The sequence below is a fragment of the Choloepus didactylus genome, chromosome 1 (genome assembly GCF_015220235.1).
Source record: "Choloepus didactylus isolate mChoDid1 chromosome 1, mChoDid1.pri, whole genome shotgun sequence".
Classification (NCBI taxonomy): Eukaryota; Metazoa; Chordata; class Mammalia; order Pilosa; family Megalonychidae; genus Choloepus; species Choloepus didactylus.
The window spans coordinates 51777493-52065850 of NC_051307.1; the positions used below are offsets into that span (position 1 = coordinate 51777493).

Consider the following 288358-nt stretch of genomic DNA (forward strand, 5'->3'; position numbering starts at 1 on the left):
AGCTACTAGAGATAATAAACAAATTCAGCAATGTAGTGGGGTAAACGATCTGTTTGCAAAAATCAGTAGTGTTTCAATACAATAGTAATCAAAAATCTGAAGAGGAAATAAAAAATTTCCATTAAAATAGCAACTAAAAGAATAAAATATCTAGGAATAAATTTAACCAAGGACATTAAGTACTTGTACACATACAACTACAAAATATTGCTAAAAGAAATTAAAGAAGATCCAAATAAATGGAAGGATGTTCATGGATTGGAAATATAAATATTGTTAAGCTGTCAATACTACCCTAAGAAAAACATGCTATTGGCACAAAGACAAACACATAGATCTATGCTATAGAACTGACAGCTCAGAAATAAACCATCACACACTTCACTGATTTTTAATGCAATTTTATTGAGATATAGTCACATAACCTAATCATCCAAAGTGTGCAATCAATTTTTCACAGTATCATCATATAATTGTGCATTCATCACCACAATCAATTTTTGAACATTTCCATTACTCCAAAAAAAATAAGAATAAAAGTAAAAATAAAAAGTAAAAAAGAACATCTAAGTCATCCCCCCCATCCCCCACCTCCCCCTAATATTCATTTACTTTTGTTCCCATTTTTCTACATATCTGTCCATGCACTGGTTAAAGGGACCGTGAGCCACAAGGTTTTCACAATCACACATTCACACCGTATAAGCAACTTAGTTATACAATCATCTTCAAGAATCCAATTTACTGGATTGCTGTTCAGTGGTTTCAGGTATTTCCTTCTAGCTATTCTAATATGCTAAAAACTAAAAAGGGATTATCTATATAATGCTTAAGAATAACTTCCAGAATGACCTCTTGACTTCATTTGAAATCTCTCAGCCACTGAAACTTTATTTTGTTTATTTCTCTTCCCCCTTTTGGTCAAGAAGTCTTTCTCAATCCCATGATGCTGGGTTCAGGCTCATCCCTGAGAGTCATGTCCCATCTAGGGGGGAGGGCAGCAAGTCCATCTGCCAAGTTGGCTTAGACAAAGAGGCCACATCTGAGCAACAAAAGTTTACTGCTTAGCCTATCCTTTGCAGTAACAAGCTTCATAAGGGCAAGTCCCAAGATTGAGGGCTTGGTCTTTTAAATTGGTAGTTCCCATGCTTGCAAGAATATCAGGAATTCCCCAGGTGTGGAAGTTTAATATTTCCATGTTTTCCCTCAGTCCCTCAAGGGAGCTTTGCAAATACATTTTTATTCTCTGCCCAAATTACTCTAGGATGTATCAGGGATTCACACTAACCTGTGCAAACTAATCAGATCTCACTCCCTATTCAAGTTTCCATGTAATTATAGTGTTAGAATTGACTGACCATACAAGTTAAATTAGTTTGCTACAGAAAATATAGATTTTGCACTGAATAAACATCTCTTCCTTTGGTCTCACAGAAGTTGAAGTTTTAAAACACAGCCAATACAATCCTTTACCCTTTAGTCTGATTTGTCTGAGTCCTAACCAAGTCCATTTCATTCATATCTCTAATTGAAGTCTGATCTCGTTTGTCAGCTTCTTTAACAGTTGCTGTGCGGGGTCATGCTGACATTCATAGCTGCTGAAATCTGGCTCTGAGTCTTAGGTGTCACACAGATATATGAAGTTCCAGGGACCAACCAAGTTATACACAAAGAGCTCAGCATCTCAGAGTTTGGAGATAGCCATCACAATTCAGGAATAGATGTGACTGCTGTGAGAGCTTACAGTCTAAGAACCTTCACAATAATCCTTCCCTTGATAACCTGTGCGCCCGATTCAATTCTTAGAGTTTGCACATTATAGTTAGTCCATCTTAGTGAGGCATTATAATGTTTGTCTTTTTGTTTCTGGATTATTTCACTCCACATATGGTCCTCAAGTTCCACTCCCCTTGTTGCATGCCTCACAACTTCATTCCTTCTTGCAGCGGCTCAATATTACATTTTTGTATACACCATGGTCCACCATTCCATTCATCAGCTGATGTGCCCTTAGGCAATCTCCATCCATTACAAATTGTGAATACTGCTGCCATACACTCCAGTGTGCAAATGCCAATTTTTGCCCCTTGCCCCATTCTCATTTCTTCCAAGTATATTCCCAACAATGGAATTCCACTTGTATACCTCTATTTATTTTTTCAACAGTTTTATTTACACACCATATAGTCCATCCTTATTAAACAATGTTCCTGGTATAATCACAGAATTATGAATTCGCCACCAAGATCTGTATGAGGATATTTCCATTTCCTCTGCAAAGAAAGAGGAAGAGGAGAAAAAATAAATGAAGAATAAGAAAATTAAAAAGAAAAGAAAAAAAATACAATAAAAAAGTCAGACAGCAATGACAGCACCAAGAATCCCATACCACTCCCTTATATCCCCCTTATAGACATTTAGCTTTGGTGTATTACCTTTGTTACAATTAATGGAAGCATATTACAATGTTACTGTTAACTATAGACTCTAGTTTTCATTGACTGTAGTTTTTCCCCGATACCATGCTATTTTCAACACCTTGCAATGTTGACATTCTTTTGTTCTCCCTCATGTAAAAACATTCTTATATTTGTACATTAGTCACCATCTTTCACCACTCTAGGTTTTGTTAAATTATACAGTCCAGTCTTCATCTTCTATCTTTCTTCTCATGTCACTGGCTTTCAACTGTACTCACACACATCTTTGATTAACTAATTTTTGACAAGTTGGCAAAGACCACTGAATTGGGAAAGAATAATGTCTTCAACAAATGGTGCTGGTAAAAAAAAAAAAAAGGAGTACCCTTACCTCACATCATATACAAAAATCAACTCAAAATGGATCAAAGACCTAATTATAAGAGCCAGAACTCTCAAACTATTAGAAGAAAATGTAGGGTAGCATATTCCAGACCTTGTGTTAGGAAAGGGTTTCTTAGACTATACACCCAAAGCACAAGCAAAAAAAGAAAAAAAAGATAAATGGAATCTCATCAAAATTAAAAATGTTGGTCCTCAAAAGATTTTATCATGAAAATAAAATGACAACCTACATAATGGGAGAAAATACTTGGAAATCAAATGTCCAATAAAGGATTAATATCCAGAATATATACAGAAATCCTTCAACTTAACAACAAAAAGATTAAAAATTTTAAAATGAATTAATCCAATTAAAAAATAGGTGAAAGTCTTAACAGACATCTCTCCAAGAAGATATACAAATGGCCAAGAAGTACATGAAAAGATGCTCAACATCAATAGTCATCAAGAAAATGCAAATCAGAGCACAATTAGATACCATTTCACACTCATTAGAATGGCTGCTATTTTTTAAAAGATGAAAAATAACAAGTATCATAGAGGATGCAGAGAATAGGCACCAACATTCATGTTGGTGACAATGTAAAATAGTGCAGCTGCTGTAGAAGACAGTTTTGTAGTTCCTCAGAAAGCTAAGTATAGAACTACCATATAGCCTGACAATCCCACTGTTAGGTATATACCCAAAAGAAGTAGGAACTCGAACAGTTATTTGCACACTGATGTTCATAGCAGCATTATTCACAAGTGCCAGAAGACAGAAGCAACTCAAGTGTCTATCATCCGATGAATGGATAAAGAAAATGTGGTATATACATACAATGGAATATTATTCAGCCATAAAAAGGAATGAAGTCCTGATGCATGCAACAACATGGATGAACCTTGAAGATGTCATGTTGAATTAAGCCAGACAGAAAAGGCCAAAAATTGTGTGATCTCATTGTCTGGAAACAACTAGAATAAGCAAGCTCATAGGTCAGAATCCAGAATATAGGTTACCATTTCTAGATTACCAGTGGGGTGGAGATAGAGAACAGGAGCTTAAGGCTTAAAATGTACAGGGTTCTATTTGGAATAATGGAAATATTTTCTTAATGGATGGTGGTGATGGTAACACAGCATTGTGAATGCTATTAATGGCACTGAAATACGTATCTGAATACGATTAAAAGGGGAAATTTTAGATTGCATCTATAGTAACAGCATAAAAATTTTAAAAAATATCCACGGAATTGAACTACACAAACAGTGAACCCCTAAGTTAAACCACGGACTTTAATTAACAGTACAATTATAAATATGTACTATCATTAGTTGTAAAAAATGTTTCTCACCAATGTAAAATGTCAATGTTGGGGTGGTATATGGGAATCCTGAATTTATTCATGATTGTTCTGTAAACCCACAACTTCTATAATAAACAAACAGCAATAACAACAAACTAAATATCCCTCAAACCACTGGTATTCCCTGCATCAAAACACCTTATAATTCCCTCTATTATAAACTTCATCACATCATGGTTAAATAAATTATTTCTCTGTGCTACATGGAGGAACTCCTACAGGACAATGATTAGCTTATTCTTTTATATGCAGTATATGCCAAATCTAAGACAAACTCACAGGTTTAACTATCTCCCATTTTCCCAATGAGAATTTACAAAATAAATTTTAGGAAATTTAACTATATAAATTTTTAGGGATATAGATAAAATAGTTCAATATCTACATATAACAGTGAGACTTTAAATTTACACATGCACTTTATTTAAAATCATATGCTAAAAATTATGGTTATATATTATTACCATGAAAAATTTCCTCAACTTTCCATATTCATCCTCATCACTTGTTTCTTCAAAATCCTGTGGTCTACCAAGTCACCTAATAGTTTTCTAGAGAGTATTTTCACTTTTGTTTAAATAGTTTGAGATAAAACACTTTGGGACTTTTTGAATGGGAAGTGAGAAAGTAGTGATAGTGTGTATTGGCAAATGTATTTGAGACCTTAACTGTGAAAGAGAAGAGACACGGATATTCCTTTAAGGGGACCAAAAATAAAAGGGTTTTACCACAACATATGAATATAAGACAAGAGATGTTAGTAAAGAAACAGATGAGGACAAGAGGCTTAAAGTTTGTAAAATAAACCCAGACTTGGAGAAGCTAAAAGGAAGGTGGGCACTCAGAGAATGGAGGGGGTAAAATGTAGTAGATAAGAGTGTGGAATGTGAAGCTAGATTGCTTGGGTAAAATCCTTCCCATACATCACTTATTAACTATGTAATGCTGTGCAAATATTTAACCTCTCTATGCCTTAGTTTCCTTACTTGTAAAATGGGGATAAACATAGTACCCACCTGTCTTGGTGGTCTCATGACCACCTTCAAGTTCAATGAGTTTCTGGAAGGAATCAGATGACTCATCATAAAGTTATACTCAAGGCTAGGATTAATCATAGCAAAGAATACAGTGCAGGATCACCAGGAAAAAGAGATACATAAGTGAAGGCTAGATAGGTCCAACATAGGCTTTCTTGTTCTCTTACAGGAATCCCACAGATGCATCTTCCTCTCCAGCTGCAAACTGTGGAGACATGTGAAAAGGTGTCCTAGTGCAAGAAATCCCAATTGAGTCTTGGAATCTAAAGTTCTTAAATGGATCTGGTTACATAGGCACATGCTTGCCACATCATCAGCTATGGTGTGGACTCAAATCCAGGCACCAGGTACCTAACATGTATCTTGAGGTTTACTTTAAACATGTTGACAACCTTGTTCATCTTAACCCACTGCTTCTGGCATACAGAATAATCTCATTACTCAGTAGCTCTTAACATCATTACTGATTAGCTCTGTGAACATTCCAACAGTTTAGCTCTCAGAGTTTGACCAAGGGTCATCATCATGGCTACAGAAATAAGCAAGAACTGAGTAAAGCAAGGCTGCTATGTTAATTCTTTCTTCACACTACCTCATAGGGTTGTTGTGAAGGTTAAATGAGTTAATATATATAGAATAATACTGGGCATAGAGTAATGCTACACAGGTGTTTATTATTATTATTGCATTATTTCTTCATTATGTTAGTGCAATAAGATAGAAAAGAAAGTGATGTTATAAAGATAGGAAATAATTAAACAAAATTGTCATTCATGGATCATATGATCACATAGAAAACACAAGCTAGTCTGCATTATTAGAATTAGTGAGAGCTTAACAAAATGGATGGACAAAAGATAAATATGTAAATTCACTCACATTTCTATAACCACTAACAAAATCTTGAGAAAATGTACTTCTTAAGGATAACAGCAACTAACACATAAGATATCTTGAGTTAAAGAGATATATGACCTTTAGGAAGAAAATCACAGAAATAACTGAAAGAAGAGTTAAGTAAATAGAAATCCATGTTCATGTATAGGAAGATTCAACACTTTAAAGATGTTGTTGTCCCTCAAATTAATTTCTAAATGTCATAAAATTATGGTAAAAATGCCAATTGTTTTTCATGGAACTCAGAAAGCAATTCCAAAGTTTATATATAACAACAATATGCCAAAAACAGCCAAGACAATTTTGAAACAAACAAATGAAAACAAACAAGGTGTGGAGTTTAACATCAAGATTTTAACTGTAAGTGTATAGTAATTAATTTTGAGCAATATTTATTTGCACAGGGATAGGCATTAAACCAAATGGATGGAAGAAAGGACTAGGAAGTAACTTAGCAAATGTGAAAACTTGTTCTACAGCCAAAGTTTCATTTTAGGTTAATGGAGAAAGGGTGGATAATTTAATAAGAGATATTAGTACCACTGATGATCCATATGGAAACAAATTACCACTCTGAATCCCATAGAAATCATCTCCATATGGTTTAATGAATTAAATGAGCAAAGCAAATTTTTCAGTCTCTTAGAAGAAAATAAAGGAGAACATAAATGACCACAAGATGAAGCAGTATTTCTTAAACCAGACACAAAAGCACAAATCACAAAGGTTAAACTGACTATATTTTCATAAAACAATTTAAATTATGTGAAACAGAATTAAGCACTCAATAACTATTAGATATAATAAGTAACATTAAAATTTCTGCCCATCTAAAAAACATAACAAAAAGCTATAAAGACACATCAAGTTTGAGCAAAGATATTTACTTCTATGAGAGATGTGGAGTAATTTCTTTGGGGAAGGGTGGGGATCTTCAACTATGTTGTTAATTCTTTGTTAGATATATTCCTCTCTAAGCTTTCTCGTGTATTTGAAATATTTTGAAATACATTTCTGGAAGGGCTAAAAGAGTTTGGAGTGGGCAAAGAGATCAACTTTGGCTGGAGAGAATCGTGGAAGGTAGAAATTAAGGTGGTGAAATATGATGAAAGATAGAGACTGGAGTCAAGAGGGCACCATGGGCACTGTGATTTGGAAATCTGAAAATCAGTCCATCTCTGTTATAAAAAATTTTTTTACAATTGTAATTATATTGATGTTCATATTGTGTAAAATAACTCATTTAATAAAGTAGTACTTTGATTTTACAACAAAAAGTTAACCTAACCCCCTGGAGTAAAGAAATACCATGAGCCTCTATCCTGAAACCAGGAGCAAGCTCAGAGAAAATGAGAATGTCCCAGTTCAACCTGCATATGGAGATAGGTAGAGAACAAGAGGAAAGGTAACGAAGGATGCTTCAAGGAAAGTTGATAATTAGGGTTTTCTATTTTTTTTCCTACACAATGGGAAGCTATTTAAGAATTTTAACAGAGACTTAAAAGACTTGGTCTGTGCTTTAGAAATACTAATATGATTCAGAGTAAATAAAGACTTGGAATGTAGATATTTAGAGTCTAATACGTGAAAAGAATTAGGGAAAGCATGATGGAGGGGTACCTGTAGCTAGAATGATGGTACAAGAAGTGGGAAAGAAAAGATGGGACTGAGAAATAGTACTGAGGTAAGAACAGGGTTCAAGGTCTGATTGAGAATGGGATGTGGGGAACATGTAAGATTCAGAGGTGACTCCAAGCATTTCAGGCTAGATGACAGAATAATTATGACATTCATAAGAAACAGAAACATCAGCAGGATACGCTGGTTTTGGAAAAAAAGATAATGAGTTCAGTTTTAAACATTGAATTTTATGTACTCCCTATAGAAACATTAACAAGGCACAGGAGAACATTGATCTAGTAGTGTTCGAGAAAGAGCAGGTATTAAAACCATGTATTTGAATTCTATCTGCTCAATGTTGATAGTAGAATCCAAGTGGTTGTGGTGCAAACCATAGGAAACAAATAAAGAGAAATTGTTGGGAACAGAATATTCTGGAATGTCTATTTTTAGAATACTGGAAGAGAACCAGGAAGGGTTGTATAATCAGTGCTAAAAAGGGGGTTGAGTAGGTGGTCACAATCATTTTAAAGTGAGGTAGGGGAGCTAGAACCAAATTTAATGATTTATAGGTCATAGATGCCTTTTGCGAGAGCAGTTTTAACAGAATGGCTAAATATAAAATGTGTTTTTTTTCAAATCCCAATGAAGTACTAGTTGTAAACACATAAAATTTCTAATGCTGTTTTAATTAATTATGAAATTTGGTTCTAATTCTTTACCTGTTTCTTACTTCCTTTCAGCTTTATGGCTCTTCTGAAGAATTTCTCATCTCCTGGGCATTTACTAAACAATAGTTTCCAGAAATAGTTACAAGAAAAATGAAATGTAGAGACACTATCTAGCTTCCTTTGTATCCATTGAAGGAGACATCTTCCAAAGCACCCAGCATTTAAAAATGAGTTCTTTACAGTTATTTTATTGTTAGCATCTATTATGTTTGTATATTTTAGCTATATCCATTGAATTAATGTAACTAATTTAGTTTTTAATTTTTTTTTAATTAGAGTAGCAATATTTCAAGCACGTGATATAGCCAGTCTCTCAGATACAACAATAGGATTTTGGCATTCCATGTGCTAAAGTAGTTTATCTGGAGCATTTGTCTGGTCTAAAGCATGTCTTAATGGATTTGCAATTGCTCTCTCCTTAAAATATTTCTCTAAAAATGTCATAGTTATGTTGGAAAATCCTAAATATTTGGCATTTGGCTTAAAAATTCTGTATTTATTCAATTGTTACTTTTATATACAGAATCATAGAATCTTAACTCTGTAAGAGGCTTTAGAAAAAATGCAACTGCTTCATTTTATACATGAGGAATGAAAATCCCAGAGAGGTTAGGGGGTTGGGTAGAAGTCACACAGCACATTACATCATGCATTTTTCAATGTGATACAATTATAGGAAGCAACATTATAGTACAATAATTAAAATATTGCCTATTTCTCTAAATGTCATTGGGTCTATATTATGTACATTAAATTATATTAGGAGCTGATGAGGAAACAAAAGAAGGGGACAACATTTTCCTTTTCCTAAAGTAGGTACATACCCGGGAAAAATCTGTGCTGTGCCATCTATAGACTAATACAGAAAATAGTTAGTGTTGTATAAAGGAAGAATGTGTGAATGATTTAATTAACAAAATGCATTTTCTCTATTACATGGTAAGATTAGAAACAGGCAAGCTAATCAAGGGAGTTTATAGATCAATAAATTTTAAACAAAGCAGGCAACTATTCTCAAGTGCCAGATGTTTTGAAAGTTCACTTTAAACAAAATAATTTTGTAAAGTCAAAAAACTTGACCTAGAGAATTGGGAAATTTAGCTAGATTTTCTCCCTTTCTCCTTTATTTAGGAAATCTCTTCTACTCTTTACTCAATACTGGTAAAAGAAGGTAGCTCCTCTTAGCTTAAAGTTATGCACTGGAAGAAATGGATTAAACAGCAGTTTTCAATCCATTTTCTCTTATTACAGAGGAAGAGGGAATATACTTGACACAGAAAAAAAAGACAGATGAGCTTGTAAACATGCTAATGCCAGACTTCTTGGAAAATAAACTAATGACATTTGCTGATGAGAAAGTCCTTATCCATGGAATGCTTTAGGTAGGATGTACGTGTTTAACTTTAAGATTATGGCAAAGAACCTGAAATTATGGAATTATGGGGTATGGCTTCCTGAGAAACAAGGATAAATTATATAACCATCTGAGTCTAAAATAAAGATCTTTGAACAATGAGAGGGCTCTTTTCTGTGCAAGCAATGTGAAACACAAAAATAATTTAGAGACCTCACATGTTAACTTGGGCCAGAGTGTGACAAAGCAGCACTCTGGGAAAGTTCATTGACTGTTCCCACTTCTTACTGCTTTGCCTGAGACTTGAGATTTCTTTATCTTTGAAATAATTAGGAAGGCTAATATCTCTCATTCATATGACTCTGATTTGACAAACTGATCCTTTGTATTAATACTCAGACACCACCCAAGGAAAGGTCTTCTCTCTCAAAGTCATGTTTGTCAGTTCAATTTTCCTTATTTTAGGAAATAAAATGTTCTTTGTTTAACAGGACTTTGATTGAGCTGCTGGATATGTGTGAAACAGAAGCAAGCAAAAATCAACAATTTCAAAAGGAACATGAAATGGCAATGTTGAAAATAATCCATAATGGTTATAGTTGGATAATGAAGATTTTATTACTTTCTTGGTATATTAAATTGTATTCCTTTATTAGAATTTTTGCATCTGGTAGGTAAAATGTATTTTCCTTTGTTAAAATATGCTTGTTATTCTTCCTCTTTGAACATTTGATACTATGATACCGTGTAGTTTTTACTTATGATATGAAAAGGAGAATTTAAAAAATAAAGTTTTTTTATAATGTAACTAAAGATGAACACGCCAAACCCACAGCCCTACTCTTCCTGTGTTCAATTAAGATTAAAAACTGCTATAATTACATCCTGTGCACTACCTTTCCACTCACTAATTTTTTTCTTTTTTTCTTGCAATTTTATTGACAGTCTTATAACATGCAATCATCCAAAGGGTAAAATCAATTATTCACAGTATCATAACATAGTTGTGCATCTACCAACAGCCAATTTTTGAACATTTTCATTACTCCAAAAAAGAATTATTAAAAAAAGAATAAAAATAAAAGAAAAAAAGGACACCCAAACAACCCATCCCCCATCCCACCGTATTATTCATTTACTTTTTGTCCCCATTTTTGTACTCATCTCTCCATACACTGGATAATAGTGTGAGTCACAGGGTTTTCTACAATTACACAATCATACCATGTAAGCTATATAGTTAATACACTTGTCTTCAAGAAACAAGGCTACTGGGTTGCAGTTCAACGGTTTTGGGTATTTCCTTCTAGCTGTTCTAATATACTAAAAACTAAAAAGGAATATCCATATAACGCATAAGAATAACCTCCATTTGCTTTATGCAAATGCGTGGAATGAAAGAGAGGTGTGAACTATTAGAAAAGAATGTAGTATACTGTGCCAGCATTACATTAAGGCCATGATGATTATGGGATATTAATAACATTTTTGAGTAAGATAAATTTTCAGGAACCCATTCAAATTAGTTCTATCTAGTATTGAATAAATGTTTGGGAGTATTACCCTTACAACTTGAAAAGCAAGCATTCTCAGAGTAGTAAACATTTCTGGAACTGACCACAGTGTGGAGATGTTGTAACACAGATTCACCTTGTCGTGATTGATGAATTCTGAGTTCTCTTGCTGGAACATGGATTTCCACTGCCGGCACTGATTTCCCTTTCCATTTTATAATTTCTTATCATAAGGTAATACTTCTATTTTCTAGTATAAGTTCATAAATATGAGTGGCACGCTTGCTTTTTTTTCATGGATGGAATGGTTTCCCTCTGTAACAATTGAATTTTTGTGCGTCTGGTACCCCTAAAAGTTCATGTGTAATGTGATGCTTTTCACTGTTTGATCCTGCATACAACAACTAGGAATCCACGTAATGCTAAATAAGCCAATTTCAATATAGAGTGCTCTTGAAAGACCCACTGGCGCATATAAAATAATACCAAACACCACCAGAGTCTGTGGGCTTCATCCAAGAATGAAATGACATTCACTGGAAATGCATTCATGAATCCTTGAGCGAATCTGGCTGTTTGTTTATTCCACTAACATGAAGTGCGTACTCTGTCCCAGGCACTCTTTCTGGATATGCAGAGAGAAACAAAACAGACTTGACACCTGTCTTGTGGAACAAAGTGCCATTTAAAAAATAAACAGATACATAATTACTATGTGAAATAATATAATGAAGAGACAATAAAGAGTATAATGAAATATGATAACCTAATTCAGTTGTGAAGACAGGAGGGAGGGAGGTTAGCCAGGTGAACAGGATTCACAGGCAGAGGGAACAGAATCTGGAAGGTACTGAGTGGGAAGAGTTTGGTAAGGTTGAGTAACTGAAACAATGTTACCAGGATGAGGGACTTGGGCATCTTGATGATTGTTAGAGTGTCAGTATAGGACCTGCCACATCAGCAGGGGCCAGAACATTCAGACTCATGATGTATTTGACAAGGAGCTGTAGAGCTGTCACATAAAGAGAAAAGAAACAGAATGGTGAAGAGAATAGATGAAATTATAAGGATGAAATTAAAACATGGAATTCTCCTGAATTGATTACACTTGCTACTCATCCTTGGATAGAAAGTAAGAAATTTACAGAAATAGAGGCACAAGAAACTTGTTTTAAAAATATACAAATTTGGAGTAATTTGATTAATTTTTTAAAAATTACATTTTAAAGAAACTAAAATTGGGAATAAAATTGTTTTATTCTGGTATTTTCCTTATGCTTATAGAATTCTTTTGACATTTTTTTCTAGTACAGGTCTACTGGCTATGAAATCTCTTCAACTTTTGTTTGAAAAACTCTTCATTTTATGCTCAATTTTGAAAGATATCTTCTCTGGGTCCAGAAATCTAGTTTGACTTTTTTTTTCTTTCAACACTTTAAAGGTGTGGCTTCATTCTCTTCTGTCTTGCATAGTTTTTGACAACAAGAAGTCTGAAGTCACTGTATTTTTGTTCTTCTATATATTATGTGTCTTTTCCCCTGATTTGGCTGCTTTTAAGATATTCCCTTTTAAATTTGTTTTTGGCAATTGAATTATGATATTTCTCAGTATAGTTCTCTTTCCTTTTAGTTTGCGAAGGCTTTGCTACACTTCTTTTCTGAGGTTTTATAGTTTTTATAAAATTTAGAAAGATTTCTGCTGTTATTACTTCAAATACTTTTTAATCCATTTTTCCACACTTTTTTTCTGGGACTCCAATAACACAAAGTTATTGTCCCATAGGACACTGAGTCTCTGTTCAATTTTTTGAATCTTTTTTTGTCAGTGCCTTATTTGGGATTGTTTCTATTGCTACATCTTCAGTTCACTTCTCCTTTCTTCTGCAGTTTTTAATCTGAAATTTTCTTTACAAATAATGTATTTTTCATTTATAGAATTCTCATTTGATTATTTTTATATCTTTCATTTCTCTCCTCATTATGTTTATGTTTTCCTTTAAATTCCGAGCATATTTACAATATTTACAGTAGCTGTTATATTTACTAAATCCATCTCTGTCATTCCTTGGTTTGTTACATTGACTTTTTTTTTTTCCTAGGTTAAGGTTTACATTTGCCTACTTCTTGAAATGTTTAGTAAATGTTGATTGGGTGCCAGATGTCATAAATTTGTCATTGTTGAGTGCTGCATTTTGTTGTATTTCTTTAAAAGTCCTGGAATTTATTCTGGCAGGCAGTTACTTGTAAATGAGTGTGACCCTCCCAAGGCCTGTTTTCATATAGCCACTTCTTTTCTTGATTCTCTTAAATACCCAGCATATTCAACAAGTTCTTTCACTCTGGCTGGTGAGACCTTAAATGATTCCCAGCCCTGTATGACCTGTCAAATTGTTTGACTTACGGCTATCCAGTAATTGCATTTCCCCTGCAGTTTTCTTTTCTTTTTGTCTAGTTTTGTGGAGTGTCACTCTACATTTGCTCTTACTGGTCTTCATTCAAAGACTTTAGGAAACACCTATGCAGGTTTATGTAGTACTTTGTTCTCTTTCAAATTCTGTCCCACAACTGCTAGCTCTCTTGGTATCCCTGAACATCAGTCTTTGTCTTCTCAACTAAGTGAGATCATCAGGCTCTGTTTGTGTCCCTCTTCTGCACTGCATCTGGAAAATGCCTCAAGGCAGAAGGCTGGTAGAGATATAGGACTCACATGAGTTCCTCTCCTCTCAGCGTTTACAGTGCTCTTCTGCCTATTATTTAATGTTTGAAAACAGTTATGATGTGTATTTTTTCCAGTTTTCGACTTGTTTTTTTGTAGAAGGTAAAATTTCATAGCTGAAGCAAAATTACCTTTAATTTAAATTTGTAAAATTAAGGTTTTGCAGCTATTCAATTTTTTTCATAAATAGACCATATCAAGACTTGTCTTCTAGATAATTAGTCATACTGGTTCAAATCACATTCCATGAATTCTAAAAATTATATTAAGTTAGAATCTGACATGAAATGCCTGTCAAATGAGGTTTAATCTCACAATAGACACATCATAAAAGTGAAAATATTGTGGCCAAGAGAGACATATTCAACTATGATGCTATTGTTCTACTGGTTTTATACTTTACATAAAAAAAAATTGTGCTCAAGCTATGAACTCCCATGTATGGAGTGGATCAGTTGCTGTATTTTCTCAGCAAGCCAAAGCTTGTGTCCCATTGCTTTCACGTTTCAGCTTAACTTTTCTCTTTCTAGGAAGCTCCATTGTTCCTTAAAACTTGGTTTGCTTCTCCTCATATAACCTTCTTAACACTCCCAAGTTAACACTTAAGGCATAGAAATGTGATTGATTATTTACCCACTAGCCTCTGAGCCTCTTGAAAGCAGTAATAGACTTTTAATTAACATCATTTCCCAGTGCTTAGTTTAGAAAAGGTGTTCAATAAATATTTGCTGGATAAATAAAAACCTGAATTGCTAGAAGTTGTTCATTGAATCAGGTTTGCTGATTACTTCCCTACATTAGATATACTACATAGAAAAAATTTACCTTTACTTTAGCCTTGATAGCCATTCAGGACATGGGAGTTACTAAAAACAAATATATTTTAAAGTTTCAAAGAATTGAAGCTGTTATTGTTCAGACTAGGCACTGAAACTTTTTATACAAAACTTGTCAAGGTTTGTCTCTTTGCTGTGTAATGTTTTGTTATCAAGCTGGGCTACAGACAAGAGCTAATTAGCTCCATCCTCCTGAGAAACACTGTGCATAGGACTGAGACTCTTGCACTGTTCGCTGTCTTCCAGGACTCTCTGAATTTGATGTTGTCTGCATCTAAAGGCAAAAATTCTTTTGATTCCCACCATCACAGGTTCTCCATTATCATAATGGCATAGGACAGTTACAATAAAAAAAATGAAAAAAAGTACAGGGATAGCAACTGCAAAAAATAACCAAGAAAACTGCACCTTTTGCATACACATGTCAGCTATTATAGACAGAGGTATTATAAGGCTTAGTGCAAGTGTGCCTATCAATGATGAGGTAAGAAAGCAGCCCTACAATCACAGGAACTCGGAGAGAACTGTTCCAATAAGGCAATTAATGATAACACACATTAATACTACTTTTTTGGGAAATTCGAAGTCCTCAAATCCAGTATAATGAAGTAAAAAGAAACCTGGCCATAAGTACAGCAAATTAAACAGATCTAAAAACCAAAGAGCACTGAAATATCCAACTTATTTTTTCTGTCTACCTTTCTCTTAATCATGACAATATAGACAGCCTAGAGTGTGGGCTCTAGCAAGAGACCAAATGGAACTTGTTGTAGCTCTACCAGCAGATTTTTCAGACCGAGACAAAAGTTTACTAGCACAACACCTCCAAATGCTTAAAATTTCAGCTGGTAGTTTAGAAAGGGTAAATCTATCTTCACTGGCACTTGGAAACACTGCAGCAAGGATTACAGTAAAATGTCTAGAAATTGAAGACAAAATATTAACTATAGCAATTTGTGTGTCTGAAAGTGGATCTTGATATGACAAATTCCCCAAAAACTGCACAAAGCAAAAAAAAAACAAAAACAAAAAAAACCAAAACTTTATTTATGCTACTTCAGTTGCAGTAAGTTTCCCCACAGTTTTCAGTATGAATTCTTGTTCTTTCATAGTAGTATATGACCAAGTTGCTTCCAATCCATGGCTTGATGGAAGTCGTCAAATTTCCATAATATTACTGAATGTTGCAAGAGACATTCTCGGAGTCTTTTCAATATCAGTGTTTATGCTCTCAGGTTTTTCACTTGGAAGATCATGAAATTTCACAGGAATGTACAGAGGCTCATTCAAAGAACTATTCATAGTTTTATCTGTTGTGCAAACAGCAAAGTAACCTTCAGTGTCTGCAAAAGAAAAGAAACATGCTTTCCTCAAAATCCTCTTGTACACTGTTGTCTCCAAGGCTTCCAAATAATAAAGTCCAAAAGATAGAGAACAAACATAGACATTTTTTGCAAAGGTGCTGAAGAATGGTTTGCTGTACTGAGTAAAAACATGTGAAGTAAGATCTGCAGAAGCCACCCATATCACATTAACAAGTAGATCTGAGTTTAAAAGAAGGCGAAGGACTCAGCCCACCTGGCCTCCCTGCCCTGCGATGGCATCATGGAGGCACTAGGAGTGGACCCTGCCTGGCCCCACTGCCCAGTGCAGTGCCTGTGGCCTCAGACTCTCAGAAGTATCCCTGTGCCCAGCGTTGCTCCACTGTGGAGGCTGAGACCCTAATGCCACGGTGCCCCTCTGCAAGAGGCCACCAACGCCACCAGCTCTACTGGGCCCTGTAGGGTGGGAAGCAGGCAAGGGGAACAGCTGCGTTTGTTCTTGATTCACTTGTAGTGTTGTTCTGGTTTGCTAAAGCTGATGGAATGTAAAATATCAGAAATGGATTTGCTTTTAAAATGGGGGGTTATTAGTTCACAAATTTACAGTTCTAAGGTCATGAAAATGTCCCTGTTAAGGCATCAGTAGGATGATACCTTCTCTGAAGAAAGGCTGATAGCATCTGGGTTTCCTCTGTCACATGGGAAGGCACATGGCCAGAGTCTGCCGGGCCTCTCCTAGGATTAGCTTCTCATTTCCGTTGCTTTCTCTGGGCTTCTGTCTTAGCTTCTGTCTCTCAGCTCCTGTGCATCCTTGCTTGTTTCTCCCAGGGTGTTTCTCTCTAAGTGTCTGGGGGTCCTCTCTTAGCTTCTTCCGGGGACAAACTCTAGACTACATATCTTAGCTTCTCTCCAAAATGTCTTTTTCAATTTCTGTGTAAGCTCTGAGCTCTCTCTCTCTCTCTCTGAGGTCTCTTAAGGACTCCAGTAAACTAATTAAGACCCACCTTGAATGGGCAGGGTCACATCTCCATGGAAATAATCTAATCAAAAGGTCCCACCCACAATAAGTCTGCACCCACAAGACTGGATTAAAAGAACATGGCTTTCTGGGGTACATAATAGATTCAAAACAGCACAAGTGTTTTGCCTAGTTTCCCTCATGTCAACATCATATTTTGTTGTGTTGGATGATGTGGCATGGATGGCCATATATCTTCTTGTGGAGCGGAATGTGTTAACATACAGTCCTCTGGACAGACATAGTACAGAAGAGAAGAAACAATTGTTTGTATGCAAGTTAACCAGCCTTTTACTGCAACTGCAATTAATGCTATAGGAGACTTGATGTACCAAATTTTATAAATATAACACTCTTAGTCTAATTTTTTTTTACCATTCAGGTTTCATGCAACTATTTTAAACCAGGATAACCAACAAAAGTTTGCATTTGAAAGACGGTCCTTTTAACTTCTCCTTCGCAAATGGATAGGTCACCATGAAAAGAAGCAATTCTGAATGTTAAGGACAATGATTACATACGCATGAAGCTCCTCAATCAGAACAGCGTTAAAATATTTTATTTGTCAAGTATAAGCAAAATTAAATGCATAGACTGACATTTAATGAAAGCAATTAATAAGCTGAGTTACTTTACCTTCTTTCTATTCTACTCAAACATATTGGTTTTCCTAAACCTAAGACATAAATCTATAGAAGAATACATTATCCAAAACATGTTTCAAAATGTTAAAATTTATTCTCAACAAACTTTCTAAAAACATTTACATTCATATTTCTAGGACAATTTGGAAAATTTCTATGTAAAAAAACTTATTTTTGAAAATTTGAAGTAGACTACAATGCAAATTATCTTGCAAAACTTGTAGTATAATCACTAACTGTGATAACGATTTGTAGCTTAAGAACAATTGCTAAACTCTCTGAGTAACCTACTAGGCTTCTGAAAATTATTTGTGAGTACATATCCCTCCCTTGGTTTATAAAATCTTAATCCACCAAGTTGCTCAAGTTTAAAACTCTCAGGATCATCACAAATGGAAACAGGACACTTCCTTACCTGAAATCTTCCCATGGTATTTATGAGCTCAAGTTCCAGCTCTTACTAGTGTGCTATTCAAGTCTCTTTAGGGTACCTTCCTCTTTGTTCTATCTCTCTAACCAGTCTCATCTCCCCACCCTATTCCTCTGCTCTCCTTTTAATGCCACAGGATTGTTACGAGAATCAAAGAATAAGATGAGGCAAAGTCCTATACAAATGTACAAATGTTAGTATTATCTTCCTCTATCACTGAAGACCCAGCTTAAAAGTGACTTCTTCCATGAAGCCTTCTCAGATAAATAATCTTTGTCTCCTTCTGAACATCATGGCACTGTAACTATGCTTCTTTCTCAGTTTTAGGTATGTGAAAAATCTATTGTAGGAGTTGGCAAACTATGGTATGAAGTTAAAATCCCATTGGCTGGCAGTTTTTGTAAATAAAGATTTTTTGGGGAAGACAGTCATGCTCATTCGTGTGTTGTGTATGGTTGCTTTTGTGCTTCAGTGGCAGAGGTGAGTAGTTGGACAGAGAACATGTGGTCCACAAAGCCTAAAATGTTTACTGTTTTGTCCTTTACAGAGAAAGTTTACCAACACTTAGGTCAAGTAAAAATATTTGTACTGAAAATATAAACAATTATGCATCATATTTATTTCTTCTTTGAATAATCCAGAGTTTCTCAACCTCAACACAATTGACATTTTGGACCAAACAATACTTTTTTGTAGGGGAATATTCTGTGCATCAGAGGATGTTTAGTAACATTCTTAGCCTCCGCCCACTAGATGCCAGTAGCACACCATCCTCCTACACAATTTATGACAACCAAAAATGTCTCCAGACATTGTGAAATGTTCCCTGGGGTGCAAAATCACCTCCAGGTGGGAACCACTGCTGTAATGTATTCTTCTATTGACCAAACAAGTGAAAATAAGGAAGCTCTATGTTAATCAATTGACTTCCACTCATATGGTGAACATTCTATAGCAACATCTCTAAACTTTTCATGCACTGAGTGTTACACATATACAAGTATAGGGAATGCATCTGAATTTAAAAAGTTTTATAGTGATACTGAGGCACATAAAATATTGACGATTATTGTTCTAGAGCTCAAATTTGTGGATGTGTCAGACTGAGCAGGAGGCCTTATTAAAAAACAGATTTCTGGGTCCGACCCCTCTGAGATTTGGGTTCATTAGGTCTGGCTGGGGTCTAAGAATTTACATTTTTAATGATTTCCTGGGTGAGGCTGATACTGCTGGTCTTGGAACCATACCTTGAGAATCACTGTTCTATAGCATAGTTATTTTTGTTGTTCAACTCTGACAATGCTAATTTTTCAACCAAAATATTTTATTAATAATGTGAAAAATTTGAGATGACCATGTGGTGTATTCCAAAGAAGTATGGGGACTATAACTGAAAAGAAAAGAAAACAAAATACCTTGGTTCAGGTCTTGCTCATCCCTTATTAGAAAGTCATTTTGCACCTTTGAATCTGAGTCGTCATGTATAAAAAGGGAATTATATAATTAGCTATCTTGTACAAGTGATACATTAATTAATTAATTTCAATAATTAATGTCATTTCTACTCCATGTCTTTCTCCATACGTGCTTCACTGAAAAAAAATTATATTGATCATATTGTATGGACTCTTTTAGAGGAGACTCTAAAAGCAAAAACCACCTTATCAGGGGAACCAAAGAAAAGAATAACTATAATAATCACTTTTATATTTTAAGTCAATTCTGGAATAGTCCCAAAGAAGTGCATAGGACCTGATTTCTGGCTGGATACATTACATTCTGAATCTACTTAATGCTCTCTTGCAATATCTAAATTGGGATTTTCCTTTAAATTAATCAGAATTGTTGAGATTCTAATAGTTTGAGGCAGGATTATGAATATGCCCATCGATGATTTCAACTGAACTGGGAACATTTGTATCTTTCTTCCTGAACTTTCTGGTTTATTTCTGGTCATTTATGAGAAAGGAACGTGACTTCACTTGAGAGTTTGCTTAAAAAAGCTTTGCCAGTAAGATGCATCAGCCACTTGGAGGTTGCGTCTCAAGATAGACATGTTACACAATGTTCTTTATTGCATTTTTTCCTTTTGGAAGGATGTGTAATGTGTTACCACTTCTGTCATTAAGGGTATGGATCTTGCTTAGCATGACATTTTGTGGGAGCCTAGTTGTGTGGTATATTTATAGGCATCTAACCGGATGAATAACATCTGATGAGTTCAAAGCACACACATTAATGGTAGTATGGATATCTTTTTGCATAGACTACATAAACAAATCTAAATTCTGTGGTAATGCTACCATCTGTCCTATGATATTCATTATTATAGAATATCGTACAGTGGTAGTGTCACAAATGTCATGTCTCTGGAGCATAATGTAACCTTGTGAACAGTAATATCTGAAGAACCAAAGGAGAGTAAAGGCTATAATTAAAAATAAGCCCCAAGAAATAGTTTCCATGTGGTTGTGAGGAGCCCTTGAGCACAGCTGGAAAATTTCAGGCTGAAATATGTTGGAACAATAGTTTACAGAAGAAAGTAGCTGGGTTTGTGGTTACACTTGGAAGTGAAATTTCCTTGCTTGGTCATAACAGCAAACTAGCTATAAAGTTCAGAGGAATATTTGCTAAAGAAGATCTTACTCCCTGAATTAAAAAAGAGAAATAGCATAGAAGATGATTTCTTAAATGAGAGTGTGGGCTTATACTCACATAAAGGGTAGTTGTATTATATATAAATGAAAATAAATATTCAGGTGTAAAAAAATACAGAACTATTTAATAATAAAGGGTTGAATAAGCCAAAATGGAGAGAAGATTAAATTCAGAATAAAGTTAAATCTTGTGGTATGAATCTCTCCTTTTAGCATTTGGATAAACATCTCACTATATCCAAAATCTACCCATCATTTCCTTTCCGATTCAACTTCTTCTTCTGTATTACCTTTTTTTGTTATTGCTATTGGGATCTTCCTTCTTCAAGTCACCTGACCTTGAAACTTTGGTGTTACTTTTTAATTTCATCTTCATATTAAATAAATTGATAATTTCTTTCATTTTTACTGCTAATAAATCATTCACATACACATCTATTTATTATACTGTTTTAAGATGCTGGGTTTATTGAAAATAGCCTTAAAGATACCACACAAGCAGAGAAGTACTGTGAAGTTCTAAGGTCTTCATGTATGGATAATCATTTGGAAATGGGAAGAAGGGGTGGCAGGGTGGTTAATTTGTGGTTGACAAAATTTTAAGAAATCAATGCATTGAAAAGCTACAGTGGAATCCAGAGGTAGGAATAGAAAAGCTAAAAACAGATGTGTGGCAAGCATATGTGGGTAATCATGAATACTATTTTGGATGACAGGAGTGCATTTTACAAGAATGTATACTGCTGCTGACAAGCTGTATTATCAAACTATAAAAAATGATTCCAAATACGGGTCACTCTGGGGTGGAAGCTGAACCTCCCTTTTAAAAAAGTGGCTTCAATTAATGCTTCTTCAACCTTCAGACATATTATTAATAATTGTTTAGTTGTTAGAAAATAATGTTGGTGATTTTGTTCAAGGGTTTTTCCAGATAATGGTAAAGTTTTCACTATTGCTGAAAGGGCAGGTTAAAAGACCAATCTACAGCTGTATTAATGTGTTTGCTGGATTACTGGTATGGATATCAACTTGTGAAACTCCTCAGGTTCTTTGAGGCTCAAGTCATAACTGCAAGATCAGTAAGCCACTTGGCGGATGTAAGGATTGTTCTCTGTTGTACTGGTTTTCTGTTGCTGCATGACGAATTACTACAAACCTTACAGCAAAACCCGCTTATTATCTCACAGTTTTGTAAGTCAGAAGTCTGAGATGGGGTGGCATGGCTGAGTTCTCTGTTCAGGGTCTCACAAGACTGACTTCAAGGTGTGGGCTGGCTGTGTTCTCTTCTGTGTTCTCCCCGTAAATCCTGTTGGCTGAGTTCAGTTCCTTGCAGTTGCATTAGTGAAGTACCTGTTTCCTTGCTGGCCGTCAGCCAGGTTTGCTGTTATATCTCGAAGGCTGTCTGCATACTGACTTTTGTGACTCCCTCCATTCTCAAAGCAGGCACCATGTATCAAGCCCTTCCCCTGCTTCAGATCTCTCTGACTTCCTCTCCTGCCATCAGCTGGAGTAAGTGCTCTGCTTTTAAGGGCTTATGTGATTAGATCAGGTTCCCCTGGATAATGTGTCTGTCTTAAGGAAAACTGTGCCACATAACATAATCATGGACGTGATATCTCATTATATCCACAGGCTCCAGGTGTTAGGATCAAACATCTTTGGGGGACCATTTTAGACATTTTGCCTATCATATCTGCGTGATGTCAGCAATGAGATAGTGAAGTTGTAGATCACAATGTGATCTAGTAGGAAAAACAGCCAAAATGGAATTGTTCTTGCTACTGGGTCTGTAGGTTCTATCTTATCTCCTTTTAAGTTGATTTAAGTAAAAAACAAATTGCAGCTAAAAAGCAAAATAGACTATTTCCAAGACCACAATGCTCTGATTAAAGAAGTGTTAATAATGTGGAATTATTACTTTTCAAACAATTAGATAAAAATTCATTTAAGTTTCTATTTAACAAATTCAATACAGAGACAAATTTTTGGTAAATTTGAAGGCCTTGAAGTCACAAACATTTTGCACAACTATTCTCATGATGCCAATAGAAAGAAGAATCTTGGCCAAGGGACCATAGTGAAAAAAAAAAAATCCATTTTAGATATTATCAAGTAGAGAGCATTATAATGAAATCTTAAATTTGCATGACTTTCCATGCTTTAAGAGAAAAACAGAAAATATTGCTTTGTTAAGAAAATATTTTTAGTGTCTTTTCTAAGATTTTCTTACTGACCTGTTTGTATTAACACTGCCCTCCTTTTGCCAAAACATTGTGTTCTTATGAATGCCATTAAAAACTCTCATAGGAGGAACTTTTTGCAAAAAATTTTGGGCAGATTATGGTTAAATATATAAATCATTATAATTTAGCAGAATTCAATTTGGCACATTAAAATGCTAAGGATTTGACCCATGAATATATCTTTTGGGAATGCAAATGGATGTTCCATTCTGAGAGGAAATACAAAATTGAATTATTAAAAAAAATGAGAAAATCTAATTTCAGATTTAATCATAAATAAGAATCATCATTTTTGATTAGCAAGGCAGAATAATAATTGATTTGAAAATTTCAAAGACATTGAAATGAAACTGAATAAATTCCCATTTCTGTTTTGCAATAGAAAATTTGGTCCTTAAGAGAAAAAAAGGACAAAAGTTATTAAAAAGTTATGAAAGTTGGAATATTATGGATTATTGGAAGAGATTTATTATGAGTGTTATGTGATTACAACATAAAACAAACTAATTTTGATAAGATTCTATTTACTATTTTTAAGGAATATCAGATAAGCATTAGTATTTTTTCTTTTTAAAATTTAATATTGTCATTATACTGTTCCCTGTAAATCTAGTCAGATTATCATCTATGAATCTTTTCCTATAATATTAAAGCCAAATTACATTATAAATTGATAACATTAATTGTTTTAGTGAGAGACTAAAATAATCTTTTCCCTTCTTTCCCCTTTTTATCCTTCAACAGGTAACTTTATTTCTTAAATTTCCCAGGCCTAGATTTTTCTTATCATAGTGTATAATACACGAATGTATTCTTATTCCCAAGAAATTAAAAAAAATCATATTTAAAAATGCTTATATGAATCAATTTTAAATATTTATCAGCATGTAGATTAGATTTTAATTCTAGCTCAGAAAAAGCCGTAAGTACAGAAAACAAATTCATCAGAATGTCATTAATTCAAAATGTGTGAATATTCAACTTAGACTTATTGTGTTAACTTCTGCATGAGCTGTAAAGAAATAATTAAAAATTTTATATTTTCATAAGGATAGGCAATGAGGCAAGGGAAATATTTAGCCTGATATAAAAAGGGCAATTTTTCTTTAAGAGTTTTATATATTGCCTTATCTTTTTAAGTATATCTGGTACATAATAGAGAATATCACATAAGTATATTACCTTTCGGTAGAGCAATCTTAAAGTAAACTTTCCTAATTCATTCATTCATTCACTCATTCAATTAAATACTTATTGAATACCTGCTATGATCCAGGCACTGTGCAGGAGGTAAATGGGAAACATTTATTGAACAACTTCTATGTGTCATGCAATTTAGTAAGTTCTTGGCATGCATTATTTCATTAGGCCCTCACCACAGCCTATGAGATAGGTACCATTATTATCCACATTTTTGTAATAAGGGGACCTGAAGTTTAACAGATTAAATAATTTGTTCAGAGTCACAGCTAATGTTAGATCTAGGATTTATACCAGGTGGTCTGACTTCAGAGGCAAAAATTATCGCTATTATACTAGCAATAGGGAAAGTAATAGATGGTACCCAAACTAATATTCTATTTACTGGAGACAACATTAAAGAAATAAACAAGCTAATATGTCATTACACTTATTAATACATTCTATGAAGGAAAACGATAGTTTGCCATGAAAACAATTGTGGGAAAACATAATTTAGTTAGAGAGGTAAGTGAAATTCTGTTGGAGGCATTAAGCTGAGACATTAAGTAGGGTGAATGGGACTTAGCCAGGATACAAATGGGAGAGAGGTGGGGGTGTTGTTTTCCTTTAGAGAGCTAAGTATGGGGAAAGACCCTAAAATGAAAAGAGAAAAGTAAGTTGAGGATCTGAAAGTCAGCAAAGGGAAGAATGGCATGAAATGAGGTAAGGCAGAACCCTGTGAGACTTTAAATTTTGTTTTAATTTCAATAAAAAATAATCGAAAGGTGTTCAATCTTTAAATCTTCACTCAGAATATTATTTGAAGAAGAGATTAGCAGAGTAGAAGAAAGCCTGGGAGGAGACTAGTTAGGATGCTACTGCAGGGACTCAGAGTTTGAGTTTTGATGAGGTCAGCAGCAGCAGAATAGAAAAAAAAAAAGATACATGAATGAATTCGAGACCTACATAAGGTAGAAATGACAACTGACACACATGTGGCTAGAAATGGTGGTAGTCATGAGCAAGAGGGACATGGGTAGAAGAAAAGGAGAAAGTAAAGAAGATCAAGAAGAACTACCCAGAGAGGTAGGAGGAAAACAGGAGAAAGCAAAGGGGAGAGAGCCTTAGTTTTAAAAAAGGAGTCAACCATGTCAAAAGTACCTTAGAAAGAAAGTATAAGGATACTGAAAATATTTCATTATGCTTCTTAATATGAAAGTCATTGATGGATTTTGTAAGAGGAAGTTTTAGTGGAATAACATAAGCTAAAGCCAAATTAGAGGAGATTTAAGATATGAGTGCGGAGAGAGGAAGTATAGACAACGTGAGTAAATAATTATTTTGAGAAAGATGACTGTCAAGGGGAGGAGAAAGGACAGCAACTAGAAAGGGATAAAAAGTCAGTGACTTATTGACTTTTGAGTCAAAGGATTTAAAGTATTTGCTACTTCTCCCATTAAGAAATTTTTCCTCATTTTCCTGCACTTGACTTGGGGCTGGACCTTAGTGACTAACTGACACTTAACTGAATATGGCAAAAGTGACGTTCTTGCAGTTTCCATGGAGGCTTCTTGGAAATTTGCTCTTGGTGCCATGAACCACTTTGTGAAAAGTCTAAGAACTGATTGTGGTGCTGTGAGGAACTTAAACTAGCCACAGGGAGAGGCCCCAAGAAGAGAGACAGCCTCATCTGTTTCCGCTCTCTCAGTGCTGGCAATAGGCCTTGAATGAAGAAGCCATCTTGAACATCCCAGCCTTGGCAGATGCAAAGTAGAGAAGAATTGAGAAACCCAGCTGACAGAAAAGAGGCGCAGGTGAGCTGTCCTAACCGTCTTGAGCCATTTGTACCACCTAGCAGAGGCCTCAGTTTTTATGGAGCAAACAAAGACAACCATCACCACTGTGCTCTGCCTTAATTTCTGACCCACAATATTATGAGTATAATAAAAAGTTGTCATTTTATGTCACTAAGTGCTGGGGAAGTTTTTTTTTACATAATAATAGAGAGCTGGAATAACCCTACATATAGTAGTAGTTTAATAAATATTCATTTAGTTGAATACTGACTTTGATTATTTAAAAGTTTTCAGAAGCACATGCTGAAAGTAGGACACATCTATAATTATAAGCAAAGTAAAGATTTCTTAATATATAAATCAGCACTTCACTTATTTAATTTATTTTCCTTACTACTCAAAATAAGTGAAAAATTTTATATTCATAAATTGTTTACACTCAAATTACTTAAACTATGTATGTACTTTAAGCAGCTTTGTTTTTTTTGACCTCCAAATTTTGAAGAACATTCTGTATTGACTTCATATACACTTTGTAACAGGCATTACTTTAAGGGCTTTATGTGCATCAAGTCATTTAAACCAAGAGAACATTATCCAGTGGGTACTATTTTTATCTGCACTTTACCGATGAGCAAGCTGAAACACAGAGAAGTTAATATTGCCAAGATTGCACACCTAATACTTGACCAAACAGGGACTTGCGTACAGGCAGTCAGTCTCCAGAGCTTCTCTTTTTAACCACTCTGCTATGTGATAAAGGCTGCCATGATTGCCTTAAAGCATTGACAATCCTAGTACAATATGTACTAGGAGATGGAACACTCAAAAATACAATTGTGAGGGGATGGACACTTCATCCTTCACAGGCAACTTCACCTTACCTGCCAGCTGAGAGATGGTTTCCAAGGTGTCCTATCTTCCCTGCATCTCAAGTCTCCCCAACTGGCCATTCACAGTGTCTGAAGTCCTGTTTTTAGCTAATGCTATTGAAATACAAATCAATATGAAAGGATAAATATATGAGGCTAATAATCATTTGCTGAGATTTGTGTGTGTGTGTGTGTGTGTGTGTGTGTGCACGTGTGCATATGATGTGTCTTCTTTAGGTTCTTTCCTCTCATCATCTAGTTGAGAAAGGATATGCAAGCCTAAAGGAGAAGTGGTTTCTCAGAGGAATGAACACAGAAAGCTTTTCATTCATCTCTCAACCTAGGGCTGGCCCTTATCCCCTCCTATATCTGGATGACTGATGTGTACTTGGACCTAGGATGTGTTTAATAAGATTTCAGATCTCCTCCAAAATGAAATGGCTGAGTCCAATTTTAGAAGTTCCTATGCATTCTGGCTATGCTATATAAGAACTGCATATTAAGTTATACATCTTAGTACAACTTAGCTGTTGAGCTTTGCTATCTCACATAGCCCAACTCAATATTCACAGCCAAATTTATGAATAAATACAAATCTCCCAAAGAAGGCATAAGCACTGAAAATATTTGTGCAATACAATTCTTAATTTTATTGAGATATATTCACATACCATGCAGTCATACAAAACAAAGCGTACATTCGATTGTTCACAGTATCATTACATAGTTGTGCATTCATCACCAAAATCAATCCCTGACACCTTCATTACCGCACACAAAAAAATAATAAGAATAATAATTAAAGTGAAAAAGAGCAATTAAAGTAAAAAAGAACATTGAGTGCCTTTGTCTGTTTGTTTTTTTCCTTCCCCCATTTTTCTACTCATCCATCCATAAACTAGACAAAGGGGAGTGTGGTCCTTATGGCTTTCCTAATTCCATTGTCACCCCTTATAAACTACATTTTTATACAATCGTCTTCAAGATTCATGGGTTCTGGGTTGTAGTTTGATAGTTTCAGGTATCCACCACCAGCTACCCCAATTCATTAGAACCTAAAAAGGGTTGTCTATATTGTGCATAAGAGTGCCCACCAGAGTGACCTCTTGGCTCCTTTTGGAATCTCTCTGCCACTGAAGCTTATTTCATTTCCTTTCATTTCCCCCTTTTGGTCAAGAAGATGTTCTCCATCCCACGATGCCGGGTCTACATTCCTCCCCGGGAGTCAAATTCCACATTGCCGGGGATATTCACTCCCCTGGGTGTCAGATCCCACATAGGGGAGAGGGCAGTGATTTCACCTTTCAAGATGGCTTAGCTAGAGAGAGAGGGCCACATCTGAGCAACAAAGAGGCATTCGGGAGGAGGCTCTTAGGCACAACCATAGGGAGGCCTAGCCTCTCCTTGTGCAATACAATTCTTAAGGAAGGTGTTGGCAGCTTTCAAATATTCCTCAGCAACCTTATCTCACATCAGACTTCAAGGAAGTGACACTGGTCTACTACCAAAGATTTTGCTATGTGTTTATTACCCAGAAATATGACACTTAATGGTGAATTTTTGTAGCTTACTCTAAACGGATTACTCCTGTCAGGAGATGTATTATGTGTTAATGGTGACTGCTGGAATAGGTAGCAGGTAAGTCTTCAGCAGGAAAAGCAGCTTGAATTTTTTCATGTGGGTTGGCTTTATCTCATTGAAAGTGGTAGTACATAAATTTAAAATATCTTTTCAAAAATGGTATTTTATAAAGAATACAATACCTGCTCTTCCCTCCATTTACTTCTTTCATAGGTAAGAATACTTTGCTCACCAAATAATTTTTTGAAGTAATGTTTCAGATTAAGCAGTTATAATTTCTAGAATAACACCACATGGTCAATAACACACTTGCCATCAAGCATACCTGTGGGGAAACTCCCTTTGAATAGAGACAGAATATATCGCTGGAAATGTGCACGCTGGCACATGTGAATTTATCATGTGGAGGAAACAGGACAATGAAGAGGAAGACAAAAGCATTTGAGAGGTTTGCAGGTGAGTGTACTACAGGGAAAAGAAGGGAGGTAAAACAGAAAAGGGATCAGCAAGTAATAAAAAATAAAAGCTAGACTGTAACAGAGGGTCTGGATGATGGCAGTTAGGCAAAGACAATTTCTGGAGCCTTGTGTAAGTGAGGATTAGAGACATTTTTACCGATGGGCACTTGATTTTTTTTTCCTATTCTCTTTATTTATCAAGCAAAGATGAACATTTTCCCTTCTTATAAGAAGCCTGTAATTTCTAGGCAATGGTCATTTTCACAACATGAGAAACTGACATTGAGCCTTCTCACCTACCTCAGCTACTTAAATATCTCAGAGATTATCTGCTTTTAGATACTTTTGCTATACCTGTTATGCTTCATATACCACTATGTGAATTTATAGGAAAAATGGTCTCTGGGTTTCTGCTATTCATATTCTGACTGTGGGTATCTCAAACCATTCACCCAGAATGCCCAGGGTGGTACCCACTGTTGGTTGTCCAACCAGGCTCATTCTCACTCTTCTCGGAGACAGAACCCTGATTAGCCTTGCAGGGCCATTTATGCCAAGAAAAAAACTCCTTTCCAGCCCTAGGGAGTGAATCTTGATTAGTTGAAGCAAATCATGGTGACTAAATCCATCCAGTTTTTGGTTCTAGCGTGTGTATGTGACATGCTTCTGGCCAATGTGGTATGAGGGAAAGGCATCTGGGTCTGTGTCAGTTCTTAATTTATTGCCTCTCATCTCTGAATATCCCCTTCAATGTGTGCTGTACGATAAACAACGGAATTTTCCCTTAACCATTTCTTGTTTTAAATGAGTATGATGTTAAGTTTTCTCAGCCGAGGGTACAGAAGGTACATCTCAGTAGGAAGAGACTTCCTAAAATTGCCAGTTGGCTATATGGGTGTGAAAGCATCCAATGGAGCCTGATGAGCTACAGGCCCAGAATGATCCCTCTGTGACTTTGCAGACTTGGCTGTAGATAACCTGTCTGTGGCAAAGTCTCCTTGCACAGCCTGCATTCAGCTTCCTGTGGCCCGGGGGTGTGGTGTGGAAGGAATCCCAGCCCCCTTACCCTGAAGTGCCTTTGTCCCAAGCTAGAGCCCAGACTCCCACTGTACGCCCAAGCCAGGGTTGCTGATCCCCAACCACACTCTGGGGGTTGCCGTTGTTTGCCCAGCAACTCCAGACCAGGGCTAATCTGGCCAAATCAGTAAACTTTTCTGCTATAGATGGCTGGCCCACATGTTCTCCAACTAGGTCTGAACCTTTTCCAAGTTTGTCCATCCTTCTTTCCTCAGCCCTAGGGCACCATGTATAGAGGTTCCTTATATGTTATAGTCTTTTATTACACTTAATGATTCTTATTAAACTTCCCCTGTGTGATTTCTATCTCCTGATTTCTCCCAGACTTCTACAGGGGGCTTCTATGACTAGGTCTCTTCTCTCATAAAAAGTAAAGAATGAGTGAACTCTGCCCTTTCCTGCCACTGGATGTTAATACATGTAACATCTGAAACTTCAGTAGTCACTTATGATGTATGGGAGGAGGTAAACGGGAAGAACTTGAATTTTTTATGACATCATTGTGCTGTCAAGTTAATCAACCCAGGTATGGTCAACCCAGGTATATTGTCTCATACTGTGTCTCAAAAGAAGAACTTACCCTGAAGGTGGGGTAAAAATTACCCTTATATTTAAGCTATTTTGGGTTGTGATTTCAATTACTTGCAGCAAAAAGCAGCCTAACAAAGATGTATAGCTATAAAAAAATTCCCTTGTTTAAAATCATCATTATTCTAAAGCCTTTTTTTTTTCCTAGGCAGTCAGATTGCCTCTTTGGCAATCCGAGGTTGATGAAATTTTTCAATTCACCTTTGAGTTACTAGGTTATATTACCCACCTTGCTTAACAAGTTTGCTGTTATAACCCATGAGATCTTAGTTTCCTTTTACTGCTATATGTATTCAGGTTCCTCATATAATAAAATTTCACAGGCATTTCTTTCTTTATATATTGGTTTTCCTTTCTGATGATGTTTAATTTCTAACTATCAGTTTTAATGGCAAAAAGCCCAATGACACGAAGGCCCTATGTGTTATTTTTTTGGTGGATAAAACACCTCTTAAACATCAATCCTTCCCAGGAAATCAAGAATGGTTTTTCTCCTAGAAAGCAGACACCTCAGCAGTTTTCCATCTACTCCACTAGCACACAGCAAGGCATAATGTTTTGCTGTAAGTCTGTGTTTATAACTGACACTATACACATACAAGAAAATAAAAAGGAATACAGTACTCTAAAATATATTGTCTCATACTGTGTCTCAAAAGAAGAACTTACAATTTTCATCCTTGATTAAAAAGAGATCTTTTTGTGTCTGGCTTATTTCTAGATGCAAAAAGGTTTCTTTTTTTAATCAAATCTACAATACAGGTTACCAGAGGATGGGTGGGGATAGGGAATGGGAAGTTAAGGCTTAAAATGTACAGGAATCCTATTTGCAACAATGGAAATGTTTAGGCAATAGCTGGTGGTGATGGTAGCAAAACACTGTGAGGGTAATTCACAGCACTGAAATATACATCCGAATGTGATTATATATATAATAACAGAATAAATTTTTAAAAAATATCCATGGAACTATGCTGCATAAACCGTGAATCCTAAGTTAAATCATGGACTGTTGTTAATAGTACAATTTAACAAGATGTGCTTTTGTCAATTGTAACAAATGTTCTACACCAAGGCAAGGCGTTAATAATAGGATGGTATATAGGAGTCCTGTATTTTATGCACGAGTACTCTGTAAACTCTCAACTTCTCTAATAAAGTAAAACAAAAAAAGAAACCTTTTCACAGTAGGGTTGCCTGAAAGGAAGAAATCTTCTGCCACATGGCTTTTACAAGTGTGGTCTGCTCATCCCTCTCTTTACCACTTTGCTCCTTGTTTTTAATATGTGGTTACTGTAGTTACCTTTGTTTCTGTAACTTCCCTGAGATTTTGTCCAGAAAAATTTCCAGCACTCCATGTATCGCCAGTCCCTCCCTGTGGAAGCGAGTGGTTGCAATTCTTTTTGTGGAAAAACAAACATCATACAATAATTTATCCCATCCCATCCTCACCCACTCCACCTCCTCATCCTCCACTCCCCTGGCCAAGGATAATGCATCTGATTATTGCTTTACTGTCTTTTGATGCCAGGATTTTGTCCATGAGCTGGTTTATTATTTTCTCTTCTTTATGGAGCAACTCACTCCACAATCCTTTAAAGCACTGCTTCCATTCTGGGTTTTAAGAGACCTGGTATCCCTTCCCAGACAGACTTGGTGACCTGCATGAATATACTCCCAACTTGCACATACCTTCTGGTGAATAATATTGTCCATGCTTTTTCATGGAGCTCCCTATGCAGTCTGGCTCCTACTAAAGTTCATCATTGACTTACTCACAGGAAAGGAAGGTTCAGATTTGTAATGTGGAAAATTAACTACTTGGTGTTTGCCTCAAAAGAAAGAGGATTTAAGACAGATAAGATTTGAGAAGCAGGAGAAGCACAGGAGAAAAACAGGGCTTCCCCCTGTTCCTCACCTTCAACACCTGTCCCCTGCAGTGCTCAAGGTTAACTGTTAGCCTAAGAAAAAGAGGGGGAGACCCTGGATGTCTAGTGGGGTTATCCAGTGGATATCATACAGGGTGTGATCTTCAGAAAACAAAACCCACAACAAAATAAATGGTGTCTTCTACAGTTACACTCCCAACTCTGCAATGCAAAATTGTTATAATTGATAACCTTCTGATCAGAAAATATCTCTGACATCTGATTTTTAAAAATCAGAAATATAAGTGTCAGTGATTACACTATTTTGAAAGCCAAAGTTACCTACAAAGATGAAACACTAATTTCAAAAGACAAGTTGAGAAACTATTCATTTTGTAATTGGGGCAAGAAGGCTGAAAATTAATAATCAAGGATGTAGCTTCCTTTTGTGAATTTACTGAAAGGCTTGTCTGTATTCTTGTAGAGCCCTTGATTCTGTCTGCTGTTTTCTTCTTTAGAAGGAAATGAAGAACTCCTAAAAGCAATAATGAAGATTGGTCTCTGATGTGGCATTCTACTTATTCTGTCTCACTTACGTCCAGAATGGGATGATGAATTAAATGAGGACAGCTACTGTTGCCCTGTATCAGCACACTTTCCAAGCCATCTTGATGTTGCACAAGCCAGCAAAATCAATTCTGAACATACCACTCTCTTCAGTAGACTTCTTGCCTTAAAATCCTTAAGCTGTTTCCACCTTAGTCTTCCTCACTGCCACTTCTCTTTGCACGAGGGACAATATAGCATTACAGTGCTTCAGATCCTTAATAACATGTTTAAATTAATGCTTGTCTTGCCAATTCTTGTCAAAAGTCTTAAAATTTTTCACAGTTTTCCAATATAATTTTTATGTCTAGGATATTAATCTTAAAAATTATGAATGCATATAAAATGTTGCAACAGGCTATTTATTATAACATTAAAAAATTCAAATCAATTTTATGGGATTGATATATGTATATATTATCATGTTGTTTTGTAAAAATATTTAATAACCTAAGAAAATATTTATTTTTAAGTCTCAAATCAAGTTTAAAAAATAAGAATCTTATGTCATTTGTGGCTATCTATACTGTATCTGTCTTCACATCTATACCAGCTACATCAATTATTGGCTGTATCACCCATACCATCTGACCATTCTCTTTACCATCTCCCCTACTACTCTTCTACTCTCTTTTCCTTCTTTTCTACCCACTAATGTTACTACACAGAATGTTAATATCTTGGAGTTAAGACTATTCTGGTTTATATATTTTTCTCTGTTTGCTTTATTTTGTAATTTTTCTAAAATAATGGTATATAATTTGTCTGGCTCTATTTCTCCTACATGACTTCCTGCAATGACTCATGATTAGAACTTCAGAAGCCTCAGAGATATTTTTAGCTATAAAGATTACAATAAAAAAGGCTATTCTGCCTTGAATTATTAGTGGTTTGGTACAGTTTTAACTTCTCTTTATACAGACTCTGGGAGCTGGAAAAGCCTTAGGGGTTATCTAAAAACCAGTTCTTCATCTTAAGGGGAGCAAACTGAATCTCAGAGAGGCTGACACTCAATCAAGGCAACATGAGATGTCACAGGGTTGGTGGTGAATCCAAGATTCTCATGATACAATAATTTTTGTAACTACAATATGAACTTGTTTGAAATTCCATTATTTTACTTTGATGGCTGTTAGAAAACATACATACCTAATACACACATGCTTAATGATGACCACAGAGGTGGCATCTCTGAACCAAATATTGAAAATGGAAGAAAAGTCATTGTTCCAATATAAGTGTGACAAAAGTGTTGTGCTCGAAATAGCTTCAAATTACGAGTTTAATGTTATTTCATTTTAAAGGGGAACTGGTCAAAACTGTCTATTATAAAAAAGAAACTCTTCCTGAAGGCACTAGGCTAACAGAAATCAAACTACAACCTTTATCCTTTAAGAACTGAATTTTCATATACCAAAGTGATTCTTCTCAGCAGTTGTTATATTTTGGATTAAAATTTATTGTAAAAATCCACTATGGAGTTAAAATAATTCCTATGGGAATCATATGGGAATATAGATGAAAATAGTTGTTGCCATGTATGGGATACACTAGTAGCTTTATCTTGTTTGAGTTACATTTTCAGTCTTTGAGAAGAAAATTTCTGCGCAGCTCACAGATGTCCTCCCTCCAACACACCCAAATTGTCAATCGAGACCAGATCACACGCTGTAAAATTGCACCAAAGAAATTTGCAAAGCCCCCCGTGATACATTTGAGCTCCTGATTCACTGCTTCACCCTTATTTGATCTGGTTTGTTCTGGTATGTTGTTTGTATTTATAGAGTGTAATAAGACACCTGCTGCCCACCAGAACCCATCATGATCTGTGGCACTTCGCAGCTGACTGCTGTCCTATTTATATTAATTGAATGCAGCGTATTCAGCATACTCTGCTGATTATCCTCATTTATTTCAGTTCCTAAAGACCCAGAATTTCTCTGTGTGCCCTGAAACATTGTTCTACTCATTTGGCTCCAATTAACTTCAGCTAACAAAAATACATTACAACAAACCTCTGGTTAGCCATTGCTGTTACTAATGACATAATTTGTGAGTTTTTAGCCCTTGAAAGTAAAGACATTGGAAATTAAGTTATAGTGTCTTCTGTGGGGCTGAGAAATATTAATTGCTGGCATCTGGGCTCATTTCCTTAAAGAAGATTTGTGATTTCTATTTAACTAATAAATGTTGACATAATTGGAGAGCTATAAACTCCATATGTTGGACTTTTGAGTAGTTTCCATTCATATGCTTGTTCAGTTGAGTAAGGAAATGCTTTGGCATTAACACTGTATCTTGGTTTATTTGCACTTAATGTCTTATAATTATACTGAACAGTTAAAGCACTTATCTAAGAGAGTTTCTTTAGGAATTTATTAACACATGCAAATTTATCTGAAAGTTATAAAGAAGTGTCAGTTCAGTGAAGAGTTACATATTTTTAACTGAAATTTTTCTTCTCAGTGAACTGATTTTTCCATTGTACTGTCCTGTTTTAGCTATAAAGCCTGGGATCAGACTCTAATAGTTTATATTTTTAAGATAAGTCTTTGTAATGATGCTTTTGAATAATGATGATTATTTTAAAGGATTTTTTAGATGTAATTAGACATTTGAAAAAAGAGAAATGAATACTTACAAATTAAGAATGGATCAAATTGATATTCTAGTAAGTAAAATTACCTTACTCATTAATAAAAACATTATAACAAGACGTTCAGCAATTTTGCTGTCTTTTAGACTAGATGTTTGCATATTGCACAACTGTCCTTCATGGTACAAAATCTGGATTTTGATCTGTTTTGAAATGTAATCAATTATCATATATTAGTCTCAGGAAATTTCATTGCTAATTTATAACCCCAAGCAAAAAATCTTTCCACTCATTACTCCTTTGAAAGAAACCAAGATATAGGTTTTTAGTGCTATTCTTACTGCATTTCATGTTTTCTTTGTCCTTCCATCCCAAACTTGAAGAGACAAGGCCAATCACAGTCACATACCATAAAAACTGTGCTCCCATGGTTTTTATGTAAAGTTAATAAAATAAATAAGAGGCAGCTGTGCATTTCAGGAAATCACTCTATTGAGGGGTTCTGGGAATACTATAACCACAAGTGTGAAGCTGGAGTCACCAGAAACCCTCAATGGAATTACATACAGCTCAATAAATCAAAAATTTCCCCCTTTTTTACCTTCACAATATAACTCTGCATTCTATGTGGTGCCAATGCTTTACAACATTCCCACTGCTGTCTTTTAATTATCATAGATCCTCTTGTTTCCTGTTCCAGCAAGTTGGGATTTTTGAAGAATCTTTGCTGTATGCTTGGTTACTGTGGATCTCAAACATTTTGGGCCTAGGAACTATGGCATGGTAATAAATCCTTCTCACTTGCCACTGCCAAATAAGAAGGAGTGAATACAAGGAATTGTGAGACAATTTGATAACATTCCAAGGAGGTATACAGTAAATACATCTGGGCCAGATTGTAACCTCATACATATTAATAATTCCATGGACTGGCAGGCCACCTAGAAGTCCCTGTATACTATTGAGCCACTGCAATATGGTTGTCATTCTTCTCTTCAACTTATGTATTTCTTGGTGACAAATCTGGTGAACTATTTTTTTTTTCTCATCTTTTATGTCCTCTCAATTCTTACCTTCTTTTAAAGAAATAGAAAAATCTCTTAATTGAGAAAATGATATAGTCATTCTTCTAGCAGAAAAAAACATAAAATATATGCATCAATACAAGAACTTTGGATCAAATCCTGGTCTCATCACTTGTTGACTGTATAACTCTGGACAAGTTACTTAACATTTATATGCCCTCTTTTCCATAACATATCAATAATATCAGTCTCATAGTCCTTTGATTGGTAGGGAGGTCCTTCGTGTCTGGAGTGGCTTGGCTGGGATGGATGGTTTAGGGTGGTTTTATTTACATGTCTGGTGATTGGCAGGCTAGTTGGACTAGGGAGTCCTCACTCTCATGACTGCCAGATGGCCAGATATCATCCATGGTGATGGCTGTGCATCCTCCATCATTGAACAGGCTAGCCCAGGCTTCTTTGCATTATGGCCTCAGGGCAGCAAAAGAGAGCAAGTCCAGTTCCAAGTCTCTGCTTGCCTCATGTTTGTTAATGTCCCATTGACTAAGCCAGTTACATCCTCACCTTGACAGGAAGAGTAGAAATTCTCAATACAAAGGAGCATTGTGAATTCAAGGAGCACTCAAGGATGGATGAAATTTGCAGCCTTTTTGCAGTTTGCCACACGGAGTTGAGATGAGTTAGTAGTTCTGAGAATAAAATTTTTGAATTACTGACTGGCACATAGTAAGAGTTCAAATAAATGCTATCTGCTATCATCTCAATCATCTTCCAAATTAGCATCCTCCTCACACTCAGTTCTTGCCATTAGAGCAGGTTTTGTGTGGTTATTTCTTCTATACGTAAATAAGAATTATAATGATTTAGTTGCTATTGAAATTCTGATCTTCAATTTCTGAGCCCCAAACAAGATTCTCCTAGATGGGCTCTATTTAAGAAGGTGGGTAACATGATCATTGGAAAAAAAAAAAAAAAATCTCTCCAATTTATCCCTCACACAGCTGCCAGAGTGAGAAATTAAAAATCTGGATATTCTCCCCTTTCATTTTTAACTTCCAAGCCCCATTTTCCACAATATTCTCAGCCTGCCCCAAACCCAACACTTGTCTTGAATTCTTGCTCAAATTTCCCACCACAACTTTTCTGCATATGAATTTCCTTCTGCTGGGAATGTTCTGGAGCTACACATAGAGGCCAGGTCCTTTTATCAAATGTCCTATTTTAGGAGACATTCCCTTATATCTCCTGCCGATATAAGGACTCCGCCTGCTGAGCTTCTATTGCATTCTGTACATGCCAATAACTTAACCCATAAAAGAATCCTTTTCAACACAGTGCTCCAAGTAGCTATCACCACTTAACTGCCCAAAACATGAATTTACAATCCAAGGATGGATTTTGGCTGTTATAAATATTTTCTCTTTTTAACTTTTTTTTTTTTGAGCGCTCCCTATGCTCCTTTTTCCGAGAAGATAAGCCAAAAGTTTGGTAAAAAGTGATGGGATCACACCTTAGTGGTGAGAAGAGGTAGAGTAAGGGCACTAGCAGGAAAGCTCCTTGAGATTAAGGGACCTGTGGGGTCCATTCAAGCAGGACTGAGATGTTGGAAGAACTAACTCTGTCGTTCAGAATAGTCGAACAACTCCCATTGGGCTATATATGCTCCCCTGTGTGAGGCCAGGATATATCAAAGGAGGGCCCGAGAAAGTGGAGGTTAGCTAGAGTGATGCTGAAAGAAAACCAGACTAGATTAGTTCATCAGTTGATTATTAGCTCCTTGAAGGTAGTGACATCTTACGTTTTTTTTCTGTTTGTTCGTATTTTTTTGTTTGTTTGTTTTTAGCACATTGCATACTGCAGGACACCTTTAAAATCTGTTATGTATATCTGAGGGTTGAATGTAAAGATTTATAATATAGTGCACAGTTTTAGGTCATATAATAAATATATATTTTCTTGAAACCAGAGGGCACTTTAACACAAAGTGGGAGAACAGAGGTTTTGTTAGAAGAGATAAGTGCACTTTTCTTAGTCAAGGCTCTCTAACTTTTCCTGAGGTCTATTGATTCCCTTGGAGATGTGAATCTGGAACTGAATCATCTTCCTAGAGATCTGTTCAAATCACTGGAATTAGTGGAAGATGAAATTGGATCCTTGAGTAACAAACAGATCAAACACATGGCCTCATTCTTGTTGAGGAGTCTCTGCTGTAGGATTTATTTCAAGGTAGACCTTGTAAATACTGCTAAACATCCCACAACAAAAAATTTTCTGGAACAAAATGTCAATAGTGCCACTGTTGAGAAACCCTGCTTTAGAGTGTTTTTAATATTGGCCTGGTTCAGGTCTTGGAGTTTCCATTTCTCAGAAGGACAATTTTATTAAATTTATTTAATTGCCTATTTTCTTTTCTTGAAAGTAAAATATACAAATATTTAGAGTAAAATGGTTTTTAAAGGATTTTATTTTAAATGAAGCAGAAATTGACAATCTGACAAAGGCTGAATAAGTTTCCCTCAACTGGGTTCTCTAACTGATAATAACTGGGTCTCAGATAAAAGTAGTGCTAACAACCCAGACCTTCAGAATATGATATGGAACCTTTGAGGTTGATACAGTAGATGAACTCATCTAGATATATTGGTTTGGATTTCATTATGGTTAATAACTATGATAAATGCCAGTCATGGATTCTTGCAAATTCAACCCTGGGAAAGTCTCCATAAAGATGTGACTCAGGTAAAACAAATTCATTTTAAGTATCTAATCTACAGTGAACAATTTGTCCTATTCCCGAGGAATTAAAGAATAATTTTAAACACATGTTTGGGTAACTGGACAGTAAAGGGAACATGAGTGCCATAGTAGCTTGTTTAAGGAAACAGTATTCATTTGTTGTCTCACTAGCAGGTTCTACTCAGGTATTAAGAATGATACTGTCTCAGTTAAGTTTGTTGATAACTTAAACAAAGAGAAGATGCTAATAAAAGCTGTCATAATGTATTGACACTAATCTATGCATCTAATGAAAGACTTATGGTAGAATGAGAAATGAGGAATTATAACTGGATCTAGGTGATTGGAAAGTTGCAGTGAGAGATGTGGAACTTTTAAAACTCAGCTGGAAAAAATCATTTGTTCATTCATTTATGACAATCTTCCTGTGAATTAGTTAATAAATGCACATTAAATATTTAATATGAATAGGGTTCCATGTTAATCTCTGTAGGGCAGGATTTGCCAATTCAAATGCCTGCAGGATCAGGCAGCAGACAGTTTAGTGAAGCCAGCCAAGTGTAATGTAATAAAGAATGGTGGGAACTTAGTCAAGTGGAAAACACATGTCCCACCTAAATGGGCAGCCATTACTCACTCAGCTTCCATTAGGGCCAATATTCTCAGGTCTTCTGATTTTTTTAATGAATATGAAATTAAAGATTGGTTTGCATGTGTGTGTGTGTGTGTGTGTGTGTGTGTGTGTGTGATATTTTGATTTTAAAAGACTATGCCATTGTATTCAACATTGTGCTGAAGTTTCTACTAATGGCAATTAGGCAAGAAAAAGAAACATGAGGCATCCAAATTGGAAAGGAAGAAGTAAAACTATCTCTAACTGCAGATGACATGATCTTGTATATAGAAGCTCTAAGGACTCTACTAAAAACTAAATCTGTTAGAACTAATAAGTGAGTTCCAAAAGGTTGTGGGATTCAAGACCAATATACAAAAATCAATTATATTGCCAAAAAATTATGATGAACAACCCACTAAAAATTAAGAAAACAGTTCCATTAACAATAGCTTTAAAATAATAAAATACTTAAGAATAAATTTAACAAAAGAAGCACAAGACTTGTATTCTGAGATCTACAAATCATCATTGAAAGAAATTAAAGAAGTCCTAAATAAATGGAAAGCTATCATATATTCATGAATTGGAAGGCTTAATTTTGTTATGATGACAAATTATCTGAAAATTTCATCTGGCTTATTTGCAGAAATTGACAAGATAATCCTAAAATTCCTATGGAAATGTAAGTGACCCAGAATCACCCAGACAGACTTGAAAAAGAACAAAGTTGGAGGACTCACACTTCCAGATTTCAATGCTTACTACAAGACAGTGTGATACTGGCATAAATATAGCCAAAGCTATATAGATCAATGAGCTAGAATTGAGAGTCCAGAAATACACCCTTACATTTATGGTCAACTGATTTTTGATAAGGATGCCAATAAAATTCAGTGGAAGACAGAATAGTCTTTCAACAAATGGGATTGGGATAAGTGTATATATTGATGCAAAAGAGTGAAGTGAGATCCCTATGTTACTTCATAGGCAAAAATGAACTCAAAATGGATCATACACCTAAATGAAAGTTAAAACTTTAAAACTCTTAGAAGAAAACCTAGGAGTAAATTTTTGTGGCCCTGGGTTAGGTGATAGTTTCTTAGATATGACACCAAAAGCAAAAGTGACGAAAGAAAAAAGTAGATAAATTGAACTTCATCAAAATTAATAACTTTCATGCTGCAGAATAGAAATTGAAAGGACAACCCATGGAATGGGAGAAAATACTTGAAAGTCATATATTTGATGAAGGATATATATAAAGAACATGTAAACAATTTTTACAATTCAATATTAAAAAACAACCTAATTAAAAATCAGACAAAGGATCTGAGTAGAAATTTCTCCAATGAAGATATATAAATAGTAAATAAGTACATGAAAACATTCTCAGCATTTTTAGTCATTAAGGAAAAGCAAATTGAAATCACAATGAGATACCATGTCATACCCACTAGAATAACTATAATAAAAAAGGCAGAGAACAGTAAGTTTTGGCTAGGAATTGGAGAAACTGGAACCCTCACCATGAGTATATAAAATGGTGCAGCCACTTTAGAAAACAGTCTGGCAGTTTCTCAAAAGGGTAAATGGAATTATCATATGACCCTGCAGTTCCACTTCTAAGTATATATCCCAAGAAATTAAAACATTTGTTAACCTACAAATCTGTACACAAACATTCCTAACAGCATTATTCATAATAGCCAAGAAGTGGATTCAATCCAAATGTCCATCAACTGGTAAATGGATAAATAAAATGTGGTCTATTCACAAATGGGATACTATTTTGCAATATAAAGGAATGAAGTACTGATATATGATATCACATGGATGGGGTTTGAAAACATTTTGCTAAATTAAATAAGCCAGTAACAAATGAAAGCATAGTATAGGATTCCCTTCTATGAAATGGTCAGAATTGTCAAATATATAGGAAGAGAAGTAGATTAGTCATTTCCTAGGACTGTGGGGGAGGACAGGTGGAAGTGACTGTTAACAGGTAGGAGGTTTCTTCTTGATGTGATGAAAATTTTCTAAAATTAGGTTGTAGTAATGGTTTTACATGTCTGTGAATATACTTAGAAAAACTGCTTGGGAAGTATACATACATACATACATAATGTGTGTGTGCCAGTGAAACTAAATGTATTTGCAAGCTGAATCTGCCATGCAGTTTGCCAGTTCACGACCTCTCTTGGAGACAGAAAAAAGATGAAAACAGATGTTCCTGCCATTAAAGCACCTTTAGAAGACATATGTAAATAATTATAACAAAAGAGAGAATTTGAAGGTCGGGGCTTCTGGCTGTAAGATCACAGGAGAAGGTGTCATGAAGATGGTGGCCTTGAAGAATTGTTTGTGTGTTAAAAAGAAACAGTAGGACATATTGCCATAAAAAGCACCAAAAAATCTGGTTGAACTGTGTTCATGCGATTTCAGAGATGTATCCTAAAAAGCAATTTTTTTTTGCTGAATACTGAACGTTGGAGTGATAAGATCAATATTTTCTCAAAGCCAGGACCAAAGCAAATATCACCATACAAGAATGGAACTTGTGAAATACAAGAATAGCTCTGGAATTTTATTTTAAAACAGTTAATTATTCTAATTTTTTATTAAAATTCTGGGTCATCAAATTTTATGTTTGACACTATGAACCTTGAATATTAATTTTCTAATCTCTCGGCTGCTGGATGGCTCATTCTGTCACTGTGCTGCATGTCTGAGGTAGTAAATGCACCCTCATTTTCAACTGTCATATTTGGTAACACCATTAATCCTTTTGAATCCAGCAGAATAAAATTGAGGAAAATGGCTTCTAATTTCAAGTTTTATCAAATGAATTTAAGGCAAATCTTAAAGAAGTCTTAATCCTTAAAAATTGAAAATAGTTGTTAAGATACAGCAATCATTTAAATTAGTTGTTTAAATTTTAACCCCCATAGACTCAAATCTAATGCATTTAACACTTTATTCTTTTGCTTATTACTATATTCTTTAATATGCTTACCTTGAGGACAATTTTTTAAGGAAGTTGTTATATTTAATTTTGGATATTTTCTTCAATGTGTAACGTCAATGTGGCAAAACTGACATTCTGATTTTAATCTACCCTCACAAACGATGACAATTCTTCAAGAGAATCTGTTGCTTGCAAGTTTTAAGGCCTTGGTGGAATTAGGTAACTGATAATTAAATACAACTCTTAAAGATTTTTCTCCTGCATGTGATAACTGCTGATACAATAAGCAATTCTACAACAATTAGAGTTATGAAAAGTACTGTGTTAGAGTTATGAAAAGTGCTGTGTTGTCTATTATCAACCTGGCACCAGGACTCTCTTTTCTTTAGGCTTTCTTTATGCTTTTCAGACTCCCCTTTGATGCATGGTTCTGGTTAGTTTCCTGTTGGGAGCAATTTGCCTGAGATTTGGAAGATGGAAGCCAAGTGATCAGACAGACATGGTGGCTTTGCAGAAGTTTCCATGAGCTTCACTTGATAGGCGTGGTGTTAGAGGTTTCTCAAAGTTCTCTGCAAACTGTAACTTCTCACTCTAGTGCTTCAGGTTCAAGTCATTAGTAACTGTTTCCTAATCTCTTGGCTTCATCCTTCCAGACCCAGCACCCACCAAAATTATGGAAGCCCTAATTCCTATATTGCATTTCTTATTTCCATAATTTTTATAGTGACTGTTTTTTTAATCAAACCCAGATGATATAGCTTTATTCTAATCTCTATTAATAAGGTTTGTATTATTTATATTTTTATAAGAATTTTTGGCTCTCAAAGTATGTTGTGTTTTCTCTAAAGTTATCTAGTTAATGAATTCTCCCTTAACATTAATTTAACTGTTGATCTAATTTCCATTTAACCATTGGAAATGTCTTAACTGTTTTATACCCATTTTTCAACAATAATGTCATGAATAATGATTTCTGCTATTAATTCTGACAATAAATGTATTGTACTTCAGTCGGCTGACAGAATTTCAATATGTAAAGCACATTAGATTTTTATGTTCAGGTTACATCTAGAATGCTTTTATCTATATTTATGTATCTGAAAATGTAAGTTTTCAGAGCATAGCAATAAATCTGAATGGCATGTCGTATTTATATCACTGATGTTGTTATATTGATTAGAGGTGTTGGTAACTTGTCAATCACTTGCCATTGATTGTGTGCAATTTCAGGGATGCCAGAAGTAGTCCTTTGGCTCTATGAACATCCAAATGCCAAGGCTGAAGCTAAGGTCAAAGAAAAGACTTCAGCAGAATTCTGGGCAGAAGCTGAACATCAGTGCATTGCATGAGAGTTCTCTGTACAGAGAACCCAAGAAATATTCATTTGGTGACTAGTTGAGGTTATCAATTATGATTTATGAAAAGTAGATACAGTGTTAAAGACATATATCAGCAAGTACAATAGATAAAAAAAGGTCTGGCTTCCTTAACCTCTCATTTAGAGAAGGCTTACTTTAGTTTCCTTCTGGAGTTCATCAAAATGGGCTTTTCAGAAACTTTCATAATTGGCTTAGCATTTTGTACGAATTAGAATACTAAGAGATTAGTATTGTCATTTCACTTGGAAAAAATAGGTACATCTGGAAAAAAATAAATGTATTCCAATAGTTTGAGGACACCCAGTGATGACTTGCTTTGCATTAGTAAAATACATATTCATTTATAAGATTCCAAAAATGATTTATTCTTATTTTTAGTTTCTGAATCATCTCCAGGTAAATGTCCTACAGCTATCCAGAAAAGTATATTATTATAATATTTTGGCAATACAACTACTGTTTAGAACACCCTTATGACACTGTTGTGTAACTTGAGAAATAATAGTTACCTGAGTTAGAAGCATGCACTCATTCATGTTGGAACATAGCAAAATTGTAAATGCTTTTTCCAGATCCTAGGAGAAAAAAACCATTATTCTGCACCTTTACAGGATATATTTGAGATAACAAGAATGACATTCTTTGAGTTTGGTCTGTTGCAATAGGCTGTAATAGGTGACAATTGCTATGCTCAGTAATAGAAAAGATAATCAATATTATTATTTATGGGAATGTTCACTCCCAGGCATTATAGGGACAATAGAGACCTTCTGCCAAGAATATTTTCTTCAAGGACCCAAGTACTAATAAAAAAATTGCTTGAGCCACATTAATCAAAAAGAAAAGTTTTAAAATAGTTTATTTCTGAGGTTTATTGTTGTTGTTCCCAGTGAATTGATAATCTTAATTAGATATGTTTGGAAATGATCCAAATTCTTATTTGGGAATTGAATCATTTTAGTGATTAAACAAAGTAGTTGAGGTCACCACCCTATTCAATAAGATGTCTTTTTGGCATGTAATTAATTATAATCTCATTGTAAATTCTTTTGATTTCAAGATTAATGTTGATTCTTTGATTTTGCTATTCATTTGTTTTTTAATTAAAATTAAAGTAAGAGATCACTGTAGAACATCTTCAAGATGTTGATACTTATTCATTTAAAAAGACTTTATTCTTGGGTCAAAAGCAATGGATTTGGCATAACTGCATTGATTCTGCTATGTTGTATAGGAAAGATGCATAGGGATTATGTAGCTTGTCACAATTCTTTTCTCTTACAAATGTTGGTTATTTTATTTCAATTTTTAAAATATGGTCAAACTCTATAGCTTTTTCCCCAAACATTAATGAATCCTATATTCATTTTCTTGATTGTACTTTCTATTTACACACACACACACACACACACACACACACACACACACAATTAGAAAGAAACTATTTTAAAAAGGATGGTTGATTTTATTATTCCGCAGGCCCTGATAAGAGTTATTGCAAGCTTATCCATAGTGTTTCAAGCCACAATAACTTCTTTGTCCTACTTAGTGCTCTCAGAGTCACACAAGTTGTACAAATGTTGATTATGTGATGCAAACCCATATTCTTAACAATGTGAGAGCTCCAAAATTTTCTAAATGGAATCTAAATCACCACATTCAACATCTCGGTGTCTATTTCACATTTGTCCTACATAGAGAAAGTTTCCAAACCAGTGCTTCAGGAAGGAACTAGACCTCAAACCTACTCTTAATATTAGATTTCAGAAAAATCTTTTAAAGTACTTCCTCAATCTTAAATCTTCTTTTTCAACAGTATATTGAAAACTAAAGAGAAAAAGATTTAAATATATGGAAACATTATAATTTTAATGTATATTGTTCTATAAGAAAGTAAATGTACTTTTATCAGATTTGAAGAAATGTTTACTATGTCCCTTTCACATTGGTTTAAATTCTGCAGCCAGTGCTACCCAGGCAAGTTACTGAAATCTTAAATAAGATATTAAAATGAATAGCTTGGCATCTTGTTTCTAAGCCAATTATCTAATTATCTAGTACTGTGGCCTCCTCATTATACATGAAGTTTACCATAATGTTCATAAGGGCCTCATTTTTAATAAGAATGTAAGAAGAAGAGTATCATACTCACCACAGAGGCATTTTCTTTGGTTACTAATGTTCTGAAGTTTCTTGAGGATAATTGGGACCCTAGATGTGGCCCAAAGAAATCTGTTTTGCCAATTATCTAGTTATCTAACCAGAATCTGGGGCCATAGTGAAAACTGAATTTCTTATTTCTATACTGCGTAGTCTATGATGGTTAAAATCAACCAGATCACAGCATCAGCCTTACTCAGATGTGATGCTTCCCTCTTCACCAAGGCAGGATATTTTCTATTAGTAGTCCCCATTTAGGAAACTGCTCAATTTACCACAAAGATTTCTATGGCGTGGCTCATGTCTCTTGTTTGGAGACATGACTGATAATCAAATAAAAGAATCTAGTGTGAGGCAAGGCATAAGTGGGACCATGGACTATGGCCTCAGATAATGTTATCCTGTATAAGCCATCGAGTTGGGACATTAAATCTAAATTTATGCATGTGAAAGACATCATTTTGATTATTTTCTGCTAGTAGTTAGGAAGGTCTCTTAATTTTAAGTACAAAACATCATTTATCAAGTCTTTTCTTTTTTAAAAAATCATTTTACCAAGAAAGGGAATGATTAACCTCATCATTCTATCATCCATCTATCCATCCATACACACTTGCATGCCTGCATGATGTAGGACATTCATGGAGGCTAACAGTGAAACATAATCTCTACCACTTTCTGAAAACATGGTGAATAGAATATCTGCTCTCAAGATGCTTATGGTCTATATTTAGGAAATATTCTAGTAGAAGACATTGATCTCCTCTCTAGCATCCAATTTCTCTTCCTTTTTCTTAATATTGGTTTAGAAAATCATAATTTTTGGGGAAGCTGATTTTAAACTAAACTTCACATTCCATATCTCTGGATACTTGAAAGCGACCTAAGCTGGTTCAATCAGATTAAATCTCTGGACTTCTGCTTGGAATTCTGTTTATGGTGCTATCTTTCCTATTAAAATTCTTTATATTGGACAAGATTACAAGGTAGAAAAACAGATGATACACAGGTGACATCTAGCTAATAAATGGGCCATGGTCATACGTATCATGGTCACACGTATCATGAAGTCACCTAATAAAATGTACATTTTACATTCTGGAGCTATTTATTCTGTTAAAATGCATGGAGAAGGAATACAAGTCATTTTGTTTTATTTTTTGTATTTGAAAAGAATTAGAAAAAAGTAACATAAAACAAAACTTCCCTATGCATTTTTGTTAATAAAATCTGGGGCAACAATTTGATATAAAATCGCTGATTAATCTAGGACAGGAATTCATAATTTTATGTGTTATTAGAAAGAGTAAATAACAAAAATGCCTTTAATCCAATTGAGAGGTCGAACTATCTGGCTGCAAAATCAGGAATGGGGGCAGTAGAGGCGAAAGACGCAAGCAATACGGAACAAGCAGTTGAATGGGTAAGTGAGAACTGTAATAAGACTAAACAGTTATTTCGAATTAAGATACTTTTATTTCTTTTCTTTTCGAGAAAGTTCCCCTAGTCCTTTTATTTCTGGTGATGACTACTGCTTTTCAGGGCTAGAGTTACAACTTTATTTCCCCACATTGTCTCTGCTGCTAGCACATAGGACTTGGAACACAACACCATTCCTTTTGGTGGTAACCAACACAACTTAATTCATGTTCAGTAAGCTCTTCTGCAGCTTTGTGGGGCAGCCTGAGCAGCACTGATCACCCATTTTGAGCTGGGCTGGATGTGGAGACCAGGAGTAGACTCCAGTAATTCACAGCATCTAATCAGACACTTGGATTGTATTTGTGGACAGACACTGGGATATATGAGATTGCATTCATCTAAGGAAGGGCTCATACTGGAGAAGTTTATCAGTAAACTGAAACAAATGCTAATGATACTTGGATAGATACAAAGACAGACTCTAGGTGAAGGACCAGTTTTTGCTTTTTGATTTGTTGTTTTCATTTTTATGTCTATTCTTTCCTGGTCTGATAGTTTTGTAAAATACAATACCAATAAATTACTAGAAAACTTAAATACAAACTACTGTTTTTATTAGATTTTACAGACATACCATACTCTGTCAAGTTGTTACAGAAGTCTCTATATATTGGCATTCATTTTCTATATATATCTCATTGTGGACTGGCACACTTAATGGAGCAGTTTACTGGAGCTCACTTGTAATTCTCAAATGTAAATTAAATGTTTTTATTAACAAGAAGGAATACTTCCAAGTGGATAATACTACTCTGAGAGATGGAGCCTCAAAGAAATTCCCTTTTTTGCACCTCAGTTCTGGAGTCATATATCTGCTTAAGATAACTGGAATACTACATGGAGAGCAGAACATTCATTTAAGACCTTTTTTGGGGGCAATGCCCTGAGGAAGAATCTTTCTTTGTACACCTCTTTTTAAGATGGTGCAAGAGAGGATGATAGCCTCACTTTGAATTTTTTAAATAATTTGGAAAGAAAAACTATAACATATATATATATATAGACTGAGAAAGCAGTAACATAATACCTGATTACTTAAGTCTGTCCTGAATAGAAAATAAGGGGATTGGTCAGCTAAACTTTTTACTGATATATACATTTAAAAATTTCACTTATAAAAGGTGTTAGTTGCTTAGTTTACAGCCTGAAAGGATAAAGGATTCACCCCTAATCTTTGGCTACTAATTTCCCTAAAATAATGGTTCATGAGTAGGAATGGAGGATAATGGATGTTGTGACTGACGATGTAGCAGGGGCTTAAGTTACGAAGTTTCTCTTTATGCTGATGAGTTTGAACTTTATCTTGTGGGAAATTCTTACAATTCAAGAATTTTAAACAGAATTGCATGATCAGATTGAGTTGTTTGTTGTAATTGTTTGTTTTGAAAAATCACCTTGGTTGCAGGGTAGTGAAAAGATGGGAATTGGGTGGTGGATGTGCGTATTGGAGACAGGGAGGCCAGTTGGCTCATATTAAAATACAGGCAAAAGATAACATATGCCTGAATTAAGACAGTAACAGTGGGTCAGAGACAGTGATCAGATTTAGAATCTTCAAGAAGTATCATCACACGTATTGTGAGTAATTGAATGAAGTGATAAGGGAGAGGTGGAATCCAAGGTAATTCCCAGTTTTCTGCCTTATACAAATGTAAGTGATGGTGCATTTCATAGAGATGGGAACACAGGAAAAGGAGTAAGGATGAGGAGGGAAGGGATTGATTCAATTTTGGCCTTGTTGAATTTGAGATTACTGTGGATTTTTGTGCTAGTTATGAGTAACTGGCAAAGGGATGCATCTTTTGACTTCTGGGGCATAGTAACAAGAAAAATCATAATTATAAACAATTTTTAAGAAACTTCTTTGGGACATTTTCTCTATAAAAATTGTAAAGTAAGATTTAAAACAGATTCAATGTTTTCCAGCAGAGCCTCTACATGTAATGGGTTTGTTTCAAAATCAGAAATAATTGGGAAGCTTACTGGGATGATATTGCTGTCAGATTCAGCTGATATCTAAAATGCAGAAGAAGAAAGAAACAAACTTATTAAATCTTTCAAATCTTAGTTGTCCTTAAATCATCTCTATTGGAATTAAATAAATGTATGCAATCAGAATTTAATTAGCAACTGTTATGATTTCGGCCATTTAAAATTTTTAAATGTGAAGAGGGCACATTATTAAATGAATAACAAAAATGACTGTAGGGAAGTGGAGTTGGGCTGTCTAATGACTTCTAAAGAATTTAAGGTCATCTAAGGTTAGTAAGATAATATAAAGAGAAGAATTCTGGACTAAGCCTGGTTTGCCACTTTTGAGTTCTGAGACTTTGATCATTTTATATGCATTTATTCAATCATTCATCACACATGTATTGAGTGCCTATTATGTGCCGGGTTCTGAGAATATTGAGGGGTTAATTGAGGGAGGGAGACAGGTACACATCACAATGCAATATATGCATGTCCCTAAGCTATAATGGAAAGAGGGACCAACTCCCCAGGGCCAGGAGTGATTTCGAAGGACTTTTTGCTCTAATAATTGAAAGGAAGCTCTGAGGGCAATGTCTGTGCTTCAGAAACAGTTTTAAAGAGTATGGAATAGTTTTAAGGTTTTATTCTGGTTATGATAAGTAGTTTACTGCTGGGCTCATTTAATAAAAATGCTAAGTTTGATATTGAAAGTTCTGTATTTTTGAAAAGAGAGAGAAAAAAAGATAAGTTTGCAATTTAGGCCAAGGGAAATATCCAAAGTATATTAAATGGATGGTGATCGATAATATTTGAAATTTAAGATCAATTTACTGTTCTGAATATGAATGGTTCTATTTTATTTGAACAGTGTTAATAGTTAATATTTAAATATTGTTGCTATCATTAAAGTTTCACATTTTCAAAGAAAAGAAATGGGGAGTGTGGAAATATATGTAATCTAGGTTCCAACGGAAACATTGATAGGATAGAACCCTGATGTTTGCAACCTAACTTTATAGGTGGTTGTTCTGGCCTTGAGGTCAATAAGCAGGTTTAAATGTGAAGTGAAGGAAGAGGGGACATTCGTTTTTAGATCAGTCTGCACAAGTGATGTATTGGACAATTTTATTTGGATGAACATAACTCCATCTACTCTATCTTGGGACATGGATTTATCAAGTAGGAATTTTCATCTACTTTCCCAATAGCCAAAGAAAATGTTGCATTATTTATGTAGAGATGTTAATTGAAGTAGGGCAAAATTGAAAACTAATTAAATAGCTATAAAAAGGATTGATTAAATAAATTATTGTGGAATAGTATGCAACCCTTAAAAATGATGTTGATCTCTATGACATGAGATGATGTTAAATCTATCTACATGTTAAGTTAACATGTATTAAAAATTCACACCAGCCTTTCCTGTTTGGAAAGGAATAGGCTTTGTTTGTGAAAACCCTTAGGGTAGAAGGTGAGAACCCAGTGGCATGAATGGAGAGAATTGAGAAATCAAAAGAGGTATTCCATCTGCTCTGCATAACAACATGGGAGCAGAGGAGAGTGAAGATAATGAGAACACAGAAAGGGATTGCTTACAATTAAGGGCCTGTGCAGATTTCCCAATAGTGTGTCACAAAGTCCACTTGATTGCTTGGATGTCTGATGATTGATGTAAATGTTGCTGTTGATGTGATATACTTGTCTTTTGTCTTCCCACTAGATCTTCAGTAAAGTTTACTTTACTTCCAGATGCTGAATGTAAAGCAGGCTTTGTGGATATCAAAGAAGGGGCTGAATTTGATATCTCATAGGGAATAAAAGGTATAAAGCCTGGAACCTGGAGGCAGAGGTGCTCAGGAGAACAACTGGAAACTTAGGGAATGGTATATATACCTCAAACCTTTTTTTCCTTTACCTTTATGGTCTGCCTTAGGCAAATTTTAGCATTAGAAGATTTTATAAGGTAAACTATATTATATTATTTCAAGCTGTGCTTTTTCTTATAGCATCTGTCCCCTTTTCTTGGATGTCCTTCTCCTTCCTCATCCTTCAAAACACACTTTGAATATCACCTCCTTCTTGGTAAATCTGTATCCTATTCCAGGGTTACTTAGTTGCTTTGTATCTGCCTTCATAGTGTCTGATGCATATCTGAAATGAGGTCCTTATCACATTATTGTGTACTTATTCCTACATATGGCTATTTTTTTTCCACTAGAAAATTCCACAAATTGCCATTTTACTCGTTGTGGAAAGACTGTTGGTCTACCCAAGGTTTCTGTGAATTCTCAAATTCACTCTGGCCCCAGCTTCCTGCCCATACTGAATTTCATAAGAGATCACCTTGCCCTCTCACATGTGCTCTCCTAAAATTACACAGGACACAAAACTGTGTCTTTGTAAACCCTGTGCTTGGTTAGTGCCTAACACAGAACAGTTTTCCAGCTAGTGTTGCATAGATAATAAGCAATGGGGTCAAGTGTTTGAATATGGAACCCACCCTTACTCAATTCATAGTTATAAGACTGTTCCATTGCATGAACCCACAAAACAGTGTAAAGTTTTTAAGTATAAACAGTATAAGCACATCACCAAGAAAACTTTAGAGACAACATTATTGATGCTTTAAATAAATCATACTTAAGAATGATTACATGTGCTGTACCATCCCCCAACATTGATATTTGCAAAAAGTTGTCTCCCTCATGTGATATTTACTTTGCAATACATTTAGGATTTTCCCATCTGTATTAAGTTTAACTTCAAACATATTTGAGATCTGTTCTTTATCCAACTTCCAGATAAAACTGCTCTGTCCTTCTACTATCATCTATTATTATTATGTTTTCTGCAATGCATTATACCATGTGTAACGAATATTTTAAAATTACAGAGAAGCATCTGCTTCTGTTTTAATGTCTTGATAAAAATGTTGTAAATATTGTAGCTGTATAAGATTCCTTTCCTTAAAGAATCTGTTTCATTTCACCTGGAAACTATCTTAATACTTAAATCCTTCAGCCAGATGCTGTGTCTAGGAGATGAAGTGTATAGCTTTTAATCAACTTCTTTGTTAATTAGTAATGGAAAATATGCAGCTTTATATTTTCAAGAAGTGGTGTCAAAAATTCCAAGATAAACAGAGCCAGTGATATAACATTTAATTCTGTAACATATAATTAATCTTTTAGAACATAGTGCTCACATTCATTTAATTACTCGAGGCTTGAAAATTATACTTACAATTAAGAAATAACTGCAATGGCTTGTAGGGCCATGAGAGAGTACTGTCCACATAGCCATGTGACCTTATTCAGGGAATCCTCTCTTTTGGTGAGCCACTATCCATGTGATTGCCTCTTGATGCCCCTTTCACTCAGTGACAATCACTTTAAACAAGCTTATGGGGGTGGCTGGAGGTTGCCCTTTCTCCATTAAGACGTATCCCAGTGGGAGCAGGAAGCTGTTAAGGCTGTAGCAATCACCTCAAATTGGGCTATATTCAGCTTCTTGCTTTAAGGTTGGAGGTGAAGGGACAGAGGTTAATTTACTGTGCTCTTCCCTGGAGAAACCTTGCTTTCACAGAATGTTTGAGCTGAAAGTGGGCTTGGATGAGTGGACCTAGCGTTTTCATAAAGCTAAATGTTTAAACTAACAGAAAAATAACATCCTTCTTGATGTTAAGATCTGCATAAGATTGACACAAACTGCCATTTCACTTTTTTGGAAAGACTATTGGTGTGATCAAGGTTTTTGTGAATTCTCTAGTTCATACCTGGCCCCATACCAAATTTCATGAGAGATCTTACATGTATGGTCCTGAATAAAGCAGGATTTACTTCTTTTTCTTAATTTCTCTACAAAACAGTACTCTTTCTCCAGTATCTTGCTGGAGTCCTGCTAAGTCCTGCTATTTCCTTTGTCCCCAAATTCCTATTTGATTTTCAAGAAGGCTACTTTATTTCATCTTATACTTGCCTTTCTCCTGAATGGCTTATTAACTTATTATTATTATTTTTGTATAAACAAAACAAAGTTAGTTCTTTCATACAAAGAATATATATGTATATACTATGTGAGACATATATGTCTATTAAATTAATGTAAGCTAATAAATAAATACATAAATGAAAAGATGTAAATAAATAAAAATTCTTAGGCTATTAAATATTCCTTCTTTCTGGTTAAAATACTGTATCTCCTTCTAAGCTCCCTCCTAAACTACTGCAAGAAAAATGTTCCTTTCTCTGATTTCCTATAGTTTTTATGGTATCAGTTAATTGTTCTCATTCTTCCACATGTGATAAATATGTCTCAACATTGTAATAGTCAGAAATTTTGTTTCAGGCTTGTATGACAAGGTTGCAAATTTCTTCACATTATGCTCAAGTGTACAAAGAAGATGCAGTTTCTTGTTTTCTCTAACCCAGTGTCTACAATCTCCCAATGCCCGGGCCATACTGTAAACCAAACAAGTAAAAATCTCTCTGTGCAGCATCAAGACTCTTTAAAGCTCCCCAGGTGATTCCAATGTGCAGCCCAAGTTGAGAATTTCTAGGCTAGCTGATCCGATCTTACTCATGGACTTCTGCCCTACTGGGAAGTGCAGAAAAACAAAATGCAGTACAATCCAGAGGACCTCATTTATTCATCTATTTATTTTTCATTTATTTTCTTAGTACCTAATATATGCCAGACCCTGTTCCAGTCACTGGGGATATATTCTAGCATGTGTGTGGGGAAGGCAGGAGGGCTAGGCATGGAGATGGGATGATATATGTTACACACGTAAATGAATAAGAAAAACATCAAGTAATGAAAACTGCTATCCAGATAATTACAAGTAGGGTGAAGTCAGAGAAGCACTGGGTGGCTAGCTAAGGATGTGACGTTTAAATTGAGGTCTGAATGACAAATTCAGCAATTTACACCATGTCCATAGATATCTCAGTCTTATAGATTTCATCCTCTTTCCTAATCATGTCCAAGATGGTTTCTGGGTCTATGGGGATTGGAATTTATGTGAGCTGAGTCCTCTTTGGTCTCTGTTGCACTGAGCTGATCTATGGTCTGTTCCTTTCTTGTAGGTGAGTCTTTTCTTGTCTGGCCTCTTGAATACAATATTCTTTGCAGCTGATGTCTGTCCTCCAAAGCCTCCAAGACCCTATGCTCTAGGTCTCTATGTCCTAACTTCTGGGTCTCTGACTGTCCACTAACCTCTTGGAACCTCCGCATCCCCTGCTGGGGCTCTCATCTGTATTTCCTACAGCAACAGAGGAGCCAGAAATGTGCCTTGGGCTCATCTCTTTAGTAGCTTTTCTCTTTCTATTTCCACTATTGCTCCCATGCTTGGCTGAATGTGGCTGAGCACAGGACTTCTCCTTAGAGGCTGGTACCCCAGAGCCAAGAGAGGAATTTGCCAATTTTCCTGATGCCCCTGGGCATTCTTGGTTTCTAGCTTATCAGGATATAGTACCCACCTTTCTTGGAGTTCCAAAATAAGAGAGGGAAAGTTATTATCCTTTCTCTGGGATTGGTTTTCTGTCTGGTTCACTGGCACATTTAATAAGTGGATTCTAATAAATGTTTATTATTGAGCGAATCTACACATAATCTTAGAGCTATCCCTTTCCATTGAAGGGCTGCTTCTGATTTCACATGGACTGTTTACTCTCTTTTCATCTGCAGTACCCAGATTCTGGTTAAATCCTACTCTCTGGTTCTTCGCTGCCTGTCAAAAAGTACCCAATTCTGCTGAGTGATTTCTCTTTAATTGTTAACTAGATTGGTCCTCAGCCCTGCTTGATGTTGGACTTTATTTCCTTTTTTGACTCTCCTATATGACAGGACTATATCACATTTTCTCCTCTCTCCTCAAATCTTGGACACCTCCTCCCCTCGTATCTTCTTGGCTGATGATTCTGCTTTTTATTTCATTGAGAAAATAGAAGCGAGCTGAAGAGAACTTCCTCATCCCTGTATTTTCCAATCAACCAACCTATATGCATCTGTACCCTTAAGCCTGTAAAGCTGTCCCTCCTGTTAAGATGGATGCCCGTTCTTTGCTTGTACCTAAGGCCATCTATTCCACTGTGCACCATCGTATCAGTGCTGAGTGTTGTGCCTGATACATGGCAGGGTGCAACAGCACTTACGAATGAATGAATACCACTCTTTCCTTAGTTGACACAGATTCGAAGTCTGTCCAATAAGTAAAAGGCACAGCCTTAAGAATGTGGCTTCTGGGACCTCTGCGTCACTGCACTGGAGCTTTAGTGCTTCCTCTTTGGGTTCAGGTTGAATGTGGCTGCCATATAACTGAATTCTCTTTTTTTGTGACAAAAGTTCCAAGGGTTGCACTAGGGGATGAGGAAGAACAGGAAAGATGACAGCATCCCTGCTGTCAAGAAGTCTGCATTCTAATGAACTGAGGCATTATTTTAACTTGAAATTTAGTTAACAAGTTTTGAGACTTTTTTTTTGTCTTTCCCTGGGTTTGCCAATTACCTAAAAATATCAAATTAAGCAATTATAGATGGATATTTTCCCTCACTACTTGTCTGATTGCTTATTTATTTGGTTATTTACTTGGATATTTATTTGGTTGTTTATTTGGATATAATCAGCATTACCTGATTGCTGATTCCCTCACTACTTTTCCTATAGCTTATTTATTTGGTTTGATGAATATCGTTTTGTTTTTCCTTTACAATGTCTTTTTTTCTCTTCTACCTGAATCTCACTCACTGCAGCTGCTTTCCCACTATGCTTTACCCCATGACTGTAATTAAGCTGCCCATTTTCCTATAATTAAAAAGGTTAAAGAATTGATTGTAATCATCACTCTCTGAGGAAAAGCAGCAGGAATAAAATTACAGATGATAGGTTTTTTTTTTTTTTTTTTTTTTTTTTTAACTAAGCATGTTTAATATGTTTCTTTCAAGCTAATTTCAGGATTTATAGAACAATAGGCCATATTACCTATCTTGGGGATTTTAGGCAGAACTGTAAACTATCTTGTTTAGATGGATAGTTATTCTCATAAATAGTTCTAAAAGAAAGGATTTTCTTTCTCTTTTTCTTTTGGTTTTATATTTTATAAATTTACAACTTTCTAAAATTCTTTCTTATTATTTTACCTGACCGTTTTCTGCAGAAATTTAAGCTAAAGTCTTTGTAAAATATAAACTATAAAATATAAACTCAATAATTTTACCCATCAAACTTCTTTTTTTAGCCTTAATGCTTTCATTTCTATGAAACTTTCCTTTTAGAGAATTTTCTCACAATTTTTTCTCTCTCATCAATTTTTTTGTAGACCTAACTACCAAATAGCAAAATATTGTGCTGAATACATTATAAAACAAAATTTTTATTTGGGCCAAAACAGCAAGTAAATTACCCCCTACCCATTTTTAAAGTAAAATTAAAAAAAAAATCTGCATTAATGATGTACATTATTTAAATGTCCTAAAGAGGTAATACAATGAGTAGGACATTCTGTGTGTATTGACTTGCTAAACTGTGAAGGATGATTCTCTTCTTAAACTTACAGTTTTGGGAGAAGATAATATATGCACATAAAAAATTATAGATATTCAAATTTTGTGTGCTGAGTTGTGTGTTATCTAATGTGTATTGGAGGTGTTCATGGGAAGAAAAGATTAGAGTGGGTTTGAGTATTTGGGAAAGTAGTCATGCCACAGGTGGGAGTTTGGGCCTAAAAGTAGGACTAAGATTTTCCTGGGGAGAAGAGAGAAAGACATCATAGAGAAGGGAAATTCCTGAGTGGAATCAAGGAGGCTTGAGATAAACCATATGAAGATACATACAAGTTTTGCTAATATCTTCTCAGAAAGTCAGGGTTATTCTTAGAAAAAGAAATGTTTAGTGATCCCTCTAAAAACAGTGCCTTTGTTATTATTACAGGAAAAAAAATAGGGGTCTCTCAGAGCAAATAATTAACAAATTCTTTATGTTTACTTCATTGATGGCTGTTCCCACCCATTCATCCACACCCAGTCTTAAATAAGTATATTTTAGTATGTATAGTCCTCTCGATATGGTAATTATTATTATAATAAGCTATCAGCTATCATTCTTCAAGTACTTATTGTATGCCACAAACTGTTGTAAGTGCTTTGCAATTATTAATTCACTCAATCCCTTACAACAACTTTATAGCACAAGCACTGTTATAATCTCCATTTTACAGAAGAGATAAGACAAGTGAGGCACAGAGAGGATACATGAGAAATCGGCTAACATTGTAGACTTATAATAGGCAGAGCTGAGATCTGACACTGGTTGTCTGGTTCCAGAGCTTGTGCTCCTACTCTTATTCAGAGCCTGTGCCCCAGATTTAGTCACTTAGGCATTTTTTTGTAGAGCATTTGCTAAGTGCTGGATACAAGATATGGTTCTGCCCCTCAAGAGTTTACAATCTTTTCCTAAATTATGAGGGGTTGATTCACAAGCTTAAGCTGTTGAAAAAAGAAATGTTTTGTGAGATCAGAGCTCCAAGGAGTCAAGAAGTCTGCACTGAGGGTCAAAGAAGGTTTGGATGTATCAGGTGGGCTAGAAGTGGGCATTTTAGGCAGTGTAGCAATGGGAGTGAATATACTGGTGATAAGCTCAGGGATTTTCAGTGCAATGGTGCAGATGCTGATAAAATGGAAGGAGCGGGAGAATAATGAGGAATGTTTGGATAGTTTCCATGGGTCCAAGTGACTAAGGAGGCTGGGTATAGTGACTTAGATCATATGCACTAGGGAATTGGGAGGATTTTTTGAGCAGGGACAACATGCACCACATGTAGGAAAGATTATGACAAATATATTTGGTAAACCTGAATTGGAAACTATTGCATTAATCTGAATATAATACGCTTTTGTGGGGGGTAGGGGAGTGGCAAGATGAATTAAGAAGAAACGGACGGAAAATTTTCCCTGGCAAGAATTGGTGTTTGACTAGAAAGAAATATTGCTAAGATTTTGAGCTTGAGTGAGTTGGAGAAGCAAGATGAAGAATTTTGAAAAGGGGGATCTTTTGGGGGAGAAAATATGAGTTTTGCTTCAAGCTAAGTAAGTGTAAAGTGACAGGAAGATATCCTAGGGGAAATGTGCAGTAGAGGGTTAGAAATAACAGGATTGCAGGTATATATGAAATTAATCAGTGATAACAGTCAAGCTAACAAGTAATGAGTGCTGACCATGTAGCAGGTGCTGTGCTAGTGTTTTAAATGCATTGTTTTCAGTTTTCCAACCTTTACCTCCTCATGAGATAGGCATAATTGTTTTCTCCTTTTGCGAAATGAAGTGATTGAGGTTTAGGGAGGGATCTAATTTGTTTGTGCTCAATCACACAGCTAGAAAGTGTCAAGGACAGGACAATGCAAGGGGCAGTCTGACTCCAATAAGGAAGTCATGACAATGACTACATTTTATGAGGAAGGGGGTTAAATAAGGTGTGACTGCTGATATTGACACAGGGATAAGAAAGATTGCAGCCTTCTTCATCTGAAGAAGGGACTGGTTTTGTGGCATGAGATGAAATGAATTTAGAATTAAACTCAGGGATGATTCTGGCATTATTTATGTAAAATATTCAATTATTGTTGGGGATTGAATCATGTCCCCCCTAAAAAGGCATTTCAGGTCCCAACTTCTGGTCCTGTGGATCTGAACCCATTTGTAAATGGGACCTTTGAAGATGTTGGTGATTAAGGAGTGCCCAAACTGATTGAGGGTGGCCTTTAATCCAATATGGCTGAAATCCTTCCAAGCACAGGAAGTGGATATGGAGGAAGTCACAGGGAGCAGCCAGAAGCTGGAAGTCAACGGCACCATGAAGAAAAAGGAGAGGACACTTGTTATGTGCATTGCCATGTGATGAAAAAGCCAAGGAACCCCAAAGAGTGCTGGCCAGCCAGAAGATACTGACCCAGCAAGGAAGCAAGCCTTCTTGCCTCTGAAACTGGAGTCAATAAATTCCTGTTGTTTAAGCCAGTCCATTGTATGGTATTTATTGTAGCCGCTGTGAAACGAAACACAATTGTCAAAGTGATTGCATCTTCTGAGTGACAATTATTGGAAGCTAATATACAAATATGTAGTACATGATTAAGAAAATGTCCAATTATATCATTTTTGTTTACTGATTCATATTAACTTCTAGCTACTGTACCCCCTCAGTTCTAAAATCTCATTGATTTTATGATCTTTGATTTAATAACTTGTTTTAAGAAAAAAATAATGAAAAGCAAATTATACTAAATGCACACTTAAAGAAAAAAAATCCACAATACATTTATCTCTGTCCTTTTCTGCCACTTTTTTTTCTTCAGTATCACTGTTTAGTTTCCTTAGCTGCTCAAGTGAGTACCATACAATTATGGTACATTGACACAGTACTCAACAGCTTTTGCTCAACCATTGACAGCTTAGACAACGGGAATTTATTCGCTCATGGTTTTGTGGTGTCAAGGTGTCATCAAAGTGATACTTTCTTTCCTGGTGATCCTTGGTCCTGGCTGCCTCTGTCGCACGGCAGGGTACCTGGCAGCCTCTCCCGGCCTCTCCCTTCTCTTCTGGGTCCAATGACTTTCAGCTTCTTGCTTCCCATGGCTTTTTCTCTGTCTGAATTTCATTCTACTTATAAAGGACTCCAGTAATAGGATTAAGTCCCATCCTGATTTATTTGGGCCATACCTTAAATGAAGTAACCTCATCAAAGAGCCTACTTACAATGGATTCATACCCACAGGAACGGATTAAGTTTAAGAACACATTTTTCTGGGGTACATCGCTCCAAATCACCACAGTCCATGCTGTGGATTCCCAAAGACACATTCTTTCTACATGCAAAATACATTCATTTCATCACAACATCCCAAAAGCCTTACATCATTTCAGTAACAATGCTAAGTACAAAGTCTTATCAAAATCAGTTATGACTAACTGGAACATGTAAACTCAGAGACTTAAAAGGTAGAATATAGGGTACCTAGAGATAGACAGAAGTGAGAGAAGGGTGAATGGTTACCTAACATGTACAGAATTGTTAATGAGGCTGAAGTTAAATTGTTTGGGAATGGATAGAGGTGAGGGTAGCTTGTTATTAGGATTATAAGTAATAGTGCCGTATTATAGTTGAATTTGAATGAAGTGGTTGTTTAAAGTCATATATGTCACTGATTAACACTAAAAATATAAGTAAGTTTCTGCATAAGCTACTACAAATTAAAAAAATTAATAGAGGGTCTATGGGAAAAACATAGCTATTGCAAACTATGGACTATAGTTAATAGTAATATTTTAATATTCTTTTATCAACAGTAACAAATTTACTACACCTATACTATGGGCTAACAATAAGGGGGGATAAGTGGTATAGGAAGATTTGAGTTTTGTTTTTCATTCTTATTTCTGTTCTGGACTAATGAAAAAGTTCTAAAATTGATCATGGGGATTTATGCACAACTATGTGATGATACAAAGTGGTTGTATACTTTGGATGGTTTATGTGGTATATGAATATATCTCAATAAAATTGAAAAAAAATTGGTCATGAGTGTGGTTTGCTTTGGGGCACAATTCTCCTGTGTCTGTGGACCTCTGAAACCTAGAAAACAAGTTGTCTGCTTCCAGTATACAATGGAAGGACAGACAAGGGATAAACATTCCCATTCTAATAGGGAGAAATTAGAAGAGAAACTAGGATCATGTGTCCCACACAATTCTAAAACTCGGCAGGCAAAACTCCATTAGATTTCATGGTCCAAGAGTCATCTGTGGATTGATGTTTTGTCCTTTAGATCCGATGGAGTGGCAGCCCCACCCCTTCCATATTTCTATATAGTCAAGATAGTACATTCTAAACAGACAGAAGATGTCATATAAAATTTGAATTTTGAAGTTTCCATAGATTTCCATCCTCATATGTTACCAAAGTATTCTTTCAGTTTGACGTCTCATTCATAGGAAAAGGACTGAAAAGGACTGAGTGTACTGTTTCTTGAAGGCTGATATCTAACAATTAGTTGCTTTATTCTAGTTTTGGTTTATAAAATTCCTCAGAATATAGATATGGTAAATTAATTTCAGAATGGTTTAGATATATTTTTAAATGATGCAATTGCTGTTGCATTTCGTACCAGTCTAATACTTTAAATGAACAAGTTTTAGATTATTTATACATATGATTAGGTGTATATATGCTGGGCATTTGTTGATCTGTTTATAATAAATATATTATTATTGTGCAACGGTGATTTATTTATAATAGAAAAATATATTATTAAGGTAAAACTGTCAATTTCTCCTTTCTAATGGGTGGTGACCTAAGTCACGTCATTTGAACATACAATCACTTTATTTTTCATTTACTTATTTATTCCTGCAAATATTCATAGGAGGTAAAAGGGTGAGCAGAGCTCATTGATATGATTTCGGACATGCAAAGTTATTGCTTTGCTAAATACAGGGACTGAAGACTCTTACAAGAAGATAGAATAATTAATTTATTTTTTTTTTGAAAAATTGGGAGAAGAGAAGAGCAGATAGAGGAATGGAATAGAATAGAGAGGAGGATTGAGCTGCATATGGGGTGCTTGAAGAGTTCTTAAGAATAAAGATATATTGAATTTTAAGTTTATTGGCTTTAAAAGATATTGCCTCTCCCTCTCTCCAACTAAAATCTGCTGCACCAAAGTCTTCACTGTGTGTATGTGAATCAAGGAGAGAGGCTGAAGGTGGATATTGAGGATTGAATTATGTACTGCAGAAAAACATGTTGTTAATCTTGCTCCATTCCTGTGGGTGTTAACCCATTGTAAATAGGACTTTTTGATGAGGTTATTTTAGTTAAGGTGTGGCCAACTGAGACAGTATGAATCTTAATCCTATAACTGGGGGCCTTATACAGAAGGCCACAGATAAAAGCCATGGGTAGCAGCCAGAAGCCGGGAGTAAACCGAACCTGAAAGATAAAGGAAGAGATGTTCCCATGTGCACTGACATGTGATGCGAAAGCCAAGGACTAAGGATCACCAGCAAATAACCCCAGAATGCCATAGTCTTCAGCAAGAAGGTATCATCTTGATGATGCCTCGATTCTGGACTTCTCCTGGCTTCAAAACCAATAAATTCTCCTTGCTTAAAGCAACCCATTTTATGGCTTTTGTTTTAGCAGCTAGGAAACTAAAAATGGTGGAGTTACAGTTATTTGAATTTCATGTTAATTCTCTCTTTCATTTTTATTAATTAGAATTGAGATATTCTCACTTTTTCTCTCTTAAATTTTCAAGTAATCACTAATGTTATTGTAGTCTAAAACAGAAAATTGTGCTCTTAGGTCATTTTCAAGTGACACAAGTGCCATTTTAAGGTCTCCAAGGAATACATGGCATTAACAATATAGATCTATGTACAGTGTTCATATAACTGGTCATTAGTGCCACACATGCTGTCGTGTGTCAAGCCCAGAGATGTATTAACAGCTTTGAGTGCACCTCTATACAATAATATCATAATGACTGGAAGTATGATCCACTGACAATTCAGGCACTGAGTTTATGGTACTGAGGAGTCATAGGCTGATTTATGGTATGCACTATCATTATCCGTGTCACAGAATATAGAGGTCAGGAATCCATATGGTTATAATGGCTTTTCAAACACTGACACACCATCAAGCATTTAAAAAGAAAAGAGGATTTCAAATGATAACAGTGTTAGTGATAATACTTGGTTGCATGAACTGTTCTTTTGTTTTATTTTTAGTGTACTAACAAAGAATAGTAAAATGCCTTGAAACTGGGACTTAGTTGCAGTAAGGTCAATATGTTTTTTTCATATACTGTGGTACAAGGTTCACCTTAATTGCTACAGTGTAGTGAAGTTATAATGGGGTTACTCTTTCTCACTCAGAATCCCTGGATTTCTACTCCATTTCAGAATGCAAATTTCATAATATAGTTAAAGACTGTTATTGACCTAATTTCTCTGATGGTTTAAATTCATTCATGTTTTCATGTGCAGAATTTTATGTTTGCAATTCTAAGCACAAGCAATGTGCCCTATATTCTAGTTCATGACACCTTTGCGCTACAAAATCCCATTAGATGACCCTGTGGACTGTTTGAATAATAGAAATATCAGTTATATGGATGTCTGTATGTACATCTAAGCATGCATATTTAAATAAACATAAATTCCAGCTTTAATTTACATTGTATTGAATCACTTCATAAGTAAGTTTTCTACTATTAAATAAGATGTGTCATGATCATATCATGGTTTACTATAACTGAGAATATTTTAATACTTTCATGAGAGGGGAGAACAGGTCAAAATACTTTAGAATAAAATGCCCAAGTGTGCCATAACATTTAATATCTATACATTTGTACAAAGGATTCAAAATTTATTCAGTTTAAATTACTGGATAATTTATTTCCACTTATTGCTAATGAAATTCCAATGTATATGATGTAAATTTTTTAATTTATTTTTTTAAAGCTAAAGGTTTTTCCTTTCATTGAAGAAACATAGAACTTTTATTGATAGTAAGAACTCATTATTTAATCTATTTATTATTATAATGATGTTTGGAAGGAGATGACTAGGGAAGAATTATAAACTATTAGGAGTTACATATGTTTGCACTGTGATGTAGTAAAATGAACACTGACATTAAATCAATAGGAACTTGAACAAATGGAGGTGTATTTGAAACTCAATATGTATACTTGTGCATTCATAATGAGGGCTTACCCTAGAAAATTCCTTAAAGAAACTGATATTTGGTGCCCTAATCTCTGAGAATGACTTTTACTCCCAGAAGTCCCATTCCCAGTGGTCCACTGCAATTTCAAATATGTTAGCAGACAAAAGGCAAAATTGAGCAATACAGGTATTATTATGAAAGAAAACCTATTTATTATTTAGTTATATGTTATATAGATATTAAAAAATGAAGGAGCACATTTTATATGATCACTGGTATTGTATTTTCATTAAAAATATATATATAACCATGTCTGTGGCAGACCAACATAATCAAGACCTGTGGTGGGAAAATGCATTTCTATATGCAATTCCTTTATAGTCTTCCTCTGGAAATAAAAAAAAGAAATCTAATTTATAAACATGGTGGTGCCTCTTCCCTGTTCTTACATTCCACGCTGATGTGATGTCTAGGGCATTGGTAGCCATTTTGTGAACCTGAGGTGGTGAGCTTGAGGGAAAGGCTGAGAGAGCTGGCAATCTAACCCCAGCGTCCTCCTGCATGGTCCAGTATGGTAGTCAGTAGCCACATCTAGCTAACGATCCCCTGAATTGTGGTTAATCTGAATTCTGATGTGTTGTAAGTATAAAATATACATTAGATTTCCAAGACAGTGTTAAAATGCAAATTATCTCATTAATATTTTTATATTGATTATATGTTGAAATGATAATAACTTGGCTATATTAGTTAAATAAAATATATTATTAAAATTTATTTTACCTGTTTCCTTTTACTTTTTTAATGTGGCTACTAGAAAATTTAGTATCATATATGTGGCTTTCATTTGTATCTTGCATCATACCTCTATTGGGCAATGCTGCTCTAGATTTCTTTTAATGTGAGAAAGATATGTTTAGATCAATAAAAGTTCAACTTGTTGTGACATGTCTGAAAATATTCCTTACTGCTACCAAATGACTTTTTCCAATCATTGAATAAGAGAATCACGGCAGTCATTGATTCAGTCTTTCCTACACATTTGTAGATGGTTTTTATGGTTATGGTTTTTGTTCTAGTTTGCTAATGCTGCCTTTTTGCAAAATACCAGAAATGGGTTGGCTTTTATAAAAGGAGGTTTATTTGGTTACATAGTTATAGTCTTAAGGCCATAAAGTGTCCAAGGTAACATATCAACAATTGGGTTCCTTCACTGGAGGATGGTCAACGGCATCCAGAAAACCTCTATTAGCTGGGAAGGCATGTGGTTGGTGTCTGCTTGCTCCCAGGTTGCGTTTCAAAAAGGCATTCTCCAAAATGTCTGCATCAGCTTCCAATGGCCGTCTTCAAAATGTCTGTCTCAGCACAGCTAACTATGAACTCCTTCTGTCTGAGCTTATATAGTGCTCCAGTAAACTAAACAAGGCCCATGCTTAATGGGCAGGCTCACACCTCCATGGAAATTATACAATCAGAGTTATCACCTACAGTTGGGTGGGTCACATCTCCATGGACACTGAACCAATAGGTTCCAACCTAATCCACACTCATACATCTGCCCCCACAAGAATGCATTAAAGAATATAGCTTTTTCTGGGGGGACATAATATATATAAACTGGCACATTCCACCCCCTGGACACCAGAAAAACATATTCTTTCCAAATACAAAATACATTCATCCCATCACAATATCACAAAAACTTAACCCATTTCAGTAACAGTAGGTAAGTACAAGATCCCATCAAAATCAGTCACAGGTGTGTAAAACTTAGAACAAGTTATCTGCTGCCAATATACAAAGGAGGGACAATCATAGGGTAAACATTCCCATTGCCATAAGGAGAAACTGAAAGGAAAACAGGGTTTAAGGGACCAAAACATTTCCTAAAACCCACCAGGCAAACTCCATTAGATTTCAAAGCTTGAAAGTCATTAACAGAATGAAGTTGAATCCTTGGGGCCTGAGAGAGTGGGAGTCCAACCCTTTCCAAAGGCTTTCATGGCACCCTTTTCTCTCTAAACATTGAGGTGAGTGCTCTAACATATCCACACATTGGGGGGACCACCTTCTTCTAGGCCCACTCTCCTCAAACATTGGGGCAGTACCCAGATTCTCTTCCATCTCTGGGGCACACACTCAACCCTTTCAGAACAGTGAGGTGGTGGACAGGCTCTCCCTAATTCCCTGAGAATGTGCTCTACCCTCTCTGAGGCCTGGCATGAGAGCTCTCTTTCTGAACATCGAGGTGGAAGGCCCACCCTCGACCTCCGGGGCAAACGCACCCTTTCCATGCATGTGGGCCACTCCGCTCTTCCAGACTGAGACCCCTTGACTCCAGACCTTAACCTCCATGGCTCTGTCTTTGAAGAAACTTTTCCTTCTATTTGTTCCTTGTCTGTCTCCTCCAGTCCAGACCAGTAGCATATCTGTCTATAAAGATCTTGCAAAAATTCTGGTGGCTTCATATGAAGCACACAGGGATCAAAGTCGTCAGACAATAGGACTTTCCACAAATCCTTTCTGGATAACTCCATTTCCAATCCTGGCTTGTACTGAAATGGCGGTCAGGTTTCATGTTTGGTTAAATCCTCATGTGGGGCTATAGCTTCTGGGATTCCACTCCCTGGAAGCCCGGAATTTTCCAAACCATCAGTCTCTGGTTTCTTTGAACCCAAGAGTTCAGTTCTAAGATTATCTCTCTCAGCTTGCATTTTATTATAAGCTGCAAGGGGAAGCCATGCTATATCCACAACTTTTAGTTTTGAAATCTCATCAGCCAAGTACCCCAGCTCATCACCCTCAAATTCTTCCTTCCATCCAACACCAGACTCAATTTTGCCAAATTTTCTGCCACTTTAAAACAGGGATTGCCTTTCTTCCAGTTCGCAACAACACATTCATCATTTCTGCTCAAGGCCTCATCAGAAGTATCTTTAGAGTATGTGTTTCTACCAACAGTCTCTTCAAAGCAGTTTAGGCCTTTTCTACCAAGCTCCTCACAATTCTTCCAGAATCTTCCCCTTATCCATTTAAAAAGCCATTCCAACTTGTTTGGTATTAGCAAACTCAGCAGCACCAGCATCCCACTTCTCTGGTACCAAAATCTATTCTAGTTTGCTAATGCTGCCTTTTTGCAAAATACCAGAAATGGGTTGGCTTTTATAAAAGAAGGTTTATTTGGTTACACAGTTACAGTCTTAAGGCCATGAAGTGTCCAAGGTAACACATCAACTTCCAATGGCTGTCTTCAAAATGTCTGTCTCAGCTACAGTTAGCTATGAACTCTTGCTGTCTGAGCTTACATAGTGCTCTAGTAAACTATACAAGGCCCATTCTGAATGGGCGGGCTCACGCTTCAATGGAAATTATCCAATCAGAGTTATCACCTACAGTTGGGTGGGTCACATCTCCATGGACACTAAACCAATAGGTTCCAACCCAATCCACACTGATACATCTGCCCCCACAAGAATATGGCTTTTTCTGGGGTGACATAATATATACAAACCAGCACAGTTTTTATCAAATCCCAGCATAGGTTTTATCACTTTTTGTGCTTATCCAATCCGACTTTCTGGTTATTATTACTTTTAGACAAATATATATTTCAAACAACTACATATTGGGTTTCTATTATGGACAAAGCACTCTGCTAGTCATTGTGAATATCGACATATGACTGAGTAGTTCTATCTCAAATAAACTTTTAATATTGAAGACGGATGCAAGCAAAAAAGAATGCTAATACCCAGTGATAGTAATTGAACCTCAGTTATGGTAGGTTGAATTATGTACTCCCAGGGGGAAAAATCCCATTTTTCTGTGTGTAAGGAATTTTAAATAGGATCTTTTGAAGACGTTATTTTTAGTTAAGGTGTGACCAACTGAATCAGGATGGGTCTTAATCCTATTCCTGGAGGCCTTATTTAAAAAAAAAAAAAAATAAGCCATAGGGAGGAGCTGGAAGCCAATATTTGTGGGAACCCATGTGACAGGAAAGCCAAGAAACCTTAGGATTGCCAGCCAGCCAGAATACTACTGAACATAGGAAAAAGCGAGCATCTAGCCTCTGAAAACATGAGCCACTAAATTCCCTTTGATTATACCAACCCATTGTGTGGTGTTTGTCATAGCAGCCTGGCAGTTTAAGACACTGATGAAATTTAAAATCTGATATACACAGACTTACCATTTTTCTACCTATAAATAAGAGATCTTGGCATAGTACAGCAAAACAGATTTGGGTTCACATCTAGGCTTCATCCCTTATTACCTGTAGACATTAAACAAGATATTTAACCTCCATGAGCCTCAATTTCCCTAGTTTTAAAATGAGAAAAGTACTTGCCTTAACTTGTAAAATTCTGTTTGGGTTAAGTAATCCAATATATATATAAAGTAGGTTTTTATAAACTGTGCCTGGCACACAGTTGTTGCTTAAGGCATAGTGCCTTTACTGTGATAGGGTAAGTCTCAGGGTCTCTAGGAGTGGTTTTGTCAGTAAAGTAGTGAGAGGAGAGAAACAGTTAAGAAAATGTGTGAATTCATTGTCATGTAGAATGGTAGAGGCTGGGGAGGGCTCTCTGCACCAGACAGGGTTTAATCCTTCTCCTGGGGGCCCTTCCAACAGCCCTTCTGCCAACTGCTCATTTTTTCCTCCCAAGGCCAGTGAAGACTGGGATCCAGGCAGAATAATACTGGAGAATAGTAGGGACTTACCAGTCCGGAAAGGGAAAGTAGGGTGATTATAAATTCTTAAGAAATGAGGTTGTTTCACTTAGGGAAATGATATAATTTGAATAGTCTGTTTTTCTACAGTTTATCTGTCTGTGTTGGCAGAACTCTCTAGTCAAATAATTCTGCTATTATCTTAATGCTTTAAAGGAAAAGGTGGAGATAAGACAAGTGAGAGCACAGTAGTAGGTAGTCTTGATGTGGGAGTGGGATGGGCCTCTGATAGGTGTCCTTGGAAGGAAAAGGGAATCTACAGGAATATAAACATACTCATATAAACTTATTCTTTCCATCCCACCACACATTCCACATGTGGCCTGAAAAACGTCTAAATGCGTAGCAGTAACACAGCTAAGATACTTGGGTTAATAAGAGAGTCAGTGCTTTAGCAGTCAATTTTTCAAATGCAGCATTCTAAGAAGAGCACAATTGGGAGAGAGAAAGGCTTTAAATGGATTAAAATTTTAACAATTTCCAATCAAATGGAAATGTTCTGGGAATAGTGCCAGAGAGTACTGTTGAATTGGTTTTAATATAAGCATTCTAAATTTAACCAGCTGGAATTTTTTGAAATTATATGTATGGATATGTTATACAGATATTTAAAATACAATATTTATTTTTATTAAAAAACTAAACTCTGTTCTTAGTTACAGAAGCCTAAGAATACATATTATGTTCAGAATATAGAACTGCTGAATTTTAAGACAGGAAGGAATCTTAGAGGTCAGCAAGTACAATTTTTGGTAGGGAAATAATCTGGGGAACCTGAGGCTTATAATTGTCAAATGAGTAGATGAGACAGAAGTGGAACAGTTAGGGCTCTTGTCGCCACATCCAGCTGCCTTCCCAATAGACACTGTGACAGTCTGCCACTGGCCTGACAAACAGATGGGCTCTTCTGATGACCTTCTTGGGTAAAATATGTGCATTTAAAACAGGACCCATAAGAAAAGCTTAATCTAATGTAGTAATGAATGTGGAAGACACCAAAAGCCTTTTCATGAAAAGCTGCTGAGGCCAGTTGACATTATCTATTACATAGGGATTGTCTCTGTGGAAGTAGATTGAAGAATATATAAAATGTCAAGTCCACTGCATATTCTCTCTTGGTGAATGACTGAATGCTGTTTAGTGAATTAAAAAATAAGTTACTACTTTCCTCAACTCCTTTTATATATAGAAAGTTGGATTGCACAGAAAAGGACACAAGGTGATAGGAATACAGTCTACATCTACTATAGGTGAAGTATCTATGTGGCTGGCTGACACTCCTGGATTCTTAAATGCTCCTTTTGACCTGTTTCACAGTCACCCCTGAGTCTCGCAGGCGTACTTCCTTTGGATTACAGCTGGGAAAGGAAAACAGAAGTCAGTTGCCTGCTGGGATCTCAGACCCCTCATTGGGTTACTCTACAGAAAAGATGCAATGTTCTACTTCATAATGGCTGGGAGCTGCCTCCCCTGCACCACTGACTGCTCTGGGACCTAACTTGCAACTCTAGTAGTGACAAGTGAGATGGCAGAGGAGATTGGAGAATCATAGCTCTTATTAAACTTTTACTTATTTACCCTTATTTTCAGTGTGGTATCCCACACTGTGCTTCAGAGTCTCCACAGAATATATCTCTTGTCTTTTATGGTGGAAGGATGTGGAAGAAGATCAGCCACCCAGCTGCATGAGGTGGGATACAGACAGGGATCTGGAGCTCTGATAAATGCAGTACACCCTGCACCCTTTCTTCAGCGGCAACTGGTGCTTCTAATTCCTGAGATTTGCTGGAGTTCTCATATAGTCAATCAAGAGACATTTAAGGCCTCCTCCATTGCTTCCTTTATTTTCTCTTTCCCTGGTGTGCTAAATCACTTACCAGTTTCCAGATTCCAAAACTTTGCTGCTTTTCTTTTCTTCAATTCCCATCACTCTCACCTGCCATGTTTTAAAATTTCATAACTGCCCTTTTAGTAATGTATGGGGAGGGAGTAAGGTAAATAAATGTGTTCAATCTGCCATATTTTACTAGAAAAGATCCCAGAAATATATAGCCTGGGTCAAATGCATGAATATCTCTAAAGCTTTTGATACATATTGTCATTTATTTTTATTTTTATTTTTTTATTTTTATTTTTATTTTTTTTAATCTTCATTTTACTGAGATATATTCACATACCACGCAGTCATACAAAACAAATCGTACTTTCGATTGTTTACAGTACCATTACATAGTGGTACATTCATCACCCAAATCAATCCCTGACACCTTCATTAGCACACACACAAAAATAACAAGAAAAATAATTAGAGTGAAAAAGAGCAATTGAAGTAAAAAAGAACACTGGGTACCTTTGTCTGTTTGTTTCCTTCCCCTATTTTTCTACTCATCCATCCATAAACTAGACAAAATGGAGTGTGGTCCTTATGGCTTTCCCAATCCCATTGTCACCCCTCATAAGCTACATTTTTATACAACTGTCTTCGAGATTCATGGGTTCTGGGTTGTAGTTTGATAGTTTCAGGTATCCACCACCAGCTACACCAATTCTTTAGAACCTAAAAAGTGTTGTCTAAAGTGTGCATAAGAGTGCCCACCAGAGTGACCTCTCGGCTCCTTTTGGAATCTCTCTGCCACTGAAGCTTATTTCATTTCCTTTCACATCCCCCTTTTGGTCAAGAAGATGTTCTCCGTCCCACGATGCCAGGTCTACATTCCTCCCCGGGAGTCATATTCCACGTTGCCAGGGAGATTCACTCCCCTGGGTGTCTGATCCCACGTAGGGGGGAGGGCAGTGATTTCACCTTTCAAGTTGGCTTAGCTAGAGAGACAGGGCCACATCTGAGCAACAAAGAGGCATTCGGGAGGAGGCTCTTAGGCACAACCATAGGGAGGCCTAGCCTCTCCTTTGCAGCAACCGTCTTCCCAAGGGTAAAACCTGTGGTAGAGGGCTCAACCCATCAAATCACCAGTCCCCTATGTCTGTGGTCATGTTAGCAACCATGGAGGTGGGGTAGGCGAATACCCCTGCATTCTCCACAGGCTCCTCAAGGGGGCACTACATCTTTTTTTTTCCTTGTTTTCTTTCTTTTTTTTTTTTTTTTTAACTTTCCTTTCTTTTTTAAATCAACTGTATGAAAAAAAAAAGTTAAAAAGAAAACAAACATACAATAAAAGAACATTTCAAAGAGACCATAACAAGGGAGTAAGAAAAAGACAACTAACCTAAGATAACTGCTTAACTTCCAACATGTTCCTACTTTACCCCAAGAAAGTTACCTAATATAGCAACATCTCTGTGAACTTGTTCCTACTATATCCATCAGAAATTAACAGACCATAGTCATTCCTGGGCATCCCCAGAACGTTAAATAGCTTATCTGTTCTTCTTGGATTATTGTTCCCCCTTCCTTAATTGCTCTCTATTGCTAGTTCCCCTACATTCTACATTATAAACCATTTGTTTTACATTTTTCAAAGTTCACATTAGTGGTAGCATATAATATTTCTCTTTTTGTGCCTGGCTTATTTCGCTCAGCATTATGTCTTCAAGGTTCATCCATGTTGTCATATGTTTCATGAGATCGTTCCTTCTTACTGCCGCATAGTATTCCATCGTGTGTATATACCACATTTTATTTATCCACTCATCTGTTGAAGGACATTTGGGTTGTTTCCATCTCTTGGCAATTGTGAATAATGCTGCTATGAACATTGGCGTGCAGATATCTGTTCGTGTCACTGCTTTCCGATCTTCCGGGTATATACCGAGAAGTGCAATCGCTGGATCGAATGGTAACTCTATATCTAGTTTTCTAAGGAACTGCCAGACTGACTTCCAGAGTGGCTGAACCATTATACAGTCCCACCAACAATGAATAAGAGTTCCAATTTCTCCACATCCCCTCCAGCATTTGTAGTTTCCTGTTTGATTAATGGCAGCCATTCTAACCGGTGTTAGATGGTATCTCATTGTGGTCTTAATTTGCATCTCTCTAATAGCTAGTGAAGCTGAACATTTTTTCATGTGTTTTTTGGCCATTTGTATTTCCTCTTCAGAGAACTGTCTTTTCATATCTTTTGCCCATTTTGTAATTGGGCCGACTGTACTATTGTCATTGAGTTGTAGGATTTCTTTATATATGCAAGATATCAGTCTTTTGTCAGATACATGGTTTCCAAAAACTTTTTCCCATTGAGTTGGTTGCCTCTTTACCTTTTTGAGAAATTCCTTTGAGGTGCAGAAACTTCTAAGCTTGAGGAGTTCCCATTTATCTATTTTCTCTTTTGTTGCTTGTGCTTTGGGTGTAAAGTCTAGGAAGTGGCCGCCTAATACAAGGTCTTGAAGATGTTTTCCTACATTATCTTCTAGGAGTTTTATGGTACTTTCTTTTATATTGAGATCTTTGGTCCATTTTGAGTTAATTTTTGTGTAGGGGGTGAGGTAGGGGTCCTCTTTCATTCTTTTGGATATGGATATCCAACTCTCCCAGCCACATTTGTTGAAAAGACCATTATGACTCAGTTCAGTGACTTTGGGGGCCTTATCAAAGATCAGTCGGCCATAGATCTGAGGGTCTATCTCTGAATTCTCAATTCGATTCCATTGATCTATATGTCTATCTTTGTGCCAGTACCATGCTGTTTTGGCAACTGTGGCTTTATAATAAGCTTCAAAGTCAGGGAGTGTAAGTCCTCCCACTTCGTTTTTCTTTTTTAGAGTGTCTTTAGCAATTTGAGGCATCTTCCCTTTCCAAATAAATTTGATAACTAGCTTTTCCAAGTCTGCAAAGTAGGTTGTTGGAATTTTGATTGGGATTGCATTGAATCTGTAGATGAGTTTGGGTAGAATTGACGTCTTAATGACATTTAGCCTTCCTATCCATGAACATGGAATATTTTTCCATCTTTTAAGGTCCCCTTCTATTTCTTTTAGTAGAGTTATGTAGTTTTCTTTGTATAGGTCTTTTACATCTTTGGTTAAGTTTATTCCTAGGTACTTGACTTTTTAGTTGCTATTGAAAATGGTATCTTTTTCTTGAGTGTCTCTTCAGTTTGTTCATTTCTAGCATATAGAAACATTACTGACTTATGTGCATTAACCTTGTATCCTGCTACTTTGCTAAATTTGCTTATTAGCTCTAGTAGCTGTATCGTCGATTTCTCAGGGTTTTCTAGATATAAGATCATATCATCTGCAAACAATGACAGTTTTACTTCTTCTTTTCCAATTTGGATGCCTTTTATTTCTTTGTCTTGCCGGATTGCCCTGGCTAGCACTTCCAGCACAATGTTGAATAACAGTGGTGACAGCGGGCATCCTTGTCTTGTTCCTGATCTTAGAGGGAAGGCTTTCAGTCTCTCACCATTGAGTACTATGCTGGCTGTGCGTTTTTCATATATGCTCTTTATCATGCTGAGGATGTTTTCTTCAATTCCTACCTTTTGAAGTGTTTTTATCAAAAACGGATGTTGGATTTTGTCAAATGCTTTTTCAGCATCTATTGAGATGATCATTTGATTTTTCCCTTTTGACTTGTTAATGTGTTGTAATACATTGATTGTTTTTCTTATGTTGAACCATCCTCGCATGCCTGGAATGAACCCCACTTGGTCATGGTGTATGATTTTTTTAATGTGTCTTTGGATTCGATTTGCAAGTATTTTGTTGAGGATTTTTGCATCTATATTCATTAGGGAAATTGGCCGGTAGTTTTCCTTTTTTGTAGCATCTTTGCCTGGTTTTGGTATTAGATTGATGTTAGCTTCATAAAATGAGTTAGGTAGTGTTCCATTTTCTTCAATGTTTTGAAAGAGTTTGAATAAGATTGATGTCAGTTCTTTCTGGAAAGTTTGGTAGAATTCTCCTGTGAAGCCATCTGGCCCTGAACATTTATTTGTGGGAAGATTTTTGATGACTGATTGGATCTTTTTGCTTGTGATGGGTTGGTTGAGGTCTTCTATTTCTTCTCTGGTCAGTCTAGGTTGTTCATATGTTTCCAGGAAATTGTCCATTTCCTCTACATTATCCAGTTTGTTGCCATACAGTTGTTCATAGTATCCTCTTATAATTTTTTAAATTTCTTCAGGATCTGCAGTTATGTCACCTTTTTCATTCATTATTTTGTTTATATGGGTCTTCTCTCTTTTTGATTTTGTCAGTCTAGCTAGGGGCTTGTCAATCTTGTTGATCTTCTCAAAGAACCAACTTTTGGTGATATTTATCCTCTCTATTGTTTTTTTGTTCTCTATGTCATTTATTTCTGCTTTAATCCTTGTTATTTCTTTTCTTCCACATGGTTTAGGATTGGTTTGCTGTTCATTTTCTAGCTTCTTCAGTTGATCCTTTAGTTCTTTGATTTTGGCTGTTTCTTCCTGTTTAATATATGCGTTTAGTGCTATAAATTTACCCCTTAGCACTGCTTTTGCTGCATCGCATAGGTTTTGGTATGTTGTGTTCTCATTTTCATTCGTCTCTATATATTTAGCAATTTCTCTTGCTATTTCTTCTTTAACCCACTGATTGTTTAGGAGTGTGTTGTTTAACCTCCAGGTATTTGTGAATTTTCTAAGTCTCTGATGGTTATTGACTTCTAATTGTATTCCATTGTGGTCAGAGAATGTGCTTTGAATAATTTCAATCTTTTTTAATTTATTGAGGCTTGTTTTATGTCCCAGCATATGATCTATTCTGGAGAAAGTTCCATGAGCACTAGAAAAGTATGTGTATCCTGTTGATTTGGGATGTAATGTCCTGTATATGTCTGTTAAATCTAATTCATTTATCAGATTGTTTAGGTTTTCAATTTCCTTATTGGTCTTCTGTCTGGTTGATCTATCTATAGGAGAGAGTGATGTGTTGAAGTCTCCCACAATTATTGTGGAAACATCAATTGCTTCCTTTAGTTTTTCCAGTGTTTCTCTCATGTATTTTGTGGCACCTTGATTGGGTGCATAGACATTTACGATTGTTATTTCTTCTTGCTGAATTGCCCCTTTTATTAGTATGTAGCGGCCTTCTTTGTCTCTCAAAACATCCCTGCATTTGAAGTCTATTTTATCTGAGATTAATATTGCTACACCTGCTTTCTTTTGGCTGTAGCTTGCATGAAATATTTTTTTTCCATCCTTTCACTTTCAGTTTCTTTGTGTCCCTGTGTCTAAGATGAGTCTCTTGTATGCAACATATTGATGGTTCATTTTTTTTGATCCATTCTGCGAATCTATATCTTTTAATTGGGGAGTTTAATCCATTTACATTCAACGTTATAACCGTGAAGGCATTTCTTGAATCATCCATCTTATCCTTTGGTTTATGTTTGTCATATTTTTCCCCTCTGTCTATTAATATCCTTTATTGTACCCATACCAAATCTCTTTAGTACTGAACCTTTCTCCAAGTCTCTCTGTCCTTTCTTTTTTTCTCTGTCTGTAGGGCTCCCTTTAGTATCTCCAGTAGGGCAGGTCTCTTGTTAGCAAATTCTCTCAGCATTTGTTTGTCTGTGAAAAATTTAAGCTCTCCCTCAAATTTGAAGGAGAGCTTTGCTGGATAAAGTATTCTTGGCTGGAAATTTTTTTCACTCAGAATTTTAAATATATCGTGCCACTGCCTTCTCGCCTCCATGGTGGCTGCTGAGTAGTCACTACTTAGTCTTATGCTGTTTCCTTTGTATGTGGTGAATTGCTTTTCTCTTGCTGCTTTCAGAACTTGCTCCTTCTCTTCTGTGTTTGACAGTGTGATCAGTATATGTCTCGGAGTGGGTTTATTTGGATTTATTCTATTTGGGGTTCGCTGAGCATTTATGATTTGTGTATTTATGTTGTTTAGAAGATTTGGGAAGTTTTCCCCAACAATTTCTTTGAATACTCTTCCTAGACCTTTACCCTTTTCTTCCCCTTCTGGGACACCAATGAGTCTTATATTTGGACGTTTCATATTATCTATCATATCCCTGAGGTCCATTTCGATTTTTTCAATTTTTTTCCCCATTCTTTCTTTTATGCTTTCATTTTCCATTCTGTCATCTTCCAGGTCACTGATTCATTGTTCAACTTCCTCTAGTCTTGTACTATGAGTGTCCAGAATCTTTTTAATTTGGTCAACAGTTTCTTTAATTTCCATAAGATCATCCATTTTTTTATTTAGTCTTGCAATGTCTTCTTTATGCTCTTCTAGGATCTTCTTGATTTCCTTTCTCTCCCGTACTATGGTCTCATTGTTCATCTTTAGTTCTTTGAGTAGCTGCTCTAGGTGCTGTGTCTCTTCTAATCTTTTGATTTGGGTGCTTGGGCTTGGGTTATCCATATCGTCTGTTTTTTTCATATGCTTTATAATTTTCTGTTGTTTTTGGCCTCGTGGCATTTGTTGAACTTGATAGGGTTGTTTTAGGATTTGTAGACCAATTGAAGTCCTTATCTCTAATTTATCTGATCTACAGCTTAGTGGAGTACACTTTCTCTAACTAACCAGCAGGTGGCATCCACGAGCCACCTGTTCTCCACAAGCCAGTTCTCCCCTGCTTAGCCTTTTTGGTGAGTGGGGGAGTGAGTCTTGTGGGGTCCAATTGGTGTACCAAGCTTGCGTGTGTAGTTGGTGTTGCCTGCCCTGTATATGGGGCGTGTTTCTGGGCAGTCAGGGAGGGGGGGATGGCTCTAACAATCAAATCTCCCTGGTGATCCTAGAGTTTTAAAGCTGCTGCAATAGTCTAATCCTTCAGTTCAGTCCTGCCACAGTTTGTCTCTGCCACTGACCCACAAGTCCTTGGTATTGGCGTATGGCTCCTGAGACTTGCAAGTGGGCCCCTCTTCCAGGCTGTGCACCCCGGGTCGTCTGTTGAGGGATGACTGTGTTATGTCACAGGTGAGTGCCGTCCCCCCAGGGCAGTTCTGGGCTGCTGGGCTGTGTAGGGAGGCTCCCAGTCTGCTCAAATGATGGCTGAATGGGGCTTTGTTAATTCACACTGCTCTACATTCCCAACTCTGGGACAATCAGCTGAGGTTGCAGGGAAGGCTAATGTCCACACCCAGTTTTGTGGTGTGTGCCTGTTATTTGAAGCACTTCCGTCACACTGGGTTGTCTGGGGAAGTTCTGGGCTATGGGGCTGGTGATGGGCAGGAGTGTTTCCTGTCCACCAGGATGATGGCTGTGAGCGGACACCCCCCTTTTCTTGGGAAGTTGTGGTGTTTAGTGAATTTTCTCAGCCACTGGATTATTGCGTTTTGTCTCAGAGCTCTCCTAGTTCTGCTCTTGACTTGACGTGCCCAAATTGCAAGTCTTTGAAGCTTTATGTATTGGGCTTCTTAGAGTAATTGTTTTAGAAACAGAAAAAAAGGATTAAAAAAAAAAAAAAAAGGGCCCTCCTCAGAGATCTAATGGGTTATTGAAATGCTAAGAGACAAAGCAACCAGGGCCATTAAGGAAAGGTCCACAGGGCAGAGAGATCAGCTTTTCTTCGGGATTTGCATATGCGCCTCAGGGCCTGAGCTCGGGCCTGAGCTCTGCCCTTCCCCTTTCTATATTCACCAGAACTCCAAAAATCCTCCGCTTTTATTTTGGAGTTTTTCGTGTTGTTTTTTTTCTATGCCTGTCTCCTCTCTGCTGGGCTGGCTGCTCTCAGATTCTCTGGTGTCTGGTCTCCGTCTATCTATGGTTGGAGTTTGGATCAGCAGGATGAGTTTCCGATAAGGGCTGCCACTGCAGTTCTCCCTTCTCCTTCCCGGAGCTGACAGCCCCTCCTCCCACGGGACTGAGCCTGGCAGGGAGGGGCGCGGGTCCCCTGGCCGCAAAAACTTACAGATTTCGCTGATCTCAGCAGTTCCACATTTTCATGAGTGTTGTATGAAGTATGCCCAAAGTCAGATTGCTCTGTGGTGTCCAGTCCACGCAGTTCCTGGCTTTCTACCTACTTTCCTGGAGGAGTAACTAAAACATACAGCTCACCAGTCTGCCATCTTGCCCCGCCTCCCAAAGTGCTTTTTTAAAAATACAAATCATCAGCACTTTTCTGCTTAAAACCCTTCAATGCCTTCCTGTGGGAACCATAGGAAGTACATAAAACACTGCCTGTCTGTCATTTATTTTTATTTTTTAAAAGCTTTGTAGCATACAAGAGCTGCACATATTTAAATTGTACAATTTGATAAATTTTTTCATATGTATATGCCTGACCATCACTACAATCAAAACAATTAACATGTAAATGCCCCCTCCCAAAGTTTCCTTGTACCCCTAGTGCATATTAGTGAGAACTGACATCTAACCAATATTGAGTCATCTGACCCATGAACCTAGTATATCTTTCCATTTGTTTAGGTCTTCTTTAATTTCTGTCAACAATATTTTGTAGTTTGTTGTGTACAGCTTTTGTACCTTTTTGATAGATTTATCCCTAACTATAATATATTTGATAATGCTGTTGCAAATGATATTTTTTCTAAATTTCAATTTTTGGTTGTTAATTGCTAGTATATAGAAATATAATTGATTTGATAATGTATCCTGCAACCTTGCTAAACTCACTTATTAATTCTTGTAGCTTTTTTTGTGGATACTGTTGGGTTTTCTGTAAAAACATTAATACTGTCTGTGAAATAAGACAATTTTACTTCCTTCTTAACAATTTGGATGCCTGTTATTTTTTTTTCTTGCCTAATTATATTGGTTAGATTCTCCAGCATGATATTGAATAGAGAGTGGGGGCATTCTTGTCCTGTTCCTGATCTTAAGAGGAAAGCATTTAATCTTTTATTATTTAGTATGTTTGTTGTAGATTTTCCACAGATTTTATTTATCAGATTGAGGAAATTCCTTTTAATTATGAATTTGCTCAGAGTTTTATTTTTTTAAAATCAGGAATGGATGATGGATTTTCACAGATGCAATTTTTAATACCTAGTTGAGATGATCATATGGTTTTTCCTTCTTAGTTTGTTAATATGGTGAATTTAGTTGATTGATTTTCAAATTTAAACCTGCCTTGCATTACTGTCATAAACCCTACTTGGAGATATATATATATATATATATATATATATATAATCATTTGTATATATATTGAAATATATTTGTTTAAATTTTGTTTAGAAATTTTGCACTTATGTTCATGAGGGATATTGATATGTAGTTTTCTTTTCTTCTAATGTCTTTGTTTATTCTGAAAAAAATTTTCTGGAATAGAATGAGAATTATTTCTTCCTTACAAGTTTGGTGGATATCATCAGTGAAGCCACCGGAGCTGGAATTTTCTTTGTGGGAAGGTTTGTAACTGCAAATTCAATTTCTTTAATAGATCTAGGATTATTCAGGTTATCTATTTCTTCTTGAGTGAGCTTTAGTAGTTTTTGTCTTTCAAGAAATTTGTCCACTTAAATTGTTGAATCTGTAGGCATAAATTTGTTTATAACATTTCATTGTTATTCTTGTAATATCTGTAGAAACTGTAATGATGTCATCTCTCTCATTCCTGATATTTGTTATTTGTGTGTTCCCTCTTTTTTTCCCCTAATAAATCTTGCTGGAGTTATATCAATTTTATTGACCTTCTCAAAGAACCAGCTTTGATTTCATTAATTTTCTCTACTGATTTTCTGTTTTCACATTTTATTAGTTTTGGCCCAGATCTTTATTACTTCCTTTCTTCTACTTTGGATTTCATTTGTTCTTCCTTTTCTAGGTTCTTATGGTGTAAGCTGAGTGCATTGATTTGAGACCATTCTTCTTTTCCAATACATGCATTTGGCACTGACAATTTCCCCTTAAGTATTACTTTGGTAACATCTCACAAATTGTAATTTCAACTTCCCACTTCACTATTTTTAAATGCTTAAATTCCTTAGGTATTTTTATAGCACAGTAATATCTAGAATTTTCCAGCACTTTATACTCTATTTCCAGGATTTTCAAATATTTTACCACATTTTATTCTAGAATAAGCTAAAACAAGCACTTACTGTATCTCCAGTTGAACAGCCAGTCAGTTAGTCAATCAGCAAATATTTATTGAATGTCCTACTTTGTGCTAGGCACTGAGGATACAGAAGCAATAAAAGAATACCTCTGTCTTTTTTTTTTTTTCCAGTGGAATAAGCATTTAACAGATGACATATGGAGACGAGCAAAGTTAAGTGGCTCAGTGAAGATCACACAGCTATAACTGCTAAATCTCATCAATTTAGGGACCCAATTTCAAGAATCCTTGTCTATACTATAATATTTAATAATGAATTGTTCATTAAATATAAAAATATAAGGGTTTTAATAAAACATATGCTTATTATTAAAGCAGGGCCACATAGAGAACCCTTAGTAAAACTATAGGTTATTATGTGCTCATGCTGATGTGATATTTACTAATGCTCTCAGTATACATTTAACGAGAAATCCAGTGCAGTAATAATACTACCTGATAGGGAAGAGGGGAACTATGTCACCAAAACACAGTCATCCTAGGTAAATACCTTGACTTTTATGGTTCTTTGTCTCCACTTCTTTCAAAAAACGAGATCAGATCAAATGATATTTCCTCCACATTCCTCTCTAACTTTTAGATGCTAAGAATTTACATTTTAAATATTTACTAAGCATTCGCTACAATGTTCTACGAGGAATTCAGAAGTAAGAAAAGATACGAATGCCTGTACTAAATAGAGCCTAGCTTGGAGGGAAGACACATTCACACAAAATATTTTAAGTACTATAGCCAATAATGTCATAGAACAATATTCTTAACCAGGGAAAAATTTTCCCTGCAGGGCACATTTTACAATGTCTGGAAACATTTTTGATTGTCCCTACCAGAGCCTGGATCCTTTTGCCATCTGTTGGTAGAGGCCAAGGATGTTGCTAAAATTCCTGCAGGGCATAGGGCAGCCTCCCAAATAATGAATTACCTGGACCAAAAATGTCCATAGTGTTGAGGTTGAGAAACCCTGCTTTGGAAATTCAGAAGGAAAATCATTGTGGGAAGGAAAGATCAGGAAAGTTTCATATTAGAGCTGCTTTTTCATGAACCTCCAACATGGTTACATCTGGAGAAGCACAGTTTAAGCAAGGTTATGGAGAAAGGAATCAGCATTGTTTATTTGGAGAGTAGTTAGAAATCCAGCACAGTTGGAGTGGAGGGCCCATATATCAGATAAGAATTAGATTGGTGCTATATTGTGGAGAACCTCAAATGCCGGGATGAAGACTTCTAACTTTATTTATTACACAATGGAGAGCCATTGAATGGGCATCTTTCAGAGTAAGCAGTGTTTAATTAGATTAGTCTGGCAGTGGTCTAAGGATCTATCGTAGTGGAGAGGTTGGGAGACAATCAGGAGGTTATTACAACAATTCAGGCTTGAGGTATTGAGTATTGATTCAAGCACAACTTCATTTAACCATGATGCTTGTACCACATATCCTTGTCTAAAAGGAATTACAGATTGGGTAAAGCCATCCAGCAGCAGGAGCATCAAATGTTTTCACACGAGTCCTAAACAATGAGTCCTGGTTTACAAGTGACTCAAGGTATACAACTTTGTCCAAATGTTTATATTGTGTGTTTGATATTTTTAAAAAATTACATTTTATTCACAAAGCAAAACAATGAAAAACTCTTATTTGTGAACATGTTAGCTTTTATCATGCAGGTCTTTTTTTTTTTTTTTTATCTCTGGTCCCTTTCTTCTCTAAAGGAATGCTCCTTAAATTGGGTGGTAGATATCTCATGGTGGCAGATATCTTGTTTCTTAATTTTGCCATCATTGGCTTGTTTTCACTTGTCTAGGCAAAATTAGCAACCAACAAAAAGTTTGCTCCTTAGTTTCTTACTGGGAGGTGAGATGAAAGTATTGGGAAAGGTTTCAAGGTATGTAATTTTCATCATCTACTTTTTATCAGTAAAGTCATCACAAGCAGCAATTTCTCCTCCTTCATTCTCTCCTGTCCCATTGTCTGGATTGAAAAACTAATCCTAGTTCATCAGTATAATTAATGCATTCTAATTTAGGTGTGGATCAGCAAATTGATCCTTTGAAGAAAGGAAGAAGCAGTCATGTGACCATCAGTGCAAAAGTAAATTGTCCTATTCAGTTGTCATAATCACTTTGTTATACCCTGTCTGTAGCAGGTTCTCAATAAATATCAAAGGTGTGAATGAACAAATGAATGATTAAATAAATGAAATATATCCAACATAGCATAGCAAAGATCCCTGAACTGGTATCTGCCTATGTCAGCAATTAACATTTAGTAAAAATAGAATTTTTAGAACTGGAAAGAGAAAAGTAAATCTTCTTCTTTTTTAATGGTATTAAAAAGAACTTCTGGAAGATCTTAATTTAGAAAATCACCTGTTTTTGAATACTGTCCATTTGGCAATATTCATGACTGATTTAATTTCAGTAAAAGATGTAAGTCTAATCCCAGAGAAAAAATTGATAATAAGTGGCAGGCCTTTAAATTGAAAGTTTCTTTCTTGGTTTCTTGTCTTTTGGAAAATTAAGTGAATTATGAATTAACTTTACTAGGAAGAAAAGTATTGACATGATTTACATAACTAAACAGCATGTATTTTATCTGTAAACCAGATCAAGTAAAATGGCCTCCCAGTGACCAGTCTACAGATAAAAACAAAACCCATCCAATAAATCATTCCATTGATGAGAACAAAATCCTACTCTGATAGGCACTGTACCAAGGAGAAGACAACCTTTCACCTGAGGAAAGATAAGGGAGGCGACACAAGTATCAATGCTACGTACATTGAAACATCACCATTAGAACTATTTCATTTCAGGGTGCTACTCAAAATATCCCCTTATTTGGTTTCCATGTGTAGGGAATGCTCTGAATTACTTTAGAGCTTTCTCATAAAAACTGAAAAGTCAGATAATATCCTTCACAACAAGAAGTACTGGAGATGAAAACACACTCAGAATGCACTTGTCCGTGATCACTTACTATAGCATTACAGTGGCCTGACAGTTGGGTGTCAATCACTGATGCAAAGATTTCCTTAGATCATTGCTGCAGATAGCTAGGAAGCCCTGGGAATGCCCTTTGACATGATGTTGACATGACGTTGACATGATGTTGACAAGAAATGACATCTTGGGGGGTGGTTGGCATTGTCTTGTCAACAATGCCTGCAACCCATTCAGCAATGTCCTTCAGTACCAAGAGCCTGATTCCTAGAGACAGTGAGCATTACCTGGCTCATGCCAATCACAGATAACTGTCCAGCCACCACTGCCCTTGTCTCAAGGAGACGCCACCTTTTTAAAAAAAAGATTATCTTATAGATTTTGATAAGCTACCTCAAAACTTCTAAAATAGAAGGAAGTCTCTTAAATCAAAATATTGGCTTTTTAAATTATTGAAGGCACCCATTTTGTAATATGGTCTTCCATGTACACATCTGATTCAGGAGACAGAGTTGTAAATTAAACAAAGTGGAGACTACTCAAGTTAGTTTGATACTTTCTGAGCTGGAATGTTAGGCTCATATTAAAGCTCTTTGCCATGCAAATTCTCCCTAGACTAACTCTGCTTTTCTTAGACACACAGAGACTCAGATTTTTGACATTTGTAGAATACAGTTACTATTAAAAAAGCAATGTGTATTGCACTTCTACATTATACCAGAATGTGATAGTTCATCTTGAGGATATGTGGCTCTTTTTGTAGGAAAAATTTTATTAAGAAGACTCTTTGGTTATATAAAAGTAGTCCCTAGAACCAAGTCTGGAGTAAAGAATAAAATAAAAGTGAGATAAACAGTGTTGCATGATTAGGGAAGAGGGATTTGGGGATTCTAATATGATGCCTGGAAGGAGAAATGGGTTGAAGGGGCCTAGAAGTGGGCAGCAGAAAGGATGCAGGTATTGGGACAGATGGTGAGAGAGAGAACCAGTGAAAGTTATTAGACCAGGGCCAAAGAAGACAAATGATTATCAAGAAATTCCCCATGGTGATTATAACTAAGGAAATTTGAAAAATGAAAATTGTTTAAATATCTAATTTAAAGTTGTTTCTTATTTGGTTTTCTATCATAATCTCCCTTAAGTATCTTTCACCTTTAAGTAAGATAGACACAATAGCCTTGTGTTAATAATGGTATTCTTGGAAATGAAGGAGGAGAAGCTCGATCCTCATTTGGGTTCTGAAGAGAGGACAGTACTGTAGTGTGCAAGACAGTGAGCTGGGAGGTGGCAACTTAATGCAGGAACAAAAATTTGGAACCAGAATCAGTTATCTAAGGAATATTATAGAGATGCTAGACTTCCCATGGTAGTGTGTTCATGGGACTGTCACTTTTTTTATGGAGATATTAAAGGGAAGGAAGACTCTTGAAGAGTAGAAAATGTGAGGGAAACTCTATTATGTTAGAAATAAGCCCAAGGGAAGAGAACAGAAGGAAAACGGGGGAAAGGGTGAGGGAACAGGGTTCAAAAGTCAGAATATTTTGATCTTTTCTTTTACGTCCTCAAACTTCATATAGAACAAATCAGATGAAAATGAAAGCCAGACACAGCCTTGAGGAGAAAAGAATGTAAAACAAAAGCAGCAAGTAAGCAGGAAATATTCTGAAGAAAAAATGATGCTAGTTAAAAACAGGATTGATTTTTGTACTTGATCCCCATGGGAAAGTTGTGTTTTTTTTTTGTTGTTGTTTGTTTTGTTTTTTTTTTAATAGCATGAAAGGCTTTTATTTAACACCATCTTACAAAGACACATCTTCTTCCACAAATAAGGGAGAACTTTGGGAACTTTCACAAGCTTCTAGTTTTACTAACCCCTATGGACATCCCTGAATATAATAGTCCCTGACAATAACGATGCTCTTGATGTTGTTCTGAGGACAGTGGTGAGGGCTGAGAGATGCAACCACACAGAGAGAGACTCATGGCCAGTAGAACAGGGGGTGGGAACATTTTTATGGGGCTGGCAGTCCAGGAATTGTAAAGCTAATCTGGAACAATGTACTTAATTTTTTCTAACTGTGGGTGGAATTTGGAAGGAAATTTTTTAAAGCTCTTTTATCCATTTAGGGAGTTTTTTTGAGTGTGAGTTAATGAGGCCCCATCTTTAAGAAAATATCTGACAATATGATCATCAACCTGTAGTAAACAAGGGTTATTCTGGAAGGAAAACAAATGTGTAACTTTATGTGTGAACTGAACATTCTTTTAAATCCCTGGGCTTTAGTTTCCTCATTTGTGAAATAAAGAGACTGAAATAAATGATATTCTAATGCTTCTAGTCCAAAGATTTTATGATTGATAATATTAACTATACAGAATTCATTCACATTGATTGCTAATTAAATTCAAGGCACTATGAAGGATTCTAATGATATAAGGAGTTCAAACTAATCTTTGTCTTGAAGGATCTTAAAAACAAATTGGAGAAACAGGTTATATGACTAATTTAAAAATCCCATTGCACAAACTCAGTGAATTTGTGTAAAAATAAAGCATCTTTTCATTTTATAAAATGTAACTCAATTTAGTATAAACAATTTCATCTCAATTACTTTGGGTAGTTTCAATCCTTCTCTAGTGTCATGCCACATACACTTTTAGGGTTTCACGCAATGGTAAGCCAGGGTGGACTCTTGTATGCAGTTATCAGTTAACATAAAGTAGTGCTGAGAAGTTCAAGTCTCATTCTGTTGGCCTCCTCAGATCTGGTGAGAGTCTGCTGCTTCCTTGCCATGTTTAGGACATGGAACTTCTGGAAGGCTGCCCATGCCCATCTGGAAGACCTACAAACCTGCCAACACTTTCCGGATTTGTGAGGTTTCACTGGGTATCTTCAGAGACCTGTTATACTCCAAAGAATTGCAGTTTTCTCTCCCTGCCCAGGACATACCCTTCAGTCTAAGGTATCCTTTTGGCTTTCTGCAAAGCTACTCTGTTTCAGCTAGTGAACTCTCCAAATTCTTCACTGGGTTTTGGCTTTAGAAAAACAAAAATAAGTATGACTTGTAAACTACTTCTTGGCTGCCTCTGCCTCCCAGAAGCAATGAGTCATAGAGGCTGCTTCTTTCCTGAAATAGAGGGAAGAGAAAGGGGAAATAGATTGAGAAAAAGGTTAATATCTCAACTTGTACAACTAAAAATGGCTAAAAACAGAAAACATGGGAGAATGGACTTTTCTTACTGGATGTGTATTCATTTATTATGAGTGCATTTTTACACTATGTAATGTCTAGAATTTTGAAGGCCACTTCTCTGGAGAGGCCGCGTTGGAGGATCTGAGAAAGTGGGAAGAATTAACAACCTCTTCTTAGAAGGGATAGAGGATGTCAATCTTCTCTGCTCTACAAATTAACAAAAAAATAAGCATATTCTTTCTAGGGAGGAACTCAATGGGAATGCCAAATGAAGGGGGTGCTTCTGAAACAGAAGAAGGAGACACCTGAAGCTGTTTTTGTCATATCAAGGATGGGTGGAGGACCAGGCAGAGTCACATGAGGAAAGAAATTTCTGGGGGGTGCTTCTCCCCATCTGAGGCCATGAGGTCTCTAGACTGACCATGAACTTCAAAGATCTATGTGCGCCTCAAGAATGTTTGCAATATCCTTTGTGAAAGCTTTTGCTTACTCTTAGAATCTGTCCAGTGAAATATGTTGTGGTTTTGAGAGGAATGTTGGTGGGGAGTGGGAACAGAGGAAAAGAGACTTCTCAAAGGGTAAAAGAGTTTTTCTCAAGGTCCAGGAAGTCATAATGGATTTTGATGTGTGGTAGCTGTCCTGATGAAGCACAGAGGAAGCATCTAGGCAACCCAGTACCCAGAGAGAGGACCAGCAAAAAGGCCCCAATGTGAATATTCTACAGATTAGGCTTATGGCATCTGGGACAGTCAAGGTTTGGTGAGGACAACAACCAAGGGCCTCTCTGCCCAGAAATTAAATCAGCCAAATTAGTCTGTGGTTAGACCAAATTTATGTTATGGCTTAAAAATGTACACTGTAAAAAGGACTGTTTCTATGATTTTTATTACTAAAATATTGTTTTGTTTTTGTTTTTATTTTTCCTTTAGCATTGTAGGAGAAATCCTTTTGAAAATTCCAGTTCGTCTCAACCCAGCTAAGGTATAAAATTACCCCCTCCCCTCTGGGGTAATTGTGAGAGCCACAACTACTTATGCCCAGCAGAGGAGTGGTAGGTGGAAGCAGTAGAGCTAAGGGCATACTTGAGGGGTTCCTGAGCTAAATACAGGGTATGCCAAATGCTGAACGTGTAGTTCTTAGAGCACTGTAGAAAGTCCTGGTAAGGAAGAAATAGCTGTGGTTGGGTTTGCTGGGAAAGAATCATGAAATATTTTGATTTGAACTAGACTTTGAAATATGGGTAGGACTCAGAGAAATGGACTTAGGTTTGGGTATACCTTATGTATACATAATGGTTTAAACACTAAATTCACTGAGCACTGCATGCTTTAGGAACAACTGTTTAAAGTTTTTTACATCCTGGATTCTCTGGCCTGGACGTGAATGAATGAGGAAGTAGTGCAGTCAATTTCAAAGTTATCACTCTAAAAGTAAGTCAACAGTGGAGTAAATGAAGATATGTGGAGTGTTCTACAGAAACTACTAATTTTTAGGAAATCTGAAAGCCTGAATGAATCATGGTTTTAATATTTCCTTAAATGAGTTATGAGATGGAAGATAAATATTAGCAGGCGACAATTACAGTGCTTTAGCCTTTGGGTAAGAGTTCTCTGACCTTGTTTTTCATAACTTTATGTGCAGTGGGGCAAGGAAAGTTCATTTGATTAGTTTCTTAATTATATGTATATTTTTTGCTGGTTTTTCACTCAGAAATTTATCATTAGACTATAGATTTAGTTACTTAGAGATGATTTGTTTGGGGAGAGAGGCTGTCACATCGGAAAACTAGCTTCTAGAGCCTGGGACTTTCAGCAAATTACTTCATTTTTCTTAGTATTTCCTCATTTTGAGTTGGATTGTGTCACAGGTCCCCGGCATTTTTCTGAGTAGGAACTGCTTTTTTTTTTCTTTTTCCCGAAGCCTTGAGATCACGATCAAAGAATTCTAAATGACATCTTGGTTCTGAGCAGGGTAACAAAGAATTGTTATTGACTTGATTTTCTAACTTTGTTTAACTGGTGGTATAAAACAAAGTGATTATGTTCTTGAGCAGAATCAAGGAGCGGGCACCACTGGCTATTTCTTGGTTAGGGATCCTGGAAAATTATAGGAAATGGAGAACTATTGTCAAAAAAATCTCATGGGTCTCTGAGAGGCACTTAAATCCCAGCTGAGTTTACTTTTCAGGCCTGGAGCCTATTTATTCTGGAACAGAGAATTCAGCTTAACTTCTCCATCTTCTTTAAAGATTCCATAATTGACTGTAATCTGGAGATAAACTAGGTTATAATATCCTAAAATCTGCAGCTTTTTCTGAATTTTTTTATTTTTTTATTTTTTTAATTTTAGGGCTTTTACAGCCCTATGACTATGGGGAAAAGACTAGATTAAAAATCTCTTAGATCACCCCTAGACGTGATCTGTGCCATCTGTAGGTTCTGCTTCTTTGGCTAAATGTTCTACGCTCCTTCTTTACACAGTTGTGGGTTGTAGACCTGGGATAGTCAAGATGATGTCAGAATATCTTCCCTGCTCTCTATTGCTTTAATGTAATTTCCACCTTCTGGCTTCTTTGGGTAAAGAACACTTTCAGTTTGTTCTGTATTGGCGCATAATTTTTGTTTGTTGTTGGTGTTGTTTAATACCCTTCCTGGGTATTTCTTTGGATCCAGTCCCCAGAATTTCTACTGCCACTCTGCCTTCTTGGTTCTGCCGAGGCAGCAGTAGATAAGGTTAATTTTTTCTTCACAAGGGGCCAGGCTTCTTTCAGAATCTGAATAAAAAGCCTTGCCACTTTCTTCTGAAGTCCATACAATATGATTCCTATGCAAGTGCTCCAGGAAGTCATTCTTACCCCATCACTATGCCAGGGAAACTAAGCTTTTATTGGTTCAAGATCTCTCCATTTCCTGTGGGAAGTTTGACTGAGTTCCTGTTTATAATATTTTGCACCTTTTGTGTGCAGTATATTTGTAGAGCCCAGTGACTGACACACATTCTGCCCAATGGAGGACAGTCCTTTCTCAGGTATGAACTCAACCCTGAGCCTCTGGTTTTCTTGGATGACTTATTAAAGTGCTGTCCTGCTCATCTGCATCCTACCTCCTTCCTCTTCCCTTTCAGGAAAGATTTTTTTAAATTTGTGTATTAAATCATATTTTATCATAGATAACTTATTTTAAATCATACTAAAATCATAATTTTTACATAATAAAATTATAATTATTTTGCTACACGTTATTAAATATATTTTAAAAAACGTAAAGATGGGTGCCAGTTCTTCCCTGCTTTATACCCCTCCCTAACCCTGATTTGACTTTGAGGCCTCTGAGCAATGCCCTTTGTCAATACTCCTGAATTCTATCAATGAAGAAGTGAGGGTCTTTCTGTTATGTCCTTTCTCTTCCTCTGCGTTATCAGCGCTAAATCAGTAGCTTGAATTCTGGGTAGAAAAAGGATCTGGAAGGCCAAGTCTAGGATGGAAACCACCACATGTTCCCCATCTGCTGGCTTAGGCTAGTTGATGTCCAAGATCTCTTCTAGGGTTACAATGTTAAGATTCTACATGAAGGTTTAGAAATATTAATGCCTTTTCCCCAATTAATGTCTGAAGTTCTGATTTAGAATTAGAACACAAAGCTATACAAGAAGGGACAGGATACAAATCCTCTTACAAGGAGAGTTGAAGCTCTCTTTGCTTGATAATGCTAAGCATCAACAACTTATGTTTCCATACATGAGTTTTTCTATAGCATAGACCTCTGTACAAGCCCAAACATATGGGTATAGGAACATGGATTCTCACCCTGTCTCCATCTCTTCTTCCTCTTTCATTATCAGTTCTTCAGGGATGTTACAAGCATCCTCATAAAAAGTACTGATTATATACTTCTTTGGGCACAATACTTGTTGACACAGCAAGTCAGTGTTTGCATTATGTGTAAGGAATTCAGTGGGCAAATTTTAAATGGTGTTGAGTGACAGGAAAATTCTGGGGTTTTACAGGAGGTGGAATTTTAGGCTGTTTGTCCTATGTTTCCACTTCAGGAACACTTCTCTGTCCACTAATTTAAAACATTAGATGTAGCTAGAAGCATAATCTAAAGTTTTTAGTGAAAATGATGTTTTATCACATTCTTATATTTTCTACCCTACTTTGAAAACCATGAGGGTTAGCTCTGAGGCAAGAAACATAGAAATCATTATCTTTGCCCCTTTCGACCTCAAGCCTCAGAAATTACTGATTCCTCAATATAGTGAGAATTCATAACCGTGATTATATTTGTAGCAATTGAAGTCACATGGGTATTTGAAAATTATTACATATTTACAGTGTACTGATTATGTGATATTTATAGTTCTAATATAATAGCCATCATGCAGTTTCCATGCTACAAATGACTATTAAAATCATGGGAATCATGGAAATTAGATTTATTTGGGCTTCTGTGGCTGTCTGAATTCCACAAGATAAATGCCAGATTATTTTTATTGCCAGACCCCATACTTAGGAAAACCATGAAAAACTCAGAATTTCCTAAATAACTGTCTCAAAGACACAGTTCAATTTAAACTCCGAAAAAATGACTTATTTTGCAGTTTCCTCTTCCTTCTTCCACCACTGCTATGCCTTTTTCTCCTTCCAATCCCCAGTACTGCCATGCTATTCATATTTTATCACTTGCATGTTTGACATAAAATCCCAAATATTTTATGGCTATGGATTCTATTTTACTATTAAATAAAAAGTTATAGGTCAATTTAATCATCTTTATATTCTTTTATTGTCTGGGCGAGATTCTTAAGGGAGAATTTCAAGCTGCATTATCAATAAGTACCTGGGAATCACTGGTTATTAGTTCAAAACTGTCCTTGGTTAATGCCCATACAGTAAGCTTTCAGGCTACCCTCAAAGGGCTTACAGTGGCAGGTGTGATAAATTGTTTAGAAGAAAGTTTGAGGTTAAAAATAACTCAGGAAACTATTGTAGATACATGAACTTTGGGTAATAAAGAATCTGATTAGCATAGTACATTGACAAAAGGAATAAAGACCAAGGGATCAGAGATACACTGATGGTATCTAGTGAGTTATGGTATTTGTGGGAGTCAAACAAAATGGAGATGACTCTGGGATTAAGAGTTCAATTTATACTATACACTAGCAATGAAAAATCCAAATTAAGAAAATGATTCCATTTACAATAGCATCTAAAAGAATCTAGGAATAAATTTAACTAAGGATGTGAAAGACTTACAAAACCACAAAACACTGCTGAAAGAAATTAGAGAAGACGTAAATAAATGGCAAGACATATTGTGTTCATGGATAGGAAGACTCTAATACTAGTAAGATGTCAATGCTACACAGATATACATATTCAACATAATCCCTATCAAAATTCCAATAGTCTTTTTAAAGTAGAAATGGAAAATCCAATTCTTAAATTCATATGGAACTCCAAGGGGTCCCAAATAGCCAAAAGAATATTGAAAAAGAAGAACAAGGTCAGAGGGCTCACACTTCCTGACTTCAAAATGTACTTTGAAGCTATGTTAATCAAAACAATGTGGTACTGACATAAGGATAGACAATTAGACCAGAGGAATAGAAATAAAATTCCAGAAATAGAACCACACAGCTATGGCCAATTGATTTTCAACATGGGTACCAGGTTCTACACGACTTGGGGAAAGAATAGTCTTTTTGATAAATGGTGTTGGGAAAATTGGATATCCACCTGCAGAAAAAACAAATTTGGACCTTATCTCACAGCAAATACAAAAATTAACTCAAAATAGATCATAAGACCTATAAATGGATCCTAATAAGTGGACCTAATTATAAGAGTTAAAGCCATAAAACTTTTAGAAGATAACATAGGGGCAAATCTTCATGATATGGGATTCAGTAAGGGATTCTTAGATATGACACTAAAAGCGTGAGCAACAAAAGAAGCAGTAGATAAATTAGACTTCATAAAAATTCAAAATTCTTGTGCATCAAAGGACATTATCAAGAAAGCAAAAAGACAATGTACATAATGGGATAAAATAGTTGTAAACCATATATCAGATAAAGGCTTGATATCCAGAACATATAAAGAACTTTTACAGAAAAACAGCAAAAAGACAAACCACCCAATTAAAAAATGGGCAAAGGATGAGCAGACATTTTTTCAAAGAGGGTATTATACAATAGGCTAATGAGCACATGAAAAACTGCTCAACCTAATTAGCCATTAAGGAAATGTGAATCAAAACAATGATGAAATACCACTTCACTCTCATAAGAAGAGCTATTATTTTAAAAAATGGAAAAAAAAAAAAAGTATTGGAGAGGATGAGGAGAAACTGAAATTCCAGAGCATTGTTAGCAGGAATGTAAAGTGGTGCAGCTACTGTGAAAAGCAGTATGATTGTTCCTCAAAAAGTTAAATATAGAATTACCATATGGCCCAGAAATTACCTCCCTAGCTATATTCCCAAAGAAAGTAAAAGCAAGGTCTCAATGTGATACTTATACACCAATGTTCATAACATCATAAGGTGGAAACAACACAAGTGTCCATTATGAACGGATAAATGAAAAGTGGTACAAATACACAATGGCATATTATTTACCCATGAGAAGTAATGAAATTATAAGACATGTTGCAACATGGATGAAACTTGAAAACATTATGTTGAATGAAATAAGCAAGGCACATAAGGACAAATATTGTATGATTTCACTTCCATGAGATATATAGACTAGCAAATTTACAGAGACAGGAAGTGAATTAGAAGTTACCAGAGGAAGGGGGAGTTTTTGCTTAGTGGATGTAGAGTATTTGTAAATAAAAATTATTAACAAAAAAGGGTTCAATTTACAGACATAAGTTTACTTGAATAGTGACTTCATGAGTAGGCTTTACTTTCTAATCAAGTCGTGAGAGGTTTATACCATATCTAATGGGAATTACCTGGCAAAGCATTATTTGTATAATGTATACATACAAACACACATATATATACATATAAATATTTATGCATTTATGTGTATATATATCTATATATGCACACACATACACATATTCAAATACGCACATATATACATCCCATTAAATAGCTATACTGATCCTCATCTAATGTTTACAAATATCTGGGTGATATTTCTGACAAACACATCTGTTAGCCTTCCTTCATTTTTCAGACTACCTTCCCATGTGGACATGACTGCCTCATTTTACCCTGAAAATTTCCCTTCTTTATCCAAATTGTTTATTTCTATGGAATTGATTATGTATGTCAGTTAGATATTCCATATTGTTAGTAAGAAACCATAGTCCATATTCACCCTAAATAAGTGAATATGCTTTTCTTTTATAAGTTTAAATTTCTGAATTATTTTAGGCACTATGACTTTTTTTTTTTTTTTTATTTACTATGGCATTTTTAAAGGTATTTCTCAGAGAATCTTGGATTTTAATCCATAAATTTGTGGTAGAATCAAGTCTCTGCCTTTTACCTCATTGCTATGTTATTTCAAAACAATGAAGTTTAGGGACATGTAAATATTAATTTTTGGTTGACCACTTTTTCAAGGTCATATTATTTTGCTTCAATTAATATTACACTTGAATATGTGCATAACCGATAGTGTCTTTGGATTAAATAGAAAACATATGATTAATTCCATTGGTTGCCACATCACTGCTCTAGATACCTTGTTAACATATAAATGATTCAGTTGAAAATGAAATGTATTCCCACTGCATTTAGTCAGATTGTGGTAAAAGCCACCTAGTTAGTAAAATTTCCCATGTTCCTCACTTATCCTTCTCCATTTAATAGCCCCAGTCTCTTCTTTTCTGTTACTTTGCTTCTGAGACCCTTACTGATAAATGTTGATTTCTGCCCCATGCTCAAAATTATACTCTTTACTTTTTTTTTGATTGTTTTACAATAAAATAGACAAAAGCACACATAAATACTAGCTTCTTTTTTATTTTTTTATTTTTTTGTTTTTTTTAAAGGAAACCAAGTCTGGTCTCCCTAAGTAAATTGTAATTTGTGTTCATTTTGGGAAAGGTCTAACTTTTGTTTTCTTGTGCTATGTATGAAATAAAGTAACTGCATGGAAAGTCAAGATAATAATTCAATGTTAAGGCCATGCATATTAGTTGTATTCTGGCCAGGACTTAGATAGGGGTATATGGGAGATTTCTTAGAGAAATCACTTCTCAACTGAGACCTGAAGGACCAGTTAACCAAAGAAAGTGGGAGGTAGGAGAATGCTAATAGAGAGGAAACAGTGTGTAGAAAAAACAAATCGAGGTAACAAATATGGCAAATGCTGTAAGTGAAGATGATTCTGTATGACTGAAGCACAGAATTAGAAGTGAGGATGAGTGAGGAAGCCTGTAGAAACAGAGTTCAGCTTCTAATAGCCTTTTCCTTTGAAACTAGCTAATTAGGTTGGATTTTATGGCAAGAGCCACTAAAGTGAAACAATCCTTCGACATACCTATGTGCCTAAGTAAGAATGCAATTTTATGATATGAATGTAATGCTATATTTTCTTTTAATGATAAAGCAGCTCTGTGTTTAACAACATTCTGAAAGCCCTATCAATCAACAAAATCAACCAATAAATTAATCCATCAATCATCAATCAGTGAAATATAATCTCTTTAAAGTAAAAACTAACTCTAAGGAAATGACCTTATTTGGCATTTCTTAAAATCTCTAACATGTTTCTGGATCATTTTCCTATCTTTAATAGACATCTAGTTTAGTTCTGTGTATATGATTGATTGATGTGTAAGAAATTCTTCTTGTCTGAAATGCTATTTCTGACTTAGTCATGCAACAACAAAAAAAATGCCATTTAGAAATAACTTATTCTGATACCAGCAATAAAATTAAGAACAAATAATTTTTCCTTAAGTATTTTTATATTTTTATATGAAACATCAATATGCAGGACACTGTCATGGAAACATTTATAAAAAAATAAAAGAGGAACCTTAATTATCTTGGGAAAAAGTTGGAAAATACTTTAAAGCCCCTGAAGGAAAGCATACGTTTACATTATTATTAAAGGGAAGAAATTATTCACTGTAGAAAGAGACCTTCAGGTGTTTGGCATTCTCAACTGTCTTAAATAATAAAAAAACAGAAATAATTTGAAAATAAGATATTGAGCATGAATATCAACAAAAACTGCCAAAACTTTACTAATATGAAAATCACAGGAGAAGGAATAAGTAGCATTCTCGTATATGGTACTAGCTTTCAAAATCAGATTTTGCCAGAATAATGTGAACACATCTACTATCTTTTTAAAGACATAGAGGGGGAAATAATAAAGAAAAAAATGATATTGGCAGAAGACGGGAAGAAATTTACAGACAAGGAAATGGTAGCTGAGTTTAGAAGCAATGATAGTTACAGTGAAAAATTTCATAGGGTAAAAAAGCTGCCCACATCTGAAATGAAGGAAGAAGCACTGACCAGAAAAATATTGAGCTCTGGGGATGTTTAGCAAAAGAGTAAAGCATGCTTACCTCAACAATTCTAAGCACATAATTCTGCCACATTTGAATGCTAAAGCAGTATTTGATCAGTTGAGGGACAAATTTTAAAATTCTCTCAATATGCATAAATATCTTACATCTGCAAAATAATCCTAATTCATTAAGGAAAGATCAGCATATTTACTTACTTTATATACAATTATAAGAAAGAGTGCAATGAAATAAGGAACATTTCATATACTTTAGAAATGTTTTCATAAAAGCATTAAAATTAAAGTTCCAGAACTTGAAAAATTAAATACTAATTGTCTGAAATTTAATTTATCCAAATAACCTTTTTCTAAACTCTATCCACCCACCCCTACAATTGTATCAGAATTTTGTTTAAATTATCCAGCTTATTTTATTGTCTCATTTCACCTATCTACTTAATTTCATCTGGGTAGCAACTGCCTAATTTTGTGTCTTTATATTAAATTAGTTCATTTCTGTGATAACTGATTTAATAGAAGGTCATTTAAAAATTGTTTTAGAGAAGGATATAATCACTTGCTTTCTCAACCATTAAAAATTAGAAATCGAGGTTTCAATAATACATTATGTGTTCAACTGGAATCTAGAGCATTCAATGTTAATGAAACCTGTAATAGTAATCCCCTGTGCATTAATATACTGCCTGAAGAATAAAATGAAACAAAATGCAAATGTTGAGACTTTTCTTCAGTCAGGGGGTTTGGACATTTCCATTTTTATCTGCTTAAACCACGCTGCCAAGGGCTGCCTGAATTGCCGTATCTTTAGCTTCATACCTGAGTTGGATGGGGTTATTTGTTTTTTTTTTCCATTTTAAATACGCAATTCAATTTTGTGAACTTCTTAAAAATAGTCTAGGGATTGTAAAAATCCTTGGAGTGGGACCAAATTTTCATGAATTAATATGCACTCTTCTCTGCTTTCAGTTACACATGACTACCATTGACATTTTTTGTGTACCTCTTCGTACCCATAACTAACGTGCCACGTGATGCCATTGTACTTTTACAAACACTTTTCAAAATTAGCTTTAAGCAGGTAGAATTCTCTTTCGTTTAATATGTGACGATCTTAATGTGGTCAGAATCCAGCACAGTAAACTGAAAGTGCTGCAAAATCAAATTCAAAAAGGTCAGCAGTTTATTATTGCTACACATATCTTTGCACTTCTATTGATTAAAATTTACATGTGTATTAGCAGTATTTTTTAGTCTTGTTTAATGCCTCTGTTTACTTGTAATCTAGAAGAAAAATTACTTTGGGGGCTTAGTTTCATCTCTAGTGTTCTCTGACATCTGATATTATTCATTTTAGAAAAATTTGGAACAGTGTTTACTAAATGCCATAATTCTGAAAAAAATACTAAAATATGGTTGAAAGATCATTTCCACTTGTTTTGTTTGTCTATCTGTGTGGAGGCAGTGTGCATAAATGTTGCATGAATATTAATAAATGTCACTTCAAAATAATGTGTTCATGAACTGCAAACTTTTAAAATGCTTATATTCTAAGATAAATTCCTAGAATATGATGATAAACCATTCATTTAATCCCAGGTGTACAGGAAAGCTCACAAACTCTCATTTGGATTTAACAGCCCTAAAAGGCTTCTAGCATTTTTTTTTTTAGTAATTCAATTTTATTGAGATATATTTACAAACCACACAATCATCCACAGTGTACAATCAATTGTTCATAGTACCATTATATAGGTGTGCATTCATGACCACAATCAATTTTTGAATATTTTCATTATCATACACAAAAAAGAATAAGTATAAAAGGTAAAGTAAAAAAGAACACCCAAAATATCCCATACCCCCCATCCCTCCCTATTATTCATTTACTTTTTGTCTTCATTTTTCTACTCATTCATCCATACACTGGATAAAGGGAGTGGGAACCACATGAACACATGATCATACCACATGATCACATGGTTTTCATAATCACATGGTCATACAGTGGAAGTCTAGCATTCTTTTTTATTTTATACATATATATATATATATATTTATTGAGATTGTTCACATACCATACAACTATCCAAAGATCCAAAGTATACAATCAGTTGCCCATGGTACCATCATACAGCTGTGCATCCATCACCACAATTTTTTTTTTTCAATTTTTAGAACATTTTCATTACTCCAGAAAAGAAATAAAGGCAAAAAAAGGAAACATATCCTCCCATACCCCTAACCACCCCCCAACTCCATTAATGATTCATAGTTTTGGTATAGTACTTTTGTTACTGTTGATGGAAGAATGCTAAAATACTACTAACTGTAGTATATAGTTTGAAATAGGTATATATATTTTTCCTATATGCCTCTCTATTCTTAACTTCTAGTTACAGTGTCATACATTTGTTGTAGTCTGTGAGAGAGATTTCTAATATTTGTACAGGTAATCGTGGACATTGTCCACCACAAGATTCACTATTTTATACATTCCCATCTTTTAACCTCCAAATTTCCTTCTGGTGAATATGTGACTCTGAGCTTAACCTTTCCACCACTTTCACACACCTTCAGCATTGTTAGTTATTCTCACAACATGCTACCATCACCTCTGTCCATTTCAAAACGTTTAAGTTCACCCTAGGTGAACATTCTTCTCATAATAAAAATCACTCCCCATTCTTTAGCCCTGTTCTATATCCTGATAACTTACTGTGCCGGTTTGAATGTATTATGTCCCCCAAAATGCCATTATCTTTGATGTATTCTTGTGTGGGCCGACATGTCAGTGTTGATTAGATTGTAATTCTTCGAGTGTTTCCATGGAGATGTGCCCCACCCAACACAGGGTGATAACTCTAATTGGATGATTTCTGTGGAGATGTTGCCCCACCCATTCAGGGTGGGTCTGAATTAAATTACTGAAGCACTATATAAGCTCAGACAGAAGGAACAAGCTTGCTACAGCTAAGAGGGACACTTTGAAGAATGCACAGGAGCAGAGAGAGGAGCTGCAGTTTACAGAGACATTTTGAAGACAGCCATTGAAAGCAGACTTTTGCTCCAGAGAAGCTAAGAGAGGACAAACACCCCAAGAGCAACTAAGAGTGACATTTTTGAGGAACTGCAGCCTAGAGAGGAATGTCCTGGGAGAAAGCCATTTTGAAACCAGAACTTTGGAGCAGATGCCAGCCACATGCCTTCCCAGCTAACAGAGGTTTTCCGGACACCATTGGCCATCCTCCAGTGAAGGAACACGGTTGATACTTACCTTGGACACTTTATGGCCTTCAGACTTTGTAACCTAATAAACCCCTTTTTAAAAAGCCAATCTATTTCTGGTATTTTGCTTAATGGCAGCATTAGCAAATTAGAGCACTTATATTTCAAATCTGTGAGTTTACATATTATAATTAGTTCAGATCAGTGAAATCCTGCAGTATTTGTCTTTAGGTGTCTGTCTTATTTCACTCAATATAGTGCCCTCAAGGTTTCTTTATCAATCCATTTTTTTTAAGATGGTTTTGTTCAGACACCATACATTCCATCCTAAGTAAACAACCATTGGTTCCCTGTATAGTCATGTATTTATGTATTCAGCACCATTGCCACTATCTTTATAAGGACATCTCCATTTCTTCCACAAAGAAGGAGGAAGAGTCAAAGAAGGCAAAGAGATAAAAGAAAAAGAAAAAAGAAAGAGAGAAAGAAAAAATATGACAAGCCAGAAAGCAACCAAAGGAAAGATAGCATTAACCTCAAGTAGAATAAAGAGTTTGACAGCATCACCAATGCCAGGAGTCCCATACCCTTCCCCTATTCCACCCCCCATATGCATTTAGCTTTGGTATGTTACTTTTGTTATATTAAAGGAAGCATAATATAATGTTTCTGTTCATTACAGTCTCTAGTTTGCATTGATTATATTTTCTCCCCAATCCCACCCAATTTTTAACACCTTGCAATGTTGACATTCATTTGTTCTACCTCATGTAAAAACATATTTTTACCTTTTATTAAAATCATTAAGCACCCTTGGTTTCACTGAGTTGTACAGTCCCAGTCCTTGTCTTTCATCCTTTGTTCTGGTGCCTCAACTGGTCCTAACTTTCCTCTTTCAACCATACTCACAGTCATCTTTGTCAGTGTACTTACATTGCTGTGCTACTACCTCCCAAAATTGTTTTCCAAACCTCTCACTCCTGTCTTTTCTTTTCTGTCTGCAGTGCTTCCTTTAGTGTTTCCTGTAGAGCAGGTATCATTCACAAACTGTGTCATTGTCTGTTTGTCAGAGAATATTTTAAGCTCTCCCTCATATTTGAAGGACAGTTTTGCTGGATATAGGATTCTTGGTTGGTGGTTTTTCTCTTTCAGTATCTTAAATATATCATACCACTTCTTTTTGCCTCCATGGTTTCTATTGAGAAATCTGTACATAGTCTTATAAAGCTTCCTTTGTGTATGATGGATCACTTTTCTCTTGCTGCTTTCAGGATTCTCTCTTTATCTTTGACATTTGATAATATGATTATTAAGTGTCTTGGTGTAGGGCTATTCAGATCTATTCTGTTTGGGGGTATGCTGTGCTTCTTGGATCCGTAATTTTATGTCTTTCATAAGAGATGGGAAATTTTCATTGATTATTTCCTCTATTATTGCTTCTGCCCCTTTTCCTTTCTCTTCTCCTTCTGAGACACCAATGACATGTACATTCCTGCTTTTTGTTTTGTCCTTAAGTTCCTGGAGACATTGCTCATATTTTTCCTTTCTTTTCTCTACCTGTTTTTTTTTTTGTGTGTGTAGCTTTCAGGTGCCTTGTTCTACAGTTCTGGAGTGTTTTCTTCTGCCTCTTGAGATCTGCTGTTGTATGTTTCCATTGGGTCTTTCATCTCTTGTGTTGTGCCTTTCATTTCTATAGTTTCTGCCAGTTAGATTTTCGAACTTTCAATTTCTACCTTATGTACGCCTAGTGTTTTCATTATATGGCTCATCTCTTTTGCCATATTGTCCCTAAACTTCTTGAATTGATTTAGCATTAGTTGTTTAAATTCCTGTATCTCAGTTAAAAGTATAAGTTTGTTCCTTTGACTGGGCCATAACTTCAGTTTTCTTGGTGTAGGTTGTAGTTTTCTGCTGTCTAAGCATGTTTTCCTTGGTTACCCCAATCAGGTTTTCCCAGACCAAAACAGGCTCAGGTCCCAGAAGGAAGAAATATTCAGGATCTGGTTTCCCTGGGGGTGTGTCTTAGAAAATTGGTACACCCTGTGAGACCTCAAGTCACTGTGCTTTTCTGTACAGGAGGTAGTACCCATCAGCCTGTAACTCCACACTGGTGTAAAGGGGTGTGGCCAGTGGCTGTTTTCCCCCAGGTTCTGGGGTCTGATTGTGAATGGAAGGTGGGTAGTAGAGCTGGGCCCCACTTCTTTCTCTTAGGGAAGATAGATGCCCTAGGGAGAGGTCATTAGCATTTAAAAGGTCTCTCTCTGCCTGTGCTATCTCCAACCTTGTCTGGGTCAGAGTGCTGGGAACTGAAAATGGCTGAGGCTTTCTCCACTGAGCTGAAACAAGGACAGAAAGCCCCCTTCAGGGCCAGTCCATGGCCACCCTCTGGCTCTCCAATGTCAGTTGTCACGCAAAGCCTCTGTCTGCTTGTTGGGTATTCATAGTTTGTATTGAGCAGTCTATGTTTGTTAACTAAAACCCCAGTTGGAGCTCAGCTGAGCTCTATACACTTGCTTGGAGAGTGCTGCTCTCTAGCACTACAAGGCTTTGCAGCTCAGGCTGTGGGAGGAGGGTGTTCCCTGCTTGGATCCGCAGTTTTTACTTACAGATTTTATGCTGTGATCTCGGGCATTTCTCTCAATTCAGGTTGGTGTATGAGAAGTGGACACAGTCATTCTGGATTATTTACTAATTGTTCCTGGTTGTTTATTTGTTGTTCCAGGGGGACTAACTGGCTTCCACTCCTCTCTATGCCACTATCTTAGAGCTGAACTCCTAGCATATTTTTTGACCAACTATTTATTTATTCTGATGTATGGGTCAGTTAATAGGAACCAAATCTCGGATGTACACCTAGGATTCCCTTACCTCAACCTAAAAGCAAGTAATTTATAGGTAAATTTAAAGAGTTAATTATTTAAAGAAATATTCTCACTTTATTCTGGGGACTCCATGTCTCTTCCAATTATATTCATGGGGAATTAACACTATATATAGAAACATAATTTTCCTCTGGGCTCTTCTCCTATTTCATCTGCTTACATGTATTGTTTGGAAGAATCCCTGCACTACTACTATTATGCAACTGTAATAATACAGCTCACCAAAGTCCTTGGTGTGGCTTTGCACAGTAGGTAGTTAATATATTTCTGGTAAAGGAAGGCACCCAAATATAACAGGTTAAGAAGCCAATCCTTTCACATCATGGAACCATGAATTCGCTGGAGTAGGAAAGCAATCAGACATGAAATAGAAATATATCTTTAGATAACCTATTTTTGAAAAGGATATTGTACTGTTTGTAGTAGAAACTGGAGGCTTTCTACCCAGAGTCTTCCCAAGCCACAGCACTCATCTCTCAGCTGCCCTGACAGTTGCCTTTTAAAGGCTCAGAGCTACTTCCTTCTACTGAGAATTGCCCTCCCTGGGCTGGCATTAGCTGCTGGCCTGGAGATGGCTAGGGAGGTTGTGCTTCTTTCCAACTTTCTGCAGAATGAAACCAATGAGTGACACAGAGGTCCAAAAGCTTGACCCCTGGCTGGCTCAAAGGTGACAGCTTTGTAATGTCATTAATATTCCATACTTCCCAGTGGGGTCAGGCTGAGGCTAGACTTCAACTAAAATGATGCCTTTGATTAGTGTCTTCCTCTACCTATCCTGCTTTCCTTGATTCCTTTAGGTTTCACTTCAATGAATTCCTTGCATGGAAATCTTGTCACACTCTGCTTCTAGGGAAAGGGACCCAAGATAATAATGATTTCACTCCTTCAATTCTGGAATGCTTATTTTAAAGACATCTATTGCAGACATTATGCATTCATGTTCAAAAGCTGAGTAAGAAGTAATTCCTGCTCTTTAGGCACTCAAGTCTGGTGGTGGTGGTGGTGAGAACACATGACAGGCAATTACAACATGATAGAGGAAAGAGCAAGAATTTGTGGCTGGCATGAGGTGGAGTCAAGAGGCTTTAAAGAGAAGGCAATATTTGAATTGCATAGTTATTAGGAGGGACTCGTTAAGCAATAAGAAAGGGCAGAGAAGGCATCCTTATTTTCAAAGACACAAATGCATGATGTCTTTGGGAAACCATGGTAAGCTCAATGTGTTTAGAAGTGCAAATGGAAAGGCAGTAGAAAATATTTTATTAGGCAAGAGACAGACTATACAGGTCCTTAATGCAAGAAGATTAGACTTTCTCCTACAGGTTATGGATCTCTGAGGAATGTTAAGAACCAGAGTAAAATGATCTTATTGGACGTTAAAAAATTAATAAAAGTATAGACCTTGAGAAAGGAGGAGGCATAATGAGGAAAAGGAGGGGCAGCGAGAAAATAGAGGAGGGACAGTGAGAAATATTAATGACGTAGGCATTGGTAGCAAGAATCCTTTGAGGGTGCCAGAAATGAGAAAGAGATTCAAGAGATTTAGAACTTGATGATTTATTAAACATAGGCAATGAAGGAGAGGAAGAATCCAGGATATCTTCTGGGGATCTGGCTTCAATGCCTGGGAAGCTGATGGTTCCAGGGATTATAATGGGGAGATCTGTTGATTTTACCACAAATATATTTTACTTACAACTTTTTTGAAAATTTCTAATGCTTCCTTAGTAGGCAAATTCAGTTATTTGGTAGATTCAGGAGGAAAGATCTGTTGATTTTACCTTTTAAAAATCTTTACTCATACCTCCCTTCCAAGTTGCAAATACTATGGTAGTTGTCAATTTTAACTTTTATTCCCACTCTGTTTATGCAACCTAACCTCTCTATGTCAGTTGAAAAATTTTACAAACCCCATGTTCTGGGAAACCCTGTCCCCCTATTTATTTTTAAATATTTTAGATACTTCTTAAAAATTACAAATTATGTTCCTGTTTCCTTTGACAGAATTGTTTTGAAGCCTTTTTTTGTAAATATAATATCCTTTCATAGCCTTCAATATACTGTTAGTTCAGATGGTTTTGTTTGAAGATGCCAAAGCAGTGAATTCTGCTAGAATTTTCCCAGGATTTCTTTAAATGTATGTAATAGAAGACTCATGTGTATATTTCTATTAAGTTTATATGGTACTTGTAATTTATAAGGGCAACTGAAACTGAGGTACCACAAAAACCCAAGTGACTAGCCATAGAAGAAACCTTTGCTGAAACATCATGGGCACAGAAAATAAACAGAACCCCATCTTGAAAATCTCAAGGACAGATGTCCTGAATTGTAGGTATTGATTTGCAAATGAACTGCTTCTCAAATAGGCAACTCCATGTAGCCAAAGGGATTTAGCAGATTTATTTGTTTATGGATGGTTAATGATTCTCCCAAGGAACTCCAGAGACTACTTAGTCTTTAAATAGAATGTGTAGCTGAATTGAAAGTGGAATAAGAATATGTATGTAACAACTTTTATCATGATAAAGTGAGGAGGACTCCTGCATATTTCTATTTTGGGAAATAGTCAATTTTTAGAATACATTCTATGATAATCTTTGATTGTTAACTATAAATTTCTGGTAGGGTGAGAAAGCAAACAAAAGGGTTAAGTGATTATAGGTCAAATTTGTAATGTTTTAATTTCTGTTATAACTTGAACTTATAACTTGCCTATTTAACATGGACAATAAAATGTCTTTTCTATTTGTATTCTATTCAAATTCCTGAGATAAATATAAACATTCCTTAAAATAAATAATATCAATCTGACTTTGAATGGTTGATTCCTTATTTTGTTTTCCCTTAGATATAGTTAAACATTGTCAAACAGTATACCTATGAATAAGAATTCATTGAACACATGCTAAGTTTAAGGCATTGGATAATAATCATATCCATGGAGGCCAGGAGCATTTCCGTAAAATGTAATATAAAACCGTTTTTTTCTGGTACTTTAATTACTAAGCTTTTTGTTTCCAAAGTTAGTGTGGGCTCTCATGCAACTACAAATAGATTTTAATATTTTACTAATTAGTGAATGAAATATGTTCAGTCTAGGAATAATTCCCTCTCAATATTTGTTGATGACAAAGTCACCCTCAGGTCAATAAAAACATTTAGAATATATAATGTTTAAATTCTGAGATTATACAATAATAGTTACTGATTTGGCAAAGAAATAGAATGCTGTAAACAATAAAAGGATCAATAACATTTGATTTGGTGAATTTAGTAACTATGTGCTATTGGTATTTATTGAGGAACTGGTATTCCATGAGGAATTATTTTTCAATGAAAACAAAGTAAATGAGTTTTGCTCTTATTTTGCAAAGAATATTTCTGCTTTACCACAATCAATTTTGCCAACCTGGTATTGCATTTGACCCTGATCTGAGAACCTTTTACATGAACTTGGCCTCCCAAATCAGATAAATATGGTGGTGGTTGTGGTTTGTGGAGGGCAGAGAGGCAGCCAGCCTGGGCTTACCCAACTGACACTAAGTACAATATTAAGTTGTAGAAGAGGGAACATACCAGTTCAAAGATGAAAGAATTTCCTGTGCTTTATTCCTCAAAGCATTCAGAATTATTGAGTTGGCCCCTGATGTACAGAAAAATATTCTAAACTGGAAAGTAATTTGTTTGAAAGGATTTTCCCCCATGGTGAAATCCCATGAAAGTAACTTCTATATATTAGAATATATAAGGTGAAAGTTGATATCTTATATATCTCTAAGTAATATTTTCCTCGTATGAGAGGAGTCTCTGGAGTCTTGATAATTAAAACTATCCCATAACACTGGCAAAGTGGATGCAGGTTGAGATTTTCCACCACATAAGTACTGGCTAAGTTTTACTGCCTGAAAAAATGTACTTTTTCATTAGTGACTTTTCCTATATTATTGTATGCCAGTTCTAACCTTTATTTTTGTTTTACACAAGTTTGACTTTTCCTCATATAATTAAATTCAGATTTTTATTGGCTAGGGTTGGTTTCTTGGAAATTTTTTTCTTCAAAATTATTCCTGCAAATAATTCCTGACTGGTCTCAATTTTGCATTAAAGGAAAGGAACGGTTTAGATGGAGAGGAAACATGAGAATGAAATACTGCTTACAAACAAATATCACTTTCGTCATGCTGTCCCCGTATTTAGGAACCTAAAGTGTCTTAAAGATTATATCAAAAAGTGCTAACTTTTATGATCTACTTCTGGATGTTTTGTTCTTTTCCACTGATCTATATTATCTATCTCTGACAATTCTATACTTAGTTAACCTAACTCTATTAAAAGTAGTACAATTGGGTAGAGTTCAATGTTAGTGGTCAATAAGAGGGAGGGGTAAGGGATTTGGGATATTTGAGGTCTTCTTTTTTCTTTTTATTTCTTTTTCTGGAGTAAGGCAAATGTTCTAAAAATGAGCATGGTGATGAATACACAAATATGTGATGATACTGTGAACCAGTGATTGTATATTTTGGATGAATTGTATGGTGTGTGAATATATCTCAGTAAAATTACATTAAAAAGTACTAATTCAATTTGCTGTTGAAGATCTCTCATCAGCAGATACATCATAACCTCAACTTTTTTTTTTATCTCTTGCTGCAGTCATCTTTCTTCTTACAAATACTTATCCAAGTTCTCTTCTACCTTGGAAACTTTACATGTGATCTTCATCCTGTCTAGAAGCTTTCCTACTGGTTCATGGCCCATCCAAATCTTATACTTCTTTTCAGACTGCTGAAATTGATTCCTGGATGATGCTTTCACAGACAAATCCTGGCCAAGAAGTCTCTTTGTGTACTGCCATTACTTTAAATGCCGTTAATCTCTCTCTCTCTCTCTCTCTCTCTCTCACACACACACACACACACACACACACACAGAGCCAGCTAGGTTGTGGATAAAGACTTTGGAGTCTAACTGCCTGGATTTGAATCTTGGGACTTTTTGTCTTGAGATGTATAAAAATGGTTGCAATATCAGTGGTAGTAGATGGGAAATTTGTACTTAAATTCAGCTTGGAAGAGATGGTTATTTAATTTCTTAGATTGATCCCAATCTTGTAATTCAATGATTTTCTTGGAAAATCACCATAGAAATGAGGTTTGAGTTAGCTAAGTCTTAAAATTCTGTTAGTTACCTAAAGAAAAGAGAAAGCGTTTAAAACAGGAAAATAGCAGGAGAAACACTGTGGAGGCAAGAAAGAACAAAATGTGTTTGTACAAGCAACAGCAGATTAATCAAATATAATCTACAGAATTGAAAGTTATTTAGCTGACTGGTGCTTAATAGCCCTGTTACTCTAGGTGTGTTCCTGTTTTACTTGCCTCCCCTCTACCCTGTTGGTGAGGGAGGGATTCCTGCCCTAGGGTTATGGGGATAGCCAAACACAGCACGTGACACTGGACAGATGAGATTAACAACAGTTTATTGGCCATGTGTATCACAGCCTGGAGAAGGAGGACATTTAGGCCACACAGGGGCAATCAGGGTTTGCACTTGGGAAGAGTGAACAACTAGGGGCTGTGGGAGGTAGACTTTGTAGTAACAAAAGGGTGTGGTGTCCCCTGGTTCCTACAGGATGTTAGGATGTGATTGGCTTTTTTGAACAATTCCACAGGCTGGCAGGCAACTGAAGATGTTACTCAGGGATAAGCAGGAACCCTGCATGGCTAGGAGACCTTATCTATATGAGCTAAGTGGGGAGGTGGACTTGTGGTTAGGCCATTCAAGGCCCTCCCAGTTTTCTACAGATATCAAGGTACACAGACACTGGGCCTTAATTTTGTCCCTCTACCACAAATCCCATTGCTTTCAGTCTTCTTCAGTTTTGGTAACTGTTAGATTGAACAATTGAGAGAAGTTGAAAAGATAAATATTTTTCACATCGATCATTCATAACAGCTTTATTTGTGTTAGGCAAAAAATTGAAACAACCAAAGTGTCATAAAAGCCAGTCTCAGAGGATCACATACTGTTTGTTTCCATTTATATAACATTCTGGAAATGACTATATACAGAGACAGAAAACAGATTAATAATGGTTGTGAGGGGCTTGATAGGGTGGTGAGGTAGGGTAAAAGGGTGGGTGTGCCTATCAAGGAGCAAGAGGGGAGATGTTTGAGGTGATGGAATAATTTTTTATCCCTTTTTTCATGCATGTCTTTATTTTATTACTCATCTACCCGTATACCAGATAAAGGGAGTGTCAGTCAAAAGGTTTTGACAATCACATGGTCACACAATAAAACTATATAGTTATACAATCATTATCAAAAATCAAGGCTACTGGATTACAGTTCAATAATTTCAGGCAATTCCTTCTGGCTATTCTTATGTACTAGACTCTAAAAAGAAATGTCTATATAATGAGTCAGTAGTCATAATCATTTGTTAAATCCTATTTTTTCAGTTCCACTTCCTCCCTCTCATTTGATCATTCTCTCAATCTTCAGGGATTTCTGGGCAATGACCATTTTAACTTCTTCATGCTGTAAAAGGGTGTCAACTGTATAGAGCAGAGGAATGAAACTGGTTTATTTTCTTGGAGAGACTGATACCTCTGGGTTTCAGGGCTTATCTGGCACAGAAACAATCTGGAAGCCTTAACTTTCTGAAAATACAAATTTACTAAGTAAAATCTTTATAGAGTCTTAGATAGAACCTAGGATATTCTTTAGGGTTTTCAGGAATACCATTGGTTGGGGTATGATATACTGTGGCAATTTGCAAAATCTGGTTGAAACTTCCATAATAGTGACCAGAATGACCTCTAGACTCTACTTGAAATCTCCCAGCCACTGAAAACTAATTTTGTTTCATTTCTTTTTTCCCCTTTTGGTCAAGAAGGCATTCTCAATCCCACAATGCCAGGGCCAGGCTCATCCCTGGCAGTCATATCCCATGTTGCCAGGGAGATTTACACCCCTGGGAATTATATCCCATGTAGGGGGGAGAGTAGTGAGTTTATTTGTAGAGTTGGCTGAGAGAGAGGCCACATCTGAGCAGCAAAAGAGATTCTCTGAGGTGACTCTTAGGCATAATTTTAAGTGGGCTTAGCTTTGCCATTGCAGAAATACATCTCATAAGGGCAAACCTCAGGATCAAGGTCTTGGCTTATTAAATTGGGAGTCCCTAATATCAGGTATTCCCCAGGTAGGGAAGTTTAATAGTTCAAAATTTTTTCCCCAGTCCCTCAAGGGGACTTTGCAAATACTTTTTTGTTTTCTGCCCAAAATACTCTAGAATGTATCAGGGTATTATATTTACCTGTATAGAATAACAAGACCTCATTCCCTATTCTAGTGAAAAGATATTTTTAAATGTTTATATTAAATAATAAAAATATAGCAGAGATAATATGCATACTACGATGCATTTCACCAGAACTATTTCAAGAAATGTGAATAAGCAGATAATTTTGGCTCAAAGATCCTGAATATGACCATGAACCTCCTGGCTCAGTGTTCAAAATGATTTTCCCATTTAAGGAAACATTCTCACATTGTACTGAGTTTTGGGATTAATAGATTAATAGATCAATTAGTGATATACATATGTCTATATACATATATATACACACACATGTGCACACATATATAATTTTTAACCTACCACAATAATTATTATATGTTCAGAAGAAGTATAAACAACCTTAAGTCTTCCTAATTTTTATTATAAATGCTGGAGAGATATCATAAATTATTCAACCTACCATCAATATTCTAAAATATTTTGCTCTATGCAGATGGTGAAACATCCTACTCAAAGATGTGATTAGCTTTGGGAATTCTACTTTAGGTTCATTGTTATTAAGCACTCCTTTGTTTCGGATTAATATCTTGCTTCCAACTTTACCCAGAGTCAAAGAATTGATTTGAGAGTACTGGCATAAAGTTGATCCAATATTGTCCTCATTATGGACCATTCTTTTACTCAACAAATATTTATTGAGAACCATGTGCTAGGCATTGTTCAAACATTTATGATACATTGATAGAGTAAACAGATAAATAAACTTGTCCTCATGGAGTTTACTTTCTTTTGGTTATAGGTAATGAAAAGAACTTACTATAATGATTAAAAGCTTGAGCAAAGATGTAGAGAATTGGGGTCAAATTTCACCCCAACTATAATTAGCTTGGCCAAGTTACTTTTCCTACCTATGCTTCAGATTCCCCATCTAAAAGTTAGGGTTAATTATAATACCTTGTGAGGGTTTGGAGCTCTTTGGGCCCAGAAAAACATGTTCTTAAATTTAATCCATTCCTATGGGTGTGAACCCATTGTAAGTAGGACCTTTTGAAGAGGTTACTTCAGTTAGGGTGTGTGCCACCTCAATCAGGATGGGTCTTAATCCTATTACTGGAGTCCTGTGTAAGTGGAGTGAAATTCAGAGAGAAAGAGAGAGAAAGCCACAGGAAGCAAGAAGCTGAAATCCAATGAAACCTGGAAGAGAAGGGAAAGACCAAGAGATGCCATGATGTGCCTTGCCATGTGACAGAGGAGCCAAGAGTTGCTGGCTCAGGAATGCCACAGTCTTTAGGGAGAAAGCATTGCCTTGACAATGCCTTGATTTGGACATTTTCATGGCCTCAAAACTGTGAGCTAATAAATTCCCATTGTTTAAGCAATCCATTTCATGGAATTTGCTTGAGCAACTTAAGTAACTAAAACAACTTTCATATCAGGTTTATTGTGTGAATTAAATGAAATAATCCCTTATAAGATAATACAAATAATACTCTAGAATTTATTAAGTGCAATTTATGGCACTAAAAATGTTAGGGTATTACTGGTATCATCTCTTTGAAAACAGCATTTTATTTAAAAGAAAATAAATAAGGAAGCTTCCTTGAATGTGCCAACTACGTAAGTTGACTGGCATTCTCACTATTTCTACAATTTTTTTTTTCCTTTATGAGTCTGTGAAGTTGGAAATTAACTCATTGTTGATTATTGTCATGGTTCTGAGAGGCAGTTTTGACTCCCTGGAGCCTGAACTGCTCTCTGATTATAAATGAGTCAAAAGTTACATGACTTGTTCACATATACAAGGTATTATTTAATAGATGACTGGTCCAGTGCACCAAGTGGTACCTTATTGGTCTGAACAACGTTCCAAAGTATCATATGTACCCAGAAAGTTATCTGACTAATCAACTGCTAACAACTGAACTCTGTTGCTAACTATTCTTAGTATATTTTATTTCTACTTCCAAATTATGTGGCTCTTAAATCAAAAGATAACATCTATCTAAACAGCTGTTCATATGAATTTATGGACTAAATGGGCTTGGTTCTTTTATTTACTCATCCATTCTTTTATTTGTTCATTTGTTTAGAGTTTTTTATATTAGGATATTAAAATTTTATAAAAGAAGTAAAAGATAGTTTTAGCTCCCAAAAAGATGATTTAGAGAGAAATAATTAATAAGCATCTAGAAAATAAGGCTGCAATATTAGAGCAATACAACAAGAATGGATGATTTATGTTGGTTAGGGAAAGCTTCTTCGAGTTAAAGGTTAAAAGAAGTAAACTAAATGCATAGATAAGGTTATTTTATGTCCTTTTTGAGCAATGCACCTTTCAGTTATGTAATGGGAATTAAGATGTAAATAGGCAAAGTATAGCTTGCTCTTTAAGCATTCTATCTAAAGTTTTGAACCTGGTGGTTTGCAGAAGTTAAACCTTTTCTTTTCCTGGATGTTCTTTTGACATTCTTTTATTTTTTTAATCCTTACCAATTAGAAAATATGTTGAGAATAAAACATATTCATATACACACTGAAAACCACTTTAGCAGGGATGCACAATTTTCTCCCAGACCATGCAGCCTTGAAAATGAGCATGTGAGGGAAGAAACTATATATATATATATATATATATATATATATATATATATATATATATGCAAGTCTCTCTGATTCTTGGGTGGCTCATGGTTAGCGTTATTGTTTTTAAAAACCACTTTTGGCTTCTGTGGTACATTGACCTGTGTATGGAATTTCAAAGTAAATGTTTTCTACTCTGTAGGACACTGGGTCAAAGACAAAGGGTTTTGCTCTGTTTCCAGTAACAATTCTTTTTGTCATATTCACATGACGATTTAAAGCCCATCTTTTTATTTGAGGCAAACTTTCTTAGAACAAGCATTCTGAAACTTTGGAAGCCAACTTTCAAGGCCTCAAGTTCATCACTATGGCAGACTGATAAGGCAAATGAGGTCGCTGTCTATTTGGTTTAATATTAAGGGTGCAGAAGGCTTGCTTTCCTTGAACAGGTAGCTGGTGTTCTCGGCATTAGCCCTTGACATTTTGATTAGGGCACACTTCTCCAGAAAGCGATTACATCACTGTGATTTAAGTCATTACTAGTTTGAATACAGATTAGTTTATTATATTATCTAGAAAGACTGTGAAGGAATGCACAGTGGATGCATATATTTTTATAGGAAACCAAGAAAGGTCAAATCAGGAGTGTGGTGCATTGTCCAGTTTGGATGATGGAAAAAAACAATGAGGCATTATTTATTGGAGGCAGTTGAATGGATGCCTTACAAAGAGGGAGTGATTGAAAATGAGTAAAAGGGGATGATAAGAGATGAGGACAGCCAAAGCAAACTGTCCATGTAACAATTTTGGTTAAGGTTTCTTCTGATCAGAGTGAGGCTGTACCTTGCGTTTCTGTGATTAGAGTTCATCCATGATTTACTCACTGAGATATACAGTTTATGAGTGTTACCCCAAGGAATTCTGAGATTTAAGCTGTATCATGGAATGCTGGAGTAGCTGCCTTATACATTCAGCTGTTTCCCTTCCCAAATAATTCTCATGTGTACCTCCACTGATGTCCCACATCTCTCCTTACTCCTGCCCACATTTCTCGTTCCACCTCACTGTAATTTCTGAGCCTACAGAATAATAGTAGCTCCTGTGGGAATTAGACTTAAGAAATGTTCTTGGGCTGGCCAAGACTGCCTTGATCCCTCACTCTGAAAGTCAACTAGGACCCAGGGTTTTCTTTCTTACAAGATGACAGCACAATTGATCCAATTGCTCATGCTATTAGTTTGTGACACTTTGCTAGGATTTCTGCTGACTCCACCTTTTTAATCTCTCCCTTCCTCTCCATCTTCACAGTTACCACCAGAAGCAAGGCTACCTCCATCTTTTATCTAGACTATTTAATACCCTCTTACTAGATCTACCAGCTTCCACTCTTGTTTTTCCACAAACCATTCTCCATCCAGCAGCAAGGCTGATCTTTCTAAATGTGAATTGAGTTCACATCATTCCCTAGTTTAGATGCTTTTGATGTCTTCCTGTTGAGCTTCAATAAAATCAACTTCTTACTAAGGTCTACAAGGCCTGGTGTGACTTTGCCCTGCCCGTTTCCACAAGCTCATTTGGTATCATTCTCTTCCTTTTTCACTGTTCACTATGCTTCAGGTACACCAACCTTCTTTCATCAACTTGCTCACATCAGGTTCTTCTGCATTTTGGAACATCTGACTGAAATGACCTTCTTTAAGTTTCCTCTATGACCAGATCTTTCTAGTTCTCAAGCTTTTGATTTAAGTGCTATCTTAATCTTAGTTTTGTCATTCATAGCCCTTACCACAACATTTGATTAATTTATTTATTTGTCTGTTTACACATTTGTCCTGTCTCCTGTACCTATATGTGCTTTTTGAAGTCATAGTCCAGTGAGTATTTTTCACTCTTACGTATCAAGTTTGTGGTACAGTCCCTACACACAGTAGGTGTTAAATGAATATTTGATATACAACGGCCAAGGACAAGTCCTGTTCTCAATACTTCTGAAAAAGACTACATCTCTGCTTCCTGAGGGCTGCTGGTGAAAAAATGTCTCTGTTAAATTTGCATTTGAATGAATTGGTTGTAGATCTCACAGAATATGTCAGACTTCTAGTCAGTTGCCTCTAAATAAACTGCCAAACAAGATTTAGCTGCCCTGAACCTAAAGAATTTTCTTTTCCAGCATCTTGGATTTTGAAATATGCTAGCCAGCTAATATAAAACCATTTATACAATTGATTATAGAGTTTCCCCAAGAAGTCATGCATGCCATAAAACTTTTGAGCTTTTACTTAAAAGATCGTTTTCTTGGCCATGCATATCTTTCTGTTTTCTCACCTCTTCACAACTCTTATCTATCTAGGAGAACTAAATAAAAAAAGTTCGCAGATGTAATTATACTGAAATACCAGAATAAGCTATTCTTTTGAAATAAAACTGAACATCTGACTATAGTTATTAGCTCCAAAGTGTGTCTGACCCAGTGGCACTCAATAGCATATATTTCATCACTATATTGTGTAAGAGGCTTGACTCTAATTCAGGAGTTTAAACTTTGCTCATTGTACATTTACTTTTCAGTAATGTTAATTAGCTAATTTATGAGACACAAATAAGCTATAATTAGCATGGTGCTTTGATATTTTATTTCTAACAACAGGAAGATGATTACCTTCTAAAATAATAAAAGATTTAAATCTAAGTAAGGATCTAAATTATAGTCATTGAGTTGTGAAGAAAAGTGAATTCAGTTAATCCCCATTTGCATGTGCCAATTAGTTTAGTATTAATCAATTTCCTATATAAATGGAAATGAGGATGCTGGGATTCTTTGGCAAGATAATGTTTCTCATTAACACAAATGCAACCTCCTGACATTTCATGAAAAAATTCTTCCCTTTTCCATTTTCCTTTTCAAAATTTCTATTGATTTATTTTTCCACAGTTATGGAATCCATGCATCCTAACATATTTGTAGAATTGTTTTCAGAATGTGGAATCTATGCATCCTAACATATTTGTAGAATTGTTTTCAGAATATCTCTAGAATCTAATAATATAAAATAACTATTGAACAGAGCCTGCATTATTTTTTCTTTATTTTAAAAAGATTCAAATGTTAAATCTCAGCTATTTTAAGATCTAAGAAAACAAAGAATAACTGAACAGTTTTAGATGAGCAATGCTCCAGTGAATCTATATCTGTATCTGTATCTATATCTATATCTATCTACATCTATATATTTTTATCTATCATCGGTCATCTCTACCTTTACTGTATCTAATTGTCCTCTGTCATCTATCTATCATTATCTATCTAGATATGTAATATACACATGTATACATGTTTGAAATATTTATATTTAAAACAAATATTGCAATTGATAAATAAAGTGGACAGATTTTTGGTATTTGAAAAAGTATAGAAATTTCAATGTTAGTATGAAATAGATGTACTATTTTTAAAGTGCTTTTACAGAACTTTTAGCTTTGGAGATCAATTTTGTACAATTCAGAGTGACATACACATGAAATTCACAGAAACAAGAATATGTCAATGTCTTTCTGCCTATTAGAGTTAGTCCTCTGGTTATATTTGCTCTGTGGCAACCTGGCACCACATCATCAAGTTGACATGCCTTTAAAATTCAATTAATATTATTATTACTGCAGGAAGTGAGAAACTAAAATAAAACTAGGACAGGCTTTTGAAATGTAGTTAATTGAGAAATACTGTAATAAGATGAATATGAGAGTGGTCTGCTTTTCCACCCTATTACAAATTTTAGTTTTTGGTACTTCTAAGTATTAGCTAGCAGATGGAATCTCAACTTACTCTTTCTTGATTCAACACTAATTTTTTCCTCTACCTTTTATAAAAGGCAATACTATCAATGTGATTATTTAAAACAATTTGATAAAATCAGGAACTTACAAAGATAATGAAGACTACAGTAATATCTGATAGTACTAACTTAATGAAAAATAAATAGAAGAAAAAATTACTCACAATGCAAAGACTTAAAAATAATTAAAGTAATAAGTGAATGGCCTCTTATTCCTACTCCTGTTCTTAAAATAACAATCTCCAGAGATAACTACAGTTACATTTTAGTGCCTATATTTAATTTTTTTTTAAGTTTATTCAAAAACTATCCATACACTCATATATTCAAATATGCACACTTTTTTCAATAATAGTATCATGGCACTTGTTTTTTATTTTTCCTTTGTGGGACTTAATGTAAGTAAAGATATGAGTCATTCTTTCAAATGCTTATGTTGTATTTAATAATACGGTTATGCCATGATTTATTCAGTCGTTTCCTTGTTGGCAAATATTAGGAATTTTATTTGCTTGCTTTTTGTTTTTCTCAATATAAGCAGTGCTTTAGTGGAAATCTTATTGTATTTATGATTTTTTTTTTGTTTATTTGTTTGTTTATGTCATGGTTCAAAGGGATGGACCTCTTTTTAGTTTCGTAAGCAGTCAGTGATAGGATCTATTTCCTTGTACCTTTATCCCTGAATATGATCAGTAATCATTCTTCTTAATTTTTGTCCATCTTGTGGCAGTTATTTTATATTTCCTTAAATATTAGTGAGGCACAGCATCTTTCAAATGTTTGCATACTCTCCATATGTGATTCCTCTTCTGTGAATTCCCTATTTTTTAAGGTATTTCGAGCATACATGAGACTATAACATCAATAATTTTGTAACCAAAATGAAGCCCCCCAAATTAAGAATAAGGTTTGAATCCAGACCTTTTCCTCAGTCATATGATAAACAAATTTTCTTAATCTTTTGCCCTTCTCTTTGGCTGCAACATGTGAATTTGTTCTTCATTTGTTTAAGATATCAAGCCAATTGATTAGTAGTATGAGCTGTAAACCTACAAAAGCAAAGATTTGAAAAAGAGTACTGCATCTGAATTGATGAGGGTACATTTTCTAACAGTTCTGATGACTAAATTCCTCCCTTAGACTTCTTCTAACCAATACTCTGAATTAACAGTTCACTCAAAGCACAGAAGCTAGGACTGTTTAATGGGTATAAAAGAGGGCAGTCATGTAAATTGTAATTTTTCCCCTGAAAATTTTCTGATTGTAGCTGTCTAGATGGGGGCAAGTCTAAACATACATGTACCAATATATACACATCTATGGGTGTTTGTGTGTGTATGTATGTGTATTGATACATGTGTGTATAGATAGATGTAAATATAGATATAGATACAGATTTTTTTCTAAAATATATTTCTGTACTTTCAAGAGTGTGCTACAGGAAGCTATGAGTAGCAATTTAGAACAAGTTTGGAGTTTTCTTGTTAATATTTTTAAAGAAACCATGAAAATCAAGTTACTAACTTTCCTTCTAGCTTTGATTTCAGCACTGAGAAATGTTAGTGAAATCCCCATTTAAATTTTCTCTCTATCTTTACATCTTTGTTAGACATTTTTCAAATGAAAAGCATCAGATACCACCAAATACTTTTAGAGCTCTCTGGCTTATCTAAAACTGATGACTCTACTGGATTATTTTTAGAGATTAACAGTGATAAATACAGCTAGGAATACTGATAATGAGGTGGATGAGACCTTTGTGTAATGAGTGCTCTATTTGTTCCCTTGTCCATTAGTTTACTCACTTATTTGAATTAATTTATGCTTATGACCCATAAAATGTGTGCAATAAAGGGTAGTGATAGTCATTGTTATTATCGCTATCATTCATTTTGAACATTAGTCTTGATATCAAGTTTCCTGTCCTCCCTGTCTCTTCACTTAGCATCTCAGGATAGGTCTATTCACTAGGCCCTTTGACAGAGGACTTTTTAGAAGAAAAGTTTTTGTCAAATGATGCATATTCTCTTAAAAAAAAAGAGATTATAAAAGAAGTAATCGTGATAAACACATGATTGCTTAGTAGATTTAAAGTTAATACAAAAATGTTATATGCTTATGTATATATATGAAAGATTATATATGAATACTTGTGTACATACATATATATAGTGAGAACTGACACACTTAACTCAGTCTTGGAGTGGTCACATTGTAAGATAATTTGACACAGGATTTCCAACTCTGTCCCTTAAAATCAGCCAGAGCTACATTAAAAAACATGGATGATTCTTAACAAATATAAAACCATGCCATTCTAGTTTGCTAGACCTGCCGTTATGCAAAATACCAGAAATGGATTGGCTTTTATGAAGAGGATTTACTAGGGTACAATTTTACAGTTTCAAGGCCATAATAATGCCCATACTATGGTGTCAACAAGAGGATACCTTCACTGAAGAATGGCGAAAGACGTCTGGAACACCTTTGCCAGCTGGGAAGGCATGAGGTGGGTGTCTGCTTGTCCTTTGCTCCCAGGTTGTGTTTAAAATGGCTTTCTCCAAAATGCCTCTGGGTGTTTGTCTTAGCTCCTCTCTCTAAGCTCCTCTGCCTCCTTGCTTCTTTCCTCTAGGATGTTTCTCTCTAAGTGTCTTGGGGTCCTCTCAGCTTCTCTGGGGCAAACTCTAGGCTTCATCTCTTAGCTTAGCATCTTCAAACATCCTTCTGACTGCATCTCCAAGCATCTCTAAGCATCAGCAAGCATCTGGGTCTGTGTCAGCTCTTAGCTTCTCTCTTAAAGACACCAGTGAACTAATCAAGACCCACCCTGAATGGGTGGGGCCACACCTCCATAGAAATAATCTAATCAAAAGTATCACCCACAGTTGGGTGAATCACATCTCCATGGAAATAATCAAAAGGTTCCACCCTAACCAAGATAAATAAATCTGCCCCCACAAGATTACATTAAGAACATGGCTTTTGGGGGGACACAATATATCCATACTGGCACAAGTACAAAATGGTAAATACTGCATAATTATCTCTATGCAAAGTTAAAAAATTGACACAGCAGTTGGTGATGATAGAATCATAATAGAGATTTACTTATGGAAGGCAATGACCAGGAGGAGGCATGAGGGGGACACCTGGGGTTCTATTCCTTGATCTGTGTGGTAGTTACTCAGTTGCATTTACTTTGTGAAAACTTAATCAACTGTATGATTTTTGATTCTTTCTGTATCTATTTTATACTTCAACAAAATGTTTACATACTTTTGGAGTCTGGATAGTATGAACTTTAATGCTAGATAAATGGTACTGCATGATGTGACAAATAAAAATCTTTAGTAAAGGTGAACTGTAGTAACACTTTCAGAATGGCATTCCTTTAAGAATTTGTACAATTCTCAATAGCATTTTAGAAAATAATTTTTTCCAAAAATTATGCTTTGGGAATAACTTAGACTTAGTTAATATTATTGGTTTTTGTTAGCTAAGGGTCCATCAATTTATTGATTTTCTCAAAGAACAAATATCTGGTTTTATTGAGTCTCTCTATTGTTTTCATGCTCTCAATTTCATTTATTTCTGCTCTAATCTTTGTTATTTCTTTCCTTCTGTTTGCTTTGTGGTTCGTTTGCTGCTTTTTCTCTAGTTACTCCAGATGAACAGTTAATTGCTCAATTTTTGCTCCTTCTTCTTTTTTAATATAGTCATTTAGAGAATTAATTTCCCTCTAAGTGCTGCCTTTGCTGCATCCCATAAGTTTTGATATGTTGTGCCTTCATTTTCATTTGCCTCAAGATATTTACAAATTTTTCTTGTAATTTTTTTCTTGACCCACTGGTTGTTTAAGAGTGTGTTGTTTAACCTCCATATATTTGCAAATTTTCTGGCCTTCTGCCTGTTATTGATTTCCAACTTCATTCCATTATGATTTGAGAAAGTATTTTGCATAATATCAATATTTTTTAATTTATTGGGACTTGCTTTGTGACCCAACATGTGGTGTATCCTTGGAGAATGATCCATGAGCAGTTGAGAAAAATGTGTATCTTGTGGTTTTGGGGTGTAGTGTTCTATAAATGTCTAAGTCTAATTCACTCATTATTTTATTTAATATCTCAATTCCCTTATTGATCTTCTGTCTAGATGTTCCATCCATTGATGAGAGTGGTGTATTGAAGTATCCAGCTATTATTGTAGAAGTGTCTACTTTTCCCTTCAGTTTTGTCAGTGTTTGCCTCATGTGTTTTGGGGCACTCTGGCTCAGTGCATAGTTATTGATGACTGTTATGTCTTTTTGAAAGATTGTCCCTTTTATTAATAAATAGTGTCCTTTTTTGTCTATTTTATTGTTTTACATTTGAAGTCTATTTTGTCTGATATTAATGTAGCTTCCCCCACTCTTTTCTGATTGTTGTTTGCGTGAAATATCTTTTTCCAATCTTTCACTTTCAACCTGTTTTTGTCCTTGGGTCTAAAGTGAGTCTCTTGTAGACAGCATACAGATGCTTTTTTTTTTTTTTTTTTTAATCCACTCCTCCAATCTATGTCGTTTGATTGGAATTTCAATTCATTAACATTCAATGTGATTACTATAAAGGCATTACTTTCTTCAACCATTTTTTCCTTTTGGATTTTATATGTCATATCTTATTTTTCCCCTTTTTTTAACCTTACTGATGATCTTCATTTCTACACTCTTCTCCAATCCTCTCTCTCTTGTCTTTTCCTACACTACCTTCAGTATTTCTTGAAGAGGAGGTCTCCTAATCACAAACTCTCTCAGTGTCTATTTATCTTTAAATATTTTGAACTCTCCTTCCTTTTTGAAGGACGGTTTTGCTGGATGTAGGATTCTTGGTTGGCAGTTTTTCTCTTTCAGTATCTTGAATATATCATACCACTGCCTTTTGGCCTCCATGATTTCTGCTGAGAGATCTGCACTTAATCTTATTAAGCTTCCCTTGTATGTGATGGATCACTTTTCTCTTGCTCCTTTCAGAATTCTCTTTGTCTTTTATATTTGACAATATGATTAGTAAGTGTCTTGGAGTAGGTCTATTTGGTTCAATTCTGTTTGGGGTGCACTGTGCTTTTTGGACCTGTAAGTTTAGGTCTTTCATGAGAGTTGGGAAATTTCATTAATTATTTCCTCTGTTATTCTTTCTGCCCCTTTTCTCTTCTCTTCTCCTTGTTGGACACCTATAATACATATATTTGGGAGCTTCATGTTGTCATTCAATTTCCTGAGACACTGCTTGTATTTTTCCATTCTTTTCCCAATCTGTTCTTTTTTGTGCAGAATTTCAGATGGTCTATCCTCTAGTTCACTAATCCTTTCTTCTACCTCTTCAAGTATGCTGTCAGATGTTACCATTGTGCTTTTCATCTCTTTTACTGTGCCTCTCATTCCCACAACTTCTGTCATTTGTTTCTTCAAGCTTTTGAGTTCTTTGGTGTGAACATCTGTGTCTTCTTTATAACCTTCCTCTTTTGCCACATTTTCTTTCAACTTGTTGATTTGATTTAGATTTGTTTGAACATCTTTAAATAGTTGTTTCAGCTCCTGAATCTCAGTTGAGGTGTCAGTTTGTTCCTTTGACTGGGCCATATCTTTATGTTTCCTGGTGTGACTCATGATTTTTTGCTGACTGGGCATCTGATTTTCTTGATTAGTTTATTCTGGAAGTCATTTTCTCTCTTTTGCCTAGGGTTTTCTTGTCTGTTGTCTTTGATTTCTATCTGTTCTTTGTTTCTCTTGCTGGCAGTTGTCAGATTGACTCTGGTCCCTAGGCTTCTTCCCAAAATCAGGCACCCACAGTGGACTGCCACAGGAATGGGAGATAGGTACTGGGTACCACAACAAATTCACTGTGTGTGGTAAAACAAATTTTGTGGCTTCCAATGATGCTCTGTTTTTCACTGGCCCACAAGACCTGGGTTTGTTTTAGAGCCCTATTTTAATAGTTGGGTCATCTGTATTTCTCAGCCAAAACAGGATCTGATTTCCATGCAGGGCATGTAGACCAACTCCTGTGGGCCTAAGAAAAAGTCTGGAGCATCTTTTAAAAGTGTTTCAATTCCTTTGCACTTTCCACACTGTCCAGCACATGGTGCTGTTCATTAACTTAATCATCTTCAGAAGCTGCTTTGCCTCTGAGCACAGGCTGCTTCTACACAGGTAAGCTGAAATTTATCTATAGGAATTCCTATGCCTTCACTTTGCCAGCCCAAATCTGGTGGGATGTGGGGCTCCACTTGTGGCAGGAAACTCCCTCAGCTGTCCCCCAGGCAAGGAAATGGCCACCTACTGCTGCTTCCCTCAAGGATGGGGGAAGAGCTTTCAGACCCAGGGCTGGAAACAAAGTTTCAGTCCATGTTTTCCCAGTCTCTTTGTCCCTCAATGACTTGGGCCTTGAAATGCCCTCCCCTGTCCCCCAGGTCTTTAAACAGTGGGGTATGTCTCACTGCTGTGAGAGATTTTATATTCTGTGTCCCTGGTGGTAGGGGTCCCATCTGCTGATTTTGTGCCTTTTCCCACATTTAGACTGAGTGAGGTGGGTGGGTGGGTGGGGGGGGTGACTGCCTGGTCTGGGATGGCATATTCCTACCTGATATTTCTTCTCATTCTATAATTCAGCATTTGCAGGGTCCTTTTCCAGTCTATATCCTCCTTCAGAGTTTCAAACAATTCTTAATTGTCTTTTTTTTGTTGAATCCTGGGAGAGAAGTTTTCAGTAGCTATTTACATCCCTATGTTGATGTCATTCCTATTGTTGGTTTTTAAATGATTCAATTTTTTGGAAACATTTCCAGTAGTTAATGTTTTTTTCTCTCAAATATGATTAGTGATGAAAATTGAATTTTTTAAGATTGTTTTAATTCACAGAGAGTTTTAAATTATGAAATAGTTTATTTCTAATATATAAAATATTAGGCAGGTCTAATTGTTAGCTCTTGGAGAATAGCAAAGGTTAGTAAGGAAGGACCAATTGTTGGCAATGGCTATATTCTCTTCTAAGTGTCAAAGTTGAAAGGTGGCTATGATACTAACTTGCTCTGCATTCTATATATCATATATGCATAATCAAGTTACTGCTCTAGTTATTTATTTGGAACTTTTCTGAGGTATTGATGTTTAGACTTTTAAGAAGTCTTTCATTGTCATTAGCCACTTTATTTAATTCCTTCATCTCAGAAATGGGAATTCTACCACGTTTCTGACATCACAGTGACATCATGATTAATTAGTTAATGTTTGTAAAGTGCTTTGAGGATGTAAAGTGCTAAATAAGTGCGAAGCACTGCTAAGTATCTTAATCAATCAACAGAATTTTTATTTTACAGATCTTATGTGTAACTCCAAATGTATTACACTAATTTAGCTAATGTGAGAGTTCTTACCATATTAGAACTACTGCAAGATTAGCAGAAATCTTATATATTATAAAGTTGCAGCAGGGATCAGAAAGTTAAACTCATTTATTTATTTAGTTTTTAGTTTATATCCATTATTAATTTTCATCTTTAATCACAAATAAGAAACATTCTTCATCTCAACTTCCCACTTTAATTTTAGGTAGTAAAAATTCTCACAAAATAATCTGTGTTGGAGGTTCCTTAGCCATCCTTGATTCTAAATATAGTGTTTCATTTCCAAAAGTATTATTAGTCTATTTTAAAGAATATCTGAAAGCTGGAGCTATAATTATTTTATCCTTGTACTGTCATAAAATATGGTAAATGAGTTTGCATTAATGAAAAATAAATGACAAATAAATAAATAGGCCTCACCCTGATCAAGATGATGGAGTAAGAAGATTTAGTGCTTCATCCCCCCACAGAAGTTTTAAAAACCAGCAAGAGCTGGAAGAAACATCTTTCTAAAATCCCCAGAAAACAGTTTACAAATTTTAATAACAGGGTGAGAGCCAAATCAAAAAAAGTCTGCTTAAAAATGGTAAGATCTCATTGCACCATGGCTGACCCCTACCCCATGTCTCACTGACTTGGTACAGAGCTGTCCTGTGCTCCCAGTAAGGATCCTTGGTCCCAGTTACAGAGGGAGTGGAGTAATCCTCATGTACATACTGGGAACATGGATGTCTAGCACAATCTGTCTGGTAGTTGCCTGAGGGACTCTCTGTCCCAGAACTTGCCTTGCATACAGAAGATGGCTCACAAAGTTCTACAGAACACTATGGGACAGTAGTCAAGTGGCAGCCAGGGCAAGGCATGCTGGCTGTAGGACGTACAATGCAATGCACAGAACTGTGAGGAAACTGTTTCCTAGGGAAGAGGGGACATTTGTATTTGCATAAACAAGGGAATTCCTAGGGCCACATGCACATGCACAAGACAAGTTGCATGTGCAGAATGGAACAGGGAGGGCCTTATGCTTTGGCCTGGAGCTATTCTTTAAACTCATTGAATGGGTAAGCTCTGAAGGAGAGTGCTGTCACAGGTCAATCTGCAAAGACTGGGAAAAGTATTTTATTTTCTTCCCTTCCTCCTTCCTTCCTTCCTTCCTTCCTTCCTTCCTTCCTTCTTCCTTCCTTCCTTCCTTTAGCTCCAGGCATTCACGGAAAGTTCTGACATAATATTAGTTGGATACAAGTGCACAGAAAGAACAGAGTCTCAGAGTCTAAATTCCAACATTAACACATTAAAATATAGAAATTTCTAGATTTCAAAAAAAAATATTATAAAACATACAAAGAAGCAGGAAATGATTGGGCAAAGGAGAGGATTAAAACATTAGAAATCATCAATGAGAAGGCTCAGATTTCAGACATTTCAGACAAAGACTTTAAAAAATGGTCTTAAATATGCTCAAAAAGCTAAAAGAAACTATGGACAAAGGACTAAAGCAAACCAGGAAAACAATTGATGACAAGAAAGAAAATATCAGCAGAGAGATGGAAATTATGAAAAGGAACCAAACATAGTTGAAGACCATAGTAACAAATTAAAAATTCCTTAGAAGGGTTCAGCAAATTGGATCTCGTAGAAGAAGGAATCAATGAGCTTGGAGATAAACACAATTGAAAAGATCCAGTCTGGGAAGCAGAAAAAGAAAAGAATGAGGAAATATGAACAGAGCTTAAGGAACCTGTGGGATACCATCAAGCATACCAATATATGCATTGTGGGGGTTCCAGAAGAAAAAGAAAGAGAGAAAGGAGATGAGAGAATATTCAAAGAAATAATGACTGAATGCTTCCAAAATTTAAAGACATATTTGAATATACATATTCAAGATGTTCAACCAACTCCAGACAAGATAAACACAAATTGACCCATGCCACAGCATATTATAATCAAATTGACAAATGGCAAAGATAAAGAGATTTCTAAAAGTCACAAGAGAGAAGCAATGTGCTACATACAAAGGGGCCTCAATTAGATTGTGCTGATTTCTAATCAGAAACCATAGAAGCAAGAAGGTAGTGGGAAAACATATTTAAACTGCTAAAAGAAAAAAATTTCCAACCAAGAATTATGTATCTGACAAAACTATCTTTCAAAAATGAGGGAGGGGTTAAGACATTCCAAGATCAACAAAAGCTGAGGGACTTTGCCACTACTAGGCTGACCCTCCATGAAATGCTAAAGAGAGCTCTTCAGGTTGAAAGGAGAGGGCACAGAAAATTGACTGAAGCCACATGAAGAAATAAAGTTCTCTGGCAAAGATAACGACATGGGTAAATATAAATATCAGTACTATTGTATTTTTTATTTTAACTCAACTTGCTATTTCTTACAATATCTAAAAGGAAAATATAAAAAATGTAATGATATAACAATGTTTTTTGGACTCATGATGTATAAATATGTAATTTTTTATGACAGCTACATAAAAGCAGGTGGACAGAGAAGTATAGGAACATAGTTTATATATGCTATTGAGATTAAGTTGGTATCAAAGCAAACTAGATTGTTAAAGATCTAGCATGTTGAATTTTAACCACACACAAAAAAATCAGAGAATATGCAAAATGATAGAGACAGAAAGCAAATTACATGTTACCAGAGGTGGAGGGAAGAGTCAATGGGGATTTAATGTAAAATGAGTGTAGAGTTTCTGTTTGAAGTGAAGGGAAAATTCTAGTAATGGATTCTGCAGCATTGGGAATGTGATCTATTCCATTGAATGGTATGCTTGGCAGTTGTTGAGGTGGGAAGATTTGCTTTGTATATATGCTACTACAATTTTAAAAACAAAGAAAAATGAAGTAAAAAGATAATGACAATGCATGATATTGGATGGGATTGAGAATGGAGAAAAGGTTCAAAAGGTCATTATTGGGACATAAGAAAAATTGGAATATAAAATGTAAGCTTTATATCAATGTTAAATTTCCTGAACTTGAAAACTCAATTTAAGATGGTTGCATAAGTGAATATGCTTGTTCTTAGAAAGTGTACATGGAAGAATTATGCATTCAAGGATTATGATGTGTGTAACATGGCCTCAAATGTTCAGAAGAAAGGAAGAAAGAAAGGAAGAAAGAAAGATAGAAAGAAAGAAAGGCAATATGAAAGAAAGATACAGCAAAGGTGGCAAAATGTTAAGAAGTGGTGAGTGTTTATCTGCAGGGAGTTAGGGGTATGCTAGAGTTCTGTTTTTGGGGTTTGCATTATTTTTGCAACGCTCCTGTAAACTTGAAATTATTCCAAAATGAAAAATTAACATAGTAAATAAATAAATAAGTGGATAAATAAACAAACACTATGACCCCCCCCAAATATATGGTAAGAATTTTGTAATATAGATAGGTAATATAAAAAACTTTCATACATAATAGGGGTAATCTAGGAGTAATTGAAAGAGACTTGATATTTTCCAGATATGTTGACTCTAAATCCAGATGTACAGAATAATGAAGAAGGTAAGAAATATAAATTCTTTTCATTTTTTTTTAAATCCCAGAGTACATTCATATTCTTTGTGTAAGAATAGTTAAAATAAGTTCATTTATCTACATTTAATATAGAAATGAACAAATGGTAGCTAGGAAAAATCTTTGTTATTAATAATAGTTAATAAAGAGTTCTTAGAAAGTAGTTGGAACAGATAATGCAATTACATGAAAATATATTGTGCTCTTTGTTGCATCAAATAATTTCACTTTTTTGGGAGAGTATTTGAGACCTCTAATGAACAGACTGAGAGTAAAAACACAAATACACAGTTTATGAGCCCTAGGCAGCTTTTGCTTGCCTTTGTAGACCTAAGGAAATTCCTTCTCTGTGTAGACGTCAGATCTTGTATGAGAATAATCTGAGAACAGCAAAGGATTTGATTATGTAATTGATTTTGCAATAACAAACCACACTTTTAAAAACATATAGCTCCCAGAATCCTTACTCATTCCCAGAAATTATTTTCCTGGATTCTTAACGATTATCCAGTGTAATTTTATAGAGAAGAACATAGCTTTAGCATGTTCTCCTAACTTGCTTAGGGTCATAGGACTGTAAATCAGTGGGCTGCAGTCTGAGTCCTCTCTCCCCAGTTATCTGTCCACTGTCTTTGTGGGTGAGGGACTGAGGACAGGCTTAGGCAGACTACGCTTGGGGCCAAGGTCTGGAAATATTACATTCTATTTGTGTGACTTTTAGTACATTGCTTCTCTGAGCTCAGGTTCAATACCTTAAAATGTGTAGAAATATTATTTCTAATGCCTGTGTTTCACGGTTATTGTAAAGATGACAGATAATGTACCTTTAGTACCCAGTGCAATGTCTTATATATAGTCAGGAGCTCAAAAGTTGATAGCTAAATTATGTATTAGTTTATATTTCCTTTATACATTCTTAGCTCAATCAGGAAATTATAATTATTACAAATACTATATTATAATTAGTTATATGAATACAGTACCTTGCACTAAACAATTCTCTGTATTTACTCAGTTAATCTCACAACAACTCTGTTAGGTTGGTGATTTACTTCTGTTTTACAAATAAGAAAATTGATACTCAGAGATTAATGGTTGTGTGTAACACAATCCAGATTTATGGTGCTTAAGTAACCACTCTGTGGCAGATTGAATTATGTACCTCATAAAAAAAATGTTCTTAATCTTAATACCATTCCTGTGGGTGTGAACTCATTGTATATAGGAGTTTTTGAAAGTGTTACTTTTAGATAAGGTGTGGCCAGGTGAATCAGGATGGAACTTAATCCAGTTACTGGAGGCTTTATAAAGAGAAAGCCATGGTTGCAGCTGGAAGCCAGAGGTTATCAGGAGCCTGAAAAAGAAAGGAAAGGACACACCATGTGACAGGAAAGCCAAAGAACTCAGAGATTGCCAGCCAGAATGCTACCAAGCCCTGGAGAAAGCAAGCCTTTTAGCTTCTGAAACTGCGAGACAATAAATTCCCACTGTTTAAATCAACCCATTGTATGGTATTTGTTATAGCATCCAGGAAACTAAGACAACCCAAGACTACACAGCAGCTGCCTGCATATATAAGCAGGAAAAACCTCCAATAAAAGGAAGAGTATTAAAAAATAAGGGTATCAAAAGGAGAAAGAATGAGATAAGAGTAGAAAATTCAAAATGTAGCAGGTAGGGCTCTTTAATTGCCAATGCCATTGATACATCCCTTATATTAATTATGGGATTTTAAAATACTCTGCTGTTTTGCTGCTCTGGTAATATAAAAATGTTTGAACTTTTTTTCTCAGTCCTAGTGTGCTATCAGTTAGACAAGGTCAATTTACATAATGTTCTCTCTTTGCCACTGATCTTACTAGCTAAAATAAACTCCATTTAGTATTTGTTACTGACTTAGAACTCATTTGTCACTGTTGAATGCACATTATATCCTCCACTGTGGCAGTGACTTTATCTAAAGACCCTTGGGGAACTGGAGTATATCACTTACATTGGCTTGGTGAGCTCATTAAGCTATTTATAATGTGTAATGCAACCATTAATAGTTTAAATATTTATAACCATATTTAATAGCTATATATCACTGGTGTAATAGCAAAAAAATACATATGGAAACAAAACGCTTTCCTTCTCAAAGGCAAACTGATTTCTTTGCCTTTATATGGGCTTGGGATGAAAATTAGATTAGCATTTACACAAAACCAAAAATGGCCTTTCAAGAGAAACGTATTCTAGGATTTCTGTAGAAAATCTTTATAATAGTCTTATTTACATGAACATCACACATTTTTGGAGTTTTACTTTTCTTACCATCCTGGGTCCAGTTAGCTAAAGTTGGTTTTTCTAACAGACTTCTCAAAGTTAACATCTACAAAACTGAACACCTGCCCCCCACTTGAAGTCAACCCCTCCCTAGCTGATGGCATCTCCATCCTTTCTGTTGCTCATGCAACAAACCTTTGAGTCATTCTTTATTCCTTTCTTCCTGTCTCTCTCAGTGGATCTTCTTATTAGAAAGATGTTCATAACCATAAAATTTCTTTCTCCCTAAAGCCTAGAAACTCTATGATTTTAGATTAAGCACCATTCTCTACTGTCCCTTCCCAGTTTATAATCACTCTGTTTGTTCCAATTTGCTAATGCTGCCATTATGCAAAATACCAGAAATGTACCTGCTCAGCTGCTCTTGGGGCGTTTTGTCCTCTCTGCTGTCTGTGTTAGCTCCCTTTAAAGGATTTCAGACCCACCCTGAATGGGTGGGGTCAGATCTCCATGGAAATATTCAATCAAGTGGTCACACCCTAATCAAAAAGGTTAATAAGTCTGCCCCCCACAAGACTGCATTAAAGAATATGGCTTTTGGGGGTCATAATTTATCCAAACTGGCACATTGTATTTCTTGATGGAAATTTTACAGTAAAATGACACAAAACAAAACATGATTCTTAATCTTCCAACAAATAAACAATATTATAATAGTTGTTTATTTTAATCAAAAGAAAATAATTGTTGGTACTTCTCAGTTTTTCTTCCAGTGTTGGTGATGACAAAGTCTTATGTGGAAAATCAGTCATGAGGGAGGTTGGGGTCAAGTCAGGGACCTCAGGTCTTCCACTTATCGGATTCTGGAGAACTCAGATATCTCACAATATGATCAAAGGACAGGGTTTTTGTAGCTCATTAGGTTTTTAAGCACTAATTTAAAACTGCAATATGAAAATAGTGTCACCTACCCTGTATGCAAGCAAGAGACTTTAGAAACTTGAGTTTAGCTAAAAACTCACCAGGGAACTTATTCTTTGGTAAGTTCACCAACAGTCATCAAGTGAATTTTCATTGTACAATTAGAAATTGTACCATTATCATACAATCTTTGTTGGTTCTGCCATCTATCTCATCCCTAAGATCATTATCATCTGTTAAACATTGCCACAGGTCCCTACAAGTCAAAGCATCCTGAATGTCCCTTCAGTCTTGCTGTCCATTATGGTAATGACCTTCACTTTGCTTTCATCAGTTAATTATCAGCAACTGGCCTGTGATATTCTAAAATCTCATTATTCACATTGATAACAGAGAGCCTAGATCCATGGCAGCTTCTCCTACTGTCAACTCCAGTATAGGGAAGGTAGATATCACTTCTCAGAGGTGTCTCTATCCCACCTACCTACTTACCCACATCTAGAGAACATAGTCAAGCGATGGGTTCCCTGGTCTTCACATATTAAATCCATTCTAACATCCCCATACACACATCTTTGAGGTTTCTGATACCTTTATAAATACTCTATCATTTACCAGAGACATTTCTGTATCCACCATGAAGCTATCTCAGCAGCAGATTACAAATAGTTCCAGGATTCATTGTTAAGATGTTCAATTTCAGATCACAGGAAAATAAACCCCTGCCTGAAATTCAAACACATTTTTTATTTTAGAATTATGACATCATCTGTTTGCTACTCTAGAATGCTGCTTAGCATTTTAAACTTTAAGTAAAAATGGAGATTGTTTTACTTGCTCATATCTTGTTTTCATTTCCTTCCTAATAATCTTATTTTTAAGAATAATATTTTAATTTTGAGTCTTTAATCTTTTGAAAGTAATTCAACTTAATTTAAAATTAAACTCCAAAATTTAAAACAATAACAATGCAACATTTCACTTGAAATATTATCTGACCACCAACCCTTATTGACAGTCGAGGTAACATTTTCTTGCCATTAACAGATCAGATTAAATTTAGACTCTTCCAGGTATACTAATGTGTTCCTATAGCAGAGTTATGAATTAAGTTAAAGTTTATTTTAGTAATAATTAGCATGATTTTGGAGTGTAGCTAACCCACTTGTTATTCTAATTTTCAGAAGGGTTTATGTTTAAGAGATCAAGAGTTATTTAAAAGTCCTATTCAGTTAAGAATGCTTAAGAAGGTTAAAAAAAAAAGCATACTTGTGCTTGTGAAATCATTCTGAAACATGAGTAGCAAAGTCAGAATTTGAGAGTTAATAAAATAAATACATCACAAGACAACATAATAATATCACTGTATTGTTAAAATGAAAGAAATGTTTCTTCTTACTTAAAATAACACTATAGCTGGACATCATAGAATCATAAATTCCTGGAGATAAAGAAACTTTTGAGTTTATTTCATTAAAAGCTAGGTATAATAAAGAACAATTTAGGAGTACTCAATATTGGAATAGAAAATCTATAAATATTTTCCATCATTAACTGTGCTGGACTCTGTGTAGTGTTAAAGACATACACCATTTTTATTGTCATCATTATCTCACAATAAGTGGCATGATAAATAAATATTTTGCAGCTGTGTTACTACTCCCTTCTCCCCCATCATTGCCCATAATTACTAACTGATAACTGCATACATCTGGGAGTGACTTTATAACCCTTTTTATATATTCCTACAAATTATTCTGAGCTGGCTGATAGATGAAATCTATTTCCATTCTTTCTCCATAGTAGCTCCAAATAGCTTAATGATCTTGTCTGGCTAAGAATTATGTTTTTTTTGGTTGGAAATATTTGGCAATATATTATACAACCTTTTCTCAGGGATTGCCCAATGTACTTCTGCTGAACATTCCAGTTTTCTCCTTAAACTGGCCTATGTCATTTGAACAAATTCAAGAATACATTTTTCACATTTGTAGGAAGTTAATGGTATAAACACCTAACAATTTTTCAGGAAGCATAAAAAAAATTGTCAATAACCTTAAAATTCTAAGTATAGGTAGTCTAACTCAGGAAAGAACACTGAATAGTGTTATTTAAAATATTATAAAGGTAGGGCACATTTAGATATATTTTTGGTACCTAATGTAGCACTCTGTCCATTCTTAATAATACAGATTTTTTTCCTCATCATTACTGATGTCATTTAAAAATGCCCTCCAAAAGATCAGTATGTTGTTAAGAAAAAGAATCTGAGAATAAATAGCGTGCATATCTTCAGTGTAACATTGTTTTCTTTTCTTAACTTGAGGCATAAAAGCCTTTCAGTAACTGATGTTAAATTCTTAAAATAGACTGCATTATCTTCAACCATATTATCTATTCCCATATGTCATAAAATGGCAAAGTTTCCACTAGCATACCAGGAAATACACAAAAGGAGTCAGTAAGTGGTATTGTTTTCCTCATGCCTTCTGGGAGAGATGCTAAATTTGATTCTGAATTTTTAATGTAACATAATAAAGTAGGAAAGGAAAATATATATTTTAGTTGTTGAAAGCATCATAAGGTAGGGAATACTTTGTTAAATTTTCCCTGATTTCAAACACCATATAAAAATGTGAAATGACAGATGCTGCATTCCCCGTACTATTCATTCATTCATTGAACAAATATTTACTGAGTGACTTCTGCATGTTAATTTTTCTAGGTTACAGCAATGAAAACAAAAACTAAAACAAACACGAATCTCTGCGCTGGTAGACAACCTCCAAAATGGTCCCCAATGATCTCTGCCTCCTGGTATTCATATCTTCGTGTAATCCCCTTCCCTGAGTGTGAGCTGGATCTAATGACAACTAATGAAAAGAATATGGCTAAAATGGTGGCATGTCATTCCCAAGATTAGGTGACTTCCCTCTTGCTCAGGCTCTCTCCTGCTCTTTCTCTCTCTCTCTGAGAGCCCACTTTAGTTTGCTAAAGCTGGCAAAATGCAATATACTAGAAATGGACTGACTTTTAGCAATGTGGATTTATTAGCTTACAAGTTAACAATTCTAAGGCTGTGAAAATGTTCAAAGTAAGGCATCAACAGAATGATACCTTCTCCCCAAAGAAAGGCTGCTGGCGATTTGGGGCTCCTCTGTCACATGGCAACACACGTGGCTGTCATCTGCTTGTCCTTCTCTCCCAGGTTTCATTGTTTTCAGCTTCTGACTGCTTCTCTCTCAGCTTCTCTGGGTCTCTTAGCTTCTTTGGGTATTTCTCTCTCTTTTCTGTATGTCCTTTATCCTCTTATAAGGGACTCCAGTAAGAGGACTAAGACCTACATCAAATGAGCTGGATCACATCTCAATTGAAATATCCTAATCAAAAGCCCCCACCTACAATAGGTCTGCACCCACAGGAATGGATCAAAATATCAAAAGAACATGATCTTTTCTGGGATACATACAACTTCAAACTATGACAGAGCCCTTGCTCTAGGGAAAACAATCTGCCATATTCTGAGATGCTCTATGGAGACATTCATGTGACACAGAACAGATGTCTCTAACCAACAGCCTGTGAGGAACTGGGGCTTGCAAATAGCATGTGAGCGAAATTGAAAGCGCATCTTCTGAGACTTCTCTAACAGCCAAATGAGTGAGCTTGGAAAGTGGAGGCTTCCTCTGCCAAGTCTTGAGATGACTGCAACCCTTGTGATAAATTGATTGCAGCCTGTGAGAGACCCTGAGTCAGAGGCACTCAGTTAAGCTTTTCCCAGATTCCTGACCCACAGAAGTGGTGATATAATGTAGATTTATTATTTTAAGCTGCTAAAGTTTGGTTAATTTGGTACACAGCAATAGATAAGTAAGATAGCTGCCCTCATAGTTTATATTCAAATGTATATACCCAACATGGGGAGAAAACATCTTAGAGTATGGTGGGTATATGAACTAACGTGAAGGCAAATGCTCTTCTCACCCCCATACCTTGCACACAACTGTGTGAGTACATTTCAAAGATTGGGTTACTACAAAAGTAGACAAGGTGCAACGTGAGTGCTCTAGTGGTGGTGGGAGGCATTGGTCATGCTTTTCTATCCTGCAGAAAATCAAGAAGGATGAGAGCTGCTTGAATGCACAGAATGATGATACAATCGCATTCAGCAGATAAAGAGTAAAGACATAAGGTGCAAAGATAAAGAAGCTTCCAAGCCAGCATGGACAATTTAATGGATATCAGAGGAGAGAGACACAGAGTGTGTTGTCCAGAAAATATAAGCTTAATTCTTGATTGGTTACTGGTGGTTTGTGGGTGTAGGAGCCCACAGATTCTTCAAACTCTTTGATTTGCCCTGGACCACATACTCGGAGGAGCTTATGAAGGTGTGGTTTTCAGAGCTAGCACTATCACGGCACTTCAAATAAGGCTGAATCTATCTTACAATCCAGTTGGGAAAGAGGCAGGAGGGATAGGAGGTGAGAATTTGGGGCTAGACTTAAAGAACATATTTAGTCTTACGATGTGGATATGTATCTCTGAGTACATGTATAAAGCCTTTGTCTTTGCACCCACAGATGAGATTGAGGGGACAGAATTGACCAAAAGGGCACCATGCTAGCTTTAGAGACTTCCTGTTGGGTCTTCCTCCTGAAAGGAGAGCCAGAATAGGGAATCCCACATTAGATTGCATGCTACGGCAAGCTCAGGGATGGTACTGAACTGTGTAAGCCCAGGGATAAAAGTTTCCAAGTCCTAGTGCTGCTTTCTCAGACTTCCCTTTTATTAGCCCCTTCAACATTTGAATGAAGTGTGGGGAGGACTTCACACAGTTAGGAAATTATATCATGACTAATTTCTCAGGGTTTTTGGTGATGAGAGTTGTCTCACTTATTGATGCCTGTGGCGGAAAATCGACAACATAGTCACAGATATAGGAACAGTTCTCAATAGAGTGCTCTCTGTTAGCTCAGAAGAGCTCAAGGACATTTGCCTAAAGTGTCCTGAGGGGTAACAAAGATAAAAAACTAAGTGGGAGATCACAGTGGCTAGGGAGAAGCATCGTACCTTCCTTATCAATTACCTCTCTCATTTTGTCATTTGCACTTCACATTGGGATGTTTTTTACATCATCAACTCATCATGTTTCTCCTCCCACATTGCTATTATATGAAAGATGGGGAGTTAAAATGACTGAACAAGTGATCACTTTTGTCACAGACTGTACCTGTTTCCCCTATGAAGGTTACCAAGGCTGGTTCCAAAATAATTCTTTTAAAAAACAAAAGCAATAAATCTAGATTAGAGAAATAGGGTTTTCTTCAGAGCCTTCCTATACTTTAAATGATTTCAGTGAAATAATAAAACAGAGGTGATAACCTCATGGATTGATAAAATTTTGGGATGTTTATCTGTCTTTTTCTTTTGTATTCTGTTTTCTTTTTCCTTTTCTCCACTTAAGGAGGTATTTCTCTCCTGTGGTCATCATAGGATGGGCAAAGTGGAAAGAGACTGCCAGTCTGCTTGTTTTTTTTTTTTTTTTTTTTTTAATTTTCTGAAAGCCTACAACTTTACAGGAATTTGGAGGCATGATAGAGGAATTAAAAGGAAGGGGATTCATATAAAAACAAAATATTGGAAATATATTGTAGTGGAGAGTAGTGTTTTCCTTTCCAGACTAGAAAGATTTCTCCATGTTTTAGGGGTTTAGGGAAGGATTGGTGTGGTCTCTGGGTCCTGAGATTTGCTAACAGCCTACTCCCTATCTCTGTTAGCACTGCTGGGAGGCTGCAAGATCTGAGAGTGGAGTGACTGTGTGGTGCCTGTGCAGGTGGGATCGTGGGCAGCTTCAACTGTTTCCTGTGGCCTCTAAGCATGACTTAGAAGCAGCAGATCCATAGGGGCGATTCAGCAGGAACATTGGGTGGTGCAGCCCAAATCGGTGCAGACTGAAGCCTGAGGACAAGATGACCAGACCTCCCTAAATGCCTTGGTACTGATTTGTTTCAGAGTCATTAGCAGGATTCTGCTCATGGTGATCTTACTGATCCAGAAGCAAGTGAGCTGTAAAGTCTGGGGAGTTTTAAGAAGGGCATAAAGGAGAGAACTAAAACCAAATCTGTTCATCCCCCAAATTTGTATATCTTTAACCAATATAGTCATAATGAAGTATTTTTTTCACTTTGGATTCAATGTAATATGGATCTATAATTTATTAGACCAGAAAGTAATCCAGATTACACAAAGAAACCAAATTTCTAGGCTCCTGCTGCTGAACAAATTAGTCATATAGCTTCTCTATAAAGAATTTAAAAACCAAGAATGACTGCATATAGTTACCTTCAATGAAAAAGGGATCACTATAAAATTATGTTTTATTTCAGTTTTTAGGTAAAATAACCCAGTGTATGATATATGCTTTACATAATTTACCCCCTCATTCTCACAGCAATCATATGAGAAAAATGGTGCTCAAGAGGAAAGCAAATTTTTAAGTTAAGTCACCTAGTAGTTTGCAGAGATGGTTTTTGAATTCAGCTCTCTCCTCTCTCTCTCTCTCTCTCTTTTCCCCCCTTTATGTTTATCCTCTTTTTTACTACTCTCTTGCCCTTCTTTCCACTGTTGTTGAGACATTTACAGTAGTTATATTTATTTTTGATTAATATAATTTTTATCTTTGATGGAATACTATGCAGCAGTAAGAAGGAACAAGGTCATGAAACATATGACAATCTGGATGAAACTTGAAGACATAATGCTGAGTGAAATAAGTCAGACACAAAAGGAGAGATATTGTATGTTACTGCTAATGTGAACTCTGAAAAATGTAAAATAAATGTCTTATAATATAGCATATAGGGACCTAGAGATAGTCAGAAGCTAGCGTAGGGGGAATGATAATCTAATATATACAGATATGATAATGAAGGTGATCTTAATGGTATGGGAATGGTCAGGTGTGACTAAGGTTCATCAGTGGGATTATAAGTATCAGTGATGCATTGAAGGCCAATATGTTTGTAAATGGTTGTTTAAAGGCATGTAACCTACAGAGTAGCACCACAAACCTAAGTAAGTGGTAGCATGATATACTTATAAGGTATGACACTGGTGCAGAGGTTAGCAACAGAGTGGTACAGAAAAACTACTCATTACATATTAAAGACTATATTTAATACGAATATCTTTCCACCTACACACTAATACTAGGGATGAATAGTTAGAGCTGATAAGAGCTCTGGGATGTATTATGTTATGTTATTTGTTTAAAGTTGAGAGTGGTGATGATTGTACAACAAAGTGAAAATAATGTAAGAAAATGACCATTTATCCTGGGATAGAATATATATTAGGTGAAGTTTGGAATCCACTACTTAATAAAGCAAGCCCTTGACTTAAGGCTTGCTCTTGTAAAATTTAGGGTTTAAATAGGAGGCTGAGCCCTCCTATAATTATGCTTAAAAGGCACATCCAGGGAACCTCTTTTGTTGCTCAGATGTGGTCTTTCTCTCTCTAAGCCCAACTTGGCAAATAAATTCATTAACGTCACTCCCCTCTCCCCCTCAAGGGACATGACTCCCAGGGGAATGAATCTCCCTGGCAATGTGGGGCATGACACCCAGGAATGAGCCTGGCCCTGGCAGTGAGGGATTGTAAATGCCTACTTGACCAAAATGGGGAAAAAAGAAAGGTAATAAGCTGAGGTCACAGTGGCTGAGAGATCCCAAATAGAGTTGCAAGGTTATCCTGGAAGTTTCTCTTATGCAAGCTCCAGCTAGACATCCCAAATGGCCACAGTATGCCATGCCCTTACCAAAAGTAGTCTCCAAATACCTAGGTCCCTACCTGAGATTCTTTAAAAGATTCAATCAGTAAGTTTTATCTTTTAGAAACTTAAATCCACCAAAGTGTGCCGATACCAGATAAGTCCTAAACTCAGAGGCAACAGCCTCTTTAAGATCAAGAATCAGATGCAGCCCCCTTCCCCATACTGTCAACATCTCCTTTCAATATGAACAAGTTAGGGTGCTCACTGCCTAGACACCCCTGAAGATGGAAAAGGAGATTAAGTGAGAGGAAAGGGTAGCAACAAACAAGGTAAGCTTTAACAAATGTCTATAAAACAATTAATTAATTTATAGTCTCAAGTTAATAATCTTTTCTCTTTGAAGTGGTAACTTTATATATATATTCAGTAGTGCTACTTTTTACAAAACAAATGTGGAATTCCCTTCAGTATTTGCCTTCAAAACCAGTTTGTGAGCTACGTGAAAAGAACAGTTTCAGTTCATGTCTCATCATATCATATGTGTCTAAAATTGATGCTGCATTGGTCATTAACAATTATCATCAGGTTTGGTACTGGATAACTAGTAGACAATTTTAAAAGTCCTTAATGGATAAAAGATATCACATTTTTATTGACTTTAGAAAAGTGTGTAATGAATCTTAAAGCAATTTTTAAAAAAGGCTTAAAGTGTGAGATCATAGCATTTTAGAACTGTAACAGATCTTTGTCCAGCTTCCTTATTCAACTCTATGGTATGCTTAAGTGGTTTAAAGATAACATACAGATTTTCACATTAGAAACACAAAGATATTTAGGAAAGTGTTCCCCCAAAGATTCATTTTCCATCTTTACACTTTCTTAAGACATTTAATTCCAAGATGGAGATTTAATGCCTACCACTTGTACTAATGGAACAGTGAAGAAAGATTTCTGCTTAATCCCCCTGAACCAAAGAAAAGCTCAATTTTAAGGCTTCATATAACAATGAAGATTATGAATTTAATGAAATCCAGGTGGGTAAACAATATCTATATTATACCTTGAAAAGTTACAACTTTCCTTAAATGTGTTTTAGTTTTATTTAAAAATATAATTGAGAATTTAAATACTCTGGATTTTAATCATCATTCATTGTCATTTTTATAGTGCAGAAATATTTTATTGTAATACTTCTCTATAGGTGAGCTAATATCTGTTTGTTCTAAGAGCTTTACAATAGACAGTCACTTCTAAAATTTTGAGAGTTCTTTTCATGAAATTTCAATTTTCTTATGCTAGAAAGCTTTTACTGAATTTACTTGAGGGAGAAAAATCTCAAAACTAGTACAATTGTCTTATTTTACCAATGGGAAAGCAAATAGCATGTACTTTTATTTAGAGAAGCCAACTAAGTGATAATTCTTTAATGATTATTACAATAATTTTTTTTACCTTTAGTATTCCCTGTAACATTATTAATTGCTCAAGAGATTACGTATTGTCTAAAATCAGAATTTTAAAAAGAGATGCTTAAGAAGGGCTTTTAAACCCATTCAATCTCCTTTTCTAGAGAATATGATCATTAAAACTAAAGATTCATTATTGCCACATAAAAAAGTTTATGGTGTTGTGGGAGTAGGATTGTTGGTTTGCTGGACAGAATACATAACCAAAAATTACTTTAGAACAATAAGAATTAATATGTTTCTTTTTTACACATATGGATTAAATCAAATATCTGGGCCATGAAATTCCTATTAAAGTTTGAATTGAGATAAAATATTTTCAAATATCCTTACAAAATTTATTATCACCTGGAATTCGATATATATTTAAAAAGTTAATTTAAAATATCCTGTTAAATGTTTTATCTAACTTACCTAATGAAGGAAATATTCTTCAATAAATGACTCTTCTTTAAATATCCTTTAAAGAGACACTTTGGGTTTTTAGTTTTTAATATCTTTTCGCCAAAATTTTCAAACTTTCTGAGGTGACACCATTTAAAATACGTTAATTATGTTATTTGAGCTATTGCAGACTGCAGCTTTCTGCTGTCAGAAAATGTATCTTATTTGTCCTAGTATTCCTAGATCTTACTGCAGTTCTTTAGACTTGGCCTATTTATTCAGTCATTGAGTGAATAAATAAATAAATTTTAAGTTCTTTATGAAGCATCTTTAGGATATCTATAGCTTCATTAATTTATTATATTTTATTGCTGAATGGAAACATTTTTTGAGATTTCTAATGCAGCTTCACTCATTTTTAAATACTTTAACAAATAAAAAATAAACAAATCACTTACTGGCTACCCATGTGAAAGTAACATCTATGTTACAATATTTAAGAATTTTATCTACTTGGAAAGATACTGAATGAAGGCAATGTTGAGGAAAGATAAATGGGCCTAAATTGTGAAGCCTTTGAATCTGAGGCATGGAATTTAGGATAAGTGAGGTAGACATTGAAGACCATTTTAGGTCTTAATCAAGGGTTCAACAGGGTAAACTCAGAATGTAGAATAAATAAGTCTTGCCACAATAAAAGGAACCACTGAAGACTGACAAGGCTGAAGACAGGGAGATCAGCTGGAAGTCCATTGCTATAATTCAGATGTGAGCTGTGTGGTGGAAATGTGAATATAGAGAGACATAAATGGAAGTTATTTAGCAGGAAATATTGACAAGACTGGATATAGGCCAAGGAAAAGTAAGGTTCAAGACTTTCAAGCTGGTCTGATTGACAAAATAGTGATACCTTGAAAAATCAAGGAACGAAGGAGAGGGGACTGGTAAATTTGATGGCTGTTTTTAAAGACATTAAATTTGAAATGACAGTGGTGAATCTAAACATACACATGGAGTCATAAAAAAAAATCAGCAGACCATTTTGAAATGTGAATGACAGTGCAGAGAGCAATGTGGGAGTAGTTAAGTCATGCTAAGAGAACGTGCTGTGGATTATGTAGAGATGGAAGAACAGAATCACTTACCTCCAACAAACACTTTAAGTTGAAAATGAGATTTGGAAAAGGAACCGTCTGAAAAAAAATAAGAGAAGATCAAAAAAGAAAGAAGAAAACCAGATTAAAGTAGGGAGTTAGGAAGGTAGAGAGGGTTTTAATGAAGGCAATATAACTCTGGTGTGCAGAATCCTGCTCCTATCAGCTCAGGAGAGAAAATTATTAAGTTTTTAGGAATTACATGAGTCAGTTTTTAAACTCAGCCATTTTTAAAAATTAAATTATATAAACATACAAGTAAATAAAATATTAAACACAAAGTTAATAAGTATCCCAAACTCATCACTTTCTATTTTGCTACCTTTTACTATTATCCATACTCCTTAGGTTATTTATATACAGTATGTCTATGTGATGGAAATATTATATAATGGTGTTCTATTGTACATCTCTTCCTAATTTGTAATGCAATAACATCACGCTGATAATTTGAAATCAGCAATGGCAGGAGTATCCACACCATGAAAATTTCAGAAGCTGAAAATCAGGACTGATTTATTGTTCTATTAATTATCTATAGCCCTTGGGCCAAATCTAGCCTATTGCCTATTATGCTGGTTTGAATCTATTATGTTCCCCATAAAAGACTATGTTCTTTTAATCCACTCTTGTGGGGGTAGATCTATTGTGGGTGGGATATTTTGCTTAGGCTGTTTCCATGAAGATTTGATCCACCCAATTGTGGGTGGGAACTTTTGATTAGATTATTTCCTTGGAGATGTGACCCTGCCCATGGTTCTTACTTTACTGGAGTCCTTAAGAGAGCTCAGGGACAGAGAACTCAGAATCCACACAGATCCAGAGGCTTGGAGATGCAGACAGAAACATGCTTCGAGATGCTAAGCTAAGTGATGAAGGCCAGAGTTTGCCCTGGAGAAGCTAAGTGGGAACCCACAGATGCTTAAAGAGAAAGCCACTGGAATCAGAAGCTGAAAGCAATGCAACCCAGGAGCAAAGAACCAGCAGATGCCAGCCATCTGCCTTCTTAGCTGACAGAGGTGTTCCAGATGCCATCGGCCTTTCTTCAGTGAAGCTACCCTCTTGTTGATTCCTTAGTTTGGAGACTTTCATGGCCTTAGAACTGTACATTTGTAACCTAATAAATTCCCTTTATAAAAGCCAATCCATTTCTGGTATATTGCATTCTGGCAGCTTTAGAAACTGGAACACCTATTTTTATAAATAAAGTTCTATTGGGACACAGACACACATCTTTATATATTCTCTATGGCTGTTTTTGTATTATACTGGCAGAGATGAATAATTCAAACAGAGACTATATTGGCTGGTAAAACCTAAGATATTAACTGCCTGGACCTTTACAGAAAATGTTTTTCTACACATGGTCTAGACATAAAAATGATGGAGAAAATATTACTAATGCAGGTTAAACTGAAAAGTATGCTGTGTGTATAAGGGTTACATTGTGAAGAACACAAAAAATAAAGGAAATACTCTATCGGTATTTGAAAACTGCTATCTAACTCAGCAAAAAGATTTGCTCACATCATTGAGAAATGTGTGAATTTCCAAAATATGTCTTTGTTATTATTCCAGATTGCTAATGCTGCCATTATGCAAAACACCAGAAATGGGTTGCCTTTCATAAAGGGGGTTTATTTGGTTACAAAGTCATAGTCTTAAGGTCATAAAGTGTCCAAAGTAAGGCATCAACAATCGGGTACCTTCACTGAAGGATGGCCGTTGGGATCTGGAAGACTTCTGTTAGCTTGGAAGGCACGTGGCTGACATCTGCTTGCTCCCAGGTGGCGTTTCAGAATGGTGTTCTCCAAAAATGTTGCTTTTGGACAATTTTGTTCTCTCTTAGCTGCAGCTGCTCTGAAGTCCTTGTGTTTGTAAGCCCCTTTCTAAGACTCCAGTGAATTAATCAAGGCCCAAGCTGAATGGACAGGGCCACACCTCCATGGAAATTATCTAATCAGAGTTATCACCCACAGTTGGATGGGCCACATCTCCATGGAAATGACTTAATCCAATGATTCTAACTTAATCAACACTGATATGTCTGCCCCCACAAGATTTCTTCAAAGAATATGGCTTTTTCTGGGAGATGTAATATATAAAAACTGGCACATTCCACCCCTGGACCCCAGAAAAATGTATTCTTTCCAAATACAAAATACATTCATCCCATCACAATATCACAGAAACTTAAATCATTTCAGTAACGATGGATAAGTACAAGATCCCATCAAAATCTAGCTGTGGACCTGTGAAACTTAGAACAAGTTATTTGCTTCCAATATGCAAAGGAGCAACATTCATAGGATAAACATTCTCATTGCCATAAGGAGAAACAGTAAGGAAAACAGGATTTAAGGGAACAAAACAATTCCTAGAACCTGCAGGGCAAACTCCATTAGATTTCAAAGTCTGAGAGTTATTTATAGAATGATGTTTTATCCTAAAGGCTTGAGAAAGCAGCAGTCCCACAGTTATCAAAGGCTTACACTGCAGCCCTTTTCTCCCCAAATGCTGGGGTGAGTGCTCCAACATATCCACACATTGGGGAGACTACCTTCTTCTCGGCCCCACCCTCCTCAAACATTGGGCTGCCACCCGGACTCTGCCTTTCCAGGTCAAAGGCTCTCCCCTCTCAGAACAGTGGGGTGGTGGCCAGGTTCTCTCCAATCCCTGAGGAATGTGCTCCACCCTCTCTGGGGCCTGGGGTGGCAGCACTCTTCCTGAGCATAGGGGTGGAAGGCCTGCCCTGGACCTCTGGGGCAAACTCACCCTTTCCATGTGCATGGGTTGCTCTGCTCTGCTTGCCCGAGATTTCTTGACTCCAGACTTCGACCTCCATGGTTCTGTCTTTGAAGAAATTTTTCCTTCAATTTGTTCCTTGTCTGTCTCGTCCAGTCCAGGCCAGCAGTGTCTCCATCTGTACAGATGTTGCAAAAATTCTGTGGGCTTTGCATGAAGCACATTGGGGTCAAAACCATCAGACAATAGGACTTTCCACAAATCCTTTCTGGATAACTCCATTTCCAATCCTGGCTTGTACTAAAATGGTGGTGGGGTACCATGTTTGGTTAAATCCTCACGTGGGGCTGTAGCCTCTGGGGCTTCACTTTCTGGAAGCCTGGAATTTTCCAACTGATCAGTTTCTGATTTCCTCATACCCAAGAGTTCATTTCTCAGCTTGTCTCTGTCCTGTTGCATTTTACTATAAGCTTCAAGGAGGAGCCAGGCCACACTTTCAATATTTAGTGTCAAAATATTTTCAGCTAAGTATCCCAGCTGGTCATTTTCAAATTCTTCCTTCCATCCAACACCAGGACACAATTTTGCCAAATTCTCTGCCACTTTAAAACAAGGATTGTCTTCCTTCCACTTTTCAATGAAAGATTCAACATTTCTACTCAAGGCCTCATCAGAAGTATCTTTAGTGTCCATGTTTCCACAGAGTCTTTTCAAAGCAATTTAGGCCTTTTCTATAAAGGTGTTCACAGTTCTTCCAGAATCTTCCCTTTATCAATTTAAAAAGATGTTCCAATATGTTTGGTATTTGCAAACTCAGCAGCACCCCACTTTTCTGGTGCCAAAATCTGTTCCGGTTTGCTAATGTTGCCATTTTGCAAAATACCACAAATGGATTGGCTTTTATAAAGGGGGTTTATTTGGTTACAAAGTTACAGTCTGAAAGCCATAAAGTGTCCAAGGTAAGGCATCATTAGGGTACCTTCACTGGAGAAAGGCCATTGGTGTCTGAGAAACCTGTTAGCTCGGAAGGCACTGGCTGGCGTCTGTTTGCTCCCATGCGGCGTTTCAGAATGGCGTTCTCCAAAATGTTGCTTTTGGGCCATTTTGTCCTCTCTTAGCTGCAGCTACTCTGAAGTCCTTGTGTTTGTGAGCCCCTTTCTAAGACTGCAGTGGACTAACTAAGGCCTATGCTAAATGGGCAGGGCCATACCTCCATGGAAATTATCTAATCAGAATTATCACCCACAGTTGTTTGGCCACATCTCCATGGAAATGACTTAACCCAATAATTTCAACTTAATCAACACTGATACATCTGCCCCCACAAGATTGCATTAAAGAATATGGCTTTTTTGGGGGGACAAAATACATACAGTTATTTCATTTTTATTATATTCTATAACATTAAAAGAGTCAACTAACATCCACATTTTAATAATATTTATTTATAACTGTAAATAGCAATTGGTTATACATAGAAGAGTTTGGCAAATTCAACAATAGCACCCTTGTGAGAATCAATTGGCTATATGAACTTTTCAATTAAGAATATTGTATAATTTGTTATTATTTGTAATATGTATGCTATACATCCTTAATGTCAGTAAAATTTGAAATTTACATATGTTTCTTTTTTTTTCTAAAGAGAAAGTTGTGAAACATTTACCAGAAAACCAATGTACAATAGTTTTAGAAGCAATGGAGTTTTGAAAGAAGATAAAAATAGACAGGGTCATTACATTTAATAATGTAATATATTTTTCTTTGGAAAATTTTGGGTAAAAAACTATAAGAGCAATTATTTGCATATTTTATTTCCCTTGTCTTTCAGTTGTTGAACAAATATTTAATTATTACCTGCTCTGTGTGTATGAACATTATTCTAAGTAGTGGAAATACTTTGAAGAATTAAGTAAAGACAGTCTATTTTGTGGAGTGTATAATCTAGTATAGAATGCAGATGATAAAGGAGTAAATATATTGAAATATAATTACAAATTATATAAGCAGAATATAAAGTTGGTGAATAATACAGGTGAGCAGGAATTGCCCAAGTACTTGGGTAAGGCATTTGGTAAGGCCTGTCTGAGGAAATGCTATTTCAGCCGAGGCAGACTGGGGGCTGGGGAGATTGTTCCTGGCAAAGGGAAAGCCTTTAAAAATATCCTGAGGATTTAACTTTTTTTTTTTTTAATTTTTAAGAAATTTACTCCTTTACAGTAAAAAGGTAATCACTTTCAGTTGCTCCATTAATTATAAAAGAAACTAAATTTAAATAATATTACTTGGGATATAGGCTGTTATTTTCCTCTAAAAATCTGAAAGTTAATCATGTGTAGAAGTTAATTTCCCAAGTTTCCTTTTAAAGCTAGTGTGGAATTCTCTGTATGTTTACATATGACTGTCATTAAGGCTAAGAATTTCTTCATTTAGAGTTTGGCTGTACTTGATGCTAGTATGTTATATCAGGCTGTTACCCAATCCTTCATGTCAAAGGATAACTTTTTCTTTTTTTCACTTACATGTTTCTCAATCTCTAAGCCATACTCCAGCTCAGACAGGGAGGTGTTCACACTCTTACCCAATTTAGATTTTTTCTTAATTCATCAGAATTTATCAGAGCCAGTATATAGCTTGTTCTTTAGCTTCTCAAAAACAATGAGCAAGTTCAGTGTGGAAATTTATCATGTGAGAATAGATCAGTTCCATTTTCTCATCTTCTTTTATTCTTTTCTCTACATGATCATTTTTAACATAAGTCTAAGTCAGTTATAATAAATTGTTCAAATATAAATATCAGACCTAATATTTATGAATAATTTAAACTGTTGATAAAATATCCTCCTCACCACTACCTCTTCCCTTCTCCATCTGCCTCCCTTCCACCAATTTTAAACTTCTTTGATTTTTCTTTTCTTGGGCCTGGAAACCATTCCCTCCAGTTCAGGCAAACAAAAACTAGTCATGGAATATTATCATTGGAGAACTGAAATATATATATACTTTAAAACCCAGGAATTTATATATATATATATGCACACATAAAAGCAGAAAATTCCTGGGTTTTAAAGTCAAAAGACTATTCCTACTCAATAGAAAGAATATTTGTTACCTAGTTCTGGGCTCCTCCTTCTCCTCCTAGAGTTCCTGTGAACTGGAGAGGTGGGAAGAAGGATGGGAGAGGAAGCAAAAAAGTTCAGCTTGCTCAGGGCTGGGCCAGTGCTCTGCTTCCACTCCCTACCTAGTGCTATTTCAGAACAGGGTGGAAGATGATAGAAATCCCCAAGATGAGTTTAGAGATCCAAGGGTAGAGGGAACCAGTGCTTCAGTCCCTATGTGGCACTTTGGTAGGCTCCACCCCTATAGATATTTCCCATGTGACAAGGTTGTGAGGGCAGTAGGATATAGAATACTGATGGCTTTCTGTAATATCCAAGACATTAAATTCTTGACAAGACTTAGAGATTCCACAGAACCAAGGGAAAATAGCTAAAGGTTTCCTGTCTCTTCAAAGAGGCCACACAAATAGCTGAAAGAAAGAGCCAGTGGTCTAAAGTTCTTTCTCACTATTGGTTGTTTGATGCTTCATCAACCATGGAGCAGACCAGGTTACAGAGAAGGGCAGTAGGAATAGATACAGGAACTGAGACCATGGGAAACAGAGGCCATCTTAGTGGCTGGCAATGTAGAACAGAGGCCAGGCACAAGCCAGACTCCTGCTCCCTCTCACCTCCAAGTAAGCCCCTGAAACCTAGGCACCAGGTTGAGGAAAAGAAAGAGGAAGGGAAATTTTAAGTGAATTACATTTAAATCTGAATTGACCAAAGAGAGCAGGAAATTACTAAGACTCTATTTTGTGCCATCTGGCAAGATCAGCTTCATATATATTTGTTGAACAATTGCTATGTGCTAGGTACTGTTCTAGGTACTTGAGATATACCTGGTAAGGGAGGGCGGAGCTGAAACAGATCTATGCCACCATGGAGGCTTGCAGTGTAACAAGAAAAAAATTGATTGAGAAAGTGGGATGGGTGGGAAAGATGTGGTATGAATTGGGAGGGTCAAAATCAGCCTCATTTTGAAGGTAAGATTTTAGTAGACACTTACAGAGTTGAGGTTAGCTAACACGGTATTTAGGGGAAGAGCATTCCAGGGAGAGGAGCACACCAGGCATATCTGAAGAAAAGCAAAGAGTGGTGAAGCAGAAGGAAAAGAGGTCAGAGAGGTAATAGGGGTGGGTGTAGGGTTAGGGGTGAAGCAGGAGAGAGAGAAGCAGATGTCTAGGAACTTACAGCTTATTTTCCAGAATTTGGATTTTATTTTATGTAAAACAGTAATCCATTAGACATTGAGGAAAGGAGTGATATGATCTGATTTGCCTTTTAAAAGGATCAGAATCTTCCTGTTGTGATACATATAGCTTATAGGGGACAGGGGCAAGGATGGACACAGTAAGGGTAGTTAGGAAGTTATTTTTGATGGTGGCTATAGTGAAAGTGAGTACAAGTGGTCAGATTTTGAATATATTTTAAAGGTAGAGGCAGCAGATTTCTTATTAGACTGGATGAGGGATATGAGAGAAAGAGAGGAGTCAATGATCTGCAAGGTTTTCTGTCCTGAGTTACTGGAAGGACACATGCAATTGCAACCAACTGAGATGTTGAAGACTGCCTGATGAACAGGTTTTATCTTGGGCATATTAAATTTGGGATGTCATGTCTATTTGGAAGCTGGTTGGAATATCAAGCACAGAATTAGATATGCAAGTCTGAATGGCTCTTCACTAGAGGTATTAATAGGGAGCCTTTAGTATGGAGATGGCATTTAAAATCCTGGGACTGAATTGGGGGCTGGTTCCACATTAATATATTTGAGTAATCTCCTACTAGACAAACATCTTGCAAATAACAAGTATAAATTGTATCCAAGTCTCTTGGATAGCAGATTGTGGAGGGAAAATAAATTGTAAGAAGCAACTGCTATGGGATAGGTTTCTCATTTTTACAGCTTTTAGCCTGATCAGGAGCAGCTCGAATTTCAATAGAAAACTTTATCTGACCCAAAGAATCAGAAGACAGAGTTTGGGGCAATCATAGATACTAGTAAGTGAAGGGGAAAGAGAATATCAGAGAAGGGAGCACTAAACTCTGTGTATAAACTCTGCCAAAATCTCTGACTGCTCATTGAACTATGCATGTGTAGGAAAACCTTTAGCTAAGGATAAAAGAAATGAACTAACACTTGAGCTACCACTGAAGAGACAAAGTTTGCAGTCTGAGTCCAACTAAGTTAACTTTCTGATAAAACAAAAATATTCCACGCTTTGGAGGAACAATATAGTATATAGAGTTCCTACAATATAACATTTACAATGCTCTGGATACAATGTGAAATCACTTAACATATGAATCCAGAAATATGATCATTCTCAAGAGAAATAACAATCAATGGAAGTCAATCCTGAGATAACCCAGATGTTGGAGTTAGCAGAAAAGGATTTTTAAGCAGCTATTTTAACTTTTTAACTTTGCTCAATAAAGTAAGGTAAATACACTAATAGTGAATGAAAATATAGAAAGCCTCATCAGAAAAACAGAAAATATTTTTAAAAAACACAAATCAAAAGTCAATAACTAAAAAACACTGTATCTGAAATAAAACATCATTATATGGGCTTTTAAAGCAAATAGAGATGACAAAGAGTTAGTGAATTTGAAGAAAGATCAGTGGAAATTATCCAATCTGAAAAAGCAAGAGAAAAAGATAGAGAAAATTGAACAGAGCTTTAAGAATCTGCACAACAGCAAAATATATATCATACCTGTAATTTATGTCCAGAAAAGAGGAGAGAATGGGCCAGAAAAATTATTTTAAACAATAATGGCTAAAATTTCTCCAATTTGGAGAATGATATTGTATAGACTCAAGAAACTAAACAAACCTAGAGCAAGGTAAATACAAACTAAACTGTGACTATGGTCACATCATAGTCAAACTGCCAAAGACCAAAGAGAAATGAAAAAGGTTTTGAAAGTAGCAAGAGAGAAATGACCCATTACCTATGTGGGAATAGTGATTCAAAAAAATTGCTGACCTCTAATCAGAAAAGATGGAGATCAGAAGATGATGCAACCAAGGGAGTGAATGTAATGTAGAGGAGCTGAGAAACCAGTAAAGACAAATGAGTATGAATGACCAGAGAAACAGAAGGAAAATCCAGTGTGAGTTTTCCTTGAAAATGTATTAAAAAGTAGGGAATGATCAACTGTTTCAAATGATGCTGTCAAGTCAGGTAAGATTGGAGTAGAGAACTGACCATTAGATTGAACGATATGGAAGTCAATGATGATCTTGACAGGAAAAGTTTCGGCAGTGTGGTAGGTTTAAAGCTTCCTTAAAGAGGGTTCAAGAGAGAATGAGAGGGAAGAAATTGGAAACAATAAGTAGAAGCAAAAAGTTTTCAGTCACAAAAAGCTTTGCTGCATACAGAGGAAAAGAAATGGAATAGTAATGTGGCGAGTGGAGTCAAGAGAAAGTTTCCTTTTTTTTTTTTTTTTTTTAAGTAACATGTGCAGTAGCATAATCCAGTACAGAGCCAAAAGGAAAAAAAATGTGAGAGTATAGTAAATTCTCTCCCAGAAAATGGGAGAATTTTCCAGTGTTATGAAGTCTATAGAAGAAAAATCCAACTAAACAGCCAGTTCAGTTGAGTTAGAGGGAGAAAAAAAACATCTTTTGTACACATGAATATGTGACTTGAATTCTCACATTCCTCTATATTGTGCAAAGCCCTTTGCTCCCCAGACTCTCCTGTTTATGGTGTGGTCATTTGTCAATGTAAATATCTGAAAAGTATATCCACTACAATTTATGTTAAATTCTATGATGTTATAAAGTAATAATTTTGATTTCTTCCTTTGTATTTTAAATTTATGAACAGGACATATTTCACAAATTGGTTTTGCTATTTTGAAACTCAGAATGGCATTTTTGTAATAATATTGATGTTATATGGGGTAGTTTATCCTGGCCAGTCCATAAAATCCTATAAAGTAGCTAAATTGTACTATGATTTACTCAAGGAAGTTTCAGCTATTCAGATTTTTATTTCTATGGGAAAACTCATTCTAAGTTCTAGCCCAAGATTCTGGAACACATCTCCCATTATGAAGTGGGCATGAAGGTGGCTATGGAAACACAGACTTCCTGTTCACATGTCCCCCTGATCTTCCAACAGTGGGGAGAGGACACCAAGGCTCTCCTGGCACCACGGATTGAAGTTATGGGGTAATGGAGATCCTGGACATTTTCTCATCAGTGAAAATTAAGTGAACACCCAGGAGACACTATAGTTAAAGGGATGAGAAGGAAGTTTCAGCAGCTGCAGTGTGGTGGTGAGTTTCTGCTACATGGCTTGTATATAATGGCAGTTAAAGTCTTTCCGTACTGTGCTAGGTTGTGTGTGTGTGTGTTGTGTGTGTGTGTGTGTGTGTGAGTTCAGTCTTTTCCTTATATGCTGAAGTCCTGTTGACCTGCAAATCCAACATCTTAAAATTGTCAATGAAAAAACTTTTTTCTGGTATCTGTTTTTATGATTAAGAGATTAATGACCATTAAATAAACTAAAAACACAGACTTATTCCAGATATATCCTTTAAAATATATAGTTATTGCCCATTTCCTATGCATTCTACATGCTCAAATTTGTGCAGTGGTAATTGATGTAATTAATGAAGGTGCTCAAGGCAGGGGAAAAAATCCTGAAGGGGATTCTGAATCATCAATAATTAAATTTTTTCAATATTACTTTCAATATAGATTTAGTGTTCTGTGTAACACTGACAAACATTTAATTATTGAGTAAAAAGAATGTTAAGCAAAACAGCTCCCAAGTATGGGAAGTGAGATCTTATGGCTGTTTCCTTAAGTGGAGAGACATTTAATTTAGGTATTTTGAAGTAAATATGTTTTCTTTTCTTCTTGTTCTTCAAGGTCATTACTATAACTGTCTCCATTTGCCATTTTCTGTCTGTCTTGAAAGGTAAAGATATATTTTTAGGTACACATTGGACCTTAATATTCCATTCATGTATTTGTGAAGACACTGAATTACTTTCAACTTGCAGAGTAGAATATATTTTCTCAAATGCACTAGGGAAACGCTTGAGTTCAAAAGGTTTCGAGTCATTGTAATTACTACTCATTCAAAGTAAGACTTGCAGCTAAGTAATTTTCTTTTCTTGTTTCAAAAGAAATGGGTACACAGATATATATTCTGAATGCTTTCAGAGTCTTAATTGCCTGCCATGGGATAGTATTTAGGAGCATGATAAAATGGATTGAGACACATCTATACAAAAGAAACCTCTAAGTAAGTTAACACTGTTTCTAAGATTGAATATAAGTTTTATAGTGTTTCCCCAATTTTTTAAAAAAAGTTGCATGTGGTTTATGTACATGTTATTTGAAACCAGATTGTTCATGAATGATGTTTGTATACTGATCCATTGACATTGTTTTTCAAATGATAGTTTCTATTTCAAATCTTCTCTTTCTTCAAAAACTGCACAGATCTTAAGTAACCAAAATCTCTTCTCTATAATCTTGTTCTTCTAAGATATCTCTGGTGTTGTGATCCAGAGCTATTTGTTCAGTCATGACCTTTGGGGCTTTCTTAACCTCTTATAAACTTAAGTGCCAATCATCAGGCTGGATATAATTACACTTTGGTAATTTCTTTGAGCTTTGCAGGCTAATGGATAGCCTCAGGTATTTAAATAACTGCTTGAACTTTCTTAATTGGTACAAACTGTTTGTAATAATTCTGCTTTGTCTGATATTCCACCTGACTAGCTTTATCTTAGGTTTATGTACTTAATTGATGGTGTTCAGTGGTACATGGTATTTATGAAGTGTGTATGAGATCATAATTCTGTCATATTTTGAAGCTATATACTATCTTCATAAACTAACAAATAATTTGGAATCAGTGTTTGCATACTAGATCAACTGATTTAATATTTCATGTGGAATTTTGTTGATCTTTTGAAAACATACTAAAACTTTGCATCCAAATGATTTTTCATATTTTTTCACATTGCAAATTTATATGACCATATATTTATTTCATAAATGAAAGTGAAGTACCCACGTGCAATTTATGAAAACTATGTTGAATGATTAAATAATTAATTACAACAAATAATTATTTGAAGATTTTTTTTTTATTTTCATTGCAGGATTTTAATTTATTTTCTACATTAAAAATAATAAAAAATATTCGGAGGATTAATTGGATTCAAAGATATTTTCTTTTAAAATTCAAGTGACAAAATATGCACTAAATATTGACCTCAATTATGATTAATATAATATAGTTATAATAGAATTTGTAGAAATAAAACAAGAAAATGACTTTTGGAATTTCTCATCCAGAAATAACTTTAGCATCCTAGATTTGCACTAATTAGTTAGACATGGCTTGAATCCTTGTTCTGATATCTCTGCCATGTGACATCAGGCAGTTTATGTAATTTTTTTAAACAGCTGTTTCCTCATCTGTAAGATCTTGAAATAATGTTGAAGACTAGCATAATTATGTCAAATACTCAGCACCTCTTGATGTTTCATGAGCACTCAAATTACATCATTATTACTATTCCTGCAGAAGAAATGTCTTATTACTTTTAGTTCCACCTTGATTACAATCAGAAATTATATTTTCTGATCCAGACTTGGCTTTAAGTAACCTTAGACTATTTTCAAACACAAAATATGCCCCAAAGTATTAAGAACTGACACTACTAAGTTTATACATAAGAATATTTCAGAGAATCTAAAGGCAAGTCATTTCTCTGAAAAATGTCTACCTGAGGAATTTGTATAAATTTTAGTATATTTGAAGAAATGAGCATTGTTCTAGAATTGCTCATATATTGAACTTTGTATTTTTGTATTTTCTCTCTTAATAACTAGAGGATTATGTAAAAACATGTGTATCATTAACTAGGCATTATTAATTCTAAGTCACTAACCTTTGTCAATCCCAGATTGTCTTTCTGTTAGTTTGAATATGCTATTTTTTTGTGGCCATTTTTGTTTGATAGGTGTCTTAATTTGGCTGCTAAGACAAATACCACACAGTGAGTTGGCTTAAACAAAAGGAATTGATTGATTCACAGTTTTAAGGCTAGAAGAAGTCTAAAATCAAGATATTGGCAAGGCTTGCTTTTTCCTGGAGTCTGTATCATTCTGGTGCTGGCTGCTGGCAATCCTTGGGATTCCTTGGCTTGTATCTCTGCATCCCTGTTGCATGTGATGTCCTCTCCTTTCTGTATCTGCCCTTCCAATTTCCAATGAATTCCTGCTTTTGGCTCCTCTCATATTTCCCTGACTTCTGGCTTCTGGATTCTTCTCTTTATAAGGCCTCCTGTAATATTGATTAAGACCCATGTCAATTCAGTTGGCCACACCTTAATTAAAAATAACATCTTCAAAATGTTCTGTTTATACATGAGCTCACAACCACAGGAATGCAGATTAAGAGTAAGAACATACATTTGTTAGGTCATATAAATCAATGTACTTTAATAGGTTTTAACTGAAAATAAGTATGGGGTAACTTTTTTCTCCTGTATTAGCAGCTACTGTGGCATAATAAACAATCCCCCAAACCAATCCTCATTATAGTATTGTATAGGTATATGATCTCTGGGTTCTGCAGGCTCATTAAGAAATACTTTAGAATTAGAGAGTCAGTATATTACATAGTATATAAAATTGTATAATAAAAATATTAAAAAGATGCCCATCAACTGATGAATGGATAAACAAAATGGGGTATATACACACAATGGAATATTATTCAGCTGTAAAAATGGAATGCCATTATGATACATGTGGTAACGTGGATAAACCTTAAAGACATCATGTTGAGTGAAATAAACCAGACACAAAAGGACAAATACTCTTTGATCTCACAGATATTAAATAATTAGAATAAGTAAATTCATAGAGTCAAATACTAGAATATAAGTTACCAGGGGACAGGGCAGGGCTAGGGAATGGAAAGTTAATGCTTAAATTGTGCATAGTTTCTCTCTGAGATGACGGAAAAGTTTTGGAAATGGATGGTGGTGATGGTAGCACAACTTTGTGAATGCAATTTACAGCATTGAAATATATATTTAAATGTGGTTAAAATGGGAAATTTCAGGTTTTATATATGTTACTAGAATAAAAGTTTTTAAAAAATCCATAGGACTTTGCAACAAAAACAGTGAACCCTAAAGTAAACCATGGACTATGGCTAATAGTACAATTATAAAATGTTTTTTCATCAATTTCAAGAAAAATGCCACATTAATGCAAGGTGTTAATAATAGGATCATATATGGGAACTCTGTATTTTATGCATGATTCTTCTGTAAACCTATAACTTCTCTAATAAAAAATAAAAGATGCCATCATTTGTACCTACCTTCCTCTGTTGTAAAAAAACAACAACAAAAGAATAAGAGCAATGGTTAAAAATGAAAACAGCATGGCTGTGCTGCAACTATTAATTCTTGGAATCAAGCTGATAATTTTGGCATGTATCACCCTATTTCTGGGAACTAATAGATACAGCATAGTCATGTAGGTAGAATTTTCATTTTTAATGGTAGCCATTAGCCACATGTTGCAATGAGCACTTGAAATTTGACTTGCATGAATAAGAACTGAATTTTGTTTTATTTAGTATTGATTAATGTAAACCTACATTTATATAGTTGCATAGGGCTAGGGGCTAACATGTTGGAAAGCATAGCTCTAGATTAATAAGCATTTTTTCATGGGTGGTTGCTTTCATACCCTGCCTTGCTGCTGAGAATGCCCAGAATAAAAGTGCTCCAATTGGAGTAGTGCATCACTGAACCAATTCCCTCATCATACAGACATGGCCCGGAGAATTTAAGTAAGTTGCAGAAGATTACAAAGCCACATAATGGCAGAGATGAGATTCAGATCTCCAGATATGTTGTCTAGTCCCTAGCAGAATTTAACTTGTGATTTCTTTTGATAAGTGTCAAATTTGGTAGATGGTGATAATGATAACTATAATAGTTAAACTCTATGTCCACTTCTCTGGTGTGGCGACAAGAAATGGGAAAAAAGATAATTCGAATGACTAGTCTCTGCCCCCTGTCTTTCCAGAGTGTCTGTTGGAAGAAATGGTTATATTCTTAATAGGTATTATCTTTGGGCTTGTTTATAAATCATTTTGTTGAATTCATTATGCAAAAGTCACTGACTTGAGTACACAATCCCGTTTGATAAAAACATTGATAGATATCTCAAAAAAGGCTAGTTTTCAGAATTATGTGCAAAAATTAACTATTTTAATGACAGCAAACTCATGTGACAAAGAAGTATACAAGGTCAGTGAAGCAGAAATCAAAGGGCCATTGCACATAAGCTACTAAACAAATGCCATCTAGAGACTGAGAAATGAATCTTTATGGCTTCCTTTCACTTAGCCCGGATATTCTTTCCCTAAAACTAAATATCAAAAAAACTAGTATTTAAGAAGCAAATAAATGCAATGTCTTTCATAGTTACTGTCATCATGACAGAACACAAAAGAAATTGCCACAAAGCTATTTTCATTCTCCTAATCTAGATTTCACCATGGATCTATCAGATAATCAATTTTTCTCCTAGATCAATCAGTTTTCCCTATTATTAATATTTATTTATAGGATGGCACATGATAAGAAATTATGACCACTGGTATTTTTATAAGAAGAATTTCAGCAATGTTTCAGCAGAATTAAACTATAAAGAGGTCATGATTTCCAATCCAAAGGGCTAGAGATTTTTCATAGAATTCTAGTAGATTCTAGTAACATTTCCGCTAGAAATTGTAACCAAGCTCAAGTTCTGTTTAAAAAGTATTCTTTAAACTAACAGAGTAGGAAGCTGTTCACTATCAGTAGGAACTCACTTTACACTTAAATAACATGTTTATAATCAGTTAAACTGGTGGGCCATTTGAAACAATTTCTGTTGCCAACAAAATTTGTAAAGGGCAAATGCTCTGAGTTTTAAATATTTATATATTTTGAACTTGCAAAGAAGGCATGTGCTTTTTGTTTCCTTGAGATGTTCTAAAATCCTCCATGTAAATTGTTTTCTCTGACCTTTAGTAATAATTATGGGTTCATATTGAATAGCTCATCAAATCATGGGCAGAAAAGACCAGAAATAAGAGCAGGGGAGAGTCTAAGTTTACAAGAACTGAACCCTAAACCAAGTTTAAAGCAAATCATATTTATTGTGGGCCTACATGATCCAAATTGTATATCTACATGGATTCGATGTACTAATCCTTTCTTGATATTTGCTTTTTAAAAAATCTATGTCAGTAATCTATTAATATAAAACTGACACTTATTTAAACTTACCATTTCCCATTTTGTTGGAAAGATCTCCATTTAGAACTACAGGAAATAGAACATGCATGCCCATACCTCATAATAAATTAATAATGAAGCGACAGATACCATTACCACATTGTAAATTATACAGTCAGTCTTAGGTGATTTATTTAGTACCTTAAACACCTAAGAAATTTCACTAGTTGGCAGCAATTGAAAATACATATTAATTGCATGCTCCATTCTGCCTCTGAAATAAAAGGAGAATGTCAGAATATACTAACTCTAGTTTCCTTTTGAATACATATTTTAATTTCTTTTATGTGCCTTTAATCTTTTCAGCAGTGCTTAAGGATTTGGAAGATGTTGATTAAAGCATTTCCTCTGATTAATTATATTTTGGCTTTCAACTGTTCTATTTTATTTTAAAATCAAATGCACACACATTGTCTGGATTATATGAGCATCTGCTCTTCCCAGTCTCTGCAAATATTTATATAAATCTTACTGCCATCCTGTTCCCTCCAAGTTCTCACTGCTTAGCTAATCCTGATTGCATCTCCTCATTAAGCCATCTTCAGGATATGGAAACATAAATAAAACAAACTAGCAGCCTACATTTCAGGGATATTTGTGTGCATGGCTTGCCATTTAGCTAATGTTATTAAATTCTTAGAATTCGTTCTGAAATCATCGGGTTTCCTCTACCTCTGCTTTCTTTAATTATACATCTGATTGTTATTAATGTAAAAAACTGTTTTGGATATAAAGGCTAGGCCCCTATTAAGAGGATATAGTACATTGTGTGCAAGATCTATAAAATCAATATGATTGAAAATTTTTAATTTAGTAGGATTTTTAAAAGTGAGACATGAATGTCTGCTATATTAGTTTTCCCTCTTAATATCCTTAGTGTTTGTTCCTTTCTTTTCTTCATTTATCTATGGGCTAAGGAAATATATAAAGATAGTGCTTTGCCATAGGAATGGAAGACTAGTACATTCTATAAAGACCATTGTTCAACTGGGTTTCCTTAACTAATTACAGCTTTCATATGAAGACAGAACTTTAATCCAGGTTCTTAGTTTTATTTCATGCTTTGATACAGAGTGAGTGACATCTATTTGACTTCATTTTACAAATTGTCCTTTGACCACGTAGGTTCTGCATACAGAATGATTTTTTTTTTGATAGTAAATTTCTAAGGCCGAGAATTTCTGTTCTTGCAGCTTTATGTAATTATGTTCAAAGGGGTTTGAATTAAAATGGAACAGATGTGTCCATCTTTAATTACGGTGTAACAAATTGTGTTACTCTAAGGCTTTATTAAGTGAAACGCTCATCTTTATGTAATAATGGGTCAGACAGTTTCAAAATGATAACAGTGAATACAGTGTATTGCCTATTCCATTTTGACTTCAAAAGGACTCTTAAAGCTCATAGGACATGCACAAAGAGCCAGAGGAAGAAGTGGAAAATATATGTTTGCTTTTATTCCAAATTAAGTGAATACAATCCATAGAAATATAAGATGAATATTAATATGATTCTAAAGAAGACAGAAAAGGTAACTTTGACTTCACAGATATATCTAAGAGGTTCTGGGAATATTCAACTTTCAGTACTGGAAAATACCATTTGAGTTTTCAGGAAAACCCTATTTTATTCTCTTGTGTCGGCACTCTCAGTGAGTGGGCAGAAAAAAGACTTTTTCTGCACCACTTCTAAGTGAGTATGACAAAGCTCTTTTTAGACCAGCAGGCAACTACTTAGAGGACCAAAAGATTGCAAGAAGAATGCAGGTAGGTATGAATCCTGTGTTGTGAGACCTAATCCAGTGCTTCCATTTCTGTCACTAATGCCTCAGTACTTTAATGCTTCTGGAGGTCTTCAGCTCCTCATGTTTTCCATCCCCGTGACCCAATCTATAGCCAATTATTACCATTTTTTCTTGGGTTTTTTTCCTGATGCATTCTTTCTCCTCCATTATCATCACTGCTCTAATCCAGGCTCCCTTACTTCATGCATAGATTACTGCAACAGTTTCTAATGGGTTTTCTTGACCCATTCTCTCCTCTTTCCTTCCCATTCTTCAATTTATTGCCAATCTAGTGTAAAATTAATACTTTTACACACCCCTTTTTAAAATATTGTGATAGATTCAAATTGTCCTTTTTATGAGGCCAGGCAGTTTAGTCTGTCTGCAGGACCAATAATAATCTCTAAAGATCTTCTTATTACTCACTACTCACTAAAAGGTGAAATGATGTTCCTCTAACAAAATACCTTCACTTTTAGCAAATAGGCACAGCTTTATCCAGTCAGGGTTGGTCACTGTGCCGGTTTGAATGTATTGTGTCCCCCAAATGCCATTATCTTTGTAGTTTTGTGGGACAGAGGTTTTTGGTGCTGGTTGGATTTGCTTGGAATGTGCCCCACCCAGCTGTGGGAGATGATTCTGATGAGATGTTCCTATGGAGGCGTGGCCCACCCATTCAGGGTGGGCCTTGATCAGTGGAGATATATGTAAATGAGCTGACTCAAAGAGAGGGAACTGAGTGCAGCTGGGAGTGATGTTTTGAAGAGGAGCAAGCTTGCTAGAGAGGAATGTCCTGGGAGAAAGCCGTTTTGAGGCCGGAGCTTTGGAGCAGACGCCAGCTGCCTTCCCAGCTAATAGAGGTTTTCCGGATGCCACTGGCCATCCTCTGGTGAAGGTACCCGATTGCTGAGGTGTCACCTTGGACGCTTTGTGGCCTTAAGACTGTAAAAATATGAACTCTAAAGATACTTCTGACGAGGCCTTGAAAAGAAATGATGAATGTGTTGTTGCAAACTGGAAGAAAGGCGATCCTTGTTTTAAAGTGGCACTGAATTTGGCAAAATTGAGTCCTGGTGTCAGATGGAAGGAAGAATTTGAAAGCAACAACCTGGAATTCTTAGCTGAGGAGATCTCCAGACTACGTGTGGAGGATGTATCCTGGCTTCTCCTTGCAGCTTATAGTAAAATGCGAGCGGAGAGAGATAAACTTAGAACTGAACTCTTTGGTTCAAAGAAACCAGAAGCTGATGGCTTGGAAAATTACAGGCTTCCAGGGAGTGGAATCCCAGAAGCTACAGCCCAACATGAGGATGTAACCAAACATGGAACCCCACCACCATTTCAGTACAAGCCAAGATTGAAAAAGGAGTTAAGCAGGAAGGATTTGTGGAAAGTCCTATTGTCTAATGGCTTTGACCCTTGTGTGCTTCACGCAAAGCCAATAGAATTTTTGTGGGATCTTTATAGACAGAGCCATTGCCGGTCTGGACTGGAGGAGACAGACAAGGAAAAAATTAAAGGAAAAATCTCTTCAAAGACAGAGCCATGGAGGTTGAGGTCTGGAGTCAGGAGGTCTCGGGCTGGGAGAGCGGAGCAGCCCGCATGCATGGAAAGGGTGAGTTTGCCCCAGAGGTTGAGGGTGGGCATTCCACCTCGATGCTCTGGAAGAGTTTTGCCACCTCAGGTCCCAAAGAGGTTGGAACACATTCCCAGAGAATTGGGGAGAGCCTGGCTGCCACCACACTGTTCTGAAGGGGTTGAGCGTGTGCCCCGGAGATGGAAGGGAATCCGGGAGCTGCCCCAATGTTTGAGGAGGATGGGGCCAAGAAGGTGGTCTCCCCAATGTGTGGATATGTTGGAGCACTCACCCAAGCATTTAGAGAGGAAACAGCTGCCAAAAAGGCCCTTGGGAAGGGTTAGGCTCCCGCTCTCTCAAGCCCCAAGGATGCAACATCGTTCTGTTAATAACTCTCAGACTTTGAAATCTAATGGAGTTTATCCTGCGGGTTTTAGGAACTGTTTTGCCCCTGTTAACCCTGTTTTCCTTACTGTTTCTCCTTATGGCAACGAAAATGTTTATCCTATGAATGTTTCTCCTTTATATATTAGAAGCACATAACTTGTTCTAGGTTCACAGATCCACAGCTAGAGGGGAATTATGCCTTGGGACTGACCACGCCTAAATTGATTTTGATGGGATTTTGTACTTAACTTTTGTTACTGAAATGATTTAAGTTTTTGTGATATTGTGATGAAATGAATGTATTTTGTATTTGGAAAGATAGTGTCATTTTGGGGTCCAGGGGGTGGAATGTGCCGGTTTGAATGTATTGTGTCCCCCAAATGCCATTATCTTTGTAGTTTTGTGGGGCAGAGGTTTTTGGTGCTGGTTGGATTTGCTTGGAATGTGCCCCACCCAGCTGTGGGAGATGATTCTGATGAGATGTTCCCATGGAGGCATGGCCCCACCCATTCGGGGTGGGCCTTGATCAGTGGAGATATATGTAAATGAGCTGACTCAAAGAGAGGGAACTGAGTGCAGCTGGGAGTGATGTTTTGAAGAGGAGCAAGCTTGCTAGAGAGGAATGTCCTGGGAGAAAGCCGTTTTGAGGCCAGAGCTTTGGAGCAGATGCCAGCTGCCTTCCCAGCTAATAGAGGTTTTCCGGATGCCATTGGCCATCCTCTGGTGAAGGTACCTGATTGCTGAGGTGTTACCTTGGACGCTTTGTGGCCTTAAGACTGTAACTGTGTAGTGAAATAAACCCCTGTTTTAAAAAAGCCTATCCATCTCTGGTGTTTTGCATTCTGCAGCATTAGCAAACCAGGACAGTCACTGAATCCCAACATGCCTTTATCCTCACCACCATGCTTTTTCATCCTGTTTAGGGTGAGTAGCTTTCCTGTTCTTACTAAAACCTTCCTCTTTCTTGAAAGGCCAGATTCTCCATAATGCCTTTTTATCTTTTCACTTTTCACATTCTCTGAGTTATTTCAGTATTGGTTTATGCCTTAATTGCTTTCCAAACTGATTTTGACTCCTATATAGATTTTATTCTCCTTGTGAAGTGATATCTTATTGACAACCTATAAGTATAAATTGATTGATTAATTAACATGACTTCTTTGAGGGATTATTTGTTAAGGCCGCCTTCTTGTTTATTGGGATGGGGCAAAGGGTAGAAAGATGAGATGGGCAAAAGAAGAAATTAGGGTAATGAATATTTTATTTTGTTGCAACATCCATAAAGAACAAATATGCTAAATCTGAGAAGAGGAAAATAAAAAAGTAAACTTCACAGAGCTATGGTAGCTATAGTAAACACCAGATATTATAAGACGATCTTATCAGACAAGTCTCCTTCAAAGATCTTTCACCTCTAAGAGAATTAAAACAAAGAACCAAAATAAACATTAAGAAACCATAGAGAACACTAATTGAGAATGGAGGGCTATAGATTTCAAGACAGAAGATACACCTATCCCACTGTGTAACCCAGCCCATTTCATGGTATTTGCTTGAGCAGCCCAGAGAATTCAAACAGATTTTGGTACCAGGAAAGTAGGGCGCTGCTATTGCAAATAAAAAAAATGAGGAAATGGCTTTGGAATTGGGTAATGAGTAGAGGCTGGAAGAATTGTGAGATACTTGATAGAAAAGGCCTAGGTTGCTTTGAAGAGACTTGTTGGTAGAAGTAGCTAAACTACTTCCAATGAGGCCTGTATTAGTTAGACTTCTCTAGGGAAACAGAATCAACAAAAGATATCTATAAATATAAGATTTTATAAAAGTGTCTCATGTAACTGTGGGTATGCATGAGTCCAAATTCTGTAGGTCAGGGCAGCAAACTGGCAACTCCAATGAAGTTTGCTGAACTCCTCAGGCAGCAAACTGGTAACTTTGATGAATGTGTTCAGTGAACTCCTCAGGAAACAAATTGGCAACTTTGATGAACTCCTCAGGAAATGCTTTGCTGGCCTGCCAAAGAAGTGATGGTCCTCTATCTACCTTGCTTAAAAATCTTCAACTGATTGGATTAAATCCAGCTGATTGCATTCTCTCATTGTGGAAGACATGCCCTTCATGGATGTAATCAGTCACAGCTGCAGCCAATTGAGTGACGATTTAATAAACCAGCCTTCTGGTTTATTAACCAGCCACAAATGTCCTTGCAGTAATGGTTAGGCCAGTGCTTGCTTTACCAGACAACTGGGTGCCATCACCTGGCCAAGTTGACACATGAACCTAACCATCACAAGACTTTAGAAAGAAATGATGAATGCGTTATTGGAAACTTGAAGAAAGGTGATCCTTGTTTTAAAATGGCAGAGAAATCAGCAAAATTGAGTTCTGATAGCTGATAGAAGGCAGAAATTGAGAGTGATTAACTTGACTATTTAGCTAAGGAGATTTCCAAGCTAAGTGTGGGAAGTGCAGCCTGGTTTCTCCTTGCAGCTTATAGTAAATTGTGAAAGGAAAGGGATAAGCTGAGAATTGAACTCCTGGGCACAAAGAAACCAGAAATTGATGGTTTGTAAAATTCTGAGCTTCCAGAAAGCAATTCCTCAGAGAATAGTGCTCCATGTGAGGGTTTAACTGGACATGGAACCAGCCAGCAATTTCTGTGGAAGACAGCATTGAAAATGCAGTTATCCAGGAAGGATCTGTGGAAAGTTCTTTTGTCTGATGGTTTGGACCTCTGTGTCACCACATGTAAAACTGGCAAGTTTGTTACATAATTTGCATTAATGGAGCCACTGTCAGCCTGAACCAAAAAGAACAGGCAGGGACAAATTGAAGGAAAAATCACTTCAAGGATGGAACCATGGAAACTGTGATCTGAACCTCAGGCAAAGAGAGTGGACACACCCTTGTGTGTGAAAATGGTGAGTCCGCCCCCACGATTGGAGAGGGCGGGCCTTCCACTCTGTTGTTCTGGAAGAGTGCTGCTGCCCCAGTGTTCACTCAGAAAGGGTGGAGCCTGAGCCCAGGGGATTGTACAGAGGCTGGCCCACCACCCTAGTGCTTGGAGAGGGTGAAGCCGTCACCCTTGTGTTTGGAGAGAATAGCCATTTTGCAAGCACTTGGAAGGGGTGGGGCTGCTGCTGCATCAGACCTGGAGGACAAAGCATTGTTCCATAGATGACTCTTAGACTTTGAAATCTAATGGAATGCGTCTTGCAGGGTTTCAGAATTGTTTGGGACTTGTGACTCCTCTTTTCCTTCCAATTTCTCCCTATGGGAATGGTAATGCTTATCCTATGCCTGTCCCTCTAGGCTACACAGTCTACAGATGGAGGGGAATTGTGCCTCAGAACAGACCATACTCATAATTGAATTTGATGAGACTTTGTACTAAGTGTTATATCTGAAATGACTTGAGGCTTTTGGAATATTGTGATTGAATGAATGCATTTTGCATATAGAAAGTGCATGTCTTTTCTGGGGTCTAGAGGGTGTGGTTGTTTGAAGCTGTATGTACTCCAGAAAAACATGTTCTTACTGTGAATCTTCCTGTGTGCATGGCCCCATTGTAAGTAGGAATTTTTGATGAGGTTACTTCAGTTAAGGTGTGTCCCACCTCAGTTAGGATGGGTCTTAATCCTACTACTGAAATCCATTATAAGAGAATGAAATTCAGACAGGAATAGAAAGCCAGGGAAGCAAGAAGCTGAAATCAATGAAACCCAGAAGAGAAGGGAGAGACCAGCAGATAGTGCCATGTATCTTGCAATGTGACCGAGTAGCCAAGGATCACTGGCAGCCAGTCTTTGGGGAAAAAGCATTGCCTTGATGATGCCTTGATTTGGACATTTTCACAACTTCAAAACGATGCGCAAATAAAATTCCATTGTTTGACCTGACCCATTTCATAGTATTTGCTTTAAACAGCCTAGGAAACTAAAGCATAAGGCATTTGGTATTTCACAATATAACCATTATCACATTTCTTTAAAAAGTGATATGCATATTTTTAACCAGAATATCCATCTCTTGGAATTGTGTGGACAGATTCCCCAAATAGTTACTAAATACATGTTAATCTTCTATAATTATATACTTTTTTTTTTAACTTTTTCAGTTGTGTATATATACATACACAACCATAAAATTAACAGAGATATTATTAAAGCAAATCTTGGTCTAATGTGACCCAATTCTTTCAATCATACTCAAGACAAAGGAATTAAAAAATCACTCTCTGAAAGGATTGATTTTAAATTAACTCATTTTTTTTGGAGAAATCGTTATGGTAAAAAGAATTTATCTTATAATTGAACATATAAATTATAGGAAAGGGTGGTGGGGCATTTAAAACATGCATTTGAGGTTTTTTTTTGTTGTTGTTTAACACTTAAAACATTTTATACTCTAAAATTGAACAATGGAAATAAAGAACTTGAATCTAAAGGAGACTTTAGAGATTATCTAATCTAATTCTTTGCAAATGCAATAGAGGGACTAAAATGTAAGTAACCCTCTCAAGTTCCACAGACACTTAGGGAGTAGTTTAGCATGTGGTAGGTCTCCTGGCAGCCAGCTTATTGCTCTTTATGCAACACCATATTGAAGCATGGACTTTTGGATAAGACTAATTTATCTTAAACTTAATCCAGAAATTCAGAAACACCAAAGAACCAATTCTAATACATTCTATCAGCATAGTAAATTCTCAGGATAATTTTCCCTCCTTAAGTTTCTCTTAAGAAATCTTATACTGCTTATATTCTAGGACAATGAGGATAAACTTCTCTACCCCTTATCCTGAGAAATACTGTTCTTATTATCTGTATGGACCTAATTCCTCATCATACTTCCTTATTTTGGGAAAACCGATTAGATGAGCTAAGCATAAACTTTCTTTCCCAGTCCTTTAGGCCCACATTGCTCTGAATTCTGAAAGTATTCACTCATTTATTCATTCAAAAGTTTACGCTTATTGCGTCAACTGCTACTTTGCACTGAAATTTTGCTAGGTAGAGGGGAATCAAATGTAAAAAGATAAAATTTGTAATAATGTGGTCCCTCTCTTTGTTTTAGGTTTCTGGTGTAATTGGATTGCTCTTTTCTTTGTCCTGGACATTAGATATGACCTTGTTACTTGCTTATTGCCGATCTCCTTGCCTGTGCCTGACTCTGTAGGGCTCTAATTTCCCTGCCATGGAAATTTGTGACAGGAGGGGACCTCTGGTAACCTGGGCTCCTGAGTGATCACAGTAAACAAGGCTTTTCTGTTGGTGAATGTTGGACATATAGAACAAAAGTATTAGAAGTACTGAGATTTTAGGGGTTGTTACCATGGCTTATTTTAGCCTTACTGACTGATGCAAAAATCTTTGCTTGCAAGATCCTCATAATTTAGTGATGTAGAAATAGCAATAAAGTATTTAAATTACACTCTAACCAAATCTATTACAAAAATATGCTTACATATGATAGAAGGACTAGGGAAGGAAATTAGTGAAGTTGGTAAGACACCAGGTTTAAGAGTAGGATAACTCTGGACTGAAATCTTGATTCCTATATCTTTTAGCTCTATATAAATCATTAGACTCTCTAAGCCTTACTTGCCATATCATACAATATAGATAATAGTAGTGTCTATCTCATAAGGTTGTTGGAATAATTAGGCAAGCTTCATAATAAGCACTCAATAAAAAGTATTGCAATTATTATTATTGTTTTATAAATCTGCACATGGTATGGAATTGGGAGTGCTTATCTGTCAAGGCTTCATAAGAGAAGTGATGCTGAACACTGAACAAAGTCCTGAAATTTGAGGAGCTGTGGTTGGTGAATGAGAAGCAGACATTTCAGGAAGAGGCATGGGTTATTGTGTTAGGTAAGGAGTTGTGCATAAAGCACAAGTGAGTGGCTAGAGTGAAGTTGAGAAATTAGGCAAGAACTGAAGGAAAAATGGACATACCTACAATAACCTGGAGGTAGTGATCACCCTCAGGATGAAAGAAAATCTTTAAAGGTTTTAAGATCAAATTAACATTTTTAGAAAGACCATTAAAGCAGCAGGGTGGAAGAAGGATTAGAGGAAGACATGAAATTGGAAACAAATAAAGATGTGACTGAAATCTTCCAGGTGGAAAATGTGGGAGTATAGTAGGCTGATCATAACTGAAATCATGGATGTGTGACTTCACAAAGAGGAGCCCTTAATGACGTCAGGGCTGGGAATGGAAACATATGCATCACTAACATTCAGTGGGCTTCATGAAGTGAAGTGTTCTTCTGGAGAATAAGGCCAGGTTGCAGAAGAAAGACTTGGCTACCATGGATACCAAGGTAGGGGAGAATGTGAATGTGGATGATCAACACTGTGAAACCTGGCAGAAATGCAAAGTAAGATAATGTCTTAAGAGGCTTTATTTTATTTGATCTTTAAGAGATCATTGTTGATTTGCATAGGATAATTTTGGTAGATTGGGGGAGGTTAAAGCCAGATTGCAAGAAATATGTGAAGTGTGGTGGTTGTATGAAAGTAGCATGAGTGAGTGTGGACTATAATTTCAAGAAGTTTGGCTGTGAAAAATAGAGAAAAAAATAGGGAAACAGAGTGACAAGAGGTTAAGATGGGAGAGGCATGAAGATAATTATGTTCTGGAGTATTCCTCTTGGACCCAGGCAAATAGAACCTGGTCTGCATTTTAAAGTGACACCCTCTGGCCTATTTGCCACATCTGTACCCAAGGCAAGCAATCTGGATTCCAAAGGGACATAACCTCCTGGAGGACTTCAGAATTCTGGGCCCAAATGTCTCAGATCATACTTTCAGAGACTTCACAGATATTTCCCTTGAACTGTCCTTCTGAGGTCATGGGCTGCTGGGGGTTTACCCCTAGACATGGGGTGTAGCCACAGAATAGCTGGCCTAAAGGTGGAGAGGTAGGTGGGTGTGAACTCCAAGGAGTCTGGCATTTCTAAATTTGAACATGACATTTCAGGTCATTATGCAACCGTAGTTGTCAAGGTAAGATGATAAAACATTTTGTTAGTAATTTGTTAGATTGATTGATTGATTTTAAGCAGCTTCAAGGTATAATTGGCATCCAATAATCTGCATATTTAAAAACCATACAATTTGATAGGTTTTGACATTTGTATGTACCTGGGAAACATCACCACATACCTGGGCACTATCACCTGGTCAAGTTGACACGTGAATCTAACCATCACAGTCCAACCCTTGTCAATTTGACAGCTATACACATCACCTTAAACCATCCTCAATTGCTAGATAAAAAAACAATAATAGATACATTTTCCACCTAACAATACTCATTTGTCCTGTATATAACCAGAAACACACTAAATCTCTCCAGAATAGGGTGCAAGTCCTTGGGTAATAGTCACTCATAAATTTGATATCCTATAACTTAAATTCTATAACTTGAACAATACAACTTTTGTTATAAAATGAAGGGGTAAGACAGAGAGAAGAAAACAAAGATAATTGCCTTATGTGCAAATCCAAACAAACAAAATGAAGAAATATTCACACCATTACAGTCTTCATTTCTGTAACTGGTCATGAGGTTGTAGTTTATATTTATCACTACCTTCTTCCACTACCCATGCCATGTTCTCTCTACCCTCAGCAAGCACCTCAGCTGGCCATAGTTCTTTTTCTGGCGGGTGACACAAACCTTCATTCTTGAAGTTTCTGGGCCATTGGTAGTCTTGCCTGGATTGAGTTGCTGCAGTTTAATCACAGGGCATGGTATTATGAAGAGATGCCCTAGGGGATCTCCTGTATTCCAGGAAAACTCTTCTTCACCTCCATTGTGTAGTTGCTGTCCTATTTCCCCTTGATAGGATCAATCATCCCAGCTAGTACAGTAATCCCCTTTCTTCCCTTTTGGTTCAGAGGTATAAGAAGCACAAAGGGACCAGATGGCAGTCTTAACTTCAGTTCAATGGAATTATTATTGTGTCTCCTGGTGGGAGCACTCATCCTTTTGAAACTCAGACCTGTAGACCAGCAGAGCTTAAGGTTGCAAGAACAAGAAGCAAAAAATTTTTGTTGTGGATCACTAGGGGTGATAGTGAGTGGTGCAACTTCCATTTCCACCCCATGATTCTTGGACTTGTGAATCCCTGCTATGGGAGAAACAGCACCATAGAGTGGATGCTGATTCAGAGCATACATAGACCCCTTTAGAACATTGCCCCAGTCATGGAAAGTATTGCCACCTAGTTGGCAACATAATTGAGTTTTCAAAAGGCATTTCCACCATTCTATCAATGTAGGTTCCTCTGGATGGTGGGGAACATGGTAAGACCAGAGAATTCCATGACCATGTTCCCATTCCCACACTTATTTTCTGTGAAGTGGGTTCCTTGATCAGAAATAATGCTGTGTGGAATACCATGACAGTGAGTAAGACATTCTGTAAGTCCATGGATGGTAGTTATACCAGTTTGGATGTATTATGGCCCCCGAAATGCCATTATCTTTGATGCAGTCTTGTGGAGGCAGACATATTAGTATTGATTAGGTTGGAACTTTGGATTAGGTTGTCTCCATGGAGACGTGACCCACCCAACTGTAGGTGATAACCCTGATTAGATAATTTCCATGGAGGTGTGGCCCTACCCATTCTTCATGGGCCTTGATTAGTTTACTAGAGCCCTATATAAGAGCACAAACAGAAGGAACTCAGTGCTGCAGCTGAGATAGACATTTTGGAGACAGCTGTTGAATGCAGACTTTTGCTGACACTTTGACCCAGGGAAGCTAAGAGAGGACAAATGCCCCAAGAGCAACACTTTGGAGAACACCATTTTGAAATGCAACCCAGGAGCAATCAGATCCCAGCCACATGCTTTCCCAGCTAATAGAAGTTTTTGGATGCCATTGGCCATCCTTCAGTGAAGGTACCCTATTGTTGATGCCTTACCTTGGACATTTAATGACCTTAAGACTGTAACTTTGTAACCAAATTAAGCCCTCTTTATAAGAGCCAATCCATTTTTGGTATTTTGCATAATGGCGGCATTAGCAAACTGGAATAGCAGTTTTGACAGAAGCGTTTCATGCAGGGAAGGCAAACCCTTATCCAGAGTATGTGCCCATTCCAGTTAGAACAAGTCACTGCCACTTCCATGATGGAAGTGGTCCAATGTAATCAACCTGCCACCAAGTAGCAAACTGATCCCCTCAGGGAATGGTGTCATTTTGGGGACTGAGTGTGGGTCTCTGCTGCTGGCAGATTGGGCACCCAGCAGTGACTGTAGCCAGGTCAGCCTTTGTGAGTGGAAGTCCATGTTGCTAAGCCCATGAATAACCTCCATCCCTACCACCATAACCACTTTGTTCCTGAGCCCTTTGGGCAATGACAGGAATTGCTGGGGGAAGAGGCTGACTGGTATCCACATAACAGATCATCTTATCCACTTGATTATTAAAACTGCTGAAGTTACCCTCTGGTGAGCATTCATATGGGACACAAATATCCTCATGTTTTTTGCCCACTCAGAAAGGTCTATCTACATACCTCTTCCCCAGATCTCTTTGTAACCAATCTTCCAATTGTGTTCCTTTAAAGTCCCTGACCATCCAGCCAAACCATTAGGAACAGCCTAGGAATAAGTATACAAATGCACCTCTGGCCAGTTCTCCTTCCAAACAAAATGAACAACCAGGTGCACTGCTCAAAGTTCCACCCACTGGCAGAATTTCTCCTCACCACTGTCCTTCAGAGACTTCCCATAAAGGGGCTGCAGCAGTGCAGCTGACCACTTTTGCATAGTTCCTGCATGTAATGGTTAGGTTCATGTGTCAACTTGGCCAGGTGATAGTACCCAGCCATCTGGTCAAGAAAGCACTGGCCTAACAATTGCTGTAAGGATGTTTGTGGCTGGTTAATAAACCAACAGGCCGGTTTATTAAATTATCAGTCAGTTGGCTGCAGCTGTGACTGATGACGCACCGAAGGGCATGTCTTCCACAATGAGAGAATGCAGTTGGCTGAATTTAATCCAATTAATCAGTTGAAAACTTATAAGTGAGGCAGATTTTGGTACCAGGAGTGAGGTGCTGCTGAGTTTGCAAATACCAAACATGTTGGAATGGCTTTTTTAAATGGATAAGGGGAAGATTCTGGAAGAATTGTGAGGAGCTTGATAGAAAAGGCCTAAACTGCTTTGAAGAGACTGTTTGTGGAAATACGTACTCTAAAGATACTTCTGACGAGGACTTGAACAGAAATGATGAATGTGGTGTTGTGAACTGGAAGAAAGGTGATCCTTGTTTTAAAGTGGCAGAGAATTTGGCAAAATTGAGTCCTGTTGTCAGATGGAAGGAAGAATTTGAAAGTGACAACTTGGAATACTTAGCTGAGGAGATCTCCAGACCACATGTGGAGGATGTACCCTGGCTTCTCCTTGCAGCTTATAGTAAAATGCAAGAGGAGAGATAAGCTTAGAACTGACCTCTTGGGTTCAAAGAAACCAGAAGCTGATGGCTTGGAAAATTACAGGCTTCCAGGAGGTGGACTCCCAGAAGCTACAGCTCAATGTGAGGATTTAACCAAACATGGAACCCAGCTGCCATTTCAGTACAAGCCAGGATTGGAGATGAAGTTATCCAGAAAGGATTTGTGGAAAGTCCTATTGTCTGATGGCTTTGACCCCTGTGTGCTTCATGCAAAGCCAACAGAATTTTTGCAAGATCTTTATAGATGGAGCTGCTGCCAGTCTGAACTGGAGGGGACAGTCAAGGAAGAAATTGAAGGAAAAAATTCTTCAAAGACAGAGCCATGGAGGTTGAGGTCTGGAGTCAAGAGGTCTTGGGCTGGGAGAGCAGAGTGGCCCACATGTATGGAAAGGGTGAGTTTGCCTCAGAGGTTGAGGGTAGGCCTTCTGCCTTGATGCTCTGGAAGAGTTTTGTTTTTGCCCACCCCAGGCCCCAAAGAGGGTGGAGCACATTCCCAGGGGAATGGGGAGAGCCTGGCCACCACCCCACTGTTCTGAAGAAGTTGAGTGTGTGCCCCGGAGATGGAAGGGAATCTGGGTGCTGCCCCAATGTTTAAGGAGGGTGGAGCTGAGAAGGTGGTCTCCCCAATGTGTGGATATGTTGGAGCACTCACCCCAGAGTTTGGAGAGGAAACAGCTGCCACAAAGTCCCTTAGGAAAGGTTAGACTCCCACTCTCTCAAGCCCCAAGGATGCAACATCATTCTGTTAATGACTCTCAGACTTTGAAATCTAATGGAGTTTGTCCTGTGGGTTTTAGGAACTGTTTTGGTCCTGTTAACCCTGTCTTCCTTATTATTTCTCCTTATGGCAATGGGAATGTTTGTCCTATGAATGTCCATCCTTTTTATATTGGAAGCACATAACTTGTTCTAAGTTCACAGATCCACAGCTAGAGGGGAATTATGCCTTAGGACTGACCACACCTATAATTGATTTTGATGGGATCTTATACTTAACTATTGTTACTGAAATGATTTAAGTTCCTGTGATATTGTGATGGGATGAATGTATTTTGTATGTGGAAAGATAATGTCATTTTGGGTCTGGGGGTGGAATGTGTCAGTTTGAATGTATTGTGTCCCACAAATGCCATTATCTTTGATGTAATCTGTGTGGGCAGACCTATCAGTGTTAATTAGATTGTAATTCTTTGAGTGTTTCCATGGAGATGTGCCCCACCCAACTGTGGGTGATGACTCTGATTGGATAATTTCAATGGAAGTGTTGGCCCACCCATTGGGTGGGTCTGAATTAAATTACTGGTGCACTATATAGGATCAGACAAAAGGAGCAAGCTGACACAGCCAAGAGGGACACTCTGAAGAATGCCCAGAAGCTGAGAGAAGAACTGCAGTTTGAAGACAGCCATTGAAAGCAGACCCTTGCTCCAGAGAACCTGAGGGAGGACAAATGCCCTAAGTGCAACTAAGAGTGACATTTTTGAGGAACTGCAGCCTAGAGAGGATCATCCTGGGAGAAAGCCATTTTGAAACCAGAACTTTGGAGCAGACACCAGCCACGTGCCTTCCCATCAGACAGAGGTTTTCCAGACACCGTTAGCCATCCTCCAGTGAAGGTACCCGATTGCTGATGTGTTACCTTGGACACTTTATGGCCTTAAGACTGTAACTGTGTAACCAAATAAATCCACTTTATAAAAGCTGATCCATTTCTGATGTTTTGCATTCCAGCAGCATGAGCAAACTAGAACACTGCATATCATGCAGAACTATCTGTAAACCAGGTCTGAGATTTCTCTTCCCCAGTCAACTGACTGCAAACAACTCCACAGGAGGCCATAGTTCTGGGTTGGGAAAGAGAAGATAATGTGGAAGGAGTGAGGAACTATGGGCATTTTGGCCACTTCCTCATATAACTTACTTGTGACTTCAGGACTTTTTCAAGTCCTATCTCATATATACCATTTCCATTTTATGCTAGAATGATGCTGTTACACAAAACTTTATGGCTTGGTGGGTCAGACAATACACAGATCATGATTATGGCAGGCATTTCAGATCTTGTGGTGAATTGGAGTCCCACGGTTAAGCATTCAGTCTCTGTTAAGGCCCAGTAACAGGACAAAAGCTGTTTCTCAAAAGGAGGGTAGTTATCTGCGGAGGATGGCAGGGCTTTGCTCTAAAATCCTAAGGGCCTGCATTGTGATTCTCATCCTGTGGCCTGCCAAAGTCTCCAGATAGCATCTCCATTTGCCACTGACACTTCCAGTACCATTGGATCAGATGGATCATATGATCTAAGCAGCAGAGCAGCTTGCACAACAGCATATGGGCCTGTTGCAGAGTATCCTCTTGTTATAATCTCCACTCCAAACTAGCAGCTTTTCTGTTCACTCAGTAAATGGGCCAGAGTAGCACATGCAAATGAGAAATATGTTGTCTCCAAACTCCAGAGGGGCCATCTAGTCATCATGCCTCTTTTTGGTCATAGGAGGGACCGGATGCGACAGCTTATCCTTCATCTTACAAGGGATATCTCAACATGCCCCACACCACTGGACACTTAGAAATTTTACTGAGGTGGAAGGCCCCTGTATTTTTGTTGGATTTATCTTCCATCCTCTGATACACAACTGCCTTACCAATAAGTCTAGAGTAGTTGCTACTTCTTGCTCGCTAGGTCCAATCAACATGAAATCAACAATGTAATAGACCAGTGTGATGTCTTGTGGGAGGGAGAAATGATCAAGGTCCCTGCAGACAAGATTATTACATAGAGTTGGAGAGTTGATATATCCTGAGGTAAGACAGTGAAGATATATTGCTAGCCTTGACAGCTGAAAGCACACTCTTTCTGGTAGTCCTTACTAATAGCTACTAAGAAAAAAAACATTTGCCAGGTCAATAGCTGCATACCAGTTACCAGGGAATGTGTTGATTTGCTCAAACAATGATACTACGTCTGGAACAGCAGCTGCAATTGGAGTCACCACCTGGTTAAGTTTATGATAATCAACTGCCATTCTTCAAGACCCATCTGTTTTCTGCATAGGCTGAATAGAGCTGAATGGGGTTGTAGTGGGAATCACCACTCCTACATCCTTCAAGGTATTAAGAGTGGCACTAATCTCTGCAATCCCTCCAGGAATCCAATATTGCTTCTGATTTATTATTTTGCTAGGTAAGCATCATTCTAGTGGCTTCCACTTTGCCTTTCCTACCATAATAGCCCTACTCCATGATTCAGGGAACCAATGTGGGGATTCTGCTAGTTGATGAGTATGTCTATTCCAATTAAGGATTCTAGAACTGGGAGATAACCATAGAATGGGTCTGGGGACACACTGGACCCACTGTGACACAGACCTGAGCTAAAACTCTATCGATCACCTGACCTCCATAAGCCCCTACTCTGACAGGTGTACCAAAATGCTGTTTTGGGTATCCTGGAATTAATATCAGTTCTGAGCCAGTGTCTAATAATCCCCCAAATATCTGATCATTTCCTTTTCCCAAATGCACAGATACCCTGGTAAAGGATCATATATCTCCTTGGGAAAGGCTGGGAGGAAGATTAACAGTATAAATTTTTGGCAGTGTAACAGGGTTCTTCCCCAAGGGGACCTGGCCTACCCCTCATTCAAGGGGCTCTTTGTAAACTGTCTCAAGTCTAGGAATTGATTAAGGATCTGTGACTCTCTGTTTTTGTAATTCAAATTATACTTTTGTTCACTTGACCTAGAACCCTTCTGCTTATATAGATCAAACAAGAATTTAGTAGACTACCCAACTATTTTACTTCTAAGTACCCCATGATCTTCCAGCCAATGCCATAAGTCTCTGCAAGTCAGATTATTTTGACTGCTGCTTTGAGTATGCTGTCTATTATGGTCTTTGTGTTTGGTGATTAAGTACTGCCATGCGGCTTCTGCCAAGTCAGGATCTGAGCATCCTCATTGTTGTTTAAGGATTACAGCTCAGTGACAGCAGTTCCCACAGTAATATCTGACCTACAGAGAAGGGTGACTACAGAGCTCTTCAGGGATGATGGAGCTCGTCTCACCAACTTATTCCTCAAAGTTCTGATAAAAGGTGTGTCCTCTGGACATCCCTGGGGTGTGTGAGCAAGGTCTTCCATGATAAATCTACTCTAACATTCCAATCTCTGTAAGCCTCTGGATATCCTCATCTACATTATACCAGGGCAGTTCTGGCTTTCAATCTCAGGTAATGTTGGCCACCTTTTGATCCATGTTTTAGCCAACCACCTAAACAAACTATTAATGCCCTTTCTAACCCCTCTAGCTACCACATTATACCAGGGCAGTTCTGGCTTTCAATCTCAGGTAATGTTGGCCACCTTTTGATCCATGTTTTAGCCAACCACCTAAACAAACTGTTAATGCCCTTTCTAAGCCCTGTAGCTACCACATTGAACCCAGAATCTCTGCTTATTGAGCCCATATCAATACATTAATGCTGGTCCAGCTTTATATTCCTTCCACCATTATCCCACACCCTTCCTATCCATTCCCACATATTATCTGTCTGATTTCTATTTAAATTGGGAAACTCATGCAGTTCTTTTGGAATATAGCATACCTCCTCATTGTTCACACTTTGTACCTCACCTTGCAGGGTCTGTTGGGATTTTATTCTAGTTATAAGTCTGAAAGCAAACGGGTAGTTGGAGTGGGTCATGAAAAGAATTGGAAGTGTCTTTCAAGCCAATTCCCTCAGGGTATTCCCTTGCAGTTTCATCAGGTGAAACAGGATTAATCTCTCCATACAGAGGAGTGAGGACTGCTTCCTCAGGGTAGGTGATTACAGGTTCAGCAGGCGCTGAAGTGATAATCTTTTCAGGTGGAGTTTGGATGATAAACTCCTCAGGGAAGACTGGAAGTCAGGAAGCTGTTTCCTCAAGGCAGGCTAGAGATTTGGTAGTTGTCACCTCGGGGCAGGCTGAAGATTGGTTGACTTTTCCTCAGGGTAGACCATGGCAGGTTTACCTAGCAAAGACTCAGCAGATTGTAGGCTTTCAATGTCTCCACTGCCATCATTATCAACCCATATGTCCCCATCCCAATTTTCAGGATCCTATTCCTTTCAAATCAATGCCCTCATTTTAATAGTAGATACCCTGCAAAGTTGAGAAGTTAGTTTGCATTGTAAATCTGCTACTTGCATGATGCAACTGTGGGTCTTGTTTTCGTAAATCTCAAATCTGCAGCCATAGGAAATAAGATTTTCTTTCAGGGCACACACAGAAACTTGTACATGTTTCACTTCAGCTGCAAATTCAGCTCATTTGTTTCTTTCAGGGCACACATAGAAACTTTTACATCTTTCACTCCAACTGCAAATTCAGCTCATTTGTTTCTTTTCTAACTGTATCCAGCACATCTAGGAACAACCAGCCAACATCCTTATACCTTTTAACTCCACAAATCTCTGTTAAGGTGTCAAAAACACTGTTACCCAAAGCCTTGTCTTGTATAAGTGTATGATTAGCAGAATCAAATGGTGATATTTTGCATATCTCTATTACCAACTCACACTATGGACTCTCAGTGCCATCTTGATTATTGGAAATAGAGTCATTAGTGCTTTTGATGGTCATCAGACAGGAAAACCAATTTAAAAACCCATTGTTTTAAGATTCTGTTTCTCAAGAACCACTCCCAGTACCAAAGCTGTATTAGTTAAGGTTCTCTAGGGAAACAGAACCAACAGGAGATATCTGTAAATAGTAAAAGATTTTTTTAAAAGTGTCTACACAACTGTGGGGATGCACAAGTCCAAATTCCATAGGGCAGGCTGCAAGCTGGCCCTCTGATGAAGGCCTTCGATGAGTTCTCCAGGAGAAGCTGGCTGGCTGAAGTGGAGATGAAAGTTCTCTCTTATAACTGTGAAGCTATCACTTCCCCTCTTAAAAGCCTTCAACTGATTAGATCAAATGTCTCTCATTGCAGTAGACACTCCCCTTAGCCAACTGCAGATGTAATCAGCCATAGATGCAATCAGTGTACTGATGATTTAAGTCTGTGAAATGTCCTTGCAGCAAAACATAGGCCAGTGCTTGCTTGACCAGACAACTGGGCACCATCACCTGGCCAAGATGACATATGAAGTTGACTATCACAGGGTGTTTAGCCCATTTACATTTATTTAGCCCATTTATTATATATCTTTCTATTTGTTTTCTATTTGCCTCATTTGTTCCTTGTTTCCTTCTTTCTATTTTTCTGCCTGTTGAGGATTTTTATGGTTTTAGCTCCTTTGTTGGATTTTTAGGATTTATATTATTTGACCTTTACTCATAAATCTATGTTCAAGGGATAAAATGCCACTTCATATTTAGTATAATAACATTATAATAGTATACTTCCACCTCCTTTCCTGACCTTTGTGTAATTATTGTCATATATTTTAATTTTACAAATATTGTAAACCTCACAGTACATTGTTGTTATTTTCTTTGAACATTCAGTTATTTTTAAGGAGATTTTAGTTATAGGAATAAAATCATATATATTTATTCATGTAGATTACATTTCCAAAATTCATTCCCTTGTACAGAACAAGATTTCCATCTAATATTTTCCTTCCTTTAACATATCTTGTAGTGTGGTCTGCTAACCTTAAATTATTTCAATTTTTGTATGCCTGAAAATGTACCTTGCCTTCATTGTTGAAAGATTTTTCATTGAGTATATTTTCTAGGTTGGAAGTTTTTTTCTTTCAGTTACCCGTTGTCATCTTGCTTGTATCATTTCCCGTGAGAAAACTTCTGTTACTCTTATCTTTGCTCCTCTGTACATAATGTGCCTTTTTTCTCTGGCTCCTTTTAAGATTTTTCTTTATTACTGATTGAGTAGTTTGATTATGAAGTGTCTTGGTATAGTTCTCTATATTTCTTTTGCTTAGGTTTTATTGATATTCTTGGACCTATGATTTAGAATTGATTTCAATTTAGAAAAAATTTTAGACATTATCTCTTCAAATATTTTTCTGACCTCCACTTTTTTGGTGACTCCAACCACATGTTTGTTAGGTTGTTTGAAATTGTCCCCAGCTAATTGATGCTTTCACACTTTTATTTCGTTTTTTTCTCTTTGTGTTTTATGTTTAATAGTTCCTATTATTATATCCTCAAGTTTAATAATCTTTTCTTCCACAATATCTAATCTACCATTAATTTCATTCAGTGTATTTTTCATCTCAGTATTTTTAGTTTTCATTTCTAAAGTTTTGATTTTGGTCTTTTTTATATATTTCATGTGTCTCATTTAATTTTAATTGTAATGAATGCAGTTATAACCATTTTAATGCCCTTCTTTGCTAATTCTAACCACTTTTGTAAGTTCTGTTTCAATTTCATTTTCTTGGTCATTCTGCTCATTATGTGGCATGTTTTCTTGCTTTGCATGCTTGGTAATCTTTGATAGGTGCCATACATTGTGAATTTTACTTTTTTGAATGATTCATATGTTTTTATTCCTGTAATGTTGAGTTTTGTTCTAGGATACATGTAAGTTACTTGGAAACTGATCCTTTCTTGTTTTCCTTTTATGTCTTGTCAGCTGGGGCTAGTTTAATGTTCAGCTTAGAGCTAATTTTTCCTCACTACTGAGGAAAGATCTCCCTGAGTTTTTTGCTAATTACTTGTGAAAGATGTGGTTTTTTTCAGTCTGGCTGGTGGGAGAAGGCACTTTTCTTAACTCTGTGTTAGTTCCTGTCATTGTTCTCTCTAATGTTTTCTGATTTTTTCCCCTAATTGTGGGTAGATTCCTCAAATTCATGTGGCTTAATTTCTCTGCTAATAACTTGAGGGGAGCCCTCTGCAGATGTCCAGGGTTTTTTCTCTGAATAATTCTCTTCTCTCTGGTAGTCTATGCTGTGAATGCTATCTGATTTATTCCCCTTGGACCCTCAGATCTTGCTCCTTAACTCAGGGAGCCCGTCCATCTCCTTGTGAATTCTCTCTTCCTTTGCCATAGCCTGAAAACTCTCTCAAGACAATTAACTAGGAAAATTTTAAGACTCATTTCATCTCAGGGACCACTTCCATATGATAACTTGTGTCTAATGTCTTAAAAAACATGCTCTTATACATTTTTGCCTGTTTTTTGGGGGAAGTTGTTTCAATTAGATTATATCTGGTCTCTGTTATTCTGTCTTGAGTGGAATCAAATGATTTTGATACCTTGATTTATAATTTTAAATGTTTATAAATGTTTATTGTGGGCCTCCATTTGTACTCTTGCCTGGAACCCAGCAAATGTTTGTGTGGGCCTTGGCAAAATGAGAAAGAAAATACAAGAGAAAAAAAAAGAGGGATAACAAAATAACAAAATCTTAAAGGAGGCAGGATTACTACTATCTTAAAAAAATTTTACAGAAAGGAGATACTTAAGGAACATGATAAAGATTTGTAAAAAATGCTGGGAATAAAGAGTTTGGTGATTGGAGACATGTTAAAGGCTATTGAACCCTAGCAATAACACAGTTGCTTTTAGAGGTCTTAAATTTATAGTCATGCTGATTCCCAGAGTTAAGCATTTTTCATCAGTTTTCAGCACCACCATTGGTATGGAGCAGAGCAGCCAGTTGACTATATTTGTCTAATTTATCTGGAGGAAAGAAAATGATGAAGTGCATATTTTAGGTTGGTTATGGAAGAAATTAGAAGAAAATTAAGAAATTTTAGAAAAAAATGAGTAAAAAATAGCTAACATTTATTATGTACTAAGCATTGTGTTAAATTGTCTAGATTATCTCATTTTATCTTCATAACAGCTGTATTAGGTATACTTATCTGTTAGGTTAAACATAATTTTATTTTCTTCAGATAAGGAAATTGAGGACTTGCCCATGTTTATGCAGCTAGGGAGCAACTGATCCAGGATGTGGATCCAAGCAGCCTGACTTAAGAGGCCACACACTTAACCACTGACTGCATTGCCAATGAGGTTAAAATAGAAGTGGATCAGAATACACAAGAGAACTGGAAGGATTGGATGTTTTGGTCAGAAGGCTGGATATTAATGTTAAATATATCAGAGGCAAAACTGCTTTGGGTGATGTTAGATCTAAGGTGGACAGCTGAGGTAGAGTTCAAATAAAGATAAGTAGAGTCGAGGTATTTTCAGAATCTTAAGGCAGGTTTTGGATAATGTTCATGGACATGAAAATCACCCATGATACTGGCTAAATTTGAGGTGGAGGGGAAATTAATAAAATTTTATTTGTGTACACTACTTGTCATATGGATGACTTTCTCTAGGCCTTTAGGAAAATTCAAGAAGCTGAGAAACCCCACACTCTGACAGAGGATACCTCATTTTGTTGGTCAGGAAAGAGTCCCAGGGCCTCATCCTTACAGCAGACAAGCTAATACATGCATGTTCTGGCTTTACTTGTATCCACTCCTTATCATCAGTCATGGAGTAATCTGGGTCTTGAAGAACATATATTCATTCCCAAGAAAGACCTTGATCTTATTGTTTGGAACTTAATCTCTATGCAGTGACCTTTTGGCCTCTTTGGACAGGCGCTTCATCAGTGCTGGAAAGGAACTTCATCACCTAGGAGTAGGATCACCTGAAGTTTCTTCTTGTAATAGGGAAATTCACCAGAATGAAAATATACTGAAGGGTCAAAGTCCATGGAAACCTTGAGTTTCTTGGCTGTTTATTTAACATTTGTCTCATAGAGTATCAGCTCTCCAATTTCTCTTAACAAATGGAAACATAGTTTTTAAAACAATAAACTCTTTTAAGAAGCTTATTTACACAAATCTCTGATGGGGATTGAAGCATAAGAGTGCAAATTTCAGCCCAAGAAAGATCATCACAGATTCTATACTGTACTTAGTGGGACTATAATGTGAAAATTAGTCCAAATGTTACTGCAACTTGGCAGTATTCTCTTTCCCACATTTTTTTTAGTGTGTGTTTCCTATTCTGTAGCATTTAGTTCTCGATGAAGGCTTTTAAACCACAGCACTTTGAGGTCCCAAAGAGTTGTGCCAGGCTGTGGATTTTCATTTGTAGCTAGTTCTATGATGAAAATGCTCCAGGGTGTATTGGTGACAAGACATCTTTGGCATTCCAGTCCAGCCGGTTTAGGTAATGGCTAAGTCACAGTTGCATGTGGGTATCATGTTGTCATCATATTCCAGAGTGTGTAGACTGAAAACCCAATGAGTTTTATGCCCTGAAGGCATAAAATCAACCTATAAGGCAAATTAGGAAGGGGAAATTTATTTTTTCTAAAAGATTTGAAGTTTTCATGTCAGGAAGTCCTAAAGTTTGGTTTGTAAATGAGTCTTGAAGTTGAAAACAAAATTCTTTATTTCCTCTAGTTGTAATTCTGTGCCCATCATGTTTATATTTTGATAGAGAATGGATACATACTGGCTAATTTTAATCAGAGTGTTAAAGTGATCACTATTTTCTAGGATTAAGAAAGAAATAGGCAGTGGTTATATTGAAGGGAGAATGAGGGGAATAGTAAGGGAGAATTCTGTAGGCATTGCAGGGGACAAGGGAATGTTTCTTGCATAGGGACATCCTTAAAACATTAAAGTCAAAGCATTCTTTTCTGAAACTTAGTTTGTATATGAAACTGCACCCTTGTTTCTCATCAAGAGGAGTTTCTTAATTTATAGGAAGGAATAAAAAAGTAAAACAAGATAAAAAGAGGAGTCAAATAGTAACTGGGGAAACTGAGCCTTCATTTGTGAAAGACGTGCTTAGAGCAAGTTTTAAGAATGAATGCGGAGCCCTAGATATTTAAAGTTGAGGTTCAGGAAGTACCATAGGAGCAGAGGGTAGGGAATGGATAAAGGATGCACAGAAGATAGTGTTTGAACCTAGCAATTTAGCACATTGTGAGTTTTATTTTCCATGCAGTATTGCCCTGTAGCATTTGTAATGAAGATAAAAGAATTTAAAAAAGTTTTAGAAATAAGAAGAAAGAGCAGTAAAGTTCTAAGGGGATTCCGTATTTCATGCTTAACATTCCCTTAACAGTCAGTAATCTGTGCCCTCAAAGTTGGCCTACACCTTTGCTGCAGACGGTGTTTTGCAAAACAGATCACTACTTCTGAAAAGGATAATACAAATCCTTTATATCAATAAGATGCACACTTTCCATCACATAGGAATAATTTATCTGATGCTACTGAACATTAAAGAAATGAAGAATTTGTGTACTATCTAAATTATTTGTTTTGTTTTCTCTGCATATGATCTGAAGTTAGTGTGGAAAGGAAGGTTGAATAAATCTCATTTGGATAGCATTTAATAAAATGACTAATAGCAAGATGATAGTATTTGGTTCTTCTTCCAAGTAAACAGATTTGTTTCCAGGAATTTGAGTGATGGAAAAATGACCTTTAAACCTATTTTTTCGAGTTGAAGAGACTGTTCTGTTGAGAAAATTCATATACAAATATTTTGGAGAGTACAATTCTCCAAGGAATTAGCAGAGCAGAAAACTATGAGCTAAACAATATGGACTTCAGATGATATGATTGACATTTTCTTTCTTAAGTAAAGTAGTTTTATAATATTAATTTGGAGGATTTCCATCAAGACTTTTTCTAGCCAAATGGAGACATTTTTGCTATTTTTCTGGTAATATATCTTTGTTGAGGGCCTACTAACTACCAGGCCCTCTTCTAGGCACTGAGGATATAGCAGTGAACAAGGCCATGTTTGCCCTGGGGGAATTTACATTCTTACTGGAAAAGAGACAGTAAAAAGAAAAGTGTAAGTGAATAAGATAATATCAAGTAATGTTCAGTTCAAAGGAGAAATAAAATTGGGCAGTTGGCTAGGGAGTATCTGAGAGGTTACTTTAGTTAGAAAAAAAAAGATTATCTGAAGAGGTTGTGTTTGAATTGGAATCCATATGATGAGAAGGAGGCAGGCAAATTAAAATATGAGGGAAGAGACCTTAAGAAGATTGACTAATAATTGAAAAGGACTCAATGCTGGAACAAACTTGGCATTCTTGCAGAATGGAAAGAAGGCCAGTATCTTTCCTTCACAAGAAAGAGAAAATAAACCATTTTAATAGGTTTAAACAATGAGGACATGTTTTGGCTCACATAAAAAGAAGTTTAAATGTCAGGTAGTTTCAGAGTTGTTTTATCTGGTCATCAAGAATATCTTTCCATGTTCCTCCTTAATGTGCTTTCATTAATCTTTGATCCGTACCACTTGAGGGTCAGTTCACTTTTGTGGCTGTAGAATGGATGCCAGAAGTCATCAGAGCTTCCTCGTTCAAGTTCAGAAGGCAAGGGTATTGTCAATTCCTGAATTTCTCTTAGTGGCAGGAACTTTCTCAGAAGCTCTGTAAACCTATCCTTACATGTTGCCAACATCTTTCAAATGCTGAATCCTGATCTAATAACTGGTGAGGGAAATAAAACTACCATTAAGCAAAACAGGCCCACCTCTAGATTTGTCTGGGAGAAGACAACCTCACACTCCCCACATTTCTGAGACACATAGCTTACATGAAAGAAAGACAGACCTGGAAAAATCATAATTAATTTTAAGAGGGGGAGGATGGGGCAAATTTTTGGTTAGACAACCAATATTGTCTGATATAGCCACTCTGTCTATCGCACAGTAAACAAAAGGGAGAGTGGAGAGAAATGAGGGCAGAGGTCAGATTATGCAGAGTCTTATAGAATATTATGCTGATTTTTTATATTGAATATCATATTGAAGGTGTTTTAGTTTTCCTTGGAGGCTCAGGCAAATACCAAGAAATAGGTTGGGTTAAACAATGGGAATTTAGTCCCTTATGGTTTTGAGGTTAGGAAAAAGTCCAAACCAAAATATCATCAAGGCAATGCTTTCACCCCACAGACTGTAGTGTTCTGGGGCTGGCTGTTGGTGATACTTGGTTCTTAGCTTGTCACATGGCAAGGCTCATGGTGATATCTCCTGGTTTCTCCAGGTTTCTCCTGGTTTCTCCAGGTTCCATTGATGCTCTGGCTTTCTCTTGCTCCATCTGAATTTCATTCTTCTTATAAAGGACTCCAGCAATAGGATTAAAACCCATCCTGATTGGGCTGAGCACAATTTAACATCTAAAGGTTCTCCTTGCAATGGGTTCACACCCACAGGATTGGGTTAGATTTAAGAACCTATGTTTCTGGGGTACATATAGCTTCAAACCATCACAAAAGGAAAAAATATTTTATTTTTAAACCATAAGAGGGTGATATGATTTATGTCTTAAATTGAGCACTAGTGATGGGGGGGGGGGGGGCGTGTCAAATTCAGGCAATTCTTCCTGCAGAAAACAATTACAAAATTGGTAAAATAATGAAAAACAATAATTTGAAAATGACCAAAGGCAAGCAGAAATGTGAGAGGAATTTACTCCTGAAAAATTGCTGCTACATCCAGTATGAATTGCAAATTTGTGTCTTTCTTGCAAAATCTCAGCTAGATATTTAAGGGAAAATTCTAGAAGCTGGAGTACCACAAAGAGACTAAAATCCAAAATCTGAGTATAAATGCTGTCCAAAATCCTGGCTAACCAATAAAGTAAATATGTGTGCAGGAGACCCCCATAAGCCTGGTGAAAAAGTATGGAGGAAGAAAGACAGGTCTATATGGCTACTATATAAATGTTTATATAGGAAGATTACTTAGGCCACTCAGTGGAGAATGGATTATAGAATAGCGGTGGATTGAAGCAGTGAAACTGGCTACTAGTCTGTTAAAATAATACTATCAAATTGATAGTGAATTAAATTATGATCATAGCAGTAGATTTGGTTAGACTGTTTTAATTGGGGATATATTTTGGAGCAAGCATTGATAGGACTTACCAAGTTTTGATAAATGTGGCATAAGAGAAAAGAAGAATCAATATGCCTCTTTAGTTTTGGAGCAATTAAGTAGATGAGAGAGTTATTAATAACATTGGGGAAAATTGAATGAAGTGTATTTGGAGTAAAGGGGATATCAAGAAGTCTAGTTTGTGTATGTTGAGTTAGAGATGCTTCTGAGATATTCAGTAATGGTCTCGTGCTTAGTGGAGAGGTCCAGACTAAAGATATGGATTTGGAAGTCATCAACATATAGAAAAATTTTACCAAGGGACTGAATGAGATCACCTAGACTTTGAGTGCAGCTGGAGGAGAAGAGGTTGCTAAGATCCACAAGTATATAGAAGCATATGTGAATGAGAGAAGACAATAAATGAAATTACTCTATATCTCTATATTCTTCATTTCTCTATATCTTTTCTGCATTTTTTTTTTTTTATTCCACAAACACTTAAAATTTCAATCTTGACACCCAGATTCTCCCAGGTCTACATGCCTTTTCTTTGACTATGAAATTGCCATCTTGTCCATTTCCTATTCATCCTGTTTCTCATTTTGGACCTTCACACTTGCTCTTCCTTTCTGGAAAGCTCTTTCCATTGGTTTCCACACAATAGGCTCAATCACATTCAGATCTCATCTTGTATTATGCTAACTCACAGAGCCCTCCATGTCTGACAACAATCTACCTCTATGCCATTTTTTGATTTAATTTTCTCTATAATAATATTTAAAATTTCCATTTCATTGTTAAAAATTACTTTTTAATTAATTGCCACTTTATTTTCTCTTTTTTTCCTACTCTCTCCTATTTCTAAATATTGGTGTGTGCCAAGATCTTTGACCTCAAACTTATTTGTTCATTGTTTCTCCACACTCTAGAATGTACTAACTCTGTGAATTCAGGTTCCTGCCCTTCTTGTTTATTTCTTTATCACCAGCTCCTAGAACAGTATCAGTCTGCCAAATCGTTGATGTTCAGCAGGAATTTATTGAATACATGAATGAATACTGAGGACATTTGATCTTAGTTACCTAAAATGCTTAATTTTAATCTTTAACTTTCTATAGATCATCACCTATTTTCTTCATCTTTCCTTACCTCTAAAATAAATAATTTCTCCTTCCCTCTCTAAGGGCTGAGCTCTCCTGGTTTTTCCTTGATCTTCTCCCATTTAACTAGCTTCAGAATCTAGCTCTGAATTATAGTCTATCTGTTTTAGTTTTCAGACACCCTTTATGTTCTCTGCTTCTTTCAGTCTACAAACATGTTCAAAGCAAAACAATAAAAAGCCATTTTCTCAATTTAATATACTTTCCCTCATTCTTTTTGAGGCTAAACTTATTAAAAGAGCCCCAACATTTGACTTTCAAGACAAGCTTGAGTAGTGGTTTCTGGCCTGTCCACTCTAAGCTTTTTATTCTAAGGTTACCAATAATTACTAGATACTAAACCCAGTCTCTCATTTCTCATCCTCTTTAACCACTCTGCACATTTAATACTTGTGATTTTTGTAACTCTTTTGTACTTTGGCTTCTAGGATATAGTGGTATCCTTCTGAGTTTTCATCCACACCTCTGAATTCTCTATTTCAATCTCAATAATTGGTTCAGTTTCCTTATTTTACCTACAAAAAGAAAGTATTCCTTAGGAATCATTTAATATCACTGCCTTAATGATTACTAATATGTTGATGATTTATAAACCTGCAATTTGACTTAAAACGTAGAGTTCCTTAACCTTATTTCCACTGGTTTTTGGATACCTCAACCTGAAGTTCTTGTCCTAGCCTCAAAGTCAACATTTCTGAATTGAAACCCAACATCATTCCTCCCAAATGTCTGTTTCTCACTATGTGTTGGAGTTTCTCACCTCAGACTTGGAAGTTCTGGTATTTCCATTGCTCTCTATCTCTCCTTCATCACCATATTAAATTTTTTGTTAAATCCTATTTTTCAGCTTTGTTATAATGCTTGTCTCCTTCTCTACATTCCTATTGCCATTTACCCTGTTCAAGCATAGTATTATCTTGGAATGATTTTTATTTACATTCCAGCTGTTGTTTTTTTTTTTTTGTTCTTAGATTGCAACTTTCCTTTATCCATGTTACATTCATTAATTGCTAGATCAATTTTCCTAAAGCACAGATCTGATAATGTCACATATTGCAAATATAATAGTAATAACAACAAAACCTTGTTAGATTGCTTTACTACATGGTAGGCACTCCTTTAAGCACTTTATAATAGTACTCACAAAAGTCCTGAAATGCAGGTACTCTTAATATCCCCATTTATAGACGAGGAAACTGAAGCACAGAAAAGATACATAATACGCCCAACGTCACACAGTCAGCAAGTGTTAAAACTGATATTTGATGATTTTAACCATCATGCTGTTCATGGACTTAGCCACAAAACCTGAAAAGATTCTTCATTGTCTACACAGTGACAATGTGTGAATCTGATTCAATTCACTCATTTTTAATTTAAAATAATTGTCCTAAGCAATAATATCACTTCTATAACAGATTTTATATGCTAGTCATATAATTTTTGAATACCCATAAAATACATATAAAGCTATTAAAATAAAACTGTTATCAGCACACCACAAAGTTGTTTTGCACACCACACTTCAGGACATACTTTCTACAGATTAATGTTAAAATCATTATGCTGTCATTCAAATTTTTTTGCCATTCAGATTCATTAATGATGCAATCCCAGCTTAAACATGTAACTTTATTTCCCACCTCTACACTTTATTCTTCTATCAGTAAAAGTAAATAAATGAATAAATGAAATCCCTCTCCTTACAAACCCCAACTTCTTGTGGATTCTTAATTTTTATTCATGCTATTTTATTCTCTTTAAAACCCATTCTTCTAGACATTTGAACATGTCAAAATTCTATCCATTCTCTCCATTAATAATGATTCAGTTCAACTTTTTAAATAAATTCCTGCAGCTTGATGTAGTCTTTTTATATTCTAAATGAAGGATGTCCAATAGAACTCCTCACAATGATGGAAATGCACTGTTCAGTAAACACTAGCCACATAAGACTACTGAGTATTTGAAATATGGCTAGTGAGACTGCAGAATTAAAGTTTTAGTTTATTTAATTTTAATTAATTTAAATTTTAATAGTAACATACAGTTAATGGCTGCTATACTGGACAGCACACCTCTAAACTGTCAATTCATTACATTGGTATCTCTTAATAACCATGATGTAATTTTAAAATTTATATTACAGTAACATGTCTATCATGATTTCCTTACTGCTGATAGGCTTCTGGAAGGAATGATCTGTGATTTATAATTTTTCTGTGCATCCTAATGCATATAGCACATTTCTAGAAAGGCACAATAAATATTTGTTATGTGATTGAATGAATGACTGACCATATGTTGACTTTGTTTAACTGTGTTAGTATTAATTGTACCAAAGTCTGCTCCATAATTTATTTTTGTCACGATAACAAAGGAAAACAAATGCTTAAAATAAATCACTTGGCTTCATCTTTGCAGCTGCCTACACTATATCTTAAAGTAAAGGGCATTCGTTTTATCAGTTCTTTCACATTTTGTCTGGCATTGCTAGAAATGAAAAACATCCTTTTTGTTGACAATCTCAACTCCAAAGTCAACCAGACCACAAAGCCCTAGTTTTACTATACCTCAGTCAACAAACCTTGAACACCTTAGCCTAGATATACTATGGTTCTAATCAGCATTTTGCACATGGAAAGCTCCCCATGTGGTTCAGACTCCTGTGACACCCATCTCTTTCTAATGCAACTGCTTTTTTCTCCCTCTGCTGGTTTTAGAATAAACGCCTTGTCGAAAAAGAATTAGATTTTGACAGCTTTTTCTCCTATGGTTAATTGAGGTGATAGATACACTTGACATTTATCTAAGTGCAGAATAGAAGATTAAGTCATATTTTCTGCATGCATTCTCTGTTTAGAGGAGGTCACTTTCTGGGGTCCTTTTAATATGCCTGTGCAATTAATAGTAGTGATAATTCTGCTTCATATCACAATGTCTTAAAAGTTTTTTTTTTTCTTTTCAAATTGACAGATAAACTTTTCTTTCTGTAGGGTTTGAATTATTTGAGTCTTCTTCAAGTTCACACTCCAGGCCTTCCCCCCTTAGTCCTGTAAATTAATACTGGTTGAAGAGTACAAAAGACATTGTGCAAACCCACTTAGTTCAAAGAAAATAGGGAAAAAAAGAAAAAAGGTTGTATTTGAGACTACTTTAATTATTGCCCCGAAACCTGTGACGGCATTTCCTGCCATTGTTAGGCTGATGGCAATGAGAGATTCTAACATTTTGTTGTGTAAATAAAAAGTTCCTAAGCATTCAGTTTTGTTGCTGTTGCTTTATAATACAGATTGTCACTTCTGATTTTCCGGAGAGTATTTTTTCTCTTTTAAGCATGCCAAGATCAAGTCATGCAGATATTTAGTAAGATCCTCAGTAGTGTTTTTCATCATTCAACTTAATGCTAGGTAGTCATATATTATAACTGGTATATTAAATATTAAATTGTGTTTTGTAGGATTTCATTTCAAACTGTAAAATATTTTATTGAAACTAAAATTCGTTAGTATATTTTTAGAATATTAATTTGTGAAAGGGATTATGAAAACATTCTTTCAAAATTGTTAATGATTCTTCATTGCTATAAATGAGATAGGTGGTAGTAATATTTATAAGGAAAAGAATATACAGATAAATTAGAAGATTAGAAAAATGTATTTTGAAAATAAAGTAAAATAATTTTCATTTTGGAAAATGTAAGCAATTCTATTTAGGCTAAATTGTTAATGCAGACAATTGGCTGGAACTGCGAAAGTAGTAGTACTGAAAGAAATCAAATATTTGCTATGTTAAGAGACAAAAGAATTAGCCAAAAGGAACTTTAGATTACGTCAATAAATGCTTGTAGCTCATCAAAAGGATCTGGTAGCTAGGGCTTTAAACTACATGCTAACCCCTTCTTTATATCATTTATTAGCATCATTAAGGACAACAACACAATTTAGAAAAGTTATGTTTGAGGCTATAGAGTTATTTTTTGTTAACTGGCAATGCTCTATACAAGAGGAAGCAAGGTAGATTAATACATCTAAAATATGACTCAGAGTTAAGGCACAAAGGGAACATAATGACATAATTAACAAATAGAAGAAAAATAAGTGAAGAGATTTGCATCAGGAAAAGAAAATGGTGTAGGTTTAGAACCTACTGTCTAATAATGTTCTTAAGAGGCAAAGGATCCACATAAATATTTTTATTCCTTTCACATGTTGAGCTATTAAGAATTAATGTCTCTTCCCACTTACATTTAATTCATTTCTGTCAAGGAGCTTAGATGATAGGAAGTTTTAGCTCATGAATATATTCTTTTAAAAAAATATGTATATGTATATATGGTGGTTTATTTAGATGGTTTTAAATGATTTCATTGTGGAATTCAGCATAACTAGAACAATCATCCAAGATCTTTTTGCTAGGCAATGGCTTGGTTTTTTTTTTTTTTTTTTGGCTTTTATATAGGGAGTTTATTTGGTTACAAATTTACAGCCTGAAGGCCATGAAAATGTCCAAATTAAGGCATCAACACAAGTATATCTTCACCAAAGGAAGGCCAGTGGCGTCTGGAAAATCTCTGTTAGCTGGGAAGGCACGTGGCTGGCCTCTGCTGTTCCAGCTCCTCTCTAAGCTCCTTGCATTCTTCAAAATGTTGCTCTTGGGGTGTTTTGTCCTCTCTTAGCTTCTCCAGAGCAAAGTGTCAGCAAAAGTCTGCTTTCAATGGCTGTCTCCAAAATGTCTCTCTTGTCTCTAGGTGCTCTTGAGTTTCTTCTATCTGTGAACTCTTTTATAGGACTCCAGTGATTTAATTAAGACCCACCCCAAATGGGTGGGGTAACACCTCCATGGAAATTATCCAGTCAAAGGTCTTGCCCACAGTTGATTGAGTCACATCTCCATGGAAACACTCAATCAATAGGTTCCAACCTAATGAACAAGCACAGGTCTTGCTGGTTGTTCAAAGCTTCTGTGGGTGGATGGAGCCCTGGAGATCTCACACTGTCATCTTGTTTGGGGTGGGATTTGTATAAGCCACTTTTTTGTTTGTTTGTTTTAATTCAGTTTTATTGAGATTTGTATAAGCCACTTTGTTTGTTTGTTTGTTTTAATTCAGTTTTATTGAGATTTATTCACATACCATACAGTCATCCATGGTGTACAATCAACTGTTCACAGTAACATCTTATAGTTGTGTATTTATCACCCCAATCTATTTTTGAACATTTTCCTTACACCAGAAAGAATCAGAATAAGAATAAAAAATAAAAATAAAAATAAAACACCCAAAGCACTCCCCATCCCACCATATTTTTCATTTGGGCTTTGTCCCCATTTTTCTACTCATCCATCCATACACTGGATAAAGGGAGTGTGATCCACAAGGTTTTCACAATCACACTGTCACCCCTTGTAAGCTACATTGTTATACAATTGTCTTCAAGAGTCAAGTCTACTGGGTTGAAGTTTGGTAGTTTCAGGTATTTGCTCCCAGCTATGTTACCTATATAGTGCATAAGAATGTCCACCAGAGTGACCTCTCAACTCCATTTGAAATCTGTCAGCCACTGAAGCTTTATTTCTTTTCATTTTGCATCCCCCTTTTGGTCAAAAAGATATTCTCAATCCTACAATGCCAGGTCCAGATTCATCCCGGGGAGTCATGTCCTGCATTGCCAGGGAGATTTACCCTCCTGGGAGTCAGGTCCCACATAGGGGAGAGAGGCAATGGCTTTTGCTTCAGGTGGAAATGCCTTCCAGTGCTTTATCAGCTGTTGTGTTGGTACTAATGATTCTAAGTACTTGATAATAACAGTTTTAAAATCCTTCACTCATTCTTTCTCAAATCTTCCCACTTCTTTTCAAATCATTTTAGAGATCTGTTCAAAATCTCTTTCTCCTTGTTGCACTTTGGCCTCATACTCTCTTATTTCATTTTAAGCCGCTGTATTTGCTCTCATTTCACTTGTAGCTTGCTGCAAAAGGAGATCTTTTTGCAGAAGCCACAGAAGTAGTTTCATTGGACAGTTCAGAAAGGGAACCTATCCTGTCTTCAGAGCTTTTCCCTGAAGTTACCACTGTCACCCCTTCTACACTCATTACTCCCATAATTGAATCAAGGAGTATATCTGCTCCAGAAATCTTTGATAGAGCTTTGAAGAAGCAGCAAATGAGATTTTTGATACAGACATTGGTGTGTCAGATCCAAAGAAAGTTGGTGATGGCATGAATGCTTACATGGCATTTAGGGTAACAAAAAGACTTCCTTTCCATGTTCTGTAAGAGTGAATTTTCTGTTAAAAGAAGATTCAGTGACTTTCTTGGCTTGCATAGCAACTTAGCAAGCAAGTATTTATGTGTCAGTTATATTGTGCCACCAGCTACGGAAAGAGTGTAGTAGGCATGACCAAGGTGAAAGTGGGTAAAGAAGATTCATCATCTACTGAATTTATAGAAAAACAGAGAGCAGCTCTTGAAAGATATCTTCAACCAACTGTAAAACATCCAACTTTACTACAGGATCCTGATTTAAGGCAATTCTTGGAAAGCTCTGAGCTGCCTAGAGCAGTTAATACACAGGCTCTAAGCGGAGCAGGAATATTGAGGATGGTGAACAAGGTTGCAACGCTGTCAACAAAATGATGATCAAGATGAATGAATCGGATGCACGGTTTGAGGAAAAGCAGCAGCAATTTGAGAACCTGGATCAGCAACTTAGGAAACGCCATGGCAGTGTTGAAGCCTTGGTCGGTCATAGAAAGGAACTTTCAGCCAACACAGCTGCCATCTTAGGTAATTCTGAGGATCACACTGCTTTATCTAGAGCTTTATCTCAGCTTGCTGAGTTGAGAAGATAGACCCATTACATCAAGAACTACTTTTTCTGATTTTTATATGTTTTCAAAACTACTTAGTGACTACATTCATCTTATTGCTGCAGTGAACATGTGTTTGACCATCAATGAAGTAATGGCAGAAATGGGAAGATGCTCAAATTACTTTACTCAGAAACTGTGAAACTGAGGCAAAAATGATGGTTGCTAACAGATATATTTTTTTATGTGTAAACTGAATATCAAAGTAGAGCTTAAATGGGGACTCCATGGAAGAGATTACTTAAGATGCCAGGCTTGTTTCAGGCGGAGATAACAAGTCCCTGAAACAGGGAAAAGACATCTCAGTGGCTCTGCATTTGTACTGAGGTAGGGCTAAGATCCAGCCATGGTCCGCAGATCAGGGGGTGACAGAAGCTTTGTTCATCAAGGCTACCACCCTCAGATGTCCCTGGTCAGGAAATCTGTTGAGAAAAAGGTGTATCCATTTGTACATGAAGATCAGGGGTTTTCTCAAAGAGAAGTGGACAATAAATATCTTATATATTCCTCCTTGAAATTCTTAGTTTCAAATAGACCAAGTAGAATGATTCTGAATGGGCCTTCCCATTAGGGGCATTAAGACCCCTAGAAAAACAATTCCTATAGGAAAAGGCAAGCCTGGGCTAGTTCTTTAGCTAGAATATAAGGAACTAACATTTTTGGAAGGGAGGGAGGACTGTTGGTTATGATACAGAATGGGGCTGAGGTTAGAAGGCCTTAAGGCCTAGCCTTGGTACTGTTATGTGGGAAACAGTTGCTAGAATATGTAAGTAGTTCCTAAAGGAGGTGTATTTTCAGAATCTAAGCATGGAGTCTCACTGGGGCTAACATGGCAGATAAACAAACATCTATAGGATTGTGTAAAAGGAAGCTTCACAGTAATACAACACTGGATGTGAGAAACACTCCCAGATATGAGATTCTTCTAATCCTGATTTCAGAAGAGGATTAACTTCCACTGCTTAGATTAGGCCTTTATGGTTTCTGGGGTCTCAAGTGGAAGAAGCCAGAGTTCCTACTGATAAAGCATACAGGAGCTTAAACAATTAATTAAAAAAGTGAAAGAGATGGGATTATACATGGTACCTGGGAGCAGTTAAAATATAATTATAAAGATGACTATTATTCAATTAATTAAAACTAGAAAGATAATCTGCATTAGACAAGGGATGAACTATGAATGCCTGCTCCACACATTCTGAGAGTGCTCACAGGCAGCTCTTTTGACTCTGGTTCTGTGCTTGTTTCTCTCCTCACCTGCTTCTTCACCCAGCTCCCTATCAAACACAGTTCTTGCTCTGTGTACTTCTCATTCAAACACCTAAGGAGAGAGGATCTAACTTGTTCAGTTAGTCACCATTCAGTATGAAACATTCCTGTTGGATATGGGTCTCTGGTTAGGCTACCTCAGAGTTTGTGTCTTACATGAAGGATGCAGCCTTTGAGATGGGGACTAGTCCTCAGCATAATCCCCTGTAGTCAAGATATTAGTATTGAGATGCAGAAGAGTAACTTAGTCTTCAGGAATTTGTGTCTGAGTCATCGGATCTAGAGGTTCGGTAGGGTAATACTATTACACTTCTACCATATTGGTGATGGCTAGGCAGAAGCGGTCAGTAGATGGGGCTAGATAAAAGACCTTTAAAGTCCCTGAGCACTGATAATGTGATGGTAATTCTGAATACCTAATCAAAATATATTAATCTGCCAAGTACATTTATGAAAGTCCAACAAAGTTCTGATTTTTCTTATTAATGATTTTTATTTTGTAATTTGCTTTTGTTATTTAGGTTGTTGTGACTTCTACCTTGCAGGCACCCATAGCAGCTTCTATTGGTCTGTTGACTCATTCAGTTATATTTAAACAAATAATGCTGGACAAATTGAACCTGTAGCTGTGGTGGTGAAGGTGGTGGTGGTGGTTGGGAGCATTGGGCCCAGCTGTGAAGACCTGAAAATAGAAGATTCAGAAAACACAAATCATGGACTTATCCATGTTCTGAATAACCTTGTCTGAGTAACCTTGTAATTAAAGCAGCTCTGGCCTTAGAAAGTTCTTATCGAAGAAGTTTGGTATCAATCTTATTTTTTAAGCTAATGGATTCTATTGCTGATTTGGTTCACATGTGCCAATGCAAACCTATTTGTTTTTACATTAATATTTAGCTATATGCCTCTAGTGTGTATTAGAGTGAGCCACAGGATGAGAGCACTGGATTGAATCCAGAAGCGAATCTCACATTTGCCATTAACTAACTGTGACATTGCAAGACAACTCACTTTTGTGGGCCAAAATTAGTCTAAAGTTTCTCTTCTTCTTCCTCCTCCTCCTCCTCCTCTTCTTCTTCCTTTTCCTTCTTCTTCTTCTTCATCATCATTGTCGTCATTGTTGTCTGTTTTGGAGCGCCCCTAGGAAATAAAAATAGGGCTCCTATAGGTCTCTGCTGGGCCATTCCTTAATTCTCAGGCTCAAAGTGTACTAATTTAAACTTCATTGAAATAAGAAAAAAAAGAAGTTATATAAACTGTAGAAAGCATATGGGATTTAGAGTCAGACAGATATGATTTTTAATCTAAACTCCATCGTTCACTATTTATGAAAGTTTAGATGAATTTTATGTCCCTGAGCTCAGAATTTTTGTCTGTAAAATGGGGATGACAAACACATGCTTCAGAGTGCTGTGAATATTAAAAGAGGTAAGAAATATAAAAGTCCTGGAATAATGATTGGTGCAGAGTCAATTCTCCATTATTTTTAGCTCCCTTCCCAGATGAGCACTCAGGGAACCATTTCTCTGTTTATCTGTTAGCATATGGCCTAAGTGGCATTTCTATACTTTGGTTAGTCATAGGCTATATCCTGGGAGTATGTTATTCATCATTTTGAACAGCTCATGGAAACATGTTTCTTCTCACCCACAGCTCTGTTTTTAACACTGCAGTTAGTTCTGCAGATTATAGACAAGAATAACTTTCCCCAATTTGCCTTTATGTGTTAGCCCATTACTTCTTTCATTTTGTTCAGAAATATTTTTACCAATGTGGCTACTTTGTGTCAGGCTCTTCTTTGGAATGAGAATACTGTGGTGAACAGATAGATAAGATCTCTGCCTTTGGGAAAATTACAGTCCAGTATCCAGAAATAGACAACAAATCAGGAAACATGTACATAAAACAAGATAGTTACTGATTGTGAAAAATTCTGAGAAACAATACATTGAACTAGAGAAACGAGGAACAGAAAGGGTCTATTTTTGATAAGGTAATCGGGGAGTTTATTCTGATGAACTATCTTTCTTTCTTTCTTTCTGTCTTTCTGTCATTCTTTCTCTTTCTTTCTTTCACTAAGAACTAAAGGTTAAGAAAACACTAGTCACAAAAGAGCCAGGGGAAGGAATTGCAAGTTATGGGAATAACAAGTGAAAGGCTCTGAGACTGGAAAGAGCTTGGCAGGAGTGAGGAGAGTAAAGAAAGCCAGTGTGACTGTTGCACAGTGAGATGTGATAGCGGAGCAGAGTGATATATTATGAGATTAGAGGAATCTGACGAGACTCATTATTTTTCCTGGAACTGTTTCATTCAAGGAAGTGATATAATTCAACTTAGATTTTAAAAGTGAATAATTTTTGAGGCTGTGTAAAATGGGTAGTGAAATAAAAGTGGAAGCAGGAGACCAGAGGTAGGCTTGGAGTTGTTCAGATTGGAGACGCTGCTATAGCTTAACTGAAGTGGAGGCAGTAGACATGGAGGGAAGTAGGCAACTGAGATAGATCTAGTTGGGAGGTAGGATTGAAGTGACTTGGTGATAGATTGGGTGAAGAGAATCAGGAAAATGTAGGAATAAATTCTGATTTATAAGGAACTGAAATTATTTGCCAGTTTCTGTGCTGATAAAGATTGGAGGAGAATTGTATTGGGAGGAGAGAAATCGAGCTTGCTCTTTGGGATGAGATGTGTTGGAGGAGACTAGCTTCAGCCATTTACACTGGAGATGCAAAATGGACTAGTAGATATATAGGAGCCTAGAACTGGGGAGAGGTCTGAAAGAGATTTAAAAATATTAAGCATAAATATTCTATTTCCTATTATAAGATTACTTTGAGTGAATATAAACTGGACAGAATCTTGAAACATTCCGATAATTTCATGTTGGTCATAGGAAGAATAGCTGGCAAAGGAGATTGGAAAAGGGGCTTATGAGGCAGAAGGAAAACCAGCAGTGTGTAGTGATATGGTAGCCAACAAAGGAGAGGGTTTCAAGATGCAAGAGTGGTCAACTATCTTTAATGTTGCTGAGACATCATGTAAGAATAGAGCAGAGAGATTCAACTGAATTTTGGAAATATAGGTATTTGGTGACCTTGCAAAGAGGAAAATAAGAAAATATATCATGTTGGGTAGCTGTAAAAAAGATTGGAGAATGGTGAAGAGTATGTGGAAGTAGAGAAACAGGAGATGTCAGTAGTAAACAACTGGTTGAATATACTTTGCTTTTTGTTGTTTTTAATGAGCTGAAAATGTGGGGTAACTGGAAGAGAATGTGGGGTCAAGAAAGTTTATTTTTTAAAGAATGATGCTACTGAAATATATTTGTAAGCTGATTGGTTATAAACAAAAAGAGAGGAAGAAATTGGTAAAATAAGCAAAAGAGATATAACTGATGGAATAAAAAGAGGTGGAAACCAGATTATAGAAAGTTGAAGAGTAATTGGCAGAAGAGAAACTGGAGATGGCAGTAGTAAACAAAAGATGTGAAATATGATCCAGAGAGTAGGAAAAAAAGACTTACTTGGGAAAAATAGTAAGATAAACAGTAATATGAAGAATTTAATTCAGGTTGGAATTTATGGATGTAAAAAAATATTTTTGCAGCAATATTCAATGTATAGAATATTCTGAACAAGTAGATAATATGGTTAAGTCAGGTTTGAGGTTTTGCTAGGCAAGAATGACAGAGAGGACAAGAGAACTGAGGTCAGTTTTAGGGAGTGGTTGTAATGATCAAACACATTGTCTAAACAGGATTAGGAAGGTACTGAGATGGGAAGTGGGGAAGAATGGAATAGTGGCATAAAGTAAAACTAGTGCGGTCAATCATGTAAAGGTGAGATGTTGCAGTGGGGGTACAACTACAAGTAAAATGGTATGAAAACATGTGGTGTGATCAGCAAACAGAATGTTAAATTGGAGATTTTTAGTATTGTAGAGTTGCTGGTGATGGCAAAATCCAGGGTGTGACTGTGAGAGTAGGTGACTAAGGAGAAGAGGAAGAAAAAGGTGGTTGATGGAGAGAAAATTCAGTAACTGAGAGGTCAGTATTTGTATAGGATATCCACATGGATGGTGATGTCACCAATATAAAGCCAGATGTTGAGAAGAAGAGGAGATCTGGGATGGAAATGCAGTGAAACAGAAGCTAAAATCTTCAATCATGTGGAGATTAAAGTGAGCAAGAAATACAGAAACTTTACAATTCCAAGGTTTAATTTCAGCATGCAACAGTCACTACGCTTTACATATAATTGGCTGCAAACATGCTTTTCTTAAACTCTTCTCCTTAAGTTTACATGCTTACATATGTGAAGCCCACTGTAAAGACTGAATGTAGCCCTACAATTCCCATTATCTCTTAAATGAATTTTATTCATGGGAATGCATTGTAATTTTGCCTGTACCCCCATACTCTCCCACACTTAATTTTTAGGATGGTACTGATAAGTAAATTTTATTTCTTTACTCTTTCACCTACCTGTGATACTGGTTTGATATACTTCATAAACATTATAAATCTCCTTCCTCATGGTGCTCCCTATCTCTTTCCTTCTTCTTTGTGCACAGTATGCATTCTCATTATTTTTTTTAAATGATGGAAGTTCCATTATTAGACTTCTTTTTAACTATTCTTATTTTAGATTCCAACTATTCCCATTGCTTCTTTAAAGATTATTTATTTCCCCATATAAACTCCTGATTTTTTTTTAATCATCATTTTATTGAGATATATTCACATACCATGCAGTCATACAAAACAAATTGTACTTTCGATTGTTTACAGTACCATTACATAGTTGTACATTCATCACCTAAATCAATCCCTGACACCTTCATTAGCACACACACAAAAATAACAAGAATAATAATTAGAGTGAAAAAGAGCAATTGAAGTAAAAAAGAACACTGGGTACCTTTGTCTGTTTGTTTGCTTCCCCTACTTTTCTACACATCCATCCATAAACTAGACAAAGTGGAGTTTGGTCCTTATGGCATTCCCAATCCCACTGTCACCCCTCATAAGCTACATTTTTATACAACTGTCTTCGAGATTCATGGGTTCTGGGTTGTAGTTTAATAGTTTCAGGTATCCACCACCAGCTACCCCAATTCTTTAGAACCTAAAAAAGGTTGTCTAAAGTGTGCGTAAGAGTGCCCACCAGAGTGATCTCTCGGCTCGTTTTGGAATCTCTCTGCCACTGAAGCTTATTTCATTTCCTTTCACATCCCCCTTTTGGTCAAGAAGATGTTCTCCATCCCACGATGCCGGGTCTACATTCCTCCCCGGGAGTCATATTCCACGTTGCCAGGGAGATTCACTTCCCTGGGTGTCTGATCCCACGTAGGGGGGAGGGCAGTGATTTCACCTTTCAAGTTGGCTTAGCCAGAGAGAGAGGGCCACATCTGAGCAACAAAGAGGCATTCAGGAGGAGACTCTTAGGCACAAATACAGGGAGGCCTAGCCTCTCCTTTGCAGCAACCGTTTTCCCAAGGGTAAAACTTATGGTAGAGGGCTCAACCCATCAAACCACCAGTCCCCTATGTCTGTGGTCATGTTAGCAACCATGGAGGTGGGGTAAGCGAATACCCCTGCATTCTCCACAGGCTCCTCAAGGGGGCACTACATCTTTTTTTTTTTTTTTTTCCTTGTTTGTCTTTTTTCTTTTCTTTTTTTTTTTTTAACTTTCCCTTCTTTTTTAAATCAACTGTATGAAAAAAAAAGTTAAAAAGAAAACAAACATACAATAAAAGAACATTTCAAAGAGACCATAACAAGGGAGTAAGAAAAAGACAACTAACCTAAGATAACTGCTTAACTTCCAACATGTTCCTACTTTACCCCAAGAAAGTTACATAATATAGCAACATTTCAGTGAACTTGTTCCTACTACATCCATCAGAAATTAACAGACCATAGTCATTTCTGGGCATCCCCAGAACGTTAAATAGCTTATCTGTTCTTCTTGGATTATTGTTCCCCCTTCCTTAATTGCTCTCTACTGCTAGTTCCCCTACATTCTACATTCTAAACCATTTGTTTTACATTTTTCAAAGTTCACATTAGTGGTAGCATATAATATTTCTCTTTTTGTGCCTGGCTTATTTCGCTCAGCATTATGTCTTCAAGGTTCATCCATGTTGTCATATGTTTCACCAGATCGTTCCTTCTTACTGCTGCGTAGTATTCCATCGTGTGCATATACCACATTTTATTTATCCACTCATCTGTTGAAGGACATTTGGGTTGTTTCCATCTCTTGGCAATTGTGAATAATGCTGCTATGAACATTGGCGTGCAGATATCTGTTCGTGTCACTGCTTTCCGATCTTCCGGGCATATACCGAGAAGTGCAATCGCTGGATCGAATGGTAGCTCTATATCTAGTTTTCTAAGGAACTGCCAGACTGACTTCCAGAGTGGCTGAACCATTATACAGTCCCACCAACAATGAATAAGAGTTCCAATTTCTCCACATCTCCTCCAGCATTTGTAGTTTCCTGTTTGTTTAATGGCAGCCATTCTAACCGGTGTTAGATGGTATCTCATTGTGGTCTTAATTTGCATCTCTCTAATAGCTAGTGAAGCTGAACATTTTTTCATGTGTTTCTTGGCCATTTGTATTTCCTCTTCAGAGAACTGTCTTTTCATATCTTTTGCCCATTTTATAATTGGGCTGTCTGTACTATTGTCATTGAGTTGTAGGATTTCTTTGTATATGCAAGATATCAGTCTTTTGTCAGATACATGGTTTCCAAAAATTTTTTCCCATTGAGTTGGCTGCCTCTTTACCTTTTTGAGAAATTCCTTTGAGGTGCAGAAACTTCTAAGCTTGAGGAGTTCCCATTTATCTATTTTCTCTTTTGTTGCTTGTGCTTTGGGTGTAAAGTCTAGGAAGTGGCCGCCTAATACAAGGTCTTGAAGATGTTTTCCTACATTATCTTCTAGGAGTTTTATGGTACTTTCTTTTATATTGAGATCTTTGGTCCATTTTGAGTTAATTTTTGTGTAGGGGGTGAGGTAGGGGTCCTCTTTCATTCTTTTGGATATGGATATCCAACTCTCCCAGCCCCATTTGTTGAAAAGACCATTATGGCTCAGTTCGGTGACTTTGGGGGCCTTATCAAAGATCAGTCGGCCATAGATCTGAGGGTCTATCTCTGAATTCTCAATTCGATTCCATTGATCTATATGTCTATCTTTGTGCCAGTACCATGCTGTTTTGGCAACTGTGGCTTTATAATAAGCTTCAAAGTCAGGGAGTGTAAGTCCTCCCACTTCGTTTTTCTTTTTTAGAGTGTCTTTAGCAATTCGAGGCATCTTCCCTTTCCAAATAAATTTGATAACTAGCTTTTCCAAGTCTGCAAAGTAGGTTGTTGGAATTTTGATTGGGATTGCATTGAATCTGTAGATGAGTTTGGGTAGAATTGACATCTTAATGACATTTAGCCTTCCTATCCATGAACATGGAATATTTTTCCATCTTTTAAGGTCCCCTTCTATTTCTTTTAGTAGAGTTATGTAGTTTTCTTTGTATAGGTCTTTTACATCTTTGGTTAAGTTTATTCCTAGGTACTTGATTTTTTTAGTTGCTATTGAAAATGGTATCTTTTTCTTGAGTGTCTCTTCAGTTTGTTCATTTCTAGCATATAGAAACATTACTGACTTATGTGCATTAATCTTGTATCCCGCTACTTTGCTAAATTTGTTGATTAGCTCTAGTAGGTGTATCGTCGATTTCTCAGGGTTTTCTAGATATAAGATCATATCATCTGCAAACAATGACAGTTTTACTTCTTCTTTTCCAATTTGGATGCCTTTTATTTCTTTGTCTTGCCGGATTGCCCTGGCTAGCACTTCCAGCACAATGTTGAATAACAGTGGTGACAGCGGGCATCCTTGTCTTGTTCCTGATCTTAGAGGGAAGGCTTTCAGTCTCTCACCATTGAGTACTATGCTGGCTGTGGGTTTTTCATATATGCTCTTTATCATGTTGAGGAAGTTTCCTTCAATTCCTACCTTTTGAAGTGTTTTTATCAAAAAGGGATGTAGGATTTTGTCAAATGCTTTTTCAGCATCTATTGAGATGATCAATTGATTTTTCCCTTTCGAGTTTTTAATGTGTTGTAATACATTGATTGTTTTTCTTATGTTGAACCATCCTTGCATGCCTGGAATGAACCCCACTTGGTCATGGTGTATGATTTTTTTAATGTGTCTTTGGATTCGATTTGCAAGTATTCTGTTGAGGATTTTTGCATCTATATTCATTAGGGAGATTGGCCGGTAGTTTTCCTTTTTTGTAGCATCTTTGCCTGGTTTTGGTATTAGATTGATGTTAGCTTCATAAAATGAGTTAGGTAGTGTTCCATTTTTTTCAATGTTTTGAAAGAGTTTGAGTAAGATTGGTGTCTGTTCTTTCTGGAAAGTTTGGTAGAATTCCCCTGTGAAGCCATCTGGCCCTGGGCATTTATTTGTGGGAAGATTTTTGATGACTGATTGGATCTCTTTGCTTGTGATGGGTTGGTTGAGGTCTTCTATTTCTTCTCTGGTCAGTCTAGGTTGTTCATATGTTTCCAGGAAATTGTCCATTTCTTCTACATTATCCAGTTTGTTGCCATACAGTTGTTCATAATATCCTCTTATAATTTTTTTAATTTCTTCAGGATCTGCAGTTATGTCACCTTTTTCATTCATTATTTTGTTTATATGGGTCTTCTCTCTTTTTGATTTTGTCAGTCTAGCTAGGGGCTTGTCAATCTTGTTGATCTTCTCAAAGAACCAACTTTTGGTGATATTTATCCTTTCTATTGTTTTTTTGTTCTCTATGTCATTTATTTCTGCTTTAATCCTTGTTATATCTTTTCTTGTACTTGGTTTAGGATTGGTTTGCTGTTCATTTTCTAGCTTCTTCAGTTGATCCATTAGTTCTTTGATTTTGGCTCTTTCTTCCTTTTTAATATATGCGTTTAGTGCTATAAATTTCCCCCTTAGCACTGCTTTTGCTGCATCCCATAGGTTTTGGTATGTTGTGTTCTCATTTTAATTCGTCTCTATATATTTAGCAATTTCTCTTGCTATTTCTTCTTTAACCCACTGATTGTTTAGGAGTGTGTTGTTTAACCTCCAGGTATTTGTGAATTTTCTAAGTCTCTGATGGTTATTGACTTCTAATTGTATTCCATTGTGGTCAGAGAATGTGCTTTGAATAATTTCAATCTTTTTAAATTTATTGAGGCTTGTTTTATGTCCCAGCATATGATCTATTCTGGAGAAAGTTCCATGAGCACTAGAAAAGTATGTGTATCCTGGTGATTTGGGATGTAATGTCCTGTAGATGTCTGTTAAATCTAATTCATTTATCAGATTGTTTAGGTTTTCAATTTCCTTATTGGTCTTCTGTCTGGTTGATCTATCTATAGGAGAGAGTGATGTGTTGAAGTCTCCCACAATTATTGTGGAAACATCAATTGCTTCCTTTAGTTTTGCCAATGTTTCTCTCATGTATTTTGTGGCACCTTGATTGGGTGTATAGACATTTACGATTGTTATTTCTTCTTGCTGAATTGCCCCTTTTATTAGTATGTAGTGGCCTTCTTTGTCTCTCAAAACATCCCTGCATTTAAAGTCTATTTTATCTGAGATTAATATTGCTACACCTGCTTTCTTTTGGCTGTAGCTTGCATGAAATATTTTTTTCCATCCTTTCACTTTCAGTTTCTTTGTGTCCCTGTGTCTAAGATGAGTCTCTTGTATGCAACATATTGATGGTTCATTTTTTTTGATCCATTCTGCGAATCTTTATCTTTTAATTGGGGAGTTTAATCCATTTACATTCAACGTTAAAACCGTGAAGGCATTTCTTGAATCGGCCATCTTATCCTTTGGATTATGTTTGCCATATTTTTCCCTCTCTCTATTAATATCCTTTATTGTACCCATACCGAATCTCTTTAGTACTGAACCTTTCTCCAAGTCTCTCTGTCCTGTCTTTTTTTTCTCTGTCTGTAGGGCTCCCTTTAGTATCTCCAGTAGGGGAGGTCTCTTGTTAGCAAATTCTCTCAGCATTTCTTTGTCTGTGAAAAATTTCAGCTCTCCCTCAAATTTGAAGGAGAGCTTTGCTGGATAAAGTATTCTTGGCTGGAAATTCCTCTCACTCAGAATTTTAAATATATCGTGCCACTGCCTTCTTGCCTCCATGGTGGCTGCTGAGTAGTCACTACTTAGTCTTATGCTGTTTCCTTTGTATGTGGTGAATTGCTTTTCTCTTGCTGCTTTCAGAACTTGCTCCTTCTCTTCTATGTTTGACAGTGTGATCAGTATATGTCTCGGAGTGGGTTTTTTTGGATTTATTCTATTTGGAGTTCGCTGAGCATTTATGATTTGTGTATTTATGTTGTTTAGAAGATTTGGGAAGTTTTCCCCAACAATTTCTTTGAATACTCTTCCTAGACCTTTACCCTTTTCTTCCCCTTCTGGGACACCAATGAGTCTTATATTCGGACGTTTCATATTATCTATCATATCCCTGAGATCCATTTCGAGTTTTTCAATTTTTTTCCCCATTCTTTCTTTTATGCTTTCATTTTCCATTCTGTCATCTTCCAGGTCACTGATTCGTTGTTCAACTTCCTCTAGTCTTGTACTATGAGTGTCCAGAATCTTTTTAATTTGGTCAACAGTTTCTTTAATTTCCATAAGATCATCCATTTTTTTATTTAGTCTTGCAATGTCTTCTTTATGCTCTTCTAGGGTCTTCTTGATTTCCTTCATATCCCGTACTATGGTCTCATTGTTCATCTTTAGTTCTTTGAGTAGCTGCTCTAGGTGCTGTGTCTCTTCTGGTCTTTTGATTTGGGTGCTTGGGCTTGGGTTATCCATATCGTCTGGTTTTTTCATATGCTTTATAATTTTCTGTTGTTTTTGGCCTCGTGGCATTTGCTGAACTTGATAGGGTTCTTTTAGGGTTTGTAGACCAGTTGAAGTCCTTATCTCTAATTTATCAGATCTACAGCTTCGTGGAGTACACTTTCTCTAACTAACCAGCAGGTGGCGTCCACGAGCCACCTGTTCTCCACAAGGCAGATCTCCCCTGCTTAGCCTTTTTGGTGAGTGGGAGAGTGAGTCTTGTGGGGCCCAATTGGTGTACCAAGCTTGCGTGTGTAGTTGGTGTTGCCTGCCCTGTATGTGGGGCGTGTTTCTGGGCAGTCGGGGAGGGGGGTGGCCCTAACAATCAAATCTCCCTGATGATCCTAGAGTTTTAAAGCTGCTGCAATAGTCTAATCCTTCAGTTCAGTCCTGCCACAGTTTGTCTCTGCCACTGACCCACAAGTCTTTGGTATTGGCGTATGGCTCCTGAGACTTGCAAGTGGGCCCCTCTTCCAGGCTGTGCACCCCGGGTCCTCTTTTAAGGGATGACTGTGCTATGTCACAGGTGAGTGCCGTCCCCCCAGGGCAGTTCTGGGCTGCTGGGCTGTGTTGGGAGGCTCCCAGTCTGCTCAAATGATGGCTGAATGGGGCTCTGTTAATTCACACTGCTCCCCCTTCCCAGCTCTGGGACATTCAGCTGAGGTTGCAGGGAAGGCTAATGTCCACGCCCAGTTTTGTGGTGTGTGCCTGTTATTTGAAGCACTTCCGTCACACTGGGTTGTCTGGGGCAGCTCTGGGCTATGGGGCTGGCGATGGGCAGGAGTGTTTCCTGTCCACCAGGATGGTGGCTGTGAGCGGACACCCCCCTTTTCTTGGGAAGTTGTGTTGTTTAATGAATTTTCTCAGCCACTGGATTATTGCCTTTTGTCTCAGAGCTCTCTTAGTTCTGCTCTTGACTTGACGTGCCCAAATTTCAATTCTTTGAAGCTTTCTGTATTGAGCTTCTTAGAGTAATTGTTTTAGAAAAAGCAAAAAGGAGTTAAAAAAACAAAAAAAAAAAACAAAAAAAAAAACGACCCTCCTCAGAGATCTAATGGGTTATTGAAATGCTAATAGACAAAGCAACCAGGGCCATTAAGGAAAGGTGCACAGGGCAGAGAGATCAGCTTTGCTTCGGGATTTGCATATGCGCCTCAAGGCCTGATCTCCGCCCTTCCCCTTTCTGTGTTCACCAGAACTCCAAAAATCCTCCGCTTTTATTTTGGAGTTTTTCGTGTTGTTTTTTTTCTATGCCTGTCTCCTCTCTGCTGGGCTGGCTGCTCTCAGAGTCTCTGGTGTCTGGTCTCAGTCTATCTATGGTTGGAGTTTGAATCAGTAGAATGAGTTTCCGATAAGAGCAGCCACTGCAATTCTCCCTTCTCCTTCCCGGAGCTGACAGCCCCTCCTCCCCCAGGACTGAGCCTGGCAGGGAGGGGCGCGGTTCCCCTGGCCGCAAAAACTTACAGATTTCGCTGATCTCAGCAGTTCCACGTTTTCATGAGTGTTGTATGAAGTATGCCCAAAGACAGATTGCTCTGTGGTGTCCAGTCTACGCAGTTCCTGGCTTTTTACCTACTTTCCTGGAGGAGTAACTAAAACATACAGCTCACCAGTCTGCCATCTTGCCCCGCCTCTCTAAACTCCTGATTTAATCACGTTCACAAACACACACTGTGTCTTCCATGAAAGAATGGTCTGTTTAATATCTGCATCTTAAAAATATAACTCTTTAGCCATTTTGGTGCTAGGCCAATTATGATAATTAGAGTATATTGAGCAAAGTACATATTTTCAGGCTCTGTACATTTATTATTCAATTTGATCAGGTTTCAATATATAAAAGCTTTTTGTAAAATGTAGTGTCATAATGTTACAGACTTTGGTCAGAATCTTGGCAGATGCAGTCAATTCTAGAGGTCAGAATGATGGTCCTTTATTTTACAGGAAGAACAAATGTACAGAATCTATTATCTAATTAAATGCAAGCCTGTAATTCAGTGTTAGCATACAGAATTTAAATGCATCCAAGTCAGGAAGTGGAAAACTTAGTTGGTTCATTAACAGTAATCAGGAATAAGATTGGCAGTCCAATTCAGTGCCATTTATTCCCTTTTGTTGTTCTGAAAAACCTTCATGTCCCCATGTGGGCATAAAAATTCTCTAGTTAGGCAAGTTGTCTTCATTATTTTTGGTTAGTTGGCATCTACCGAATTAAGGCTATCCTATTTAGCCACAAAGGAGTCTTCTATGAATGGCATACACACTTTCTATAGATTATTTCCTCCCCTTGTCCAGTTTAATGCCAAATAAGAGTATTGATTGATTCATTCATTTAACAAATATTTGTTAATTATCTGGTATCTCCTTTGCACTGTTTAGGGGCTGAAGATATAGCAGTGAACAAAATAGTAAAAACAAAAACAAAACAGCAACAAAAAACCCAGCCCTGCCATCATCAGCTTACATTCTAGGAGGGAGAGACAGATAATAAAATAAATGAGTTGTATGCATATATTGGATGGTTATAAGTGCTCTGCAGAAAAAAGGGAAATCACGGAATTGGAATTGGGAGTATCAGGGAAAAGGTAAAATTGCAAAATTGAAAGCAGGATGCTCAGGAAGAGTCTCACTGAGAAAGTAACATTTGATAAAAACTATGGACACAAGGAAATGAAGATTGTGTTTATCAGTAGGAAGATAGTTCCAGGAAGAGGCAACAGCAAGTATGAAGGAGTTAAGACGGGAATTTGTCTGCTTGAGGAACAGCTAGGAAGCCAGTGTGGCTGGAAATAGTGAGGGAGGGTGAGAGTAGAAGGGAATGAGATTAGAGACTGCTGACATGCCAGATCACATAGGGACTTACAAGACTTTGGCTTTTTCTTTGCATGAGATCCTGAGTTAGTTAACAGAGCAATAAGAGAATCTGACATAAGCTTTAAAATAATCACTCTAGGTGCTTTGCTGAGAATAGTCTGGAGAGTTGGGGAGTGGCAAAGATAGAAATGGAGAAGAGTAAGCATATCCAGGTGTTAGACAGTGACCTGGACCTGGGTGTTGGAGATAAGGTAGTAAGGAGTTGTTGGTTGGTAGATGTGTTTTCAAGATACAGCCAATAGTAGAAATCTACAACAAAAATATTTATCTGCATTCTGGTAGCATTGGAGGAGAGACTGGGAAACTATTATTTTTTTATACTGGGGTAGGATTTTTTTATTTTTAAAATCAGGAAAGTGTCCTATAAAAGTGCTAGTTGGCTTCCGTCCATTGGAAGGAGACCATGCTAGTATACTACTTTTCTTTGAAAATCATTGGAATAGTTTGTGTCAATAGGCAAATATAAAACAAGTGCTCCCTCAAAATTCTGAATATGAAAGCATGGAAATCAAAGGCCAGGATATGCACAGTTCTGGAACACCCCTGGGCCCCCTCCCCACCCACCTCAGCTCTGTGGCACTGACACGGCACTTTGGATATGGCTTGAGAGAAAATGACTACAAGTATAGGAAATGAAAAAGTTGGTCACCAAGCATTGTACTAGCTGCTGGTTAAATGTCATGCACTACGAGAGGTCTTCTCAGAATGACCTACCAGTAACAAATAGGTAATGAAATAAAAATATTATTGTAGAAATTAAGCAGACATTTCTTAATGCCCCTTTGAGTCTGTTAAAATTTTCATGCTTTAGAAGTATGTTAATTCTATTAATAAGTGGAGGTACTTGTTATTTCATGAAGTATTAACTTAATTAATGAGTTCTGGAACAGCTCGACATAATTAGTGCAGTAATATGTCTAATTTTTGCCAAAGATTATTTAAGATCTAAGAAAATCTAGGTCTCTGCATCATGTATTTTGATAGATTAGCCTGTGGTAATATACTGACAAAATATGACTATGAATATATTAACAAAATTGTTTTTTTTATTTTATAGCCCCTTTCTAAAATAAAAAAATAAAAAAGTTAGCCAATCAACCATCCTTAAGAAGATGTAGTGTACAATGGTTAATAAGTTGGGTTCTGGAATCAGACTCCCCTGGGCTCAATTCCAGCTCCACCATTTGTTAGCTATATGATTGGAGCAAATTACTTAACATCTTTATGCTCAGATTCCTCATAGGAAATGTGAGGATAATAATGTTTAACAGGCTTCTGCAAGGTCCAAGTCTATATCTATATCTATATCTATATCTATATCTATATCTATATCTATATCTGTATCTGTATCTGTATCTACATCTATATCTATCTATATCTATAATCTCCTGATATCAGTGAATAATGCATAATTAAGACTAAAAATATTACTTATTCTTGGAAGCTTTCAATTTACTTTTTTTATATTTTTGTACAGTTGAATTACTTTAGTCATTCAGCAAATGTTAATTGAGCACCTCTGGGCACTGGGCATGTATTTGTGATCCAAATGGACACAGTACCTGACTTATGGATTTCACAGTATAGGTCATAAGAATATTAAAAATTTAAAACTAATAAATGCCAACTTGAAAAGCCAAAAACCAAATGTCTAAAGGTGCATATCAGAGAGGAAATCTAAACTGGAATAGTTTGGGGTTTGTTTTTTTTTTTTTTGGTTGAAATATTTAAGACAAGACTGGATGATTTCATAGGAAATAGCCAGGTGAAGAGCAGAGAAAAGTGTTCTAGGTAGAGGGGACACCAGGAGCCAAGAACCTGAAGGAGGAAAATGATTTACTCAGGAGCTGTATTAAATCAATCATGGTTCAGAGGAAGCAAAGTGGAATCTCCATTGATGAGGTTATAGAGGTAGGAAAGGATAAGATTGTATATAGTCTTATAAGCCATGCTAGAAACATATAAATTCACCCTGAGAGTCAACTGAAGTCATTGAAATGACTTATGGAAAGGGCAACATGATCGTATTTGGATTAAAATAATGTCATCCTGGGATCAGATAATGAGGGTGGGGGAAGGCAGCTGAAAGTGGTTGCAGCAGTTCATTCAAGAGATGATAGGGACTTGATGGTAGTTTGAGTGAGGGGAAATGGATAGAACCAAAAAATCTTTGTGATGTAGAATCGAAGGAATTTGTGGTAACTTGGATGGGAAGGAAGGATGAAGAGGGACTAGCCAAGGACAGGCTCCAGATTTCTGGATGGATCACCTGAGAAGATTGTACTATCATTTAAAAAAATAGGGAATATTAGAAAAGGAGCAGTGGGGCAAGGTAGGTAAGAGCAATGGAAGATGATCAATTCTGTTCCAGAATATAGACTGTACATGTATAAATGTTGAGTGGGCAGATATGTAGTTAAGAATTCAGGAGAGAATTCTGGATTGAAGATAGCTAATACTCCAAAATAGTAATTGAAGCCCAATTGACGATGTGAGATATCCTTAGGGACAGAATGTAAGGTGAGAAGGGAAGTAGACTTGGGATGATGTCCTGAAGAACTCATTGGTGGAGAAGAAAAAGCAAAGGAAACTAAGTAGGAATAACTAGAGATATAGCAGAAAATCCAAGATAATATGGTGATAGGAAAGTTTAAGAAAGTTTCAAATAAGAGGAAGTAGACAACTGTTTAAGTTCTACCAGAAAGTTAGAACTAACACATATCAACTAACTTTTAGAGCAGAGAAGACATTAGTGTCTTTGATGACAACAGTTTCAGTGGATTTGTGGAAGAGAAAGCCAGATTGGAATGGGCCAGAATCTAAGAATGTGGTGAAGAAATGGATAAAAGCACAGTTAACACATTATATAAGTTTGGTGTGACGGAGTAGAGAGAGATAGAATAGTAACTGGATTATGGGATCAAGGAAAGATACTTTTGGTTTATTTAATTTTTTTAATATGGAGCAATATGATCATTGGTTTTTTTTTTTTTTTTTTCCTTTCTTTTTAGTTTTCTGCTTTCCATCTTGCCATTGCCCTCACCCCCAGGCCCATCTATATGGCTATACTTAAATGCAGATTGAATAGATATGAAAAATACAGTTGAGACATAGTTGAAAGGTGAGTAATTAACAGCAAAAGTCCAGGAAAGGAAGAAAGAATTGGAATCTAGAGAATAAATAGGAGGATTAACCTTTGAAGGTGTTTTGTTTTGGTAAAGCTGTCAGAATGCAATATACCAGAAATGGGTTGGCTTTTACAATGGGGATTTATTAACTTACAATTTATATGTCTTAAACCATGAAAATGTCCAACTCAAGGCATCCACAGGATGATATCTGGACTCTGAAGACAGGCTGCTGGCATCTGGGAACCTCTGTTGCATGGGAAGGCACATGGCTGGCATCTCCTGGTCCTTCTTTCCCAGGTTTCATTGCTTTCAGCTCTGGCTTCAGTGTCTTCCTTTTTCCTGTGAGCTTCTCTTATGCAGCTTCTGTGTGCATTTTATCCTCTTATAAAGGATTCCAGTAAGAGGGTTAAGACCCACCTTGAATGAGGTGAGTCACATCTTAATTGAAATAACCTAATCAAAATGTCATACCTACAATAGGTCTGCACAGGAATGGAATTAAAAAACATTGCCTTTTCTGGGGTACATAACAGCTTCAACCTACCACACTCCATTCCCTGGACCCACAAAAGACATGCTCTTCCATATGCAAAATGCATTCATTCCATCACAAAAAGTCTTAAATCATTTCAGTGACAATATTAAGTACAAAGTCTTCAAAATCAGTTACAGGCATGGTCTGTCCTGGGGCAAAACTCCCCCCTAGTTGTGGACCTGTGAATCTTAGAACAAGTTATCTGCTGCCAATATGCAAGGGAAAGATAGTCATAGAGTGAACATTGCCATTTCTGTAGGGAGGAATTGGAAGGAAATCAAAGGTCATTGGATCCAAAACAGTTCTGAAAACTTACAGGACGCACTCCATTAGATTTCCAGGTCTGAGAGTCATCTATAGAATGAGGTTTTGTCCTCAGGGCTTTGTAGAGCAGCAGCTCTACCCTTTCCAAAAGTTGTGTAACAGCCCTGCTTTCTCCAAACACTGGGGTGAGGGCTCCAACATCTCCAAACCTTGGATATTCCCTCATCAAGCATCAGGGCAGAAGCTGAACTTGAGTTCCCACCCTCCTCAAATATCAGGGTGGCGGCCAGACTCTCCACAGTCTCTGGGGCACAGGCTCAACCCCCTCAGAACAGTGGGGTGGTGGCCAGACTCCTCAATTCACAGGGAATGTGCTCCATCCTCTCTGAAGCCTGGGGTAGCAGCACTCTTCCTGAACAACTGGGCAGAAGGCCCACCCTCTGCAAGCTCCAGGGAAAACTCACCCTTTCCACATGCATGGGTGAGTCCACTCTCCTGGCCCCAGGTGTCCTGGCTCCAGACCTCAGCTTTCATGGTTCTCCCTTCAATCTGTCCCTTTTCTGTCCCTTTTAGTCCAGACTGGCAGTGGTTCCATTCATACACATCTCACAAAAAATATGTCAGTTTCACATGCAGCACATAAGGGTCACAATCATCAGACAGTAGTACTTTCCACAAATCCTTTCTGGATAACTGCATTTCCATCCTCATTTGCACTGAAATAGCTGACTGGTTCCATGTTCAGTCAAATCCTCACATGGGGCACTATTCTCTGGGTACTCACTTTCTGGAAGCTCAAAATTTTCCAATCCATCATTTTCTGGTTTCTTTGTACAGAATAATTCAGTCCTCAGCTTACCCTTTTCCTCTTACTTTCCATATTTAATTTGGAGATCTCCTCAGCTAGATATCCAAGCTCATCTCTTTCAAATTCTACCTTGCATCTGACATCAGGACTCAATTTTGCCAAATTCTCTGCCACTTTAAAATAAGGATTGCCTTTCCTCCAGTTTGCAATGACACATCATTTCTGTCTGAGCCCTCATTAGATGTATGTTTAGTATTCATATTTCTACCAAGTCTCTTCAAAGCAATCTAGACTTTTTCTATCTAGCATCTCAAAATTCTTCCAGAATCTTCCCCTCATCTGTTTATAAAGTCATTCCAGCATTTTTGGTATTTGCAACTCAGCACCCCACTTATTGATATCAAAATCTGTTTTGGTTTGCTAAAGCTGCTAGAATGCAATATATCAGAAATGGGTTGACTTTTACAATGGAGATTTATTAGCTTACAGCTTAACATTAAATAAATGGTCATGAAAATATCCAACTCAAGGCATCCACAGGACAATACTTGGACCTTGAATACAGGTTGCTGGCATCTGGGACACCTCTGTTAAATGGGAAGGCAAATGGCTGGTATCTGCTTGTCCTTCTTTCTGGGTTTTACTGCTTTCAGCTTCTGGCTTCATCTCTTAGCTTCTGTATGCCCAATTCTAGTAAAGACTATTCAATTTTTAATATCAAGCTGTGTAATTGTTAGATGTGTCTTCACCTGGAGTGGAGAAAGTGCATAGTGGATTCATCTGGGATTAAGAATTTGTTAGGTAGGTATGGACAAAGGAATTTTAGGATAATGGAAAGAGGCTAGCGTGGATATGATGGATCATTGGATCAAGATAGATGGGAGTGATATAACAGGGAAGAACTTGATAGCTATACATAGAATAAATAGATCAATGGATCAATCAATAGGGAGATAGACAGATAGATAGTTCAATGAACTAAACAAATTTGGAAAACAGATACAATTGCTGTAGCATGGTGAAATATCCAGGAATTTAGGAGAGTATGGTCAGTGAGATTTCTGATGCAGTTTAATGTGACTGTCAGGTTTATTCCATGTTTATAGAAATGTGTGGTTGAAATGGGACAGAGGAAAATGCTTTGGAGAAATAGAGTTCAAGGAGTTGTAAAGTTCAATATATAAAATTAAAAAAATAAGAGTAGGGTTTGGCCAGAGTAGAATAACATGAGGTGAGTCAAATATTATTAGTGAAAAAGGAAAAATGACAAAGAGATTAGTAGATAAGATAGAGGAACAGGAGAGTTGAAGAACTAAAATAGCTTAAGCCACAATAAGCAGTTAATTGTCTGAAAGTGATATTAGGGAATGAAGAAAACACCGACCCAAATTTACACAATTGTATATCTAGAGTCTGGGGTGATATGTGGCCTTTACTTGAAAAAACTACTAAGGATATTGTGTCTTCAGAGAACAACTGAGTTTCATTTAAGTCATGAGATTTAGGGAGCATTCACTGAAAAAATAAGGACGTACAGAATATTAAGGAAAAAATATGCTGAACCATGCCTGAAGTTTTGGATAGGGTGGTCAAAATATTTTTCAGTAGGGAAGAGGTACAGAGTATCAATAAGGAAAGAGTATGGGAGAGTTTAGGACTCTGTGGGGGCTTAATTTTTTATGTTAATCAAAGAAAATAAGGACAACATAAGGTGATTACTACAGTCTTTTAGTTCCTTAATGAAAGTGGGACTCTCAGTACTTAAATGTATCTTGGAATGAGGCATGGTATGAGCTGTGTGACTAAGGCATTTATTTTCTTTATTTTTATTATTTTGTAGTCATTTCATTACCCTTAGTATTTTAAATGTTAGTTATTTTTTCATTTATTCAATTTTAGTGAGGTATAATTTACATATGATAAAATGAACCCATTTTAAGTACAGTATTGTGAGTTTTGACAAATGTATCCATCACCCAGACAAATTCCCCTGATTCTTGTTGCCATCAATCTGCCCACTCTCCAGCTTTAGGCAACCATTGATCTACTTTTGTTACAATAGATTAGTTTTGTCTTTTCTAGGATGTCACATAAATGGAAACCTAGAGTATATTCTCTTTTGGTGTCTGGATTCTTTTATTCAGCATTAACACTTTTGAGATATTTTTCTATTGTGTGTAATAGTAGTTCACTCCTATATAAGTGTGTGGTATTCCATTGAATGGATATATCACAATTTATCTATTCATATGTTGATTCAAGTTTGTGTTGTGTTCAGTTTGGGGCTAGTATGAATAAAACTGCTATAAGCATTTGTGTATAAATCTTTGTATGGACATTTGTTTTTATTGTTTTTGGGTATTGCTGGTACCTATGGTATCTGTATTTTTTCCTTTATAAGAAACTGTCAAACTATTTTCCGATGTGGATATACTATCATACATTCCTACCAGCAATGTATTAAAGCTCATTTTTTTCTAAATCCTCTTTTACTTTTAGTTATTTTAAAGAGTGGTGGTATAATGTTGTGGTTTTAATTTGCTTTTCTTTGATGGCTAGTGATATTCATCATCTTCTCATGCATATATTGGCTATTCAAATATCTTCTTTTCTGAAAGACTTTTGCCCATTTTTTATTGGATTGCTTTCTTATTGAGTTATAATTGCTTTCTATGTATTCTGGATATAAGTTCTTTGTCATTCATAGATGCATATGTGTATATGTATGCATGTGTATGATTATATAGGTATGTAAATACACAAATATTTTCTTCTAGTTGTTTGCCTTTTTGCTTTCTTCATGTCTTTTGAAGAACAGATGTTTTAAATTTTGATGAATTCCAATTTGTCTACTTTTTTATGATTTGTCTTTTCTGTGTCCTGTCCTAAGATCATGAATATTCTCTTCTTTTTTTTCTTCTTAAAGTTTTTAAGGTTAGCATTTACGCTTAAGTCTGTGATCCATTTCAAGTTAATTTTTGAGAATGATGTGAGGTAAGGGTCAAAGTTTAATTTTTTTCCATATGGATTGCCAGCTGTTCCAACACCATTTGTTGAAAAGTCTATAATTTCTTCATTGAATTACCTTGGCACCTATGTGAAAATCAATTAACCTTATGTCCGTATCTATTTCTGGACTCTCTCTTCTCTCTCATTGATCTAGATGTGCTTATTGATAATGTAAGCTTTCCATTTTTTTTCAAAATTGTTTTTAGCTACTTAAATCCTTTGCGTTTCTGTATTAATGCTAAATAAGCTTGCCAGTTTCTACCAAAACCAAACAAAACAAAACAAAAACACCTACTGGGATTTTTATTGGGATTTAGTTGAATCTACAGATAAATTTGGGGAGAATTGACATTCTAACAATATTGAGTTTCCCAATCGACTAGCATGGTATATCTCTCTATTTATTTATGTCTTTTTTACTTTGTTGCAGAAATGTTCTCTAGTTTTTCACACATTTTTCTATTCGTGTATCCCTATAGGTTTCATATTTTTATGTTATTGAAAATAGTATTAAATTTCTTTTATAATTGCTTATTTCAGTTAATTACTTTCAATTGGTGGTCATATGAAACTAATATTTGTGTGCATGTTTTATGCACAGTAACTTAGTTAGATCCTGGAATTAACATGATGAGTAAATCATAGACTCTCTGCCTTTCAAGAATTTAGTCTACTGAAGGAGAAAGACATTGATAAAGCAGTCACACAATAAATGTAATAAAAGAAAAATGCCTACTTCTCTGAGGCATATAATCAAGCACTCTGACCTTGCCAGGAAGTTAGGGATAGCTTTTCTGAGAAACTGTTAAGGGAATTGATATCTCAAGGATAAATAAAAGTTTAAGTGAAGAGGGAAGGACAGCACAGCCTAACCAGTTGAAAGAACATTAGCAAAGAACCTCTGGTAGAGGAAGTACAGTGAGAATGGGCTGCTGAAAGAAGATCTTGGTAGTCAGAGTGGAGAGTGAGCAAAGAGAAGCATGATGTGAGATTTTGCTTGAGAGATACCTTACTGGCTAGATCATGATCTTGAAGCCATGTTTGTCTTTATCCTGAATGGTTTTGAGAAGGAGCATAACATGATCATGATTACACTTCAAAAAAGTCAATATGGCTGCCATGTGGAGCACAGATTGGAGGGGAACCATAGAAGTATTAGGGAGAACTGTTAAGTGAGTATTGCAGTATTCCAAGATGCTGGCTTAAAATAGGATTGTGAAGTAGAAAATGGAGAGAAGTGGATATATTCAGGAAATAACAGGAAAAATAAGAGTTAATGATGGATTATATTTGGCAGGTAAAACACAAAGTGGGGTCAAGGATGGTATCAATATACCAAATTTATGGCAGTGACATTTTTAAGACATCTAAGAGGAGATGTGGCATAAATAGTTGATGATTACATTTGGTGCTCAGGAAAAAGGTCTAGTCAGGAGATAAACATATTTTTTGCCCCAAGTAACAGCTGCCAGTTGAAATCTTAGGTGAAGATAAAATTATCCAGGTAGGGATGATAGAATGAAAAGAGGAGACTGCCAATCTCAAGTCCGGTTTTCCTTCTTTCTAATTTAAATACATTTAGCTATGTGTGTCCATATTATCCTGTTCATTTTGTTTTTTTTTTTCCCTGAAATTTCCAATTTTGTTATTTTTTCTTTTGATTTCTTAAATTTTGTTATACTTGGAATATTATACTTACAATGTTACACTTGTAACATTATTCATCTTTTGTTAATTTTATGAAGATTTGTAGAATAGTGAAGTAGTAGTATAGAAAATGATAACAGGAATAATAATAGAGACTAACTGGTCCAAATATTGATAATTCCTCACACTCTGTTATAAAGTTGATAATTGGCAGGGCATTGTTGAACAAACTTCTGGGTTGGCATACTTACTTTGAAGGTGATCACCAGAAAATATAAAATGTGAAAATTTTATTTTAATTTAACAGTTTAAAGAAGAAAACTTGAGAATGAAATAGAAGTTATATGTTATAATATCTATATTCATAAAATATTAGAATTATTCAGGGTATTTAAGTTACTATGGAAAAATAAGTTTTTAATATATTATTATTTATGAAATATAGTTATTTACTTATATATTTTTTGCAAAATATACTGTAATTTGAGACATCTCAATCCCAAATAGTAACTCTTTCATTACTAAGAATAAAAGTAGACTGATATTATATAAATTGGACATTCGCCTTTGAGATACCATCTATTATTTTGTTTATTCATATAGCAACCCTTAATCTGGGAGCTGTGCCAGTAAATTGATTTCATTTTTATTACTTACAATGGCTTTTTTGATAAGAACCATTGTTATAGCTTAGTAAAATTGGGTAACTGTTTCCTGACAGTCTACAGAAAAAAAAAAATGATTTCCTATAATAAAACACTGAACTACATCCAATTCAGAGAAAATATGCTGAATTCATAAACAGAAAATTAAATGCAGTAATGTACAATGAATATAGATATTATGGCTGCTGGAACTGTTCTTGAACTTGAGCTGTTACTACTTATGCAAAATGTCCAAGGAAGATGAACAGCCTATTGTTGAACCTACTGAACAAAAAGCTTTGATTTCTAATAGTGGTTTCAATCAGGATTCATTATATGACTTAGAATCAGTTATTTAAGAATTCCATGCTTCTGTTTCATCATCAGTGAACTAGGAAGAAAAATATACTTTCTTTCTGTCTTTGAACTCTTAAAGTTGTAAGACAAATAGTGTTAGAATACTCCAATAATATACATGCAAAAATTTCATGATTTAAAAATTATTTAAATCCAGGCTCCAGCTAGATAAGTTCATACTGAACGAAATTAAGTACGTACAGGACTTCTACATGTACCAAATACTCTGTGTACCAAAATAACAGGCTCACTGTTACAACTAGTGGAAGGCAAGATCTTGAATGTGAAGAAAAGCCATAGATGTAAGTTTCAAAAGCAAAGAGGTTTTATTTCATGATCACAAATTGCAAGTTAATCTTGCCGTGAAGTCTTGTGATATTAGAAAGGACATTTTGATTTATCTTCAACTAGGGAGGCTTGCACATGGTTACAAATAATTCTTTATTTGGAATTATTTTCATTATTTCCTTACCCTGTAATGTCAAGGGGTATTTATGTCTTGCTAAGTGCTAGAATTCATGCAGCTCTCGCAGTCTCTTCCACATAATAATGATCAATAGATGTCTGAGGAAGAAATTCTACCAAATGAGAGATGCATTTATTCATCCATTTAAATTTTTTTTAGAAGAAATAGTCACTGTGTGCTAGGATACAAGGATATATCAGATGCTCCAACATATTGAAGACTTGTCAGAGCAGAAAGACATAAAAATCATGTAGTTGTAGTCAAGTACTAACTTGATAGGACATCAATGTTTATATATGTTGTATTTTGAATGAATTCATTTTAGAGGGATGATTTGCCAATAAAAGCATTATGACAAAGTATTTCTGGAATATTTTTGGAATTAGTCTGTTACTATTAACAGATTTTACTACTTCATTCATAGACCACAATGGTTGTTTTGGGCTGTATACTTCACATTTCATAGAAGAGAATTTTTTCATTTTTAACATTTCAAAAAAATCACATCATTATCCTAAAAATACATGTCACCACTGAAAGATATATTAATGGACTGGAGTACCCAGGGTGGGTTGAGAAAATTCACCTACCCACTCTGCTCCTCCATCCCACATTCTGACACACTAACATGGATCTATAAGAGTCTGATTTTTACATCAATCTTTCATTAATCCTTTCATTTATTCATTTGATAAATGTTCATTAAGTGCCTACTATATGAAGGCATTGGGCTGGACACTTTAAGCAGTGATGAACACAGATGATTCTCTGAGTAGAAAAAAGTAATATAACATACACAAAGACCTGAGGCTGAAGTAGGGTTTCCTACTTCTTCCTCCATGAATTAAAAAGAGCTAGCTAGGTCCAGGGTGCAAGTCCAACCTGAACCACCGTCCCAATTTCAGTCAAAAAAGCCAGAAAAGAAAAGAGAAAGAAAAACCTGCTCCTGGGGGTGGCATCTTGCCTTGATGTGCTTTGTAGTGAGGGGAGTACAAAGAGGATCTCAGAAAGGAATGAAACTGGGGAGCCTGGATATTTCCTATAGGCACAGAACTTACTCAGATTGGTAAAATATGGCACAGTAAACTAAAGTGGATGCTGATTGAACAGCTGATTGAAAAATAAAATAGAGAAAAAATAGAACATAGAAAACATCATAGAATATAACAGAAGAAATATAATATTTGAGAGGATAAAGTAGTATTTGTCCTTGTATAAAACAAATGATTACAAATTTATGGTCAGACTATAAATGCTGGAGAGGTTTGGGGTGAGAAATAGCATAATTGAGGCTTCAAAGAAATGTTACCATCTGAGCTGGGACTAGAAGGGCAAGTAGCTTCATTCAGTATTTAACAAACATTTGTTAAAACTCTGCTGCACTGTAGTGGTGAGATTGGTGGCCTTCTCTGTAAATTGAGATGTTGAACTGAATGATCTTTATTAGTGTGAAACACCTACTACATGCTCTAATTTTATGAGTAAAGGGTAAACTTAGTTAGGTAGCAGGAATGGAAGAAAGTTGTGGTAGGCAGAATAATGGGCCCCAAATATGTCAATGGCTAATCCCAGAATTTCTGTATATGTTACTTTATAAGGCAAAAGGGACTTCATAGATGTGATTAAATTCAGGACCTTGAGATAGATTATTGTGGCTTCTTTAGGTGGCTCAATCTAATTACATGGGTTCTTAAATTTGGAAAACCTTTTCTGATTGTGGTCAGAAAGAGGGGTAGATTGGGAAATTGGTCAGAGAAATGCATTAAGGCTGGCTTTGAAGGTGGAGAAATAGGGCCAAAAGCCAAGGAATGTGAGCAGCTTCTAGAAGTTGGAACAAGTCAAGGAAACAGATTCTCTTCTAGAGCTTCCAGAAAGGAATGCAGACTTGCACAGATCTTGATTTTAGTTCAGTGAGTCCTGCATTGGATTTCTAACCTACAGACTGTAAGATAATAAATTTATGTTTTTTTAAGTGACTACACTTGTGGTAATTTGCAATAATAAACAATATAAAAGTATTTATGAAGAGATTACCATATTGCTCATGATGTAGAGGGAGAAAAATATGAAGTGTATTTGGTGAACAGAAGGTAAGGAATTGGCAAAAAAAAAAAATTGGCTGGACTGTAAGAACAATGGACAGTGAATCAGTACAAATAGTTTGAGGTCATGTTATTAAGGGCCTTGAAATTTAGGCAAAGGGATTTTATTTTCACATGTTGAAATGTAATAGGAAGTAACTGAAAGTTTTTGAGTAGTACAAGAGTTGAATTAAGGGGAAAAGAAAAGGCAAACTATGATTATTGTAATTGCTTTTTGATAAATCATTAAAACATTAACTATAAAAGTCAAATATTTTAAATAATACTATAGAATGCATATTTGATAACTGTTGATTTCACAAGAGCTTAAATCCCAGTTATAATTTTTAAACAAGATTAACTCCAGCAAAATGTGATCATTATTTTAATGAAATCATTACCATATGATGCATATCCTACAGGATTACGTGAATATTAACACAAATAACCAAAGAGAAACCCATTAGCTAATAATCATTTGTCCATTTAGTTCTTGCTGGTATATGAGATCTAATAGAAATTTTCATTTTATTAAAAAGCAATAGCTTTTAACGTAGGAACAAAAATACTTTTTGCAGAAAATTTTATTCAGAGCAGGCTTTGCTGCCAGTATGATGGAAATGTGCCAACTGGATAGTCAGACTTTAGGAGAAAGATAGGTTTAGGAGGATTGTTAAACTCCAAACAAAGAGTTACTGAGCTTTTTGAAAGGAACTCAAATGCAAAGACTCGGGGGGGAGTAATTGTTGCCGTATCTTAAGAAGTGACTAACCAATCCAAACTCTATGTCTGAGTATATTTAAATTTAGGCTGTTATTTAAAAAAAAAAGAGGAGTAGGAGGAAGAAAAGGATAAAAAGAAGAACACTGAAGGGTTTCTAAAGAAGCTTCTGTTTACAAAAGCACAGATTAACTAGAAAAGTTTGGGTTTAATACATTAAGATAAGTGAGCTTTGGCTTAGTGTCCAGATGAGTTTTAGAAAAATGGAACAGGGCAAACATTCTCTCCTGCTTTGGAAAGAAGAGGAATCTGCTATGTTTTATTCATTGTCACATAACAAATACTAACATTCCAGATAGACACTAAATGGATTAAATAGAAATTTAGTAAGCTACTTCAAATCTATAACCTGTTAAGTTACTGCTTAAAAGGCACTCATTTGAAAGTTTGTTTTAACTTTGGCTCTTGTGACTCTTATGAAATCTGAACAGTGTTATTTAATTTTGCATTCACTGGATTAATAAATAATGGTTGTATAAATTGATAGAAGTATTGAGAATAATTTGGCAATGTCTAGTTAAGTTGACGTTAAGTTCACCAGTACCCAGAAATTCATTGTTATGCTCTGTATTTACTTCCGAGAGCCTTTTCAGTATCTTTCAATATGTATACAAGGAATTATTAACAAGGATATTCAATGCAGCTTTGTTGTTTATAGTAAAAATCTAAGAAACAATCTAATTATCCATTATTAGGAGTGGATAATTTTATATACAGCAGTTACAATGAAATAAACAGAAAAATATTGAGAGAAAAAGGCAAACTCATATGAATCCATAGAATATGGTATTCATTATTACAATTTTTGAAATACGTAAAATAATAAAAAATACATATATGTATATATTTATAAATAGTATAACAATATAGATGGAGAAGTTACACTTCAACTTCAGAATGGTAATTATGTCCAGAAGCAAGGTGATGGCATAATAGGCTTAAGTAGGCTGAATGAAAAGGACTTCGATTAAGTTTTTACTGTTTTATGTCTTTCCAAAATTACCCAAAGAAAATGTGGTAACAGGTTTATTAAATCTGAGAGGTGGGTATGAGGTGCTTTGTAGATTTTTTTTTTTTTTTTGGTACTTTCTGTATTTTGAAATATGACCCAACTAAAAAAAAAAAGTAAAGGACCCTATTTATTTTACTATATGTACTAATTGTCTCATGCACAAGCTAAAAGTGGTTTTAATTTGGATTATTTTGTGTGGTTCTGTCAATCGTATTTCAGGCTCAGAGCAATATTTTTCACTTCAGTCAGCTGGCCTATATTCCTGTTTAGATTGTGTGGCTATAGCATAGCAGGTCCTTCCAAGGCATTTGGATGATTCATTCGTGAAGTTATTTATTGATGTATTTCAAAATATTTGTAGAACTATAAAATGAAATATTTCTATTTGTTTTTTTTTTTTTTTCCAAGATTAAATTGAATGTCCCCAATATGATTCATTAAGCACAGCTCTGGAAAAATAACGTCAACTTCAAAAGACGTAACTTTATTCTGAGATGGCCAATTTGATTGATGGAGATAAATATGTGCCATTTCTGAGAAAAAGACCAGTTTGTTATTACAGATGATCCTACTCATTGACACCAGGGGATTATATTAAGGACTGCCCTGTTCTTTATCTTCATCCTTGGTAGAGCAGCCTTGACCCTTTAGCTAGCTTTATTACCATCTTTCACAATAAATTATCTACCCATCACAGACAGCCATTTAGAAAGCAATAATAATAATAGTTAACATTTAAAGAGCTTCTATTATTTGCAGCACTGTGAAGAGCACTTTACATGGATTATATCATATGATTTTAACAACCTATGAGGAAGAAGCTATTATTATTTACATTTTGTAGATGCAGTTGTTGAGGGCAATGACATCTCAAAGAAAAAAAGTGACAGCAAAAAAAAAAAAAGAAAACAAGTAAAAATATTCATTCTGAGTTCATTCTTAGCAAAAGAAGGCTGTGCTTTGATTGACAAAGGAATCAGAGAAGTTGGAAATGATGCTTGCTGGCAGAAGGAAAACAAGAGCTATAGGCATGTGAAAGAGGCCGAGAAACAACACTGAGTCTTCTAGCGTAGGGAAGCAGATTCTTTTCTTCCCTTAGGAGACTGGAAGACAAGTTCCACATAGTTGGTATATTTCTCTTCTTTGTTTTCTTCTTTATTTCTATATAGGTTGGTTCCTCTGGAAGAAATAAAATCCCAAACAATAGAAGCAAGAGAGAGCAGTAGCAGAGGAAACATGGTGGACCAGGGATGGTTTAGGATGTATGTGATGTATGTCAGGGACAGTCCTGGGGAAGATGAACACAACTGACTGTTCACGAAAGAAGTGGGCTGTTAGTGGATAGAGGTGGCCTGGGTATTTAGTGGAATATTAAATGCTGGGAATATTAGACAACTGAACACCAAGGGAAATGACCCAAAAGTCTCCTGTGCCAACCAAGAAAACAGAAAGAATTTCAGGTTAAATGAATAGATTTCATCAACTGAGGTAATCTAGAATATTCACACGCAGCGTATATTTTAATGTTGTATATATATTAAAGCAGTAGAACCTTTTCTCTAGCCCAGGCCAGATTGTAACAGGTTTACATGAAAAGAAAGATTTTTTTAAACAACTTTAATGTGTCTGTACCCCTCACATCTATTAGATAGTCTCTTCCTCTCAACTTTCCTCCTCCTTTCCATTTATATTTCTCTCTCTTAGAAACCTGACTTTACAAGCTATTAACCACAGGCCCAGTTCAACTTTTTTATTGTGCACTGTTCTGCCTCTTGCAAAGAATTAATACAATTTTGTTTCTAATTCTTAAACCGAGATTTTTCTATTTTAGCTCTTTCCCTTCACATATTGCCTGTATGCCTTCGTTTACTACTTTAGATCTACATTTTGCTCTTTTAGACTGTATCAGGAGGCCCTCTTAGCCTCTAGTGAGTTTGCTGCTAGAAGTCAGAGGAAGGAGAAGGGAGGCAGGTGGTCAGTGCTTTCCCCCGTTTCGCTCCTGGGAGAATCACCTCACATTGGCTCTGTCTCTTGATCAAAGTTCAGAGCTCTTGCCAAAGTAGCCCTCTCTACTGGACTCCCTCTCCGTCTTCTGGGAACTGTCCCCCGTGCCCACACACTTCCTTGGGTTGGGTCTAGGAGTAGTGATAGCTCAGTTATTTCCAGCCCTGGACTCTGGCAATATCTCTTGTGATTTCTTTATACCCTGTCCATACTTTGGTAAAGAGTCCATTTATTTAACTCTCTTTAATTATTTTATTTGAGTATACAGTCTGTTTCCTCTTGTGACCCTTACTCAACCAACCATTTTAAGGCAATTTCCTCTCTTCCACACGTTCCTTAGTCAATCCAAAGCACCCATTTATCTATCATGTAGTTGTTACCCTGTTTTAATCTTTATTCATTGTGGGTTTGTAGAATTAAAAAAAAAAATACACAAAACTTCAAGATTGAAAGTCTAGACATTCTGGTCTCAGTTTTGCCATTTAGGAACCAGTGATCACTCATTTCCTCTGTAACTCCCCCCCCCCTTTCATTTATAAAATGAGGGTAGTTATATTAGATGATCTCTAAGATGGTATTCTATAATTTTATGAAATAAGGAATACATTTTGTTTTAACTTCATTGATTGTTCAACTCTAATCTATGCTTAATTGAGACTTTATATGAAGACTATTTCTTTATGAGAAGAATCATTGTTATTTTTCTGTTATATGAGAAAAGTTTAAATGGGAGAAAATAAACCACCGTGATTTAAAGTTATAAAAATGAGAAGAAAAAGAGATACACAAAATAAAGGACTATCATGATTATGTAGCTTTAAATGTGAAATTTGAACAATACATTCTACCCTAAACTAGAAGGAAAACAAGATATGTAAGTGCAGGTAGTTACTTATTAAATGCATATTGACTATATGTACTTTGAACCTTCAGAACTCAATGAATACAATTTATTTATATTTCAGACATGGGATATGGGAAGAGCAGTTGGTTTAAATGTTATCTACAAAAGGTTAAGCCGGCAATTGAACTTTTCCATTTCATTTTCTCTTATCTCTTTAGATGTGAAGAGACAATTAAAAAAAATTTATAACATTCTAAAAGGATGAAAAATAGTTACTCTACATTGAATGGTTAAATCTCAAAGAAAAATTTTGCGCGCATTTTAACTAAAGGATATAGCATTGATTTGAGTGATATTAAGATGGGATTTGGGAACATTGTTCTATTAGACTTGATATTAAAAGTACCAGATCATAATTATGTTAATATTTCCAAATAACATTGTTCAATTTTCCTTTGCTGGAAGGTACTTTCTTTCAAAGAAGTCAAGCAAAGACACCTGTGTTATTAAAATACTTTATTTTTGGAAGGAAAAGTCTCTTATTCCTGGAAAGAAAAAAATGCCTGTAGTATCCAATATTTAAATTCCATACTCCAGGCAGACCCATGTCGCCATGCAATTGGCCACAGAATTCAGTTTCTGTCACGGAATTTGCCCTGTGGAGATCAGTGTGCAGCTCACTCTCATGTGGCTGGCAGAGAAGTGAAGGGGAGTGCTGCATTTGCTTTGCTTTGCTTTGGCTCGGGCTTAGGAAAATTGCTCAGGCTATTGCTCTTTGTAGCATGTAATGCTGTTAGTTTCTATCCCACTGTTAACAGCCTCCACCCCAAAGTAGACCACAAAGTGGATGGAAGAAAGAAAAACTACTCCTTCTACTAACCATGTTGGCCCATGTAGCAGTAGAGAGCAGTGGTTTTTCAGTCCTACCTCTTAAACTCTCATCTGGCTTCAAGGAAGCCAGTGTGGAATCATTTACTCAATGTTGTGCCAGGTATTAGCCGGCATTGTGCCAACATTCTTTTTCTATTTCTAATATACTGTAAGTTTCAGAAAGAGATCAAGTGAAAAAATCAGAAAAAACTAGAATAAGGAGGGAGATTCTTAGTGCATATTTATGCATTTCTTGTAACATTTAGTATGATGAATTCTATGTGTATTTTATGTTTTTATGGATTGATGCTGTCTGCGACTAGATTCAAGGCAATAAAATAAGGAACTGACATTGAAGTTTGATTAACTTTTTGGTGGAAAATGTAGTGTTGATAATCTCTTGCATTTTTTTGAGCTATATTCACTTCCTGTGATGGAGATCAGGTGTCAGGTTTTCCTTCAATGCAGGTGGTATCACAGGTGGCATGCAGGCTGAGAACACACACACACACACACACACACACACATATATATACATTTTTTTAAAATATGACTTAGAGCCTCTTTTCATAGGCAAAGCTTTATTACTGTGAAGGTGATACCCTTTGGAAAGAATTCAGGGAAATACCAGGGAATGGATTTGTTTTTATACGCAACAGATTAATTTTAAAATATGCATAAATATGCATTAAAGCAATACATTCAGTAGAACAGAAATGGAAAGTAACTTCATCAGTTCTAAATACACTCATTAATGGTGACACTGTTAAGTAATAGAAAATAGTAAAAAGAAAGGAAACAATCACTCTTCTTCACATGTTATGTTTCCTTAAGTAGTTTTCATATAGCCAGTAGGGTGAGAGTGACATAAGTTTTTCCTCAAGGAAATATAGACTACAAATGGAGGTTTGCTTATTTTTTATTATTTACCACAAATTTGACAACCTTTGTTTAACTTCTAGTGGCTTATTTTCCTGAAATAAAAAATAAAGTTCCATTTCCTTATCTATTAGACCAGTTTGTTTATTCCTCGGACTTTACTTCATGAAAATAGTATTAATACCGCAAGAATTTATGGACTGAAACAAAAAAGAAGAAATAAGACTTTTCCACTGAATCAGCTGATTAAGCTTTAGATAGTATAGTAAAAAAAATAAAACTTGAGTCTGCCTTGATAATCCATAATCATGCAAGTGCCTGAATACATGGCTGTTTTGGCTAGTTGATCCTCAAAACTATTTTTAACATAAAGTAAAGTGCTGTTTACTTTATTTATATGAAGCAAAGCACTCTATAACTGTTCCATACATGGGAGACGGTCTAAATGTTCAACTCCCAAAGTTTATATATTCAAGGTTGCCTTTATAGAGTAGACTGAGATCTAGGAGCTGCTCTATCCCATACTTGACATCTCTATTTCTTATTAAATGCTTCTAAACTAGTCATTGCAAGGATTTTAGCAGTTAACAAATTAACTGGATTACTCCCTTTCATTTTTAATGTTTGGGTAGTTTTATCATCAGAACCAATCTTCTTTTGTAAATACATAAATTTATCATAACTTTAGAACCCTGAAAGTGAATCAAAATAAATCAGCCAGGACCATTATGGTCAACTGAGACCATTAGAAAGGGGACCTGAGATGGTGTAATTAGTTGCCATTACTTGGGTACATGCCTTCCATTTTCCTACTGACTCTGACCTACTATAATGCTGAAGTATTTGTACGCAAACTCATGATAATTGATACCCATCTGTGTCAAGTGTCTTCATGACTTTAAAAATTAAAGATGCAGAGTGTCTCAAGTGGTTCGCATAGGCAATTTGATCCCAATTTTATTATCACAATGGGTCCATAATATGCATGAAGTGTCCTTTCTCATTAGCTTTGCCTCAGCAGTTACCTACTCCATTTCATGTCCCTTTCTTCCTGTCTTTCCTGTTCCTCCTCCTTTTGCAATTCAGGATTCCCCTCATTTTCTGAGGAAATGAAAGATGCTTGCAGTAACTAGCTATTCAAATTAGCTCCCCAGAATCAGGATTGGCTAAGACAACATGCTGTTCCCTGCTAAATCAGCTGCTCTTCTTACACATGAAAATGATTCTGTCACTTCAGAGATTGGGAAAAATATCTAGGTGTCCAGTTAAAAATGAAAACTTTGTTCTAAATAGTAGATTATTTTTTCTTAATTCTATCATTACCAAATTATAAAAAGTAAGTCCAATAGAAAAATAAACAAAATAATTTAGCTTATTTAGTAGAATGTGATGTGCCAAAATTATTCTTAGGACAAATTGTAGGACATGTGCACAATACAATACACAAGTTGGACATAAATTTAAGGAGCAAGTTACTAAGTAACAATAGCAATTTGTTTAACTTTGTTTTCCTCAGGTTATTTTCTCTTACTTCTATTTTTGTTACATTTCCTAGTAAAGTCAGAGGTCTTGTCTTGAACTCTCTATTAGGATGTGTATTCATTTTATTGGCCACTTGTAAAATGGAACAATAAAAACTCAAATTATCCTTTACTACAGGAACAGTTATAGAAGCAGAGATAATATCCAACTTCCGTAACAAATGCAACTGGGTGACGTATTTTTAGCTATCCTAGGGTCACTGTCTGTGACTGAATTAGGATCCTTGTGTTCAGAAGAGGCCTTTGACCCAACAGTAGCTGAGAAACCCAGTCTGGAATGAGTCAACAAATCTATCAGAAATTCCCAGATTCTTCAATAGAAAGAATCCAAATTGTGCTCATATATGACTAAAAACATACAGAGGTTCTTATTACTTCACAGAACAATATGACTCAATGATCTCAAAAAGAGGGCTTCATGTTTGAAATCATGGTAATAATACCAGGACAGTAACTTTAATCAAAATCCAAAGATTAGAATATCCTAAAGATGACCCACTCCCCATGTATTTCTATAGCTGGAAGGGCTTTCTTTTATATGAAGATTTATCCCATAACCAAGCATGTAAATGGCCTGTTCCTTTGCAGCATGTGCATAAATCAGTGGAAACACCAGAATACATATTTTTGAAATCCCTTCAGCTAAGTATCCCAGCTTGTCACTTTCGAATTCTGCCTTCCATCTGATGCCAGGACTCAATTTTGCCAAATTCTCTGCCATTTTAAAACAAGGATCACCTTCCTTCAAGTTAGCAACAACACATTCATCATGTCTGTTAAGGCCTCATCAGAAGTATCTCTAGAGACCTTATTTCAACCAACAGTCTCTTCAAAGCAGTCTAGGCTTTTTCTATCAAGTTCCTCACAATTCTTCCAGAATCTTCCCCTTATCCATTTAAAAAGCAGTTCCAACATGTTTGGTATTTGCAAACTCAGCAGCACCCCATTTCTGTGGTACCAAAATCTGTTCCGGTTTGTTAATGCTGCCATTATGCAAAATACCAAAATGGATTGGCTTTTATAAAGGGGGTTTATTCAGTTACAAATTTAGAGTCCTAAGGCCTTAAAAGTGGCCAAACTAAGGCATCAACAAGATGATACCATCATTGAAGGAAGGCCTCTGTCAGCTGGGAAGGTAACCTCTGAATCTTTGGAATTTCCTGTGATAAGAGTCTCCTCTGTAATTCATGGTGGGTCCAAGACCATACCTGTTAGTCTATATGCTGATGACATGACATGGTGTGGCCACGCTGGAAAGACCAACCATGTGATTAGGGGTTGGGAATTTGATCCATGGCCTGTCAACCCCACTTCCTCAACCTCTGAGAGGAGAGGGGGCTGCAGATTGAGTTCAACCTCATGGGCACTGCTTATCAATCATGTCTATGTAACAAGACCAACACACACTTGGGACACTCAAAGCTCTGGTGAGTTTCCATGATTGGTAATGGCATTGGTGTGCCAGGAGGGCTGCATTGTCTGACTCCACATGGAGAGGACACCAAAGTTTGTACTTGAGACCCTCCCAGACCTTGCCCTTTGCATCTCTTCTTTTGGCTTCTTCTTATTTATATCCTTTTACTATAATAAAACTATAATTGTAAATACAGTGCTTTTAGTGAGTTCTGTGAGTCAGTCTCGGGAATTATTGGACTCTAATGGGGTGGTGGGAACCCTCAAAGTTATACCAGTTGGTCAGAAGTTTGAGTTGGGCTGGGCCCCCAAACTGGCAATCTTGTATGCCCTTAACCTGAGGAGCATTTTCTAACTCCAAGTAGAGTCTAAATTGAACTGAACTGACTTACTTCATTCTTTGTAGTTGCTGATTGAACTTTTGTATCTACATATCCCCTAACCCCAGTATTGTAAGATGGGAAATCCAAATACGAATTTATTGTCAAATGGTGCCATTTGATTACTTTTTTTCTAAGGACAAGATGTCAGCTTCATAATGAGTTCATAGGTCAGTGGTGGTTTACTTTATAAATTCTGGTGATAAACACCTGACCTGAGGGTATCCCAGATTCCTTCCTAATCTATGCAGCAAAAGAAATAGCAATTGAATATAATGTTAATATTGACTCCAAGCATAAATCTTTTTCTCATTTTAACTGCTAATTGAACAAGACATATTTAGTTTTCAAAATGACAAATGCCTGAGTAAAGTATGGGAAACCAGTTTTTGTTATAATAAGTATGTACTGCAAATTTCCTTATAGATATAATTAAATCTTATACTGATTAGTCATTTTTAACAAGAGAGAAAATGAACTTTTTTACTCTAATTAGAATGAATGTTTTCTCTTTATTAACACTAATGGGAAAAGTAGCAAAGAATGAGATCAGATTAAAAATGCATTTTAAAGATGGAGTTGTTTCTGGGGCCCAGAACAAATCTCAACTTTCTCCTAGTTTCAAAACGAACATAGGCTATCTTGCTTTCTCCAATTTCAGACATTTTATAATGTCTATATGTGATATGAAATTTACCACACATTTTAGCTTATTTATCTTATCTATCGACTTATCTAGCTATCCATATATCTGTTTCTGCCTTGCCTTCCCCAAATGATTTCTAAATTCTTGTAAACCTGGACTACTTTCATTGTGCTAAATGTAGGTAGGTAGGTAGATAGATAGATTGATAGATGGATGGTTATATAGTAAGTACTTTAAAGATTCTTATTAAATTGGATTTTAAGATTCCATCCTTGTGTACATTATTGAATCTTTGCTCCTATTAAACAGATATGGATTCTCCAGATCAGTGTTGTCCAATACAATAACAATGAACCACATGTAGCTGCTGAGCACTTGAAATGTGGATAGCATGACTGAAGAACTGGATTTTTAGTCTTCTTTAAAGATAATTATTTTAAATTAAATTTAAAAATTGATATTTGTTTGAGCTATTTGGGGAGATTTTACATTTGTTTGGAACAACTTGATTATGTGAGTCTATTTTTTCAACTGTAAATTTATGAAATCTAAATATATAACAAGTATTACTGATAAAAATTTACTGTCTAAATTGAGATGTTTTGTAAGTATAAAATACAGTCCAGATTAAAAGACTTACGATAAAAGAATGACAGTATTAATTTATTTTATATTGATTAAATGTTGAAATGATAATATTTTGGAAAGATTTGGTTAAATGAAGTATATTATTAAGATCAATTCTCCTCTGTCTCTCTTTTTTAATGTGACAAAAGTTTAAATTTACATATGTGGCTTGCATTATCCTTCTTTTTGACAATACTGTTAGAAGAATTCTCAAAGAGAAAATGTAATGTGACATGCCCTATATATCAAAATAAGTTCTGAATGAACTAAAGAGATGGGTATGAAAAAACAAGTCATGAAAAATCTACATGCTAAATATTCATCTTTGGATTAGTAATAGTTTTGTCATAATTAATAAAAAGAAAGAAATTATAAATATTTGATAACTTTGTTGTGTGTATTTTAAGAATCCATAATTAACAACAATAAAAAGCAACAGCAGGGAGAACCTAAGATGGCAGCTAGGTAAGACAGGGCAAAAAAACACCTCTGTGAAAAATACTAGATAAAAGCCAGAAAATGGCCCAGAACACCAGTTCCAGTGATGCACCAGCCGGACAAGGTCTGCTAAATCCACAGGGACTGTGCATTTGGTGAAACCGGGACTCTGCATTCTGAAATGAGTGAGTGAGTCGGCTGAAAGTCCAGGGGCCGTGCTGTGGTGTGGGGAAACCATGGGTTGGTGTTTGGAGATGGACTAGCTCTTTTTTTAAAACAAACAAACAAACAAACAAAGAAAAAACCAGGAAAAGCTGCAGTTACGATGGTGAGAACTGTGCAGTGAAGCACAGCAGGAGCGGGCTGTGCCAACCTCTCGGTGCCTGGCATGGAGGATAGCCTGCTGCTGATTGTCTCAGGGCTAGGTGGGGAGAAGGGAGCCAAAGGAGAAAGAAAATGCACCCCTTGCAGCCATCTCCCCAGCGGGCTGGGAACACTCCTGCCCAGGGCTGGAGCTATAGCCCAGAGCCACACCAAGAAACCTAGTGTGATGGGGAGTGTCTCCCACAGCACCGCACACAGGCCACAATATCGGCCATGGACAGTGGCCTTTAGTGCACCCACAGCTAATTTCCCAGAGCTGGGAAGGTGGAGCTGTACAAAAAGGGGGAAATTAACATGCCCCATTCAACCATCTTTAAAGCAGGGTGGGAATGCCCCTACATGGCCCAGCAGCTCAGGGCTTCCCTGGAGGGCCGGTGCACTCTTGTGACGTGGCACAGCCTTCCCCTAGCAGAGGTCCTGGAAGAGCACAGCTGAGAAGGGGGAACCACTCAGCAATCCCAGGGACCCTATGCCAATACCAAGGACTTGTGGGTCAGAGGCAGAGACAATCTGTGGCAAGGCTGAAATGAAGGCTTAGACTCTTGCAACACGTTTAAATCTCCGGGAACACCTGGGAGGTTTGGTTATTAAAGCTGCCCTGCCTCCCTAACCACCCAGACACACGCCCTACATTCAGGGTGGACAGAACCAACAACACACCCAAACTTAGTGCACAAATTGAACCCCACAAGAATCGGATCCCCACACACCACAAAGACAAAGTTGGGGAGAACTGACTTGAGGGGAATAGGTGACTCGTGGACACCATCTGCTGTCTAGTTAGAGAAAGTGTATGCCACCAAGCTGTAGATCTGACAAATTAGAGATTGGTATTTTTTATATCCAGAAAGAACCCTATCAAGTAAAGCAAATGCCAAGAGGCAAAAACAACAGAAAATCTTAAAGCATATGATAAAACCAGACGATTTGGAGAACCCAAACCCAAACACCCAAATCAAAAGATCAGAAGAGATACAGTACTTGGTGCAATTAATTAAAGAACTAAAGTCAAACAATGAGAGCATGGCACAGGATATAAAGGACATGAAGAAGAGCATGGCACAGGATATAAAGGACATAAAGAAGACCCTAGAAGAGCATAAAGAAGAACTTGCAAGAGTAAATTAAAAAAATAGATCTTATGGAAATAAAAGAAACTGTTGGCCAAATTAAAAAGACTCTGGATTCTGATAATACAAGATTAGAGGAAGTTGAAAAACGACTCAGCATCCTGGAGGACCACAGAACAGAAAATGAAAGAACAAAAGAAAGAATGGGGAAAAAAAAAATTTAAATGGATCTCAGGGATACGATAGATAAAATAAAACGTCCAAATTTAAGACTCATTGATGTCCCAGAAGGGGAAGAGAAGGGTAAAGGTCTAGAAAGAGTGTTCAAAGAAATTGTTGGGGAAAACTTCCCAAACCTTCTACACAATATGAATACACAAAGCATAAATGTCCAGTGAGCTCCAAATAGAATAATTCCAAATAAACCCATTCCAAGACATATTCTGATCAGACTGTCAAATACTGAAGAGAAGGAGCAAGTTCTTAAAACAGCAAGAGAAAAGGAATTCACCACATACAAAGGAAACAAAATAAGACTAAGTAGTGACTACTCAGCGGCCACCATGGAGGCAAGAAGGCAGTGGTATGACATATTTAAAATTCTGAGAGAGAAAAATTTCCAACCAAGAATACTTTATCCAGCAAAACTCTCCTTCAAATTTGAGGGAGAGCTTAAATTTTTCACAGACAAACAAATGCTGAGAGATTTTGCTAATAAAAGACCTGCCCTACTTCAGATACTAAAGGGAGCCCTACTGACAGAGAAACAAAGAAAGGAGAGAGAGATACAGAGAAATTTAACAGACATATATAGAACATTACATCCCAGGTCGCCGGGACACACATTCTTCTCTAGCGATTGTGGATCTTTCTCTAGAATAGACTATATGCTGGGACATAAAACAAGCCTCAATAAATTTAAAAAAAAAATTGAATATATTCAAAGCACATTCTCTGACCACAATGGAATACATATAGAAGTCAATAACGATCAGAGACTTAGAAAATTCACAAACAACTGGAGGGTAAAAATGAGGGGGAGATGAAAACATTCCTGGATAATCAAAAGCTGAGGGACTTCATCACCAGTAGATGAGTCATATAAGAAATGCTAAAGGGAATTGAGCAGGCTGAAAGGAAGGCACACTAAACAATTGACTGAAACCGCATGAAGAAATAAAGCTTTCTAGTAAAGATTACATAGTAAATATAAATACCAATACTAGTGTATTTTTGATTTGTAACTCCACTATTTACTTCCTACAGGATCTAAAATACATAAAGTATAATGATAAATCAGTGGTTTTGGACTCAATGTAAAATATGTAATTTTTGACAAGAACTACATAAAGGTGGGGGAATGGAGGAGAATAGGAACATAGTCTACATGTCCTATTGAAGTTAAGTTGGTATCAAAGAAAAACAAGATTGTTATAGATTTAAGAGGTTAAATTTAAGCCCCACAGTAAACACAAAGGAAGTATCAGAGAATAGGACCATAGAGATGAAAAGTAGAGTATGGGTTATGAGAAGTGGGGGAAGGGGCAATGGGGAGTTAAGAAATGAGTGTAGGGTTTCTGTTTGGGGTGAAGGGAAATTTCCAGTAATGGATGGTGGAAGGTGATAGCATTGCAACATTGTAAATGTGATTAATCCCACTAATGGAATGCTAGGGAGGGGTTGGAATGGGAAGATTTAAGCTGTATATATGTTTCCACAATTGAAAAAAAAAAAAAGACAGTCTAAATAGATAATGCCAATTAAATGCCAAGAATGATCCTGGATGGGATGTAAGGATGGAGGAGAGGAGGCTCAAAGGGACACAGTTGGGACACAAGAGAAAAAAAAAAAGGAAATATAGAATCTAAACTTTGTATCAATGTTGAATTTCTTGAACTTCTTAGCTGCACTTAATGGGATTGCATAAAAGAATGTTGTTCATAGGAAATGTATATATGAATTATATTGTTTGTTCAAGGATGTGTGCAGCTAGCTCTCATATGTTCAGAAGACAGAGCAATAGATGATGGGTGATAGGGAGGGAGGGAGGGAGGGAAAGAAAGAAATGGTGGTGTGACAGGATGTTAAAGTTGGTGGATCGGGGTATCGGGGGAGGGGGGTTGGGGTATGCTGGAGTTCTGTGTATGGGGTTTGTATTGTTTTTGCAACTGTTCCTGTAAGTTTGAATTTATTTCAAAATAAAATTAAAAAAAAAAAAAGCAACAGCACACAGCGTTGTTTCGTTAAGGGAAAGTTCTCCTGGTCATTCCCCCAAAGTGGGTAGCGTTAGGATCATCCTTCTGGATGCTTTCTCTTATTTCTTCCCCCAAAAAGGAGTGACTCACTTTTTTCTTAAGATAGGTCCAAAGTCATTGTCATGCTATGACCTAGTCTTTTCCTTTTTCTCCAGGAGGAACACATTGCCTTTCTTCATTCTTGTTTTGTGGTAAGTTTCAGTTATTAGAAAACATTGAAGTATGGTTGGAACAGACAGGACTAGGCTATGTGGATATACTTTTTCATTGTACTTTTATGAAATTTATGTGGCTGGGAATGGGGATGGGAGCAAATGGATTGCTGTTTTTCAGCCACACATGATAGGCTTGATGGGTTAAATTGTTACCTTTCAGTGCATAGAATTAGGTGTTCCTATTTTGGCTTTTGGTATCAGCTATCTTCTTTAGTCTAGCTTTCCTGGAAGAAACATTTGGGTATCAAAGCTGATAGTATATCTTAACTCCCATCTGCTAAAAATACACTATAATTTAGCAGACACAGATTCATGATGTAAGGCAATGGGAAGTGTGCCTGATCACCTATATTGTTTTCTTGTCAGATATGTCTGACTTGAAGCTAATGATAAGTAAACAGTCAGATCCATCTAGAAAATGGAATGTTCTGTAGGTCAACTGACCCAGACCTTTCAAAGAGTCAGTATGTAGATTTTCATGACTTATTTTTTCATACCCATCTCTTTAGTTCATCTAGAACTTATTTTGATATATAGGGCATGTCACATTACATTTTCTCTTTGAGAATTCTTCTAACAGTATTGTCAAAGAGAAGGATAATGCAAGCCACATATGTAAATTTAAACTTTTGTCACATTAAAAAAGAGAGACAGAGGAGAATTGATTTTAATAATATATTTCATTTAACCAAATCTTTCCAAAATATTATCATTTCAATATTTAATCATGCTATTAACCTCTGGATCCTGAAAAGACCTTTTGAGGATAACTGGCGAAACTTGAGTGTGGACTTGTATTCTGGATGATACTATTAATGTTGATTTGCTAAGGTGTGCTAATGATGGGTAGTTGCATAGGAAATACTATTGGGGGATGCTTGGTGAAGTGTTTAGGGTGGAGTGTCATGATATCTGCAACCTTCATTTGGAAAGTTTGTAAAAGGCAAGTGTATGTGTGTGTGTGTGTAGAGAGAGAGCATGCAGGTATAGCAGATGTTAACATTGGTGAATATAGATGCATACAGGTTTTCCTGTGATGTTCCTTGAAACTTTCAGTGATTTTGTCATTTTTCAATACCAAAAAAAAAAAAATTATCCAAAGTATGTTTGTGGTGGGGTATAAGGGATGAGGAGTGTGATTCATTAATAATTCAAAATCCCAAACACGGAAGGGACAAATATTTGCAACATATTTGACAAATGATTAATAATGTCAATATGTAACAAGATCTTCTTAAGAGCTATAAGAAAAAAAAATGTCTTTAACAAAAAAAGGTCAAATAATGAACAGAAATAAGTTATCAACAGAGGCATAAAAACTTACTAAATAACCAGTAGACTTATTAAAATATTTTTCCTTGATAATCAAAGACATGAATTTAAATACAACAGCAAGGTAGAAAATTTTCCTCTCATTTAAGAAAATGTTTTGAAATGATAAATAATACAGTGGTCCAGGTAAACAGATCACTCTTTAACTGCAATATCTTGCGAAAACTATTTATAAATTTGCATCAAGTAACATATCCAAAGTAAATCAGATATGTCAGAAAAAATGTATTTGCAAAGATTTTTAAAATAAGATACTTTTTAAAGGAAGAGCATTATCGATTCTGGATTCTGTTTCCTCATATTTAGAATACATAATATTTTAAATATCTGCTTTTTGGTGGTGTTGCAAGTATTCAATGAAATAATGGCTGTGTAAAATGAATAGGATTAAATGAGATGATGAATACATAGCATATGACATTTAGTACAGTGTTCAAATAGAAATGAACAATTTATACCCAAAATAAATAAATTATATTTGATTTGTCTTGGTTTGCCAGGGCTGCTTTGACAAATATCACAGACTATTTAGCTTAAATAACAGGAATATCTTGTCTTACGGTTTTGGAGAAGAGAAGTTGGAAGTCTTCTGCTGGTGGCTTACTGGCAATCTATAAATCAATCTCTGCCTCCTCTGCACATGGTGATCTTTCTCCTTTGTCCTCCTCACTTCTGCTGCTACTGTGTCTAATTTCCTCTGCTTATAAGGTCTCTAGTCACATTGGATGAAGGTCCACCCTGATTGTTTAGCCTCATCTTACTCGGATCTTCAAAGGTCCTATTTACAAATGAGTTCACATCCAAAGGACCAGGGGTTAGGACATGTCTTTGTGGGGGACATGATCCAATCCACAGCATTATTTATAGAATAGAAAATTATGGAGTCATTAAAAATCATGTGTTCAATGATTTCTAATGACATGGGATGTGTTTGTGATAACTTAAAAGAAAAAGCCAGGTTTACCAAAAATTGGTTTTTAGCATGATCTTAATTTTGCATGTGTGTGTGTGTGTGTGTATATATATATATATATATATATATATATATATATATATGGACATTAGGAATTACATTTCATTCGTGTAAAAGAATAGATAGCCATATAGCAAAAGATTAACAGCAGTATTTTTTAAAAAATATTCAGATAGTAGATTTATGGATAATATCAATTTTGGAGTTTTTTTTTTTTGCTCTTCTGTTTTTCTCCTTAAATTTTTTCACAATTATTTCATTTACTGATGCAAAATAAAGTACCCTTTGCAAGCTACAATATTCTTCTCCAAAAATAGAATATCATTTCTATTTCCCAACTCAGATTATAAATAGAAAATTGATAAGAAGAGCTCAAGATACTGATAAAGCCAAGAGGAGTTCAAGCCATCTGAGGGTGTCTCTATATTTCTTAAGAGGGAAATTCTGCAAGGTGAAAACAATGTTGGTGACTCCTGCCTTGATGATGGTGTAATTTTTTATTAGAAATAGAGCAGTATGGTGGAATCAGATGGGCTTGGGTAAAAACTGATTCTGATATTCATGTTGCTATTATTTTGGGAAATTTCATTTAATCTCTCTGAATTTCTACTTTCTCATTTGTAAACTGAGAATAATTATTGCCTAAATAACAAGAAACGTGTGATCCTAAAATGAAATAATGAAAGTGGAGATGGGGTGGGAAGGGTGTAGAGAAACCAATATTTGTTTAATACCACTGTGCCAAGTTTTAAACTATTCAATTTACGTACATAATCCCATTTAATCCTCACAGACCAGTGAGGTGCTCCGGGTGAAATTCCTTGCCAAGTTCATATGACTTGGGGAGCCCCAGTAATGCTGTTGCATGGTGAATTCCACAATCCATCCTCTATAGAGAGGGCTTTACAAGCCCTGAAGCCAGATCCAGGAGGTGTAGTGTTTCCTTTGTCTCCACAACAGGGAGTGAATAGCTTTGCCAGGTGTGACCTCCGAAGAATGTAAAATTTTCCCGTTAGAACTCAAGTTCCATCAAGATACCTTCAAGTAAATCTATGCCAAAATTCAGAAACCCAGAATCCACAGTTAGGGTCATTGCCCTCTAGAAGGCTTGGAAATAGGCTGATGGAAGACTCAACTAGCCACAGAGGAAGGGAAGCACGAGGATTTAGGAAAATGCCACCTGCTATTGTGCTTTGTTTGTAGCTTTAGCATCTTCCTAGTGAACTGGTTTGTTCCCTACAGATTCACAGGTCTGATAAAGTTCATCACATAGCTGAGATAAGGAGGTCCAAAAGCATTTTCAAACCTCAAGATGACATTAAAATTAAGAGGCACAGAGAGATCAGTAATACATTGTTATAGCTTTGAGGCTGGTGGAAATTATTATCCTTTTACAATGTCTTTGCTCCTGAGACACTTGCTATACCATACCAAAGAATCATGGACATTTATCACTCTTAATACATCTACACATTATCAGCAGGCTTCTGGGCATAAGGGGGATGATGCTGTGTTTAAGATAACATAACTATAAATCCTAGCCCATTAATTTACTTTTTTTCCAAGAAATGTTCTTGCAATTAAAATTGCTTGACCAGAAATAGTTATCTCATCATTAGAGTAAAAGCAATTTTTTGTTTGTTTAATTTCCAAATTAAATAGTATTTCTTCTTTCTAATTTAAATTGCACATGCTAACAATTTTTAAGTGTATGGACTCAATGGAATAGCAGGGCAGGAAAATAATTTAGAGCACCATGTGTCTCTTTATGGATTCTCCCCAGTTTACTGCAGTATTAAATATTGCATAAATGATTTAATGTTCTTTATGCCAAATATTTTTTTCTTTGCAAACAGGATCAAAACTACATGGTATTAAGTAAGATTACTAAGCACAGATAATATAACATCATTTCTACTAAAAAACACCTGCCTCTAATTTATATACTGAACTGACTGAAGCACAGGAGAAAATGTGATGGCAGACAAATAGGGAGGCGTTTTAGTTTGTTTACACAATAAACTGCCACATTTGTTGGTATTTAGCATTTATTTTTTTTAAAGTTTCTGTGCCCTGAGATAAAGATTTGAGCGTGTACTTTTTTCTTGGTTATCTGGCCCCAACAGAAGATTGCCTGGGGGCTGGAAGGGTAAACTCAAATATTTAATTACCTCTCCTGGCCTGGTTAAGAAGGCAGCCAGTAATTGAGAAAAACAATAGTGCTTCTGCCTGGGCTAGTGCTTTGCTGTGTCTGAGAAGGAATGTTTGACACACAGTGGAATAGGGAGCAGGCTGAGAACTTATCAATTTTATAATACCTCCTGTTTATTGTTTTATTACTTTCAAAGTTGGTGAATTTCCAGATTGGACATAATAAGAACCAACTATGGATATGAAAGGAATGCTAACAAGGCAGCCTGTTTCTGAGATCACATAGTTTGTTCTATATTATATCGATCCTAAAACTGATTCCATATAACCATCAAACAGTAGCTCTGATTCTTTTTCCTGAAGCAACATAAAACAGTCCTTTCTCTTTTTCACACAGTAACTTTTGTCTATTTGACATTTTCTATGATCCAAAGAGGCCCAAGTTAGATAATGCGATATTTTGGCTTCTTGTTGCCTGGGACAATTAGGTATTTATACATCCACATTAGGAGAGAATCTAAAATAATTTCTTGTAGATCAAGTACTAGCCCTACTTGGGACCTAAAAGAAAGCTGTATTTTATCAAATATTTTCAAATTTACAATATTCAATCATAGCACGTCTGACTCAGTAAGGATTTGAGAATGGATGACAATGTGATTATGTATAAACATATGAGAAATTTAAACCTTACTAGATTTCGTAGTTATAGTTGTATGGAAATCTCTTGGCCAAATTGAATAATAAAATGTATCTACAGAGCATTAGAAGCTTTCTGAAATCAGAACTCATTGGTAATTCATTTGTAATGTGTGAGAGGGTGCATGTCACTGGGGTGTTCGGCAGTGTGTGGATGAAATTCAGTGGAATATCTTTGAGAATTTCACTTGAAAAGAAAAGTGAAAAAGGCCATGGTGCGGTTAATATATTGCATGCCTGTCGGCATTTTATTCTAAAGCATTCTCCACACGAGAGTGATTTTAGTAATTAGAACTGTCATTGTGCTATTGCCGACAACTTCCAAGTGTCTACAGGGACCTGAAAGTCAGTTTGTGTGTGTGTGTGTGTGTGTGTATGTGTGTGTGTGCATGCATGCGAGCACACCTTTATTCTGCTACTCTGGGTCAACAGCACTTAGTCTGGTGTTACATCTGATTTTACTTGTTACAATTAGCCTTAGTAGACAAGAGCGTGTGAGGAGAAAGAGAAGTAAAAATTTAAGATTAATGTTATTTGAAATTAGGTATTTGGTTCATTATTATTGTTGCTTTATGTTTTAAGTTTTTTTTCCTTTTGAATATTGAGAAAACTTAATGGCTAAGGGAACTTTCATGAATCTCAATAACAAAACGAACATGAACAAAATCTTTTACTTTAAGTGCCACATAAGTCCTTTAAAAAGTCTTATTTAATATTCCTTTTAGAGCAGAAAGGATCTTCTGAGTCTCAGATGGATCTAAGGGGTTATGCAGAATCAGGGCAGAGGGAAAGCCAATATATTTTTATCCTCACTGCATCAGAATCACTAAGGGCACTAGTGAAGTATACTGCTCATGCCCAGATCCCTCCCAGAGAAATTCTGACTTTATTAGTCTGAGATGGGACTTGGGCATCAGTAGTTTTAAATTTCTCCCAGGTGATTCTAATGGGCAGCCAGGGATTGGAACCACAAATCTACTCTAGAACATCAGAAACATAAAAACTTACACTTGGCAGTTTCAACACTTGAAGTAGGAACTTTCGTGGAAAAAAGTCTCACTGTCTCGAGTTGTGGTGCTTTAGTCAGTTCCTAAAATTATGGTTGTTGGTCAGTAAATGGTGTTCTCAATACTGTAAACTTTTGTCTTGTGTCTATCACTTACCAATTAGATTGAATGGTAAATCTTTCTCACGTGCTACCACTTGTCCTTCTCATAGCCAAGGCAGGCATTTCTAATAATCCTCTATTCTTTTTTTTTAAATGCGATTTTATTGAGATATATTCACACACCACATAATCCATCCAAAGTATGCAATCAATGGCTCACAGTATCTTCATATAATTGTGCATTAATTGCCACAGTCAATTTTAGAACATTTTCATTACTGCAAAAGTAAGGAAAAAAATTAAAAAGAACACCCAAAATATCCCATACCTCTCATTCCTCCCTATTATTTATATATTTTTTGTCTTTATTTAATTACTTATCTGCCTATACACTGGATCCAGGGCGTGTCTACACTGGGTCCGGGGAGTGTCCCTTTGTTCTTAGTTAGCCTGAGTAAGGCATCATTCCTTCTCAATACAGTAAGGTAGCCACAATGTATGGGTCAGAATTGTCATGTGGAATGAAATCTATATACCATCTCTATGCCATCAGTCATATCCTCAGACAGACTTTTGAAAAAAGACCTATATAAAAGTGTTCACTGATTACTATACATAAAATAATAAGCTATAATTTTCTGTCTTTTTTTATGCATCAAGTGGGACTAAACATTCACATAATTTTACAGTTAAAATGTTTAATCAGGAGTAGATTCTTTTGTGAAGGAGATATAAGATGATTTTGGGGGAGAGTGAAGTGTAAATTCTGGAGATGCAAGACAAATATTTATGCATTTTAAGGTCCCATGTTCTTAGGAATGTACGTATGTTCCTTGGGTTTTGTAACATCAGCATATGGCAAGTAGGAAAAGGTGAATTAAGAAGAATGAAACATGACTTGGTAAGGGCCAGTGAAACAATTTTTTATTTTGTCCAATCTGAAATGATCTCTTGTTGATTTTTGTAAGATCCAACTTATGGAATAGGGGTTGGAGAAACTACAAAAATCATATGCAAAATGTACCTGGGATATAGATAAAAATGATATTAAATATTATTAAAGCTCCTAAACTTAAATGTTAGGAGATACATTTATAGATAACACAATAGGGGAATTTTGTATAGGAGTCATTTAGCTCCTATCTCACTGATTACGTTCCTCTCTTTCTTATCTCAGAAGAGAGAGAGATGTCTTAGCTCCCTTTTTTACTTCTTAGTCTCAGATTTACCAGGTTCATGTATTGCTTTTTACAGAGTCATTCAAATTTTTTTTCCCATAACTGATAATCCTTATCCATTGAGGAAGAGGCCTTTTATGATTATATACAAATTCCATGTGTCCCTGAGAAGGCTCCCTTTTCCGACACTAAAGATGAGGAAAGATCATATATATGGCACCCTGCCTACGACATTCACCTAGTACCACCACAGTTCCACAAGGCAGGGCTGCCTCCCTTATGTGGCAACAGTTGCCTTGTTAAAATCAAAGTTTCCCTTTAGTTTATATGATTATTTCATATTTTAAGTATTTTTAAATTATTCTTGTTTTGCAGAATGACAGCACTTCCTTCCTTCCATCAAGAATTTGAACTCCCATCAACATACCACGACTCCCAAAAGCCATCTGAATTTTCTCCTAGCAGTGTCACAAGGTTTTTTATAAGGACAACTTTTAACAGAAACTATCCCACAAACAATTTTCTTCAAAGGGTCAGTATACTTTTCTTGGAAAAATGTAAATATTATTTCAGCACCATTTTAAGTAATAATAACATAGTAGTACTAAGAATCCATCTGAATGTTTCTTTGTACATTTTAGTGTGTCTTTGTATGTTGATTTTACTCTATGTCTCTCTATGGGTTGTTTTTTAATGGGACTTTATGTCTTCTGTTGGCATCTGCATCTTAAATCTTCTGTGTTACTTAATAGGTAGAACACTTATTCCTTTGTTTATCTTCCTGTATGTTAATTTATTTGAATTTCTTTCATTCCCCTTTTCTCATTTGGGGAATGTTGAACTGATGCAGACGAATTTTAGATTTTTTTTTTTTCATATCTAAAAAAGAATAAACATTGGGAGCATTGTTGTGCCCTCATTTTCTTCTTTTTCTGTTGTTGAATGATTGGAGACAATGGAAAGGTGGTGGGGGGCTAAAGCCCTTGGAGAGTCTTGCAGATCACATAGTATTTCTGACCTATGTTTCTTTCAAAGTGCAAACTGTTTAACAGCAACTATTGGTCATTTTTTATATAAGCAATACTTATAATGACTTGTATCCATTTGAAAGTAAATCCTAAAACAAAAAATAACAACAACAAAACAATACAAGTTAAGTTCCATCTATTCCTGAATCTCTAGAATAGAAATGGACAATATCGAATTGAGTTTTTAACATTAGTACTGGACAGTGATAAATTCCATGACAGTGTGGGATCATTTCTATTTGCTTCTGCTTATTGTCTGGTGCCTAGCACAGTGCGTGGTATATAGTATGTGCTCAATAATTATTTGTTGAATAATTCAAACACTTAAAGCAATATTCTCTTTGACCTCAAGGTATCAGCCATAGAAGCATTTCATAATTTGGATAATTACATAATAATTACAGATAATAATTTGGATAATTATGTGTGGTGGAAAATAATTGTGGGTTATATCTGAGTTTTCTATTTTTGGGTCTTATATAATTTACTACGAAAACAATGCTGCATAAGAAATGGCACATAGAACATTCTAAGCCCTCAGCTTTCCTGACAGGAAAGTTTCATCATTCATTTGGAAAATTCTCAAATAAATGTTTGTTTTCATTTTCCTAATAGGAAAACAAAACACTTTAATAAATGGCAAAAAGCCCTGGTAAGAACTGGTTCTTTGCATTATCTTATCTTTTCATTTTACAGAAATGAATCCTATCACTTTGAATAATATGTTTTGTTTTCTTTATTATATCTTCCTTTACTGATCATATTTTCTCCCTTGATTCATTTTATACAAGACATATAAATGTGACAGGGCACTAATGTTCATTTATTTTTCTGAAAAATAAATTAAAGAATAAAAGTATTTCTTTGAAGGTAATCCAGTTAACCTCTCAGGCTCCCAACACCTGAATAGGTTATGATGAGTATCTGTGATATTGACTAGCATCAAATACACGCTGGGTATGCAGCTTAGAGTGCCCAGTGTTTAGTGTTTTCTTATAATGTGCTACTTTGAGCTTTCTGGTTTGCAGCAGTTGAGCAACCCTAACAAAAATGTTGGTAAATTGATTGATAGATTGATGAGCACATTTATTCACTCATTTTTTTTCCATTCATGGATTCATGGTCCTTATGTAGCTGAAACCATAAACATAAAGCTAACATAAAGCAAACATAGTCCGTGAGATAGGCAAAATGAATAATGGTAATACAATCGCTATGATTGATGTTCAAACAGGTAGAATATGTAAAGTGGTTCTCTACATTAAGGAGAGAAGAAACAGATTGCTGAGCCCTCTTGTCTTCTGTCTGCTGTTTTGGCTTCTTAGAAGTTGCAATAAAGAGAACACAAAGATTAGAAGTTAGAAAGTTCCTTTGTCTCCCTGCATGACTTGGAGGCTGTGTGGCAGATGAGGGGTTTATGTCAGGTGGCAAGAAGTAGGTGAAATGAACTCTAGCAGCAGAGCAGGTTCTTACCGCAAAGGTGAATCCTATCTAAGATGAGGAATCGGAGACCCTAAGATCTGGAGGAAACCTGACCAAATTTTCATGCCTAGGCGTGGAGCAAGGGCCCGGGCAGGGGGGTCTGACCTCTGAATCTATGTCCTTAACTTGCACTCTGCCTCCTCTTCCCCAAAGACATCGCAGTTCTAAATGCCACTCTTTGTAAAAGGAGGTGGTTTATATAAAGGATGGATTTATTTATTTTTCCTCCCAGAATGTAGAAGTGTAGGGTAACAATTAATCGCTTACAGGGTTATTTCTCCCAGGTGGGTTTTAACTTTACCAGCACCTTGGTGAAACCGTAATCAAGGTTCTTTTCAATTTTTCTCTATTTTTCTTTCCACTTCGCCTGTTTTCTCCCTTTCCCTTTCTCTCTGCTCCTGTCCTTCACACTTCCCCCTGGATAATTTTAAACTACCTTTGCTACATTCTGACTTGTCTTAGAAATATCCATGCAGATACTAATGGGTAACTGGGTGCTGGGAAGACTTTCGTGTCTGTTTTGTCTTAGGGAAGTCAGAATGAATAGGGGATATAGTAGCTGGTGTAGTAGTTATATATTATTTTAGAGTATTTATGTTTTCTAATTTTTGAGTCCTGGGAGCTAGTGCTAAAATAATTTTACATGTCCATTTGACCCATGAATACTTTGGACATGTCAAAATGAAAAGTTGGGTTAGAATAATCCATCTTTTATGTGATGAGAGAGCCAAGTCAGCTGCAGCTGCTGGAGGAGGAGCCCAGAGTTCATCAGGAAGTGGGAGAAACCCTCTCACTAGAATTGAGCAGAATAAGAAAACTTGGGGAAGAAAACTCTTTCTATAGATTTTGACTTAATTTCTCTGTAGGAAACAGGTAAGAGGTGATTTATTTATATAGGAATTACATTGAATTTATGGATCAATTGGGGGAGAATTGCTATCTTGAAAATATTTAGTTTTCTAATCCATGAACATGACGTGTCTCCATTTATTTTGATCTTCATTAATTTTACCACCAATGGTTTGTGCTTCTCAATGTACAAGTCTTACTCTTTTCTGTTAGATTTATTTCAGTGTTTTATTATCTTTGATGCTATTGTGAATGGAATTGTTTCTTAATTTCACTTTTGCACTCTCATTGCAAGAATGTATAAATACAATTGATATCTTATATTGATATTGTTTCCTGTGTCCTTGCTAAACTCATTGCTATGTTTTAGTTGTTTTTGTACATTCTTTAGAATTTTCTATAGATAGGATTATGTCTTTTTTTAATAAATATAATTTTATTTCTTCCTTTCGTCTTTGGATGCCTTTTATTTCTTTCTCATACCTTACTGGCTGTACAATGTTGGAGAGCATTCATTTTTGTGGATTCATGTTTCTCTGAAGCAATGAAGGATTGAGTTTATTTTGGGAGGGATTTTATGTATTTCAAAATTTAGGAATTTATTTCTTTCAGGATAAGTGATTTCAAACAATATTTTTCCAGCAAAAAACAGACTTAAGTCACACACTAAAAATCTTTGTTCTTAACATCCTTTTGGCTACATAACATAGGGGACTTCTCATTGGCTTTATTAATCTATACAGGCCTGGCTCCTAGCATCATCTCAATGGCTCTTCTCTCTCTGATTTCAACTCTGATATATTCACTTAACTCTTCCTTTATATTCTTCTTAATCTGTTATTTCCAGAATTTCAGCTCTTTGCCTCTTCCAAACTCAGATCCAGGCCCAGCTTTTCTTACAGAACTTCATGTTGTTTAGTTGAACTGATGTCTATATGTGAACTCATAGTTCTTGCAAAACAGTTGTATTCTGCAATAGTATTTATTTTTCTGTGTTAAACTGACATAGCAATCATTGGCCTAGGACTTTGTTTGGCACTTCCATACAAACAACCTTGCTCAGCTTTTTGGACAGTGTTAGATGAGTTTGAGTGAAGATCTGCTGTAGAATGGAGGTGGCTTCACTGCCTAGTGTAATATAGACTTGGACAAACTTAATTTTTTCCTCTGGAAGACTTCTGAGGACAACTTAACTTCTGAGTAGATTCTATTTTTGGGAAGACAGAGTTAAAACTGTACTAAAAAATATCACTTTAGCTAATGATAAGTGCTTTAAAAAAATAAAAATGGAATGACGTGTCAGAACATAACTGGGGGAACTTCCTGTGTTTCCTTAACTCATTATCCCAATATACACAAAGTTTTGTCATTGGCTTTTACATAGCCTGCCTGCATCTTTAAAACATCAGTCAAGTGTTTTAAATTTATATATATATATATAAATTATATATATATACATATGTATATAAATTATATACATATGTATATATATAATTTTTTTTTTCCTTTAATCTGTTAAAGGTAAACTAGGGACACACCATTATCATAACATGGCTTCTTGAATTGGGTGTAAGAAAAAGTAATGTTTACCAGTTATGCCTTAATAAATTTTTTATAACCACAACCTTTACAAAGCTTTTTTCTGCATGTGAAAATCCTGTAACATAAAGTATAATTTTGAAAATATTTAGGCAACAGGTTATGTAAGAGACAGTAAATTGAAAAATATTTGCAGCCTAAAGAATAAACCTAAGTTGTAGACATGAATGAAGTTCTTGCTGTTTTAAATAGAAATGTTATACTTTAATTTCTTCTTGGAATAAATTTAGAGAAACAAACAGAATCTTATGAAAATTTGTATATACAGAGGCACATCATTAACATTTCATTTCAGACATATTACTCTAGTTATTTCCAATATTATTCTTCTAAATAGAAATAAGTATGTAATTAATTAAGAAAAAATTATATACTATACAATCATGATAATGAAAATCACATTTTCAAGGAGATTAGCAGCAACTGTATTACAACATAGATGATCAAGGTGATTTATATTTGAAAATCTTTTATAAATGCTCTTTAAATGATCATTCATGTAATTAGCTCCCTAGGACATTTAATAATTCTGAATAATCTATGCCTCTTTCTTTTTTCTTTGCATCAAAATGGATTAAAAGCAAACCAAGATATTTTCTTCTTTCTTTCCAAGTGTTAAGACTTTTCCAAACATAAATAAGATAACATGTTAAAGTTAACAAAAATAAATATTAGTTGTGGTTAACATGTTATACTTTAATCCTTCAAATTCTATTTTTAGGTAATTATATCACCAGTATCATTTCCTCCAAACAACATGAGATGGATTTCATTTGGTGAAGTCAAATTTTCTTGCCCATTCTATAACTAATATACAAATTTGTCTGCAGAAATGTTTTCTTTGTGCAAAATGCTAAGTGGCTCGACATAATTAAAGTTATTTAGTATGTACAAAATAGTAGTAGCAGTAGAAGTAATGTAATAAACATTTGTATAACATGTTTAGCTTTATAAAATACAGACATATTCTTTATCTCATTTAATCTTCAAATCATTATTATTATCCACATTTTTACAGATGAATGGTCATAGGTTTGGAGAGTTTGACTTCTCACCAAGAATTCTTGGTAGAAATAGAACTCCAACCTAAATTTTCACCTCCAGTCCCGTGCTCCTTTTTCTATGCTACATGTTAGAGGATGATAGGCAAGATATAATCGTTTTTAATTTTACCCAATGAGGAAGCTGAAATCTAGAGAAGTTAAGTGATGGATTTGCTAAGCAATCATGTGTGGGCAATTTGCTAGTTGTTGCAAAGGAACTAAGAATATATATATTACAAGTTCTTCAGGAGATAATAAACATTCTGAATATTTTTACAAAACAGGGATACTTGTCTTCTCAAAAAAAAAAAAAAAGGAAATACAAAGGGATTCCTAAAATGTTGTTTCTTGATATGTATTGGAAATTATGAAAACATGAATATTTAAAATCTTGCTTACGCTTTTTTGAATTAAGATCACTGGAATATTTGTTAACACATCATAAATTTGCTAAATGTTGCCATAGTTGTCAGAGTTAAAATGACTTTCTCAGTGTCCTTGTTGAGTGTCTGTGCAGGTATTGGGAAGAATGAGTATTTCATATCATTGCTACTCAATGTGTAGTCCAAGTACCAACAGCATCGATAAAAAATGGGAGTTAAATAAAAATGCAGACTCTCAGGCCCTACTCCAGACTTACTGAATCAGAATTTACATTTTAAAAAGATAGTAAAGTTATGCTTATTATACATTAGTCCCTAGGTAAGAGGGAATGAGTGTAGGATTTATTGGAGATCACAATTTGTGAAACTATATTGGAAGCTGAAAAGGCAGATTTTGAGGGCTGACTATGGCACTGTTTTGCTGCTGTATGATCTTTAGCAACCTGTAAGATGGGAGGATTCCTTACATGTTTCTATTTCTAGCATGCTTTTATTTTTCTAAATTAGTTGGTACATAAAAATCAAATACTTATTTCTGCAAAGAATTATAGTATTTGTGTACATTTAAGTGATTTATATAAAAAAAGAATAACTCCTTTGAAATCTTAACTGTGGTACAATTTACTTCCCCTTGGTAAGAGCATCTAATTAATTATTTAGCAAATATGGGCTCTTGGTTTTAGATTTGGAGTTTTGTTGTAAAACAATTTTTTTAAAAACCTCAGCAGGCTGGTGCTTTATTTGCATTCTTTGATTCAATGGGACAGTGGTTAATAACCAGTACTAGAGTTCATGTCCAAATGTGTTTATCAAAACTAGTCATTATCCGGAAGGTTTCATGCTGGTACTTCATTCATTTCCATTCCCCTTAGCTTCTTTTGTCTAGGCTTCTTCCGGTTATACAGTGAGCCAGGGACAATGATACAGGGCAATTTGCCTTGAGGCTGTGTCCCAAGAAGGGAGTCTTCATGATGATGATGGTAATTATTTGTTTTATTGGGCAGAGATTGTCCAGCAGACCATATTTGAGGTGACCAATAAGAAGTACTTGGGAAGGGCTTGGGTGGGAGTTCTCTTTTCCCTCTTCTCTTGCTCTTCCCTGTCCCAGTCTTAGCTCCTGTGCTTTTTTACCATTCTGACTTGGCTTCTATAACTTTAATTTAGGACAGAAAATGCATCCTTTGCTATCCTGTGAACCTTGAAATTATCTGATTTTCAGCCCACCTAAATAGCTAGCTTCTCTGTGCAAGACTGTGTTCTCTATAATTTTTGGTTTAGATGGGAAACCCTCTGGGCTAAAGCTGGTCTTTTTCTAATAGGTCTTTATTAAAGGTTTTAACAAATACTCCAAACCCTTTAAAATTCAACCTTCCTTATAATAGACTCCTAAACTCTTGCCTTGGTAGTTGCATTTTTTAAGAACGTCTCTCTAACAGATAACATATTTGACATCTTACTTTGTTCCTACTTAACATGCATGACTAATTTGTCAACCAAATGTGGGCTCTTCACTGCTCCACATTGTACCTTCTAAAGAGTATTTAGTATAATGAGAGAGTTTTGAAAGGATATTTCATCCACAGAACAAGTAAAGCCTACTATATCTGTGTGTGTGTGTGTGTGTGTGTGTGTGTGTGTGTGAGAGAGAGAGAGAGAGAGAAAGGAAAAACAAGAAAATGATCCTAGAATTTAAAGAGGCAATTGCTGAAGAATCGTATTCAACAGAAGGGCTGGAAAATCTGTTAGCAATACAGAAGAAAAATTTAAGGAAATTTACCAGCATGCAGAAAGACAAAGAGGCAGAAAAGAAAAGAGACCTGACGGCCAGATATAAAGGGTCCAATATTGGGCTAGTAAGAATTGCATGGAAAATAAAGCCAGTAGAGGAAAGGAAATATAAAATAAACTTTCAAATTTTTGGAAGGAAGGAGCCAATCTATTGCAAGGAGCAATTGAAGACACCGAGTGAACCAAGACAATCAAAAATTAGGTGGGGAAAAACCCACATGCACAAATCCCAATGTCCACACCACCTGCAGCCCCCATCCCCCATCTTCCATCCACTCCCCATTGCTTTAGACAAATACTTGATGTTTTAGGCCTCCTAGGATTAAGAAAATAACCCAAAAGCTTTGAGAAAAAACTGATGAGTGTGGAGTGAGTTGCTATACAGTATCTCTGGGAGCACAGGCTCAGGCACAACAGAGATTCTCAACAAACGACTGCTTTATTACTTACATAACACAAAGGGTCCAAAAGAGCAGGAAAAGAAATCCCATCCTGGCTGGTCCCCTGGGGAGGCCAACTGCTTGCCTCAGGGTCTGTGGATGGCAGCTCTGCTCCCCTAGCTTCAGAGAGGTGGGATGCCTGAGCAGCCCAAATATGGGGTATTGATACAACCCCAGGGGTAGGGGGCCCTGTCATTGAGCTAAAAGATGTGTCAAGCAACCCTGACAAGCAGCTGTAACTGCTTACTCTGGTTTTAGGTAAGGTCTGGTTGTCAGCCTGTTCCATTAGACCTAATGTGCCCCTCCCCCAAGAGGAATGGAAACATTGAAACATCTGCACATAATAGGAAAGGAGGGGTGGTAGACCAGGGCTTGGAGATGGCTGCTAAGCCTGTCTGTGACTTCTCCAGCAATGAGGTCTTTTTTTCTTTTTCTAAATAGGGTAATGACTATTTAGAAGTCTATTTAGGCTTTATATCAGAAATACTGAATGGTAATAGACAATAAAGCTAGGACTTCAAAATTCTGGAAAAATTATTTGAAGATCCACTCTACCAAAACAATATAATAATTGAGAAAAATTAACTGAACTTCAAGAATTAGTGGAAGTAACCCAGGAACGTAATAAAAAGCAATTATAGATAACAGTAAATGCAGTAAGCTCGTAAGAAATTGGTTCAATTCAGAAGATTAAGTTTGGGATTTTAGAGTAAAGTGAGTCACAAATTATGTAAGAAAGAACCTAGAAATCCCTAATGTGTTGTAGGTATATGTCTTCTGTCAACAAGAAAAATGAAAGCCAATTGGAAATTCTGGGAAAGTAAAGCTCTAAAAAAAAGTGCAACAAATGAAGCAGATAAAAATATCATGCTTTTGGAAAAACAAAGCAACTATGTATTGAACAGGTGGTTTCAGCAGAGAGGAGAGGATCTACTGATACTCTAAATTTATGTAAAATTTCTTTGAATAGCTCCAACCATTTTCCTTTAATGTCATGTTGTCATTTCCTCTGAAGGTACATAATTTTTAGAGGATATTTTGTACCACAGCTTTTATATTTTAACTTCTCTATAAAATTATTTATCTATTAAAATGGATTTTAATGTTTCCTTAGACATTTAAATTCCTTTAATGTTTTTGGAAGTGATTAATTAAGTTATTTTTGCAGAGAATTTAGATATGCTCTTCTAAGAAAAATATACTTTAAAAATTACATTAGTGACCCCAACATTTAATATTTTTCATATTTTTTAATTTAGAGGAAGGTTTAAAGAAAGGATTTTTATTACCAATAAAAATGTTTATCCAACTTCTGGTAATTTATTTAATTTCATCTTTCAGTTGATTTCTCTTTAACTCAAAATTAATTAAATTACATATATAGGCATAAATAAAATGTATGTACATATGAAACGATCTATCTACTGCCCCTATGTATGTATGTATGTATGTATGTATGTATGTATGTATGTATCTATCTATCTATCTATCTATCTATCTATCTATCCATCTGTCTATCTTTTTCAGGCCCAAATTGAATTCATGGAGAGTATGAGCTGGCGGGTAAGACTGAAAAACACACCAGGCACAGAAGCAGACATCTATTTATTAGGACTTAGGAAAGACATTCCATATAGTATGAGGACATCAGGTTTTTAGTATAATCATTAAAGGGTCTTAAGACCTGGTGTTCTACCAACATTGATGCTTAACACTAAAATACTATCAGTGCCGTTTTACATCCGGGACTACATTCTTCTCCCTCCCGCTAGTTTGTTTTCTTTCTTAACCCTTGTCCTGGTTATGCAGGCTGTTACGTGCTTGGGGCTTTATTCCTGCTTAGGAGGGTGTATGGACCCTGGGCCACCACTCTCTCTACCTACCTACCTACTTATCTATCTATCTATTTATCTACCTACCTACATACCTACCTACTTACCTACCTATCTATCTACCTCTACCTATCTACATATTTAATTATCTATCTGAAATTTATTACATAGGAATTGAATACAATTTTTCAAAATACATACAAGCTCAGTTGGGAAAAGGCATAGTAAAGTAACAAGAAAATATTTTGAAATCCAGCCACCTAAATGTAATTAGCATTAATTTTTTGTGTATTTCCTTTTGACTACAGTATAATCATATCCAAAGCACAGTTTCTGTATCTGGACAATTCACATAACATTTACTGGTGATTAATATCCCATGCTACTAATTATTCTTTGAAAATATGACTTTTAAATGATTTTAGAATATTTTATACCATAAATGAACTGTAATTGATTCAGTGATTCCCTGGCTATTACATTATCTAGGTTGTTTCTAAAGTTTTAATACTATTAAGGATAAGTGTCCTTTTTCCTAGTTCATATATCTTTATCCCCATAATCTTTGATTAGTGCTAAATACCTGGAAGGAGAATAGTGAGTGTAAGAGTATGAACAAGTTTCAGGCTCAATATTGTGACTAAATAACATTTAAAAAACTTTATACTGAATTCTACTCCTACCTGACATAAGGGTTTAACATCTACAGACCCTCATGGAAATTGAACATTATTTTTAAAATAGTGTCCACTTGTTAACTTAAAGATGGTACAGAACTGCTTTTTAATTTTTTATTTAATAATCAGTTTTTATTTAAATATTAAGTATTATTTAAACATCAATAAATGTTTTTCTTTTTAAAATTGTATTTCTTCTTTTTAAAGTTGGTGTCCTTTGTTCCATTTTTTAAAATTGGATATTCTGCTTTTCATTTTTTGTTTTCGATTTCTATATCCTTTGGATAGTAAAGATAGATTTTTTGCAAACATTTTAGTTCAATTGCTAGGTTTTAAATACAATTTACAGTGTTACTGACCTATAATAGTTTTGAATTTGAATAACCAATTCTTTTTATTCTTTGTTATTACTTCCCTGCTCTGTACATATAAAGTGCTATACCATCTTGACAGCTGCTTAATATTGACTTGTGTTCATTTTCTATTTTTGTAATTTAACTATTTATTAGAGAATGACATTTGAAGAGTACGATTTTACTCTAGTTCTGGGTTCTTGGTTGCAAGCAAGAGAAACATACCTTGACTTGAGCAGGAAAGGAATTTATTTGTTGTTTGGAAGACTCCAGAACCAGAATTGGACTATGGTCAGGAATAAAGGAGCTTCAGCAATAGCTAGTAAGAGAGTAAAAATCCACAAACCTAGTCTGTTGAGAACATTGTCTTCTCCTCTTGTTAAAAACAGAACAGACATATTTAATACCACTTCTGCTGTGTTCAGACACTGATACTGATTACTGTATAGCTATGACCTCTGCCCTTGGAATTTGTTGCCGCTGTTCTTGCTGGTTGCACTGCAATGGATGCTCGTTCCCTGATCTGAATTTCTATGTGTCATTTATATTCAAAGTCCTAGATTGTGAGTATGGCTGGTCATTTGCTCATAACCAGAGCATGTTATGTTAGACAATAGAGTTTCTGATTTTTATGTCATTTTGACCCCAGGTTTTCTGTTATTTTTAGCCAAATATATCTCAACTCAAAATTTGGTATCCAGAAATGGGGTGCTCCAAATAAGAGACCTAAAATATGGAATTGGCAGTGTAGAGGAGATTGGGTGAAGGATGGTACAGGGTCCTTTGTTTGCAACTTGGAAATTGATGGCAACTATTAAGTGACAAGAAGCATTGATTACATCGTCTCCTGTTGTACCTAGTGACAGAGACTACTGGAGAAATGGTTGGGAAAAACTGGGCAAAAATATTATGGTGTATTGATATTTCATTCAGTCTTCAGTAAGCTCTGGTAGAGACTGACTCTGAGGTGGCCCACTGAAAATAGAAAGGAAAGAAACGAATTGTCTTTTCTGAGAGAGGGTCTTTTAAACCTGTTATCTACATTTGTGCTGATGTAGAGTCCAATAATCTGGCAGGATGGATATTTGAATGCTCTAAGCTAAATTTAGAGCAGGTAAAGGCAGAGTGATAGGAGACGCAACTTGAGAAAAAGAACAATCCTAGATCCCCAGGTCTCAACCGAGCATCTCCTCCTAATCATTGTCTCCTTGAAAAGAAAAGATCATAGATGCTGTGGAAAACCAGTTGTAAGGTAGAAGCAGGTGACAGGTAGTGCATCCACACCTGAGGCTATTTTTACAGTTCCTTCAAGGCAGAGAGGGTCAGGAGAGGAGCAGCTCCCAGAAGCTTCTATCCTCTGGCACAGAAGTTTAAATATTCAAAGAGTGTGGCAATCACTTTGACTAAAGATTTTATTTTGTGGAATTGAGGGGAAGAACAAAAGCCTGCTAAGGTTTTAATGGATTTTTGTGTTGCCTAAGAAACCCATAAAAATTCAAAACCTAAGGCAAATTGACTGATTATAGCATAGAAAATTCAATCCCTAAGGCAAATTCCAGGTCACTAAACTCAAATCAAAATGAAGGTTATTAAAGCTCCTTAGTCCCATCTCGGATGTGGTCTTAGAGAACAGAACCACCGTCCATGGAAGGTAATGAGAAAGAAAGTTCACCCCAGAAGCATAATCCCAAGCAGGTGCTATTGTTTGCCTACAGTGAAAATTCTATAAAAATTCATCCTTCCTACATCAATATTGCTGAATATTCTCAATATTGTTGATGTATCTACCCCTACTTCCATTTAGCCATTTGCCTTAGGGGATTCCCATTGAATCCTCAACTCCAGGGGCTGGACATTGAATATATAAGCTGGTTTTGGTAATCCTAGCCTCTTACCAGAGATTCGTTTAGGAATGGGCAAGTAACCCAAATCTGGCTAGTGAGAGGAAGATGACTGGAGGGCTTCTGGGAAGGACTTCATTATTCTTTAAGAGACATAAGAGGAAAATGGTCTTTCATACTGTGTCTAGATGTTTCCATATGCATCTGGATGAGATGCTTGTAACTGATATTGCCATCTTGCTAGCAAACTGAGGATAAAGCCAACACAGGGAGGAAAGCAAAGCCAAAAGGTTTACAAAGAAGTGGATCCACTACCTCATTATATTTAGTACTACATGAGATAGTGCCTCATTTGTTAACCAGGTGAGCTTGATTTTCTGTAATTTGCAGCCTTTAAGAATACTTAACTGAACATTCTCATGGCATATGTAAGACCGTATGTACATAGCTCAAACTTAAATGGTATCATGTGCGTGTGGTGAGGATTTGTAATTACTTAATGTGGGTATTCTCTTAACCAAATGGCTAAATGAGAAAATCTGGTTTTTATACATTGTAGGTCTGAATCATCAAAACATCTTAAAACTTACAATTAATGGAAGAATTTTTGAGATACATTTTAGTGTGCATGTGATGCATATATGCGTGTGTGTGTTTATGTATATATAAAGTGAAAGGGTGAGAAAAATAGAGGAGATAAAAAGGGGGAAGAGAACAGAAGAGAGGAGAATAGAAGGGAATGCAAGAAAAGAGAAAATATAATCACATTTATTGCATAATGCTCCTTAAAACCTCAATTATTGTATCCAAATGAGCAAGAGGGAATATATAGTGAATTTAAAGTGGAGATATTTGAGAGAATGAAAGTTTAATCAGTTATTCTACACTGAAATTTTGAATTAAATGAAATTTTAAAAATCAAGACCATCACAGGAAATTTCATACTACAGGGGTCAGGTGACATACTACCAAGATAATTTAATGAGAGGCAGGGATATAAACCAAGCTACCCAATGGATCACCAGCAGCCAGCATGAAAATGTTATAGTTTTGGGGATAAAAAGCATTGCCTTGCTGACTCCTTGATTTTGGACTTCTCCTATCCTCAAAACTGTGAGCCAATAAATTCCCATTGTTTAAGACAAGCCATTGTGTGGGTATTTGTCATAGCAGCCTGGAGCTAAGGCATTTTTTTAAAAAAATCTATTGCCTAATTCAATTGTATTAATTAGAGCAAAGAACAATTTGTGCCTTTTTATTATCAGAACATGACTACTGTCTTTCAAAATGTCAATTCTATGCCAAGTTTAGTTTTTTCACACTCATTTAATTTTCTGTTTTTCCATTTGGTGTTTCACTAATATAATGCTAATGGAACTAGTGTATGCAGGCTTCTGTCTCTCTCGTCTAAAATTAAAACCTGTTTTGAGGGAATCTGAGAATTTATCTTGTTGGAGGGTCATTAGCAGCGTCAAATTCAAATTTAATGGTCCTGCTCAATTAATGGCAGATGTTCCAGAATTCGTGCCATACTGCCCTTGGTTAAATGGAAGCTACTATATTTTGGTTTTAATTGGAGTTTAGCAGAAAATACAAAACTGTGCAATACCTTTCATAATTATGGACCAAAAGGGACAATTTAAGCACAGCTATATTACAAAACTATTCTTAAATACCTTCAATATGTTTTACAATGGAAAGACCTTCAATCTCATATTGTATACATGCTAAATATTATATTAGAAAACTCAAAAATCAGCAAATTTTTCCAAGTCAAAATGGTTTCCTAATATCACAAATACTAAAATGTTTTAAGACTTTTGGCATAAATACAAAGTCATGTTCAATTGCTGTTATCAAGGACTGATTATACATCTAGCTCAACACAGTTTTAAAAATAATTTTCTTGAGGAATCCTAGTTGTAGATTCTACCGCTGCAGTAACTCTCTTATCATTTATCTCCTCTACTTCTTTTCCATTCCCACTGCCACCATCATTATCCATTTCTTTAATATCATCTAGTTCAATGCTATTTATCATTTACTGTGTACTTACTATTCTCTAGTTTCTGAGCTAAGTATCTTTCATCTCATTTATTCTCAATGCAACACTGAGTTCCCTATTATCATTATTCCTAGATTACAAAGGAGGAATCTTAAGGCTAAGAAAATTGTTCAAGAATACTCAATAAACAGCATAGTCCATATTTCAAACCCATCTCTGACTAACTCCCAAACCCATGTTCTTATGGATTTGGGCATAATATTTCCCTACTACCCAGCTAGATGTTTGCAACAACTTTCTAAATAATTTCTACTGTAAATCTACAAATTACTATCAGATTACCACAAAATATATTTATTTCAACTTCCCCACTGGCTTCTGGATTATATAAAACCATCAGCCATATGTTCACAACTCCTGGCTTAGCACTCCCATAGCCATCAACTATGCTTCAACTAGCCTCAACTACTTCATATGCCCCCAGTATGTTCATGCTGTTTCCTTTGCCTTGATTCCTGCTCCAACATTTCCGCTTTTTGGAATAATATCTTTCCTTAAGATCTCTCCCAGATACAGCACCTTCTCCATGAAATCTTTTCTAATCTGTATCTACCCTCTATCCTTCCATATTTTCCAATTTCTAAAACTTTAGTTATCTCACATTTCTTTGGTTTTCCATCCACTACCTTTTTAGTACCAGTGTTATTGTTCATCTGTTATTTGAGTACTCTGATGTCTTTTCAACAGGTTGAATACAGATGCCTCAGAACTGTGCCCCATGTGTTTAGATGCTGATTTCTTTCTTATGTCTTTGGAGATCTCTATTATAAAGAAACTCAGAGTCTAATTAAATAAAAATATTAATTTGATAAAAAACAATTTCCTTTACTAGTTTTCACATTTTTAATAAATTGTTTTGATTTTAGTTTACTTTTAAAAGTCACAGAAGAGGAGCACTACCAATAATTGTATAGGGACTAGAATTCAGTGCCTTTCTTAAAAAAATTCTATTTTTGGTTTAAATAGTTCTAAACTAGTGACTTACCTCCATTTAAGATTTGACTAGTCATATTAACTAGGGTGAACTTATTTATTTTCCAAACTCATACAGTTTGAGGGAGATCAGGCAGGGACAAGAGGTATAAACCAGGAAAGTCTTGGGAAAACATGGTCCCATTAAATAGCCAAATGATTCCAGTCAAGTCACTTAATCTCTATGTGACTCAGTTTCCTCATCCAAAGATGAAAAGTTTGAAGTAAACATATAAGGTCTCTTGGTTCTAAAATTTATCAAGGCTTTAAAACAATTTAAAATATTTTAATTAACTATTTACCATGTGTTCTGCATTTTGGATTTTGAATTCAGAGATATGTGAATGCAAGGAATGGTAGTAACAAAGAACTCTTCTGGAAAAAGATAAAAGTTTAGAAAACTATTGAAGTTAAGGAGGAGATTCTTGTTAGATTAACCAGAAGTGGATTCTGTAGCAATGAACATTGATTAAGTAGTTAGGGACACACAATAGCTTATTATAGTTTAATACAGATATTAAATAAAGCTTCAGGCTTCAAAGAATTGTGTGGGAGAGGCCTAGGAAATGTACAGAAGATCTCTAGTAGGTAAAAAACGGGAACTGCTTCAGAGAAAATGTGCATAGAAGTGGATATGAGAAAAGTATTTTGTCTGTTTGGGGAAGGGTAAACTGAAGGAAATGGTTTAAAGACTTTTCTGTATAATCTCCACTTAAAGGCTCTAGAAATAATACTTCTAATGTGTTGCACCCAAATAAATATTAGAATTGATTTGATTTTGCTTCTTTATTTGCATGGAGAAATTGAAGTTTTTTTTTTTCTCCCTTTCCTTCAAGTGACTGTAGAGGTGTGGGGTCTGTATACTTGTAGACAGAAGGTATGTTTCCAAATGCACCTGTAGGTGCCTGCATTTCCAAAGTCACCTACAGATCATCTCAGCATCTTTCTGTAGCATTTTAATGCATTTACCTTGTTACCTCATCTCAAGTACCAGGAAATAGCCTGACCAGTTGCAGATAAAAATATTGCACTTTGTTTTAATGCCATTATTTCAAATTTAAAAAAAAAAGGAAAAAAATGAGAAATGATCTTTAATTATAGATTCAATTGTTATTTGCAGGTGCAAAATGAAACTTTGGCTGCCTCTTTTAATAGCCCTTTCTGTGAGTTCAAAGGTGAATTAAAAGGATAGCACAGTTTAATAAATGCCTAATTTAACTAGGTGTTGCCAAGAGAAGTTTATGAGTCCTTCAGGAATTTAGAGTGGGAAGAAATAATATATTAATAGCAAAAGTAACTCCATTTAGATAATCACATGGTATCAGAAAAGTGTAAACCTCTTCAAAAAAAAAAAGTCCTGCTTTTTTTTTTTTTAACTCTTGCCATGATTAAAGTTTGTTATTATTCATGGTCTGGATTTGGAAGACTTAAGTGTGCCTGAATATTGTCTATTCCACATTTCTACTTGAATAATTTAGCTTCTGCAAGGAAGGATATTTTATTACTGTGAGAAGAGAAATAAAGAGACAGGAATTAAATGGATCTGTTTCTTGGTTTCCACATTAACTTATTTTGAGGTTATTTCTTTCTTCAGCAGTTTACCAGAAATAAAAAACAATAAAAAGTTACATAGTGCATTTCCATGATTGATTATATGCTAGATTAAATCCTTAAAATGTAGAGCTGGGTATTTAAAATCAGATTCTTTCATTTCAATAGACTGATATAAATTTTGGAAGTCTGATATGAATTGGGAGATGAGCTGCTAGAAATATAATAAAAATTTCCTCCCTATTTAAATAGAATTTCCTTTTATCACTGTGAAATTATCATGACATATCAAGACAGGATAATTTTGGTTTGGATGCAAGGTCTTCCTCTTTCATTCATTGGGAACTGATTTTCTATGTATGTGACTTTATATTTTCATCCAAATGTTTGCTTTTATTACACCAATTAGACTGAAAATACAAGTATGTGGTTGTGGATTTTTTTTAATTCAGTTTATTGAGATATATTCACATACCCTACAAGCATCCACAGTGTACAATCTATTGTTCACAGTACCATAATATAATTGTGCATTCACCACCAAAATCAATTTTTGAACATTTTCATTACTCCAAATAAATAAATAAATAAATAAATAAGACTAAAAGTGCAAGTTAAGAACACCCAAAACATCCCATGCCCCCACCCCACCCCCTTTATTCATTTAATGTTTGTTCCCAGTTTTCTACTCATTTATCTATACACTGGATAGACAGAGTGTGAGCCACAAGGTTTTCATAATCACACAGTCACACTGTATAAACTATACAGTTATACAATTATCGTCAAGAATCAAAGCTAATGGGTTGCAGTTCAACAGTTTCAGGTATTTCCTTCTATCTATTCCAATACACTAAAAACTAAAAAAGGGATAACTACATAGCATGTAAGGATGCCCTCCAGACTGACCACTTGACTCCATTTGAAATCTCTCACTCACTGAAACTTTTGTTTCATTGCTCTTCTCTCTTTTGGTCAAGAAGATTTTTTCAGTCCCATGATGCTGGGTCCAGGCTTATGCCTGGGAGTCATGTCCCATGTAGTGGGGAGGGCAGTGAGTTTACCTGCTGAGTGGACTTGGGGGGGGGGGCACATCTGAGCAACAAAGAGGTTCTCTGGGGGAGACTCTTAGGCACAATTATAAGTAGACTTAGCCTCTCTTTTGCAGTAACAAGCTTCAAAAGGGAAAGCCCCCAAATCGAGGGCTTGGCCTACTAGGTTGGTAGTCCTCAATGTTTGTGAGACTATCAGTAATAACCTTGGTGGGGAAGTCCAACATTTCTGCATTTTCCACCAGTCCCTCAAGGGGCCCTGCAAATACATTTTTATTCTCTGCCCAAATTATTTTGGGATGCATTGGAATTTCACCCTAACCTGCATAAACATACCGGTTGTCACTTCCTATTCAAAATTTCATGTACTTATGGTGTTTGAATAAACTGACCATACAAGTTAAACTATTTAATGTGCTACAGAAAATATAAATCTTGCACCAAATAAACATCTCTTCCCTTGGTCTCACATAGAGGTTAAAGTTTTAAAACACAGTCAATACCCTCTGGCCTGTTTTGCCTTAGTCCTAACCAGATACTTTTCATTCATATCTTTAATTGAAGTCTGAACTTTTTTTTCAGCTTTTTAAATAGTTGCCATATGAGGTAATACTGACATTCATAGTTGCCAAGCTCTACCTCTGAGTTTCAGGTGTCACACAGATACTCAAAGTTCCAGAGACTGACCAGGTTATACACAAAGAGCTCAGCATCTCAGAATATAGAGATTACCATAACAATTTAGGAATAGATGTAACTGCTGTAAGAGCTTGCAATCTAGGACCTTTAAAATAAGCATTCCCCTTATAACCTGTGCTCTAAGATTCAATTCTCAGAGATTACACATTATAATTTGTCCATATTAGTGGGACATTATAATGTTTATCTTTTTGTTTCTGGCATACTTCACTCAAAATGCTGTCCTCAAAATCCATTCACCTAGTTGTATGTCTCATACCTTCATTCCTTCCTGCAGCTGCTCAATTTTCTGTTGTATGCATACACCACAGTTTACCATTCTGTTCATCGGTCAATGTACTCTTCAGCCACCTCCATCTATTGCAAATCACGAATACTGCAGCCATAAACACAGGTGTTCAAAAGCCCATTCATGTCCATGCTTTCAGATCTTCCAAGTATATGCCCAATAATGAGGTTGCAGGACCTTATGACACCCACATACTCAGCTTCTTGTGGAACCAACACACTGTCCTCTAGATAGACTGCACCATTCTGCTTCCCCACCAACAAAGTGCATAGGTACATCCCTCTCCACATTTTCTCCAGTACTTGTATCCCTTTGTTTTTTTTCCCTGCAATTTTATAGAGATACATACCGTACAATCATCCATGGTGTACAATCAGTTGTTCACAGTATCATAATACAGTTGTGCATTCATCACCACAATCAGCACTTGAATGTATTCATTACTCAAAAAAAAAAAATTTTAAAAAATAATAATAAAAAAATAAAATAAAACACAACAATAAGGTCAGACAACACCACTACCAGGAATCCCACACCCCTCCCTTATATCTCCCTCTCACAGATGTTTAGCTTTGGTATATTGCCTTTGTTACATTTAATGGAAGCATATTAAAATGTTACTGTCAACCATAGACTCCAGTTGCATTGATCATATTTTTCCCCAATACCATCCATTTTTCAACACCTTGCAAGTTTAACATTCATTCATTCTCCCACATGCAAAAACATTTTTATATTTGTACATTTTATATTTGAACCATCATTGACCACTCTAGGTTTCACTAATTTATACAGTCCCTGTTTTTACCATCTATCTTTCCTTTTGGTGTCTCATTTGCCCCTAGCCTACCTCTTTCAACTTTACTCACAGACATCTTTGTCAGTGTACATACAATATTGTGCTACCATCACACAGTATTGTGCTATGTATTTCTGAATCTATGCAATCAATCCTGTTGGACATTCTATACTCCTTCAACATCAAATATCCAATCTCTACCCTCTTTCTGTCTCTTGATAACCTGTGTTCTCAGCTTTAACTCTCAAATCTTGCTCATTAATGTTGGCTCGTATTAGTGAGACCCTAAAGCATTTGTCCTTTTGTTTCTGGCTAACTTCACTCAACATAACATCCTCATGATTCATCCACATTGTTATATGTTCCATGACTTTGCTCTGTTTTACAGTTGTATAACATTCTGTCATGTATATACCACAGTTTTTTTTTTTTAGCCACTCATTTGTTGATGGACATTTGGGCTGTTTTCATCTCTTGGCAACTGTGAATAATGCTGCTATAAACATCAATTTACAAATGGCCATTTGTGTCATAACTTTCAGTTCCTCTGAGTATCTACCTAGTAATTGAATTGCTGGATCATGTGGCAATTCTATACTTAGCTTCCTGAGGAACCAACAAACACTGCCTTCCAGTGTGGCTACACCATTCTACACTCCCAATAACAGTGAATGAGTGTGCCTCTTTCTCCACATCCCCCTCAGCACTTGTAATTTTCTGCTTTTTTTGATAATGGTCATTCTAGTAGGTGTGAGATGATATCTGTTCTGGTTTTCTAATGCTGCAATTATGCAAAATACCAAAAATCTATTGGCATTTATTAAGGGGTTTTATTTAGTTACAAATTTACAGTTCTACATCCATAGAAGTGTCCAAACCAAGGCATAAACATGAGTATACCTTCACTGGAGAAGGGTCATTGGCATCTGGAAAACCTCTGTTAGCTTGGAAGGCATGTGGCTGGCTTCTGCTTGCTCCCAGGTATGTTTCAAAATGGGATTCTCCAAAATGTCTTTAGGTTTATCTTCCCAGGGCAGACTTTGGGTTAGTGTCTCCAAAGTCTCAGCAAAAGTCTGCTTTCAGTGGCTGTCTCAAAAATTTCTCTGTAACATGTCCCTCTCAGTTGCCCTGAGGTTCTTCTGTTTGTGAGCTCTTTTGTAGGACTCCAGTGATTAAAAGGGTGTGGTCCATTTCTCCATGGAAATAATTTGATCAAACATTTCACCTGTAGTTGATTGAGTCACATCTCCATGGAGACATTCAATCAAAGGATTCTAATCTAATCAATGCTAAGATTGCCCCCACAAGATTGCATTAAAGAAGTTGGCATTTTGGGGGACATAATACATGCAAACTGGCACAATATCTCATGTGGATTTGATTTGCATTTCCATAATAGCCAGTGAAGTTAAGCATCTTTTCACATGTTTTTGAGCCATTTGTATAATTTTCTCTTCAGAAAAGTGTCTGTCAATGTCTTTTCCCCATTTTTTAATTGGGTTGTTTGTCTTTTTGTTGTTGAGTTGTAGAATCTCTTTATATATTCTGTATATTAAACCCTTATCTGATATGTGATTTCCAAATATTGTCTCCCATTGCACAGGCTGCCTTTTTACTTTTCTGACAAAGTCCTTTGATGTACAAAAGTGTTTAATTTTGAGGAGATCCCATTAATCTATTTCTTCTTTCATTGCTTGTGCTTTGGTGTAAGGTCTAGGAAGCCACCTCCTAGTCCAAGATTTTTAAGACATTTCCCTACACTTTCTTCCAAAAGTCGTAAGGTCTTAGTGCTAATGTTCAGGTCTTTGATCCATTTCGAGTTAATTTTTGTATAAGGTGTGAGATAGGAGTCCTCTTTCATTCTTTTGGAAATGGATATCCAATTCTCCAAACACCATTTATTGAAAAGCTGCTCTGTCCCAGTTGCATTGACTTGACTGCCTTATCAAAGATCAGTTGTCTGTAGATGTGGGGGTCTATTTCTGAGCACTTAATTTAATTCCATTGGTTGGTATATCTATCTTTGTGACAGAAGTATGCTGTTTTGACCACTGTAGCCTTGTAGTATACTTTAAAGTCAGGTAGTGTGTGATCCTGCCTCTTCATTCCTATTTCTTAAGATATTTTTGGCTATTTGGAGCACCCTGCCTTTCCAAATAAATTTGTTTATTGTTTTTTCTATTTCTGCAAAGTAAGTTGATGGGATTTTAATTGGTATTCCATTGAATCTATAGATCAGTTTAGGTAGAATTTACATCTTAACTGTATTTAGTCTTCCAACCCATGAACACAGTATGTTCTTCCACTTTTTAGATCCTATTTGATTTCTTTTAGCAGTTTCTTGAAGTCTTTTGCAGCATTGGTTAAGTTTATTCCTAAATACTTGATTCTTTTGGTTGATTTGTAAATGGAAGTTTTTTTTTCTTGATTTCCTTCTCCTGTTGCTCATTACTTGTTTATGGGAACACTACTGATTTTTGCATGTTGATCTTGTGGACTGCCATTTTCTCTATTCATTGATTAGCTCTAGTAGCTTTGCTGTAGATTTTTCTGGATTTTCTACAAAAGGATCATGTCATCTGCAAACAGTGAAAGTTTTACTTCTTCCTCTTCAAATTGGATACCTTTTATTTATTTTTCTTGACTAATTGCTCTCACTCCAACTTCCAGCACAATGTCGAATAATGATGGTGACAGTGGGGATTCTCCTCTTATTCCCGATCTTAGAGGGAAAGCTTTCAGTCTTTCCTCATTGAGTATGATGTTAGCTGCAAGTTTTTCATATATTGCCTTATCATATTGAGAAAGTTCCCTTCTATTCCTATCCTTTTGAGTATTTTGATCAAGAAAGGATGTTGAATATTGTCAGATGTCTTTTCTACATCAATTGAGATGATCTTGTGTTCTTCTGCTTTGATTTAATGATACGGTTTTTTACATGACTTTAATTGATTTTCTTGTGTTGAACCAGCCTTGCATACCTGGACTAAATCTCACTTGGTCTTTGTTTGCTACTGCTACCATTATGCAAAATACCAGAAATGAATTGTCTTTTATAAAGCAGGTTTATTTGGTTACAAACTTATAGTCTGAAGGCCATGAAAATGTCCAAATTAAGGCATCAACACAAATATACCATCACTGATGGAAGGCCAATGGCACCTGGAAACTTCTGTTAGCTAGGAAGGCACATGGCTGGTGTCTGCTAATCCCAGATTATGTTCCAGCTCCTCTCTCAGCTCCTGTGTATTCTTCAAATTGTTGCCCTTGGGGCGTTTTGTCCTCTCTTAGCTTCTCTAGAGCAAACTTTGGGCTAGCATCTCCAAAGTGTCAGCAAAAGTCTGCTTTCAGTGGCTGTCTCCAAAATGTCTCCCTCAGTTGCTCTCCAAAATGTCACTCGCAGCTGCTCTGAGGTCCTTCTGTCTGTGAACTCTTTTGTAGGACTCCAGTAATTTAATTAAGATCCACCCTGAATGGGTGGGGTAAAACCTCCATGGAAATTATCTAATCAAAGGTCTCACCCACAGTTGATTGAATCACATCTCCATGGAAGCACTCAATCATTAGGTTCCAATCTAATCAACACTAATACATCTGCCCCCACAAGATTGCATTAAAGTACATGGCATTTTAGGGGACATAATATATCCAAACCTGCACAGTCATGGTGTATAATTTTCTTAATGTGCTGCTGGATTCAATTTGTGAGTATTTTGTTGAGGATTTTTGTATCTATATTCATTAAAGAGATTGGTCTATAATTTTGTTTTTTTGGTAGTATCTTTGTCTGGCTTTGGTATTAGGGTGATGTTGGCTTCATAGAATGAGTTAGGTAGCTTTCCCCCCCCTTCAATTTTTTTGAAGAGTTTGAGCAAGATTGGTACTAATTCATTCTTGAGTACCTGGTAGAATTCACATGTGAAGCCATCTGGTCCTGGGCTTTTCTTTTTGGGGAGCTTTTTGATGACTGACTCAATCTCTTTACTTGTTTTGTTGAGGTAGTCTATTTTTCTCAAGTCAATGTTCATTGACTGGAATGGAAATTGTCCACTTCATATAAGTTGTCTAATTTATTAGTGTACAGTTGCCCATAGTAATCTCTCATTATCTCCTTTATTTCTGTGGGGTCAGTAGTTATGTTCCCTTTCCCATTTCTGATTGTATTTATTTGCATCTGCTCTGTCTTCATTTTTTTTTCTTTGTTAGTCTAGCTAAGGGTTCATCAATATTATTGATTTTCTCAAAGAACCAGCTTCTTGTTTTGTTGATTCTCTCTATTGTTTTTATGTGCTCAATTTCATTTATTTCTACTCTAATCTTTGCTATTTCTTTCCTTCTGTTTGCTTTGGTGTTAGTTTGCTGTTCTTTCTCTAGCTACTTCAGGTGAACAGTTAATTCCTCAATTTTTCCCTTTCTTCTAATAAAGACATTTCGGGCAATAAATTTCCCTCCCAGCCCTACCTTTGCTGCATCTCATAAGTTTTGATATGTTGTGTTTCATTTTCATTTACCTTGATGTATTTGCTAATTTGTCATAATTTCTTCCTTACCCACTGGTTGTCTAAGAATGTGTTTTTTAGCCTCCATGTATTGGTGTATTTTCTGACCTTCTGCCTGTTATTGACTTCCAAACTTCATTTCACTATGATCTGAGAAGTGTTTTGTGTAATATAAATATTTTGAAATTTGTTGAGATTTGCATTGTGACCCAATATGTGGTCTACTCTAGAGAATGATCCATGAGCACTTGAGAAGAATATATATCCTCTTGTTGTGGGGTGTAGTGTTCTATTAATGTCTGTCAAGTTTAGTTCATTAATCACAAAATTCAACATCTCTGTTTCTTTATTGATCACCTATCTGGATGTTCTATCCATTGATGAGAGCAATGTATTGAGTCTCCAACTATTAATGTTGAGGTATCTCCTTCTCCTGTCAGTGTTGTCAGTGTTTGCCTCATGTATTTTGGGGCACTCTGGTTCAGTGCATAAATATTTATGATTGTTATGTTTTCTTGATGAATTGTCCCTTTTATTAATATATAGTGTCCTTCTTTGTCTCTTTTAATTGTTTTACATTTGAAGTCTAATTTGTCTGATATTAATATAGCTACTCCCAATTTTTTCTGGTTCTTTCCCTGAAATATCTTTTTCTGACCTTTCACTTTCAGCCCATTTTTGTCCTTGTGTCTAAAGTGAGTTTCTTGTAGACAGCATATAGATAGGTCCTATTGTTTAATCTATTCTGCCAGTCTATGTCTTTTTATTTGGGAGTTTAATCCATTAGCATTTATTGTTATTACTGTAAAGGCAGTATTTTCTTCTGCCATTTTGCTTTTGGATTTTATATGTCATATTTCATTTTTTCTCTCTCCTTTTACCCTTCCTCATAGTCTTCATTTCTACACTCTTCTCCAAACCTCTCTCTCCTGTCTTTTCCTATCAGTCTGTAGGATTCTCTTTAATATTTCTTGTAGTGCAGGCCTCTTTTTCACACCCTCTCAGTTTCTGTTTGAAATATTTTAATCTCTCCCTCATTTTTGAAGGACAGTTTTGTTGGATATGGAATTCTTGGTTGGCAGTTTTTCTCTTTCAGTATCTTAAATATATCATACCACTGCCTTCTCATCTCCATGGTTGCTGTGGAGAAATCTATACATAATCTTATTGAGCTTCCCTTGTGTGTGATGGATTGCTTTTTTCCTACTTCCTTCATTATTCTCTGTCTTTGACATTGGACAATCTGATTGGTAAGTGTCTTGGAGTAGGTCTATTGGGATCTATTCTTTTTGGGGTTCACTGCACTTTTTGAATCTGTAATTTTATATCTTTCATAGTTGTGAAATTTTCAGTGATTATGCCTTCTATTATTCTTGCTGCCCCTTTTCCCTTCTCTTCTCCTTCTGGGGCACCAATAACACATATATTCATGCACTTCATTTTGTCATTCAGTTCCTTAAAACCCTGCTCATATTTTTCCATTTTTTTCTCTATCTGTTCTTTTGTGTGTGTGATTTCAAATGTCCTATCTTCCAGTTCACTGCTTCTTTCTTCTGCTGCCTCTTCAAATCTACTGTTGTATGTCTCCATTTTTTCATGTCTTTTATTGTCACTTTCATCCCTGTAAGTTCTACCATTTGTTTTGTCAAGCTTATGAATTCTTCTTTATGGTCATTCAGTGTCTTCTTTATATTCTTCATTTCTTTTGCCACATTTTCTTTCAGATCATTGATTTGATTTAGGAGATTTGTTTGAATATCTTTAATTAGTTGTTTCAGTTCCTGTATCTCAGATGAAGCATTAGTTTGTTCCTTTGGCTGGTCCATATTTTTGTGTTTCCTAGTATGGCTCACCTTTTTTTTTTTTTTTTTTTAATCTGTCTAGGTATCTGTTTTTCTTGATTAGTTTATTCTGGAGCTCATTTAAACTCTTTTACCTAGGGTTTTCTTGTTGGTTGGCTTTGTTCTCTGTCTGTTCTTTGGCATTCAATTCAACTTATTCTCAACCTCTAACATAGCCTCTGTTTGTAGATCAGAATTTTTTAGCTCCTGTTTTTCTGGTTCATGCCCCGCCTCTCTGTAAGCTTTTTGTGAGAGGGTCTCCCCAGATATGATCAACTCTAATTAGATTTTCCCAGTCCACACAGCCCTCAGGAGGAGGGTAGGAAGTTTCCCTGAGTATGAGATCCTGCCAGTTGTCAGATCCTCCTGTGAGGCCTCCAGACTCTGTGTTTTTCCTGTCCTGTTCAGAGGTGGCACTTAGCCCACAGCTCCCCACCAGTGTAAAGAGGTGCCTTAGTTGCCTTTAATTCTCTGCAGACCCTGTCCCTGCCACGGGCATGGTTGACTCAAACTGGTTTCTGTTTCCAGTCCCAGGGGTCTGAATTCTTTGAAGGAGGGTTGCCACTTGACCTGATTCCTGCCCATTCTTTTCTTGGGGAAGTTATGCCCTTTAGGGAATTGTCACCCCCACTAGACTCATTGTTTTCTCTCTCAGACCTATCTTAGCTTCACCCTTGCCTGGGTCCAGGGGCCACTTGCAAATATCTGAGGCTTTCTGTAATGAGCTGATTAGAATAGTTATTTTTTAAAAAATCCCTTTTCAGGGCCTTTCCCCAGCCCCCAAATTTTGTTGGTCCCAGTATAGACTATTTAAAGACATGCCTTTAAGCTATTATCTCTTTCACCTGAATAGTTACTCTCAGACAATTTTAATTCCTCCCTTGCCTGGGGCAGTGTTGAAGCAGGAGATCTGATGGGCTACTGAAAAGTAAGAAGGCAAAGAGGGAGAGCAAGGAAAAAAAAAGGAGAAAAGAAAAAAAAAGCAAAACTTTTCAGAGCTGGACTCCTGTTCCCTGGGTTTTCAAGCAAGAGCCCAAGTTGGTACCCATTTCTATGTGTCTTTTTTTCTTGGAACCCAGCCCTTTTCCAGTATTCTGAACCCCTCCAACTCCAAAAGTCTCTGTTTTTGTTGTTGTTAGCCACCCCCCATGCTTGCCCTTGGTTTATCTGTGCTAGGAGCTTTTATTCAGCAGTCCAAATTTGTTAGTTAATTCTGCAATTGGGCCAGGTTGAGGCCGCTCCCGCCCCCCCGCTCCCAGCACAGATTGTTTCTTCTTACCTCAGAGAACCAGTTTCGGAGACAGTCTGCCATGCCTGGGGGTAAGGGGCACTAGCCCCCTGGCTGGGGAAACTTACAGGTCATTGTTGCAAGTTCAGCTGTTCTACCCATTCCAGACTGGTGCATAATGTGTGCCAGTCACAGAAGTCCCTGAAATGGCTTTTCCATACAGTTTCTGGCTTTTTACCAGCTGCTTATAGGAGTAATTAAATTCCACACCTTACCACTCTGCCATCTTTCCCCACCTCCTGTGGTTGTCTTTTACAGTAGTTTTCTGCAACCAGAATTTAGCTCCTTACTATCATATTGTAAAATATGATAGAGATCTCAGTAAAAAAAGGAAAAAAGCTCATCGTAATTGAAAACAGAACTACAATTAAGGCAAATTATTTTTTATAATTTTCTTAAGATGAAATTTAAGAATTCCCTAGTTCTTGGGAAATTTTTAAAATTAAATAGCTAGACACTAAAGCTAATACCAGAATTGAAAGGCTGGCATCCTTATTGCACTTATATATTTGCCATGCTAGATTCAGATAAATGTACACACACATGTACATGCACGCAAACATACACATATACAAACCATGTCCTGTGAATTTCTACTTGGCTTGTGAAATCATTATTGAATATTCACAGACATATCACAGTATTTCATTTCCTTATTATTTATATAACTAAGGGAAACACTACCGTAGATTCCCATAGACAAGAACATGCAAACAGAAATGGACTATAAAGGAGTTATGGGAGAGGTGTTTATATAATTTGAGGTTCTTCTATATGACTGAGGCAGTGGTAATTAATTTATAATAATGAGAATAATATGATTAATTGATTATATGTGATTGACTAGACATTATACAAAATACATTAACTACGTTTTCATATTTATTACTCATAGCAAACTATGAGATATGTGCTACTATTGCCTTTATTTTATTGATGAGGAAACTGAGCCTTACAGAAGTTAATCTATTCAAGGTTATAGAGCTAGAAAATGATAGTTTGGACGCCAATTTTCATTTACTTGATCTAAAATTTCTTTAAAAAAAAACCAGATGTGTGAAAATTCTTTTGAATCTGTTGCATATTTTTCTTCCTGATCATAAAGAGTTTTTATAAATCATACAGTTTTTTAATATAAAGAAATCTGGATAACACAAACAATGATATGTTATAACTAATTAATTAAATATTGACTAATTAAAAATAAGATGTTTTCTACTGCAGTTGTTCAAGATATAAACTTCTAATTGCTTTTGTAATCAAGTCTTAATTGGTTGAAAAAGAGAGGTAAATGTATGTTTGCTTTTAAAAGTGATGCTAAGATACAAATTCCATACTTCAGGTAATCTAGATTAAGAATTTGTTAAAATAATACAGAAGCATGATTTTTCAAATTAGTAATTTTGTTTTGCTTTATCCTTTCTTACATACATTCAATAAACTGGCTACTTGTATCAGTTAATAGTATTCTATCCAGGGCAAGGGAGTTGGGGTAAAAATAACATAAATATATTGTTTATATTAAATGTGTTGCAATTGGCACTGCTTTTCAACCTAAACATTTGGATTTTACCTCAAATCTTTAAAATTATTGATACAGAAATTTTTGGTAGAAGGGGGGCAGAGAGAATACAAAAACAATGATCTTGACATGAAATAGAAGAAGGGCTTAGGAGGAGGAGTTAGGAAATAATGAGTGAAAATTGAGAAAAGGGGTGCATAGATGTAGGTCAAAGAGAAAAGGTCAAGAGATAAAGAGAAGCAATCTCTGGAGATGTGTAGAGGACGACTGAAAACAGATGCTGGAAGCAGTCAGGGAAGAGTTGGGGAGAGGACATAGTGATTCTGAAGGTTATTTATCCTTTAAAGACAGAGAAAGAGAATTTCAATGGTCTTCTGTGTTCAAAGGGAAAGTCAAAAAAGGATATTTCTCATTCATCTCTGAAGATAAAAATAATGAAGGCAAACCTAGTGTTTCTCAACAACAGGGATGGATCCTTGTTTCTCATAAAAAAATTGGTTGATTATTAATGTCAACTGAAAAGGGTTGTTGTTGTGGAGGAGTAGCAACACGTCAATAAATATTCACTACTATTATTATCATTATAGTTATTTTGATATTGCTTCCTTTGCCATTCCTCAGTATTTTTATGAGTAAAAATCATTTGGGAAATAGAGGGATAGAAGAGTAGTAATGGAGTAATGGAATCATCCTGATTTGAAATATTTGTGATATCAAAGGCCTAATAGAGTTTTAAATTTTTATTTGTTTGTATTTTTAATATAATGTTTTAGGGAGAATATAGAAAAATTAGTTTTCATGTATCACAGATCATATTTTCAAAATATAGAAGGATTTTTTTATTTGTACATTTTATAACAGAAGATATTTGATAGGTAAATAAGATAACTCACTGTTGATTTATCTCCATTCATTATGGGTTTAGTTTTTTCTGGAATATTTGAAGAGATATTGGACAAAGAATGATAGAACTTAGCAGAAATTCTGTAAATGATAAAACCATGGGTTCCAACAAATTAGATTTATCTTTTAAATGGAGGAACATTAATTTAGGTGAAGCCATTGATGGTAATTTATTTCAAAAACATATAAACTTATTTTTCAATAAGTAAAAAGGTTATACAGTACTTACTCTCAGTAAATTGTAGAGCACAAAAAATGTTACCTGTTATTGTGACAACATTTTGGTTTGTTGTCATGACAAGAAAACAAATCTCTTTAATTTGGAAAAAAAGACTAACATTACTAGCTATTCACAAAATGTGACATTTTGAAATATCCTATTTCATTCCTATCTTAAAATGTTCAGCATTTGGCCATTATCAAATGCACTAAGATATGAAAATGTTGTGCATATTTAGCTCATTTAGTATATTTGGAACAAAATCGGCATTATGAAATCTAATCATTTTAGATTCAGACAACTGGGGTTTTTCTGTTAAGTGAAAAACATGCATCAAGTAATATAATAGCAATGTGTAACCTACTGGATTATTAATTGGAGGCTATGTTCTTGGTTTGTATAAGTAAAACACTTGCATTAGACGTGATGTAATCAACAGGTCTCTTACTATGTCATGGATTTCTACAAGATTCTTCCTTTTGTTTGGACAGCTGCTTCTAGAGACCTGTTATATATCACATTTCCCTTACATTATTGTCACTGCTATTTTAAACTTAGTGACCATTCCCAGGAAGAAAGGTGCTTTGTACAGATGTTTGATCTTTATGTGACATTTGAAACTTGATCCACAGTTTCATTTTAATTGATTGTTTAATTTCTGTATTGTCAAGACATTTGAATTTGCTGTACTGTTAAAATGTGATTTCATTATGAAAGAATAAATGTCATTTATACAAATTTTAGTTAGAGAGTATAATATAATATAATATAATATAATATAATATAATATAATATATTCCAAATTGTGTTTTTGTGCAATCATATTGTTAGGAAAATTACGTTATGGAGCAATTGATTCACAGACTGATTTATTGGCTTTGAATAGAATTCTCAAAGCTCAATCTCAAAAGTTACATTGGTTCCAAAATATAATTGACAGATAAGCCAGTAATGATGTGAGCTTATTAATGAATTACTTGATTGAGGTCAGTAAACTTTATTTTGAAAACAAACAGCAGATTAGCAAGACATTGTGCTACTTGTTTATATTCATCTTTTCCAGTTTCCCTTCTCTGGTTGACTCTTCCCTTCTTGCCAGTTACTCACAGGGTAAAATATATATTTTTCAGCAGCATACAGAGCTCTTCTGCCTCTCATTCTAACCTAATCTTTCAGCGGTCATCACCTGCCCCCCTTTCCCAAGGTTTAGTGTTACTATCTCAGTGAATTTCTCACTCTTCATGAATGTTTTAGGTTCTTTCACTTCTTTTGTGTCTTTTTATAGGATAACCTTATGCTGATTCTTCCATGGTACAATGAATCCCTCAAAACTCAGTTCATATGTCACCTCCTCTTTGAAGCATTTTTGGACTTGCCATCTGATAAAGAAGTCCACCCCTCTCATAAGACTGTGAATGAATGAATGTGTGAAGAATTCTTGATTTGACAATACACAAACACATGCATCTATTACTTGAGAGTTACATAGAAAAGAGCCTCAAAATTTTTTAATCATGTTTTTGTGTTAAAAATGTTGATGGTCTTCACAATTAATGAAGAAACTATTATTGGAGACTGCTTTCTATTTGCCTTGGTTTCTAGCACCTTGTGTATTCTCACAATGTATTTGTTGTACTGATATTATTGGGACTCCTGGCTATGTTCTCACACAAAGCATGAGTAAAAACTATTTATTTAAAAATATAAATCTTGAATAAAGTTATTCTTTTGAGTGGGATCAGAGGCAATCTCTCTGGTATGATGAATTAAGGGAAATGACCTGTGGAACATATTTGCAGTATGTGTGACAAAAAGTAGGCATTCTTATGTATAAAGAGATCTTATTCTCAATTTAAAAATATGAACACACCTTTTGAGGCATGGGCAAAGAAAATGACCAAGGAATTAACAGCAGAGAAATATAAGTAGTCATAATTTAGTGATATTCAAGATATGCATGTTTAAACAATAGACCATGGGGTGGAGGACAGCAAAGAGATAACTATTCAGAATATATTAGATCTATCCACTTAGTTGCATGCCTCATGACTTCATTCTTTCTTGCAGCCACTCAGAATTTTATTGTATGAATGTACCTCAGTTCACCATTCTGTTCATCAGTCAATGTACCCTTAGGCCACCTCTATCCATTGCAAATTATGGATACTGCCACCATAAACACCAGTGTGAAAATGTCCATTCACATCCTTGCTCTCAGTTCTTTCAGGTATAAACCCAGTAATGAGTTTGGGATCTTATGGTAACCCCACACCTAACTTCTTGTGGAACCACCACACTGCCCTATAGATGGGGTGTACTATTCTACTTCCCCAGCAACAGTGAACAGGTACTTCCCTCTCTCCACATTTTCTCCAGCACTTGTATCCCTGTGTTTATTTTTTCCTCTGCAATTTTAGAGAGATATATTCACATACCATATAATCATCCACGGTGTACAATCAATTGTTCAGAGTATCATCATATAGTTGTGCACTCATCACCACAATCAGCCCTTGAACACATTTATTACTCCAAAAAATATTAAAATAAGAATAATAAAAAGAAAATAAAAAATAAAATAAAATAAAATAAAATAAAAAATTCAGACAACCACCACCACCAAGAATCCCATACCCCTTCCTCATATCCTCCTCTTGTAGACATTTAGCTGTGATATATTGCCTTTGTTACAATTAATGGAAGCATATTACAATGATACTGTTACCCATATACTCTAATTTTCCTTGATTATATTTGAGTGAAATATGCCAGCAACAAAAAGACAAACATTATAACACCTCACTAACGTGGACTAACTATAATGTGCAAGCTCTGAGAATTGAATCTTAGAGCACAGGGAATCAAGGGAAGGCTTATTGTAAAGGTCCCTAGATTGTAAGCTCTTACAGCAGTCACATCTATTCCTGAGTTTTAATGGTGATCTCTAAATTCTGAGATGCTGAGCTCTATGTATATAACCTGGTCAGTCCTTAGAACTTCGAGTAACTGAGTGACACCTGAGACTCAGAGCTAGAGTTTGGCAGTTATGAATGTCAGTATTATCCCACACAACAACTGTTAAAAAAAAAAAACTAAAAAAGAGCTCAGAATTCAATTAGAGATATGAATGAAGCAGATTTGGTTAGGACTAAGGCAAGTCAGACTAAAACGTAAAGGAAGATATTGACTGTATTTTGAAACTTCAAATTTTGTGTGAGATTAAAGGAAGAGATGTTCATCTGTGCAAAATCTATATTTTCTGTAGCACACCAGATAATTAAACTTGTACAGTCAGTTTACTCAAACACATAAATACATGGAACTTTGAATAGGGAATGAGGTCTAGTTCATTTTACAGGTTAGTGTGAAGCCCCCATATATCCCAAAGTAATTTGGGCAGAGAATAAAAATATATCTGCAAAACACCTCTGAGGGACTGGTAGAAAATGTGGAAATAGTAAACTTCCTCCCTGGGGAATTACTGACATTCTCAAAAGCACTGGGGACTACCAATTTAGAAGGCCAAGGCCTCAATCTTGGGGCTTGCCTTATGAAGCTGGTTACTGCAAAGAAGAGGCTAAGCCTACTTAAATTGTGCCTAAGAGTCACCCTAGAGAACCTCTTTTGTTGAAGAGATGTGGCCTCTCTAAGCCCACTCAGTAGGTAAACTCACTGCCTTCCCCCGTACATAGGACATGACTCCCAGGGATGTAAATCTCCCTGGCAACATAAGGCATGACTCCCAGGCATGAACCTGAACCCAGCATCATGGGATTGAGAAAGGCTGCTTGACCAAAATGGGGAAAAGAAATGAAACAAACAGTTTTCAGGGATTTCAAATACAGTCAAGAGGGCATTCTGGAGGTTATTCTTATATGTTATATAGATATCCCTTTTTAGTTTTTACTGTATTGGAATAGCTAGAAGGAAATACCTGAAGCCATTGAATTACAACCCAGTAGCCTTGATTTTTGAAGATGATTGCACAACTATGAAGCTTACAACTATGACTGTGCAATTGTGAAAACCTTGTGTCTCACACTCCCTTTATCATATGGACAGATGAGTAGAAAAATTGGAACAAACATTAAACGAATAATAGGGGGGATGAGGGATGGGATGTTTTAGGTTTTCTTGTATTTTTATTCTTGTTATTTTACTTTATTTTATTTATTTATTTTTTTGGAGTAATGAAAATGTTCAAAATTTGATTCTGCTGACGAATGCACAACTATATGATGGTACTTTGAACAACTGATTGTACACTGTGGATGACTGTATGATATGTATATCTCAATAAAACTGAATTAAAAAAATAAAATGTATTAGATCCAGTTTTGACAAGGTAGTTAAATGTCACTTGTATATTACTAATGGGAATGTAATTTTTTTGTGTATGTTACAGAAAAAAAGTTAGGATGATGATTTTCAAGGCCTTGTTTTTAAATAATAGTATTTGAAAATATCACATTCTATGGACATTGATTAAAATTGTATTTTAGAAAATATTTAGTAACATGAAAATATCAGTATAATTAAAAATATTATTGAAAAAAAAATGAGTAATACAATCTCATATTTGTATAAAATGCTGGTTCATGAAAACACTACATATATACCAATTATTCTGATTAGTGGGCTACTTAGAGATGATTTTATTTTCTAGATCACATTTTTCCCTTTATTTTCTGTTTTCTTTAATAAATATATATTATATTTATCATGAGAATATTAAATGATGAAACATCCAAGTAATTATTTAGTTAATCCTATCTTTGCTAGGACTAAAATGAGTTAAATTTTATTATAAATAATACATTCCATCATATGGTAAATAGTTATTTCCTTGACTAAGTAGATGGCCCAAAGAATGTGTTTGTAAGCGTGTAAATATTAAAGATATTAAAGTAATAGAAATTTGAATGGATGTAGTTGTAAGTATGGAATAAAATGAATAATACATATGAAAGGATTAAATCACAAAAAAAATAGATTCTATGTCCAAATTGTTATATAGTTAGGATCTTCCAAACATTCAATGAACAGATATTTATAATGTTATATGAACTTTATCAGAGTATTATAAATAAATAAATGATCTCAAGTTGCTCTATGAAACTGTACTATATAATTCTGACATTAATATTAACACATGACAGAAATAGTTCAAAAGTGAAAAGGAAAATAATAAAGTGACAATCCTACTTACTTCAGGTGGAAAAATCCTAAATAAACAAAACTTTTTACTTAATGGCACAATAAAATAATCGGTGGTAACCAACTTGACCCTATCCAAACTGAGCAAACGTATTTATTATGTGAAAACATAATTTTTTGTATTCATTTTTCACAAGGTAAATCTTAATAAATGCACAAAAAACATTTTATAGAATTCAACCTCTATTCCACATAAAAATTCAATAAATTTGTAAAAGAAAACTAATTATTTAATGACACAAACATCTATCTGAAAGCAAAAGCAGTCTACTTGGTACTGAAATGTGAGCAATATGAGCCAGTCCCATTATGGCACAATAATAGATAAGCATAAAAATTTATCACTGCTAAAAATTAACATTGTTTGGGCAGATCTGGCCAATGCAGGAAAGAAAAAATCAGAAAAGAGACAATTATCAGAAGTCATAAATTAAATTATCTCATATGCATATTATATTATTGAGCCCCTAAACTGAAATTTAGAAAGCCCAACAGAATAAAAAAATATCTAAAAATTAAGAAATTTCAATGAAGCAACAGCTCACCAGGTCAATACATATAGATGAATACAATATTTAACAGGCTACATGATGGCCATAGTAACTTTATATATAATCTGCTATAACAATGCAGTTAAAAAACAAATATCCTATTACAGAAATAAGCAAGTACTTGAAAAATTCACAGAAAGAAATACAGATGTCTACTAATCAAAGAAAGGCAAAATAAATTAATAATGATGTTCCTATTTCATAATATAAATTAGCAGTGTGCTAAGTCTGGTTCTTTTGTGTCTTTCACTTCCTTTTCAGATGCACAAACGTTTCTTGCTCCTTCATTTTACTTCCCTTGTCAAAGCACATTCCTAAGAATTAACTTAATTACAGTTGGAGAATTTAACAATTTTTTAATAATGAATAGAAAGGGCTGAAAATCAGTAAGGCTGTATAAGATTTGAAAAAACACTAACTTGACCTAATTGATATTTATGAAACACTCCACTATAAAACATTCTTTTCAAGTGCACAGGGAACATTTACCAAGATATTGTGTAACATAAAGATCTCCAGAATTTAAATGTATTCAAGTCATATATAGTATATACTTGGCCTTGGCAATGAAATTAAATTGTAAATCAACAACAAAAATATCTGTGAAAATATTCAAATATTTGGAACCAAATTATATATTTTTAATATGTCATGAGTCAAAGAAGAAGTCAAAAGGGATATTGGAAAGTAGTTTGAAATGTAGGAAAATTAAAACACAATGTATGAAATGTGAAAGGAAAGGGGGAGGGGTACTGGTTTCAATACATGTCCATAGTAGAAAAGAAGAAAGGTCTCAAATCATTGAGCTTAACTTGTTTCTTAAACAACTAGAAAAAGAAAAGCAAGGTAAACAGAGTAGAATAAAGACAGCAATAAATATTAGAACAAAAATCATGAGCTAGAAACTGGAAAAGCAAGGATACCAAAAGCTGGTTCTTTGAGCAGATCAATAAAATTAGAAACATCTAGCCAGACTGATCAGGAAATAAAAGAGAAAAGATACAAATTGCCAATATCAGGATGAGAGAGGTGACATTACTACAAACTCAATAGATAGTAAAAAGATAAAATTAATATTGTAAAGGATTTTATGCCAACAAATTAGACAAAAGTTGAAATGGGCATAGTTCTTGAAAGACGGAACTACCCAAACTCACTCAGAGTAAGTAGAAAGCCAAAGGAGTCCTATAATTATTAAATAAATTGAATTTGAGGCTAAAAACTTTCCCACAAAGTAAATTCCAGATCTTGATGGCTTCACTGGTGTATTCTACCAGGTCTTCTACCAAACTCTCACAGAATATTAAAACAGAGGGATTTCTTTCCAACTCATTCTGAGAATAAAGCATTATTCTAATACCAAAAGCAAACAAAAAAGTTACAAGAAAAAAAATTACACTACAGACCAATATTCCTCATAAATATAGATGCAAAAATTCTAAACAGAAGTTTAGCAAATCGAATCCGACGATATATGAAAGAGATAATACACTTTCCCAAACTCTACAATCCCAGTCTAATCATAAGAAAGCATCAGACAAACCCAAATTAAGGAATATTCTACCAGTCATCACTATTACTCTTCAAAGTAGTGAAAGTCATGAAAAAACAAGTAAAAAGAGAGAAGTTGTTACAGATTGGAGGAGACTAAGAAGACAATATCTAATTACAAAGAGGATCAGAAAAAAAGACATTAATGGAAAAATGCAAAATTCTATTGAAGTCTGCAGTTATGTAAATAGTATTGTACCAAAATTAATGTTTAAAAATTTTGGTAAATATACCATGATTGTTTAGGTGTTAATATTAGGAAACCTGGGTGAATGGTATATGGGAATGCTAATGTCTGTGCGACTCTTCAGGAAATCTTAAATTATTTGAAAATAAAAAGTTAAAAATCTATTTATAGAGAGACATTTTGGAGATGGCCTTTGAAAGCAGACTTTTGCTCTGGAGAAGTTAAGAGAGGCCAGATGCCCCAAGAGCAACATTTTGAAGAATACACAGGAGCTGAGAGAAGAGCTGGAACACAGCCCACGGTCAGCAGATGCCAGCCACGTGCCTTCCCAGCTAACAGGTTTTTCAGATGCCGATGGCCTTTCTTCAGTGAAGTTTACTGGAACTTTAAGTATCTGTATGACACCTGAGACTTAGAATTCTCCAGCTCTGAAAGTCAGCATGACTCCATATGGCAACTATTGAGGAAACTGAAAAAGAGACCAGACTTTAATTAGAGATGTGATTGAAGCTGATCTGGTTAAGACTAAGGAATTGGTCATTTGAGTGCATCAGGCAAAGAATCCATTGCCTTGGTCCAGTAACAGTCTGGTAAAGGAAAGGGAACTGAAAAGATTCATGCTACAGAAATTTGCTTTATGGACAATTGTGCTAGAAAATAGGAATTCCCAAAACTGAGGATCACTCAAGAAGTTCTCTTGAACCATTTTATCAGCTTCAATCAACACAAGAGTGGCTATCATGAACAACTAGAGGACACAGGAAGCTCCAGGAAGGGACCTGTGATCTAGTCTTGGCCAGTGAAATGTGGAAGGAAGTAATGGAAAGATACCTTGGAAAGTCTCCTGGCCCTTTCAAAGGGAGGTACATGAAGAGGGGACCTCTCTTTCCTGGGCTCATTGTTCTCACTGTGAAGCCTGGAGTAGCCATGGCCACTAAGCTAAGGATAAAAGCCACACTCTGAGGTTAGAGGAGCCATGAGAGTAGCAGAGAAGCAAAGCTGGAGCCCTTTTGTACCAGGTTGGAGGAAGTTCTTGTTTCAGTCATTTTGAATTGGGTCTTCTGGTTTTTGCTATCAAAACCATCCTAAATGACCCAAGCCACACCCACGAGATGAGGAAACCAAGGGTCTAAGAGCTTTAAGAATTTACCCAACTTTATGTAGCTACTGGTAGAGCCAAAACTGACCCCAGTGTTTTCTAAAACACAATTCAATATTCTTTTCACCATCCAATGATACTTCTAGTTCACACACCTAACTGAATAGCACCTGAAGAATAAAGACAGATGGAGTGGGAAGCTTTGGATTGAGTCTTTGAAAATAACTCAATTATTACAGAGCCATTGCTTTCTGTCTTTTGGTGGTGTTGATGTGGGCGGGGAGTGGGGGGATGGGAGTGTGGAGGTGGGGGCTGGGAATTTGGGGAGTGGGAAGGTGGGGGGTGGGGGAGTGGGAGGGCATTTATCTTCCATTTTGGGTGGTTTCTTTTGTTTCTGTTGTGTTCAGTCCTTTTACTTCAAGAAGTACACAAAACTATTAGGCAGTGTTTGAGTTTATGTTTGGTGAGTTAGCTATGAACACAAAGGCATTGCAAAAAGTCTATGCTGCAGTTTGATTTAATCAACTAAGGGTTGCAGGCAGGAATCCAAGGACAAATTACTTTCCTCATTTGAAATAAAAAGCGTTAGGAGTTTTGTGTCAGAAAAAAGTATTTATAATAAAAATCAAATTATGAATGAAATAAAAGAAAATCAAACAAAAGAGGTGCAAGACTTATTTGGAGAAAAAGATAAGGCTTGATGAAAGGTCCTGGCAGGTGTCTGAAATAGAGAGGTGTATCGTTTTTCAAAAATAAAAAAAAATCATAGAATCATATTTTACATATTCAATGTCATGCAAATCAATATCCTCACATAGCAAACATACATACAAAATTTAAAATGCACTGAAGAGTTACATATATGTGTAATAAAATATAAAAAATAGGATGGGAGATACCAATATCAGTGTAGTGAAGAGAATATAGGCAGGGTATAAGAAAGGATTCAATTATGGCCTGGGATCTCAGGGCTACAAATACTGTAGACTGGCTAAATGCTGTGAAGCTCAAAAAGACAGGTGCTTTTAATGTTCTTTTAATTCCAGCAATATTTCAGACAATATCCTCTATCAGATATCTTACTGAAACACTAGCAAATATTGAAAATGCAAGAACTATGCACATTGGCAGCACAGACCATATTTTAGGTAAGGAGAAGATTATTTGAAATATAGTTGTTCTTCTGTATGATTTAAATTAAATTGAATTTTTAGAAAACAATGCAATATATTGGGCCATCTATTTAGTCAAGGAAATAACTATTTACCATATGATAAAAATTATTTCTTAAAATAAAACTCAATTGCACTAAGGGAATTCATAACAAACGGAACTAACAAGAATCTGTTTAAGACAAAAATAAAGAAAAATTACTTTCTAAATATTTCTCACTCATTGATTGTGAATTCCTTTATTCCTCTACAAATGATAGCAAGATTTTCATATTGCATTCTTTTCTCTTTTTTTTTAACTTTTCATTGCATCTGTGTGCCAGATCTTCATCCACCCTTTTGTGTTTCACCTTTCAGTGCAATTTGTTTCAGATGTATCTTTCCAAATTAACATCAAATTATATATTTTTAAAACTTATTATTGGATTAAAGATACATACAAAGAATACATGTCATAAATGTTAGCACTTAATTATCACAAAATGAATTCACTCATGTAATTATCACCCAGGTCAAGAAACAGAACATTAAAACCATCCCAGAAGCTTCCTTTGTGTTTCCTCTGCAAACCTATTACTATCATGACTGTTAATACCATAGTCAGTGTTTGAATGTATTATATCCCCCCAAATGCCATTATCTTTGATGCAATCTTGTGTGGGCAGATGTATTAGTGTTGATTAGATTGTAATTCTTTGAGTGTTTCCATGGAGATGTGACTCACCCAACTGTGGGTGATAACTCTGATTAGATAATTTCCATGGAGGTGTTGCCCTGCCCATTCAGCTTGGGCCTTGAGTTTACTAGAGCCCTATATAAGCTCAGAGGGAGCAAGCTTGCCACAGCCAAGAGGGACACTTTGAAGAATGCACAGGAGCTGAGAGAGGAGCTGCAGCTTACAGAGACATTTTGGTGATGGCCTTTGAAAGCAGACTTTTGCTCCAGAGAAGCTAAGAGAGGAAAAATGCCCCAAGAGCAACCAAGAGTGACATTTTTGAGGAACTGCAGCCTAGAGAGGAAAGCCCTGGGAGAAAGCCATTTTTGAAATCAGAACTCTGGAGCAATGCCAGCCATGTGCCTTCACAGCTAACAGAGGTTTTCCAGATGCCATTGGCCATCTTCAGTGAAGGTAACCTCTTACCTTGGACACTTTATGGCCCTAAGATTGTAACTTTGTAATGAAATAAACCCCTTTTATAAAAGCCAATCCATTTTTGGTATTTTGCTTAATGGCAGCATTAGCAAACCAGAACAGTCAGTATGATCTGATTTTGTACTTTCATAAATAAATTTTGATATTGTTATGACCTGATTTTGTACTTTCATAAATAAATTGCTTGATATTCTATTGCATGAATGTATCACAATTTATCCATTCTATTAATTTGCAGTTGGTTCTAGTTGGGGACTGTTATGAATAATTCTGCTATGAATATTGTTGTACATGTATTTTGGTGCAAATATTCATGTATTGCATTTTGGAATATTGGAATGTACCCAGGAGTGGAAACAGTAATGTCCGTTATGTATATATAATGTTTTTTATGGTGTTGATTATTCATTTAGGCATGTTCAAGAAAGGGGAATCCCTATGTGAGTACTAGCAGGGGCCAATTGTTAACTCCTGGATGTCTAGCAGAGAAGAAGACAGAGAGTGTGGTTAAGAGGGAAGATGTATAGAGGTCTAGGTGAGATCTGCCTAAGGTATAAGCTGAAACAGTGGGATTGGATAGAAAAGGGTGACTTAAGATATGAAAGGGGTAAAATCAACAGGTCTAGGTGCTTAAATGGTTTGGAGGAATGAGTCTTTCCAGGATGATTTCAAAGATTTTGAATTATATGACTAGGTGTTGGGAACTAAGATAGAAGATATAAGAAGAGGAGAAGATTGCTCTAAGAAGAGAAATAGCTTTATTGAGTTAGGGATATTTTGTGTCTGAATTGTCTTTGGGACATTTTGATGGAGAAGTCTGATGGTTAGTCGGAAATATAATTTTGAAGTTCAAAGGAAAAGTTTTGGGACTAAAGACAAAAGATTATCAAGATATTTTTGTGTAAGTAATGGTGTTGGTACTTGGGGATTCCATAAGGAATGCTCAACAGTTGAAAACAAGTGACTTAAGATATTCAATAAGAGATTTTTAAAAAATCCCCTTTAAATAGTAAATAGTTTAAAAATAAGTAAAAATAGGTTTAGAGTAAATATGTGCAAAGTCATCGTGAAGTAAGGGGAAAAAAACTTCTAGCAATAATAGAACTGATTGTGAACTAATTAAATATGTTCACATGTATGAGGGATAAATGCATCCATCAGAAATTGGTTTGGTGGGTCCTAGAAGAATAGAAAAGGGTCAAGGAGCCAAATTCTGAAATTCTTATTTTTCAAGGGAGAAGATGTCTTGGCCAAGAACTTAATGTGTCTGATCACAGGGTTTGTTGTAAGAAATCTCTGTTTTGTTATTGTTGTTGTTTTGTCATATCATGTTTCTGAACCCTAAAATCTAAAGGACAAACTCTTGGCCATGAAAAATGTACTAAAATAATATATCATATCACATTGATGCCTCTTAGGAAGC

At 36.0% G+C, this 288358-nt stretch overlaps 2 pseudogenes; one reads left to right on the forward strand and one right to left on the reverse strand.

The window, feature by feature from the left end:
- Window positions 1–15925: 15925 nt before the first annotated feature.
- Window positions 15926–30359, reverse strand: LOC119509201 (annotated as a pseudogene).
- Window positions 30360–43319: 12960 nt separating this feature from the next.
- Window positions 43320–194394, forward strand: LOC119509265 (annotated as a pseudogene).
- The last annotated feature ends 93964 nt before the right edge of the window (window positions 194395–288358 follow it).